Source organism: Sylvia atricapilla, chromosome Z, assembly GCF_009819655.1.
Source record: "Sylvia atricapilla isolate bSylAtr1 chromosome Z, bSylAtr1.pri, whole genome shotgun sequence".
NCBI classification, from domain to species: domain Eukaryota; kingdom Metazoa; phylum Chordata; class Aves; order Passeriformes; family Sylviidae; genus Sylvia; species Sylvia atricapilla.
In genome coordinates, this window is record NC_089174.1 from 522,895 (window position 1) to 794,993 (window position 272,099).

The 272,099-nt window shown below is 46.4% G+C and overlaps 1 protein-coding gene across 3 annotated transcripts; it reads right to left on the reverse strand.

Annotated features, from left to right (window-relative positions):
- Nucleotides 1-28,482: 28,482 nt before the first annotated feature.
- On the reverse strand, nt 28,483-229,741 carry FGF13 (fibroblast growth factor 13). 3 transcript variants are annotated; one of them, XM_066339442.1, is made up of 6 exons: nt 229,520-229,741; nt 123,965-124,132; nt 74,418-74,528; nt 70,778-70,881; nt 30,363-30,561; nt 28,483-29,880 (listed from the first exon to the last, which is right to left on the reverse strand). In XM_066339442.1, the coding sequence occupies exons 1-6, from the start codon at nt 229,566-229,568 to the stop codon at nt 29,744-29,746; spliced, it is 768 nt and encodes a 255-aa protein (XP_066195539.1). In that variant the 5' UTR covers nt 229,569-229,741; the 3' UTR covers nt 28,483-29,743. The 3 variants fall into 3 exon arrangements, with proteins under 3 accessions (XP_066195539.1, XP_066195540.1, XP_066195541.1); XM_066339443.1 differs by lacking the exon at nt 229,520-229,741 and adding an exon at nt 146,608-146,676; XM_066339444.1 differs by lacking the exons at nt 123,965-124,132; nt 229,520-229,741 and adding an exon at nt 76,505-76,763.
- Between the last annotated feature and the right edge of the window lie 42,358 nt (nt 229,742-272,099).

Here is a 272,099-nt window from a genome sequence, read left to right on the forward strand (position 1 = left end):
GTCTGCTGCTGAGAGACAACAATGCAAAACATCTCTCTCTGCAGTGCAAGGAGTGATTGAAATAGATATTTGTATCCTTTGAATAGAAATATCACCAAAGGTTTCCCTTCTTTCATCTTGCGGGGTTGAGGCACTCCTGTCCCTGGGAGGACACAGTGAGTTTTTGTTTGCCCTAGTGTGATTTGCAGTGGGAAAAGCACTATTTCTCTTTTCCCTGCTGGCTTGTTTTCCACAAGCACAGCTGACTTGGGGCCCTATCAGCAGTGCCCTTCCCTTCCTGCTTCCCAGGCAGCCAGGGCACAGATCCCAAGATCTGTTGCTTTAGGAGCAGTGACCCTTTGCATTTGTTTCAAGTCACACTGTTCTTTTTCCATGATAAAGCCTTGGAAACTCATCCCATATTGTAACAGTCCTTTGGGTTACTTTAATCCTAAATTCAGCAGTTTCATTAAATTACTCATTCTCCCCCGTTTTCTTTGTGATCACCAGACATGTCAGTCACAGAGACTCTTCAAAGAGGGAGGCTGAACTCTACATCAGATAGGACTTCTTTCTTTTTATTTATAAAGCAAAGCATGAATTCTAACAGGTCCACTAGTCATATCTATTGATTTGGTACTTAATCATATGAACACAATGAATATTCAGTGCCTGCATGATATAAAAAGAACAATCAGAATAAGCTATTAGAGGTGCTGGAATCTCATTTAAAATCTAATTAGGTCTAGAACAAAACTAGTGGAGTCCTGTCTGAGTATGAAGAAATGGATGTGTCTGTGTAATGATTGAAATGCCTCCTTTATTCATCCTTCTCTTGGCATGTATTAAAAACTAGCATTTTTTTTCCAGTTCAGGCTTGGAAAACCATTAGTTTGGCCGGTGCTCTCATGGTTTAACCTAGAGATTAAAGCTGATCACTCCATGTCACTGCTCTCTCTGTGCAGAGCTACAGTCCTGGTGTCAGGGTGGGCAGTGCAACTCAAACACAAATTGTTTTGCAGCTGTCCCTGTTCCACTGCACTGAGTGGCTCGTAAACTCCTGAGTTTGCAGTGCTTTAATTGACCTCGTAGTTTTCTGGATTTTATCACCATACCAGATCAGTGCTTTGTGAATTTCCCCCCTCACTTTTTAATAACAAATTTGAGAAAGCCTTCAGTTATTTCTGGCTGTTTTACATAAATGTCACGGCTCAGCTTGCAGGGGTTGTCTTGCATGAAGGCAGACCAGGCTTTGCTTGGCTGGGCAGAGCTGACCAGGTGATTTATTCACTTCCCTTTAGCAGTTGGGCTGGATCTGATCCATGCCTGACTCGTCCCTGCTGAGGCAGGCAGAGGATGTGGGCAGGGGTCACCCTGTGAGGAGCTGCTGCCCAGTGAGACTCTGGTCTGCTGGGCATCAGCAAACTGTGCCTGGGTTCTGACATTCCTGAGCAGGGAGGTGGGCTCCCCTGTCCTTGGTGACCCAGAAGGTCTCCCAAAAGCCCTGCAGATGTGTTCTGTGAGCAGGGGGCCCTGGGTGTGGCACAGGGAGTGATGAGCAGGGTGCACCCTGCACTCACAGCCTGCTGCAGGCTCAGCAAACAGCAGCCAGAGCCTGGCACTGGGCAGGGCTGCAGGGTCTGCACCCAGGGCACGCAGGGATGATGAGGTGACTGTGCTTGATGTGTTCAAATGGCACTGCTGGCTTTTAACCATCCGTTATTCAGAGACTGCACCCAGGGGTTTTTTTCCCTGCTGTGTCATTTCCAGCCCAGAACACAACCTCAGGTTCCTCAGGTGCAGTTTCAGCCATTCTTTAAAGCCCAGGTCGTGTCAGTCTGCTCTGCAGTGCAGCCCAGGAAGGGTGCCATGGTTAGCAAAGCTGCAGGGAGGGGTTTGCCCAGCTCCTGCACACACCCCATGCTAAGTGGTAGTTTCCTAGAAATACAGCCCTGGATACAGAAGTGTCATTTCATTCACGAATTCATCTTGTGGCTGCCGAGCATTTATAGCTGGAGATGATCTTTATGCACTGAAATCCTGCTCCTGTCCCACCTTCAGCATTTCTTGATGCAGGAGCCAAGGCAGCTGTTCTGGCAAAGTGCCATCCACAGCAGCACACCCGGGCTGCCAAAGGCTCAGCCTCCAGCAGCACTGCAGTGACTGCACAGCTGCCAGCTGCATCCCCACCCCAAAGGGCTCTCTAGAATTGTTACAGAACCCGTGAGGAATTCTGTTTACAAGCATATTACTTCACATGTGCATAGGGGGGATTGCAGGGAGTCAGGGAAAGCCGTGCAGATTTCCTGTACAGATCCTGCACTCACAGAGGGACTGGGCAGGAAGGACCCACTCCTGTCCAAATCCTGCATTAACATTGCTCATTGTGGATGGCCAGCTTCAGAAGTGTAACCCAAGTGTGTATCTTCCCCCCTACAGCAGCTGGCTGCTTTCTCCACTCTAGCCCCTGCAAATTCAAATTATTGAGACGTAGCTCAGCTGCATTCAGCCTAAAGAAGTTCAGGACTTCTCTTTGCAAGGGAAAAATGGCACTCATGAAGAACATGAGATTAATTCCTGATTTAGGGTGTGTTTCTCATGGTTTGAGGATGATGAGAAAGGTCTTCAGGTCTTGTTAATTTCCTTATGGTTTCCTTGCTTTTCTTCTCTTTGCTGTGATGAATTAAACCTTACAGAAGTGGGCACTTGGCAGGTATGACTTTAGACTTTTCAGGCTGCTGTTAGGGATCCTAATTCTTGCCTGATGTGCATTACCTCCCACAGTCGTGTTGTTCCCAGGATTTGATTTTGATTCTGTTCCGTCTCATCTGAGATGAATGGGTTTAATCAGAATCTCTTAACCCACTTCATTCAATGGTAGCCCTTTATGAAATGCTAAGAAACATACCACTCTTGCCCTGGCAAGGCAAGAGGCTGAATGAAGAGACGAATTTTAGCCTCTAACTGGATTCTAACTATGGAGCTTTGAGGGTTTATAAGATTTTCCAGTGATAGCCTCATTTGGCCTCTGTAAATGGAAGCTGGGCAAGAAAATACAATCTATCTCTTTGCTCTGAAATGTGCTTATTGATTTCAGCAGTTGTACTGCAGATGTTCTCACAAATCAGCTAATTGAGGTCCTTAATGAAAGGTGACTTAAGCAGCAGTAAATTTTGCATTTGCCTCCCCAGTGGACAGCAGCTGACCCAATCTGGTGTTCCTCGTTAACCAAATACTATTCTTCAGGCACACTGGGCCAAGTGACTGGAACTAATGAGGTTTGTCAGGGCACTGATGCTCTCCTTCATCTCCTGCAGGGTGTTTTGTGAGGCTGGGCTGTGCTGCTGTCACTGTCCCCTGCCACAGAGGTGCTTTTTCCCTGGCAGGGCTCCTCTGGAGAAGGGGCAGAGCTCAGCCTGAGGTGCCAGACACTCTGCTCTCAGGTGTTGGAGCCCTGGGCACTGAGGATTCCAGATTTCTGTGCTCACAGGCACTGACCCCCAGCAAACACTGCACTGACCTGAGCCTGGGGAAAAGTCTCCCAAAATGGAGTGACAACCCTGGGACTGTGGGTGTGGGGTTTGGATAGAAGTGTGGGATCTCACAGGGTGCAAAACTCAGAGTTTAAGGGTTTAGAATGCAGTAATATATGTATAAAGCAAGATGGAGGTGTTAGGGCACGAATCCTTCTTTTTCACCTTCTTCTTCATGGTCTGGATGGGATTTGGGTAGAAATTGGGTAGAAAAATCTGCATTGCAGGTCATGGGTGGTTGGTTATTGGGTTAAAAGCCAAAATAATTTAGGTGTCATTTCTTAACTGAACAGTTTATCCTTTAAAGGCCTTGTACAAAGAGAGATGGAGCTCAATTTTTAATTTGTTGGCTTGAAGTGCTGTAGAACTCACATCTTCTGAGACTGTGACATAGATAAGAATTAATAAACATCTGACCCAAACATGAAATATCATCTTGAGCATTTGTTCCTGGCAAAAGGAAGATTAAACACAACAGCCAGGGGTGTCAGCTCTCACAGCTGGGGCACAGCTGTGTCCCTCTGTGGCTGGAACAGGAGATCCCTGGGCAGGGATTGGGCTCAGGTCTGGAGGCAGCACCATGCCCTTGTTCCCTCTCTCCTGAGCCCCAGAGCATCCCTGCCCCTGGAGATGCCCCTCCTGAGGCTCCCAGCCCTTCCCTGGAGCTCCAGGAGTGCTCTTAGATGGACAGAAAAGATTACAGTTACTTGTCAGGTTGTGAGATGAGAAACAAGGACTTTATTTTTGAGATTTTGACTTACATAGTTTTTTGAATTTGATTAAGGATTGGAGGATGAAGGTAACATTTATTTGACCTTGGTAGTCAACCTAAAAGTCCATCAGTTTGTCATTCTCTGTAAAAAAAAAAAAGTCAGTCTTTGTTTTTGTTACAAACATAACAACTCCAGTCCGAAAATGTAAAAACATCAGAAGGCTGAAAAATCGAAGTGAGACAGGAGCAGCACAGGCTGCCCAGGCTCTGCAGGGGGAACACCACGGGGGCCGTGTGTGCCTGTCCCAGGACCAGGCACCTCTGGCTTTTGGCCATTTCAGAAGGAATTCAGCATCTCTTCACTCTCAAGTTCACGTGAGTGTTTTTCTGCCTCCATTTCGGGGCTTTCATGAGAGGAGAGGACTCTAAAGTTCATCTGGAGTTCAGAAAATTAACATGCTTTCTCCTCTGAACTTTCAAAATCCAGCTACAGGCTTCTGGCTGATTATCTCAAGTGTCTTCTCTCTAATGACTTTCCAGTTTATTATGTTGCACAAAAATCTGTGGATAACCCTCTCTATTAGATATAATTATCTAATAATTATTGAGCTTGGGAAATTATTCTGTTAATTTTGTCTTTAGTCTTCTATTTCCTGTCAGAGATGAGAAATGGAAACCTGCAATTCTCTCATAATTACTGCATCTTGTTGATTTCTCTTCCCATGTTTAAAAGATAAGCTTGTGCTTAATATGAGCTTTGGAGAGAGGGAAGTAAAAAGTCTCCATTAAAGTGTGGTTGTGGTTTGAATGCAAAAATGTCACTAACTGAGGGGAACCCTGACTTTTGATTGACAATTCACCACTGATTAGGCAATTTTATTTCTCCTGATTAGATTTTGAGATTGTCTCTGGAACTCCTCCTCAGAAGGATGAGTCCTTGCTCAAGAGGAGTTACACCGGTAGGACTGATCACGTCCCATACTTAGCTGCTCTGGATCCTTTTTTAACACTTGTCAGCTGCTCAGCTGATTATAAAGAAAGGATTAAAGTGTGAGGATGTGAAGAGACCCCGCTGTGGTGTTCTGAGGCTGCCACAGTGTCCCAGCCATGGAAGAGATTCTGCTGCTGCGTCTTGGCTTTCTAATGGAGGAGGAGAAATCTTCCCTGAGGCTTTTTAGGGCCCCCAAAATAGTTCTAAGGCATTTTATTTTTCACAGAGACGGTCACTGCCATTGTGGCCATGAAAGCTGCCGTGGTGCAGTGTTACTGGGGCAGCCACCCACTGTCTGTGCACCAGATTTTGTCTGCTAAGAGCTGGGGATTTTGTCCTAAAAAGCTGCAGTCCAGTGGGTCTTCTTCTCCCTAAACTGTAGTTACTTATAATTTAATTCTTTAGTTTCTTAGGATCAAAGAACAATATGGGCTGAAAGGGATCTCTGTCTTTGGCTTTCATTCTAGTCTGAGCAGAGCACGTTGTTTCCTTTTATCCTCGGCAGAGCACATTCCCAAATACAAAAGTCTTCAGTTAACTCGGCTGAGAAAGTAGGTCTGGCTCCCAGTGCTGGGTTTCCTTCCTGGTCTGTCCCTGATGCCTTTTGTGAGCTGCCTTTTCCAGGGAGCAGGTGTCAGCAGGGACAGCCCAGGGCCTCAGTCTGATCTTCCACTGTCCAACATCCCCGTTTCTCCAGAAACTCATTAAAACCAAGGAACTCTGAGCTACAGAAAAGTGATTTCTGTTTGGACTACACCTCCAATTTAGCAGATGCCTGAATGGTAAAATGATTAAGTAGTTTCTTGTAAAGAGATCTCTCTAACTAGAAACTTAAAAAAAAAAATCCAATATATGCTCACTTATTGGATCAACTTTGTAAGCGTAACTTCTTCTAATCATGAACTGCATTCCTAAGGGAGAGGACATAGATTTTTTTTTTTACATCACAGGTTTTTCCGTGGCTCATTATAACTGCAATATTTTGTGTAGGTGTTGAGAACAGAGGACGGGGAGTACCATCATTGCAGTATTTCAGGACACGTATTGGTTGAACAGTGAGCTGTAACTCTCGGTGTTGACAGCTAATAAAGGGTTTTTTTTTTCTGTATTAAACCAACATGTATTATTTTGTATATATTTCTTAATTTTTATGGACCTATTGATGTCCATCATTGAGGTCTGTCAGTGGGGGTCTTTTCACCCACTTAATTTGATTAGAATTCCTTCTGGAAAACAATGGCAGCAGCGTCCTGTGTCTCCAGGCAGAGCAGCATCGCTGGGGTGTTAATGTGCTGCTCTGCAGCCCACTGCTGCCCGAGCCACGTCTCCTGTCATCTGAGTTCTTTTCTTACTAAAGCAAAATACTTTCCACTGCTTTTTTTTTTTTTTTTTTTTTTTTTTTTTTTTTTTTTTTTTCTGTTCCACCATTTCAAAATACCATTTTTTAGAGCTAAAATTCGTTGCCAAATTCTATTTTGATCGCGAGGTTTATTTTTAAACTGGAGATCAGCACATTCAGGGATCACAATTACGTGGAGGTAATGCTGATGATCTCGCTCTGCAGTTTCCCCACGGAACTTCTCCATGTGGTGTTTATCCTCTTGGTGTCTGGCAGGAGCTCTGCAGGTGTGAGCAGGGTGGGCACAGAGCAAGGACAGGGGCTGTGTGCTGATGGAATCTCCCCTGGGGTCAGGTGTGATAAATAAACCCTGGGAAAAGCAAGGCTCACTTGCTGAGAAAAATTTATAAAATAGTATTTTAAATAAAATATATAAAAATATAAACATATATGCAATATAAAATATAAAAAGATACAGAAAAATATAAAAAATCTCTATCTATCTATAAAAATAGATTAAAATATAATTTTTTAATGCAATAATTTTTAAAAATACATTTAGGAGATAGAAATAAAGGAAAAGTTCTTGGCTGGGGTGCCTGGCACTCACCCAGAGAGCACACCTCACCCCTTCAGAGCCCTTGTTTTTAAGGATCTCTATGTTACATATTCAATAGGCCCTAATGCATTATTCAAACCTTCCTTTGAGTCCAGATGTTCTCTCGGTTTTGGTTCCCCCCAACCTGCCCCCATTTCACCAAATTAACATTTTGTTACTCCTTGTAGATAAAGTCCTTGTTGGTGCCTTTTGGTTGTCCTGTGTCCCGTTCTTCTGACACCAGGAGATCAATAAATTCCTTCCTGTAGCTTGGGTTCAGCACTATCTTCATCTGGTTTGTTCAGGAATTAATTCAGGAATGGAGGAGGTTCCCCTCTACCTTCTGCCTTGGCCGCTTTAGATGTTACAAAAACAGTCCTTTGCTTTCAACACTATGTTACAACCCCAAAAATATACATATTCATCGCATCACTATTTTAAACCCTGTTAAAAAGAAACTAGAGAGAGACAGAAAAAACAGCTTCCCACATTATACATGTAGCATTCATTTCAATATCTGCAAAAAAGCCAAATTTATCATATGTATTTTTAACACCCCACGAAGGTCTGTCACCTCTGAGGGGCCAGCCCTCCCAGAGAAATAAACAGCTTAAAACAATTTTGTGAGATGGCCCTTCAGGTCTAAAGCAAAGGTTTAACAAAGACAAAATAACAAAAATAGAGAAACAAAAGGAAGAGCTGAGCACAGGTGCCAGAGAAGCCCTGATATGTCTGTTATAAAACAAAAAATTATTTGTTATAAAAAGAAAAATCCTTTGTTGGCTGCGTGCCTTGGTGTGGAATGCCAGGTACCCAGACATCTGTAACTCTTTGCTCTATCTGTCTCTTATTTGCTCTTTTTTTTATTATTGAAGTTTTAAAATTTTAACAAAAGTGAACCGTGTTTTTCACACCTTGCTACAAGACCCCAAACAGCACCTGAGTTCCCTTGTGCAAATAAATGGATACAAATAATGGATCCCCCTATAAATACTCAATGCTTTAGGAGGGACAGCTTGGTGAGTTGCCAACAGAAGCAGCTGCAGATGTTGAGACACATTTCCAAGGCCCAGTGGGTGCTCCCGTGGTGGCACTGGGCCAGTTCTGATAAAAAGGGCACAGAACTTTCTCTTTTGGCTTCCTGATCTGTTTAAAGCCAAACCCAAACCTTTTTCCTCGGGCAGAAACACCTGCTCAGGTGTGGCAACGCCTTCCAGCTCCTTTTGTGCTGCGCTTTCAAGGCTGTAAAGAGCCAGAGCAGTCCAAATGCTGCTCCAAAGCCCTGGAGGAGCTGCCAGAGCCCGGGTGCTGTGCCCGGGTCCTGTCCCATCCCCGTGTTTGTGAGGACAGCGGTGACAGCAGCCTGGTGGCACACACCCCACAGCTCCAGCCCGTGTCCCTGTGTCAGGAAAGGGGTTTCAGTCTACTGTAGTGATGCAATCCCCACACACCCAGCGGGTGCTGCCAAACAGGGAGAGTTTCCGTTCACCTTTAGACATTTTAGGAATGATTACCTAGATTTACCTGGATTCTTCCATACCCTGCTGGAGTGATTGGCTCAGGGCCAAGAGAGAAGCATCTACTGGATCTTGTCACCTGTAGGAGCACCCGTGGAGGGCAGGGAGAGGGAACTCTGCAGACCTGAAACCCTTTAGGAGCAGTGGTTTTATGGCAAGGGGAACAGGGATTTGCCTCCAGCCACCAGCCTGGCTGCAGGGATGCCCCAAGGACAGAGAGGGGCAGGAGGGTGAAGGGCAGGAGAGTAACAGCTAAAAGGGGTAAAACCTAAGAGCTAAGAGAGTGAAGACCTCGTTACAACACATTATATCTCCTTTTGTGTTGAATATTATAATTTACAGTGACAAACTGGCGCAAGATACAAAACCCACAAACTTTGTAGGCAACCTATGAGAACTACTAAATTACCATATCATCCTATATTCTAAACTCTAACGACTACTGTCTTATCTATTTTTTCCCTGGTACCTTGGTGGGGCCACTCCCTGGGGTCCTTTGGTGTCCCTTTGCTGTCCTTCAACCTATCTCCAGTTAATCACTGTCTTCCTGCCTGCCATGTCTACACCTCAAAGCTGACCTTCATTTCTATTTCACTCACAGGTTTTATATTTTCAGTGTCTCTTGCCATTTAAGAAAGAGCACAAAAGGAAGAGAAGGCTTTTTGAGATGTTGTAGCAAGGTGTCTGAGGTTTCTCAGGCAGCTTATTTTTTGTTTTCTGTAACATTCTGTAGTTTTGTTATTTTTCATTATTAAACCTTTTGCTTCGCAAAACATCCTGGAAGAGCAGTCTCCTAATAATTACAGTCAGTTTTCTGCCAGGCTGGACCCTCAGAGTGTGGGGCAAACCCACAGTTTACTTCCAGACAATTTAGGAAGTTTACCTGGAACTTTCCATACTCTTCTGGCCGTGAGTGGCTCAGGGCCAAGGAATAAGCCCCCGTTGGACCTTGGGACTCTTCAGCCAAGGATGAACCTCCTTCTGTTGGCAGGGTGCTGGTAGAACCGTCCACAGTCCTTACGCAGAAAAAAAGAACAAAGGTGCTCCACGCGTTTTTGGGGTGTCATAGCAAGGGGATGGGACCTGCCCCTCTGCTGTGCTCGGCTTGGCTTTTGTTTTTTGCATTATTTCCTTTCCTTATTGAAACCTTTTTGCTTTTTCAAGACACACTCAATCGTGCTGTCTCGCTTAATTGATTTTTGCCACTTCTCTGCAAGGGCTGGACCCTCAGAGGTTTTGGGGACCCCAACGAGTCCCCTCATCCCGTGCTCCTGCACAGGGGCCAGAAGCAGCTGGGGAAGACCCCAGACCCTCCCAGGGGTCCCCTGTTGTGCTGTCCCTGCCCTGGCAGCTCCTTCCACCAGCACAGGGGACATTTCCAGTTGGGAGCAGAGGCTGGCTGGAGCCCCCTGGCTCACACAGGGCTGTGCCCGAGGCTTTGCAGCACTCTCAGTTCTCCAAGAGCAGTTTCCCTCCATCATTCCAGGTGTTGGCACAGGGCAGGTGAGGTGTTGCAGTCCCTGGCAGGGCTCTGCAGCCTCCCCTGGGGCTCTGGGTGTCCCTGCTCCCTCTGCAAAGGCAGTGGCACTGGAGCTCTGGCCTTTGTAGAGGTTTGGAGACAATGAGATTTAACACTGTGTGCCTGGCCCATCTTCACTCAGTACTGCAGGGAGCTGCTCTAAGGGGCAGGACGGGGCAGGTTTCCCTGCTTCTGACAGGTCTGAAGGGTGACCCCTCTGCTGACAGTCCGTGATTCAGCGCAGGGCAGAGGAGGGGCAGCAGAGCCTTGGTTTGGGTGAAAGCTGTGCCAGCACAAAGCTTCTCTCTGGCCCCACAGAGCGCTGCGGGGGCCCTATCCCAATTCCTGTATTTATTGATATGTCCATTCTGGAAAGAGAAGCAGAGTGCTGACAGAACAGAAACCCTCTGGTCCTGCAGCAGCAGCCTGGGCAGGAGCTCATCCCTGTCCTTGCCCTGTGGGTGACATTCAAGGGCCTGTTCAAGGGTTTGTCCCCAGCACCAAGGGTGACACAGGGACACCACCACTGGAGCTGCCAGCCTCAGGTTGCAAAGTTTGGGTTTTTTCAGCTTGTATTTTGGTTTGGTCTTGGTGGTGGTTTGGTTTTTGGGTTGGCTTTTTTTTGTTATGTTTGTTTGTTTGGGGTTTTTTGTTTGTTTTCGGTGTTTTTTGGGTTTTGTTTGCTTTGGTTGGTTGGCTGGTTGGTTGGTTGATTGGGTTTTGTGGGGGTTTTTTTTGTTTGTTTTTTGTTTTTTTTAAGCGCAGATGAGGTGATTCAGGAATGGTTTAGATGCCTTTGATTGTAAATTCTCAAGAGGCACTCATCAAGGGGCTTTTCTCTTGACTAATCCTAAATCCCAAGGCTGCTATCATTCCCTGCTTGGCTGTGTTTGCTGCCCTGTCCCAGCCACAGTTTAGCAAAGGAACAATCCTGTTCTGATTATATACAAAAATACCAAAGCAAACAAAAGTGCAATCACAAAGGTGGATTACGAGTTGTTTTTCCTTTTATGAAGGAAGAATGGTTTTTTTGTCCATGCATTTCAAGGCACACTACTTCTCATGAGCAATTTAGAAGAGAAATATTTGATACTGCAGGGGAGTTGGTAATGACTTAATCAAAGGCAAAAATACCTCTTTGCTCCAGTTGAATGTTCATGCAGTTTAGTTCTTATTAGCATTGATTTTCCCAAAATCTTTAGCATCTGATTTATGAAAGGCAACATAATGAATTTTAGCAATAAACAGAAATATTGGGAGAACAAACCAGACCATTCTTCCACTCCCCTGTATGGCAGTGTGGAGCTCCCGGGGCAGTCCTGGAAGGGCTCTGCCATGGCTGGCTCACATTTCCTCTGCAGTCACAAACTTCTTGTGCCTCCCTCTCCACCCCTCTGCAGAAGTCAGAAACCACCTGGATGTGGAATAAGCCCCTCTGCACATCCCCCTGCAGCAGCCAGGCAGAGCATCCCTCCTGTGCCCCCCAACACCTGGGGAGAGCCTGGGGGCTCTGGCCTGTGCCTGGCCCTGTGACTGCAGGCTGTGCAGGGCCCCGTGCCACACTGACACTTTCTGTGGGATGTGCTGAGCTTCCAGCCGGGTGATGTTTTTATTTAAACCAGCTGGGAGTCTCTGACATTCTCAATTACAGTTTGTTTGCACACACTCTTTGCAATTGAAATGCAGTTTGCAACCAGTGCACCTAAGGTCTGCTCTGGGACAAGCCAAAATCTCACTGCCAAAGCTATGAAAATGCGTGGCATTTGCAGTGCTAATAGATAAAGATCAGCAGGAGGGAAAAAAAAAAAGCCCTAACTTTCTTCATCCCTTTTCAGCAGTGACTCAGTCACCAGCCCTTCCTACAGCTCTTCTCTGATGTTCTAATTGCAGGCCAATGCCAGCTTAGGCTGCCTAAAAATAAACCCCACATTTTCATTTAATTTGTTGGACTGTCTGCCTCATTGCTGTGAAAATTATATAGAAGAAAATATTTACTTACAGGGTTTTCCTAAGTGTGATCTCTCAGATATCCCACACAAGTAGGTAATAAATGTGTACAGAAATGTGTGAAGCTATCGAAGACAATGTGAGAGTGAGTTTGGGGCTGGGAGAGCTCAGAGCCTGCCTCACCTGTGCCCAGCAGTGCACAGCCTGGCCTTTGGGCACGGGATGTCCCCCTGTCCCCCTGTCCCTCTGTCCCTCTCTGTCCCCTCTGTCTCCTCCTGTCCCCTCTGTCCCCTCTGTCCCTCTGTCCCTCTGTCCTTGTCCTGCTCTCCCCAGGCTCCCATCCAGCAGGTCAGTGACTGTGGCAGTGTTTTCCTGCCCTGTGACCCCCCAAATCCTTCCCTGTGGCTGCGGCTTTGTTTTCCCAGGGAAGGGCTGGCACTGGCAGTCAGCGGCTGGGGGCTGTGTCCTGCTCTGTGCTGTCACCCTCTCGCCGTGCTGAGGTCTGGCATGTCACCGATGGGGCAGGCTGATGTCCCTGGCAGCGCTGGCAGAGCACTGCTCCTGCCACCACACTGCACTGCTCCTCCAGGGAACAGCAGCCTTTCCTGCAGAGCACTCTGCCCCTCCAGCGTCTGGGAAAGCATCCGAACTGGGATGGTGGTGGGGTTTTTGATGCAGAAATATATCCTTTTATAGATGTTGGACTTTCTAAAGCTGTGTTGGGAGCAGTGATCTGCAGTCATTTGAGGGAACACTGGGAAACCACTCGGGAATATTTGCCTTTCCACTCCTTGTGAAGGGGAAACATTGAAACCGTGCCAATGAAGTGCATTTTTTGGGGACATCAGGCAGGGGAGAACATGTGGATGGGGGTATGGGAGAGTCCCATGGATATCCCATGGATATCAGGGATGTGTCTGAGAAGTTCTGCCTTGAGCTCCTCGGTGAGTGAGGCTGTGCAGACAAGGAGCTGGAGAACCACACAGAGCTCACTGGGCTCAGCAAACACCGTGGTCAGTGTCTGGAGGATTTGTAAGGGTAGTTCTTGACTGCACTACTTCAATGTGAACTGGGAACTGACTCCCTTTATTTATGGATAGCGGAATTTCAGGATGTAAATCACAGAAAAAAAAAATAGAAGCTGTTTTTGATAAGCAAGCAGTTCACTGAATATTTTGCCCAGCTGAAAAGTATTGGACTCAGTGATCCTTGTGGCTCCCTTCCACTTTAGGTTATTCTATATTTTATGTCGTTGGCAAAACTAGAAAATCTGAGGTAGTTTTTATTTCAGCCTTAGGATGAACTCTCCCAATAATTGTATTTGGCAGTCAGAAATCGACGGAGACCCTTGTGAGCCATTAATGACCAAGATTGTCTGTCTGTACTTCGTGTGTCCAGCCCAGCTGCCTGGAATCCAGCTGTTGGAGACTGGGACTGAAGGCCCTGGCCTTGCCTGCCAGCAGCAGGGAATGCTGCCAGGGGACAGGGATGTGCCACAGCTGCCAGCCCAGAGCAGCAGGTGCTGCCACTGCCACCTGCCCTCAGCCACAGCTGCAGGAAACCTCCTCTGCTGCCCTCAGGAGAAGGAGCCCTGCGTGGATGGAAGCCCTGAACTTCACTTTGTGGGAGTTACAGACCAGACCTTCAGGTAGTGCTGCCCCTGAGTGCTCAGGAGTCATGGAACTGGCTAAAAATGATGCCTTTACTTTTTAATGTGAAAAGGGAAGGCAGCTGTTCTACTTCGTCTTACTGCAATTAATTCTCCTCTTCTGCAGAACCTTATTAATAATAAATATTTTTATGTAAAAGAAAGAAAAAGGAGGAATATTCTTGGGGCATATCCCAGTATCAGGTATTGTGTAAATTGCCAAATCATCCTGAGATTTGCATTAAAAAGCACGGGTTTAGCTATCCTAAATGCACGATGCTGTAAGTCTGCTGCTGATGGGGAAGCCTGCAGGGTGGGGTTTCCAAAGGCTCTGCACCTCCTCCTGCAGCAGGGGCAGGAGGGGCTCACCCCCATTTCTCACCCTGTGCCACGCTGATCTCAGTTCTTCTGGCATGTTTTGGGGTGTCAGGCTGCTCTGGGTGCTGAGGCTGTGCCTGGCTTTCTGCTCCTTGCAGTCCAGTTCTGCCTTGCCCAGTGTGGGGTTTTTATCTGGGATTAAATGCTCGAGAGAGTCAGTTTTCATGTTTGGGCTCAGATGTTTATTAATTATCTATAGTACAGTCTCACAAGCTGTGAGTTCTAGCTAACAAGGTAGAAAATGGCTCTAACTCTTTCCAAGGTCTTTTCAGCACAATTTATCCAATAACGAGATGACACCTATATTATTTATATCTTTAACCCAATAACCGACCACCCGTGGCCCACAGTGAGGATTTTCTACCCAATTACAAAACACCACCCAGACCCGTGAAGAATGTGAAAAAGAAAGACTTAGCCAACATCCTAAATCCTCCATCTTGCTTTATATCTATTTTACTGTATTCTAAACCCTTAAACTCTGAGTTTTCCACCCTGTGATATCCCACACTTCTATTCCAACCCCACAACCACAATCCCAGGGCTGTCACTCCATTTGGGAGCTTTTTCCACGGGCTCAGGTGAAACTGGTGCTTGCTTGGGGGTCAGTGTGGTGACACACCCCACAGCCTCAGCGGGTGCTCCCAAACAGGGAAAGATTTCAGTTTACCTCCAGATATTTTAGGAAGTTTATCCAGAAAGTTCTGTGTTTTTCTCGTTGTAGTTGGCTCAGGGCCAGCACAGGAGCATGGATTGGGCTCTGAGAGTGTAACTCAAAGCCTTTGGTGATCCTATTGGCATCAGGCCAGATTGTCACCCCTAAAACATTCAGTATTCAGGAAGGAACACAAAGGAAGGGCTTTTTGGAGTGTTTTAGCGGGTGTCAGAGGTTTCTCAGACACCTGTGCACGGCTCATCTTTGTGTTCTGTAATGTTTGTTATTTGTTATTTTTATTCATTGAACCTTTTGCTTCACAAAACAACTCTGAAGAGAAGTGTCTGCTAAGATTATTTTAAGACAATGTGCAAGGACTGGACCCTCAGAGCCGGATACATTTACACCTGGTCTGTGTCTCAATACGACTGACCAGGTGCTGAGCTGTATCAGTGCTGTCAGCACAGAAAGCCCCAAATCCTCATTTTCCAGGGTCCCAGCATCCCGGGGCTGCTGGAGCCCGCGGTGAGGGGGACACCCCTGCCGGGCACAGAGGAACAAACCCCAATTCTCCCCGTCCCTGCAGCCCCCAGCCCCTCCCATGCCCCGGTCCCGGAGCATCCCCGGGATGTGCCGGGATGGATGTGGAGCCGGGAACGGGATCGCTCTGATCTCAGGCGGATTTCCCCGCGCTATTTTTGGCTGCAGCGAGGATAACCGAGGCGTGTCGGCTCTAATGCAGACGGAAAGCGGCTTCAGAAGAGGGTTTTCTCCAGGGGCAGAAGGGAAGAGCAGGAGGAGGAAAACAAGGCGCTCTCCACCAGCATTTCCAAACCTTCTTCTCAGACAGAGATCGGTCCTGAGGCCCCTGAGGCCAGAGAGGGATGTTCCCCCGGTACAAAACCCGCTGGAGAGCCGGTGATTCTCCTCTTGTGTTGGCTTTTGTGAAAATCACCGCTCTGCTGCAGCCCGGAGCCGGGACCTGCGGCTAAATTAATCTTTGTAGCACAGCGGATGTGTTTATAAGGGACCGCTAATAGCCACCCTTTGGGTTAAAAAGAATTGCAACATCTCTCACTCTCCGTGCTTCAAACGCCTCTGTGGAGCCCTCAGATTGCTCGGGTTTGATCACACCAACTCCTGCTTTTCATTTCATCTTCAAAACCGAGGCAAAGCGAGGAGCAGATACCAGATTCCAGCCCAAACGCCTCTTCCCTGGGGCAGGAGAGTGTGTGTGTGCGGGTCCGCACTCCGGCCGCCGAGGAGCAGGAGTGAGGACGTGTTTTCGGGGAAAAAGCGGTTCCGAAGGTGTTTTCCCTCCTCCTCCTCCTCCCGGCGGCGTTGCCGGGGAAACGCTCCCGCAGCATCGCTCCGGGAAAAGGACACGGCACCGGGGACAGCCTGTCCCGGGACACAGCTGGCTCCGAGTGCCCTCCGGAGGCCGGGAACGGCGGGGACAGGCTTCCAGCGCTGGGGAGAGGGCTGGGAGAATCCACAGGGAATCCCCAGGCTACGGAGTGCTGAGCCTGAAGGGGAAACCCCCTTCCGTTTCAGTCGGCCCCGCTGATTTCCTGCTTGTCCATAAACATTCACAGCCACTGATGGGTCCTCTTACCCTGCTCCTCATCCCCGTTTGCATCTTTTGGAGAGGAGCTCTGCGGCCTGTAATGGGCATATGTTCATTTTTCGTTGTTCTGTCCAAGGTGCCTGTAAAGGATGCTTTTAGAGGATGCTTTTCCACGGCCAAGTGCACTGTTCTGTGAGCACAAATCCAGGCACTAAGAGACCTAAGCTTATAAACCCCAAACTGTGAGGTCGGACAAATACACAAAAAGGTCAGAAGCTTAAAAATAAGAAAATTAGGATCTCCCTTTTTTTATATATTTTAATGCATTTACTACAGTTTTGTTCAGTTTTCCACCTCTGTTTAGAAAGCCAGAATTTCAGGAGCAACTTCAGTGGTTTTCTTTTTATGCAGTGGCACAGTTTTGGGGAAGGGGACACAGGAAATGTGATGAGCCAGCAGGAGAGCCGTGAGCACAGCAGGACGGGCAGCAGCCAGGAATCAGGCTTAGCAGGGTGCCATGAGGCTGGCTTGGCTCCTGATCTTGGCAAGCTTTGGGAAAACTGAGCACTTCTGGAGATTTTCCCTGCCGGTTTGTGGGCAGCCTGTGATGCACAGATGTTTCCAACATCTGCATGTGAGAGCAGAGCCCTGATGGTCCAGGTGCTGAGGTCTGAGGCAGACACTACCAGCTGGACACTTCCAGTTTTCCAAACACAGCCTCAGCACCTTCTCCCTCATTTTCCTTCCCAGCACCGGGGACCACCCACTTCTCCAGACAGTCAACCTAGCAGCTGAAACAAAGAAATCCTGATTTGGATAAACCTCCATGCTTGGTGTCTCTTTAGTTACCAGAGTGCAAATATCCTTGGCCAGATGGATCAGTTAAACATCCTTTCCTCCCTGCCCCGCACCTGAGAAATCTTTCCAAACCCTTTTTTAGTCCCTGAAATGCCACTCCCTCAGCATCCCCAGGGCAGCGTTGTCTCTCTCCAGGCATGTCTCCACGGGCCATGGTTAATCCCAGTGCCCCTCTGCAGTGGAACATGACCCTCTTGTTCCAGTCCCGTCCTCCAGGCTGGCAGGAATTTCTGCAGGAATCCCTCGGGGTGTGACGCTGCCAGGGTGGCTGCCTGCTTTGTTCTCCGGCCCAGAGAGAGCCGTTCCTGTGAATGCTCCCAAGAGGATTCACGGGGAGAGGAGAGAACAGGGCTGGGGGCTGAGCCCTCCATCCTCTGCCCACCCCTCAGCAGCTCCCAGCTCTGGCACTCGCTGTGCCTTGTCCTGGGAAGGTTCACCAGCTGCAGCCAGCCCTGTGTGAGCCCTGTTCTGGGGCCAGGGCGTGCCTGAGCAGAGCCTTTGCTGTAGTTCAGCATCGCCTGCAACACACCAACACCCACCAGAGACGTGCCAGAGCCAGGGCAGGAGGACAGTGTTTGCAACTCAGATAATGCAGAAGCGTTTCCAGCCTAGGCCAAGCCAACGCTGGGTTTTCACAACAGAGGTTTGGATTTAGAGGGTGGACTGTCTCCTGAATCCTAAACCCCATTTCCTGGTGAATTCTTAATTCTGCAAGTAGGTCATGCCTGCTGTCTCCCTTTGGGAACAGTGGAGATCTGACAAGTCTAAATAATAACTCTTATCTCTCCTCTCTTTGATGTGAGATGTCACAAACTTGTTCTCTGCCATCCACTTCTCGTTTCTCCTCCTCAGTTCCTGCAGAACTCAGCTGAACACACAGGCTGATGAAGGATAAGACATTTCCAGGCCCCAGCAGTGTTTGCAGCACGAGGTCTGTCCCTGGGACGGGGTGACCCATCCCAGTGGCCTGGCATGGGACAGGCTGAGCCCTGGTGTCCCTGTGAACCCCAGCCACACAAAGCTCATCTCCAGCTGCAGTCGGAGTGCACAAAGCCCAGACTTCCCAAGCCCCTGCCCACCAAAGAAGCCACAACCCCCAAATCTGGGGCACAGCCAGGAGGAGCCTCCTGCAGGGTGGAGCAGTGTCCAGCTGCTGGACACTGAATGTGACACTGAGTGACCAGTGCCACCACCCTGCGGGGACACTCCTCACACCTCCCTTCCACCGTATGCCCTCAGCTCAGGCCCTGGCACAGGGGTTTCAACTTCCAGGGGGAGCCCTGCAAAGACCTTGCCCTCATTACAGAGTCGCTCCAGTGACATTCTAAATTATGGGTGAGTTTTACATAATTCTTTTGATACGTGTTGTTATGACATGTAAAATTTCATCTTTGCCAGATGCAGTGAATTATGTAAGGTCTTTGTTTTGCATTTGTCAGGATAACTTGAACCACTGCACATTTAACAAATGTTCTTTCCAAGGACCTGGTTCTGCACACAACTGTGGTAATACAGATAAACTTCATAAACTTTATTAAATTTCCAGTAAATTATATAAGCTAACAGGCAAGTTTACGTGACAGTGTTCAAACTCCAAACCAAGCATGCCAGGAGTATGGAAAGTCTTGTCCTGAAACGCAGCACCATTCCTGGGCTTCCAGGGATGGTGTAATATGATCAAATATTGATATATGATCAAATGTTGTTTTTCCCGTGGGGCCCTGGCTCTGTGCTGGAGCAGCCTGCCTGATGCAGATCAGTGGGCAGCAATTCAAAAATCTGTTTTCTCTGTGTCCTTCAGGCTGTGGCCCCAGCCCTTGTTTACTGTATCCTGCTCATCCTCGCTCTGAAGATGAAACACTCTTTAACACTTGGGTTTTTGGGTTTTTGTTTGTTTGTTTGTTTGTTTTCTGTGACACTCATTACTCCAGTCATGTTTGTTTATTCTGCATGCAAACTATTAATTAATTTGTCTCTGTGAAGCCCAGTAAGGCAGGGGAGAAACATTATCACTTTACAGATAAGGAGCAGAGGCATAGAAAGATTCAGTCAAGAATGTCAGTTAATTTGGGATGTTGAATTTGGGATGCCCAGCATCTGATAATCCCTGAGCACAAGGGATTTGTTTGCTGGGTTTGGTGGTGCCATGGGCACTGCCAGGGCATGAGACCAGGAACAGCAGCTGGAAATGTAGGAAATCACAGAATCTGAGGATGGTCTGGCTTGGAAGGGGCTTTGAAGGTCCTCCAGACCCTGCCCTGAGCAGGGACAGCTCCCACTGTCCCAGGGTGCTCCCGGGGATCCAGGGCAGGGTGGCAGGGTAAATGCCAAGTCTTGGTCAGGTGCACAAGGGGAATTTTAAAGCCAGGAGCTGAAGGAAGGCAGTGAGGTGACTTTGTGGGGGCTTTGGCCATCCATTTGCTCTCTCACTGTTCAGGACAGCTGAGGTTCAGCCTGCCATGGTCACCACACCCAGCACTCTGTGCACAGATCCCACCACCACAGAACCAGTCAGGCTGGAAAAGCCCTCCAAGGTCAAGTCCAGCCCTCGAGCTGGCATCTCTGTGTTCACCTGTCTCCAAATGCCACATCCCAATCCAAGGGGGTTTGGAGCACTTCCAGGGGTGGTGGTTTGACCATTTCCCTGGGATTCCTCTTCCAGTGCATGAGAACCCTTTCCATGAAGAAAGAATATTTCCTAAAATCCAATCTAAACCTCTCCTGGTGCAGCGTAAGGCTGTTTCCTCTTGTCCAGTCCCTTGTTACCTGGGAGAAGGGACCTCCTTTTGTTGGAGTCCAGGACATCCCCTTGGATGGCCTGGGACCCGAGGAAAGGAGTTTGAGCCCTGGACAGGGGGGTGTGGAGACAGTCCAGGGGGCTCGGAGACCTTGGCACAGAGCCCAGGGAGACACCGGGTTTGATTTTGATCCATGGGAAAAGCTTCCAACATTGCAAAAGTAATTACGAACCTCCAGGATGTGAAGGTTGTAGTTTGGCACAGTAGATGACGTAGAATTCAATAGTTTTAGAATTTTTAGAATAGAAGTAAATGGGGACAAGATGGTGGAATTTGGGTGGTACCTTATGTACTTCTCCTTCTTCCTCGTCCTCCATTTTCTGGGGCGGTGATGGCACAAAGTAGTTAGAGTGGATTGGACCAAAGTAGAATGTCACTTCTGGTGTGGGCACTGGGCATTGGCACAAAATAGTAAATAACCAATATGTAGTTATCTGTATAAATGTTAGGGGACATCCATCTGTGGGGCAGTCGCCTCGTGTCCCAGCTGCTGTCCAGACCTCGGCTGGGAGCAGAGAAAATTCTGAGATATCGAATAATAAACAACACGAGAAACCTGAAAACAAACCTTGAGGACTCTGCTTTTTTACACAGACGCGACTCGGGGCTTTTTAGAGGGCTGAGGACTTTAAACAATCTAAATCTTGGGTGAGGAAACCCCCCCGACACTTTCAGGTGCTTGTAGGAATGTCCTGCAGCATGGTCCAAGGAGCAGGAGCTCTGCTCTCAGCTGGTCTGCAGCAGCCCCAGGAGCAGAGTCAGGGCTGCTTTGGGCACAGCAGGACCAGGCTGAGCTCACCAGCCTCCTTGGCCTGCTTTAGACTATAATTTGCCAGCTCCCAGCCCATAAATGAGAGACCTGAGAATGGCTATGGAAAGTCTCACTTGCCAAATTCCAAGAGTATTTATATAATTTAATCGATAAATTGCATTGATTTATTTACACTAAGTAACTCATTGAGGTCTGGATAATAGATAAGGGTGTGCATGGTGCTGTACAAACACATCATAAATAAATGCAGCTTGCAAATCAATTGCAAGATATTAATGATTAATCTTCTCATAGTAAAATAATGGGACGTCTTTCCGTTATGGATTTATTTTAAAAAAACCTGACCTAAGAGGTTTCAGAGTCATTTATTTGAGGAAGGCTGCCCTTTAAGCCAGATCTTACACTCTGTAAAAGGTCACAGGGTTTAAATATCATGGTTCCTTACAAAGCAGCACTCCCTGAGTGGTTTGACAGCACCTTCATCAGAACACATCAAGGTCCTGCTCAGACAAGGCCAGGGCTGGGTTCTTGCAGGGAATTTCACTCTCCCGCTCTCTTTGGCTGCTGGTGATGAACACACAGAAAGAACTGCAGAGGTTACCCCCGAGGCCTGGTGTGCTAACCCAGGTGAAGAGCAGCACGTTTTCCTCCCAGGGCTGGGCTGGTTTCTGACATCAGTGAGAGGGCTGGGAAGAGAATAATGTGGTGTTTTATTGCACTGCATTTCGTGCCGGCCTCATGCAGGCAGGAGATAAATCTGTGACCAGAGCAAGGTCCAATTCCAGTTATGCTGAGCCCAGTGAATCCCTTGTTGAGGCAGATGGGCCAGACCAGGCTGTGCCCATCAGATCCACTGCCCAGCCCAAGCTGTGCACAGCTGAGCTCCCTCCCCACACCATTCACCCCTGATGCATTATCATGTAGCACGAAGAAAATGCTTATTCTACAATGATTTTTTAAAATTAATTTATCTCTTCATCAGGTTTTTGAAAGAGAGTTTTCCTTGTTTATCATCCTCATTGCCTCTCACACGTGCAGTGCAGCAAGGCAGGGCCGCGTTGTCCAGATGTCTCCCTGCAATCTGCAGCTCCTGTGTTCCACATGGGGCTTCAAATTGGATTTTTAAAAGGAGCAAGAGCTTTGAAAGTAATTCATGTGCAATTGTCTTTCATGCCTAAAATGTTTTGCCTTTCCTTTTTTACCCACTCTCTCTCTTCTTCATGCACTTTTAGGCACACATCACTTTATTTTATAGCACAGCATACGCTTTTTAAAAGGGGCAGGTGATACTGGAGCTGTTTGGATTAGGAGGTTTTTGTTCTAGGAGAATGTGTGAGACAGGAGAACGTGTTTGCTGCTAAACTCCTGGTTGATTCTGCTGAGAAATTCACGGCCCAGAGCCCTCCTGGGCACAGAGGAGGAGTTTGGCAGAGCTCTGTTACTGCTGATGTGAACCAACACAAACCATGCCATCACAAATTCGCAGTACAACAACGTGGTTTCCCTCTGGGTATACAGAAATTACATGGGTTTGGCCCAAGGTTTAGGCAATAAGTAAAAGCAGGTAAATGCACTGCTGCCCAGCCACTCACCTGTGTGTGTTCCAGGGTGCAACATGAGCTTGGTGTGCTCATCAGCTTGGGTTGACCTTTCTGTGACTACAGTGATTTCTGCTCTCAAATCCATTCTGCAGGAGGGCAGGGAGGTGACTGAGCTGGGCACTCAGAGCAGAGATCAGCTTCAGAACCTGGTGCCTGGAAGTTTTAGTGGCGTTTCATGAAGGCTTCTGGGATCAAGGCAAATGCCTGGATCTGTAGGCAGCCCAACTCTGAGTAACTTTTTCACCACTTTTGAGTCATCATTAATGCCATCCCACTCAGTGGTTATTCCCAGGCCTACTCTCTCTTCCCAGCACTTTCTTGTACATATACTTTTAATTTCCTTTAACCCTTCTGGTGATGGATTTTCCCCCCCACCTCCTGTCCCATCTTGCCTGGCAAGCTCCATCCAGCTCTGTCATCTGTCAGTGGCTTAAACCCTTCTGCATTTCCATGGCAGCCTGACTTGAGATCTTTGTGCGGCTTGTGGTGACATTTCAGCAGCTGCCTCCCCTCCCTGCTGTTGAGGCCAAGGGCCCGGAGTGAGGTTTGCTCTTTGGTGCCATCAGTGAGCATTCCGCCCTCCACAGTTCCCTGCTCCCAGGAGGGGCCAGGCGCTCCCAGGGCAGGGGCTGGCTCTTGGGAGTGCTCACACCGACAGGACTGGCAGGGTTTTCATCTCCTCAGCATTCGCCAGTTTTCTGCCTTGGCAAGGGGCACTGCAGAGTGCTCTAAGGCTGTCACAGCACGAGGTGTTCCCTGGGCTGGCTGCTGCTGGCCCCCTCTCAGCAGCCCAGGCTGTTGGCCAGGGACCTCTAATGTGGCAAACAGCACTGCTGGTTACAGCTCCGACCATCCATCCATAATCCATGCGTGTATTTATGTGTGTCTGCATCTCCCATGCATATTCGTGCGTGTCTGTCTGTGTATTTAATATATTTCAGCGTGCTTAGCACATTTTCCTCCCAAGCAGGATTTAAACCTTGAGTGGGCTGCTGTCTGTCTGATGGGAGGATTCTGCCTTTGCTGAAAATGCTGCCGATTTGGAGCTGTCTCAGTAGCCCCTCAGAGGGATGTGCTGTGCACTGGGGGAGCAGCACAGCTCACCTGGAGCCAGGTGTGTGCCTGGGCAGGTGCAGTCTCTGCACAGTGCAGCTTGTGTGGCACACTGAGGAGAGAGGGACCCTGAGCAGGTGATGTCCAGGGGGACAGCCTGGTGCTGGCTTTGGGCTGTCAGGGACCTGCCACTGTGCTCTGGAGTGCTCCTGGGCTCTGCAGAAAAGGCCCCAGCACCCCAAGGAGCTGAGGTTTGTCACAGGAGACTGCAGGGATCATCCAAGCAGAAGAGGACACGAGCAGCACCCACAATCCTGCCTGCTTCCTGACTCCCTTCACTCTCTTCTGCTCAGTCTGCCCCAGTTATGTGATCACGGGATCTGCTGATTGAAACTCCCTAGAAAAACCTCATTATGTTATCTAATGCAAAACATTTGTGGTTAATGTAAAATAATTTCACCAACTCTGTGGCAGGTGGGTTCTCAAGTGTTGCCACTTCTTCCAACTGCAGTAATTGTTCTTTTAAATTAAGAAAGCAAAAAAAAAAAAAAGCCCCAACAAAACACCCCACACCTTTAAGCAACAATGAAAGTTTTGCTTTTGTTTAACAAGAAAAGGGGTTTAATTTTTAAAGATCACTCCATATTATTAACTTGCTTAATTATGAGAAGGGATGGTTGGATGAGCAGACAATTAAAACAAGGAGAAACTCAGAAGGAAGAGTTCATCAGTGTATTAGAGAGACAATGGGGGAAAGTAAAACTATTTCAAGTACCATTTGAAGGAAACCATTTGGGAAGAAAATGGGATTAATTAAGTTTTGAACCGGTTGATTCTGTTATCTAAAAATATTTCCTAGATTAACACTGCTACATACTCATGCATGAGCTAATGTCTCAGGTTTTCAGCAGCAGAGTGAAATGTTGGTGCAGATAAAGGCTCTTCAAACCAGCAGGAACTGCAGACCCGGGAGGGTCTGTGGTGTTTTCTGGGGCTCTGCAGCAGAGGGCCTGACCCCTGCCTGCTTTTCTGCCCTGTCCTGCCCAGGGCAGCTCAGTCCTGCTGGACTCACTGAGAGGAGTTTCTGCTGCTGCTGCTCCCACGCAGAATGAGCCCCACTCCCCAGTCCCCAGCTTCTCTTTGGCTTCCCTCCATTGCCCTTCTCCTTTTCATCATCAGGAAACCTTCTCTTCATTGCTCTAAATACAGGTGTGATGGCCCTTGGTGGCCTGGGGACCTGTGACCCTGTCCTCTGCCAGGAGACAAGCTCAGAAAAGGATTGTGACAAAGATGCAGTGCTGAGAAACCCCGGGGCCATGAGAGCATTCATCCTGCCCCTGCAGCTGTTCAATTTAGGTGAGACATACCAAACATATCTGGGGAAAAAAAAAATTAGGCCTACGAGTGCTTGAAAGTAATTTTCCATAGGTGGTATTTAAGACTCTTTAATTTCAAATCATTAATAATGATCTTTGAAGGGAACCCTGTAAGTTGTCTTCTAATTCCTGATGAGACAGAATAATTTATTACATCAATTTCTCTGATTAATGTAAAATATGTTTCAAATTTGGGTCTTCCTTTAATATTTAAACTTCCCCTTGAGAGGAGCTGCAGAAGGTGACTGAGTGCCCCCAAACTGGTGTGGAATGTCCCCAAAGCAGGGTGAGATGTGCTACTGGAGCTGGTCAGCAATAAAACCACTGTACAGCAGCAAACCCAGCTTATTTCAGGACCTGCTGCCCAAAAGGCATGAACCAGGGTCTCACACCTCTGCTCACTCGTGCCAGGGGAACGTCTTAAAAACTTACTCTGTGAATTGGAAATTATTTGTTGTCAAGGACATGTCCCCAAAAATTGCTGAAAAAAGGCCAAAGCTGCAGTTATTCAAGATACATTGCATAGCAGGTGTTTTCCCTAAGAAATGAATTTATTTTAAACAGGCTTTCCATTGTAGTTATATGTCATTTTTGAATAGCCAAAGTTAGACTAAACCATGGTGGTTTTTGTCCTGGTGTCACACTGAGGAGGAAGCTGAGCTCCAGCATTTTCAGCAGACATTCTCTGAGCTGCTAAGATGCATCACACACTTTGTGTCCTTTATCCACCACGCTGAGGCCACAGAAACCTGGAAAACCCACATCTTTGTCAGTCTTGGGCTGACCACTCAAGAAGGCAGGGAAGGAAGACAGGGAAAGCACAATTTTGGGTCTCTGTCCCAGGGAAAGCTTAGCCATGCTGTGGCTGCTGGAGCAGAGAGCCCTTGTAACATCTGCAGTGACAAAAAACCAGAGCCCAGACAGGAGGAGTTTGTTTAAGAGAGAATTATTTATTAGAACAGGAGGTTGTTACATACAGATTCTGTCCTGCAAAAGTGTCCCGGTCAAGGAAATGTCAGTGAGAGCTGTAAGGCCACAGAGCTGGCCCTGCTCCCCGCAGAGATACTCAAGACACAGCAGAGCTCTGCCAGGCCTGGCTGCACTCTGGGCTCAGCCTGGGTACCACAGCATCCCTGAGCTTGTCACAGCGCCTGCATCCCAGGGGCAGGATGCTGGGGACAGCAGGAGGGGCACTGCTCATCCCAGGCTGGGAATTGCCTTCCATCGTGCCAGAGGCTACAGAGGGACCATGCTGTGAGGTAGCAGGAGGGGAACCAAACCAACGAGGAAATGAGGAAACAGACATCTCTGTGACACAGAGGAGCTCCTCCTGCTCTTGCTCTCCCCCACACCAGGCCAAGCAGCAGTGCCTCAGCCCCTTTGGAAGCAGCTCTGCCAGGTGATCACTTGTGCCTGGTGAGGGTTGTGCCCCTGCCAGCCTCTTGTTTCCCTGGGGCTGGCACTGCACAACCCTGCCTGCCAGGTGAAAAATATCCCCAGCCCCTGGCAGTGCCAGGGGGGCCTGAGACCCTGTCCTCAGGTGGTCAGCGTCTCACAGGAGCTTGGGGCTTGGATCCCCTGGAATTTCCTCACTGCAGGTGTCACTGCACCTGTGGCAGAGCAGAGCAGCTTTAACCAGTGCCTCTAAGTTTTGACAGAGAAGCATCCAATTAGACATTTTCCTGGCATCTAGCAGGTTTCTTGAAGGTATTATCCAGAAGAAAATCTGTGTAACTTTCTAATTTATGGGTGCTGAAATAAATATTCTGGAGTCTGATTCCTCAGTCTGGTTGTTTGATGAAGCCACATTCTTGTCTTAACTCTGAGGCAGAGTATTACCTTCACTCACTGTCTGTAAAGTCACATTTAAATCTAACTTTCCTTATTAAATCCTAATTATGGCTCCAGAGACTACAGGTAAACCCCTGGGTATGATCCCTCATTTTGCTCACAGAGTACAAAACCTTCTGTCTACTATCAGCACTCCATCAGGATTATTACCCTTCCAGTCCTCAGCACTCTGAAGGAAAAAAATTGTTGGACCAGGTTTGCCAGAAATGTAATGCAATTGTCAGAAACATCTGCTTCTGGCTCATCTATCACCACATCTCTCTCCTCATCTCCGTCCAAGAGTAGCCTTTGTTAGCTCGCTGTATCAGAAAGCTTTGGAACCAGAGATCTGGCAGCAAATGCTCAGAGCTGACACCAACATCCACACAAAGCAAGGCTCAGACTACGGAGCTCAGAGTGGAGATTTGTGAGACAAGAATTTCCCTTCTGCTGCAGATGAGCTCTGGGGCTGGAGTACCGGGGATGGAGAATAACAGCAGTGCTGGAGCCAGAGAGCAAAGCAGCAGAGCTCCACTTATCTCTAGGGCAGCAAACGCTCAGCACTGAACTAGCTTTGCTACAAATATGCCTATTTTAAAATCAGGCTTTATGTTCCTAAGGCACTCAGACTCCTTTTTTGGAACATGTACCCGAGTGAGTTTGATGTTTGGGGATGGGAGAGTTGAGAAGAATGTTCCTCAAGGACATCCCGCATCTAGTTGAAGGGAAGAGATGGTGCAGACCCACTGAGCTACCAAAACCTCTGGAGCAATCATAACCACATCTTCATTCTTTTAAGGATGTCTGCAGCACTGGATGTGCTCCAACCTTCTTCACCCTCTGGAAAGGGGAAGCTGGGGAAGCCTGGGCCCTAAGAGCAGGCCAGAGCTCTTCACTTACTATTTGCCATGAAACAACAAATCTGGAGGTTGGATCTGAAAAAAATCTCCTTCCCTCCTCTCTCAGCCCTGACCTTAAAGCTGGTTTGATTCCAGCTCTGTCAGGTGGGAGCAACACAGGGCAGACAACAGAATATCTCAATTTGATTTCAGCCTAACATTTAGGGGTACATTTTTGCTTCCATTTCCATTATTGCCTTCCAGAACTGGTTCTTCAGCCACCCACGAGGAAAACTTGTCCCTGCCAGGACTCCTTGGAACACCTGGAGGAGTGAAGCTCACCTGCCAGAGCTGCCTGGATGCTGCAGATGAGAAACGTTTTCCTGGATGTTTCCAGAGAGGAAAGGCAGGAGAGAGGGAAGTTTTCCCTCTGGAGCAAAGGCATGGGAGCCTTTTTCCTGGAGGCCAGATGAAGCTGGCTGCTAAACGCACCTGCAGGGATGACCAGCAAATCCCCCGGGTGCTCAGCAGGGCTGGAGCTGCCAGAGCTCCTGGAGCCTGTGCTCAGGGCACAGAGGAGCAGCCCAGGAGCCAGCAGCACTGCACAGAAAAGCACTGCACAGCCCTGCACAGCTCAGCCCTGCACAGCTCAGCCTTTCCCTGCCCTGCCCTGCTCTGCTCTGCCCTGCCCTGCCCAGGGCTCCCTCCCAAGGCCTGTTCACACCAGAGCAAAGCTGTGTTTGAGTATCTCAGCTGGGCACACAAGACCAGCTCTGCCAATCCCCAAAAGCAAAGAATGTTTGTCTCTTTATGTATGGCGTTACAGTGGATGACCGTCACACAGAACAGATTTTTTAACATTAATTACAGTATCTTTTGTAACTTTATAATATAATTGCTAACCTTTTTTCCCTTCAAAGTAACTATGGATGTACAGCATATAATCAAACAAGCTTTTTAAAAAGTACATCTTAATATAAATAGTTTATTCAGTGCATGGTTGTGTATACAACAAATAATAAACAACTCTTTTTGTACCAGGCAGAAAGCTGCCTGTACAGAACTAAATCAGTTTTGGAGCACAGAATCCAACGATGATTAATGCACAAAATCTTACACATCATGCAACTCTATGCCAATATTCCAACTTTCTCCCATGCAACAGACATGATGACCTAAATGGAAACCTAACTACATTTTTAAACAATTGTTTCCAATAGCATGTATAAGTATATGTTGTTTAGGGGTAACCTGTCCTAACGCTTCCTCCTACACAATATTCACGTGCCCGTTACAGTGAAAGGACTTTTACAAATAAGACGTTTCTTATAAAAAAATTATCACCTTAATTCCACAGTTTCTGTCTTTAGAAAAAAAGCCACAACGATAGTTTAACATGACACACAAAATGGAATTAAGAGAAATCTACACTGGAGGATAATTTTATCCCTTTCTGTTAACTTCCACTTGGGATAACAAAACAACTCAGTTCCTACAGACTGGGGTTAGCACAAGAACTTTACCAGAAACTACAAATCTATAAAAATTTATATTTCATTGTGTTTAAAACCACAAGAACACTGTTTGCTTGAGCCTGAGACACCAACTCTCAGTTCCAACCCTGAATTTTGAATTTTTTTTTTTTTAAAGACAAAGCTTTAAAGACCCATTGGAATTCAGAAATCAAAAAGTTGCACTATTCCAAATTAAAGGATACATTTTTTTAATCAAGCCTTAGATATAAAACGGTAAGCCAAGGAAACAACAGAGTTTACATATTTGTTTTTTTTGTTTGCCCCTATAAAACATACAAGCATTAAAATTTCCTTTGAAGAGCAAAAGTGGTCTTTTTCTGAGTTGGAAAGCAAATTCTTTTCAGCAGCGAATGCTGTGAAATGTTTTTGTTTCATTTTCCACAAAGCATAGGAGAGAGAGAGAAAGAAAGAAAAGTGAGAGAGAGAAAGAACTGGACATTTCTTCTCGGAGATTTCCCCACAGTTGTGATTGCTGCTATCCAACTGCCTTGTGATATGCACAAGCACATTCTACATGCCTGGGGTTTATCCTCTGACAACCAGGAGATCTAATGGCTAATAAACAGGTGGGTGACCTATGCGAGTTTGGTGGCTTGTCCTGGGCAATTGAAGGTTTGGATGAAAGACTGCGAGTAAGAATTCAACTGCATCCAGAGGTAAGGTTCTGTTTAGAGAGCACTTGGCTGGCCTGAACCTGGCTACGTTGACTCATTTTGGCTCATGGATTTACCCCCATTTAGCACTCCTGAAACGCTTCTGCTCTTTGTTGGCGTCCCACTTCCAGACCTGGAGAACTCTGTGAGGTCGTGGAGGGAAGGCTCTTTGTACATGGCCACTGCAAGGCAAGAGAGAGCACAACATCAGCACTGGGGCTGGGGCAAAGCCCAGCCTGGCACACTGGCATTGCTCAGACAGCTGTGTGCAATGGAAGGAGAGGCTCAAACATCCAAAACAAAAAAAACCCTTCCCTTTCAAACACTCCTGGAAAACCTCTGAGATCCTTTTCAGTGGACTGGCATTTTACAGAAGGGGAAAACCAGTCCTCCCTCTCCCAGTTAAACCAGCCACCTACCCACTGCACTTACACAAGCCTGCAGGACAGACCTAAGCTGACAAAAATCAGCATTTCCTTACTAACAGAGAAGCAGCTCTGTCAGCAGTTGTGATTTAACCTCTGTGAACTCTGCTGAGACAAACATCACGTTACAGAACATTACACTCCTGTTACATAAGCGCTGGACATGTCAAATATATATGCACAGGAATTAAACACACCACATCTCAATTCAGGTAAATGGAGCAAACCCAAGCAATTACCTTTTAAGGGTTTTGGAAGAAAGTGTGCTGCAGGTTTATTTTTCTTCACGTGGTTTCCTTTCATTATTTCTCCTTCTTTGTTAAGACCCAAATACCAACCCCGGCCAGACTGCTGCTGTCTGTAGATCATTGAGGAATATGTCACATAGTAGTTTTCAAATACTGATTCTTTGAACTTGCATTCAGGTGTAAAATGTTCCTGTAAGAAAGCAACAGATCAATACGTGCAGGGCCGAATCTCACATCAGTTAATGAAAAAACATCCAATATCCATTGCTTTCTGAACGGTTAGAAGTCATACCTCTCAACTATCCAATTATGAAACATGGGTCCTAAAAGTATTAACAAAAGACTAACACGATTTGAAACCTGTGAAATGACGCCGTGAGCAGCCCTAAGCAGAATGTAATAAGCTCTTCTTGAACAATGAGTAAAAAGCCTAAGTGCAGGTTTATTGATTGATGCAGCTAATGGCTACCAGGCAGAGCCGTGTCACCTCCTGGGACCAGCTGTGGTCAGCCCTGCAGGCAGGAATGCTCTCTGCATTACCTGCTGGCCCCAGCTCTGTATGAGACAACTGCAAGAGGAGCCCAGAGCCAGAATGCCCTGAGTAAATGGTTGTGTCTCACTGTCTTCAGTTTTGTAAACAAAAAACCAGAAACCCAACAAACAAACAAACACAACAACAACAAAACCAAACCAACAAACAAAAAAACCCCCACCACAAAAAAAAAAAAAAGTTTATTCTATTCCATCTGAAAATGGAATATTGAAATCTGATTAGAAATTTTGTTTGTTTGTTTGTTTGCTTTGTCTGTTAAGGAGGGGGTAACTGCTTTCTCTGATTACCCAGTTATTAAAAACAGGGTGGAGCAGTGTTTCTTATCTCTGCTCATTCTCCCACTATCCCCACGGGAATATCTCCTGTTAATGGACCATTAAAGCTCACCAATGACATAACACATTACATCATACTATTGTAAGATGCTTTACCAAAAAAAACACCAAACCATCTTCATCTAAGTAATTTTTCCACTAAATTCCTAAAAAAAACCCCAGAGTCATCTCACCATTACTAAACCCCTTTTCTACCAAACTGTCTCTACTCAAACAAAACCACATCTGCCACCCCAAAAAAGCTTATTTTAGACAACCTTCAACACCCTAACCAACAAAACATCAAATTGTATTTCTGACTTTCCTAGTTCTCTAAGATTTCTTGTTTATTTACTTATTCTTCTCTACTACATTTGTATTTTTTATATCCTTAATAAAAAACTGCTATACCCATCCCCCAAATCTTTGCCTAACAGCCTTTTATTTGCAAATTTAAAATCATTTGAAAAATAAAAAATAAAAACCAGAAAAGCTTACATTCCACAAGAAACCACAAGAAATCTAACAAACACCTATCTGTGTAAACCAAAACACTCACTAACCCAGCAGTATGAAGTCAGCTGGCAGCAGCTGTCCCTGTGTTGTGATCTCTGCTCCCCCTGTGCCTGGTGTGTCACCAACAAGAGCCCGGCTGTCAGGGACCCTCTGCAGACGCCTCCTCTGCTCAGGGCTGCACAGAGCTGCCATCCAGCCCTGTAGGACTGCACTGTGTCCCTTGGGGAGCTGGTACCCAGCTGTCAGTGCAGATGGAGAGCAGCAAACCAGCCCAGAGCCTCCTCCTGCTGCCCCTGGAGTGCTGCTCTCCCCGTGCAGTCCCCTGGCTGAACCAGAATCCCTGCTCTACTGCCCAGATGGAAAACCAGATCCAGACGTGGAGCGTGGCTCTGGGAGGGATCTCACAGCAAAACACCACTCCTGACAGCACCACGCAGCTGACTCCCACGGCCCTGGCTCCTCTGGGCTTTGAACACTGCAAGTTCTGACAACATCTCACCTAGGGACTCTAAAAGCCCATAAAACATGGAAGGGTTTGGTCTGCTGATGCAGATGTTAACATCTCCCAGTTGTGCCTGTCACTGCACCACGGAGCAGCCAGATGTTTGCTGGCCTTCCCCTGTGCAGGCAGCCAGCTGCAGGGGAGCTGCCCTTGTCCTTACAGTACTCTACAGAGGCATGAAAGAAAGGAGGAAAATTTGTGCTTCTATAATGATTGTAATTTTGATTTTAAAATATCACAGGAAATTAAATGTCTCAGGAGCTTAAGATATTCTTATCTAGTTTCTAAAATATTCTCATGTGAGAAAAGGATGGCATTAGCAAAAAAAAAAAGAAATCCACCACTCTGCATTTTCTGCACATCTTTTGCCATTTTGTCTTTTGAGAGAAAGAAAAAAGCTCCCATTCTCTGACTGGCATTTGCTTCAACAAAGAATGTGAAGCAAGCAATTTTCTTCCTTTTTTTCTTCAAGCTAATTGGTTGTTATTTAGTTAATTGACAATTGGTTTCAATTGCTGTCAAATGGGGATAGTCACTGCATTTTTGTAAGATTTCTGCATAAAAGCCTTCCCTCACTGTTCCCTGCCCAGCACCAGCCATGGTAACAAAGACTATTGCAAGACTATCATCCAATTAGCAGCAAAATGGAAAACTACAGTGCTCCCACTGGCAGATTATGGTTTATGTACAGTAATTTGGAGCTGTTGTGGGTAAAAAAGGCCTGCCTGTACACAGCAGCAGAGGGTCAGACTGCAAACAGAACCAGAACATTTACCCTGGAGCTGTCAGGAAGCAAGTTAACCTCAGAGAGAGCAGCAGCCCAGAGTCCCTGGCACAGAAGGACAGAACAGTGTGGGGACAGAAGGAAGGACACTGAGCCCCTCCCTCACTCCTGGTTTTTCCTTGGCTTTCATGGAAGTGCTGTGCTCCTGTGAGTTTGCAGCTGAGCCCAGCCTGATGGTGCCCCGTGGGTACACCCAGCCACCCCACAGCATCCCAGGGAATCCCTCCTGGAGCATCCCAGGGAATCCCTCCTGCAGCAGCTACAGGGGCTGGATCCTCTGGACAAACAGAAACAAAGACACCTCTCTGTAACACGCTCAGTTATCAAGACAAATAGACAAATTCCCTCCCAGTTTTTGGGGCACTAAAGCAGAGCACCTCATTCCCTGGGCTGGCAGAGATTTGTGCCCCTTTCTGCTGGCTGGCATCTGCCAGTTCCCTGCAGCTGCAGCTTCAGCAAGGTGGAAAGCATCCTCCTTGCCAAATAAACAGCTCCCACTGAGCTCCCGCAGAGGCTGAAAGGCTCTGCCTGCTCCTGAATACCAAGTGAGGAGGAGTTTGCTCCTTCCCTTGCCTTCAGTAAATCCAGCTGTGTCCCTCCTGCTCGGAGCAAAAGGAGCTGGGGAGGAGCACTGCAGAGGGGAGCTCTGAGTGAGGAATGGCAGCATGGGGGCATTCCAATTAAAATGGATTTTTCTGAGCTTGGCAAGTCCACGTGCCAGCCCAGCTGAGTACAGACAGGACTTCCATGAGCACATCAATTCAGGACACAGTGCAGAGCACAACTGCAAATTGGTCATTATGTTATCTCTGCTGGCAAATCCTTTATTAATACTCTGAGGAAGAGCATGCTAAAGTCAGGAGAGGGCCGAGTACCCCAATTAACACCAACGTTTTCCAGCTCATATAGTCAATCCTACGGAAAATTTATAAACACAAGTGTTGAATTCTAAGGCAAATTTTTTCCTGTCTCTCAGCTGTCCTTATAGTCCATCCTTGCAATGAAAACAATGGAAATGAGTTCTGGAAATCCAGTGTTATGGATCCAATATTACACAGAACAGATGAAAGTAATCATTTCTCTGAGACAGTCTTTCCACCTCTGCTTACCTCGAAAGTCACTGATGATGGCACCTCATGATGGCACCTAATAAACTGCCAGCACTCAAGCCCCTCACACCTTTGACACCGAATGAATGAGTGAATAAATAAAAGTGAAAAGGCAGTGCAGGATTCACTGTAGCCATGACTCAGCCACGCTTAAGTAAGCAGGAAGATGAACTGTCAGGGGCTGCTGCTTGGTTTTGAGCTGATCAGATGAACTACTGAGAGGTTCCTTCATGAACAAATCTGCATTGAATATGTGAAAAACAATTAAAAAAGAGTAATCTGGCGTATGATAATATGGTAAGAAGGCCTCGTGGCATACACTTGGAGTAGCTGTATTTCCAGGCAGCTGACTGGAAATACAGTCAGAATTTTAGATTATATCTAAAATAATTCAGGCTGCATTACAGAATGCCAAGCCTGAAAACCTAAAAAAAATATCCTTAAAGCCAATCTGGAATTCTTGCTGCTCTATTTGTGCAGAAGACAGATCTGAAGCCAAAACCCCTCCAAATTATCTGCCATCCCAGCCACCCACACTGCAGGACTGCATGCTAATCACTGTGTGCTCCAGATGACTCTGGTGCAGGAATTCAGCCTCCCCACAGACAGAAGAGGGGAAGGCTGTGTGGAAGGAAGGTGTTTGGTGTCACAGGAGCCTCTGGTTGGGATGGCTGATGCACAGTGCTCAGGAGGAGGGAGATTTTTGCTCTCTGCCATTTATTGCATTCTGAAATTGCATTGTGGATACCGTCAGCAAGGGCCATCATCAAATTCTCCAAGTCAGGAGGTCAAGACTGGGTTTGTTAAATGTTTCTCTCACCATGGGTTGAATATCCTGCAGCTGCCCTGCAGCAGCTTATTAGAACAATCACAGATTTTGTTCAGATGGACTTAGTGCTAGAGGCATGAGTAAACAGCAAGAAAACCAAAAATCAACTCTGAAAAGTATTCAAGAAAAGTATTGTGTACGTGGGAAACTTGGAAAATGTTCTTATATATTGAGCATGCAATTATATTCCTTGTGATCAATGACTATGTCTGTGTATGGGATTTATCCTTTATTTTCTCCACTTAATGAAAATTGGATTTTTTTCCCTCTATATCCCAATTTCTTTCAGAACTATTATGTAGCCCAGGATTCCATTTTATAATCATGAATTTTTGAAGGAGCCTCGTTAAGGCTCCAGAGTAGTGATTTTCTGCACCAGTGAGCCTGCCTTTTTTTATTAACAGAGATTGATTTTCTCCAGCTTGGCATGTGAAGTTCCAGGGTGTATCCTCTGGACCATCACCCTGTAATGTGCAGTGGTATCAACAGCACAGGATGGGAATACTTCAACTTCAATGTTATCAGGAATAACAGCTTTTAGATCACCAGTGTGAGAAGTCTGGAGAAGCCTGGATTTCCTGAGCCACCAAAAGCCATTTGCTGCAGCGATGGAAAATGGCAATTACCTCAAAGCAATGCATTTCATATCAGATATAGCACATTTCCACAGACAGCTTCCAGTCCCACAGTGCTGTCCATTTTGCTGGAGTTTACTTCTTCTGAGGAATGCTGGTGAAGGCAGTGGGAGCAGCTCCCAGGCTGTGAGTCTGCACAGGGGCTGTCTGACTGCAATTGTGACTGCACACAACACTGTCACTCACACAGACACCTGATCCAGAACGCGGGGGGACTTCTGAGGACATCACCTCGGGGAGGAGCATCCCTCTGGCCACGCCCTCCCAGGTGAGTTTTCAGACTTTGCAGGTGGCCAAAGCCCTCAGCAGGGGCTGTGAGGCTGAGCTAACTGCTGCCAGAAAAATACCAGCTGATGAGCAGGGATCTGTGGAACAGTGTCATTCCCACTGCAAGGCATGTGTGCTGGCCATACAACCATGGAAGGAAGAAAACTAGATCAAAAATTATACAGACAGGAGACTAAATTCATTCAGGAAAACAACTCAATGACAGGAGTGATAGGAAGGCAAAGTTTCCTGGAGAGTGATCCCAAAGAACTCCACAGAATGGATTTTCCTTATTGCTAGTGCAATAAGCAGGAGTTTATATAATGAAACACAAATGGTCAGTGGTGTGTAAAATTATTTAGTGCAAAGCTTCTGTGGGAGCCCAAGGAAGCAGCTGGATAACCAGTATCTCCAGAGAAAGGCTTCAGGGTGCCACCAGGTATTCTCTAAATCCATGAGAAAAGCAGTGAAAAGAGCCCATAATGATTCCCTTGGAATCATTCCTTTGCACAGCAAATCAAATGCACAAATTCGGGGAAAAACACCCGCAGTGAACCGAAGTATAAAACATATTAATTACAAATACAGAGATTCAGAGGTGTGAGTTTTGTTCATTACCCTTTTTCCACCCTTATCAGTGACTCAGTTGTGCAAATGTCTCCAAGTCACGTCTGCCCAGGTTTTTAAGTGGCATTTAGGCCCATCAATAACCAACTATTTAAAGCTGGGTGCGTCACCTCTCTGCCCATCAGGATGTGCTGCCGGTGGCCCAAGGGAAACGGCTCAGCGACTGTAAACAATGCCGGGATTTAACTGAGACAGGAGCGATGCATAATGATGTTATTGTTCCCCTGTCTTCTGGTGATGCTTCACTTTTACAACTCTGTTGATTAACCCAAGCATTCCTTAACTGGGGCAAGAGAACCAAGGCGTGATACATACAGAAAGAAGGCACACTTCGGATTACTGCAGAAGAAATTACTCCTGCTGGAAAAAACCTGTAATGGGGCTTAAAACTTCTGCAAGATGCCCAGGAGTCCACCTGAGAGATGTGAAACACAGGTCCCTGTCCTAAACCATCCCACTAAGGTTTGACAATTCACTTGGTATGAAGAAGAACACAAGATCCACTTTACCCCATATTTTTCTCTTCTGCATCATGTTCACCTCTGATGATGATGGAATCGTTGTAGAGGGAAACCTCTGTCATCACCTGAATAGTCAAGTTTATTTTAATACATTCTAATCCTTGCACTTGCCCTCTTTTAATTTCTGCAGCTATAGGAGAGATGCTGCCTTGGGCTGGAGGAGAACTCAGGGCACCTGAAGCAGCAGAGGCAGCTGCAGGTATCTGTGTACAAACACCCCCAGCCCACTGCAGCTGGAGCAGCATTCCAGCAGCTGGGATTGTGCCAGATGCTGAATCGTGCTCCCATTGAAAACTACCAGAGAACTTCCTCTCAGTAGGCTCAGTTTTCCCCAGAGCAGCCAATCCTTTTCATCATTCTCCTAAGCTCATTATCTCCGTTGCCTGCCACAGCGGCTTCCACAGGTGAATCCAGCACTGCAGAAAACATATTTAAAATGTGTCTGTTGTTCTGTTGTTGTTTTTCATCATAAGCACACTTCTTGGGTTTTGGTTTTTTATACAGCTCTCTTCTCTCAGCTTTTAATTTTGGAAAACAGGACATAAAAGTACTCAGTGTGCCTCTTCTGTGCCATTCATTACCCCACATCTCTCCATCGTGCCTCTGCTTATTCATCTCTTGTCTTAACTAAGCAGGTCTAATCTTTTTAAATCTCTTCTCATATGAAAGTTCCTCAATGCCTTTAATCATTTTCATTACCCTTCACTGAATTCCTTTTTTTTCCCTCTATCACTTCCAGAACTGAAATACAACATTTAAGAGGCTGCACCACTGAGTTGCATAACACAGGTAAAGTATTTTCAGTCGTTTGTCCTATGGCAAAGTAAAATGGAATTTGTTGCTCAACCTTACCATTGTGCACTTGTACAAAGTTCTCTATCTTTTGTCTCTGATAAATATTGTCCAGTTTTATGGTATTTCTGACCCTCTGATTAGTCAGTGTACCCAAGCTGAAATACTAAAGGAAGGGAGAAAGCCAAAAAGCAGCTCGAACAGGTTTCTTGCTCAGAACTAGAGCAGAAAGCCCCGAAGATGCTAAGCAACCTATTTTATAACAAGTCCATTATTACACAGATAACCTGCCAGAGACTTGCAAACAGATTTCTAGCAGTTAGAACTGCCACCAGATCCTAGTATTGATGTGAATTATAGCTGCTAGAAATCAAATCTCTCCAACACAGCAGCTGAGCAGAATGTCATCAGCCTAAGCGTGTCATTTAAGTATGTGCTTTTTAGAAAAAGAACTAAGTTGAAAAAAAAAAAAATCCCTTTAAAGTGTGGGGATCATCTCCTGCTCTCAGTCACAGACAGCCCTTCATCCCAGTTGTTCTAGTGGCCGAGCTCTGAGCCCAGTGCCATTTGCTGGACGTGGCCAGAGGCATCTCAGGGCCACGAGGAGGCAGAGGCTCAGCTCAGCTGCCCTGGTGTCAGGGTTTGCTCGTGGTTTGTTCTCTCAGAGTGGCCTGCCACTCCTCCTTTGGCTCTGCAGAGGATGGGCAGCAGTGCTGGCCACTGCAGCACCAACAAGCCCTGGCACCTGTGACATTTCACATTACTATTATTAGGCTCGGTTTTTATATTTACACTTTGTAGCTGAATTAATAATGACAAATACCAAATATCCTGGGTTTCTGAAAGCAAGATGTCTGTGTCTTTGCAGGCCACCTGACCATTAGGAGCTAACCAAAACGCAGCTGGCCCAGCCTCCCCAGCACGGGGAGCCCCCCACACAGGCTGGGAGGGAGCAGCAGGGCTGGGGAGAGGAAAATGGGATTTACTGCTGATCCTGGACACAGGGCAGCAGCCCCGGGCAAGGGGATGGGGGATATCTCCTTTGGACTGACACCCATCAATTCATGCACATTTTATCCTAAAGGGCTGGAAAACAATAATCTAATCAGTGTTTGCAGCAAGCTCTAAATCTGTCTGTTCAATTACAAGCAGGGACACAACCCCTTTTGCAGTGGATGCTCCCAAATTCTATGGAAAATGAAGAAAGCACACAAAGCATCTGAATGAAGAAGCATCAGAACAAGTGGGGATAGAGCTCCAGCGTGCCTCCTGCGGGAGCAGTGACAGCAGGGAATGCTGTCTCTGAGCTGACCTGCAGCCTGCCTCAGTGCCCGTCTGTATTGTGCAGGTGGGTAAATCGATGTGGAGGTGATCCCCTCGTTCCCTCCCGCCCTGCTGAGCCGCCCTCCTGTGCTCCTGATGGGAAGCTTGAGGAGGCAGAGCTCTCCCAAGCACAGCCTCTGCTCAGCCTGGAGCTCCCCAAAGCTCCAGCAGCCGCTTTGCTGACACTGAAGAAGAAAGATGGGGTCTGCACCAGAGGAAGAGCTCAGATGCTGCTGAACGAGCTCTTTTTCTGCACACCAGAAATTGTTCAGTGGCTGTGAGAGGCTGCAAGTGGAAGATAAATAACAGCAGGAGCTGCAGAGAAGGAATAATGCCACAGTACATCAAACAGGTTCCTGCTTGGCTGTCAGCTGAGAGCCTGTGCCACAGGAAAAGGCAGCCCTGGCGTTTGGCTGTGTTCATGTGGATGCACATTCCCGGGGCTGTGGCTCAGCCCATCCCTCAGTCCTGGGAGCCCCAGCAGTGCCCAGTCTGTGTGCTCTCCCAGCACAGCCATGGGCAGCACTGCCTGTGCTGGAGCTGCTGCCTCGGAGCAGCCTCCCCTACTGCCAAACCTATTTTGGGAACCCCCTGGATAGTGCTAAGTGCAGCAGAGTTTTTGGACTGGGATTATATACTAAAATATAATACCAAACTAACAGGCCTATAAATCAGGCTTTTATTCTGAAGCATTACATTGCATAATTGTTAATATGGGTAATGTCAGTGTTGGGAAACTTCAGCAGAACATTACACCCAACAAAAGCAGTGACTCCTTCAGAACCTGATCCGAAATGTATTTTCAGCAAGGCAAATATCCCCCATGCCTTTACTGCATTTTGGTTAGCTCCTAATGTTCAGGTGGCCTGCAAAGACAGACATCTTGCTTTCAGAAACCCAGGATATCTGATGTTTGTCACTATTAATTCTGCTCACTTGCTTACTACAACGTATAACTATAAAACCTGAGCTTAATAATAACGATAATAATAATAATAATAATAATAATAATAATAAGAAGAAGAAGAAGAAGAAGAAGAGTGTCACAGGTTCAAGGAACTGGTTAGCTCCATCCTGACCAAACCAGCACCTCTGTATGAACAAATGATAATGAGACCTTTCCCAATGAGCCTGATTTACTGAAATCCATTTAATCATGCATGCCATGGGTGGATGTTTTTCAAACCTTAGTAGGTTATCAGTGCCAGGGCATTACTGGCAGCCAAACCCTGCTTCTTGACACAGCAGTGATGCTCTTTGGAATTTCTCCACCCTCACAGCTCCCTCAATGATGCCATTGACCATATGCTGCTAAGAGGGTCTCAGAGGGATGTTTGTGTTAGAGATGGTAGGCTAATTGTGAGATCTGGTTTCAGACCCTGAAATAATAATAAATAACAAGATAATAAAGGATTATACAAGGGAGATGAGATGTAAGAGTGGCCCTTACTTGGGAGCTGACGCTGACTGGTGGAACACATTTATTTCAGCAGGTGTAGACCCCACCCACACAGGGACACATGCAGAGAACAGGCTAAATTTCTCTCTGTAAACGACATGCATGCACGTCTGGTAAGCATTTTAAGTTGTGGGGAAGTTTTCCAGCACTTGTATGTCCTCCTTAACAGGCCTCCAATGAGCCACTGAGGCCAAGAAATAGCCCTGTCCTTCCAGGAGACAGCCTGAGCACACAGATAAGCTCTCAAAGCTCTGGTTTCTTTCTCCCACAGTGATACGGACTTTGCACAGGTCTGTCACTCAGCTGGTTTATGACTCCCTGCTGCCCCTGGGCTGTGTAAAAGATTACTCTGGAGCCAGACTTTTGGGAGACACCAGGCTGCTGTTGTCTAAGCAGCAGAGGAGAAACAGGTCCCTGGTAAAACACTTGCAAACCTAATTTAAGCCTGGAAGACAACCAAATGTCTTTCAGACGTGCAATTTAAAACCCTAACCTAAGATAGCCTGGACTGCAATCGCAGATTTCTGGGAATGCTGTGGGACACTTGCTCCATGAATCAAACACTGCAGATCTCTGTATTACAACATTTCACCAGGAGAGCTGTTCTGAGTTCTCTCACAGTGAAAAAATTAGAAAAACACTACAATCAGACATAGGTATGATCACTGACTCAGACCTCTGCACCAGCAAATCTCTCAGGCTTTCTGAGAATTTGAGTCAAAGAACTATTTCCATTCCCATCTCCATTTCTCTGATAGTGTTACCTGTTGAACAGGCAGGAAGCTCTCTGAAAGGACTTAGAAGGGTTTGAGTGAAATCTTTGTCCCTGAATCATACAGAAAGGTGAATGATGTGGGCACTTTGATTTCAGACCTAAACCTTGTATCTCTGCCTCAGGAAGTTTTAAGCACAGCTGAAGAACTTGCATGAGATCAACAGATGCTGTGTACTGTATCACAAGGAGGAATCTGAAAGCCAGGTCCCAGGTTTAGTTTGGAAACTACTGCAGTAATTTTTCCTTTGGATGAGTTCTGCCCCTGAAGTCTCCTTCCAGGTGGCAGCTGTCTGCAGCCAGCCAGGAGAGAGCAGAGCAAAAACAAAGGTCAGCCTGTCCATCAGAAAAGGTGATCATCCTTCCATTTCCCCGTGGCTGATCTCCCATTTCACTGATCCCAGCCTTTGCCACGGGCACGGGTGCCCAGAGGGACCAGCTGCTCGTGTTCACAGCAACACCACATAAAATCACCATCCTAGCAGGGATTCCTGCACCTTCATTACACTGCAGTGCCTTTAGAATTATTCCTCGGTGGCTTTGCCTAGCATTAATTTGGTCTACAAAATAATTACTTTCTTTCTGCAGGCTGTAGCAGTTTGTCTGCTGGTCTCTTGTCTTTTTAAGCTCCAGCTAGGGAGATTCAGCTCTTCACTTCAGTGTCTCCCACCACTGGATGTTTGTTATTGAAAAGCAGCTGCTGTCAGAGCTGCAAACACAGCCAGGAAAGCCCAGAATGCAAACTGGAAGATGATGAGGGAGAAAAAGATTAATTTCTTCCCCTAGATTTTGCAAAACCATTACCTGTTTTTGAATGGCATTTCCAATTCGACACTGGAAACTGCTAAAGCATTTACATAAGAATGCAAAAATGCACACATTATCACTGCAGGAAGCACTTAAAATTTAAGATAATTATATAGTAGGAGAACCATTTCAAAGGACTCAAACAAAATAACAACTAATTCTAGAGAGTCACCCTTTAAGATGATTATTACTCTGCACTGCTGCTGATCCCCCACACTAAAAAAATCCTTCTCTTTACAATTATATGCACATTATAAATTCCTACTTTGTTCCTCCACCATCAAGCTCCTACAGCTGCCACTGACAAATTTGCATTCTCCGAGAGCTTAACTAGACAACCAAAATATTCACTGTGGGAACAGAGGTAAAGCTCACAATTGCCAAGGTCGGGGCCACCCTCCCTTACACCGGGGCTGCTGCAGCACTGCCCTGCAACAGGGGACACAGGGGACACAGGAGGACTCCTGCCAGGAACCTGGCATTTCTCTGCCAAGGCACCAGCAGCAGAAAGAATCCCAGGCTGGAGTCAGCAGCAGGGGAGACACACAAAAACCTGTCTGAGCACTCTGGGGAACTCCTCTGCTGCTGCGTTTGCAGCCAGGGCAGCGCGCTGCAGCCTGGGATGCTGCTCCTCATCTGTGCAAATAACAGAAAGCAGGAGAAATGTATTTAGTCAGCTGCTTTCCAGACCAAAAAACCTCAATTTCAACTGAAGAAACTTGGCATGGGAAGGGAGAAACACAATTGTGACACAAAACTGTTCTGCCTCACCAGCCTCTCTCCACCTTCTGCTTGTACTCCCCACTGTTGCTCTGGCTCCTGCCTCACTGCTGCCTTTCTCTTGTCTTTTCCCCAAGTGTCCCAGGGAAATAAAAAATAAAATATTCTGCCCTAGCTCTATTGCTCAAAGCAAACTCATCTGGGGAAAAACTTATCTGCCAAATCCTAATATCTTTTTATTGGATATCTGCTAAGAGAGATTTACAGAAGCTCATGCCAAAGTCAAACTCTACTTTATTTTCCCCCACAGCAAGGGCAAAAGTACAAACTGAACTCAGAGCAAATGAGAATTTCTTGTCTCAGATATTATGTAGACTTAAGGAAGTCCCATACCAAGTGTCTGACCTAATGGGCAAAATGAAGTGTTTTCTAATTATTGGAAAAAAATAGTAGTGAAAAGAGCTGGAACTTTCCCACAAACTTGCGCCTGAAAAAGAAAACTGATATATTTAAAATCTTATATTTGGACAAAGTAGAGAGTAAATTAAAACAGTGTCTGGTAATGGGAAGTGCAGCCACCTCATTAATTAAACCTGGGCTGCTGCAGGTGTTTTACACAACTGTCTCAAACAAACCAAAGCACTGGAGCTCACCATTGTCACTGATCCTTACTGAAAAAAGATGAAAGAGCTGTGCCAAGTGATGGTCTAAACGTGATCTGCTGTGGACAGCACCTGGCCTGACCTTCCAAACCAGCCAGGACCTGTGGGGTCAGGACACTGCAGCTGCCAAATCCAAGCCTGGCACTTGCCAGGGTGTCCCGGGACAGACTCACTGCTCAGGGGACACTCTGGGAGGCTGAACACACTGGAATGAGCCACGCACCATGTGCAATCTCCTACTCTGTCAGACAACAGTGATTACACCTGTTAGAAGTAATGACTGTTTGCACTGAGGACTACTAAATAATATCTGACTGTAATCACATTTACATATTGGAGTGCACGTAGAAAAAACAATCTTTTACAAGATTCACCTTTCCTGCCCCCAGCAGCTGCAGTCACTGTGATGCAAGAATGCAAAGGGCTGAATTACTTCCGCAGACAGGAAAATGATTTATATATATTTTTAATAATTAATGTGATTTATATTAAGAAAATCTTATAACCTAAGAATTGAATGGTGTATAGACTAGTTCATCACTGGGGTTTTAATATGATACATCTAAAATATGCTTATGAATCAGTGATTTATTAATAATCTGCTCCTACAGGCACACAGAGAGACATGCAAAGCACAACAGGTTTAAACCCTTTAAAGCCCCAATTTCCACTGTCACTGGTATAAAAAAGTATTTAAATTAAGCTGTTTTTGTTATCCCTTTGTAAGTCTTAATCCAATACTGGGCTACCTTCTACCACAGCATACAAATATATCAGCTTTGTCAGAGATCTTTACAATATTGCTGTTCGTTTACTTTTAGATTTCTGGGTATGCTGGGCATATTCCAAGCATGCCAGAAGGATATACTTGCCCTTAAGAAACTCCAGATCAAAAAATAAATATGATAAAGATGAAAAATATTCATCAGGCAGCAGGAAATCGGGGGGGAGAGCAGGGCAAAGACAGGCAGCAATGATGTAACGTTCAGAATTGTATTTAAAAAGTAAATCCTTGGAGCTGAAGTGCATTTCAGATTCAGCAGCAACTTCAGCACTGGGAGTGAACTCCTGGCAGTGCTGCAGTGCTTCAGGAATGTGTTTTCCTGGTTCCCTGACACTTGGCTCCCTGTGTTTGCTCCCTGGTTTCAGAAACAGAACTTGTCTGCCAGCAGCACCTCCCAGTACTAAGATGTTATTCCCACATGAGCATTTTCACAACGAAGGAAATGAAAACCCACTTCTTACATGTTTTGCCCAGGGCTAACGAGGAATTCATTGCCCAGCATGGATTAAAACCCCAGAACAATTCTTGCACCACTACTGCTCTTAGTACAGACTATTTCTGTCTCTGCTGACTCCACCAAGCTCTCCTGCATATTGAGGGCAGGGTGAGTTTTGGGGCTCTTGATTTACTGGTTTTTAAACCAATGAAATGCCCTGAAATAGCCCCATTACTTGTACTCTGCTTACCTGCTGCTACATTGCTGAACCTGTGTTTTGTCTTTTTCTGTACAACTTTCCACCCTCAGAAGATGCAGCAGGATTTAGCTAGGACTAGCAGAGGAGTGCCCATTCTCGAGTTCCACAAGGAGCATGGTCACATCTGCCTTTCCCAGAGTTAAAAGGCTCAGGAGCAGCTGCTGAGGGCCAAGGTCCTGCCTGCAGGAGGGCAGCACTCATCCCAGCAGAGAGGAGGAGACTGCTGCTGTATTTACACTCAGCTTGTTCCTGCTTACCCTGGTTCCCCCTGGAGCAGCAGCACTGCCTCCTGACTGCCTTCCTCCTGGAAGTACCCACCCAGGACAGCAGGGCACCCCTGGAGCTGCCCAGGGCCAGGCTGGATGGGGCTTGGACTGCCCTGGAGGGGCTGGAATGAGATGATCTGAGGTCCTTTCCAACCAAGGCCGTCCTGTGACTGTGTGATGTTTCTGTGGCATCTTCAGACCGACTCCTCTGCAGCTTTGTCACTGCTCTGTTGCTGCTTTCTGGAGGGAAAGGTTCCTCTACAACACCTTGGTGCTGCTCCGCCTGACTGCAGAGGCCCAGAAGGCAATGAAACCTTTAGGGTATTTTACCTGATAAAGCTTTTTCACCCTGGTGCTGGCTGCATGAGCTCCTGGCAATGGCAAACTGCTGGCACCAGCACCTGGCTGGTATCAGAAGGGAACTGGGCTGCACCAGCAGCCTGGTGCTACCACGGTTTTATAAATCAGCTTAGGGACTCTGCACTAGAAAGCCTCTCTGTCCCTTGACAAAATGAGTCCCTGGTGTGCTGGAAGGGAAACCAGAGGGTGGAGCTGCTGGTGATCACTGTCCTAGTAAAACGTGGCTAATGTGCATCACCAGTTGCCCACTGCCCCAGTTACAGTGTGTAGCTACAAGTAAGTCAAGTACTTTATTTGTGTAATTACAAGGAACTGATCCCTTGGGATCACACAAATAATTCAGCATACTAACTAAAAATGAGCTTTCTGAGAACACTTACACTAGTATAATCTGATGGGATGCAGAGTTCTGGAAAATAAATGCCGAAGGGGATGAAAAACAGCTAAAGCTAATTAATTTTTAAAATCAAGTTAATATTAGCATTTTTTGTCTCTATTTGCACAGCTTTAAGGAATAGCCTCTTTGTTTCTTTGTTGCTATTTCTTCTTCTTGCCAATATATCCCAGCCTGAGGAATTGTATCCACGGTTCAGCACAAGCGCCCAGGAGTGAAACGCAGTTATAATAAAGCTACATTGCACCAGACGTGGGAGACCCCTTTGTCCATCAGCCTTTCCAGGGAGCTTCTGAAAAATAACCCCTGTTATTAAACTAATCACCTCGTGTCAAACGGCAGGATGACAAGAGAGAAAATTTACCTGGGAAATAACTCAGCAATAAAGGTATGTACAGGGGAGGAGGAAATTAGGTTGTTGCAGACACAGCAATAACATAGTGAAGCAAAATCCAATATTGGAGGAGATAGAAGTGTTCCATCCCAATATTCCTCCGTGACAAGTATGAAAGAGAATGCATAAGAACAAGGGGAAAAGATGAAAGATAGCAGCAGCAAAAAAAAAACGCCTTTGAGGAGTGAGCTAACAGGTAATTAATGGCTGCAAAGAAAGCAGCTCCGAGGAGTGGCAGAGATGTGGATCTCTGCTGAATGCAGGGGGATCCAGCCAGGGCTGCTCTCCCCATCCCCACCCACACAACACACCTGGGAAAAGGGGCAGCCACGGGGCTGAGGGGGCAGAGCTGCTGGCAAGGCGAGCCAGAAACAAAAATGTGTGGCAGTGACATGTTTTCTAACAGCACTGACAGATTTTAATAAGCAAGCTATTCTTCAGTTTTGATTTGAGGTGTATATAATTAGGTAATGTGGGTGTTGAGTGATAAAACCCACAAGAAATACACAAAATAGAAGCACTGATTTTTGGAAATCGTGGCCTCTTTCAGACTAAGTGGCATGACCTATTTTTATTGTATTATTATATTTGGAAAATAAAAGGAAAACTTTTCTTTTTCATCTCTTCTTCAGCATAGGAAAGATTGGGGACAAATGACACTGCTCTTTTAAGGTCTCCTCTTCCAAAACTTAAGAGCCTTTATTTGTGGTCTGATTTCTTTTACTGTTAACTGGCTTCTTCCTAGAAGAGATGAGATCTATCTTGTTTTGTATAGATTTTCCAGTGATCACTTCCAAAAACTTCCTTACAAACTCTGTTAAGTATTTCTCTGCTACAGATTTGAGTAAGACCAGGGAAATCTAGAGATACTCTGACTGCAGAACAAAAGCAAGAATTTACAATGGATTTGAAGAATGTCCTTTTGAAGGGAATATGACTTCTCAAAAAAACAAAAACAAAACACCAAAGCCAAAAAAAGATACTCTCTGAATTTTTTGGCATTTCCTCCCATGGCAGGATCTTTCCATGGACTCTGAAAGTGAAATACCCAGTACAAGTTTCTGTACAGCCTGCAGCAGTTCCTACTCCTCACTGTCACCACTAATGGGCTGAGCAGGGGATCAATACAGCAACTGCACAAAATACATATTTCTGTCTATCTCAGAGATATAATCAGTTCCTGTGGGGAGACAGATTTTGAGGAGACAGAGATGGTGCTGAGGACAATCCTGCCCCAGTCCATTGTGAACTCTCCAGCAGTGGGAAGAGCCCTGCCCTCCCAGCTGGGGTGTGATGGAGAGGGACTGAGCTGGGACAGGGTCAGGGGGAGGTGGCACTACTGGGGACAGACGGGCTCAGATGTCACACCAGGGACACACAGGTGAGGTGGCAGTGGCAGGGACACACAGGGTGAGGTGACAGTGGCAGGGACAGGAAGGAGTGAGCTGGAACTGCAGAAGGGAGAGAGAAGAAGGACAGAAAGAGCCAGAGCTGTGTGGGGCTGCCCAGGGATTACAAAACAGAAAAGGTACAACGGACTTATGGATAACAAAGTGCTGATGCTTGAAGCCTTCAGATGTTTTTACTGAAGCACTCTGAGTGCCGTGGCTGTCTTGACAGCCACAAATTCCTTTTTAAAGGTAGATTATCTTAATTAAATTTATAATGTGGAGTCCTTTGCTGTGCAGGACAATGTCTTGTTCCAATATCTTCACAATCTTTCATAAAGGACTCCAGTGGCCACCAGTTCATTAAACGCCTTTTTTAGAGCACGTTATCATCTCTCCATCATATGAATGTTATGTAATGACCCATCCTTATCTCTGGAGCCTGCTGTGGACAAAAGCCCAGCATTATTATTTCCTAAAAATCCACTTAGCAGGGCTGACCACGGATGGTTATTGAAACACTATCAAATACACATCTGGGTGTGGGGAGACAGACGGAGATGGTGCTGAGGACAATCCTGCCTCAGTCTATTGAACTCTCCAGCAGTGGGAAGAGCCCTGCCCTCCCAGCTGGGGTGTGATGGAGAGGGAGTGACCGGGACAGGGTCAGGGGGAGGTGACAGTGGCAGGGACACACAGGGTGAGGTGGCACTGCTGGGGACACACAGAGTGGGTGACAGTGGCAGGGACAGGAAGGAGTGAGCTGGAGCTGCAGAAGGGAGAGAGAAGAAGGAGAGAAAGAGCCAAAGCTGTGTGGGGCTGCCCAGGGATTGTAACAGAGAAAAGGAATGAGAGACTACAGACAGCAAGGTGCTGATGCTTGAAGCCTTCTGGAGTTGTAATGAAGCACTCTGGGTGTCGTGGCTGTCTTGACAACCAACTTGCCCAAATCTCTTGTCCTAAACACAGTACTGAAGCTCTGCCCAGCCTTTCCCATGTCTGCACTTCCCCAGCTGGGTACAGCCTGGCCTGGCTGCCCTGAGCCCTGCCAGCCCTCCACAGGCTTCTCTGGAGCTCTGCTGCTCCCCAAAGATCATTCACCTCTTTCTGCATCATGGTAAGGTATCACTACAGCCAGTAAAAACGAATTTGGTCCCATGGGAAACAGCATGACTAAAAAAACTGTTCTTTGAAATAAGTACGAAAAACACCAAAATCCTGTCTCTTTTCACAAAATATTAGAAATATCTCCTGATACTCTTAAAATGCTACATTTAGGCTATTATACAACAGAAGACTGGAACTGCCAATTTTGAAATGGATTTTTTTAGCCATAATAGTAGTATTTCATAATCTTTTCACAGAAATTTTAGAACTTAGAACTTCTGGCTTTTCTTCTGGATACATCCATCTATCTCCCAGCTTTCTCTCCTGAAACCTGTTTTCGTGAAGTCCTTATTTACCTTTGTGGATGAACAGCCCTGTTTTACAGATGTCTTCATAGAGCACCTCATCCAGAGCATCCCTGATCCTGGTTCCCCAAAGATCTTCTTAGAGCTGTCATCCACTCAGATTCATAATAGCAGTGATTAATAGGAATAAGAATATAAAGCCAGCCACAGCAGAGCTTAGTGGGAATGCTATACTTTTAAATGAAAGCTGATTAGTCTCAGCTGTTCCTTCTGGCTAACACTGAGCTGTAATACTTCTTGATTCCATCTGCTTTACTGCCTGGCCTTTTGTAGGGAAAAGATCATTTTGATTTTTATGACTGCGAAGGCGAAGTATCAGCATTTTTAGTGACCCTCAAAGCTGTAAGGACTCAGGAACAGGCATCATTACCAAGAATGTGCCCAACATTTCCCTTTTTATTTCACTGCCTTTTGACCCAACGAAGCAATTGGCCCTGTGGAGAACCTAATGAGTCTCCATGTCCCTCTGCCCGACCCACGTTCAGACCCAAAACTGCCGGGAGTGACTGTAGTGACCCTTGACCCTCCCCACCCAAAATCCTGCCCCTCCTGTCAGCAGCTCGCACGGGGGGGCTGCTCCTGCCTTTGTGCCGAGCTGTGCCTGCCCTGCAGTGGTGTGGGCTGAGCCCAGCTCTGCTCCCAGCCTCCCCACCACAGCAGCAGTGCGAGGGAAGGAAGGTTTCCTCCCTCTGCAGCAGGGGATTTGGCCCTCCAGGATGACACCAGCTACCCAAGCACTGCAGGGGCTTCGTGGGGAGAAGGTCTGTGCAGGTGAGAAGGGCTGTGCTGGGGAGCAGAGCCTGCTGACACAGTGTGCGAGTGCTGCTGTGAGCAGGCTCCGGGCTGGGCACTGCCCCATGCAGACCACCCCAGTGCCCTGGGATGCCCCACGCTGGGGGAGGCTGGAGCAGGGCCAGGAGCACAGGAGAGCACTGCTCAGTGCTTCATTAGCTTCCACTCAAGGGTCTGACCGCTGTCCTTGCACTGTCAGATGGAAAACATCGGCTTCATTTAATGGTTTCTCCTGATGCCTTTCCGATCCCAGCAAGTTTGAAATGTTGCCCCTTATGCACTTGGAGCACATTTCCCAATAAAGAGCAGAGCAGAACAGTTGTTTTATAGTAATTTGGGAGATTTGCAGTAACAATTGTAACCCAGTGGTAAGGAAGATTTTGAGGGCTTTATCAACTTTTCCCTTGAAAAAATTCATCTTGGCAAGAAAAAGCAGAATTTTAACCCACATAGCAGGTTCCCAGATGAGCTCTGGCCATTCCTTCTCCTGGTCCCACCCAAAAGATTCAAGATGTGTCCAGAGGCTCAATGCACAGAACTGCAGCCAATTCTGGCTATGACCACGGTAAACAAGGACAGATTCCCAGAGTTACTTCTGAAAAGACTGACCCCACAGAGCACAGGCATTGTCTGAACCACGGCAGAACCTTCCTCACTGGAAAGCACTTTGAAGGAGGTCGTAACTTAGCCCTTATCACTTCTTGATGTAAAAAGAAAATGCTTTTACCAGTTAATGGCTCAGAAAAGTGCATGACGGGTTACTGTAACCACAACAACATATTCAAAAGCAGTGAGACAGAAAAGGAAGTGCTCGATAAGCATATGTTGTTTTTAATAAAGAATGACTTAGTGTGGGGAGACAGAGATGGTGCTGAGGACAATCCTGCCCCAATCCATTGTGAACTCTCCAGCAGTGGGAAGAGCCCTGCCCTCCCAGCTGTGGTGTGATGGAGAGGGAGTGACCGGGACAGGGTCAGGGGGAGGTGGCACTGCTGGGGACACACAGGGTGAGGTGGCAGTGCTGGGGACACACAGAGTGGGTGACAGTGGCAGGGACAGGAAGGAGTGAGCTGGAACTGCAGAAGGGAGAGAGAAGACGGAGAGAAAGAGCCAGAGCTGTGTGGGGCTGCCCAGGGATTGTAACAGAGAAAAAGAATGAGAGACTTGTGGATAACAAGGTGCTGATGCTCCAAGTCTTCAGATGTTTTTACTGAAGCACTCTGAGTGCCGTGGCTGTCTCCACAGCCACAACTTAGTGCCAAATGGGCCACACAGTTTTCAAGGCTGCTTGGCAAAAGCAGAACATGGGGGCCCCAAAACCCTTGGGGTGCCTCAGTGTGCCCCATCCAGCCACCACCTGCAGCCTCCCCCTGGCCTTGTGTCTCCTGGGCATCCCACCCCAGGCTGCAGAACAGGGCTGAGCCCTCCCCTCATCCACCTTCCCCATACACAGCATCCAGCATTCCCAGCACAAGGCTGCACCATGTTCAGTGCTCCATGCACTCTCTGGGTACTTAGGGCTAAGATAATTTGGTCAGAACGGAGATTTGGAAAGCTGGCTTTGTTCTGGCCTCGCATTAACTGATCATTTATTACACGGGGTGTTATCAATATTCAGAGGTCTGAGAGCTCCAAGTGCAGATGTACCACAGACTGGCAGTAATTTATTGTGTGTGATGGCTCAGATGAGGCTGGAGGAGAAGTGCCACCATCCAGGTGGCTTTCTGAGAACAAGCACAATGAATCAGCCAGCAGCACTGTAATATCCTTCCTGTGAAACTCTGCAAAAGGGAGGCAAGTTGGCCCTCACTCCACGTGCTGTTTCCCCTGCTCCTCGTGAGCCAGACAGCAACATGCCCACGACAGACTTCAAAATATCTGCCTGCCATGAGGGTCACCCCCTAACCAGGGCCAAAAATCACCTGGTTTGCAGCTGGAATAAACAAAATTCCCCTTCTTTCTACAGCAAAACCTTCATAGACCCTGCTCACTGCATCCTCAGACTCCACATTGAAGCCTTCACTTGGTGGGCAGACCTGACCACCCCGAGATTGTCTGGTCATGATATAAGGACCCTCCTCCTCCTGCATTTCACTCTTCCACCTGAAAATGTGGGTAATGTGGGAAATGGATTTGTGGAGAATCCCCAAAGCCTGACTGAAGGCTCACACAGTCTTGTCCATCTGTCTGCAAACTCTGAGGTAAGGTGTGTGACTGAGAAAGGCCATGGAATAGGACAGACATTGCTGAGAGAGAAACAGAACTAGAAACACATTTCAAAATATGCCCTTGAAAATAGACAAGATATTTTGGAGAAACAGAACTATGAAAGATGTAGTAGAACCCACGAGGGACAATTTTAGATGATTGGCTTTAAGGCATTAGCAGCATTGTGTGGCAAAAGCTGATAGGCCAGAAAACACTTACAATATATTGTAATTAGGAAATAGTTTGGCTTCTGATTCTAATTATGTGAATTTTAACATCTGTACTGTCTCACCCTTCTCATGAGACTGAAAATGGAATAAGTCTTTAAAACACCTCTCAGGAGCTGGTCCCTAGGTCAGAAAAAGGGATAATCCGAGAGGTAAGGTTACCCTCAGATGCACAGCAGAGGCAGGAAGCAACAATCGAGAGTAAAGATCAGTTGTCATGGCAGGTGAAACCTCAAATAAACCTGTGTGATGCCCCAGGAACCACCAGGCCATGATGATGCTGCTTGTTCTGGTTCAACAACTTCCTCATAATCTTCCCTGCAAGAGAAACACACTTTGCTCCTTCCTGGGAGTGGCTGGGAGAAACCTGGAGCTCAGGTAAAGGCTTGAGTGGGAATGGGAATGCAGCTCCAGTGATGGTTCCTATGGAGCAAATGGGCTGAAAACCAGCAGCAGAACTCGAACTGCAACGAACAAGAGTCAGATGAAATTCACAGAGAAAAAAAAAGTTGCCTCATTTAAACAAGCAAATCAGCGTTAATAAATTACCACCTTCTTTAGCTGGGCTCAAGGGTGGTAACATCCACCAGTGCCAATCCCAAACGGGTGCCCCGAGCAGGAATGCAGGAATGTGATGAAGGCTGAGCATCTCTGAGCACTCCCATCCCACTGAGAAATGCTAATGCAATGCTTTCACTTAACCCCAGTGCTTGGACCCCAATTCTGAGAAGGCACAAAAGCAACTGCTGCCTTCACAAAATCGAGTCTCTGATAAGATGCTGCCGGTTCCACACCATTTCCTGAAAGGGAGATAAGGACAGAGTTTGGACAACTCACATCCTGGGTGACGATGACTCGGAAGATCAGCTCTGGGAACAAAAAGCAGTTTCAGGTAAACTCATCTGCTGATATGGAAAAGTAATTCTAGTACAGAGATGAAAACTATTTTAAAGTCTCATAAAAACAATCCGAACAAAATGCACTTAAAACTTCACATTGAGTCTGGCATCTCTGTCATCTCTGCTCTCAGGGCTAGACTTGTACAGCTCAATAGGTCAGACCAAAGTCAGACAGGAGCACTCTGAGCTCTGAAAATACCACAAATTCCACAGGCTGCTGGAACATGGTTCCCGTGGCCATGCCAAGGACCAGGCAGACGTCACCCAGGCTGGCAGCAGCACAGACCTGCCGAGGGGCTGGCTGTGCTGCCCCAGGGATGCAGCACAGGGTGGCTCTGACATGCTGGGAACAGCCTGGGGCTTCCACTGCTCCCACACAGAGCCCTGGGGCCACATTTCCCTCCTTCCATCCCCTCTCCCCTCACCCAGAGCAGGAGCTGCAGAGCCCTGGACCCAGGCTGCAGACCTGAGACACAGAGCCTGCCTCCACTGCCAGCTTTATCCAGGGAGGAGCTGATCCTGGGGCATCATGGGCTGGCCTGCCTCTGTGCCTGCTCCTTCCCAGCAGATTCAAAGTAAGAGGAACTTTCCTTAAGCCTTTAAAACTGTTTCATCACAAGCTGCAAATGTTGAGACAAAAATCACCAAAAAAGCCCAAATTCTCAGCTGTCAAGAGCTAGCCCTTGGTAAAACTGTCATAAATGGGTTGTTTCTATCAAGTGTGACTTGGTTTACGGGAAAGGTTTGACTGAGTACTTAATTTAGGCTGGAGGAGACAGCCTCTGTGCTAACCCTCTACTCTGGTATTTCACACCATTTGACAATCTCAAGTATTTTTCACTCATGCTGATGCTTTTCTTCTTGGTGTCAAAAATTTCAGGACAATTTTATCATGTACCTTCAAATCATCGTGAAGCTGAAACAAATCTGAAAGGTGTGCATTTCCCCACAAAACGCCCCCAAAATATCTGCTGTTACTTCTACAGCTGAGGTGAACTTAGAAACTTTAGGGAACATCTTCGTTAAACTTGGTAGGCAAAAGAAATCAAGCAGGATGAACTGTAGTGAAAACCATCTGCCATCAGCAGCTCCCAGAGACGGCAGAGGACGAGAGCAGCAAACCCCACTGAGGGGTCAAAACAATTCTGCAAATGTCTCTTTTCAGCAATTCTGCCACTAAACTTGAGTCCCAGGGGTGCTGTGTAGGAAAGGAGAACTCTCACTCAAAATAAACAGCTCATCTGCAGTAATGAATTCATAACTGGAAAGTCAGATAAAGGATTTGCAAGAGTTTGTTTTGTTTTGTGGGTTTGTGTTTTTTTTTTTTTTTTTTTTTTTTTGGGTTTTTTTTGGGGTTTTGGTGGGAGAAGACTATGCAAAGGTCTTGATGACACAGACTGGTATAAAAGATGTTTTAAAGTTTGCTCTGCTAAACTATATTCCAGACCAGAAGGAAAAAGATGCACATGTGCACAGGGAGAAAATACAGTTTTGGGATAATTTATTTCCTCTGAGGGAAATGATTTCGTGTTTTAAGATTACGAAGAAAGGAGACACAAAATTCAGCCCAACTGAACCCTCTTTAGTAGTGTCTGCATTCACCTGGCTCACCCATGCACAGCTCTGTGTCAGGGGACTCCACCTCCAGCACAGATACCTTCCTCACCATTAATTACGTCTTTCCCAGTAATTTTTTTACATGAAAAGAATAATTAAATTAATACTTTGCCCATATGTACTTAGTTAGGAATAATCAACTCAGATGTGATGGATGGCCGTCTCATCTATAATATACTTGCTATACCATATTTTATATTATCCTGCTTGCTTTCTTTCCCTATTTCTGTTCTTTACTAAGTCTCTCTCTCTGACTTTCTCCTTTAGTAATTCTCTGCTTGGTTTCCAGCCTTATTTTTATCAGTGGATTTCCCCATGACTCCTTTCTTTGGCCCCTTGAAGAGAATAACAAAAGCTAGAAGTGTCCCAGTCCCAGTCAGACTCTGAGACCTTGCACACCCTTGCCAGCAAGCAGCACACTTTCTGCCCACTTCCACGTATTTTTTAACAAGCTGGCTTTCCAATAAAAACAACAGTGCTTAAATGATACAGCTCCTTTTTGGCAGAGATGATCACATTCCTAAGCAGTTCATCCAGAGGCTTTGCAAAGGCAATTCAAGCAGATCCTTCTACCTGGGACTCTTATTTCCCAGAGGCAAACACACTCAGCTGCTAATTCAAACAGAGCTCATGTGTTGTGACAGGTAGATGAATTATAAAAGAAAGGCCTCATAAAATCAGGCCTGCACTATTAAATTAATAGCTAGCCTGTCATCTCTTCCAAGTGTAGTTAAGCAATTTGCAGGTTCCCATGCGAAAACAGTCTTGGTACAAAAGGTTTGTTAACACAACAACTTACACTTATACTTGGGTTGAAAAATAAGTGTATGTGTGTAAACAACAAGACCTGTTCCATGAGAACCCCTAAAGGAAAAACGCAAACACCCTGAATCTTAGCAGGTACACACAAATCACCTTCTGACCAGAAAATGAAGTAGTAAGAAAACTAGCAGACAATTGCACACGAGGTGCGTGAAAACTGTATAAAAATGAGTGATGTGAATAAAGAATTGGCTTTTCCCGCATGAAGAAAAGGGAGTCTCGGCTGCCATACTCCGACATCTGAAGATCCTAGCCAAGCCGAGACAGGACTCGAGAGACGGAATACACAAAGTCGGGAACGAAGAGCCCGCGGCAAAATGATTTCAAGGAGCGAGGACACTAAGCAGGGAAAGGCTCCGGCTACAAACAGCCACGGCACGGAAAAAAAATTCAGAGAGACAAGAATGGGGCGATGGGAGAGGGATCCGAGCGGGAAAACGAACAGAAGACAAGAGAGAAACAAAGACAGAAACAGGCGCAGGTGCCGGGGATGGGCAGCACGGACCCAAAGATGCCACTGAGAGCTGGGGACAGCCGTGTCAGGAGGAGTCCCCGTGAGCGGGAAGTCACCTGCAGTCCCTCTGGAGCCAGGCCAGTGTCCTGCCGGATCCCAGCTCACCTCTATTTTACCGGGGAGCCGGGAGACACCGGACCGCGAGAGCACGGCCGGGAAACGGGCTGTGTCCGGGGACAGGCATGCAGAACCCGCACACAGGACGGGAATAAAGAAGGCAGCGAGCCCCGGAGCCGCGATGGAGAGCCGCGGGAGGGACAGCGGCCAGAAAGCGCAAACCCCGCCGAGGAGGATCCGCGCCGCCTCACCCGCTGAGAGACAGCTTAAAAACCGGCAAAATGCGGGGAATCTCACTTTCAGCCGGCCAAAAAGCGTGTGTGGGCACTTATGTTGTGCAAACGGGATAACACGAAATCGAGAACTTTATTGCCGAGGCGTAGAAAACCATGTGAAGGCAGATGTACAAAATGCCTTTTCTGTCGGAAGGTGGGACGAGTTGGGGCACTTTTTGTGGGCAGCGGCCATAGGGGAAGATACGGTAGCCACAAAATCGTTATCTGCATGGTATTTCATTAGAAATTCGTTTTAAAAAAATGACAACCTGCTGAAGAGACCGCAGGTGGTGCGGCAACCGCCTCCCCGCGGGCTGCAGACACCTCTCGCTATCTCCTGTGTCTGCAGGCCTGTCTCTGTTCCCTCTACCCACGGACGAGGGAAAAGCCACCTTTTAATTCCTTTTTCATGTTGAAAAAAACTATCTAAAAGTGTTATATCCACTTTGAAACTGCTTTCAGCCACGAGAAGACGCGTCCGCACCAAGAGCCGGGAGGCGCGCTCTGAGTGCGTGCGCCTCCGGAAAATGGTTCCGGCGGGACACAGTGTCCCCGGGCGGCAATGCGGGCTGGCCGCTCCCGCTGCACGGGAACCCGCGGTGGCGGGTGGTGGCCGCGGTGGCGGGCGGTGGCCCCGCTGGCGGGCGGTGGCCGCGGTAGCTCCCCGCTGTGTGTGAGTTTTATCCTGCAGAAAGCCCCGAGCACCGGTGGGCTCGGCTCCGCACGGAACGCCGGGCTCCGCACGGAACGCCGGGCTCCGCGGTGGGCGCGACGCGGGCCGCGTTTCCGGGAGCACAGCCCCGCCCCGGAGCTGAGGGCGCCAATGGCGCTCCCTCACGGGCTGTGCGCGGCTCCTCAGCGGCCCCGGGCAAGAGCTGCTCTACATGGGCTCTGAGAACTGTAAATAGGTGACGAGAATAAACAACTGGCTTCTCCCGCATGAGGGAAACGGAGTGTCGGCTAACTTACTGCAAGCTCATGTACCTGTGTGCGCTGCTGTGAACGGCTACGGGTCACTGAGGCTTACATTACACAGACTTCCTACTCATGGAAGTTTTAAATTACCCAAACTGTGTATGAGTGGAGTTGAGTATGTATGCCTACCACCCCCACTTCAAATTGAAAACTGCTGTTTTTGTAACAAACGCCTATTTCCAACAGAGTGTTTGGAAAAGAAAAGCCCTTTCAAGCCAGAGTGCCCTCTGAAGCAAGTGGGAGAAGAAACAGGTTTTAATCCCACTCCTTTTGTTCCGAAATGCTGAATTTGTTACTTTTACGGTCACACACTTGCTCTGGGCTCCAGCAGGCTTGGAAGCAGGCTTGTAGGGCTGCTGGCAACAGAGAGGTTGATGGAAGTACATTTGTCCCTTCTGCTGGCAAAGAGAGGGACACAACAAATTCTAGAGGGGGAGGAGAAGGAGAAACACGATAAATAAAATACTGAGAGGAGTGGATGGCAAAAGAGGGGAAGTGACAGGAAGAAAGGAAAGGAGAAGTCAGTTGTAGAAAGGCCAACAAGCTGTTTATGAAATGGAGGCAGTGAGGGCAGGGACACCAGGGGCAGTCTCTGGTGTCCCCTGGCAGGGCAGGCAGCCTCCTCTCCGTTTGGGGAGCTCCCTCTGCCCCCTGCAAGGGGAACAGCCCCAGAAAAGGGGTTTGGGGCACCCAAAGGGGACCCCGGCCCCACTGCTGACCCAGGGCACAGCACATCCCAAATGCACCTCGTGTCCGTGGGACTGGCAGGGACAGGGCAGGAGGAGCCCCCGTGAGCTGGAGTCACCTGCAGTCCCTCTGGAGCCAGGCCAGCGTCCTGCCCTGTGGGCAGCAGCACAGCCCAGCCCACCTTTACTGCCACTACAGGACTTCACCTGCTCTCCCCAGGCTTCACAAGACCTTGGACAACTTGGCACACTTAGTCTCTCCTTTAAACTGGCTTCAGGCTTCCTCCTGAGCTAATGAGAAACAATTTCTGAGCTACTCCTTTAGGAAAGGGCCCTTCTTCAAAGCCCTTCCAGGTGCCATGTGCAAACAGTAGCAGATCCAGGTTCCCTCCTTAGATCTCACTTGTCTGCACCCCAGGACTGCTCCCTGGAGCTGTTTCAAAGGCTGAAGTGTCAGCATCAGAAAGAAAGGAGGTGTGTGGGTGTGAAGTTACTAAATGCAAAACTGTCAGCCTCCTTTCATTTACAACCCTGAATATGCATGCATGCAAAAATGTAGGGCTTATATTAAAGTTTTTACTCTTGGAGCAGAAAATATCAAGGAAAAAAAAAGACTTAAAGATAAAATAAGGCTGTGCAGGTCAGAATTCTTTCTCAACTAATCCTTTTTTTTTTTTTTTTCCATCAGTAATGATTTCTGTTAATAGAACCTGTCCTGCCTTAAGTGAGATTGTCTTTTACCATCTCAGGGAACGGCACCGTCAGCAGACAGACAGACAGACACCTTTTGTTGGTGACTGGTCAATGACAGCAATGGACAGCAGGTGGATTTCTTTACTCTCACCCAGATAAAAGCAGTGTGGAGATCAACGCCCATCCCAGAGGAGCACGAGCCTACGGGGCACCTCAGGGCAGTTGTGGGGACGCCGAGGTGTCCCAGCTGAGGAGGCTGCCAGGGCTCTGCCCGGGCTGGGACAGGCTCCCAGAGAGCTGCTGTGCTGCCCCAGGGGCTGAGCTGTGCCCGAGTGGGAGCCCTGGGAGCAGCGAGAGGGACACAGGGCTGTGGGACACTGTCTGCTCCGGCCTTTCACAGTGCAGGAATTCTGGGAACATGCACTGCTGCTCTTCAGCAAACACATTCCTTACCGAGCTTGCCGCAGCCGGGAGGAGTGAAAACTCACCCCATCTAATGGGAAACCTGAATTCTGCCCCTTGGGCACCCTCAGTCTGTGTTTCTGCTGCCTGCTGGTGGCCTGGACACCTCACCTGCTCAGGGGGACACCTGCTCACCAGCTCATGGACTTTGCTGATGTCCCCAGGACTGCCCAGGGGCCAGCACCAGCACACTGCCACGATGCTCAGGGATGGCCGAGGCTCACTGAGCTGCTGGAACACTCCTGGGCTCAGATCCATCTGGAAAACAGCACTGGGGCAGAGGTGAAGCATGGAGGGCTGAAGGGGGAATGTATGTCCTTAACACACACCCTCAGCATTTATATGCAAACTACGATTTTCACAGTGGGTTTTACTTCTTTATAAGTGCTTTTGGCTAAGATTTTGGCTAAAGAACTACAGGACCTGTAAAACCCCACCATGCTCTCTACCAGAGAATCAAAGATGCCAAAACATCTGTCAGGATCAAACTCTTCTCTTCATAATGTGTGTGACCCTGCTGCAGGTACCACAGGAATGAGAGAGAGACTACCATATGCAAGGCACAGGAAATTTCCCATTCCAGGTTACCCAACATTTGTTTTGAGTAAGAGTGGAGATGTTTGGATTTGGCCTTACAGTAGCAAATGTCTCCAGAGGCATCAGCCTCATGACAATTTTACCAACATTGCTTGACTCAGTAAAAACCCTACAGATTGAATAATTACTATATCAAAAAGGAGAGGCCATAACTATCACAATTACCCACATTAACTCAAATTGTTTCATAAGAGAGGCAAATGTTGCTTAGAAGACTGTCAGAGCCAGAGGGAAACAAAACACTTCAACAACAGACAGCCTGGTTTTAAATGAGAGGGGAAAAAACTCCTTGTCTTCTTTTACTGTCAGTGCCGTGATAATAAAATGAAGGGCTGCAAGTGCAGAGGGTTTGCTTTGGGTAGAAAATGAAACTTCATCAGATGACTCATGGCCAAGCCCGGATGACTGTACCCATCTTCTCCCCTAACAGCACAAAAGGAGGTTGATTTCCTTAGTACAGATATTCCCAAGCCCCTTGCAGATCAAGACTGCCACCCTCTCAGCTGGAAATTTCAGATCTTCAGGGGTTCATCCTGGGGAATTCGCTGTAAGGCCTCTAAAGACGGCCCTGGAGGACTTGGTGATAGAGCTGGTGCACAAAAAGGGCCTTTCACTGCACAAGATCAATCTGTCAGGAAGAGAAATCATCAGTGCAGTGGCCATGGCTCATGGGTGAGCAATGTTTTCTCTCTGCCATGGCTGCTGGACATAAATGTGATGAGAAGATTTTGTTTAGTTGTAAGAGCTACAGGTTATTTATAATAAATGCTTGCCCTTCTGGTATTATTCCTACAAGCATAATTAAAGGAAATATAAACTGTCAGTGCATCACTTAGAGAGCAGAGGTGTTTTCTAGCATCTCACAGATTAGAAATGCAAATGTGGGAAACAATTAACTAATGCGGCAGAAATCAGCAATTTGCATAAAGCTCTTCCACGTCTTTCCTACCACAGCTGCAATGCTTTCCCCAAGAAGAAGCCCAAGGAAGTCTGCTGAACTCTGCTGCCCGTGGTGCAAGCTCCAGTCTGTCTAGAACACACATCAAATCTTTGTTTCACGCAGAGGCAGCTGAAGCATAAATTAAAGTCGGGGTTTTCAGCAATGGGTGGGTGAGTGGTGCTGGCTGCAGCTCCACGGCTGGTGCCACAGAGACGATCCCTGCCTGCAGGACCAGGGACTCTCACAGAGGAGACCAAAAAACTGCAGCTCCTGCAAGTCACTGTCCAACAGTACAAGGCATTTGAAGAGAGGGGACTGTTTGTGAACAGAACAACAGCTGGCTCTGCACTTGCTGGGCTGTTCCATAGGAAGGCACCGTGCAGCTCCTGCCTGTTCAGACAGGGAAGGCTCCAAGACAAGGTCTCAGGGCTTGCCCATGACACAAACCCCCAAAGAGCCCCTCTGGGCAGCCAGGGCTTTGTGCTCTCCCTGCTCCCCACGGCTGCTCCAGGCGTTGGAGCCTAGCTCCAGGCAGGCAGGCACTTTTTTTTAAGTCATTAAGTTTCACAGGCCTCCCAAACGTTATGTTCATTTTTTAATGACACAGAAATCTCATATTGTAAATCAATGACTGTCTTGTCCAGATCCTGAAAATTTTACTCAGATAAATTAATTCTCCCTCTGGCTGGCAGTCAGAGAAACTGCTTGAGTAAGAATTACTTACATGAGAAAGGATTTGCAATAGCAAGCCCATTAAACTCTTGGTTTATCAGGTGAAGGGAACAGATCTGCACTTCAAACCGTGTCTATTTCACTTATTAGAATTTCTTACGGTTTTTGTTCTGTTTCAGATCGTTCACTTATTTACTCTGAGCTTACTGTGCCTTCTGTCAGTGTCAATATGGCTCAGCTGGCAGCAGATGCTCTGCTAGCTCTGAGCACACTGGTGTGAAATAACAAGAACAGAATGGGAATTGATGTGAACTTTTCCCTGAAACCTGAGCTGAAACCTTCGTATTTATGAAACTCTGCTTCTAATTCATGTACCAGCCCCACCAGGTATCCTCAATTTAAAAATACTGTCTTCCAGTTTAGCTGGAGGACACGAGTACTGCAGGGTGAGGAGCAGCCCACTCTCTGCAGTTCCCTAAGCCCATTTTGGTAAAACATTGAGTTCGGGAGCTGTCATTTGAGGAAACGTGCTCACAAATCTTTAGAGGTTTTCCCACTCACAGTCAGCTCAAATGCAACGTCCCCACCAATAGCTGGGTTCAAGAGGAACACTACTATCTCATAACACGATTTTTGAACATCTGAAAACGCTCTGGGGATGAGGATGAAGGTTTTAAATTGATCCCTTATTTCTGTGCATTCAAAGTAATCAGAGTAAGGAAAGAGGGAGACTGCTTGATAAAGCAGACAGTGTCTTGTGCTGTGATTCTGAAATGAGTTCTCTGATTTCTAGATACCTCCTGAGGCTTTAAATAAACAGAACTGCACTTCACCAATTATCATGCCTGTTTTGCTTAGCTCCCCAGTGGATTCCATTTTAGAAGAACTGTACTGCTCAATATTCAGAGCTGTTTGGGTAAAATAACAAAAAACAAAAAACAATGTGATGGCACCTGTAGCATCAGCAGAATTTAAAATATGAAAGGCCTTATCAGTTCAATTATTTGGACCATCCCATTCGATGGTAAGAGCTACTATATAGGCATTATATCCAAAGAATCCCTAATCCATTTGAAATTTTGGATTCCTTTGTTAATCCTAGATTGCCTAATGAAAGCAGTTCAGTATGCAAGTTTCTTGATACAATTTTTATTTAACAGACTTCTTCCTTTCCCAGACCCTTTTTATATTTTTCATCCAGAAACCCAGCAGGTCTAACTCCAAGAAGTACCTTTTGGAAAAGTTAGTTTCTGAAGCCAAGGCTTCAAGGGCATAATGGAAATGTGACAACTTTTCCACTTCCTTTGTTCCTGAGTAGTTTCTGTGCCACACAGAAGGTTCCTTCTGCTTCCTAGGATTCATACAGGAGGCTCTGGTTCCAGCACACAGGAGTCATGCCAAGAGGATGGCATTCAGACTGGGACAGAGTTTCCTTTGGAAACCTCCTCCAGTTGTGCTGCAGTTCTCAAAAGCAACCATAAAACTCTGATTCTTGGGCCTAATGACTCCTTTTTCTCCCCCACTGACTCCCCATGGGTATTTCTCTGTACTCTTTTCAAAAGAAGCCTTTTGGCTTACAATCTGAACTTTTATAGTCAAGCTGGATTCTCACTTTTTGCATCTCATCCCTTGCAATAAAAGTTCTGCAAGGAAAAGATGCTTTCAGTAGGCTTGCAAGGGTGTAAACGGCCAGGGGCAGCAAACATTTCTCTGGAGGCTGCCAAGTAGAACAGAAGTGAATTCAGCTCCTCTTAGCACTGCTGCAACTGCAGGGCTACAAGAAGATAAAAAGACACAAAGAACTGCTTAATTAATAAATCTGCTCCCAATACCCCCACATGGCAGATCAGCTGATGGTGACAGCCTGGACTGAGGGACAGCAGTTCTGGGGAACCGGGCTGCCCTTTACTGACTTTTAGCACAAGAACTGCTGAATTTTGTTGGCCCTGGCACTGCTGCAAGAGCCAGAGCTGCGAGCTGTCGTGCAGCATAGGCACTGACAGCAGAGGCACACTTGCACCTCCTCACACAGCTTTTCCTGCAGCCATTCTCACCCCTGCTCCGTATTTCCCCATCAGTCTGGAACCAGCTTTAACACTTTGGGGCATTTCTCATCAGAGCAGCAACAGCCTCCTGAAAAGTAACCCACAAACAAAACATCAGCAGGATGCAGCAGCAGCACTGAGCAGTCAGGGCACATCTTTCTCGCCTTTCTGGCTAACTGCAGGTGCCCATGGGAGAGTACAGCAAAAAGGAGATCTTACCTTCCTATCCACGCTGCCCTGGCCTCTGCTGATGAGAATTTCCAGGCACTTCTAAGCCAAACATAACACCATTGTACTTTGCAGCATTTTCCTTTCAAGGATTTACCCCAGCAATGATGGGATCCTGGGGCTCCCACGGCAGAGAGCTCCCAGCTGAACAACGAGCTGCATGGAAAACCCTTTCTGTGAGGTTAATAAACCTGGTGAGCCCCTGCATTTCACCCTGGGTTAGCTCCTGCTCTCCTTCTGAGTTAGTTTTGCAGTGCCAGCCCACTCCTGCTGTTTTGGGGAGCCCTGGAGCCTGCGTGTGGCTGCTCCAGCACCCGGGGTAGATGCTCACCCCCAGACAGCTGAGCCACGTGTCGGCAGATCGAGGCAGGGGCTGTGCTGAGTCACTGAGACAGGAGCTGCTCATTAGCTCAACCTGCAGCACCAGAGGGAGGGAAAGCCCTTCTGGGCTTCCCAGAGCAGACAAACAGCTTTTTAGAAGGAAAGACAGGTGCGGGAAAGAAGCCACGGTTTCATAATGGTGTTTTCCTCTAATTAAGTCGCATTCTCAAGAAACAGAGTCAGTTTGGAATGTGATCCTGCACCTGAACTTGAAGATACAAATCAGGAAAAAGAATCAAGACCTCAAAAATCCACATAAATACTAGCATGCCTATATTCCACTGAACTGAGCCCAGCTCTGCAAGAAGCAGGCATACAGGCCTGGTGTGCATGGACCTCCACAGCCCACAGGTACCTACACTGCTGTCCCAAGGTGTAGCACCTCCACACACTTAGGAGAGAAAAGCAGCACATGTCTCCTTGGCTCTGCTGAATCCCAGTGAGGTGATCTGAGCACACCAACCCAGGGGATCCAGGACCTGGCAATGCTCTGCTCCCACTCTGCAGCTCCAGCCCTTATCTGCTCACCCCTCTGGTTGCCAAACATGTTTTGCAACGTGACAGTGAGGAGCTGTGAGTAGCCTGGAAGCCCTGGAATTCAATATTCCTTGTTTGCTGGTCCAGGGCCAAAACTCCTTGTTCAAAGTGATCAGTGTGATGCAAGGTGTGAAGCTCTCAGACTTGAGCCCAACTCCAAATTCTGCCAAGGCTTCTTCACTGTCATCATGGCAGTTTTGTGTCGCTGGGATCCCAGTGAGCAGTGCAAGGGACTGAAACCATGGGTGTTAAGAGCTACATTTTAGCCACATTTCTGAGCTTGCTGAGTCCCTAACTTCTGCTCTGAGCAGTATCTGAAGTCTGAGCTTATAAAACTTTCTGCTTTTTTACCCAAGGGCTTTGGCATTGATTAGCAAACTACCAACAAAAGAGGAGGATGCACTTTTAGTCCCTCACCTACTTTGCATGTATTTTACTTATCTCACAGGACATTTGAAGTCCTCGTGCAAAACCAGCAGCTTCACTGTTGATTTTTAGCAGCAGCTCTGTTGGGAGACCACAGCCCAGGTGTGCAGGGTCTGCCGGGATCAGAGCAGAGCACAGCCCTGGAGCATCACTCTGCCATGCCCGGGCTCCTCTGAGGGAGCCTCAGCTCCCAGCACCTGCAGTGAGGGATGAGGCACAGCAGCATCTCTGGGGATTTCAGGTGCCTGGGGGATGACTTGTAAAGAAAAGCAGCAATAATAGTTTCAAGACCTTCAGCTTACTGAATCTCCTAATAATTCTCCCATGGGAGGATTATGCCATCTGCACTTCGCTGATGGAGTCAGGCAGTCTGTCCCCAGAAATCTGGGCTCCCCCTGCTCCCACCAGAGAGGAGCACCTGAAGGAACATCACCATCCCTCCTCCCTGTCACGCAGCAGCCTCACACGGCTCTCGGCAGCACAGCTCTCTCTCCTCCTGCTGCAGGAACCACGGCCCAGGAGTGTCCCACCCCACAGAGCAGGGCCATGCAGGCACGGGGAGCCCAGCCAAGGGCTGCAGGTCCCTGCAGCAGCAGCTGAGGGACACGTCTGTGAGCTGCAGCTCTGCAGCTGCACTGCCAGACAGTTCAGCTCACAGCTGACCCCAAAACCTGCCACCCACACACCCTGCTTGGAGGCTGAGCCAGCGAGTCTGGGCAGGGCTGTCAGCAGCCTGTGAGGCTCCACTGAGACCCTGCAGCCTTCCCCTGTGCCAGGCAGCAGCCCCCAGCTCCCTGCTGGAGCACCGAGCTGCAGGTGTCACCCCCAGCACTGCCCATGGCTGGAGGGACCAGCAAACGCTCATTAGTTCATCATTCCCAGGTCCTGCAGAGCCTGGGAGCCTCCTCAGGGCAGCTCCTGTCCCTGCTGACCCACACCTGGCCTGCTCCCCTGGCCGTGGGGCAGCAGCTGCAGGCAGCACACAGCAGGTCACAGCTGGGACAGAGCACCCTCTGAGCTCAGCATCCTGAACACACCAGGGCAAGGGGCTGGGACGGAGAGAAAACCATGGATCTGCACCTCAGACCCTGGCACTGGAGAGAATCAACTGTATAAAGGTGTAGTCTGCATTCATGGTAAAAAATTATTTATACTGACGTGCAAATTTAACCAGATGAAGCTTTTGATTATTTCCCCCATCTCTTGCTTTGTGCTATTTCCCTGAGGTGGAAAAATGCTCTTTGCCAGTAATTCATTATAAATGCCCCAGCCATTCCCATTAGCTACAGCAGGTCTCCACTGCACTGCTCAACATTAAAATACGCACAAATTTTTCTTCTCTCCAACTCACCAAAGCCAATTTTTGAATGACTCTGAGAATTTAATCATATTTCAGTTCGTTTGGCTATCATCAATGTGCATGCTTCCCACAATATTTACTTTCAGTGCAGGTACCAACCTTAGATATGACAGTTTATCTTACACAGAGAGGACAATGTTAGCCGAGCCCTCTCTTAGGGTAAGTTATATGTACAGCTCTGCACAGGGTTTTATAGCAAAGGGCTCCTTAAACCCCTGCTAACTCTGCACCAAGTGACATCAGAGGAGAAATGGCAGAATGAAGCCATGTACAGCTGCAGTGTTAAACAAAAAATACTGCATATCCCAGGGTAGTTCACAAAGCCGGGACAAACACCTCTTCCTAACAGCCATCCCACAGAAGGCTGAGTGCCCTGACCTGCCCACAGAGAAGCTGGAGGGCTGCATGAGGGATGGACAGACCTAACCCTGTCACACCTGGCCAGGGCAAAGGAGCTCTCTTAGGTCTGGGCTCCCTCCAGCCTGGGAGAAGCTGTGAGGAAATGCCTATGACACTGGGAAATTAAATGTTGTGGTGAAACACACGGCAAGAGAAGGTGGGAATGAACTCTCTTTCCAAGCTGAGCTGCAGTGCTCCTGAGGCTGGCCAGAACTGTGCAATGAGCAGCACATATTTAATTATACTGCTTATGACAACGTATCCAGGACAAACAAGCACAGAATCACCTGCGTTGAAATGTTCTACAGGAAAAAATACGCATTTCACTGACAATCATTACATGATTGGAAAAACTCTAACACGACGGTTCATGGAGAATGCATGGCTGGAGGTTCACAGGCTGTTTTTAAACTCAGCGTATTTTGGGTTGTTCTGGCCTATGCAGAACACCCAACTCCCTTCACCTGCCTTTCCTGGAGAGAACTTCTCTCAGCTGCTCTGAATTGCTGAGAGCCTCCTCTGCCACATCGCCACCACCTCACTGAGAAAGCAACAGCTCCAGGACTGCGTGTCAGACAAACAGGTCCTTAAAATGGCTTTCACTCTTGTGTTCCAGACAGCCAAACAACACAGGAGTTCACAGGATACGGGACCTGAGAAACTCCAGTGTGGCATATATGGCAGCCATGTGAAAGATGTGGTCGTTCATAGAAAGAAAAATAATCTGAAATAAAAGCCACCCTAACCACAAAGTGATTCATGATGTGGTTACGTAAGGCAGCAGGGCCACAGCACTGTTTAAGTCATCTTGCAGCAGCATGACGATGGTGTGAGAGGATGAATCAAACCCTGTGCTTTCACTGGAAAGGATGCTCAGGCACCAGGAGCTGTGCCTTCAAACAGCTCCTGACAAGGCCCCTCCAAATAAAACTTTGAGGGTGGGTTCAGCCTGGGAGGAGCAGTCACACAGCACCCGTGGACTTTGGGAGGACACTGGCTGCAGGAAAGGAACCATTTCAGCTGGGGAGTTCTGTGGTATGGAGATGCGAGATGGTCGCTTCCCTTCCCTGCAGGCAGGACTTTGAGGTGCTCCTGTAACACATGCAGACAATTGCATATTTGGTTTAACGGTTTATCTTTCTTTTGCTTAGCTGAATTGTTGCCTTGTCCCCAAGGAGCTTTTATCATTACATTAGGGATCTTACTTCTGCTCTAACTGACAGATGCCACAAACTATCCATAAATTTTGGCAGCCAACTATGGATATCTGTTCTCTGCAGATTTATGACACATTCCCCCCGTGGAGAAAATTCACCTCATTCTCGACTACACTCACTGGGTTGAAGCAAACCACACTGCAGGCTGCCTCTGAGGGCAGATACCTGTGTTCCCCTCTGCACAGACACAAAAACCAGACACCAGAACCAAACCCAGGCGATTGTGATAGAGACCACAACAATCTCTCCGCTTATTAAACTGTATCACCAATGCTAATGCCATTTCTCTCTGGCAATGCTGCAACTATCTGCTACGGTTACCTACAATTCAAGTGTCTTTCTATTTCCCTGTTCTCTTGCTTCAGGAACTTGACAGTGTTTTGTGGGGCTTTTGCACTTGATCAATCAATCCCATGTTGCCATCTGTCTGCTCCTGACAAATCCCATTCAGGAGCACATCCCTGCAGGGCCTTTGAAACCCTCAGGATGTGTAGATGGATGTCACTTACTTGAGCTGATCTGTTCCCCAGACTCCCTGGTGGCTCTCCTTGAACAGGTGAGTGTTCAGCTGGTATAAATCAGCTGAGCTCTCCTGGGACTCATTTATATCAACCAAGAATACAGCCCAAAATACAGAGTTCATTTCCCATGCATCAGACTGTCAGTCTGCATCCTTTGCTGGAAGGACCATTATCAGCAAAAGAAATGCTATGAACACTTGAAAAATAGCGCTGGAGCTGGATTTCTGGCAGCCTGGAGCAGGGCAGATGCTCCTCACCAGGCTCTTGTCCATTCCCTGGGCTCACTGATAGGGACAAGAGCTGGTTTTTCCCTCTTCGAGTTTCTTGTGATTATTGCAAAGAATGGAACAACCAAATCAGAAGGCAGCAGGGGATGAATGCAAGATTACTGAGAACTTGGGAGACAATTCCTCTCAGAAAAGTAAATCCAAATTAACTGGACACCTGTCTTGGTGAAGAGTATTTAAGAATATGAATTCGGGAAACCACACAACAGAAGTCTGCTTAAGGCCTTGCCAAGCCCATAAAGGTCAAGAAGATTAAAAAAATAAATGTAGGAAACTATAATTGCTTAATTAAGAAACAAAAAGACCACTGCTACTAAGGGGGAAATAGAGAGATGTAACCAGTTGATTTCACAATGACATAAACAATGGAATTCAGAGATACTAAAGGATTCAAGGAAGACACCATTTGTGGGAACATAACCATACGAAGAACAACCTTAATCAAAGCAAAGAATAAAATTACAACCAAAGTGAATCTCAGAGCTCTGCCTAAGATGCACAGATGCCCATCAAGCTAAAAGCTGCACGTAATCCAAACCAGAGTCACATTCTGCCTCTTCCCCTCCCAGCAGGGAAGGGCTACTGGAAGTGACACCCCATCATCTCAGGGGTGCCTGTGGGGTCAGGGCTGTGTCCCAGGACCAGCAGTGACTGATAAATGCCCTGCCCGCTTCCCTGGCATAGGCTGAGGTGATTTCTGCAGAGCTGTGCACTGAAAGCACCAACGCAGAGCTCTCTGGAACATTCCTGTCCCCCAGCACTGCCAGGGCTGATCTGGTCCTGCTCTGGCAGACACAAGAGGAAAAAATATGCAAAGCTGCCCCTGCTCTCAGCTGTCAGGATTGCAAAATAAATGAGAGATTTGAATAAGTTTGCTTAATTGTTATCAGGATTAAGAGAATCATTTATAGAAGAGAATCATTTGTAGTAGATAATAGAATACATTTTTCTCTATTTTCCTCCCTGGGAAAAATCTATTAAAACTGTATAATTAAAACTCCTGAACACAGTTCAGCCAGAAGTTTTTAATTGAAAAATGGTCTATAAAAAAAAAATCCTTTTTTTTAAAAAATAAAAAATCTCTGCTGTCGTGAGAAATGTCACTGAAAATTATTACCTGACATTCTTCGTCAGAGCTACTAACAGAGCTGTTCTTTACTCACTCACCTACTAGAAGCCATAAAATTTCTATTTGAAAATCCTGGACAAACGACAAAACCCCCCCTAATTTCTCTAATTCCCTTTACTTTCAGCAATACGGATTCTATAGGAAGACACAAACCATGCTCAGCATGTGTGACACACAGAGCTGTCCCTTCCCCTTGGCTCCCCACTCTGACCAGCCCAGCCAGTGCACAGTGACCAAGGGATGGGACCCTTCCTCTGTGGGGTTTTGGTCGCAGGTTTTTTGATATTTCACACTTTGGGATTATTCAAAGGCACCACAGTTTGATTCCACACATCCCTGTGTGTTCCTGATGGAAAAGGTTAACAAATAGAACCAGACTATCACCACCACGCTGACTGTCAAACTCCACATTTATAAGTTATTAGCAGATCCCTTGCAACAGTAAATTATTCCTTCACCATTCCACTGACAACAGAATCAAAAATGTTTACTTACTGATGTGTATAGGTATCCTTCACTGTTCATTGCCAGATATAATTTTGTTTGAACCCCCTGAATCGCCACCACTCGTAAACCCACAGGTATGAGGTTAAACAAAGCTAGGAGAGAAAGGAGATGGAGAGCAAAATTAATCCTTTAGAGCGTGCAGATCGGATAGAAAATTAAACTAGAATTACAAGAACCAAATAAAAAATGTCTATTCATGCATGTATTAATTTCTGTGGGTGCTACAGAGCAATACTTCTACCATCATATGTCCTTTTACAGCAATTACCGCCAACAGCTGAGAAATTATCTGAGGGTATCAGTGCATCTGCCTCGTTCTGAAGATGGGGAATTGCTGACAGCTAAAAGAACTCACCTGACTTGTGAGCAGAGCCCAGGCTCTGCCGAGCACAACTGAACACAATTTGGGTTTTGTTATAGTGGTTTTCTTTTGCCACTAGGTGCAAAAAAAGGAATTCAGAAGCAAACAAACAAACAAAAAAAAGCAATTTTCAAGACAATCAAAACTTTTTTTTCAAATTCAGTAAACATTTTGACCGAAAGGAAGGAAGAAAATAAAATTCAGCAAAGCTGAAAACCACCATTAGCATCTCAAAATGTTTCCACTTATAACTCATTGGGGTTTAATTTTTTCCTCTTTTTCAGAGGAGAATGGGTTTGAAAAAACAGAGTTAAATAACTTCAAAATGAAATGAAATGGCAGCATATTCTTTACATCAACCCCTGAATCTGTGCTTTCAAAACTGAGCTGCTTTGAGTGCTCTGCTTGCATTTCTGCTTGTACACATGCTAATAGTGGCAGTGTTTATAAGCACAGAAACAACTCTTCAAAAAATGAAGATTCCGGTTTGCAAAGTGGCAAATTAAAAGAAAGAAAAAAAAACCCAAAAAGCGCAGAAAAGCAAAGCTCTGCCATAGCTTGGGTTCATGGATATGTTAAAATTGAACACTAGAAATAATGAGTTGAATACAGTACTCTGTGTTCAATACATAGGATTGAAAATAAAGAGGAGTTAAGAAAATTATCATAACCCAAAGCATCTCCTTCCACTCTGTAGTAGAAATGCAGAGATAGGATAAAGGGATGCCAAACTACTTCTCATGTCCCGTGATTTATTACTTGGCTGAAAAACTCTGGTCTGCTTCAGGCTGAAGTCTGATATTTATGGTCACTGTCTAAAGCCAATTTAAAACCAAATTAAGAATTTGAAATATTTTTATTATTTTCAAAATTACGGCTAAGAATTATGACCCATTATAAATTCCTTTTTCAGCCTGAAAACCCCCAAGCTGTCACACCTTAGTAAAAAAAAAACCCACAAGTTTGACAGCATTTAACACAGATCCTAAATTCTGCGTTTGGGACTGCCAAGAGTGCTCTGAGGTTGGGGCACCTTTGAGCACTGCACTTCCTACAATGGACAAGCATAGCAGAACAGGTGGAAATATCCAGAACTAAAAAATAAATGCAGGGCACCATAAAGTCTGTGTTTTTCTTTCCCTTTGATAGCCATGTGTGTACATGCAGACACAAACACGCAGACATGCAGATCCTCCTCACGCTCGGCTCCAGCTCAAAATCAACACCCATTACTTTCCCTTCACTCAAACAAAATTCTCTAGCTCTGTGCAGCTTTTGGCAAAAGAAACTTAGATTTTCAGTAAGGGAAATGGATTTCTCGTTCATCCTATCAAAATCAAACGCTTGAGTTTATTCGGGGCAGAAAACATTCCCTTGTACACTGGGGGTCCTTTGCAGTTCAGCCCCAAAAAGCAGGACCTGATCTCTGTAGGCTGGAGAGGATGATTTAAAGCTCAGCATCCAGGCAGAACCTGCAGGTTTATTCTGGAAGGTGATTTCTTCATGGCACATTTACCAGCAGGACAGGTGCTGGGGGCCTGAGCATGGGCTGCACTGTAAACAGTGTCAGCAGCAGCTGAGGAGAGGGGACAGCAGGGACACAGCTGCCACCCACATGGAATAGCTCAGACACAGCTGCCACGGGCCACTGGGATGGGACTGCAGGGACAGAGGTGTCACAGGCCACTGGGGTGGCTGCAGAGAGGCATTCCTGGCTGTGCTTTGCTGGCACCTGAGCCATGGGTGCCCAGCTGCTGCTCCCAGCACTGGGACACATTTCAGGCCCAGGCTCTGTTCTGAGGCACGCTCAGAAGCTGTTTCACACTTGGGTGGGGTGGGCAGAGGCTGTGGCACACACTGCTGGAGCTGGGGAAGGGCTGTGGGGAACGGGCTGGCCCTGCCAAGTGCAGAGGGTGGCTGTCAGAGCGGTGCCCTGTGCCAGCACTGCCACACACCCTGCCCCAGCCGCGGGCTTTAGGGACAGGGGCACTGGCACTGCACCAGAAATGGGACTGTCCCTCTCTGCAGTAGCTGCCCCTGTCCCTGTGCAGCAGCAAGTCCAGCGGCTCCTGGCGCAGTGAGTGACCTGTCGCCAGCTGTGACTGTGACAGCACCCACAGCAGAGGCACAGAGAGCATCTCTGCAAGTCCCCAGAGGGGCAGCAGGATGGAGGGGTTACCTCATCTCCAGGGGATGACCCTCGTGTGGACAGATGTGACAGAAGGGGTGGCAAAGGAGCTACAGCAAAATAAATTGCTTGCCACTGTGATCAGCTGGCGTCAGCACAAAATAACCCGAAGCAATTTGCATCCTACTCTTTCCCTATTACATTTGCATTGTTTCAAATGAGGACATAAGGATATCCATCCTAATGAACAGCTAAGCAATGCCTAAGGGAGAGATGATCTTTGCCATGGTCCTCGTGCAGCATGAGCTGACAGAGAAATAAAGCTGCACAGTAAGAGGCAGCAGGCCACAGCTGGATTTATGAACATAAACATTTCTCTGAGGTCTGCCAGTCTTGGCTTGGCCACCTGCACCTTCATACACCTTCTGCAGGGCGTTGTTTCCTACACTGCCTTATTTTACCAGTTTACTTGAAATATTTTTGTCCGTCTGTGTGTGTCCCTTAAGTATCTTTCACACACCAAAACAATGCTCTGCTCATCTTTTCCTGTTTTGTATTAATCCTCAAAGCTGTAAAAAGAGCCCCAATCAAAAACAACAAGTAAAAACGCCCAGAGATTTTCACAGAAAACCTGAAGGAAAGCTGGTTGAAAGCTGGTGGTACAATTTAGAAGAGGTAACAAATAATAATACTAATGGGGAAATGTGAAGTTTAAAATGCTGCAGAACTCCCAGTTTGAGAAACGCCACGGCGCAGCCTGAATGAGCCCCTGTGTGAGAGTGGAGATAACGTTATTCTATTTCAGGCTCTGAGTAGGCGAGCAAATTTTCCCTGCTGAAAAAAAAAAAAAAAATCTAATAAATCCAAAGGACAGCAATGAACTTCTCTGGATTACCATGGAGATAACATTTGCTTTGTTTGTCACATGTGTCATCATTACCTCCTCTAGTTGATTATTTCTGTAAGTGATTTTTGTCAGTATTTCTCTCAGACCCAGTAAGTCTGAAGGACTTGTGGGCTGCCAGTGGTGCTGCTGCCCCTGACCCAACCACCCCAGGACAGCAGCTCTGAGGGGACCTGCACGGGAGAGACGAGACACCACACCCCACAAACACACCGTTTGTTATCGTGTCACTTACTATAACTACTGTCTTCCTCTTTTGTTCCATCAATTGTTCCATCTGCTTGCAACTGCAAGTGGTATCCTTGCCTGCTGTAGAGCTTTGTTACTATACCTTTAAGCTGAGGCTCTGCAAAGAAACAACAGTGAGATTAACGTGGGAAATCCTGATGTGCCGTTCCAAGTGAGCAGGACAAGAAAAACAAATCTTCATGTTCCTTCTCAAGGCTGAGGTAAGAAAAAGACCCAAAACAAAGGCAGGGCTACCAGCTTTGCAACACTTTTCATTTAGGCTGAGATGAAATTTATGTCTATGAATTCAATTGCCAAAATGATTAAATGCCACTTTCGATTACAACGTGAGTAGCACAGTAAAATCTGCTTCCAGTGAATACGGATTCCAGCAGCGCTGCTTGGCCTCAGGAGCCCAGCCCTACCTCATTTAAGATTAAAAATGTGCTGGCAAGGAGTACATTCTGTCTTTTAAAAAGGTGTGAGTTCTTAGATGGAGAGGAAAAAGAAGACTATTACAATAGCATTAGTAAGAGCCACAGTGACAGTTGAGAGCCTAAATATATAGCAGCAAATGTTTAGCACAGGAACTGCTGCAGCCCTAATAAACAAACCCCCATTCCACACTGCTCCAAAGAGTACAGAGCATCCAAAGAGATAAACTACTCTACGAACATATGGAAAATGGAGAGGGAAACCCTGAAATCCAGCAATGTGTGGAACTGCAAAATAAATATCACCATAAGGGCTGAGGTAATTACCTCATCAGCTAGAAGAAGAAAGATCAAAACAGCGCATAGTTTGGATAGATCTCTTTTTTCCACAGCCATCCTCAGATTCACAGCTAGAAAGCGAGATATCTCACATGGCTTCATATCATTCTGGACCAAGAAGTATACAACAGCAAGATATGCTGTCAAGTGTGCCATTTAAGGTATCTGGCTAAAGCATCAGGAGTAATGGCAAAGAAGGTCTACGTCCACCGAATCCCAAAGACATCTGCATTGTAGTCATTTCACACAGTTAGGTTTGTCAGGAGCTCATGCACCCCTGCAGCTCGCTCCACAACATCTCACTTTCTTCAGAGATGAACACACTGTGAAGATGTAGTGTGTCATTTCCAGCACTCTGTGTCTGAGTAAGACTCCTTGTGTTTGAAACCAAAGGCACTGGGGAGCTCTGCTACCGCACTTCATTTTAGCAGGGGCTGAAGGCAAGAGCTTACAACGGTTTGCATAAGTTTGCATATTAGATCTTATTAGCAACTTTTATGATAAGAGTCCTGCTGGATATACAACTCTTATCTACGAACTTTTCTGACCAGAAATTATTCCACCCCTCACTTTGGCTCTTTTAGCCATATTCCACCCCAAAGCTGCTGGCGAACTGTGAGCAAGGCAGACAGGTGGAATGGCAAAAGCATCAAAGCTCCAGCACAGCAAAGCCACGGCAACATTGCCAGAGGGTTTTGCTCCTCCCACACACAAAACAATCCACTCAGACCACAGACCCAGTCTTCGTGCCTGATCTCTTGCACCTGTGACCCAGAGAACGTCGTGTCCGCAGGGCAGCTGCAGGCACGGCATTCCTAGAAAGGCACAGGGCGCCGAAGCACAACTCTGGAAGGTGCCAGCAAAAGCACAAAGCCTCGTCTGCAATCAGCAGATAAAGCATGGCATAGGCACTCTGTGAAGCAGGACACCAAAACCAGATCTCCAGAATATGAAATTATTCAATATACAACGGTGAGAGATGCGTGTGTGGGAACTTCCCCGCTAGCATCTCCCCCACAAATGCACCTGTGTGTTGGCATGTGTGTGACAGCGGAACAGACAACCGACCAGATGCACTCGGTGTGCAGGTGAGGCATGGACAGCAGCGTGTGCTACCCAATTAAACCAGATGGCCATGACAGGGGAAGGACTGGCATGAGGTACCCGGGTCAGCCAGGCCACACGAACCAGAGCTGGCAATACCTGCATGTCCACTGTATGAGCCCTGAGCTCCTGTTCCCCCTCTCCCCACACCAGACACACAGCCCAGCCTCCACGGCATCAAACCAACCAACCCCGAAAAGACATAACCCTTGCCAACCTGGTCGCCTTCTTCGCCTCTTCTTGGAGCCAAAGAGTTTGACCCTGGAAAACACATTCAACTTGTTCTTGTCGCAGCTGCCCTTGCTCTTGCTGGGGCTGTTGACACACTTACAGGCATTGGACTTCTCCCGCTCCCTGGCTTGTCTCTTCTGGCGGATCAGGGAGCTGGCGATGGCCGCGGCCATGGCCGCCACCGCCCCGGCCACTTGGGCAGGTCAGGCGCTCGGGGGCCGCTGGCCAGCGGTGGCCAGCATGCTGCTCGGCCCGTCCCCAAGGCCGGGGACACTGCCCCTTGGGGACACTGCCGGGCAGCCTGCCCAACGCCACCCTCGGCCGCTCGGCGCGGCTGCCCAGGGCACACGGCCGGATGGGCACCGCAGCCCCGGCTCGGCACGCAACAGTTAGCTCGAGGTTTTGTCCTCTGGGATCTTCCCCGTTAGACTTTCTGGGGCTCTTTTATTCCTCCCAACTTCCAGCAGGGGAAAGTTTGCAGGCAGAGGCGAGCGTTTCTACGCAGATCACGCAGATCACTTGCAAGACATCCCTCCAGGCTTCTCCAGACGCGCTATTTGCGTGCAGACATGGCACATCCACTTGGTGCAAGATCATCGCATCTCTCCGAGCCCCGATTTCTGCAGTTAACTTTTCTTCCCACCCGTCCCCTCCCCATTCAAATCCCAGCAAACACCTGTTAGACTCCAGCAGGGGCTGTCCACTTGCAAGGGTTTTCTGGATCCTTTTTCCTCTCTTTGATTTAGAAGAGACCCGAAGCAGTTGGCGGCGGAGGCACCGGGCTGAGTGCGGATGCCCGGCCCCCGGCTGCCTCGGGAAGCCTGTTCCCGGCGCTGCTGACAGGTGAGCACAGCCTCCCTCCCCTGCACGGCCCCTTGGGCTCCGGCACCGCAGCACTTCCAGACGGTAAACAAGCAGCGCTCCCGGGGCGGGCTGCAGCGGCGGCAGAGGCGGCGGCGGCAGGATCCCTCCGGCAGCGATGCAGGCGCCGCGCACTCCCCACGAGCCGTGCGCTGGGTACAGAAATGAGGCGACGCAGCAAACCCCTTATCATCACCTCCCTCCTCCTCCTTCTCCGCCCGTGCCTCCTCCTCCCGCTGCTCTCCCGGCGCGGCGGCGAGCGGAGAGCCCGGCGCTGCGGAGCCGCCACGGCGGGGAGGGCGCTGGGGCGGGGGTACCGCGGGAGGGGGTACCCGGGGTGGGGGTGCCCGGGGCGGGGGTACCTGTGCCGCTCGGAGCCGCCCCCCGGGAGGCGCAGACACCCAAACAGACGTGACTGCGGCGAGCAAACAGCCCCGCCGGCACCGGAGACGGCACACCTGGCTGCCATCGGCGCCGGGGCAGCTCCAGCCACAGCTCTCCCTTGCCTTCCCCTCATCCTGACGGCGTTCCTCTCTCTGCCTCACGGAATTTTTAGGGGGCTTCTTGCCTCTCTCGCCGTCCCTTTCCACAGCCCCCTCTCAGGGTTTATTCTCCTCCTGAGAAGAGCCATTTCCCTGTGGTTGCCATGTTCAGTCCCGCTGTCCCTGTGTGTGCCCCGAGGCCGGGCTCGCCGCGGTGGGTTTATTGTCCCCGGCCGCGGGGGCAGCGAGCCCGCACACAGCCCTGCCCGGGACACAGGGCACGGCCTGGAGATCCCTCAGCAACCCACCCCTGCTCTTTGGCACGCTTTCAGCAGCAGGAGCCCAAATCAAAGCCAGTTCAGGCTGGAAATAAAGCCGAGATCTGCAGCCCCGGAGGCAAACAGCTACGGAGAGAATTCCTCCCGAGGCATTGGGGATCCACGGGCAGGCATTGGGGGTGGGCGGGATATCCCCGAGAGCTGGTTCCATGCCGACCCGAGCGCGGTGGGGCTGCGATGGCAACAGGCTCCGATGTCCCCGGAGCTGGCAGCTGTGCCCCGGGCCAGCTCTCCTGGGGCCAAGGGACATCCGCGACGGGCGGGTCGGTGTGACAGCACCGGGCTCCCGCTGTGCTGCAGCCTCGGCCAGGCTTCTGAGGGCATCTGTCCCTTCCTCCTCGCCTCCACCTGCCCCCAGCAAAACCAGGCGCTGTCCCCCCGCCGGCGGTCACACACCGGGACGAGCCCCGGAGCGCAGCAGCCGTGCTGCCCCCAGCCCGGTCAGAAGAGGTTTGCTGTACCCCTGCCGACACCGCAGCCCTTCCCTGGGCGACAACAGCTCCCCAGAGCATCCCCAGATCTCCTGCTGAACCAGGCCACAGCGCCCTGAGCAGGCTGTCAGTGACTGCAGGGACAGCCCCAGGGCCACCCCGGGCTGCAGGGACTGCCTGTGTACACACACACACCTACACGCACACGTTTGTTTGTGAGGCAGCCCATGCACACAGACATATTAAACAAATACTCCTAATTTCTTACTGAGGTTCAACAGTAGGGTAAAAATAGCGGCAATTCACAAGTTCCACCACTACCCTCATCTGCCAGTCCACATAAGACATGTGAAATCCAACACAGGAGACAGCCAGTTGGATATTATTAGCAATAACTCATCCTACTCAACTCACCGGTAACATACTATGAATTTTGCCATCTTTCCGTTTCCAATACAATCATGAGTGAGACTTGTTTTTTTCCCTGAGACTCACCCATTACTCTATAAATATTCCCAATTTGGAAAGCAGTGTTTGATCTTCAGATCAAAGTGAAGCTGCCTCATTGTGATCTGTCCTACAAGGTCACAAGACATTGCATTTTCACTGAGTCTAACCAGAACTCAGAATTCAGCTAACCTTGAAAATCCCAGAGAAAAGCAGTATATAAAAGCAGTATTTGGGATATCTTTCTGCCAGCATTCCAGCCTGGATGCTTGAAATCCATAATGAAAATTCATTTGCACAAATGTTCCTTGACAGATAACTAAAGAGAGGAACAAAAATAGCATATATGCATAATCAGATTTAAGTTTCAAAAAACAGTCCTCCAGTTTTTTTGCATGAGCAACCTCTTCATCTATCGGTACTCCTACAAACATGTCTTCATTTACTATAAATGGCACATGAAAATGAAGATCTTGTTGGGAAAACGTCTTTGGTACAGGACCAGCCTTTGGACTACTTCAGTGTTCCAGATATAAAAATCTCAAGGAACAGCTTTATTTTCTTTGAAAAGCAAGAGCTGTTCACTCCCCACCACACTAAAAAGGTAAAATAAATAAAATTACATTCCAAGTGACTTTTTAAACACAGAAGACAACCAAACATTCCTTGAATACACATTCTCTCTCTGTGTTTATGATTATTGCAGTGGGGCACATTGAAAGCCAAGGGGTTAATTGTCAGTGCCATTTCAATCCCAGAGAAATCAGCACAGGGCCAGTTCCATCAGGGTCAGTGCCATAATCTCCCTGCAGCTGTCATCTGACCAGAAGCAATTCCACTGTTCTGAAGATCTCACCCACTTCTGATTTATAGTTTTTCCTCCCAGTCATCTGTTGAGTGTTTGCTGATGATTATTTCCACGATTCTGATCACTAAAATTGCGTGACCCTTCTGAAGTTGCCTGCATTTGGGCAGAAGCAAGGCCTCTGATTTGGTACCCAAGCCAGCAGTGCCTCCTGGGCAGGGCATGGTTTTCAGCCAGCACCAAGCAGGCAGCCCTCACCCTGGCTCCTGCACAGAAAGGCATCAAACCCCCATCACTGGCCTAAACTGCAAGCAGAGCTGGCTCTTTCACTGAAATGGAGGAAAGTGCCAAAGTTCTGCTTTTCCATTCATCCTTCCTGGATCATCTGTGCTGTGGCAGGTCCCAGACCACTGCTGTTTGCTCTGGGTTTGACTCTATCCTGAGCACAGAGCATTTCCAATTGGTCCTATCTCATGCTGAGCAAAACAAAAATTGAGACCAGGTATAAAACCATCAAGCCAGCTGCGGAGCTGACTGCCACAGATGCAGCTGCAAGGACCTCATGGTGCAGCATACCCATGGTCCAGGGCAGCTCTGAGCAGAATTCCTTCCCCTGCACTTCTCACTGACCACAGCCCAAGGCGTGACCCACGCTCCTCTGTGCCCTGTGAAGCATCAGCGATTGCCATGACATGCTTCCATAAAGTAGGAGCTGACTTCCTGCACCTTGGGTCTTCCTCAGACTGAACAACATCCTCAGCAATTTCCTGTTCCCCTATATAAAAAGTAGTAAAACATTTATAGCTGGCCATATATAAACTAATAGGTTTTGGGCAAAACAAATGCTGCACCAAAATCAGACCAGAAAAAAAAAAAAAAATCCCAAGCCAGCTCCAAGCCTCACTCAGTTCATCTTAAACCCCAAACCACTCCTCTACAGTTACAAGCTTGAAGCTGCTTTGGTGTGACACGAAAAACCAGCCTGGCATTGGGTGTCAGGAGTCCCTCCTGAGGCTCTTTTGTTCTTGCTGCTTCAGAAAAAGTAGAGGAGAAAAAAAAAAAGCTTCAAACATCAAACCTATGGACTATTTCCACTGCCTACACTCTCCAAAAGTAGAGCATTATTTTCTGAAAAGCACCACCATAATCTCGTCTCTCTTTTCAGGATGAGATAAACAAGACTTTCTCCAGTCAGGGATGACACAGCAGCACTGAGGCCCCCGGTGGTTTTTTGCTCTTCTAAGTAAACAGAATTACTATTCACCAGGAAGCAGAGCTGCTCAGAGCCGAGTCCCGCATCACTTAACTCCTCTGTGAAATATCCCATGGAAATGACTCAGCCTTTCCTCTGCAGCCAGCTCCAGGCTGGACACAGCCTGCAGCACAGCAGGCTGCTCTCTGCTCAGGGATGAGCAGCTTTGCTGGCCCCTCACCACCCCCAGAGCTTGGATTTAACCCACACAGGGGTCAAAAAACAGTCAGCCTGGGCTTTATTGCAGGCCAAGATGAAAAAAGGTGTTAGTGGAAGCTCAGCTTCCAAACAGCTCCAGCCCAAGAGCTCAGACTTGAGAGTATTTTAGTAACAGACCAACTGGGCTACCTGAAAATTAATAGTAAAGAATGGCTACAAAAAGCAGCTGCAAACATTAGTATTTTTATGCTGAGAGCATAAGGGCACTTGTAAATAGTGATGTGGATGTTCCTGTGTGTGTGTCTGCACCATGGTTTTTTGCAGAGGTCCATTGGGCAGCCTTGCTCAGAAAGAGGAAAAAAAATCAAAAGAGATTCCTGTGATGCCAGTGTAGACATGGAGCGTAGACCCACTTCATCTAAAAGGATGAGCTCACTTCTTCCTCAAAGGATGAGGTGACTGGGTTTTATCTTCTCAGGGTACAGAATCACGAATCCCAACACCAGAAAAGATCCCAGTACAACTGGTGCACTGGACTGGATGTGCCCAATCTGGCCCTCACCCAGCAAAGCACAGAAACACACCCCTGGACTGCAACACATGAGACATTTCACTAGGACTGCTGAGATAGTTAAAGAATAATTGTGTAGCTTATGCATCACAAAAGGTTCTTCATAGTCTAAGCCCATTCTCTTCTCATACCTACACAAGTTTGCCAGGGCAAGGTCTGATTGACAAGAATTTGGGTCTCTTTTTCATGACTTATATCACCTGCTAAATGCTCAGGATGGCCACGACATAGCATATAAAGAACACCTGAAAGTTTCTTTTCAGATTCTCACAGAAAATATTAATGAGAGAAAACCCAGTTCTGCCAGCTGCGAGTTCCAATTCCTACACAACACTGTATCAGTAAAAATTGGATTTGATCTACCTGGTAGGGCAGCCATTTTTGGAAAAGGAGGGCATTGTTTGAAGATAGAAAAATAGAAATATTTTTACCAAGGCTAATTCATATTCTGTCATCCCAAAATGTCAACCACAAAAGCTCATCTATGCGGTGCATAAAAGATCAGTGCCAATCAGCTGGGAAAGGTCACAGAACAAACACAAGAGATCAGCTCCCACAGCTCTGTGGGCTCCCAAAATGGGAATGTGTTATTCCGGTGTCTGGGGGGCCTGAGCTGAGCCAGGAACTTGAGCAGTGACCAAGTGACTTCTCTGCCCACCACAGAGCCAAGCAACACTCCCACATCAGCATGCACAGAAGGATCTGCTCACTCACCTCCCAGCATGATGGCTCTTGGAAACATCAGTGTAAATGACAGCTTATCGTCCCTGAAATATTTACATCTCAGCATGGGACACAGCACAAGTGTGGGCTGTGTGCCACTGTCAAACTTAACATAAGGCCACTTTACACATGACAAAACACTGTAAATAGTCCTTCACTGAGCCAAGGCAAGTTGCCTGGAAATGGTTCTCATTACTCAAATGAGATCTTTTCCCACCTTTTCATAGATCTGATGGTTCATCCTTTGTCAACAGCTTGATAAAAACAGACTCAGTGGGTCTCCAGTGGGTTGGAGCCTCTGGGAGTTCTCCTCCTTCCACCTGCATCCAAGCATTTCACCAGTCTCTCACAGCCATGCTCCCTGCTTTGCTCAGAAGGAGCTTCTGCCCCGCTGCTTGGCTTAACACCACCACAGAGCCCAGTCCATTGTGATCCTGATGGATGTCAAGCCTGGCAATTCCCACTGCTGTGTTAACGATGTAAGACTCAGCTGGTTCCTAATGATGAAAGCAAATTACTCGGACTGGGATGAGAAGAGCCTGGCTCTGGTTTTCTTTTGCCTGAATGCCCAGATCATGGCACCACATCCACACAGACAAGTGAGAGGGTGAGCAGAGCTGGTCACAAAGGAAAGGGACTCTGAGGAAGAAATGTTGTGTCTTGGATGGAAGCAGAGCTCTGCAGGAGCTGGACTTAGACCTTGCACCAGTCAGTGCCACTTCTGGAAATGTGGAAAAGGAGCTTGGCTAGCTCACTAGCATGGAACTGGAACAGTTTACCCAAACAAAACACTGGTCTCAGTCTCTGCAAGCAGAAGAAGGTATATCATTGAGCATTAGGAGAAGAGCCATGACCCTGAGCTTCTCAGTTCACCACGTAATAATCATGGTACAAAGAGAGGTGTTACAAGACATATCTCACTGAAGCGATGTAAAAAGTAGGTTTATCTAAGCTCGTCTGACCAGATATCTGGGCTGAATACTCAGAAAGAAGAGAGAAAGGCAAGACTAGATGGCAATCCATTCCCATAGAAAGAGTACCATTATTTTCCCAGCTATATGAAAGAAAACATTACCTTTGCTTTCTGAACTTGTTGCAGACGGATTATGACTGTACCTCATGCATCATTACAATAACTAATATTCACCACCAGCAAAATTAAGTAATCCCTTAATGAAGGCCAGCACAGCTCAGGGTCTTGCTTCTGGCAGTGCTCACTCACACACAGGAACACAAATCCAGCCCAGGCAGTGGCTCAGTCACACTTCCCACACCCAAATGGCCCTGCAGAAATTAGCCTCATGACAGGAGCTGCCGCTGGCAAGAGCAGAACAAAGGTGGCATCCAGAAATCACACAGGGATTTTGAAATGAAAAGTACAGTGCTTCACCAGTAAACAGAAGGTATTTCATTGTCATAAGTTAGGTGCACTCTTTTCACAAGCAACACCATGAAAAATGTTGGCCAGCAAACAGGAACATGAACCACAAGCCAGCATCTGCTCTGTGGGATTTAAATAGGTCTGGAGCCTAGAAAAAATGTGTATGCAAATTTCACATAAGCAAATTAGAAGAAATTCAGAGAAGTCAATTCAGAGAAGGAAGCTAATGGCAGAACATCTGCTGCTGCTCCCAATATTCGCATTAGCGGCTGGGAACATTTCTGGGGACTCAGACCTCATCAGAAAGCTCGAAAGGGTTCTGTTGCTATGCAGAGAAAAACTGCTCAGAAATCAGAGAAAGGGATATGAAGCTGCCCAAGCTCAGCACTGTTATTCCTTGCTTAGGCCCAGCTGAGCTACAGCAGGGCCCCATTTGTTTTCACAGACTGGATAACTGTTCCACTCGGGGCACATTTCTACCTAAACCCACCACAAAAGGAGTAGACTAAGCTGCACAAGTAGACACAAAGATGTTATACCATGATTTTAATCAAATTCCCAGTCCATGTGTATGGCCTTGGCAACACCCCGGTCATAGAGCTAAATCGTGCTGAGCTGAATTCAGCTCAGACACACTGTTACACAGGTGATGGTAAATCAGGATTTCTGTCCTCTCCCTTCAGCCCCCAGCCCCTTTTTTATCACTCTCATTTTCCACCTCTTCCTACCAGATCTTTCTTTTTTTTATTAAAAACTACAACATGCTCCTGAGGAGAACTAGCCACAAAACCCATCAGTATCTCCATGTCCTTATCCTTCAGCTGAGGTCAGCTTAACCCTGTTTACAAACAAATAGACTTAGTTTACCTACAACACAACATTCCAAGGCTTGGGAGCTTTTTCTGGGAATGGACAAGGAGTGGACTTAGACTGTCAGGCACAGAAATAAGGCTCCTGGATTGTAATTTTGGCACATATTCATAGAGACACAGATACAGGCTTTTTCTTCTGCCTTTCGTATTCCTGATTCACAAATATGAGCAAACCCAAAATGTTACAAAAATGCTGAGATACATAAACACTAGGGAATCAAAGGGGAGGTGTTAATGATGGAAGAAACTTTAAAGTCCCTCAGTCCTTTCTTTTTTTTTTTTTTCCCCAGCTCTGCAATATACAAAACATCTTATTCAGTGACTATATTTTTAAACCATTACTGCCATAAATTTTAGCTTACTTAAAATTTTCTGATGTACAGTCTATTCAGGAAGCTTTCAGCAAAATGTAGAGTTTCCTGTGCAGGAAGTATGCAGTAAACCATGAATTTGTAAAGAGTTACAAACCAAACAAATGGAACAGACTTCCAGTACTGACACTACTGGAAAGGAATAAAATGATGAAAACGAGAAACAAGAGGGACACCTGCAGTCAAGTCCGGGTAAGTGCCCCGGGAAGATTTCTGCTGTCCCGGGCAGTTCTGGGTCTGTCAGTGCCGATGTGTGACTACAGCAAACACCTGGCTGGGGGCACCAGCAACCTGGGCAGGGATGGACAGGGATGGGATGGGCAGGGCAGGGGATGGGCAGGGATGGGATGGACAGGGCAGGGATGGGCAGGGATGGGATGGGATGGGCAGGGATGGGCAGGGCAGGGGATGGGCAGGGATGGGATGGGTAGGGATGGGATGGGCAGGGCAGGGGATGGACAGGGATGGGCAGGGCAGGGATGGGCAGGGATGGGCAGGGCAGGGATGGGCAGGGATGGGCAGGGCAGGGATGGGATGGGCAGGGATGGGATGGGATGGGCATGGCAGGGATGGGATGGGCAGGGCAGGGGATGGGCAGGGATGGGATGGGCAGGGCAGGGATGGGGAGGGCAGGGCAGGGGATGGGCAGGGATGGGATGGGATGGGATGGGCAGGGATGGGATGGGCAGGGCAGGGATGGGCAGGGATGGGATGGGCAGGGATGGGATGGGCAGGGATGGGATGGGCAGGGCAGGGATGGGCAGGGATGGGATGGGGAGGGCAGGGCAGGGGATGGGCAGGGATGGGATGGGCAGGGGATGGGCAGGGCAGGGATGGGATGGGCAGGGATGGGATGGGCAGGGATGGGATGGGCAGGGCAGGGAAGGGCAGGGTTTGGGCAGGCCCGGGCCGAGCTGGGACAGCCGCTGGAGCTGACCTGGGCAGGTTCGGATACAGGCGCTCGGAGCTGCGGGGCTCCGCGATCCCGGCACGGGTTGTGAGGGACAAGGCGGCCGCGGGCGGCCACTGCCTGCCCGGCCGGCACTCGGGGGAGGCCCGGAGCACCGCGGGCTGCGCCCACACCGCTCCCGGGCGGCTCCCCCGGCCGGGCCCCGGCGCTGTCCGCGGTGCTGCCGGCCCGCACCCTCCGCCGGCCCCTGCACCCTGAATCCTCCATCCGCCAGCCCGAATCGGGCACTCGGAACGCCGCTCCCTCCATCCCGCACCCTCCATCCCGCACCCTCCATCCCGCACTCGCCATCCCGCCGAGGGCCCGAGCAGCGCCCGGATCGGGAACAGCCGCTGGGCCTCAACACGAGGCCACATGCCCTGAGCAAGGTCAGAAACACAGCACCATAACACCCTAAACACGGTCACTGCCCCACACACGGTCACTGCCCCACACACGGTCACTGCCCCACACACGGTCACTGACACCCCACACACGGTCACTGACACCCCACACACGGTCACTGCCCCACACACGGTCACTGCCCCACACACGGTCACTGACACCCCACACACGGTCACTGCCCCACACACGGTCACTGCCCCACACACGGTCACTGCCCCACACACGGTCACTCACACCCCACACACGGTCACTGCCCCACACACAGTCACTGCCCCACACACGGTCACTGCCCCACACACGGTCACTGACACCCCACACATGGTCACTGCCCCACACACGGTCACTGCCCCACACACGGTCACTCACACCCCACACACGGTCACTGACACCCCACACACGGTCACTGCCCCACACACGGTCACTGCCCCACACACGGTCACTGACACCCCACACACGGTCACTGCCCCACACACGGTCACTGCCCCACACACGGTCACTGTCACCCCACACACGGTCACTGCCCCACACACGGTCACTGCCCCACACACGGTCACTCACACCCCACACACGGTCACTGCCCCACACACGGTCACTGCCCCACACACGGTCACTCACACCCCACACACGGTCACTCACACCCCACACACGGTCACTGCCCCACACACGGTCACTGACACCCCACACATGGTCATTACACCCCACACACGGTCACTGCCCCACACACGGTCACTGCCCCACACACGGTCACTGCCCCACACACGGTCATTACACCCCACACACGGTCACTGACACCCCACACATGGTCTCTGCCCCACACACGGTCAGTGCCCCACACACGGTCACTGTCACCCCACACACGGTCACTGACACCCCACACGCGGTCACTGCCCCACACACGGTCAGTGCCCCACACACGGTCACTGACACCCCACACACGGTCACTGCCCCACACGCGGTCACTGCCCCACACACGGTCATTACACCCCACACACGGTCACTGCCCCACACACGGTCACTGACACCCCACACACGGTCACTGCCCCACACACGGTCACTGCCCCACACACGGTCACTGCCCCACACACGTCACTGACACCCCACACACGGTCACTGCCCCACACACCGTCACTGCCCCACACACGGTCACTGCTCCACACACCGTCACTGCCCCACACACGGTCACTGCCCCACACACGGTCACTGTCACCCCACACACGGTCACTGACACCCCACACGCGGTCACTGCCCCACACACGGTCAGTGCCCCACACACGGTCACTGACACCCCACACACGGTCACTGCCCCACACACGGTCACTGACACCCCACACACGGTCACTGCCCCACACACCGTCACTGCCCCACACGCGGTCACTGCCCCACACACCGTCACTGACACCCCACACACGGTCACTGACACCCCACACACGGTCACTGCCCCACACACGGTCACTGCCCCACACACGGTCACTGACACCCCACACACGGTCACTGACACCCCACACACGGTCACTGCCCCACACGCGGTCACTGCCCCACACACGGTCATTACACCCCACACACGGTCACTGCCCCACACACGGTCACTGACACCCCACACACGGTCACTGCCCCACACACGGTCACTGCCCCACACACGGTCACTGACACCCCACACACGGTCACTGCCCCACACACGTCACTGACACCCCACACACGGTCACTGACACCCCACACACGTCACTGACACCCCACACACGGTCACTCACACCCCACACACGGTCAGTGCCCCACACACGATCACTCAGCCCCACAGCTCAGTCCATACCAGTAACACCTTGAAGCTATTCAACAGACCCCAAAACCAAACCCACAGCAAAAGCTCCCGACTCCTTCACACCCACTTGAAGTTTACCCCAGCAGCTACAAACCTCAGTGCTTCTGCAGCAGAGCAAGGCATTTAGCAGTTAATATCCTTAATATCTGTAGTGATCATATTTGGTAAAGCCAAACCAGCGCAGAGTGCGCACTTGGCACTGCACACTTTACTCAGATTTACTCTATTAATTTTAAAGAGAAAAAGAAAAATGGATGCCAATGTCATAAAAGTTGATTATAAAGCCTGTTATTTCTAATATGGAATGACACATAGCCCAGCTAATATCTAAGGCTTCTGGTTAATGCTGAGTGCTCTGTACACACTGCCTATCACATTATTGTTTCATATTGGGGTATTTTCCAAAAGTCCCTGGATTTGCTCTTCTCTTCTACCCGCAGGGCGTTGGTTCTTACAACAATCTGATCATTTCATGTACCCCATGCAGAGAACACATTTTCTCATAGTTGAAAAAAATCTAAATTACACCACTATAAGCCTTCAGCTAAAACACGGACAAAAGAATAGAGAAATTAAGACGGTTTTGTATTGAAAATGTTTTTTACGTTATTAACGCCATGATACGATTGTCTTCAGCTAAGGTTAAAGACAATACTCTGATGAAAGGCAATTAGAAAAGAAACGGAATCGTTTGCCTTTTCTCTAAAGCAATCCTTATACCTGAAAAAAGCTTGTGTTTAAAAGTAACTAAACACATGGCACAGATGTTTAAAAGAACATAAAGTCAACCTGTTTGACATGTGAAACACATATTCAATCAGGACAAATTTGCCAGTTCAGCAGCATATTCTGTCTATTTGCAGCCTCAATCAGTAGGAATGAATGGTAACACCTGCCTTTCCCTTCTTAAATGACATTTTTTAGAGTTACCAAAGAGAATTCATTAAGTCAAAGAACAACCACAATCTTACTATTGAAGAAATACTAACCTCTGTTTTCTTTATATGGTTTATAACCTCTACAGAGGATTAGTTGCCAGGAAATACCTTCTCATTTTTTCCTGTAAATAAATATTGTGTAAATACATCTTACCTGAATAAGACTTTCTTATCCCCAAAGCCATGCTGCCTTACAAGCTGCTCCTTCCCAGGCAGTTGCCGTCTACATTTGGAGCAGACACACAGGGAGCAGATCAGACAAAGTTTAAGGCACATTTAAAGTATTCTCTAAGGTACTGGCCAGAAACATCAAGCCCATACTCGTGGTATAGAGAGATCATTAATGGGCATTAGTGACAGACCATTATGACTTTCAGAATCATTAAAGATTCATAATGTAGCTGCATTGTTCTGGCAACATCTCACCATTTCTTGGACATAAATGTACGTTTCTCCAACATGATTTACTTAAACTTATTATTTTTCAGTGTCAGATTTTGTTTTCTGCCTCCTAGAATTACAAAGAGAAGCTGTAACAGGATCCTGCAGTGCATCCCGCCAGCCATAGGAGCCTGGTGCTTGGTTTATTTGATGTCCTTTCTGTAATGCAATTTGCAATAAGAATAGCTCAACAACATTCATGAGGCCGAATATGTACCATAATTTCTTTCTGCTTTAAATAAGCTGAGTTATTGATGTACCATACATCTTACAAGTATAAAAACACTTTCAGGAATTAAATTTGCTAACAATTCTGAAATAATTACCTTTAGAAATTGTTAAGCTTTGTCACTGTCTTTCAGGAGAGTTCATCACTGGGATGGAGTGAAAAATATTGCACATATGCTAGTTGGGGTCAACCAAACCTGCAACTCCCAATGCAATTTTGACAAGTGAGGAAACACTGAGAATTGCTTTAAAAGAGATACAATACTGCAAACAGTGTGCTCCAAAATGTGGCTACAGGTACACTTCAGTTGTGGTAATCAAGGGCTGGATTTAAATTTTCTCCTGCTGAACTAGACTAAGACCTTTAACCCATCTTTCCTCAATACAGTAAGTTAAGCCCATGATCACACATTACGTAAATAATGAGATTTAGGCACTTTAGAAGCAGAGTCAGAATTCAAAGTCAAATATTGTCTGCAAGTGTGATTTCTCCCCTGTGAAACCATGAAATTCCAAGTAGTAGAGAGGAGCTATTCGCAAAGTCTCTGCGAGATTTTGGCTGTCCCCAGGGGCAGCACTCCCTCCAGACACCTGTTTTCAGGTGCTGTGAGCCTGTGCTTGGTTTGTCCTGTGGTTTATCCTCTCCTCACCCACAGCGCGCACACACCCACCTCTCTGTCAGGGCACAGCATCCCACTCCCTCTGAGCAGCGGCAGCTCCTGAATTCTTCCAACACAACCGCTGCCGGTGTGAGATGTGCTAAGCTCAGACCCTTCAGGTTCCAACAAGCAAATCCCTTCCAGACGCTGGGCCTTGGGTCTTAAAATGGGATCTGGCAGCCAAAGCCTCCCAAGCATTTTAACTTGTCTTAGCAATGATGCTGTGCTGGATCTAGGCCTGAAAGGTGAAGCTCACCGTTTTACTACTAATAAACCATTTTCCAAAACCAGTATTTTAGTGTTCACTAACACACCCAACTGCTTATATATTTGGAATTCACAATATGAAGTATGCAGAAACATACCATGCTGTGACCTGCACAATTTTAAAATATTCCCTGTTTCTTACACCCTGACTGCTCATAATCAAGCTGTGAATAATCCTGATATCCAACTACACCATACAATTAAAAACATCCTTACTTATTGTTGCCAGAAATGAACAGTACCACACAAAGAAAACTGCACTGGGGCAAAAAAACAAAGTTGATTTTGAAACCTCTCCATTTGGAAATGGCATGGTTTTCACTAAAAGAAGTCAAAAAGCCACATGGAAGAATGTAGACAAGTCCATTTCTAATGGCCTGCTGAGTTCTATTGATTTCAGGACTGACCTTGAGTCAATGGGTTTTCTGTCACCCGTGTCAACTACTGACAGGCAGTCAAAAGCCCAAAGTTGGCAATTGCCAACACAGGCAATTATAAACAAGGTTAATCCTTTGTAAATGTAGTTCTTCTGCTGGCAACAGTAGATTCCCAAAGCCTACACGACCTTAATAATAACTCCCTAAAACAGACATGGATCTTATTAAAACATCACTGTTCCATACTCTCCAGCCTACTTCCAAAATTATTTAAGCAGTTCAGAATCATTCTGAAGGTTTACAGTATAACTAGAATTGTATATTGAAACCATAACATGGTTCAGCTAATTCTTATCACCATCCAGTTACTCACTGCATATTAACTTGGTTTGTGGTTTTCATCAGTGAGAGGAAAATGGAGCTCCTGTCTGATGTCTGGTTTGTTCTGATCCCTTGTGTCCATTATGTCCCTCAGCACACATCCGGAGCCACCTGGCACGAGGGAACTCATTTCCTCTGAGATCCTGCCCTCAGCCAGCTCCCACCCCACCCCTGCTGGAGCATCAGCTGCCTCGGGGGGCACCAGCTTAAAGAAATTACTTTGGAATGTCACAGAAGGGCTACAAGTGGAATTTGCAATAAAACCAGCCATTATTTATTCTTCTCCAATGTATCAATAAAAATCAAGCTGCTCTTTGCTGTGAACTGCCCCCCAGAGACGGTCACAATATAAAAAACTGCTGAGGATGAGCTGTGCTGGCCTTGGCTGGGACAGAGCTCATTTCCTTCATGGCAGCTGGTCCAGGGCTGTGTTTTGGGTTTGTGTGGAAAGTGTGGATAATCCAGGGATGTTTTTGGTGTCCCTGAGCAGAGCTCACACAGAGCCAAGGCCTTTTCTGCTGCTGACCCCACAGGGGCTGGGAGGGGACACAGCCAGCACAGCTGGCTCCCCCTGACTCCAGCCTCAGGGGCAGTGTCAAAAGCTGGGGGAAGAAGAAGGAAGAGATGAACATTTGTGGTGTTTGCCTTCCCGAGTGACCATTACATGTGACAGACCCTCAGCCAAAACCAATGTGGGAGTGAGTGAACAACTAGGAGAAAGGGGAGAAGATGGTTTGGAAAGAGCATTTATGTTTCTAACCATCTAGAGAGAAAAGTTGAAATTTGCCCTCCAAAAGCATCCCTTTAAGGCAAAAATTGATCAGTTTACCCATGGTATTATGTGCCAGAACAGATAATTTGGCAGATCCCAGTGGGATTTATGGCCCCATGTGGCCTTGCTGGCTGTTTTGGGAACAGTGCAGCCAGAACATCGTCAAGTACTCACCTTCCAGACAGCACAGCCACACATCAGTACAGTGCTCCACCCTCTGTGTGTTCTCCACAAGAGAGAAACTCTGATTCTCTTGCATCTGAGCAATGATGCAGGCTGGAACAAGGACCAAGCACTGCCAGAGAAGCTAGCACAGACAATCCTATTTCACAGAATCCTGCTTTGTGCTTTTGAATACATATTGTCCAGAAAAAAACAACTATCAGGCTTGACCTTACTCCCTGGAATCCAACAACAAAACCCCCAATGAGCTCTTCTGGCAGGAAGAGGCCAATTGCTCAGGCCCCATTTCTGCTGCTGCTTAATGACCAAAAAACCTCAAAACTGTGGCTGAGCAAGCCCAGCACTGCTGTCTCAGCAGCCCCTCTGCAACACTGAACAGCAGCAACAGGAACCTGCCAGGACACACAGATAAAAGGGCTTCTGCCTCCTTGTAGGAGAAGGAATAAGGAGAACAGAGCCGGAACTGCCCATACAGACACAACAGCCCTCTGGGGCTCTGGAGCTGCCCTGCACAGACTACTGCTGTGTGACTCAGCATTATATTGTCATAAAGTGATTCAGAAGTAGGAATTTTTGCTCCAAAGAAAAGTGAAGCAATTAATCCAATTTTAAAATTTTGTGTTTCAGATTAGTGAAATTATCATATGTTTGAATGGGAAAATAGATTTTTCCCTCTGTTTCTGACCTGACTGCATGACCCTGTCATGCAATCTAAAATCAGAAAAAAACTCAGTGAGTAAAACTTTAATATTCTGATGCAGGGAACGTTTCAGTTTCCACTTTCTGAAGGGAATCCGAGTGAAGGCAGGGCAGCAGTTTTGTTCCTTGGCTTCCTCTGCCACCTGGTGGAACCACCCGGGCTGGCAGAGAGCAGCACGTACAGATACTCTTAACAGGCACCTGGAGCTCAGTGCTGCTGTCAGGCTGCAAGAAGCAACGAGCAGCACTGCAGCTGCCAGCATCTGTGCAGTTCATGTTTGAAAAGCGTTCTGCAACTGAGATAAAGCTTTTACAGAAAGCGAAAACTTTTAATTCTGATTTTTTTAGCGTATAAAACTAAACAGCTGCAAACTCCCAAATGTCAGAAACTGTCCCAACAGTTTATAATGTTTATGAAAACCTTCTCAGCCCAAGAGAAGCTCAGACTCAAAATCAGGCCTTGCAGGTGGGCACAGGATTCAAAACAGAGAAGCAAAAGAGATGCTTTGATACCTGCCTGCAAATAGCTGGAAATGCCCTGCTGTTACACCATAAAATAAAGCAGGAAAGACAGAATCAGTCCAAGTCACAGCTTCTGAAGCTATTATACTCTGTTTGGAACAGGATGTTTATTTTATATTCTATTCAGAGCATTTTAGCAAAGCTGCAAACCCAAGTATAACCAGAAGCAACTCCTATATCCTCATTCTGAAATCAGTATGGAGGAGATGGACAACTGGCTGGCAAGGGAAACTGAGTGACCAGAAGGAACAATTGATGATTTCTGAGTGTATCCACAGCAAAAAAGAAGACAAGGCCGCCAGGATGTAAACTAATATAAAGAGATACAGGAAGGATTTTTGTAGTTAAGCTATGTGTATAAGTAAACGTGCCTTATTAACTTTTTGCAAAACTTTTGCCAAATACTTTCATGCTAATTGTTTTGCACCAATGAATACAGTAAGTTATTGTGATGTAGTCAATTACTTAAGATCACACTTTGTTAAACTGGAGAACACGCAGAATAAAGGAGAGATGCCACTGTCACTCTGTTCAAGTGTGCGTTCATGTCACGTTTGACCAATGGTGACAGATAGCAGCCCTGGTTGTGCTGTCCCACACACTGCACAGGGACAGGGTGACACTGGTGGGCTCAGCTGGTGCCTGCACGGTGTCACTGGGCAGCTGGGAGTGGGAAACTCCCCCTTTCCTGCCAGGGCAGGGGCGCCTGTGCCCCAGGGAGGGCTGTGCAGGGTGTGCAGGCTGCCCTGAGCCAGCAGCAGACACAATGCTCTGGCAAGATCCCCAGGGGAGCACTGGAACACCCCGGGACAGGCACCCCAAACCACTCCCACCTTTAATGTATGGGGGAATGGGGCAGATCCACAGCAGCCCTACAGCTGTGCCACACCAGGGCAGCACCAGCACTGCCACAGGCTCTTGGCAGAGCAACTCTGCAGCAGCTCAGGGTAAAGCCCCTCTCCTGGCTTGGCCTTTCCCACAGCCCAAGGAAAAGCACGGGCACAATGTAGGCAATGCTGTTGGACACAGAGCAAAGACTGGAAAAAACCCAGCGCAGCTGCCAGCAGTGTTACAGTCACCTGTGTGCTGCCACGAACCCTGGGGGATGACATTCTGACACCTGGAAAGCAAATTTCAATCACACTGGCTAACTCCTGCTCAAACACAGCCTTCATTTACTCACCAAAAATGAAAAGGAACCACAGCAACTGCCTCATCCAGGCCCTCATGAAAGGAACTCGTGGCCCTACCCGTGTGTGGTACAGCAGATGCTGCAGATCAACCCTTAAACACAAAAGGAACATTTTCCCTATTTCCCATTACAGACCAAAATAAGACCACCCCTTTCTAAGCCTGCCTGTTGGTGAAGAAGTGCTGGGTGCTGTGCATATGTGTGTGATGGGATTTGCAAAAACACTTAAGAGAACTGGGAACATAAAACCCATTACATTTCCCTGGCACGCATTTGCTGAGCTCCCTGAAGCACTTTTGAAAAACCCCCAGTGAAAATCCCACTGAGACAACTGCAAGGAAACACAGGGCAGACCTCAGGGAGCAGCAGAGCCTGGTCCATCCCGGGAGGGGGCTCCAGCAGCCCAGCCCAGATCCTGGCAGGGCCACCTCACACCTGAGCACAGCCCAGAGACCCTGGGCCACCCCAAACCCTGGGCTGGCCAGGGAGCAAGAATGGTTTGGGATGGCAGAGTGCCTGTGCCAGGTGCCACCTGTCCCCACCCAGCCACCTGCAGACACTCTGCAAACACAGCTCTCCAGGAAAGTTCTGCTCACAGCACTCTGCAGGCATCCACAGCCAAAATCAATGCATATATCACTGCTCCTAAAAGTGATTTCATTCATGATAATCAAATAAATTAGGTGTAATAAAATAATGATTTCTCTATTTACCAAAGGAAAGTAATGAGTTGAAAGTAATTTAATTTGACACAAATTTGGGATTGGGTTTAATCCTTCCGATTTTATTCTTAATTTCTCCTGATATTTTATAACACTGTGAATCATTATTATTTATTTCCCTGTGATATCACATGAAAGTAAACTACTGAAAATTTCACCTAAGGCCTGGACAGAAAAGGAGGAGCAGACTTGCCCAAATCCTACATGAAGACCCTGCACTATTTGGAAAGTCAGCCTCAAGTTCCCTGTATACATTCTAGTAAAAGCAAAACACTTCACAGGTGGATTCAGAATCACATTTACACCCGAGAGTTTCTGTGAAAACCCAGAACTGGAACTGTATTTGCAGGAGTATAAATGAAATGGATTTCATCCTTGTTCCACTATCCAGACTCTCACCACCAGCCACAGATGTTAATGCCTTGAAGAAGTTTCATCTCAGCACAAAAATTGAGTATTTTTGTCCCAAAGTTCCTTTCCACTGACAAGATGCTGCAGGAAACACAACTGAGAAGTGTGAGTGAGGATTATGAGCACAGTAAATGGGGTTTTATGTGCCAGTACCATCCATTATCCTCATCCTCATCATTAAAAGCACCATCCCAGCATTGTGCTCCCATCATGCTGGTTCATGCTGCTCACAGGGCACTGAGCACACAGGAAAATGTTTGTTAGCTGGAGGCACTGGATATGTTCATCAGGAGTACAAAGCATAAACCTCTCGCAGACAAAGGAACTGTTACCACTCTTTTTGCAGGCATTATTTTGCCCTGCTTTCCTCATTTTCCTCCAAAACTCTCCCACGATTTAAGCACTCAGGAAAATCTCAATAAAGCATCTGCCACTAGAGGAGGCTCTTCCATAATTTTTTTTTCCACTGACACACCTGTACCACCGAAATCACAGTGGAGTGTCTGCAAATCTCCACTGCTGTTTTCCAGCTAGTCCTACTGTGCATTCCTTGGAAATCAGGAAATTCCTCACTAACTGTATCTGGACTTATTCTTGAGCCAAGGAAAAAGGAAGCTCACAAAACCCACAGAGTTCCTGACCTAGATAATTTCTGTCTCTTTTAGCATGATGCTGGTTTTTCAGCTCTCCAGGCAGTCAAAGGGAAAATGCAGGTGGGTAAGTTGGGGGGGTTTCAGGGACTCTGCTAATCTATAAATACAATAATCCTAGACAGAGAAACTGAAAATGGATGAAATATCAATGTGGCCCTATCATCAGGGCCACATTTCCTATCTTTTTTAAAAGTATTTTGATCACCTCAACCTCAACTTCAGACCATCAGACTCCAGGTGACCAGATTTAGGATTCATTCCCTTGAAGAACTGGGTAGTCTTGCATTATTGCTCTACATCTGAATAGGATCAAATTTTAGAACATCCCAATTTTCTAAGAAACAGATTCATCTTTTCCAGTCTGGCCTACGTATAAACTGATATTAAGGTAAACAGGCCAGGTAATTCTGTTGGAAAAATCTTGAGCTCATAAAACTCTGTGGCTGCTGGTCCCAGAAACAGCTGCGTGTTCTCCATCCACAGAACAAGCACATCCCAGAGGAGATTAGGGAGAAAGGTTTGTCCAACAATCTCAGGTTTTGATGCATCCACTAAGTGATGCTGATCTACTCAGTGGAATCGTCTGTGCTGTTCCTTCAGCTCCTAACTCATAAACTTCAGATCTGACTCTGTATCATTAAGCATTCCCACCTGCATTTCCTGTGCAAAGCAGCAGTGGTTAAAAAAAAAAAAAAAAAAACAAAAAAGGTAATTTAATTAAATTTAAAAATTGTATTAAGGAGCTGTGTAACTAGGTTCTCAGTTATAGTGGTGAGAGCTCTAACTCCACATCTCAGCATTAGAGGGAGTCCTACTCCTGTTTAATTCTCTGCAAAGTCAAAGAGGAAAGTTGGAAGCACGGCTTTAGAGAACAGCATCCCAGCATTTGGTCAGCAGCATCAGAAAAAAACCCAAGAGCCTATTTCCTGCTCTGCAGTGAACCCACAGCACACAGCAGCATAAAAATGTGGTCCCTCTCCTCCTGTCAGGCATCAGCACTCCTGCTCTCAGCAGCCCAGCAGCACTCAAAAGAAGATTCACACAGACACTCAGGTTCAGTGACCTTGGAGATCCAGAAGGATTTATCAGCCTTTAAAGCAGTTAACTTTTATACTGATGGGTTTGGAGAACTCCACCAGACACGGGCAGAAGCTAGGAGCCAGCCACTCTGGTTCTTGGCCACTGTGGCAAGGACTGAGGCATACAGACACCCAGCAGCCAGGTGACTCCAGTGACACCCTGTGCCTCAGAGCCACAGCTGCAAGGACAAGGAGGGGCCAGGCAGGCAGGGGACAACCCAGTCTGTGCACCACGGCTTGAGCCAGGTCACCCATCCCAGCACAGAGCCTGGGGTGCACCTGGGCAATGTGGACTGAGAGCAGCTGCAGCCAAGGGGGGACTTTTGTCAGCAGCTCATAACTTTAATGGGCCTGGTACTCTGCTGTCAGCTTCAACATGTGAATAACAAGAGGATTCATCTCTTTGTCAATTATTAGAGGAAAGGTGCTCATTCAGGTGACATTCCTAAGATTTCTCTGTACCTGGGAGCTAGAAGTGAGTGGGGTAAATGTTAACTGACTGTTGATGGACATATTAAGTACTATCACAGATGCCCACTGGATTTCTAAACTAGTTATTCTGCAGCTCCTTATGCTTTTGCATCAATCACTTTCTTATATATATTTGACTCAGCACACAGTGCTGACACGTTTTTCCAACTCTTTTCAACTTTAAGCCAGAGAACTGATGAAAACAAAGGTGAAAGGCAGATTATTATTTAGCTCTTGGTATGCCAATCTTAAGTCTTCTAATAAATGAATGCCAAGAAAATACTTATTACCAATTTTTTAGCAGCAGGCTGTGCCTACAGGAAGGCCAGGCTTCGTTTAACCTGACAGAGGAAGAAATCTCTGAGATAGAGGAGGAAGCGCTGGGCTCACTCTGGATTGTACCTGGTGGCCAGAGGAGGCTGTGTGAGCTGCAGCCTCTGGGGACAGGGACACCCAGCCACACAGGACCCCTCTGCAACCCACTGCAGCTGGGGGGGACTCCCACCCCTATACCAGGGTGATCAGTGTGCCAGTGCTGCTCCAAAACCTGTTTTCCCACCTGTGCCAACTGCTGAGATGAGATTTTAACAACCAGGCTACACCAATCCAATATAATTTGAGAGACAGGCTAAAACAACAGCATTTCTTCTGCTCCACTCCATGTTTTGCTGTGTTCTTCCAATCAATCCATGAGGCACCCAGTGTTTGTTTTCATCCCTGGCTGCAATTAAACCTACAGGAAACATGTGATAAACACAACCTTCCCACAGGGATTATTACTCTGCAAGCAACTGACTAACCACCAGATGAAACACCTAAATGACACCAGCATCAATTTTTCAAAAAGCAAAACTAAGATGAATGTCTTACAGTAATAATGTTAATTACACTGGGTGGATAAAATGAGAAAAACACCCAGAGAATTCAGTGAGGGCTGCTAAGATCTGTAATGCTTAAATAGCCAAATGCAATTAAAAGACTCACTCTTTAGTCATCAGCAATTTTGCAGCTCCACTGTAGGACATAAACACTGGAGCCAGTGCACTGTGACAAGGGAACAGATTTCTGCTTTGCTCTACAGCTGACAAGCCTTTATCTGTGGGATGTTTGACATTTAATGTGTTTTTTTTCTTTTAAACAGACTTGGCAAAACGGGACAGATGACTCCAACAATTAGTAGCCATTTCCTAAAGCAATTATTTATCCCAGCAGATCTTCTACAGTTTTCAGATGTGACCAAGAGAATGTAGATGTCAGGAGACATGAGGGCTGTGCAGGTGAGAGGAGGACACACCTGAACACCCTGGTGTGCTGTGTGACCTCCTCTGGGGCTGCTGGGACACAGAACCAGAACCACCAAGCCTGGGCAGAGATCCTTTTCCCCACAAAAACCTCAGGTACCTCAACGAAGCCCAAGTTTTTAGGCTGATTTGCCAGGACCCCCTGGGCAGTCAGAGCAGGTTCTGCATGGAGGGAAGGACAGCAAGCCCCGTGTCCAAGGGGCAGAGGCAGCAGTGCCATCCCAGTGTCCTGGAGGGCAGGCAACATCTCTTGACTGCAGGATGTGCTTTCCTACTGCACTGCTGCCTCTCCCTGCACCCAGCAGCCTGCAGCTCCTGCTGCACAGCCACGAGGGATGGCCACAGCAAAGGATTCTGCACGTGTTAATGGCAGTAAAACTCCTAATTTGTTTTACTGTGTCATCTTTGGGGACCTAGACAGAAGGCTTGATGAAAAGGAAACATTGAATGGCTTCTTCTTGATTTTGGTCAAATGTTAGTTTGAGACAGAATCTTGTAAATTGAAACCTTTCATTCCCATTTACCCACTGAACACCATTTCCAGCTGCTCAAAAAAAAAAAGAAAAAAGAAAAAAAATATCAATCTTTACAAAGAGCCATATTTCACCCAAAATTAAATTAGCAGATAATTAAATCTGCTAAAAGAAAAAAAAAAGTGGATTTTTTGCATTGAATTCTTTTCTGTCCATGCTTTGAAATGTCCACCTTTCTCAGCTGAGAAAGCCACTCACCTGTGACAATGCCTGCTACACACAGGACACATCACCTCCAGGCTGGTACATTCAAAAGAAAAATTAATGTTCAGCCAGGAGACAGAGACTGTTACCAGTGTGATCTGTGTGGCCCCAGAGATGAGCCAGAGGAGAGAACTGCTTCATCATCTCCAGTGTCATCTGCTCGCTTCACTCAGCAAGTGGTGGCATAGAAGGGAAGGGGAGGAAGTTTTACAAAATAAATACTCCTATTGCTGTCACCAGCTTCTAGGCATCCAGCTAAAAGGAGGCATTTGTTTTCAAATTGCACATTATGGCTTGGAAGGGATGAAATTATCCTCTTCATCATCAAATACTTCAATACTTGTAATATGGTAACATCTAGGAGCCACAATCAGGTCCACAAAGTGAATCTGTAAAGGGATGGAGGCACACATCCTGCTCTGAGCAGATAATTAGCATTCAACTGACAAATTATTGTTTCTGCCATCAATAACCTGATTTAAATTGTGGATGGAAACACAAACAACAAGAGACAAAGCCCTAGATCATTCTGCACTGCTCTGCCTTTGCCTGCTGGAGTTTGCAATTAATGAATTTGCTCCACTGGAGGAAATGTAAACCTACTCCCAGCTGAAGAGGAAGGATTTTGTCGTTTTGCTGAATTTCCCTTGCCTCTTTTTAGCCTCTTTGGAGCACCCAGAGCACAGAGGTGTGATGGGCCAGTTCATAAGACATTTCAAAACACGGACAGACAAAATAATTTAATGCAAAAAAAAGTCCGCTCTTCTTTTTTTTTTTTTTTTTTTTTTTTTTTTTTTTTTACAAATTGAAATATCTGCAAATTTAATTTTAGGTGAAATCTGGCTCTTTGTAAAGATATTGATTTCTTATTTTCTTTTTTGAGCAGCTTGAAATGGTGGTCAGTGGGTAAATCAGAAAGAAAGGTTTCAATTTACAGGCATTTCCCCCCAAGATTTCCTCTCAAATTAACATTTGCCCAAAAGCAGGAAGGAGCCATTCAATGTTTCAGTTCCATCAAGCCTTCTGTCTAGGTCCCCAGTGATGACACAATAAAACAAATGAAGAGTTTTACTGCCATTAACATGTGCACAGTAAGTGAGGGGCTGAGGCAGGACGGACTGTCAGGCAGCTGTGGGTGAGAAAAGCCTGAAAACACAATTGTCCAGGATGAGCACCGTCACTTCCACAGGGAGGTGGCACTGGGGACTCACGGACAACCCACCTGAGACAGAAATTCATGTCTTATTTCTGTTACTGCTACAAAAGCTGCTGGTAGGGTGTGCAGGCTACAAACAACTGCCCCTTTCAGAAATAAGGAAGGACACCGTTCTCATTGAGCAGGAAAAAATCAATAAAACATGAGAACAGACACTGAGAAAACTCATGTTCCAGCTACTACAGCAACACCTTTTTAATCAATAGGGAGAATGCAAAAATATCCAAAGGAATGGACAACACAGCTGCAATTACTGCTCCATGTGAGAGCATGCTTCCTTCGCATTGTGACATCCAATCAGTCAGAATTAAATTTTGTGTGCTACCCTACGTCCCCAGATCTGTCCCTCAGCCAGTCTGTCAGGTCCTTCTCAGAAGTGTTACAAACCAGATTTATCAGGATGACAAACGGAGCTCTGGCTCCGAGCACAGGCACAGCTCAGCTGCTAAGCAACCAAAGGAGCAGAGACAGAAGCAGCTCCCCCTGTGCTCCCCAGCAGAAATGTCCATCCCTGGGCACAGCGGGAGAAGGGGAGTCACCACAGGTGGGAGAATTTTCCTGCAGATTCTCAGGCATGGGGGAAGAAGTGTGTACTTGCCATGTCTGTGATCAACAACCACTCTTTATTTTCGAGGTCCTACAGGAAGTTCCTATTTTCAAAACCACATTCTGTTCCCTTCTTCCATTGTTTTAGAGGCCGATTTATGGAATAGCTGCTGCCTGGGGCAGCACAAAGTCTGCTGTGGCCCCACAGCACATTGCCAGGGTCCTGACAGCCCACACTGCCCTGGCATCCCACATTGCCAGTGACTGCCCTGCTATCCTGCACTGTGCTGCTCTGCCTAAGTGTTCCCCCATGCAGAACACGCAGACACATCTCAGCAATCACATTCCAGAGCAATACACTTCCCAATGGTTTTCAAACTACTGTTACATTTATTCCAGATCTCCTGCTCTCCAAGTCTCATCAGAATTTACCAGGCAGCACACACTGAACATTGCGCAGGATATTCTGCTTAGTACTGTTTTATCCTCACTAACCCCAAGCACTGAATTGAATTGCCAGCCTTGCTGTGTATCTTCATAACAAAACCAAATGATGTTCTGCTGTTCAGCCAACAAGACTCCTACTACAAGGGAACTGCAGGGAAAAGGTCTGAAGCCTGCCATGGTTTGCATCTCACAGTCTGAAACTGCCCACAGTAACAGCCTTTGACATAACAGATGGAGGTTTATAGCCAAAATAACTTCATCTCCATCACAATGCCCATGACAGTCAAGTGAAAAACAGGGAGCTGAGCTTAGAAACGAGTCATGGCACAGTAACAAGCTTCCATTAGCTGATAGAGCCAAGGTTCCTAGAAAATAAGGAGCAACACAATGTTTCATTTGAATTTAAATAAATAGGATGCCATCCTTTTACTTAAAAATTCCCCTGCTTCAGTAACATTTATACAAGAATATATGATGCATATTTAGTATTATTTTCTTGGTTCAGCTTTTCTTAATGCTGTATTATAAGGCAGACTTCTCAGAGGAGAGGTCACAGATTTAACTCCAGCAGAGCGAAGTAGATGTTTCTGTCTGCAAACCTAGGATGGGATAATTCAGCTAAACAACTGCTTAGAGATGTGAAAGAACTTGAATATTACCTAAAGAACTCCACCTGCATTTGATGTGATGGCTCTTGGCTGGCTAACAACAGAAGTACAGATTTATTCCTTATCTCAAACACTGAAAGCACAACTGGCCTGAGCTCTTCCCTTAGCTCTGACCTGCACTGCCCTCAGGACCTCCACACCAAAACCATATCCAAAACAATCAGGCACAACCTTTTTCTACCCATGTGGGATAATACCCTTGTGGGATAACAGGTATCTGACAGGTATCACGGAATTTTCTGCAAGGTTTGTTTCTATCAAGACTTAACGCCAAATAATTACTACATCAGGTAGAAATGAAAGCCCACTTACCCTAAATACTAAAAAGAAAAGTATGTGCATTTTTCAGTAGATACCTCCTCTTCTTTTCTCTGCCAACTCTATCTGATACTATGAGAGTGGTTTAAATACTAAAACATCTGAATGTGAATCCCTGCCAAAAGCTAGCTGCAATTAATCTACAACTAGATATTTTGATCACTAGCACTTCCATGGAGACACAGATAGCAGAAGCCCAAGTACATCTTCAGCTATCCCCACGTGAACTCCAGTTTCTAGAAGACCCAGTTCAAATTCGCTATATTTAACTGTGTGTTTACAGAAAAAAATGAACTTTGCATAAAAGTTTGAAAACCAACGCCCAGCCTTGGATTGAACAGTCTTAAAATATAGTGTCAGAGTTGGAGTCTGAGAGGAACTGAATTAACAACTCCATCATAATTTTAATCACAGACCCATTCATCTGTCAGCACCAGGAGCTCAATGACATTAACTGAGGCAGTCTCCAGATTCACCCCTCTGCATCCCCAGAGCCAAGTCAGCAGCCACTGCTGCAGGCAGAAAGAATCATGGGGCCCAAAGTATGAACCATTTTAGGATGTGCTCCTCAGCTCTGCTCTTCCAAGAGATGCTGAATCAAACCCCTCCTAAGGACATCTGGCTTGACTTTGCTGCATGGTCTGCATCAGCAAGCAGCTAGAGAGTTTCCTTATTGAAACTTCTACATATTAAAAGTGCCAGAAAGGTACCTTTGAGTCATGTTGATAAATCCTTGTTTAACAGCTGTCAAGGGAAGCTGACAGATTAGCCAGAGGGGGATCTGTGGGCATGCAGCACTCACAGGCGTATCATGTACAGTAAAATGCAGATGTAAGGAATGATCACATCACAGTGATCAGCATCCTGTCCGCCCAGAACATATGGAGATCAGCCTTCAGTGGTGCTACCACAGGCAGGGTGACTCTGGAGCAGCTCTGGCTGCAGGAGTCAGCAGCACCAAAGCCTCACCGGGAATGCAGACAGAGCCTGGCTCCTGGAGAGGCACCTGCACAGCCCCAGACACACCAGGATGAGCTGTGCCTTCACTTGCTGCTGTCAGCTACCCACTGCACCCAAGCAGATTCATCCAAAACACAAATCCTTGGCTCTTGGACCAAGCACGCAGCAAATCCCCAATTTTTCCCATTCTGCTGCTGTTCTCTTGCATCTCCAAGGTCAGACTAGGGGCTCTCCAGAATGGCTTTCAAGCAAGTATCCATCCACAACATTTGGACAACTTTTCTCCTGTGCTCTACCTCTGTCATGTAAGGCTCATGGTCCTGGCAGACAAAAGGACTGGGGCCAGATGTAAAATCTGCAGATAAAATCTTTACAAACAGTACACAAATTCACAGTGGGTCGTGCCAAAAACCTCTGATGTATAGCAAGCCTAATCTTCTTGAATAATTGTTTTCCTTCCCGTCCCACACTGCTGTATTTTTCTCTATTTTAATTTATTTTAATAAAACATACATTTGTTTGAAAACAACATATATTATTGAGCTGTTTCTGGTTTAGAAAACAGAATCATTACCATGATATAGCACACAAGTGCATCTCTAGTTCGTGTTATTTTCTGCTTTGTCAGTTTGACTCAGTCTGTTTTAAATTGCACAAGCTATTTTAATGTCCTTTTTGCAATTCAAATCTGCATTCTGTAAGTGTAACTGAAAAGATAACAGTTCATTTTCAGTCTTGCACTCAAATCTGTTGAAGGAGGAATTTGCTGAATATTCTGTTATTTAAACTCTCTTTTGGATTGTACTAATTTTAAAACAAATTTGTTTTAAAAAAGCTAGTCAGTGAAAAAAGGTGAGGCCTGATTTGAAGCCTGCTCATGGGCTTGAGGGCAGGCAGGTTTCAAGAAGAGCAAGGAGATGGATGGTCCAGAACAGTGACTGTGAAATGGAGCTGGGTGACTGGAACTGTCCCAAGCCTGCTGAGTCAGAGCAACAATGGCACCAAGACTCCACCACAGCAGACCCTGAAAAACCACCCATGGCAAGTCTCTTCCAACTCTCTTTCATCTCCTGGTGACATCAGACATTGGAGAAGAGTCTACCTATGCTTTGGAAAAATCTGTTTTCACTTGCAGCTCTTGGATATCCCACGGAGTTGCATTAAGGCACAGAGACGCTCCTTCCCTGCACACATTTCTGTTTCTTTGGCTGAAGCCTCAGATCAACTCAAGAATCACAGAGCATTTTGTCCTAATTTAAAGTGATAACTGTAAAAGAAATCTGTAATTTATATAAAACTGCCTTGGGTAATAACAATTTTCCTGACTCTGCATAACGCAGCGTTGGAGAACGAACTCCACGTTTGGTGCTGCAGGGCCAAGGGAGGGCTGGTGGCAGGGAATGCTGCTGAGGCAGGCTCAGGGAACAGCCTGCAGCTGGAGCAGGACGTGGGCAGGGCAGGGGGTGACACAGCAGGGCCACTGGGCAGTGACAGTCAGCGGGCAGTGACGGTCACTCAGTGTCCATCCCCGGACCGGGGCAGTCAGGGTGCCCAGGGCTCTGCCCCATCAGCAGAAGTCCCTCCTTGTTCTGGCTCACTTCCCTGCTGAGCCAGGATTAAACACTGATTGATTGATTAATTAGCGCTGGATCTCGTTAAGGGCCCCCAGCCCAGCGCCTCTGTGGGGAGGTCGAGCCCCACAGGTCAGCGAGGTCACAGAGGGCTGGCACAGGGCAGGGACATTCCCTGGCACCATGGGAACAGGATGGTTCTGCAGGCCCTGAGCAGCTCTGGATCCTGGGCACGGCAGGGAACAGGTGCCCCTGAGCCTCCCTGCCCCATCCCTGTTGGAATTCTGGAATACTGGATTTGGGGATTTTAGTATATAGCAATGCATGTGACTCAAGATGGATGATTTAAGGCGTTGTCTGAGTCCTTCTTGTTCATTTTCCTCCTTTTCTTCATGGGTTTGGGTGGGTTTCTGTAACTGGGTGAAAAGGTCTGCATTGCAGGCCTTGGGGGGTCACCATTGGGTCAAAAACATAAATAATATAGGTGTCACCTCGTTATTGGGGGATTATCATTTAAATAGCCTTGGAAAGAGTTAGAGGTGCTCCATTTCACCTCATTTTTCTGACTTCCTAGTTAGAGCTCAGGGCTCGTGAGTCTATAAATAGATAAGAAATAATAAACATCCAAGTCTGAACTCAAAATCTACATTTCCCATCTCTTATTAATACCAACCTTGGCAAGGAAAAAAAGAAGCCAGACCCTTCACACATCCCAAACCCACTCACAACCCCCAGCCCACGGGCTCCTCACACCTGCCCTGTCCCTGCAGGATTCCTCAGCTGCAGCAGCAGGTCTAAACAGAACAAATCAAAGTTTTTCATCCAAATGCCTTCACAGGTGTAGGTTCAAGAGGCAAAAAGGCAGGACAAGGTTTAGTAATTACAGAACCATGTTCTGGGTTACTCTGATTTAGCAGATCATGGTGAAGACATGTATAATTGAAAAGTGCCCTTGTGCAGCAGCAGGGTTCCTACACTGCCCAGATTCCCAAGGCACCTGTGCATGGAGAAAGCTTTCATGTCAGGATGCCCTTCAGACATGCACAAGGCTTTACAAAAATAAAGTCTGCTTTTGAATTCTGAAACCATAAAAATACAATTAGCAGAAAAAGAGGGTGTAAGCAAACTTGCTTGGGCATACATGTATTCAACGTGTGCTTTGAGAGCCACAGGAAGCAGTGATGGTGCTGTGCCCAGAGCTCCAGAGCCACGCAGGCTCCATGGCCCTCACCTGCCCTGCACACCTGTGAGGGCCATGGACAGCCACTCTGGCAGCTCAGAGCAGGAACAGCTCCAGCCCTGGGCTCAGCACCCTCAGGGGCACATCCAGCAAGGAGCAGGCAGGGCACAAGGCCACCCTCCCTCTGTGGTGACACAGCTGTCCCTACCTGCACCACAGCCACCCGCCCTCACTGCTCCCACAGCATCCCAGCCTGTGCAGTTACATCAGCTTCCAGTTTTCAGACAGAGGGGAGTGCTCTTCTGTAGAGTCTGACCATAAAAAGATGTATGCTAACAGCAGGGAACAGAACAGTTGCTGAACTATTGATTTTTAATTAATGCTCATTTTGTAATTACTTGTCTTTTTAATTAAATTGCTACGCTGGAATGCTGGAACATCCCTAGAGGTTAGTATGCTGTTCCTCTTCTACCTTGAATGTTTAATTCTTAAAGGTAAGTTGTACATCTTTGGAACACCTGTAGGACTTCAGAGTGTAACCCAGATTTTGGTGGGTATATACCATGGGCAGGAAAATGCAGAGGATCATGACTGGGCCAAGAGCACTCTCAGCTTGGAAGTTTCTTTCTGACACTGCAACAAGAGCTGTTGATCTTCTACCAGAGCCTGAGAACAGACAGAAAATCATGTTTTAACTGACCCTTGTGTGAGTTTATCACTTGACAGAGAAATAACATCTGTGATCACCTACTGAAAGTGTCGTGTTTCGGGGTGGGAATGAAACAGCTTTTATTATATGAGACAACACTATTCCATGGATAGATATTGCCAAAATGCAATTATAGCAGAAACAGACACTAACAGCCCTTTGCTTCACTGTCTCTCTCAGAATATAGTCAGTTTTATCCAGCAGCACCTACTCTTTCCTGATCTCAGCTATGGAGCAGGCTCTCCCACCTGAGCTCACCCCTCCAGAACCTTTCCCTGGTCCCACACAGGGGAAAAACCTGAGAGCTATGCTGTTTCCTTCTGCCACAGGCAAACACAGAGTGGGCCTCACCACCATCCTCAGCTGAGGCTGCAAACAGAACCAAATGATGTCAGGAAAGGAGACACAAGTCTTGCCAGGAGGGAGGAAATACTGAAAAAATGGGTATTTATTGCATTCCTTAGTTATGAAATGGGCAAGGACTTTTAGGAGAAGCAGCATCTTTTAGTGAGTTAAAAATTCTTTTTTTTTTTTCCTGCAAACCACGTCTGGCCTCTTACCCATTGGTGTTACAACAGCATTAATGTTATGCTATGACTGTATTGGAAAACCTACATCAGATAAAGTCATCATAGTGAGGCATTCAAAAACTAGAGGAAAAATAAAACAACTGAAGATTTAAGGAGAAGAGGCAGAAGAGCTTTTTCCTAAATCAAGAATTCCACAAGTTCTCTGCAGCACAACCTCACTTCTCTCTCTTCTGAGCCTTGCACCTTGGTTCTTCCCTCCCCTTCAGCCCAGCCAGACCCTGCTGTAAAGATCATTTTCTCTAATAGAGAGGCTGTCCCGGGAAAGCTCTGCTGCAAAATGTGGGCTTCCCCCTGAGACCTCCCCAGGGATCTCTTTGGAGATCCTTTGCAGCTTCCTCAGTTCTGCTTTGAATCACACCAATTCAAAATTTCTCCTGGTATGAACGGAAAAAAAAAAAAAATAAATCTGCTTGCCTCGTGCCAGTGGGCTCCAAACCCACAAATTCCTGCTTCTCTTCAATAGGGGATTTTGGGTTTCTTCAGAGATTTCTGAACCTCAAGGACCATTTCTGTGCACTTTGCCTCTCCATCCCCAGCCCGTGGGTGAGGCCTGACCATGGGGCTTGGAGTTCTCTGCTCTTCCCCTTCAGCAGCAGCTCAATAACCCATTTCCCCTCCTTGCCTTTCCTGCTGAATAGGCCAAATTCTTCTCCAGTAACTCATTTTTTTTTCCCCTGACTCAGCCTGCTGCAGCATCTGAGCACTCATTTACTATGGAGTTCTTTACTCGTAAGCTTATTATCTTCCATTTATCTGCATTGAGCTGTGCTGCCCTATTACAACCCAGGTACTCCAAATTAATCCCCATCATGCATCAGATTAAATTGTTTCTCGTTATCTGCTTGACTCTCAATTCAGTACCATTTGTAAAACTAAAACCTACTTTTCCATACTATTAATCAAGACTTTTTTTTGTGACAAAAAGCCACTGCATCACAATCTGAATAATCTAAACCATTTCAAGTAATATTTCTACTGCAGCCAAACCTGAACGTTTCCATATTTTTCTTCTCCCTTTCTTTTGAAGCCTCTCTCTGTAATTGGCCATTTGAAGCACAAATTTAATGCACTTAGTGCACATTTCTCTAAGTTGTACCATTTCCTTATAGCTAAAGGTTCTCAGTGATCAATATATTACACGATCAGCATATGAAGCTGTTTCATGATACCTGATAAAACAATTTCCTATTGCCTTTTAAAATGGATTAACAAGGCAATTTCCTTACTGCTTGTTGGTCCACAATCATAGAAAGCATAGCTGTGACCTTGGATAAGACAATTCTCAAGTTATAGGTCAGACAAGAGCCAAGTTTGAGGAGACATCAGGAGAAAGCCTGATGGTACTTCTGCTCTTTGACTCCAGAACTTACAGGAACATTCTCAGAGGATTAATTTTATATTCCTGATTGCCACTCCCTCCACTGTATTTATCTACTCATAAAATGGAGAAGGGGAGAAATAAAAAAAGACACATACTTGAAATTTAATCTACAAAATGGCTTTGCTCCAGAACAGAACAGCCTTGGTTTATTGTGTCTAAGTTATCAAAAGCACTTCAGCCTGCACTGAAGGGCAGGTCAGCACGGGAGGGCTCTCACTGACAGCCCACATTTCCCAGTGCATCACCTCTGCCAGCAGAACTCTGCAGACAAATAAATGGGTCTGAAACCCACTGACAACAACTTTCTGAATTTAGGCTTATTCATTAACTGGAAATAGCTCTCTGCTGGGTCCCAAATGCTTTTTGGAGTGAAGTTCAAACCACACTAGGACTCACGGGAGCTCTCCAAGGGCTGCATTCCTTCCCAGTGAGTGGGGATGTCAGAGATATTCCTGCTCCTGTTCCCCTCTTTCCCACACAAAGCTGGTGCCCACTCTGGCCTTGGACAGATGCTCTACAGCTGCAGCAAACACAGCTGGAACTTCCTTTCTACAAAACTCCACACAAATCAATATTCCATTAACACACCTCGCTATTCTATGTGTATTTTAAGGTAAATACGCTTTTGTTTAAAAATACCAAAACCTACTCTGCCTAGAAAATCCAGGTAAAATGTGGATAAGAGAAAGGAAATTGTAAGGTAAGTGCAGATGATTGCATTAGCCGTTCTTCAGAGAAATTTTGTCTTTTGAGAGAAAAGCAGACCACCAAGCACATGGAATCTCTCGAAGATGAACTGACTTTCAAGGAGACGTATTTGGCTCCTGAGACAGATCTCTTCAGGCTCTGGACAGTACTCTGAGGCCCACACTGTGACAGGATGGTTCTGTGCAGGGCAGGGAGCTGGGCTCAGTGTGGGTCCCTTCCAGGAGTCAAACAAGGCTGAGCTCATTCCTTGGTCTGCTGGAGATGCTGCGGCCTCCACTGATCTAATGTCACTTCTGTCCCCGGATAACAGCACACTTGCAACTCAGAAAAACCTCATCCCCTCAGGCTTGAAATCCACACAGCAAACCCCTGAGCCTGCTGCACTGCTCTCCTGCACAGAATGGTGCCCAATGCTCACACAGCTCATGCACAGAAAGCTTTTCTCCTTGTGGAATTCCTGCCTCCCACTGCCCAACAGGAGACATGAACTTACAGCACTTCCTACCAAGCTGACACTACTCAGCTCTTTTCACACCTAGTCACAACACCTCTGCATTAATTGTGCTAATCAAGCGATTTTGCCATGAAGAACAGTTTGATTCACTGTGCAGAGTATCTAATCTGGTCTCTGCATTGGTATTTCCCTTCATTCACTATGAGAAAGGACATACTCCAAGCTTTCCCATTATTTCACACTAATAGGCTTAATGATAGTGTGGGGGCTATAATCTTAAGATTGTCTCAAGCCATTTTATATTTTTGTTATTGTTAAGAGAGCACAAAACTCCAATACACCTGACTTTCATTTGCCCTTTGTGCAGAGGGAACTAAAAGGGGATGTAACATTCTTAAAAGAATAACTTAAGGTCACAGCCAAGGCTTCTTCTAACCCTCAAAATGTATGAATGACCTAACACAAGTAAGAACTCATGTATTCCTTAAGGAAACCACATCTTGAAGTGGAAATACCTCATCCTGGGACAACAGCAGTGAGTGCTGCAGGGCAGCTCACCCAGTCAATAAACTGCAAATCTTTTAAAGATTTAAACTATGCCAGTGAGATCAGCAAGCTCCTCTGGCTGTGGGGTTGACATTTTCTACTGCTTCTTTAGGCTCATTAATCTTTCAACTTCCAGTCCACAAACTCAGCAACCAAGAAGGAAACAAGATGACTCTAAACTACAGGAATTCCACTGACTTTTGAATTTTAATACACACTTTAATGTCCTAGCTATTTCTCTGCTTACAGTTTGTTCTGTTTCTCACTGGTGCCCTTTTCTCTGTCAGAGTAAACACTCTACAGGTGTGATCAGAAGAGACTTCAGACAATATCCTTCCCTGAAGGTGTTTATTTGCCACAGAACTTGAGCTTCCTGATTGGAAATACAGAGGGAAATAGAAAATATGGCCACCCTCTATTTTCACCTGGGGTGTGATTGTTACCAGTGAAATAAATGAAGGGATTTTAACTGTTTTTTGTGATTTTTGCTCTTCAGTTGGAAGATTTTTTTTTTTCAAGAAATTGAATTTTTCTCTAGCAGAAATAATTTTTAGTCCAAAGAAAGATACGTCTTTGGGTTGAGGACAATGAAAAGAGTAAAAATCTGCATTTACTATTATCATAATAAATAGCTTTTAAAAAATAGCACAGATGAAGTCCTCCACTTCAAACAGGGCAATGCCAATGTGAGGAAGGGGCATCATACAAAAAATAACAAGTCTTGTTATTACAAGATGGAGAAATCAAATCTCCACTCTCTCACATTCTTAACACTGTTGCCACTAGATTTTTAGAGACCATAAATAAGCCCAAACTATTTGTAAATTTGTTCTGCAAATCAAAGGCAAGAAGTGATCTGTTTTGATCGTTCCCTGGAGTCCCATCCTAAATCAAAGTACTACAACTTAATCTTTTAACAAGTTTCCTTTCTAATGAACCTGCAGCCTTACAAGTCTCTTGGGATATCTGATGTGTGAGTTTAGGTTTGCATGTTTTTCCTTATAAACCTTGACTTACAGATTATTAAAAAAAAAAAAAAAAAATCCGAGGATTTGTGCCCTCAAAAGTAAGTGTTCATCAGCTCCAGGAGACTGGAAAAGTGGCAGTGCTTCACTGGGTTTTTCTCCCCCTTGCTGCCCCTGCCTCCAAGCCAGAATGTTTTCTCCAGAGCTGAACAGAAATGGACTTTAGAGCAACAAGAACCTGAGCTCAGACATTGACCCAGAGGGGGAGAGAAGGACTGGTGAAGCAGAGGGCACAGAGATTGCTAGAAATAAAACACGGAATGAAGGTCCAGAGCTTGGCACCTGAATAAGAAACAGCTCCTGCAGGAGAGGAGAGATAAAGAGAGAACTGCTCTGCGCCACCAGCTGAAGCCACTGGTGCCTTTCAGAGGGATGTGATGAAATCTCTGGGGATGTATCACAGAACTCAGAGGGCAAACTGGCCTGCAGCCCAATACCTCTCAGTGCCCACATCTCAGGAGGAGTGGATTCCAATAAATAAAAGTCTGGCCAAGGACTTAAAAAGAAAAATGTCGGCAAGTGTCCATCTCAACATCATCCTGCTGGAAACATGCTGACTTTAAAAGCTGGCAGTGAAACTACTGAAAAAAACCCCAACTCCAAACCACACCACTAAAAAACCTGGCTGGAGTGTTGGGTTTGGGTTTTTTTTTTACAATGTCCTTTTGAGACATTAGTTTTTAAAAGGCACCTTCTGAATTCTGTTGAGACAGTACAAATTCTGCTACAGGAGAGATTAAATCAATAACAAACTGTCACAGTGCTGCCCTGTGATTTTCCTCAGTCTCCTGGATGAACAATTACACTCATATTTTCATTTGCATGTGCAAATCAAAGAATCTGCCATAAATAGACCTGATCAGACATCAATTGGCAGCATTCAACAGAAGTCGATGTACTTCATTAAAAATACATAAGGATATGAAAAATCTAATTGTGTGACTGGAATGCACTGTGTAGAGCATTACATAATGTCATGCATGTAAGGGTATGTCCAGAGCAGTGAACGTGGGGTTAGAGAGGCAGCTCTGTGCTTTGTAAGCAGCTGGGTGCTCAGCTCAGGGGCTCTGATCCTCACAGGGTGAGGCAGAACCACTCACAGAGAACACACCACATTCCTCGGGCACTGCTGGCATGACAGAGGGGATGCGACTCAAAGTTCAGCTGAGCAACTTGCCTTTTTCCCTCTGGAGACCTCTTGTCCTCTCAGGTAACTTCTCCCACTGTGAGGTGTCCATCCAGGCTTCCAGCTGCTGTCTAACACAGTGTCCTTCTAACCACTGGAGCTCAGGGATCTCTACTCCAGTTTTGGATCCCACCTGCAGCCAACAAGTTCATCCAAAAGCAGGTGCTCACCTGTCCACACCACCACCTTCTCCAGCACTCTCCTTGCAGACTTTCTTCCCCATCACCAGACTCACCTTTTCCCTCCAGAACCTCTCCTTCTCAGTACCACAACGCTTCAGAGTCCACAGACTGCCCTCTCCTCCTGGGTGTTCTTCACGTGCATTCTCCTGTCACTTTCTGTCACTCTATTCAACTCACCTTCCCTCCTGATGATCACACTTTTATCACACTGACTCTACATTTCACTGCACGTATCATGAAATTCACTACATCAAGTTCTTCTCAGTTAAAACAGTAGTTTCCTAAACATGCTCCTCTGTTATTAGTACAAAGACCAGCAAAATTCCTCACTATTTTTACATTTATCTAATTTAACATCAAAGTGATTAAAGACACCACTTACTTGCATTTGGCAGCTCAAGTCTCATTCAAATTTTTGCTTACTACTGGTTTTACGGGATATTTAATCCAAATTTATCATAAAAAGCCCAGCTCCATGAACTGTACTGGATTAATGCTGACAGCTCACCATTAGAAAGGAAGATCTTATGTGAAGCTTAAACATTTTCTACTAACACCACCTGAGAAACACTTGCAATATTTGAGGTCAGTTTTGCCACTTCTCTGGAATGAGAAAATTATTACACTTACCAGAGATATGAGCAACTAGAAAGAAAAATTTGGTCCTTAATTACTGATTCTACCAAGCTGGAGCTGTAGAGGAAGAGAAACAGGGGCAGGCACCAATTAAGCAAAGGTGCACAATTGAAATTCACTCTGCGTTTTTAACAACTCCTGCAATTAAGTGTTAATTCGATGTCACCTGTTGCAGAAATGAAAAACCCTGGGACTGCTCAGAGGAAAGGCACGTTTAGAGAGCAGACTGACAGTCACCACAAAGGTGGTTTATGCTGCTGAAGTCTTTCCCAAAAGGCAGAGGAGTGAGCCCCAGGTGCAGGCTGAGATTCCTGCCCTGCAGAGGGTCCCCGTGGCTGCTCTGTGCAGCCCCTCCTGTCCCTGCAGCACTGCAGGAGAGCTGGGAAAGGCCAAAGCAGTGATGGCCATGAGGACAGGCAGAGGACCCTTCTTCCCGAGGCCACCAGCCCACAGTGGTGGCACTGGAGCCCGGCATGGGCTGGGAAGTTTGGTGACAGTGGATGAGCCATCCTCCGTGGCTGGTGAAGTCCCAGGCTGCTGTATGGGTACAGACACTTTCCCCTCTCTGCAGAAACCCCTCAGTGTCACCCTTTAACCATGGCAGGCTCCAAGCTTCTCAGAAAGGTTTCAGGGAACACAGCTGAGGAATGAAGGGCACCTCTTCCATAAGAGCTGAGCACAAAAACCTGAGACAAGGGTACGGTAACATGAAGAAAAACCAAGGATTTACCTGTTATTTGAAAAACCTCCATCAGAGAAGTGAAGGCCAAGCCATCTTGGGCCACTTCCTTTTTCTTCTGTGTGGGACTCAGGACGATCAGGATGATCGGATATTTGTAAAACATTATCCTGAGTCACCACTCCACACTGGTGTTCTGACGTCTCTATGCCACAGGCCACACAAAACAAATTAAAACCTGACTTAATGATGCTGGCACAGACTTGAAGAGTGGTCACTTATTCTGTAGTGGTTCTTATTCTGTAGTGAGAGAGCTGAATTTGACCTGATAGAGGAGAACAGTAATAACTAAGACAGCTGCACCAATAACCTTTCCAGAAGGGACTGTTGTGTAATGTGGAAATGTCAGGCGTGAAAGACAGCTAGTAACAGAAGACCTCTTGTGCAGTAAATTGTGTATGTTCTAAACTTTTTCCTTCCTCAATCAACATGCAGGAATTAGCACACTTGAAAAATGTGGCAGACAGCTTCAGATCAGGAATATCCAAGATGCCTGGAAAGGATTTTTCCTTGTTTCCTTGTTTTCCTTCTAGGAGTTCAACACTGTGTCACTGAAGAGGAAGGAGAGCCGTGTGCTGGGTACACTCTGCAGTTCAGAACCTCTGCAGGCTTATGAGCCTTGTAATCTCCATAATCTTTGTAATCTGTCTTTCAGAGAAAAAAGATCGACCTGTGTGTTTTCAAACAGAAAGACTGAAATACCAGGAACAATACCCAGCAAACACCTGTTAATCCTTCCTGAGCATCACTGCTTGGCAGCACACCTTTCTGGCCTGGACAACAAGGGCTGCCTGAAAAGAAGACATGCAAATATTCTGCGCTGTCCTACAAAAGTTGGAGCTTTTGAAGCATATAAGCAAGATCAAAGAAGTTGTATACAGCAGGAAAATTCTGTAGATAGATACCAGTGGGCAAAAAAACTGAATATGAAACAGTCTGAGCAATGACTTTTCCCCAAACACTCAGATACTACTGAAAAAGCATTCAATAACTTTACGTAAGTGTTCCATGAAAATCCTGGCCTTTTGCAATCTTGGTGCTCACTGAGGTCTGAGTAAAGCTTCTTCAGTTTCTTTAGCTTTCAGGTCAGAACATTTGAAAGAGAACAAGCAGAGACAAATGTACTACCACACGAAGGGAACCACTTATGCAATCAGAAAGTAACGGTAATAATACACATTACTGCACACCACAGACCTCAAGGAAAATGCACTGTGAAAATCCTTCAGCTTTGTTCAGAAAGCATCCCCAGCCCTGACAGAGCAGGACCCAGAGCAAGGAGAGTGAGGGAAAAACCTTGAGGGAGCTCGGGGGAGAGCAGACTGAGCCCCAAGTCAGACTGAGCTCCTCTCCTTTTCCAGAGAATCCAGGACAGGAGGAGCCTGCTGGACTCTGATGAACTTTGCTGTTTATTTTTGTGCCCTCAGAGGCAGCAGCTGCTGAAGGCCAAGACTGCAGATGGGATGAAGAGCAGAAACCCCTGAGTGAGGTGTGGGCTGAGCTAAGCCTGGAACTGGAAACCATGGACAATTACCTGTCTGAGCTAATCACCCCTGAGGTGAGCAATTCCCGCACACAGGTGTGGCACAGGGGATCTCTGCTGCTCCACAACACTGCATGTCCTGCCTTGGTCCTCCTGTACCTGACTGCCCTGGGCAAGGGAACAGCTCTCCAGTGGCAGCTGGGAAGTTTAAATCCTCCTCGTTTACAGGCTAAACTGGAACATCATGCAAGGTCTGTCATGATCCCAACCCAAAGACAGCCCATGTTTGAACACTGCAGACATTAGCACTGATAAAGAAAGGTTTGTGCAATAATTATGATGGGCCGTGTAGCTAAGCAAGGTACAAAGAAAAACCTTCATTATTAATAAAGAACTACATCTCCTTATTTAAAATGGGGACAGACTGAAGAACGAAGTCTGATGCTTTCTCAGGAGAGTCATGGGATGGAAAAGGAGCAAGACAAAGGCCTTCTCCCATACAAGGAACACTCTTTGAAGATCTCAGAGTCCTTTAAAGATGAGATGAGAAAAGAATATCAGGGTGACTCATTTGGTCTAAATGTCCTACTTCAGCTATGCTAAGTGCCAGATACTGTCTCCACAGTGAATATTTACTTTGAGATTAGAACAAAACAGCAAAAGGCACAGATAAAAGATTTCTCTCAAAGGGTACACAGGTAAGGTAAGAGATAGCATTTCTTTTTGGGTTGCCATGACCTGTTCAGGGCTAAGGCCAGGTCCAGTTTGAGAGTTAAAAGTCATCAGCCTGAAATGGAAGTTCTACAACTGCTCCTAATGCCACTACTTACTCAGACTTCTCTGATGCTGCAGAGTACAGATTTGGCTAACAACTGCACTACTCACATTTACATCTGCACCTTTGGATTTTACCACCAGGAAAACCCAGTTCAAAAAACCACTCCATTGTAACCCAGCTTTACTGTTGGCACTTTATCTTCATTTCCTCCAGCCACATTACTCCTAGATCTGAGTCTGACAAACAGACAAGGTCTGCTGTTTCTTGGGCTGAGATGTTTTGTGCACACACAGGGGAGAAGATCCCCCCAGACCTTCCAGAGATAATAAAGTACCTAGTGCTCAGGTGATCCAGTAGGCAGTGTAACTGCTACTCACCCTCAGGAGAAGACCAAGTGATGATGATGATGATGATCCTCCCCTCTTTATAACAGGAAATATTAAATTTCTCTGCTGCTCAGCACTCCTATGATGACTTGCATGTTCAATCATGAATCACTGTGACAATAAAGACCACATTAACTGCTGAGGGAGTAACAAAAGAAGAAATCAAACTAAACTAAACTGAGGGGGTTCTGATTTCATTTGAAGACAAGTAAATATTGAGTAAGTCTTGGATTTTGGTGGAATTACTCCGGATTTGCACTGTCTGAGCCTGAACCCGAGCCAGGCCCAGCCTGTGTTCAAGTAAGCTCATTAAATAGCTCCCAACCCTTGTGACTCTGCTGGGAGCACTCGTGTTTAAAGGTAATCTCGTGCTTAAAGGCTTTGGAGGATCAGGGCAGGAGGGCTCAGCCACATCCAGGACTGTTCTGCTGGGTGTCCTGAGCTTCTGGGGCAGAGGTGCAGTGCCACCACTGCCTCCCAGCCCCCTGGAACAGGAGGTTATCAGCCGATCACTCGAGTCAAAGACACATTCTCTCTGGGGCAAAAAGCCATTCCATGGGTGGCAGCTGCAGACCTTTGCCTTTTGGCCCCTGTCCCTCCCTTCAAATCATCCTTCCCTGCAGATATGGGCCCACAGCTGCAGCAACTCCACGTGGACCCAGACAGGCAGGATGCAAGGGTTTGCTTTCATTTGGTGCTGGAGAAGGCTTAGGCATTGCTCAGTGCCAGAACCTGGGAATAAGGCGAGGTGAAAGCTCCACATTCCCCACAGGAGGGCCTGAGAGGTGCAGGAAAAAGCATAACGAAGGAGAAGAATTTGCTGAGGGAAAGGGCAGTGAGGAGGGCACAGAGGGCTGCAGGGGCCAGCATCACCCAGCAGCAGCCTGCCTGCCTTCCCTGGGATGAGCAGCTCCAGGACAGACAGCCCAGCCGCAGCAGGAAAGGGTTAAACGGGACACTGCACTGAAATGAGAAGATGTCAGGGAAAACACCTATGAAACGTGTCCAGTCTGGTGTCACAGGGCCACCCCCGTGTGAGGCTTCAGCATGTCAGTGGGCACAGGGACCAGGGGCTCAGCCTGGGCTCAGGGAGGGACAGCACACAGCTGTGACTCCCCACGGGTGTCCCACTGCTCCCACTGCCCTGCACGTTGTGCTGCTCCTCACGCCTCATCCTCATTATTCCTCACTGGAACACGAAGTCATTTTTAGTTCCGAACAATACGGAAAGTTTAAAAACCTCTCACAATTCTCTGATTTCAAACACAGCTCTCCTCCCCCTTCTTCTTTCCTCTTCTCCTCTAAAATGCAGAAACACACATGCATTAGCATAATTAAAGGATCGAGCAGGGCTAATAGGACTGATTTAGTCTAGAAGAAAAGGATATAATTAGAGTGCCAAGTAGCAGTGTTATCAGTGGTGACACGATGCTCGGAGCACCGAAGGGACATTCTGTATCACAAGAGAAAGGCTCCACACTTCTGCTGGTGACAAAAGTGCCAATGCACACGGAGCAGGTGGAAGAGGAGCCTCCACACAATGTGCTGAAACATCCCAGCTTTGCCTCAGCCCCAGGACTGGCTCTGCCCCCCACTACACTGCTAGGGATGAAGAGAACAAGCCATTGTCAAGGGCAACCACAAAGCTGCTTGTTTCACATTAGCATCCTTAACATTTTCTATCTAATCAAATTTCCTGTTGGTTGAGGAAAGCTGCCCTTCCTCATTACCAGCTGCTATCCCAGATTTCCCTCTCCCCATCCCCAATACGTATTTTGCCATGCTTGTCTGCTTTTCTGTGTAAAAAGGTTATGTATGCCTGGAGGGAGACTAAATGTTACAAAAAAAAAAAAAAAAAAAAAAAAAAAAAAAAAAAAAAAATTGAAAAAGGCAAAAAAACCCCCAATCCCATATGAAAACAGAACTATGGGCAAGTGTCCAAGACTCTTGACTGTGTGACTGTGACTAACCAATGGGTGTTTTTTAAAAACATTTCTCTCATTTTATTCCCTTCCGTGGATGTAATAATACAACTCAAATTAGTTTTCCAGGAGCTGACTCCTTTTTATGTAACCATGTTTTATAGAGATAGCAGCAGCAGCTTATGTTTAAACTATTTAAGAGAACAAATAGCTGCAAAATGTACTTCAGATGGCCCTTCTCCTGTTAGCAGTGTATTCCTGGCTTGAGGGAAGCTACAAAAACACTCTGTATTTTGCTGCTGCGTGGATGCAATTGTAAATAATGCCCAATGCCCACAGGACCAGCATCCAGGTAAGGCTGTCAGCTCTGCTTGTTTTACTGCCTTTGAGAGACCCATGACATTGTCAACTCTGGGATGACTTTGACAAAACAAAGCTGGAGAGATGCAGAACAAAGCATCAGCGCAGCTTTCACCACAGCCCCAAGCTCCCCAGAGCATCAGGGAGGGCAGCAGCCCACCTGAGGCTGGCTCAGGGCACGGGGCTCAGCTGGGAATTCCCACATCTGGGGAGCTGTAATGTGGCTGTGACTTCCCATTGTTCTCCTTCCTCCTGCTCCCACCACTCGCTGCAGCTCCTGGGACAGGCACCTCCTGTGTCCTCCAGGCTGCTCCCAAAGGAACTGCCCTGGGCTTGTTCTCCTCAGCTGCATTTGAGACGGGGGTGTGTTGTGAATAAAGATGGTGCTGCAAGCAGGCAAGGTGTGGGGAAAAGAACAAGAAACCAAGGCAGGTTAATTTAGGAATCATGGATCTCATTTTCTCATTCCCACTTTTGCTCTTAGAAGTAGGCCCAAGATAAGAGAAATGATGGACCACCAGGCTCAGACACCAGTGTGGATGAGGCATTTAAGCCTCTCAGCAAACAGCAGAACATCCCCCAAACACCTCCACAAAAAGTCTAGAAGATCTTTCTTTTTTTTTTACCTGGTGTCATCCTACATGCCTAGGGAGTCCAAACCCTGAAGTGATAAATGAGGCTCCCCAAGCACTACCCCTGCAGGAAAGTGGTTAAAAGGTGCAGGGAAATCCATCATCTGAACAAAAGAGCTGCAAAGTTAGAAACATGCAGCTCCGTGTTCCCATGCCATTATTCAGCAGATTAAAAAGGTGCATTTTTACACTCTCTGCAGTCTTCCAAGTCTACAATTTTCCACAGAACTTCCATAATGACATTTTACTTGGAGAACTTTGCTAACAGCTTCCTAGTTGTCATACTTCCCAGTACCTTCAAAAATGTGTAACTGATGTCACAGTAACAAATTTAAACATTCTTTTTCCTTTATCCTTACTGCACAACCGAGCTGTTAACTGCTGGGCTCACACTGGAATGGATTTCTGCTAGGATTTGTTTCAGCCACTCCATTAACTTCGACGGACTGCGGCAGGGTTTGCATGGAAAGCACAGTGCAGATCACCTCACAACCAAAATTTTTCATGCTTCATGCCAACAAACCACTGAGGATGACACACATCAGTCTTTCACTGGGTCTAACACCACTGCCAAGCAATTCACAGACTCTGAAGAACAAGATAAATGCAGCCCAGGCAATCCGAGCTACAACAGAGGCTAAAGGGATTCCTGATCAGATCTTCTCCCTCCCGTGATAGAGACAGTATCTTCCAGAGAGACACACACAGAAATCACAGAACAATAAGATTAATTCCTCTGAATTCCATCCCCTCAGGTGGTGGCAGGACAAGCCAGTTGGCCATGGCTTCTTGTGCCTGTCTACGAGTGCAACATTCCTGGGGGAGAGCAGGAGGGACAAACACGGGAAGAGACACTCATCCCTGTGCACAGCAACAAAAGATGGCAAGCCTTCCTCTCAGAACCAAACATTTTCCCTGAGAATGAATGCCATGTGGCACGGAGGAAGGAGTAACACAGCTGCTGCTGCAGACAGACACTGCAGATTTACGCAGAACATAAGGGCAGCAACTCTTGGCTTCCAGCAGCCCCATGGCCACGCTGATGCCCAAAGCCTTTCCCAGCAGATCCCAAATCCCCCAGCCACGTTCCCCAGAGACTCTGGAGAGGAAAGGCCCAGCATTGCTCTGCTTTCCTTTTTCCTTTCCCCCTGGACAGGCCACTGGGGTGTCACCTGGTCATTTATTCACTGAAATGTCAGCCAGCTAGGAGCCAGTCTTCTGCAGGAGTCCAGTTCCCGGTAGGTTCCACTGAAGTAACACAGGCTTCTGCTGGAGTTTCACACCAGCACGTAGAGAATTCACAACACAGCACATCAGTCAGGGATGCCAGGTGTGGGGCCCACCTTTCATAAGCCTCATGGCTGTGGAATCTTCCTGCTCCTCAAATATCATGTGCCGGGCACCTGTAGAGCTCAGCTGCCATCATCTTCCTAGAGGAGCTTGACAGGAACAGTTCTGGGCTCAGAATTCACTCAGAAATGGAGAAAATAGATTTCTAGAGAATAGTACCATCTTGTTCTGGTAGAAACAGCAGCATTTTTTTGTAGAAAACAGTAACATCTGTATTGTCTCACCCTTCACAGGAACAACACAAACCCTGAGAGGTGACAAGAAATCCACGATGTCTGCTAAGCCAGAGGAGTGCTACAGGATTCACCTGTCCTTCGTGTGTACTGGGTCAGGAAACCACAGCTTCTGGCAAGTCAGCCCCAGAACTGAGGGGACAACTGGACTTTCTTCAAACCCCAGTTTTAACATTCACTTACATCATCACTGAAACCAGAAACCTCTCCCCAGACCTTAAATGTGCAGAATGTGCATCAGAGTTTGTATTTCTGGTGAGATGATAAATGTTATTTCAATAAAATACTTTTATTTTTAAAGACACAAAGCTCCTAGAGGTGGTAAAAGAACATTCATGCAAAATTCGGGGTATGTAACAGAAGAAAGCAATTGATTGAAACATTTTGGGTGAAGAGTGACAGCTCATCAACTGATGCTCATCATTACAGAGGGAATAATTCAAGTGATTTGTAATAAGAACTCCAACCTGCTTCGCTCTGCCATTCCTGCAGACTCGATTGTGGCAAAATCCAGCCCTGAATATTTCATCTTAAAACACTTCTACCAGCAGCAGCATTATTTGTCTTGGCAGATACTGGAGCTTATGCAAAAAGTAGAAGGCTTACCATGTGGAATATGAAGCAGTAATGCAAAACACATAAGGAACAATAGGAGAAAGTATTAAGAAATAAAATTTAAAAAAAATCTTATGTACACTAGACGAACGAGATATACCTCATTGGCAATTTCATATCAGTAAACACAGCATGAGGAGAGACCATACCTTTGCTTTATCTGAAAAGGAAAACAATCTACCCGGGTTTTTTTGTTTTTTTTTTTTTATCTGCTCTGCATGCATTTCATTTCCCAAAATGCAACCAGGCGTGCATTACATACAAAGTTCATCCTGCTCCACCCAAGAACAGCTGCCATGAGCATTCTCTAGCACTATGCAGAAGCCTTATGGAGTGCAAGAGCTGGGGACAAGCCGGATCTGAGTCTGAGTGCCAGACCTGGAGCGGGGCGCAGCTTCAGGAACGTTACTGCAAAGACCCGGCTGGGAATTGATGCCGTCTGAGTAGCAAGCAGCTTTTGGCAGCCAAAAAAAAGGGCAGTGTGTAATGATGAGAGCTGAAACAAACAAACTTTATTGGAGGAAAAGCAGCGTCAGTTCTGTCCCGGAGTGACCCCGTGAGTGGCTCAGGTCACAGTGCCCTGTGGGAGCACCAGGCACTGACAGGCAAGCAAAGGGACAGAGTGCATCGCTCCCGCACCCACACAGGCTGGGGACACACAGCACACCCGGGGACACACACGGAGAAAGGAATAAAACAAACAGAACATGGATCCATAGTGCCACAAACCTTCCGGCTCTGTGTTCTCTTTGAGGTGCACTTGCTTCAGTGGGCAGCAGAAGATTTCGTGACACTTAGCACGAAAAGGGGACTCTTTTTTCTTTAATTCCGCAGATTGGATGGAATCTTGCCGTAACATAATGTACTCCTGTGTGCCAGGGGGAGCGTCATCCATAACTGTGGTCACCACATAACAAAATGAACTCAAGTTAGAGCTCGAGGAAAGCAATCCCGAGAATAAAATCAACTAATAACGTCAGGGAGGGGGGAACACAGGAGGGGAAGAAAGGTGCATAGGAAGGAAAATATACTTTAAAGTGCAACGTATCTTAGTCACGGTGATAGAAGGGTGGGTAAAAAAAACATTTACTTTTATAAACAATGCTTCTCATAAACCTCAACACTTCATCCCGTTTCATGCAGCTTTGATAAACAGCAGAATAACACCCCGCCCTGAAAAACAACACAGTTCCCTCCTTTAGTTGCTTTATTCTCCCCTCGCCTATCTATTCCGCATGCAGATTGGGAGGAAAGCAAACCAAACACGCTTTTATGGCCTGGCCACAGGCAATGTCTGCACTGAGAGCAGTGAGCAATCACTCCACAGCTGCAGGTAGTGCCACACCAGGTCTCTGCTCCCCAAAGCACACGGAGAACGTGCCTTTATCAGCATGTAGAATTCCCCCCCATTCCCCAGAGCAAGGATAATCCAGTGACACTGAACTCCATCATCGTTTTCAACAGATAGAAGAGTGGATGTACAAAGAAAAAAAGCACATTAATCCTTCCGATGGTTTTCTTGTAAAACAGCAAGTAATTTTTAAAGTTGATCTTATAAATCAATACTGCCATTAATGACATAAAGGATATGCAGTCTGAAATGCTTCTGAATGGGGTCAGACTATTAAATGACAAAAAGATAAAATATATAGCGTAAGGAAAGTTCCAGCTACCTCAAAGTATTACATTACCAGGAAAAATTGAAACACTTTTCCACTATCTAAAAAAAATGAAGCCTTAATAACAGAGATAGTGAGATTCCTCCGCTCATAGCTTTAGGCACAGATCATCTCACATGAACAAAAATTAGCTGCTTTTTCACAAGACAGCCTCTAACCACCAACTGTTATTTATAGCATAACACAAAGATATAAAACCATACCCAAAACCAAACTTGCATTCCTCAACCCTACATGAAAAAAACTAAAAATTAAAACCCCAAAATTAAAAAAAAAAGGAATCCAAGAATTTCAGTAATGAGAAAAGTAACTACTGAAAGGACAGTCTAAAACATACACTAGTGTGCACCAGGAAAGTTTATTTGGTTCTCCAACTGTTGGCCATTAATTCCAGCAATTTAACTGCTTCCTAAATATCTGCCAACACATGGACATCTTAAAAACCTGTCAGATTTAAACATGGATCCCCTCAAACAAATATGATCCCATTGCATTCTCATGCACTGGTTTTTTTCCTCTGGTAGGAGCTGTATCTGGGTGGAAATTTAACTTGGCAGTCATTGTGTTCACAGTGGGCAGTCACCTTCTCTCAAGACCTCATTAATCCACCATAGAAACTTTGCACTTGGCTGCTGTTGCTTCATTAGACTACACCCAGCATCAGCAACCCACACTAATAATCCACATAAAGTGTCAGTAAAAGGGATGCACGACCAAGCAGGAAACCACAGGTGGTTCCAAAGAGAGCAGCAGGGCAATGGAGCAGGAGGTCTGGGATGGCATTTAATCCCAGCCTCACCAATCCCAGTTTTACTGAGGCTTGTAGGAAGGGCAGGATGTGCTCAGGGAGAGCCCTGGCACCGAGGGGCAGCTGCTGGACCAGGACACAACATCCCAGACGAGCCAAGGACCAACAGGTCCTGAAGGGTCAGTCCCCAGAACTGTATTTATGCAAGCTCAGAGCATGCAGCACTTGCAAACCACCTGCAAGGACAGATCCTGCCTGTCAAGTGTTTGGCAAGCAGCTGCCTGACATCTCTGTGTAGGTGAGCTGAGGTGCCAAACACACAACCAGCTCTTCACCACCACTGACACAGCCCATCACCACCTGCACACGGATTTATTTACATGTGAATACACCCCAACAGGACCCACACCTTTGGTCAGTGACATGCACCACAAAGGCACAGAGGCACAGAAGGACAGCAGGTGACAATGAGTGCTGGTTCTGAGGGCCAGCACAGCCCTGACACCTGCAGCAAGCCCCAAGAACCACTAACACAGCCCTAGTGCTGGAATGATGCATGGATAACTTAACTGCTGTCAGTGTTCTGGAGGAACAGCTAAAACCTTTTCTTGCCATGATAAATGGCCTCAAGTCAGGCTGAGAATTTATTACAAAACGAGGAACACCCCTGGCCCTTGCTGTGTCCTTTTCCCTGCTGTGGTGACAGCCAGACACCCTGGTGGAGCCACTGAAACCACAGCTGCAGGACCTCCAGTGTGGGCACCAAGAACCACCCACAGGCAACTTCCAGCTACATGGAATCTAATGTCAAAAGCTTTAAAAACCTGGTGGCAGCCATCTCTGATGACTGAAGACCATCACCATGGAAGGACCACTATCAAACAACTGTGAAAAGCATTCTGGAACAGGGGCAAATATCACCAGGCATCTGCCATGGCTTTGCCAGGGGGATAAAACCCACACTTGGAGAGAATCACCCGTTCACCAGAGCAGGAGAGGAACAGTAAGTTTTAGGGAAAGAACAGAAATCCGAAGCAGTGTCCGATGTGCAGCAGAGGACATGGTCACAGGCAGGGTCACCTGCTCAGGAGAGCCCCACAGACACAGCCCAGCTGCCCTCGGGGCACATCTGGGCACATCTGCACCTCTGGGAACAGGACTGCAGAGAATTCCCAGAGCCTGACAGGAGGCTCACACAGCCTTGTGCACCTGTGTGAAAACTTAAAAATTACAACTCCTGACTGAGAAAGGCCATGGAATAGGACAGACATAGAGAGAAATGGAACTAGAAACAAGTTCCAAATGATGCCCTTGCAAATAAACGAGATATTTTGGAGAAACAGAACTGTAAGAGGTGCATTGTAGTAGGACCCACAAGGGGTAATTTTAGATGATTGGTTTGGAAGCATTAACAGTATTGTGTGGCAAAAGCTGATAGGCCAGAAAACACTTATAATGAATTGTAATTTGGAAATAGTTTGGCTTCTAATTGTGATGGTGTGAATGGTAATATCTGTACTGTCTCACCTTTCACATAAGACTAAAAATGAAATAAAAGTTTTTAAATAGCCCCATCTCTGGGTCAGAAAAAGGCACAATCCAACATGCATTTCCTTGGCACATGTGGGACCATCCTTCCAGCCTCCAACATTCACTCTGTCTCTTCTTTGTATTTCAGCAGATAATCTCTTTTTTTTCCTTTTCATCCTAATGCATTCCCCATCCTCATGGGTAGAACACATTGATGCTCTGCACTGCCATCTTCCCACAAATAAAACAGGGATAAAAACTACAAATGTCATGGGCACAAGTAATGAATATACTGCTGAAGAACTTTGAATATTCTCAGATGAAAGTGGTAAATAAATACTACATATCTTTTAAAAAAGGAATCCTTTTTTCTTCCCCTCATAATTTGATGGAGACTGCTACAGAGACCAAGCCCACAGCAACTGTGCATACGAAAGGAATTTGCTTAGCAGTAAATATAAAATAACTGCAGTAACTATTATGTTTCCTAACAAAACATTCAGCTTGCTAAATATCGCCCTGTAGCACATTCTTTAGCTCAAATAAAATAATAATAATTACATTAATAAAAACTTGCCATCAACAAGCCAGTAGAAAAAAAAAACATCTTCTTCCTGTAAGCTTTACTGAGAGAAAGTGATCTTTAGGATGGCTGCCGGCATCAGGATGTTTTTCAAGATAAATTCAAACATGTTTACTTTATATAAACACACCAGCTAAACAGACTGCTGGTTTGTGTCTTTCTTTTACGTCCAACTGCATTTCAGTCCCATCCAGAATTGCCAGAAACCATAACATCAACCCTGTCCATAGGCCTTGGCTCGGGTTCCAACTGAATAATCTTTGATGTAATTCAGAGTTTATTAAAGCTGTAAGGAAATATCTTTCCCCCCGGTTTTACATAGAGAGGCTTCAGCTCTGCTAGCTACAGGCTGTAGCAACCATAGGGTAAATAAAATAAAGGCAAAATAAATCCTCCTGCTCCTGTTGGACTATTGTTCTGGTATGTATGACACAATTTAACACAAAAAAAAAAATTACTTCCATGGATCCATTCACTCCTTGAATGAACTTTTCAGGTCATTACCTGAAACATGAATTTTCTCAGTTCTGTAACTTTTCACAGTCTGGTTAGTTTTACATTCTGCCAGCCCCAGGATGCTTACACTCACAGTAAATTAGTTTTGCTGGCATTTTGGAAGGACTGAAGTTGTGTCTCTTCAAGCCACAGAGAGCATCACTGCACCTCTTCAATCCTGCACCCACAAAGTGAAGGAAATCTCTTCTCTTTTGGCACAGGGGAGGGAAAAAAACCCCGTTTCCCCAGTATGACACTTTGGAGCAGTGAGAGCAGCAGCAATGCCACCCCACGGTCACTGTCACCTCCAGGACACAGAACAGCAATGCTCACTGAGCGCCTCCTCCACCGCTGCCTCCCACACCTCACCCTCCACTTCCCAAAGGAAATAAAGGTCACAAATGAGGTTACCCAGCCCTGAGGCTGTTCAGAGATATGCAGCATTTTTTTTTTCTGTTTGTTTGTTTCCTTTTAGGGTAAAACATTAGGCTATCAAGTTGCTTTCAGCTCCTTACAGGAACGAGTCTAAAAAAACCCCCCTAAAATAACTTGCTTCAAGTGACTGCCTGTAGGAAAGGGAAGGGTAGGAAAGTGGGGTATTTTGCTGCAATAACATTTTCCTAGTTGAGACAGCTGATGAAAATCTCTCAGGTATACATGCAGTAAAAAAAATCTCTGGCTTCTTTTCATCACTGCTTTGTTTTCCTCCTAATTTCTCCCAGCTGAAGGTGTGATTTTTTGTTAGCCACCTGCACAGCATAATAAACTCAGAGCACCACAATACTTACAAGCTAATTGAAAAAAAAAATTCTATTCTGGGGTTGTGAAACACTCAGAACCTCTTAATGACAACACAGTCTATCCAAACCATTTCACTATTAAGCTTTGCCAAAATCTTGATTAAGTATTCTTACCAAACAGTCCTGGCACTTCTGCATCACCCAGAAATCTTATTTTCAGCTTGCAGCTGCGTGCTCCTAACTTTGAAGTCTGGTTGACTCTGACTTGCAGCTTGCACAATGAAGACAGATATTACAGGAAGCACAAGGAGCCAATTCTCTAATTTTTATTCACAGCAAGCCATTTCTGGAGTCACACATTTTGCATCCCTCCTTCCTCCCCAACACACCACCAAAGCCAGGCGCCACACCAGCTTATTTTCAAACTGAAAGAAACAAAGCAGCAAAAATACCTTGTGAAAGACACAACTTGCTTTAGATGATATTTCAGAATTAAAAGTAGGCTCAAAATGGACTCTGATTGCATCTGGAAGCTGCTGCTGGATGGGGTCTGTGACAATGAGAGGCTGCCAGGGACAGCCCAACTCCTTCACTCTCACAGGGAAGAGCGCCTGATGTTTTGCTCTTAAACCAATTCTATAAATTTCCTCTGTGGCAACTATTTCCTGTGCTTATTTCCGAACTGGCATTAAAGGACAGTTTTATGGCATGCATGAATAGAACATAATTTTGAGATGGGCAGTACTGCCTCCAAGAACTCAGGCACTCGGGGAGGCAAACTCCTTGAACTAATGAGTTCTCAAACTGGTGATCTAAATTAGCCAGTCATTAGAACTTGAGGCTGTAGGGATTCAGCAGTGTATGGCCTGTGAGTGCCTTTCTGTGTCTGCTGGGAAAGGGAGAGCAACCTCCTATTTATGGCATAAATATCACAGGGATATTTACAATTCACTGACGTCTAAGGCATGCTTCTTGTGGTAAGGCAAGGTCCCAGCCCTGCTGTGCCAGGCAGAGTCACAAACACCTCCCCTGGCACCTGCACCTCAACATCTGCCCTGCCCTGCAGGGTTCCCCACCCCACACAGTCCAGCAGCACCCACGGGACCCCCAGCCTCGCCCCACAGACTGACCCAAGCCTGCAGAGCACACCCCACAGATTCTAAACCTGCCTGGGGGCTCATTCCTGGGGCAGCACAGGAATCCCCCTGTGCAAGGGCTGCAGGAGGAGTGCAGTGTCCCCCTGACCCCCGGGCTTGGCCAAGCCTGTGTGGAGCAGAGGGGGACCACCTGGTGACCACCAAAGGCCCTGCCAGTGACACACCTGCAGTGGGACAGGCTCCTGTGACAGCTGCTGCAACTCACACACACCTGGGCTGCTCCTGGTTTGGGGGGACCACCCACACCCACTGCACAGCCCCTGCTGAGACACCCCATGGAATGCTTACTAGAGAGCCACCAACCAACTGAGCCAAAATTATATGGATGAAACCTACTGGAGGCAAAATATTTCATGCCGTATTAATTCTTAAGGTTTGCACAGCTCCACCTTCATTCCCACATCAAAGAATTTCTCTGATGATTTTAGATGGTGATTTGAAGCTACCTTCCATTGTGAAATATCTTTATGCTTTAAATGAGTGACTGTCTTGTGATCAAAATTGAAAGCTGACAGCTCTTTCAACCATGTTTCCTCCAACATATGTAGAAATCTCTCAACTTTTTAATCTGCTGAAAAATTCTGAAATATGCTTGCTGTAGGTCAACACACAGAACTGTTTTTAGATCTTCCAAAAATATTAGCACAGAACACTCCCCCTTGACCTAAAAGAGTAATTGGATTAACTGCTAGCAGTAATAGGCTGTTATCCTCTGAAAAGACTAGCCCAGATAAGGCTGCATTTAGATCCTTGTGGATAATAAAGACAAAGACATACGACATCAAAAATTTGTTGATAAATGCTGCTAAGAATGCATTTCCCCTTTCCCCTGTGGAAATGGGACCAGGATTCTGCAGGGAGCCTTATCTCCCAGCTATTCCAGGCACCCATGGGCCTTGGAAGAGCTCTGCCCCATTCAGGGACACAGCTGGAACCACGACCTCACCGTGCCCACCTGCAAGGACAGAACTGCAGGGCCAAGATGCAAACTGGACCCACTTCTCAGGGACATCTGCTGGATGTCCCCAGCCTTGGCTGGAGCTCCTGATGGGGAGAGAAACCCTCCTGTCCTCTACAGCCTCAGACTGACATTTATTGAGGATTCACCGACTGTGCAGGTGGGCAGCAATGAAGCTGCAACAAGAAGTCCAAGGGCAAGCAAGGGAGACTTTGGTGCCTTTGGAAAGACTCTGGTGCCAAAGGCAAGCAAGGGAGACTCAGGAGCACAAGGAGTGTCCTGCTCTACCCTGCAGCTGCAAGGAGCAATAAGGGAAGAAACGGGAAGAGCCAGCACATCAATAGCTCATCCCAAGCCTGGTGTCAGCAGCAGAATGTTGTTTCAGTGGAGGTTTGGTATCAGGAAACACTGCATCAGCTGCTGTTGGGATCAGCCCCTGGAGGGATTCAAAAGATGTGAAAGTGTAGATGTGGCACCTGGGGACACACCCTGGTGGGAAACACCATGGTGCTGGGGAAATGGTTGGGCTTGATGACCTCTGAGTCTCTCCCTCCCTGAACAGTGCTGTGACTGTGAGAGCCTGGTCTGGGAGAACTGCAGTTTGCAGGCAGGGCTGTCAGCCTCCTGCACCTGGGCTGTGACCAGCAGATCCACACTCCTGCTGCTCAGGGGCTAAGGAACAGCCTCAGTTTACTCTCCACTGTGCAGAGCCAGCACCTTTCCCTTCCCAGCCATCAGCACCTGTGGGTTTGCCAGGCCAGATGTGCCCACTCCTGTCTGAACTCTGCAGCTCAGCTCTGCTGTGCCTGCCCCTGAATGAACGAACAAATGAATGAATGAATGAATGAGTATTTCTCCTCTGCCTGTTCCGAGCGGTTTCCTGCTTTCCCCATCTGCTAAAATAAATGCAAGCTGGCTGCTCTCCAAACAGGTGGGCTGGTGCATGCAGCACAGCAGACAAGGCAGTAATTCACAGGGTGCTCTTTGTTTTTGTGCAGCGTGTGTGCGGGAAGCAACAGGCACAGGGAGCACTGGGAGCACACCAGGGTGGGACTGGGGACACTGGAGAGCAGGACCTGCTTGGCCAGCGGCGGGAGATAACCCAAACAAATTGCACAGCCACCAAGGATTTGGCTTCTGGGATCAAGCTGCCACTCCAGCAGCTGGAGCAGACAATTCTCTTTCTGCTCCACCAACACAGGACAGGAGCATCACAGAACACAGGAGCAGATGCACAGCAACTCCAGAGGAAAATATGAGCCTCACTCGCCCCTCTCTACCATAAAATCCACTCTGACCAACTCACAGTTAAATTTAAAAATCATTGTGACAATTTGTGTCACTGCAGTGAACTTGCATTCTTCATTGACAAAGTTTAAGAGAAAAAGCAAGGAATGTCAATGTTTCCAAGATAATACCCTTGAAGTGTGGTGCAAATCAGGCATGCAGAGGAGAAGGTGTCTAGAGACCTGCTGGAAAGGTTCAGAATGAATGGGAAGCTAGCAGTTTTTGAAAGCTTTGGACAGCTATAGTGTGCTGTTTATGAAATATTAGAATCGTGTATCGTAACTTTAATGAGAATTAAATTATTAATGTAGCCCTATTTGGAGCTGAGAGAATAGCTTCAAATTGTAAGAGAAGTAGAGAGTAGTGGGAATGCCTTTTTTCTTCCTATCTATGGAGCACCATTGACAACAGCTGCGCTACAAAGAGACAAACTTCCCTAGAGTTGGAAAGGAAGAAAAAACGCAACAAAGCAACAAAAACACAAAGAAAGAACTGAAAAAGATCAGGATCCTCTAGGAAGAGCAAAACAAGGAATCATCAAATAATAGACTGCATCCCTCCCGGAAATCTGGCAGGATGAGCCAGGCCCCTGGGGAGCAGGAGATGAACACCAGCCTGGAAGTCTGTTCAGAGACTGTCACTGGAAGTTGCAGCTCCTGGGCATTTCTCTTGGAAGACGCAGACAAGAACAGAAGCACAATTCACAAAAGGACAGGTGACACCTCCCAATTATTTGCCCCATTTACTGAGGATTAACAAAAGGAAGGATGCAAGGAATTGAGTGTTTTAAAATTCAAACTCATTACAGAAAGAACTGTTCAGAGAAATGGCCTCAGAGGAAAACTTGCAAAGCAAAGGACAGAAAACTCATCAGCAGAAGCCAAAATCCTGGGTGTGCCATGGGAGAGGAGCAAAGAGTGTTCTCACAACGCTGGGGAGCAGCAGAACCTTGGACCCTGCTCTGCTTCAGCAGCCCACCCAAAGTGGCAAAGAGCCATGCACACAGAGGCTGAATAGCAGAGAAGTCTTTTCAGGGAAAAAATTATATATAATTTAACCTGAAATTAACGTCATTCTTCATTTCAAGGTTGGAAAATATTTTTAACAGGTTAAAGATTAGGCTTTTGCAGATAGAGCCCTATACACACATATGTACACTAAACAGGTGGATTTTAAAACAGTCAAATGAAAGGCTGCAATATTTTGTCACAGTTTTCTTAGACTAAGCTTTAGTTAAGCTGGATCCCCACCACAGGTGATTCTGCACAAATCACTTGATGCACACCCCAAAAGTTTACCCAGCAAGTTACACCACCTTGGAAACTACAACTCAGCTGTATGCTCAGTGGAGTGATTCTCACAGGCAGAACCCTCTGCCTACCCTGTCATTTCTGCTTAGTGTGCTACCTACTGCAGCAGCCACTGCTGGAGCAGCCTTCCCCAGCCCAGCTGCCAACGTGGTGACTGAATAATCCACCTCCAACAATCTGACAATTCTTCCCCCCATCTGGCCCATGTGGTGTTATTTATTATACCCACTTGAACAGCCATCTATTGAGGAACAACACTCACAACACCCCATTCCCCCTTTCCCGAAATAAAAGGACTGCCCTTCAGAAGGGGCTTGACACAGTTTTAGAAGCTGTACTGGGAAATGTTTTTCCTCTCTACACTAACCTAAAGCCTTTCAGACATTGCAGAAACCCACGTGTAATTATGCTCTCATTGTTACTCAGTGTGTCTACAACACGACGTAAATACGGAGAAGAGTTTCACTTTTCTCTGTTCATCAATTTAATCAGCAACAAGACATTAACAGAAGACTGAATTGCCTGTTTTCCTGTCCACCTTAATGATCACTTGTAGAGCAGATGTTCTGTGTACTGAGACCCTTCTCAGCTTCCCTTTTGCATGCTGCCATGGCAGCCCCACATTCTGCCCAGCAGATCTGCTAAACTAGCAATAACTGCACCAGAATTACCATATTGTCCGCACAGTACGGCCTTAAATGACATTATTATTTTACTTCAAGGGGTAGCCGCCAGCTCCTTGGGCCAGCTGAAGGCGAGGGGAGAGGGGCAGTCACAGCAGGGCTGTGAGCAGTGACCACAGTGACCAGGGTGACCACAGTGACCAGGGGAGCTGCCACAGCTGCAGCTCAGAGCCCCTCACAGTGATGTCTGTGTGCACAGAAAGGTCTGTGCTCACACCTGACCTGCACAGTGCTGGCACCCTGCAGCCTGACCCAAGAGCGATTCCAGTGGTACGTGTCTGCCAAAAAGAGTAAAAACCCAAGAGTGTGCTAAGTCAAACCATAAACAACTCATCTGGGGGACTGTGGCCCAGCAGGTCACTGGGCTGCTCTAGCCAGGGCCAGACACTCCTGACTGACAATGTCACCACCGGGAAGGACACAGCGACAGGGTCACAATGCAGACATTAAATGTAGATCTTTTACAAACCAGCACGCATTTGCACACAGCTCGGCATGAAATTCAGATGTCTGGAAGGTGATCTCCATGGCTGGGTGGATGCCACCCTCTGAGCTACACGACCACCATCCACTGCCAGCCACGGGAGACACCTGGAGCTCTGCACCAGGAGCTCCTACTGCTGCACAAACACTCCAGATGCAACACAATACTTGGAATTAACTTCTCCAGAAATCAAAAGGCAAAATGATCAAATAAGGTTGTTCTCTTAGAGCAGAAATAACAGTGGAGCTTATTGCCTTTGTGTATTTTTATACTACATTGCATAATATGCTCGCATTGATGTTCAGCACCGTAAATGACATAAAAAACAACCCAAGGCAGCAAGCACAGCAGAGCTCTAAGAAAAAAATCATCACATTTCACATTCCAGTGCATGAAGTGAATGCTGCAGTCCTCTAGCTTACAACAGTCTATCAAAGTTAGCAAAGACAAATGTGTGTCTTAGAAAAAAGACATTGTTTCAACACTGAGCTATAAATTAGCTTCTGGTTTTTAGGAGGCAGCAAGTGGCCTTTATCTTAGTACAAGACAAAGCCACTCTGTTCAAACTAAGGATGTTGCCTGCTGCATAGTGTAGCTGGGGAGCTGCCTCGGGACACCACACTCACTTTTTACTGCTTTGAAATCACCCATATTAGAGACAAGTCCCTGTTTTGTGTCATTACCGAATTTATGCCTACTGGGACTTTACATACCTGCCAAGAAATGAAAACATTAATTCTGAAAGTTGATGGGAAAACTTTTAAGCATGGGAAGGGTGCTGCTGCTGTAAATGTCTCAAACACACGGATTCACACCGGCTCCAGTTAAACAAAAAAAAAATACCAAGGAAAGTTATAGATGCATTTGCAGTAGCTGAATATTTGGCCCAAACAACTGTCAAAACAAATGCTGGAGTACACCGGGCCTGTAAACTCTCCTTCCTGAGCCCTGCAGTGCTGTGGACAGCTCCAATTTACAAACTGTGTTCTCAGCACCATTTGCACCATCCCAATCACCAGAGCCCTTCCATTGCTCCTTGCCCTGTACGCCACATAAGCACTCACAGTGTTTTTAATATCAGCCCCCACAACCCCACTTACACCTCTGAGCGACTACAGGAAAACCTGAAATTAATTTCTAATAGCTTCTCAAAGAATTCATTTAGGGAACGAGGTCTTCGCAGGTCGCAAACAAACCCACCTCTCCTCTTACCTTTAAATTTACTAATCTGTAACTTCCATTCTCCCCGTGCACTCTGCTCCTGAACTCAAATTCCAAAGAGCAGTTTGCAAAATGTTATTAACATTTTAGTCTGCCTTTGTCTAATAATTTCACAACAGATACACAGCTGACAAAGACTTCTGCGCTTGTTATTTCATGCACCTGCTTGCCTCCAGACTAAGGAGAAGGGGAAAAGGAAAAGCTGCAGATGCCAGGAGTGCCATCCCACCCCAGAATGGTCCTACCTGTCTCCGAGCTCTGCGACCAGCCTGTGAGAAGCCCTCTCTGGAGGCAGCAGGCAGTGACTTTGAGCTGCTCTCCTTGTCCTGAGCTGTCATGCAGATGTGGGATGGAGGCTGTCCTGGCTGCCTGTGGATCTCCAGGCTGCTGAACACAATGATCAGAGATGACTCACTGTCACTCTCACATACATTGGATGGTTCTGTCGATTTTCTGACTGGAGGTAGTGCTGTAATTGCTGTGTCTCCCAGCTGAGGGGCTGACACGGGCTTGGCTCAGCTCTGCAGCCCTGCTGGGGCTCAGACCTTCCTCACCTGGCACAACTTCCCCTCTGCCACCAGATAGCATGACAAAAGGGAGCTTCCCTTGGCCACATCTGACATTTCAGCCCTGAAGTTTACCTCCAGGAATGCTTTGCATATCGTGTATTAATAGATTCTGACTAACAGCTTTAGCTCCACATCATGTCTAGACAAAGTGTCCCGCTGTGGGCAGTAGCCTGGAAGGGCACTTGAAACAGCTGTGGGTGAACAAAACATAAACTGTGCTGCTGACAGGTTGCGTGCATGCTGTATCTCATCTAGTTTCTCTCCAGGAAGTGGAAATAATGGGGATTTCATGGAAGTTTTAGGCAGAAAGAGGCCAAAGCTCAGGTCGGCCAGAGAACTAGGAACAAACCATGTTTTCCCCAGCCTGGGCATCAGGAAGAATTCCTTCCCTGGAAGGGTGGTGAGGAATTGTTAGGGACTGCCCAGGTTGGTGGTGGATTCATCATCCTTGGAGGTGTTCAGGAAGCAATGGGCACGACAGTCAGTGATCTGGGCTACCCACGGAGATGGAGATGGCCACAGCTGGTGGCAGGATCTTGGAGCCTGCTCCAACCTTACTGATTCCATCACTGCAGGAGAAGCTGGGCCTGCCCCTGGATCCTGGAAGTGCCCAAGGGCAGGGCAGGGAGCACCCTGGGCCACTGAAAGGCTTCCCTGCCTGTGGCAGGGCTGGGACAAGGGGACCTTCGAGGTTTCTTTCACCACTCTGTGGTGTTATGTGTGCCCAGAATTAATGAAACAGTCAGACCAGAGGGGAAGTAGATAGTTCCACAGAAGATTCTGCTGGCAAAAATGTGCAGAGGCTCTCTGCGGAGTCCAGGTGTACTCAGCAGGGTCCATCTCTACACCCTGGCTGCATTCTGACAATCAGGTGCGCCCAACACTGACCAAAATCCCTCACACCACACGGCACCTGCAGGAAAGTGACAGCACAAAAGCACCACAGTGGCAAAGCCACAGTGAAAGGATGCTGGAAGCAGAGAAAAGGTGGTAAAGTATTTATAGCCCACCAGAGAGTCTCCACCACCTCTCAGCAGCCACCAGAGTTTGCCTGCCCTTGGGTGTTACTTGCCTGAATGGGAAGCATTTAACTCCCTTTCAGTGCCTTTCTCTGTGCTCTAACACGCTCTGGTGCCATTACCGCTTTAAATATTTACTTGACATTATCTTGCATCTGGCAAATGTGTTCTGATTCTCCCCAGCAAGTCCCATGCAGGATTAAGTTCTCCACTGGTCTTTGCACAGTAACAGATGCCATTTTATTTTTTGTATTTACCACTGCAATTCTCTCCAAATCAGGTCCGCAAAGTCCCAGAAGTTTTCCAACAATTCTGTTAAGACAGATGAGGTTTGCAGGCACCAGACTAATTTCTAGGTTTCTCCAGCAGTTAGGACTTTTCCTGCCTCCATCAGGCTTTCTCATTTTCTGTGCTGCTCAGACCCATAAAAAGGCTGCCTGTTACTATGTTAGTGCTGTCAATCCGTATGCACCTTCTCCATTTATTCTCTAATTCTTAATTAACTATTTCATAGTGCAAATTCCCATTTTTCAGATAAGGTGCTGTTGTCACAACAGCCCTGTTAGTGCATTATTGTAACTATAATGCGTTCATAAATAACACATCAGAGGCGTAGAATATGTTGCATTTTTTTACAACTTCTGCAATCCAGTTGGTCTACGTAATAGAAATTGTAAACTGAATAAGAAATTAATTTTCAAAGACTTAGTTGTCCAAAAAAGTTGTCATCTCTAATTTTTATTGGTCAAATGTTATTTTCTTTCTGATGCTAAATCAGAATACTAGAATAAAAAAATGAAAGTCTCTGAGTAGGGAACTGAAGTAAAAAACAGCAACCAAATTCCACTGAAGGCCATGTAATCATAGGGGTGGGAAGGAGAGAACAGAAAAACAAGCACACAAATATTTTTTTAGTGAACCTGTGGCAGGATAACAGCACACGTCTTCAGTGAAACACTCCAGAGTCAACTGCTGCAAGAATTTCTTCATGGGCACTCACGGGCTGTTCTCCATGGGCCCTTGCAAAGGCCACAAAGTGCTCTGTGTCCTGCACAGGTGTTACCTGTGGGCAGGTGACACACACCCCACAGCTCATTGCCTGCTGCAAATCGCCCCCATCCCACCCCAGAGGGACACGGGGACAAACAAAATCCTGCCTCATCCGAGGCTTTGGCTGGGCTCGCACAGCCCCAGGAGAGCCAGCAGGACTTGGATCTGATCTCAGAGCCCTGCCAGGAGACCTGTCTCCAACAAAAGGAGCAGCTGACCAGCACAAAAGGGCTGCACAACCTCCCCCCTCCCGGGGAACCAACACAGATGCTCCAGCACAAAGTCAAGGGAACATTTTGAGTATTTCTGTCACCTTGCTGTGCCCCTGACAGCTCACACTATGGGCAGGCTGCTGTGCCCCCATTCCTACAGCACTGCACAGGTGCAACTCTCCCCAGTTATTCCCCAAGAATAAATATATTTATTTAAATATTCAGCCAAAAACGGGGAGTGGGAGTTGCCCAAGAACAACTTTGTCCGTTTCTAGAGAAGTAAAACCTCCCAAGAACGCTTTTTCTCTCAAGCTGCAATAATTAGGCAAGGCCAGGTGCTGCGGGCAGCCCAAGGCTGCAGGCAGTGGAACACCTGGGAAAGGTCACCCCAGCCTCTCCTGGATGGCCTCAGAGCCCCGGAGCTGCTGAGCACCACACACAGGCACTAACACAGGGCCAAGCTCTGTCCCAGGGCACAGCACAGCCCACCAGAGCTGCTCTGGCACTGACTGCAGCACAGCCACATTCCCTCCACACCGAAACCAGACAGGCTTTCATTTCATTTTTGGCTCACTCTCCATCACGAGGTTATTAAAACCTGGTCAGATAAGGCCTTTGCAGGCTATCCAAGGGTAAATCACCTAAATGCACACCTCCAGCTCACAGCGTTTTATTGTTGCTGCTCCTGGCATATGGAGAGCTGAGATGAAAACAAGCAAATACTGGCAAAAAACTATTCCAGAAAACGCTGAATATTTATGGCTTGTACACGGAAACCTGACTGGCAAGTGAATGCTTCAGGTAGAGATAAAAGGAGTGACAGAAGAGTAACTTTTATCTATGCAGTCTACATTTAATGACTGCATCAACATTTGCAGATGATTAGGGCCAACCTAAGTGCTTTGTTGTTCCTTTGTTCCATTTCTGAAGGGTTCGGACTTTATTTATTCTTTTTCTTCTGTTTTTTTTTTTCCTTCCTCTCCCCCCTCCCTGCAACTAAATATAATTTTTGGCTTTTAAAGACCTATTTCCATTTATAGCATCCAGCTGACAGGCTGGGGATGATATTTCCTAGCTCAGGCATCTGCCTCCTTGACAGAGGGAGAGATAATCACGTTGGGTGAAACAGGCTCAGCATCTATGACAAGCTTAAGATGTCAGAGCTGAGAGCATCGTGTCTGGCCCCTCTGGATGTTTTTTCTTGAGGAGTTCAGCCCCATCTGGTGTGGAAGGCAGCCAGCCTGCAGTGCTGGGGACAGGGGACACTTCACTGCTGAGGCTGCCACAGCTCCTGTTCAATTGCTCGCTTAGAATTATATTAAAATGAAACAAGATATTAGGTATTTATAATTACCATTTCATGTAAATAATGTGTATATTATGTTATATATTAATTATATAACAATTAATGTATAACACAATAGAATTATGTTATATTAATAACTGGTGATAAATATAACATATAATGTATAATATATATTATATATATTATATTAATATATTAATAATTGCTGATAAAATAAACATTAGATTTATTTAATTATGGCAGCCACACGCATGTGTGGTCAAGCTGACAGCCTGCTTTCCTTGAAGCAACTCGCTGCTCTGGAACTGCTTGTGCTGGACAATCCTCCTTCCCCCCTGGACCTGCACCTGGAGCAAGCCCACCTTCACAAATGTCACAGCCACCTTGAGCCTTGAGCCCAGGCAGCAGGGCCAGGACAAAAAGGGTCTGCCAGGGGCTGAGTCTGGAGAGGCATTTCCATGGATTCAACCCTCAGATCCAAGAAATGCCACCACCACACATGTCTCTGCCTCCTGGATCAGAACACACCCACAGCTCCTGCCCCCTCCACGCTCACTTGAGTTCTGCTTTTAATTTGTAGATCAAATGTTCTGCGGTCACAAATTAAATTATGCTGATAAAATTAGTTAGATCAAGGTACTGCTTTTCTTTTGAGATGGGCCATTTGATGCTGCAAAACGCCACCAAATGAGTCTTTCTGAAAGCAGACTCCTCCTCACAGGTAGATTTTTTCTTACTGGATGCTGATGTGAATGCTCACAAATCATGGAAGATTTCAACTTGCTGCCACTCCAGGAGTCTGGTCCTCCCCTCCATCCTTCCTGTTATCACACGGCACAGCTCATGTGAGGGAGATGAGAGTCTGGCCAGACATGAGGGCTCTTACTGAAATTCATGTCACAATGAGCAACTGCTCCCTCTGACCCTGCAAGAGACTTCTCCACAGGCAGCCACAACCTCACACGGTGTCCTGGGGGAGAACATCTGCTAACACCTGACTAACACCTGAGCGCCCCCGAGGTGCCACGTTTACACCCAAATTTATACCCAAACAGACAGGAACACTCTGACTGAAGCCTGTGTGAGGATGTGTCTGTAGGCACCCACAAACTCAGCCCCTGCACCAGCCTTGCCCAGCTCTCTCTGTGCCTTGCTCCTGCTGCTCTGTCAACCCTCTCAGGCACTGCCTCAACACTCGGCCAGTTTCTCACATTTCCTCTCCTTCTCTGCCAGGAGAAGTGGAAGAGATCACCCAGATGCAATTTCAGCAAACAATAAATCCCTTTATCAGTGGTGCTGCCCTGAAAGACAGTAGATGGAAATCTGAATCTGATTTTCCAGTTTCTACAGCATTTCTTTCCCTAAGATCATTAAACTCCAGGCTCAAAGTTACAGTTTAAATCATGTCTTTTTGCAGAACACTCAAAGCTCCAAACAATCAAATTGTGATTCATAATCTGTCATTTTCAGTCAATATATCATGTCTAGCAAACACTGATTTACATGTAAGATTACAGACTTTGTGGTTGTACTTTCCAAAGCTATTCAATAACAGCAATCATAGCCAACAACTGATTGGTAATTTTTTTAGTACACAGAAATTAATCTTTGCTAATTTGACTCTAAATTACAAAAAATTCCATAATTCATTTTCCCATACTAAAGTGGTGGTTGGTTTGGTTTCTTGGTCACATCATTCTTCCCCTGCATCTTGTCCTTTGACTATTAAATTCTTCGCTCACATCTCATTTTCAAAGTTTACTTTCTTTGTATATTTGCTAGAAATACAGTATTGCCTCCTCTGTTTTCACCTGTGTCTTTGAGCTTTGACTCTCTGGCAAAAGATCCTCCAACCTGTTAAATTCTTTCAATGCATCCTTTTGTGTGAAGTCTGCACATCCAAACATCCTCCTCACCAAACAACTGCACCCTGACTGCCCAGGGCAGACAGGCAGCTCCTCTCCTGCCCTCCCCAAAGGAACAATTCCCACCCTCTGCCTGTGCCTTGCCCTGGAGGTTCCTGTGTCCAGCCTCACCAGAACCTCAGCTCTCTCACAGACTGAGAGGCTCTGACTGCCCCAGCCCCACGCCCAAAGACTGCCCCAAATTAGCCTCTGCTGGGCTGTTCCCAGGTGTGCACCACAAAGCAGCTGGTCTCCTCCAGGACAGGCTGGTTCCAGCCTGACAGGACCCTGAGCAGCCTCCTGACACACAGGGAGGGACAGGAGCATGACAGCACCTGGGGCAGGGCGGGTCCACCCAGGGGCTCAGCTCACTGACATCACAATTAAAACTAAAACCGTGATGGGAAGGGCCACCTGTGCATGTGCAGAGCCAGCACCCTCCCCAGGGGATTGTTATTTTAACACCTGTCTGCTGGTACGTGGCTGAGTTATTAATAGAAAGGATCACACGCAGCCTGAGGTAAATTAAAATTCCAATTCTGCTATTCCGTGTCATTGTAGAATATGCCAGGCTGTTTGATTTGGTCTCTAGCAAAGCAGGCTAACAAACTTCCTTCCAAGCCATTAATTCAGATATTCAATAAGCCTAACACAACTGCACTGGCTCATTAAAGCAATTTGAGGTAACCTGCACTCATTAGAGCAGCCACCATCTATATACCTGTGACTGCAGCCTTGTTTTCAGACAGCATCAGAGATGACCTGCTGAGCCAAATGCCTCTTCTGTCTCAGGAAAACTTCAGGGAAATAGCAAATCCTTGATTTGCTCAGGCTTTGAAATCCATTAAAATGCAAGAATCTTATAACGTTTTGAGGTGTTGTGGTTTTTTTTTTTTTTTTTTTTTTTTTTTTTTTTTTTTTTTTTTTTTAATCTGGTGAAGGATTATTTAACTAGAAGAAGCGAAATTCTTCAATAAAGACAGTAGTACCATGACGACAGTCATGCAGGACACAAGTTTGCAGACAATACTGACAAACTCCCTGCTGTATCTGTTTGAAAGGACAGTTTAACCATTCAGGAAAGGAAATACAGGAAGGACAAATAATTGAAATACTAAGAACCAACCTGTGACCTTGGTATGCAGTCCAGGCTGCCATCAGTGTACAAAGCAGCTGCAGAGAGCTGCTGCCCATTTGGGGAAAAAAAAAACCCCATAAAAATCCTTCTGTGCTTAATAAAAAAATGACACTAAAAAGAAGGTACAAATACAACTGAGGCAACATTTAGCCTTTAAGCAGAGGCATTTACAGGTGTACCTGTAAATGTCATCAAGCCCAGGATAATTAAGCCTGGCCCTTGAACTACATCAACCCATTTCAGTAGCTGGAGGTGAAGCACAAAATCCTTGAGAGACTAATTCTGAGTCCTCTAGCAGAGGAACTAAGTAGCTTAACACAATGCACCTTCTGTGGACTTAGCACACTTGAAGAAAGAATGTTGTTGTTCACAAAAGAGAAACAGGCATGTAGCAGACTTCTGACCCTCTGCTACTCAGTAAAATCAACTGCTTAACAACAACAACAAAATAATCTCTGCACTATTTTGTGGCACGTTTGCTGTTTCCTAAACAAAAAACCTGCCTCTTCCAAGTCAGGCTCCCAGGCAAGGTGAATAATGGCACTGCAGGCTGCTGCCCTCCTGACACCCCTGAGCCACCTCTGGGGTCACAGCACATGGAAAGGTTCATTAAACTGAATTCGTTCATTTATTTGTTTTCATTTCCAGCCACTACATCTCACACAGCCAAGCCACCAGAGCTGGGAGAAGCACCTGGTATGTGCATGGAGGGTTCTGGGACTAGGACCAGAGTTTTCCTGCCCTTGATGTCTCTCATTTTAACTGAGAAAACTCACTTTAGCTGGAGGGACAACACATCCTCTGTCCCCTCTGTGGGCTGGCCAGCTCAGGCTCATCTCTGCTTTCCCTCACTCCCCATGACAGATCCTTCCATGTATTCATGGGGAGGAACTCAGTTTCAAAGGGGCTGCTCAGAGAGAAGTAAGGAGAATTTCATCCAGTAATTTTCTTTCTCAAAACACTTCTAACGTTCTTCCTCAATTTTTTTTTTTTTAGAAGGCCTCCTGAGAAACCTGCTAAATAATTAATATCTCTTTCTTATTTTGCTACTGTAATGTGAATACGTAATCTACTCCTTAGTAACCACGATATTACAAGGGAATGAAGTGCTGCAGTGGGGTTCCAGGGAGAATTGACACACTTCCTTCCACTGAGTCACCTGCACAGGGTGGCTCTCATCCCATTCCCCATCACCACATCCCAGACAGGGTCTCCTACAGCTCTGGAGTCTCTGTGGAGCATCAGAAGGAGCCAAGGTGGTGGTGACAGCAGGAAATTCTCAGTCCTCTTTGAGAGGTTTCTACCCTTGAGCTCAGCAGACAGATCAGAGGGAGCAAAAGCCCCAAAGCTCCACAAGTATAATACTCTCAAAATGACTCCTGACAATTAAGCTGTGCTGTCTTTGGAGGCTGTAAAGTGTTGTAGAACTGCACCAGACACAGGCTCTGGAACAATGCAGCCTGTGCTCTTCTCGAAATCCACCTTCCCTCCAATAAATGCTCTGTTATCAAAGTGATTAGATCTTATTTTTGATTTTCTAAAAAAAAAAACCAGTGCGCTCCTACTTCCTGCCAAATTTAAGTTTTAATTTCTAAGGATTTTTCAGTCTATGTCAATTAGAATTGTGACCACATCTTGATTGCATTTTCCTGCCGTGTTCTCTGGCCAAGAAAATCCACATAATTTAAGTTTGTTAACATTTCCTGTTTTCCCTCTGTTTACAAAGAGATTTTAGGCATTGAAACATGGAAAGTAATAAATCAAGAGAAGGGCAGTGAAGACATACAGTTATACAGCATTTTAGTTAACCTTCAGTCCTATTTCAGTGAAACAAAATAAACTCCTCCAGCCTCTCCAGAAATTTGGAAATGAGCAAGCAGAATAAGAGTTCGGGTTATTTTAGTGCTCCAGGCTTGGAATTTGATCACGGAGTTACTTCTAGGAGTGTCCAAGGAGCCCCAAAGCACAGATTTATCCACACTCTGAGGGGATGGATGTTTGCTCTGCCCTGGGTTTTCCAGGAGCGTGGCTGCAGGGGTCAGCCTCATGGAGGGAACGTGCATTTTCCATCACTGCTCTTATTTCTCATGTCAGTCCTATTCTGTCCTCAAGGAAGAGGGACAAACCTGCAGTAGCACCTCTCAAGCCTTTTAAAACCCCCTGGATGTTCCTTCCCTCTCCCCCAGGCCACTGAACACAGAACTCCCCCTTCAAAACTCAAATGAGGATGATTGTTCCATAAGTGGAACAGTGGAACTCCTCTCCCCACCTTCCTCTCTCATTTCTAACACTCCTCATTTCAACGCCATCAGCACTTGCCCAAGCATTCAGAAAGTATCAGCATAATAAAGCACAAAGCCAAAAGTCTTCATGGTGAAGAGCTGATAGCAGGTAGGATGTTTTTATGAAGACAGGTTACAATCAAGCCAATCAGTCTCCAAACCACTCTGTAGAGAAACATTCAATTTCTAACATCAGGAGGAATGTTCCCCACCTACGCTGTCATCCCTGAGGGTGAAGGAGACTCTTGGAAAAAGGGAACAGAGTGTTCAAAACACCAGCAGATCACATGCAGCACAACCAAGCCTTCACATTCACCAGAAGGTCACCAAGCCTGCACACTGAAAGCTAGGATCTATTTAAATGTTGTCACTGTGAAGTGGATACATCTTCATTTCGTCCAAAAGGCACTTAAAACACCGCAGCCTTGCCCATCTATCTGGGGAACGAGCTCCAATCTCACTCCTCAGTGAGGCTGGAGGAATTAGCACTGCTCTGAATCACACATCAGGATGGAGTCCCATCAGACTCCTGAGAGGCTGATTACAGTGTCACATTCATTAGGTCAGAAGGAAACACAGTCTGTTTGAATCTAGGATTCTCTTCAACTGAGAGGCACTAAAAGAAAAAGAACAAACCAATTTATACGTTTAAGAAGTGAAATGAAGGCCTGTAATCATCAGAGTTTTAATGATCTCTATCAAATTACCGTCTCACAGCAACAGATGTGCTGAAGGGTTTGCAGCAGTAGCACCTTCATGCTCCAGCACTCCACTGTGGGGAGCAGAGAAAGGGCTGAGGGGACCCCAGGGCAAGGAGTGAGGCTAGCAAGGACAGCAGGGAATTACTGGGAGGCAGGGAGGGATGCTGGCAGGGACCCGTGGGCACAAGCCACAGGAAAACAGTTCCAGGGAGGACAAAGCAAAAAAGCCTGTCACAACAGCCACATCACCCTGGTCTGGGGGCTTTAACCCCCTGGGGCACAGGAGGAGGGGAGGAAAAGGCACCACATCTCCTACCTTGAGCTATGGACTTCCACCTTCTCCCCATTCCATCACTGCTGGGCTGGCTGGGTCCTTGGGAGAGCAAAGATTGTCCAGCTTGCCATCCAAACCCCGTGCCCACCCCGCCTGAACAAAAATAAACGCTCGGGATGCACTCAGGCAGCGACTGGAGAAATCTGGAGCAGGAGTGCCCAAGGAACAGGCGTGTGCTGAAGTCAGGCAGGCCAAATTCTCCTGCCTTTGTGTCCTGCAAGTGTGTGGGCAGCAGCAGGAGGGTTCAGGGTGCACCCCACACTGCTGCCTTGTGAGCTCAGCCTGTGCAGATGGAGAGGAACCTCAGCAGGGTGTGATGGAGAACTGCCTCAGCTCCCTCTGTGAACACAGGGATACAAACATCCTCCTGGGAATTAGCATTTACATTTTATTTGTGGCTTGTTGGCTTGGGTTTTTTTCAGGCTGCTCTAGGCAACATATTTGTACTTCACTGGACACAGCTTTCCTAATAACCATTACTGTTCCTGGTAATTTTTAATGAGTTGATGCAAGGCAATTTTACTTCCTTCCCCCTTCTGAAAGAATTTATTAAAAAAAAAAAAAATCTGTATAGGAATAATAGACTCATAATCAGAGAAGCCACATGCCATGATCAGAATTAAAGGAGCCATCTGTTTCTTTACAGTCATGCACATCTCAAACAAAAAGTACACACATGACATATGTCATTACTTCCACTTTCCTGAGAGAAAATATTTGTCATGATTGCCTCCCACGGGAGCGCAGGAGGCTCCACCACCAGCTTGCAGTGCTGCAGGAACCCCTCCCACTAAAGCCCTCCAAGCAGTGGATTCAGGTTTTATCTCCTCCTCAACCAGCCCAGCAGAGCTTTCCATGCCTCTGTGAATCCTTTCCAAACCTACTTTCCACAAGGTCTGCAGCTGGGGCTTGGCTTTTGCTGCTCCCTGCCACCAACAGGAACTGCCCTGCTGAGCTCCACACACACACACACTTGTGTCTTACCATTTAAAAGTCAATGTAGGAAATTACACCGTTCACTGGATGATGTATTTTCATGTCAGTATGCTGTAACATGCGAATTGTTTTTTTTTTCCTTTCATCTAATTTGGAAATGCAGTGATAAAAGCAGCGCTGGAGATGCACCAGACACACCCAGACACTCCTCAGCATCAGCTTCCCTGCAGCCACAGCCAAGGGGTGTGAGCACTCCCCTCCTGGCAGGGCCAGCAGCAGTGTGTCTCCATCCTTGGCTCCTCACCCCACAGCTGTGGCCAAAGCTGCAGGTGACACCGCAGGGGACACACCTGCACCGCCAGCACCTGGCAATGCCCTGCCACAGCAGCAGAGCTGGCAGGCCCAGATCCACGTTTATACGGCACCCAAAAGCATCAGCTGCGGTCACACACGTCCCCAGAGTGCTCTGCTGGAGCAGAGGACGCCTCTGGTGGGGCAGGTTTTGGGACAAACCACCGTGGACAGCACAGCTCTCTGCCGCTCCTCTCCTGCTGCAGGCACAGTCACTCCTGCACACCACACCTGCCTGCATCCCACCTCAGCCCAAAAGCCTGCCTCAAGGAATGCCTGCCCTGCTCCCAGAGGCTTCTGACCTTCGTGGTGTGTCCTAACAGCATCTAACCAAAAGGACAACTGAAATAATCAGTACTTCTTTAGTCCCCGCAGTAGCAGAGCCCTGATCTGGTGCTGTGCAGGCACAGAGCCACATCTGCTCCCCACCAGGGCCAGAGGAGGACCCAGGGCAGGGTTTGAGCCTGGCACTGCCCTGCTGTGAGCCAGGCTGCTCGGGACAGCCATCAGCACATGTCACCCCTGCACGGAGCCACGGTGGTCCTGCTCCCCTCTGCCACCAGCCCTCACCCACACACCAAGGACAAATCCTCTCAAAAAAGCCTCTCCTGAGACGCTGTAAAATCCTTCCATCTGAAACATCTCCTCCTCTTCTCCCTGCCTTGCCTAAGTTCAAACACTGAAGAATTCAAGGCCACCTCCTGTGCCACTGAGACATCGTGAAAGGATTTCTTCAGAAAAATCAAAGGGTAGCTTAATTTAAGTTTGTCTGACCTGGGTTGTTACCCTTGCTTTCAGTTATGGAAAACCTTTAAACAGGAACAGGAAAAAAAAAAAAAAAAAAAAAAAAAAAAAAAAAAAAAAAAAGGGAAAGTAAAAGTTGTCTCTGGTTCTTCAGCTTTTGTCTGTGTCTTGTGTTTTTGCTATAAGCTGCTCATCAGAGGCCAGGAGAAAAGCTCTGAAGTTAAAACTCTGGCAGCTCTGCAGGAGATGTTTCCTTCACCCATCTGCTCTCCCCGTGGATCATCATTCCCATGCACAGACATGTACCTCAGTGTTGGCAAGGCTCTGTGACCCTGAGCTGTGCTGTAAATTCTCCGTGTCAGCTCAGTGGAAAACACTGTCTTGGCCATGTCTATCCATATCCTGCTTCTGTGACATCTTGCATTATGATGCAGGATTGCCCACCCATGGCAATCATTGCTCCGCTTTGATCATCTATGGAATGCATAATGATGGAAGATGTTACAAGGAAAAAATAAAACAAAGCACTTTATATCCTTAATTCAAACACGGTTTTAACACTGCCCATTTTAAAAGTACATTTTTAAGTCCTGTAAATACACACACACACACACGTATAGTGCATCTACTTTTTATCTAGCCTTCTAAACACAAACTTGTAATGACGTATTTGCACTGGGGCTACGATCAGTACCAGATTTGTGTTTCAGAGGCATGAAGTCAGGACGTACTTCACAATTCCCATCCTCTTCCATTCCACAGACACATTCCTAAATAGCTACGTACACTGACACCCTATTTAAAAAATAACTGAGATAAGCCTCTGCTGAAGAAGAGGGCAAGGTGCAATCAAGATTTATTGGTATTTCAGCTATCCTGCACTTTTCACATCCTTCTGCCTTCCAACAATTACACTCTACTGCAAGGCAGGTAGGCAAAAATATCCATCCTGAAAATGGCTCACTGCCAGGGCTGTGGGGACAGCTCTGCGTCCTGGGTGCTGTCACTCCCAGGGTCACTCCCCAGTGCCACCAGCAGCACCTGGGCAGAGCCACCTGGGCAGGGCAGCCTCCTCCTGCTGCTGGGGCACACCAGGAACCTGCTCAGCACCCAGCAGCCATGGTCAGGGGTGATCATTCTGCTCACTGTGACTGCCCCTTGACAAAGCAGTTCCACCAGCCAGCAGCCATCCACACCCCAGGCTAACAAATGCTGAATATTATTGCTTTTTATTAAACCTCTTCTAGCAATAGTAGAGGCTATTTTGAGACTTGGAAGGAAGCAAGCCATCATTCAGCCATCGAGAGGAGCGTCAGTAAACTGAGATCAGCCAAGGAAACCAGCAGTGTTTCAGAAAAGCTCTTTCTGGAACCTTCCACCACTTCTCGCCTAACAAAGCCTGGCTCAGATGAGAACACACACACATGGCAGAAACTGTCTGTAGTAACTCGCTGCTTACACAGGTTTTGAAATTCTCTTTTACTGCTCACTTGACAGTGGGAGAAAGTCAACCAAGAAGCAGCTCTTCATCATAAACCTGAAGCAGCTGCAGCACAAAAGCCAAGCAGGCTGGAGCTGCTAACTCCCCCAGGCTGAGTGCAGCTCCTGCGTGGGACGGGGGATGCCAAGGGGATGCCAAGGGGATAATGAGCACAAGTGCTCTGTGCAGGGCACAGACTGTTCCCTGTTACCTGCAGGACATAACACACCCCAGAGCTGCAGCTCATGGCAGTCGTGCACAAGGAAAACTGAACACCCAGAGGGATGGAGAGGAGATGCCTGGCAGGGAGAAGCGCTGCTCTGCTGTGTGCTGCAGCCCCTGGCTCTGTTTCAGCTTGAGGGAAATACTTCAGCATGGGCATCTGTTTACCTTAAAGATGTCAAACCATCAGCCAGTTTTATAAAACAAAAAGCATTCTGAATGGAGAGCACCTCAGGCTAACCAAGGTACTGGTTTCTTCTGGCTAATTAAAAAAGTTCCTTATAAACATTTCTCTCTTTGGCTAATTTGGTTTCAGGTCTTAAAGCACTATTTCCAAAAAAAATAGTAATTAAAAAAAAATAGCTAGAAGATGCACAACAAGTTTTGGCAAAATAAAAATTTTATGCAAAACTGACCTGATTCTGGAAGAAGCAAAATGTGAACACAGCATGGCATAATTGCATGAGTTTGTTCTTACAGTCATTCCAGTGACATCTGCTTCTTTCTCTGCCTCACTGATTTGCACATTACAAAAAGCAGACAGCATTAGATGCTGGTCACTCAGGAAGGTCACCCCCTGGCTGTGATACATACTTCCACCGTAATTAATTTAGGTTTCTTTCTGACATAACCGGAATTTACTACAGAGAATATATATTTTTATTACAGAGAATATATATTTATACAGAGAATAACCATATTCCAATAGTATATTTCAATAGCAAAGTTGAAACACTTCTGAAATGGGATTGAAAGAATAACTCGAAAACAAATATTAGAAGATGGGTTAATTTTCTGTCCTAACATTCCGAGGTTTTCCATCGGGAAAAAACTTTTCATTGTGATTTATCACTTTGATTTTACTTGGCTTTTCCCTCATCTTATTTTCATGCATCACTGTATCACACTCAGGAACAAGATTTGATTGCACTGCTCCTACTGGAAGGGTGTTTCAGGGTGTCCTGCTCAGAAATCCATGCACTACACAGAGAATACAGAAATGATCAGGGAGGATCATTAGCAGAAGGGTTATTATTACTTTCTCATTAATTTGTTCTGTTACTTATAATTAGACCAATCCTGCAGGCAGTAGTCTAACCTAATCAATAAGTCTGCACAAAAAGCAGCTGAACTGGGCCAAATGCAGGAACAAAGGGTAAAAAACAATGGATTAAATGGGTGCTATCATAATTAAAGAGTGAAAGACAGAATGGCCAAATTCTCCTCTGTGACCTGTGCTGCGATGAAGGCACAGGGTGTACCTGTACTGTCATTTCTGAATTGGGGATATAAATGGCACTGCAGTGACTTTCATGGATCTCCCCTGTGCAAATAAAACCCAGAAAACCAAAATGGCAATGACAGCTCCGCAAAGGAAGAGAAAATTTTCAACACAGCTCGAAGAGCAACGCAGTGGTAAGACATAAATGAAATATATGAATGAAGCCACATGGCTCAGAGCTGAGACAAAAACCAGAACTGCCAAAGGGAGAATCAGCACACAGATAATCAGAGCTGCAGAGCAGGGGTGGATCAGCTGGGCTGCCCCAGTCCAGCAGGGCTCTGCTCCACTGCACTCAGCCTGGGAAACCAAAAAAAGCTCCTGCCCCAAAACCCAGGGGATGCCTCAGCCTCACACAGCCCCTGCCAGACCTGCCCACTCCTGCACGCACCATTAGGAGGCAGAAAATTATTCCTGTTCCTCCAAGAGACAGAACACTATTAATTGACTCTGAATAGACACAATATGGAAATTGCAATTATAGCAACTCCAGCTGTTGAGACAGAATGTGAACAGCAGCCATGGACTCTAAATTGCACTTGAACAGCACTTCCCAAAATTCCCCAAGAAGACTGATAAACATAGACAACCCTGCTGTGAGACTGAAGTATGTTTTCCTAAAAATATATTTTTGTTTCCATTTTTTACTGCCTTATCTAGACTTCTTTTTTACACTCCAGGGATTAATTGGAATAATACAAAGTATAAATATGGTATGCGCCTGCCACAGCAATTACAGCGCTGAAACCCAGAATAAATATTTAATGCAAATGCATTTATTGCAATATCTGAAAGTATCACAGGACATGCATTAAGTTAAAAATGTCATATAAAGTCCTTAAACCACAGGGTGGTTTGGGTTGGAAGGGACCTTTAAAGATCCTCTAGACCAACCCTGGAAAGCCCTAAAGTCTTGAAATCTGACAAGAGGAAGGCAGAAGAGGAGAACGTCATTTTCAATAAGAATTAGAAGGGATTACATTGTTTGGAATGATTTTTTATTCATATTGAAGCATCAGTCACAGCTCCCAGTACCAAACTCTCTCGGGGTTGTTGGCACACTGTTTACAAAACAGGTAAAAGCAGGAGGTTTGCTTTTCTTTTCCAAGTGTATCGTTCCTGCTGTTCTGTTGGGATTTTTCTTCCTCACCCCTCCAAAGATGGCCATAAAAAGAAGAAGATATATTTTACCATTAGATACAAACCCAAGTCTCAGGTGTTTATGGGTTTAAGAGCCATTAGATAAAACTCAAAAGAACAGGAAAAACGCCCCAGTTAAAGTCCCATCAAAGTGAACTGATCCTTCAGTCAGTTAATTAAACAATGCCAACCTGAGGGCTCTCAATCCTGTCATAACAGTCCATAAGCACTGATGGTTGTAAAACAATAGTTGTGAACTGCTCTTATTAATATTAGGCTGAACCAAACCACAGAGTTCAAGCTTAGCTTAACTGGCATTAAAGAAAAGCGTGTGGATCTTTACACTGCTCAGGCACTGATCTTTGTGTTCAACACTTCTTTCATTTAAGGAAACTTAAAAATACAAGGTAAGAGAAGGCTCTGCAGTGAGAAATGCAGGCTGCTAGCACAGAGCACAGTGAAAACCTGCCTGGTTTGCACATGCTTCACTGAGAAAGTGCCAGAGGTAATGAAGACCCGTTGCACAACCCCAACTGCCACTGAAAGAGAGCCAGCATTGAAAGGGATCTATTTTTAGAGGGATGCTAAAGGTCAGCTGGCTAAGGCCTTTAGTCATGCAATGTCATCCCCATGTTCAGCCTGAAGATGCTTTTGAACAAGGCATTTGCTATACAGTAAATGGCAGATTCTTTTCCCGAGACGTTACTGATTTGCAAGTTCACCTTCAGCAAACAGTGCCAAAAGTGCTCTCAGGAAAAAGAAATGGCACAATTACAACTTGAGCAGAAGATAGAAAACGCCTGTAAAAATATAATGAGAACTTCTGGAATGCTGCTATGATCCTGCTCCCAGGAGAACAGCAAGAATCAGAGGATCATATTTTTAGGAAAATATGCAACATTTCAAGTTTCTGAAGAGCCACTGAAATGTCTTGTGGTCTACAGGAGGCCACAGAACCTGGGGAAAAAAAAATCTTCTGTGCTAAAGCATCACTGCATACATGTACCTACAAATAACCCTCCTTGACAAGGAGGGGATAACCCTAGAATATCCCAGATGCCTTGTAGTAATGCATTCCCACACCCAAACAGGTGATTCTGTTAAGGAAAAAAGTTTCAGTTTATCTTGGAATATCTAAGGAAGTTAAACCAGAGCTTCCCCCACCCTTGTCATTGTAACTGGCCCGGAGCCAGCCCAGGGCACTGGCTGGGCTTTGGGAGTGACCCTCACAGCCTGGTGACAATTTCACTGGGTGCCAAACAGCCACCTGACCATCAGGGACAAAAGGGACTGCACACAGGGGCTCAAGTGCCTCTTTTGGACTGCCCTACCACTGTGAGAGGGTTCTCTGCACTGTGTTCGACTTCTATCTCTTTGTTCTATGATGTTTATTATTTTTGTCACTATTAAAACCTTTTCTCTTACAAAGCATGTCCAGAGAAGCTGTCTTGCTGTTAACAATCCATTTCCCTGCGAGGGCTGGCCCTCCAGAGGTGACAGACCTTGGTGGGGTTTATCACATCTGACCCCACACAAGATTCCATCGGTGCCTGGGAGCAGGAGCTGCCCTGCCTCACCTGGCCCTGGGGACACCCTGCAAAGGCCCTGTGTTCCTGGCACAGCTGAGCCACCTCCCAGACAGGAACAACAGGGGCAGAGGCTCTGGCCAAACAGCCAGAGAGGCCCAACACAGACACAGGGACCACCAGGAGGGGAGGGGGTCTGGGGCTGAGCAGCTCCAAAGGCTGGACCCACAGCAGGTGAGCAGGCAGTGTCCAGAGAGAGGTGCAGCTTCAGAGAACGCCTCACAGAGAGAGGGGAGCCCAAGGGACAGGCGTGGGAGACAGATGTGCTGACACAGCTGGGGAGCAGCAGCAGCCTGTGAAACCAGCAGCGGAACTGGCTGCAGGACTGTGCAAACCATGTCTGCTCTGTCTGCCCAGCCTGACCTCCAGCCTGACAGCCGGGCACAAACTGCTCTTCCACATCTTCAAACCCCAAGGTTTGTACACATCATTTAACCCCTTTCCATTTGCCAACGAAAGTTTCTTCCCTTCTGTGAAGTCCCACTTTAGCTCCTCTGTCTGAGGTTTCACCTGTGATGTCTGAGTTGGGATTATGCCACTCTTCACCTCTCCAGAACAGGACTGCTTGGCAGCTCACAGATTCATACAAAAAGCTCACAGATTCATACCCTCCTCCTCTTCACCATGTGTGAACCCCCTCTGCCAGCCCTCAGCCATCACCCTGGGTCTGCTCTGGATGTAGTCTGCCACACAAAATATAACAAATCCCAAGTATTTCTACAACCAAGGTGTGTCTGTGGCTGACCAGGGAATGATCACAGTCCTACCACAAGGAATGAGACGAACAACAGCACAGAGAAGTCACTGCTGGCACACAGCTGTGAACTCACGGAAAAAATTACTTCCTGCAGTGGAAGTCAAGGCACTTCTGCAGATGCTTGTACACAAACGGGACCAAAGAACAGCGGGGAATGAATTCATGTCTCAATTTGCAAACTAAACTTGTGCAGCAAACTTGAAGAGAATCAGAACATTATGAATTTTGACAGCTTCGTCAAAAGGAAGAAAAGAACAGCAGGAAAAAGAAAACGGAGGAAAGAGCAGAAGAAGGAAAGACTGACCCTGCTGGTCCAGGAGCCTTTCCAACTGGAACACCACCAGCACTGCTGGCACCAGGCAGAGCAGGGTCCAGCTAATTCTTGTTGTTTTCAGAGTCCATACACCTAACAGGAGAAAAACTCAAGTCCTGGAGGGTGCTAGATGTGACTTTGAATGGCAGGAGGAAAGAGGCAGCCTACTCTGGTCTGTGTAGAGCAGGGAGATAAACAGCACAGACAGCAGACCTGCAGCAAGTTCTGCCTTCTGCCCTGCTTACAAAGACCTTCTCTGCCCAGTAATAAAATCCCCATTCTACTTAGGAACTGCTCTCACTAACCGTTCAAGCTCTATATGCAGAAAGTAGGGCCAATGAATTGCAGTGAATCTTAAATGCTTTTAGTGACACTGGAAAGAAAAGGCAGTGCTTTGCCTGTTTTCTCTTCTCAGCAAGATAGGCAAAGGGAAAACACTAAATACATGGCCTGTTGTACAGCATTTTGTGCTTCACTGTTATTTTTATTATTTGTTATTGCCTAGGGCATGAGTTTACATGGAGTGAACAAGTGGAGGAAGAAGGTACCATTTTTTATTTTTTTCCTCTCCTATGCTCCCATAAGCTACAGTCACTGATGTTGCACAACTTTCATCCCCATTATCTTCAGGATGGACTTTCCTGTTTCTCTATCAGACTATGCTCTGTTTCATCAGAAGCTGAGCAGCAATTTCCTTCACAGCTCAGATCACAGACATAAAAATGGGTGATTTACAAAAGGCACTGGTCCTCTGCATCCTCCATACAGACACTGGCCTCCTTGTCTCCTCTTTTATGACAGGTAGCAAATGAAGTAATGAAGTAGAAACGAAGTAATAAAGTAAAGATAAATCATTCATCCTGAGAAGGTCTGCATCAGACCAATTAAAATAATGTCTCAGACACACTGCCATAACATATCGTACCTATGGGAAGAAGATACTAGCATGAGCAAGCCCTGCAATTACTATTTTCTCCAATTATACCCTCGGAGATTTCTAGCTCTGGCGTAATAAAAGATTAACAAATTAAAATATATTAAAAAAAATTAATCTTGCTATTTTTTCCAGTAAGCCACTAAAGACAGTGATAGTGACCAATCTCTGCCTGGAGAGGAAGCTTGCACATGTCAAGACCAGCAGCAGCTACAGCTGAACCACTGAGGGTGAGGAGTTTTGCAGACCTGATCACACAGCTGCAGCCCACATTACCCAGGCAGGCAAGGACCACCTGAAGCAGGTAAAAAGGCTGGATCCTGCACTGCCACGGGCACCAGAGGTGCAGCAGCTCCTGCCCAGCTCTGTCAGTGCCACAGGGGCAGGAGCTCTGCCCTCCCCACCCAGATGGGGCAGAACACCTGGACCCTGCACCAGACACCCAGTGCTCAGGAAATTACACCATTCCACACCAGCATTACTCCATGGAGAGCCACACACAGCGAAGGGCATGGAAACACCCAGCCCTCCCCAGAGTGAAACCTCCACACTGCTCTGTTCTCTGCCGCATTCTCTGCAGCATCCTCTGGAGTTAACCCCAGGCGTGGAAAGGTTCCCTGCCAGGCTGATCTCTGGAGCACCAACAGCACCCCAGCCTCTGCTGTCACCTGCAGAGTCCACAGCCTGCAGACAGCTGTGGGAGCACACCTGGGATGGTCCCAGCCCAGCAAACCCCAGCTGGGTTCATTCAGCCCTGCCCTCACAGCTAGTCCTGGAAAAGTCTGGCTGCATTTCAGAGCCACAGGGATATGGGCACTTGCTACCAGGTCACCCTCTAGGCAGTCAGTCCTGTGATCCCTGGGCTGTGGATCCTCCCATGGGTCTACGAATCAATCAAAATCTGCTTTAGAAATTTATTCTCTCGTCTCGAATCCTAGTCCAAAAATAGCACCCATTCTCTCCATATCTGCTGATTTTCAAACAATTTTATAGCGCTGGTATCTAATTAGGATATATCATTGCCTGTTCCAATTACATGTCATTTACTGATTAGATGACCCATGGAAACCCTTTTCATAAATCAAACAAAATCACCATCAACACTATACTCAAGACTTCAAAGATCTAGCAGAAAGACTGAAGAAAATACAGTTTGGGGTTTTCCAGCTTATCATTTCTGACCGCTTCAAAGGTTTACAACAAAACTCAGTGTCAAAAACAACGAACACGAGTTGAACATTGGTGAGATTGCAAAGCACAGAAAATGCAGTGTGACAGAGTTAACTGAAGCATGATCACACAGGCTATCAGACAAATCTGGATCACTTGAACGGACTGGCACGGCTTAAAGGGGTTTTTCTTTCATTTATAATTAACCACTCGGCTGTCACATCCCTGCATCCACGCACCCTGGCAGGGAATGTTTACATGGAGATTTCCGTGGAAGACACAGAACCCGTGAGCCAGAGGTGAGAAGGGACGTTCTGTGTGTGCACCAGAGGGATGCTCAGCTCAGCACCACGCAAGCAGCCCAAGCAGAGGGAGAATTATTCACCACAAACCAAGGCAGCAGCTCTGTGTGCCCCCCTGGTCTTCCACCTGCTGCAGAAACCTTCTTTTGGGGTTTTGGAGCACAGGGAGGTGTTGGCCTGTGCACTCTGACTTCTGTTGTGGGGTACAAAGGTAAACTGCTGCTAGGAAGAGGTTATTGGACAAAAGTCAGTAAGGGTCCCAAAAAGCAACAGATGCTGCAGAAGAGTGGTCCGTGTGATTTGAGGAAGCTTTCCCAGAAAGTCCTCAAGGATGAAAAGCTTGTCACGCTGGCAGCCATGCTCCAAATGGAAACTGCATTAGGAAATATGACAACAAAGTGTGGAACTCCAGCTCAAACAAGGAACAGACCAATTTAAGCAAATTAAATATTGCCCATGCCACTGTAAAAATACCTGCTTCTGCCAGTAAATCTACTCAGAGCGACTTTTGGGAATGCCAGGATGACTGGGGCTGCTGCAGGGCCACTGCTGTGCCCCGTGTCCCTGCACAGGGCTCCAGGAGCACAGGGAGCTCACTGCAGCCCCTTGGCTCCCAGGCACTGCTAACCCTGCACCAGGTGCCAGCACCAACACACCCAACCGGTGGGCTGAATATTCTAGCTGCAATAAATAGATTTGAAGAAAGGCTTTCTTTACTGACAACCTGCTTTATTCTTGCCAGCAGGCATGAATCAAAACAGAATTACAGTACCCTAGCTTGACTTCAAAGGATATGAACATTTAATTTTTTGCAGCTTTTGCTTCGTTGTCCATTGTACTGCAAACACACCCACAGGCCCCCAAAAATCCCTTTCATCGTTAATTTAACTTCCCCATTTTAAAGATGCCAATAGAGAGAGGATGAGAGGCATTTCCAGGCAAGGTCAGCCTGGCATGACCTGGATCCTCTGCAGGGCATGTGGACACACGGGCTGCTCCAAGGCAGGAGGCTGCCCCAGGAGCTGGAGATGTGACTCCCCTGGGCTCCCAGGGCTGTGTCCCAGCCAGAGCCCGGGCTCCAAAGGTCAGTGCACGCCAGCAGTGGGAGGCAGCACATGATTTCCCCTCACTCTGTGGCATAGCAGAGGACTAGGGATCAGATCTGAAATTTAATGCAATGATGCAAGCGAGGCAATTAGCAAATGACTCGGCATCTGCAGACCAGCAGGCCCCCTATTAACCAGCTAAGCACATTATCTTTGTGAAGATCATAGATTTCCCCCTTAAACTAATTGTGCCCAACTCCTGCAACTTGTCACATCCCACTGCAGCCCGGTGCCAGTGTCCCTGCCCCACTGCCATCCCCAGTCCTCCCAAAAGAGCATCCTCAGGCTCAGGATCTCAAACATCCAGTCAAGGCTGGAATGGTTTCACTGGTGAGTAGCCCAACAGGCTCCAATTAGCACTGTCTCAGCTCATCTTTGCTCTGTGCCTGTTTGACAGCCAGGAGAGCCTCAGTCGCTCCTGCCATCAGCCCTTACTCAGCCCTGGGGCTTAAAGGGGGCTCCACCAGGCACCACCACCACCTTCAGGTAAGCTTGGGACAAACACAAAGGAAATTAGGAAAAATGTCCTCCTACCCCGCCATTTGAAAGTTAACACAGAAGATCAGGTCTTTGCATTAAGTTCTTGGAACTTTTATTCCAGTCAAAAATATGCCCCTTTCCGTCTTGGGATGAAAAGCTAATATCTCCACATCCATCAGCAGTCTGAAAAGCTGATGAAACCAAATCTCAGTTCAGGTCCAACAAAAACCACAATTTAATTTTGACCCTATTAAAAACAAAAAGCAAAATATATAATAAAAAAAAAAAAAACACACCAAAACAAACAACTAAACAAACAAAACCAAACAAAGAAAACCAACCACAACCAAAAAACCCAAAGAAAAAAAAACAAAACACCCCAAACAACCAACCAAAACCCTGCAGGGTTGTTCTGTTTCAGCAGACCTGAAGTGCAAAGGTGGTCTCAGCCATGCCAGAGGTGAGGACACCTTCCCTACAGGTGTGAAGTGAAGCTCAGGACCCAGTGCAGGGCAGAGCTTCTCACCTGAAGGTTCAGCCCCTGTCCCACACATCATTTGTACACTGAATATAGCAGCATCTCTTCACAGGTTTTTGAATTTCCAGTGAGCAACTGAATGCTGACAAAGACAGGAAACTCCCTGTGCGCTTCACTTCTAACACAGAACGTTTCAAGATATATTTTCCTTAATCTAAAGTTCGCCTCTGCCAAGCAGTGACACACACCAAAATCACAGCTTCCGAGTCTGAATGAATTCTTGATTGAGTTGTACAAGATTGCTTTGCTCTCAACTTCCTACATCTAACCTCGGGAAATTCCCACACCAGCTTAACAATAAATTGAGTTCTTTGTCACACATAATGAAAGAACAGCCACAGAGTTAATTCCTGCCTCCTCAGCCCACAGCCAATACACAGCAAAGAGAAATTTGGGGGCATCAGCACTTAGGCTGATTGTCACACAGGTGCCACCACTCTCTGCTCAAGCAGAAGGAGCTCGGAGGTTTGTTAAGAAGTGATCACCTTGATTGAATGCAGGGAGTCTCACTGCATCTCCAGAGAGCTCAAGGGATGAGTTACACCAATCCCTGCCCCACTAAGTGCTTTGGGAAACTGAACAGGGCCAAAACACTCTCGGGCAGACCCAACAGGACAATTCCTAGCTTAATTCCTCAATTCCACAGCCTGGGACACTCACTCCTGCGGAGTGGCAGAATCAGCCACTAACCACAAAAAACCACCAAGTGCCAGAATCCTGCAGCTGGAGGATGCTGAGATACTCTTCCATAAGGGTCCCAAAGAGCAAAAACCTTTTCCACTGCTGCTCTGCCAGCACACAGGGCCTGGGAGAGGCACCTCCTGACCCAACACACACAATTCCCAACACACAGCCAGCCCCTGCAGGTGATGCCACCATGTCACCATGTCACCATGCCACAGGCAGATCCTCAGAAGCACGAACTAAACGAGGTTTGGAAAAAAAAAAAAACCTCCATCAGGAAGCAGCACTTCAAACAAACAAGCAGCAAAGTATGTGAAAAGCTCTAATCCATTTGCTTGTTTGAAATATTACTCACCGGATGGTTCATCTCAAAGCACAGGCTTTGGAGTTTATCCCCCTCAAATGACTCCCAGATAAAATTAGTCAGGTGATTTGCAGGATATATTGATTAGAGAGGATTTAGCTAAGGCAACATAAAAACCATCCAGCTTTATCGTTCAGTGAGAATGAAAGAGAATGAAAGCCTGCAAGCTATTATCACTGTATATAAATTAGGTTTTATTAATGAATTAACTAACTACATAGAAAATGGCAGATAAGAGTTAAAATAATGGCGTTTCTCTCTGGAAAGAAAATAACAGATCTCAGAAAAAAGTGATACAAATACAAATAAAAAAGTCTTCACTGCTTGCTCGGTTTTTTCTAGTGTCTGTAACAGGCTGAATTTTCACCTGAACATTCCTGAGAAACCCTGAGATGCTCAGTTTTTTCTTCCAGCTCATAACTTTTCCCACCTGTACATAAAAACATCCTCACCTTGCCTCTGTTAAATCCCAGGCACTGTGAACAACCCAAACTTTTCCCAATGAGCACTGGTTTTCCTCAGGATTAAGTCTGAAGTGCTCAGAATACAAAATACCCTGTTTGTGCTATGTACAGGCTGAAAATCCTGGGACTCTTCTGGGAGGGGGAATCAGGAATGGGCATCTTTGACTGGGAGCTGGGCACCTGGAGCTGTCCTGAGGCTCCAGCTGTGCATAGGACCTCCAGAGGAGTGTCCTGAAACAGCCTGACAGATGGGTTATTTTACCTCCAGGCCGAGGTGTCCTGGATGTTACAGCTCTGTGAGAACCTCTGCACACACAAAAATGCACCCACCCTGCACAGTGGGTGACACAGCTCCCTGTGAGGGGGTCAGGCTTAAAAACCTGCCAGTCCATATGACCACAGAATGCTCTGTGGAACTGCCCGGGGTGCAAAAGGAGTAAATTCCAGGACTATTTAATTATTATTAACTATTAATTATTATTAACTATTATTATACTATTAACTATTTAATACCAACCAATGCTAGTGGCAGTGACAGTGAGGCATCCATCAGGATCCAGGGCAGCTCACAGCCTGTGCCTGGCAGCATTGAAAAGGGTAATTTCATGTGCAGTGCCTGTTTCTGGGTTCCCTCCAAACCCCCTCGCTGCCACTGACACCCTTGTCTCAGAAGAGCTCTGAGAGCCCCGGGGCTGCAGGAGGGGAACAAGAGGGACAGCCCAGGTGAGCTGGGGAACCCATACAGGTGAGCTCCTACTGCATTCCGTCAGCTGGAACCACCCTGAGGATGGTTCATAAGCTGGGCAAGACACCTTCCCAGCAGCAGAGCAGACTCCATCATGGAGAAAAGGCAGGGAAAAACACCTGCCTGCCACAACACTGGGCTGGAGAGCTGCTGTGGGGAAGCCTGCATCTGGTTTGAACCTCCCAGGGGGCTCCAGGTGGGAAAGGAGAGTTCAGCCAGGATGACAGGAGAGCAGTGCTGTCAACAAGCCCCACTGTCACCTGCACCTGTCCCGTCTGGGACACTCACACTCACACTCACCTGCCCAGGACACTCACACTCACACTCACCTGTCCTGTCTGGGACACTCACACTCACCTGTCCCACAGCCTGGGACACTCATACTCACACTCACCTGCCCAGGACACTCACACTCACCTGCCCCAGAGCCCAGGACACTCACACTCACCTGCCCTGGGCTCTCCCCCAGCCCTCCCTGCCCAGGATGGTGCCAGGGCTCCCAGAGCTGCAGAAATCCTGAGGGGCACTTTTCCCTCTCCCCCCTGACACTGCTTTATTTCCTTGAGTAATCAGCTGAGCCCACACTGACTCCAGTGCTCAGCAGATAGATACTTTCCAGGGATGCAGGAGAAAGGCATTTAAATTCCCCCAGGCTGGAAAGGGAAATGAGTTCAAATTCACAATCCGAGGTTCACCAGCTCATCCTGGAACCTCTGGGAAAAAGTGCTGCATCCCAGATGTGTTCTTGTTTTATGAATCATGATTCTCTAGCAATTAACTCATTTCGAGAAGATAAAGATGCTTCAAAGGTTTTTATTTTTATTTTTGGTTTGAGTTAAAAACATATATTCTCCTCAGTGAGACATGCTGACAAATTTTCTTTTAGTTTCAGAGCATATCTATTTTGTTTTTATGTGCTATTTTAGATCAAGCACAGAGCCAAAAAAAATAAATGCAATTACGTATTCAGCTCTATGCTGAAGTTTCATTTAAAGTCAAAACGGAAAGTAGTAACAGACAATGACAGGGTAGAGCAGTGAAGTGGCAGATTAAAAGATCCAGGAATTCTGCTTACTGGGCACATTTCTGTTTTCTTGTTGTCTTCACAGCCCTTCCTGAAAGTCTCATAATTGGCAAGGAAGTTCTCGTGAGCCCATTTCTGAGTGCTGTGTGGCATTTCTGGAAGACAAAGACACCAGCTTGGCTCTACAGTTTGTGACACACAAGGAGTGGGGTGGAGGCCAGCTCAAAGGCAGCTCAAAGCCACTGCAGTGACCTCTGAGAATGTGACACCTTTCTATTTTGCACAGAAGATGGACTCACAGTTTCTTAACAATGCAGTCCTGTTGCCTTTCCTCCATTTGAATTTCATGATGCCTCAGAGCAGGAACAAAATGTAACCCTCAGGTTCAGCTCTACCCCAACATAAAACTGTTTTCCATGGAAATTAGTTAAGGTTTTAGGGCTTCCTTTCAAATTCAGCTGGAAAAAAGAATATTTTTCCTTAAACTTACAGCCAATGGCATTCCCATACTCTTGGAGTGTGTGGACAGGCCCAAACTGTAATACCTGCAGAGGAAAAAGTTCTCCTCGTGGCACTGAGAGTGTACAAGTAGAGCAAGCAGGATGTACGAATCAACATCTTCACCAAAATGACCCCATTTCTCTTGGTTTATGTCTAAATCAGGCTTTCATTGGTTTAACAAAACAAATGTTCTAGCCTTGAATAAAACAAAACATCTCACACATCCCTTGATTCCCACACCAAGAGCACCGACATGAAAATCTCTCTCTTAATCTGTGAAATTGCTGTTCGTTAAGGTTTCATTAATTTAGGTCAGTCAATTGCTTGTAAAAATTTAAAAGCTGGTTGCAGACTTTCTGCATGTTCAGCAATTAAACTTCCATTGCACCTGGTTGTTTCCCACCTTGCTCTCAGAGAACAGATCCTGTTTTATGAAAGCACAGCATGTGGTGTGTAATTACTTCCGAAAAGTCAGCTAAAGCAGTTGGTCTCTTTTACAGTCCAATAACTTCCAATACTAAAATCACTTTAAGGAAACACTTTAAATGAAATTAAAGAACCAAATTGAGCTTCCATTCCTTGAATTCCTTTTAATTGCTATGGATGCTGAAAAGGAACCCGTGCTCCTCTCATTGCGGCATCTCAGGCTGGAAGCACCACCAAAAGCAGAGCATTTCACTAACCTCACACCCCTGTGGCACTGAAGCCGTAATCCTACTTGCACTGGAGGCAAGAAACTTGATTTCAGTAGCGTTTCAGGACTGAAGTCATCTTCCCAGCACCGGGAAGATGCTCACCTGGCTTGTGCAGGAGCAGAGCTCCAGGAGGTCTGGGATGAACTGCTCTGCTGGACACACCAGCGACAGCTCTGGAGTGAGCACTTCACAAGCAAGGCACAAAAAAGCACCTCTGTGAGAGGATTCACACTTCTCTTAATGCTGCCAGGAGAGATTTCTTTTAGTTACTGGAAGAGCTATTAGAGCACTCCATCACTGCTGGCTGTAATGGTCCGACACAGCCCCAACAGTTTCTTTACACATACACTCTTCAAGGTGCCTCATTTCTTTCTTTCTCTCCTCTTATGTCCCTTGCCTCACTCACATGAGCACACCTCTACCCTCTCCTTGCTTGTCAAATGTAAGAAATACATTATAAAGCTGAAGCATTCACTCATGGAAGTTCCATAATGTACTGATGCAACTCAATCCATCATTAATATTCCAGAGATACATCAGCTGCTCCATATATGCACAGCATCACACCAGCTGCTTTGGTGTCCCACTCCCCTTTCCTCCATTCCCTCCTCTCATGCCCTGTAATCCCACTGCTCTTTTCTCCTTTTACCAGGTAGTTATTTACTGCACCCATATAACATGTCAAACCCACACTGGGCTCTCCCACCACTCCAGTAAAACAAACCCCTTCTCTGCCTCTGGTAAATTGGAAAAGTGTAACACAAAAAAAACCACAGTCAGTCACAGCAAATGGAGTCAGCACACCAAGCTTCCTCACATCCCAACTCCTATCTAAATGAGTTTATCTTTAATCCTACAGAGAACTTCATGAAACTGAACAAAATTTCGGTAGATCAAAAATGGAATTCATTATGTGAGAAGATCAGAGACACCATATGATGGAAAATTATTCAGACAAATCCTCGGGTAAAGGCTGCAGTGTGAATTCCCATGGATGCCCATTATCCAGCCTCTCCCCAGGCTCACAGGTGGGTGAACTCTGCAGAGCACAAACAGGAACAAAGGCAGGACAGCCCAGGGACTCAGACTAACCCTGCTTCTGCAGACACTGGGCAAGGCTCAGTGGCGTGGAGTTACCACACACAGCAGCAATGTTCCACCAGCACAGACCCTCAGCTGCTGCTACCCTGGCTTCTCCTACCACAGGGGGCACGAACAAAATCCCACTCACTGTGTTTCCTCTGGGCTGGGTCCATACACGGACAGCTGTGCTGGCCTTGGCTGGGACAGAGCTCATTTCCTCCACGGCCCCTGGCCCAGGGCTGTGCTTTGGGTTTGTGTGGAAAGTGTGGATAATCCAGGGATGTTTTTGGTGTCCCTGGGCAGAGCTCACACAGAGCCAAGGCCTTTTCTGCTGCTGACCCCACAGGGGCTGGGAGGGGACACAGCCAGCACAGCTGGCCCCAGTGACACCCCAGTGACACCCCAGTGACACTGTGCCCTGTGGTGGAGACTGCTTCCCTGGGGATGCTGAACCTGCCTGCCCACAGCAGCTGGAAATCAGATCCTTGCTTTGCTTTGCCTGCACACACGGCTTGTGCTTCACCTACTGAGCTGCTTAAACCAGCCCCAAACTTTCCTCATTTCCACCCTCCAATTCCCTTCCCCATCCCGTGGCAGGGAGTGAGGCTCACTTGCTGTCTGGGGTTAAAGAACAGCCACAGCCAGCGAGGATCAATTGATCTCAGATGCCTCAAAAGCTCATGCAAGTTTGCTCTCAAGATAAAATATGAGCTGCAATGACATGGTGAGTTAGCTCTGGGTATTATCAGCATTCACTCACTTGAAATATATTAACAGCTCTTTTATTATTTATATATTATGACGACGTCAATCCATATTATGAATTATGAACCTAATTCTGCTCCCAGTAATATTAATAGCAGACAAATCTGTCTCTAGACTTAATATATTCTTTTCAATGTCATTAACTTATTAGTGAATATCAAGTTCTGCTGTCACTACAAAACACTTCATGTTATTCTACAAAATGATCTAGTATCTCAGAGTAGAAAAAAATGCATTCTAGAAGAAGTCATCTCTCTTCTCAAGAGTTTAAGATAGAACGTCACTCTGATGTGACTATTTTCAACATTAATTTAATTTTAACAATCCATATTTTAATCCAGCCCAAGTAGAGCAAGTAACAAAAGAAGGCAGAATATTGCAGGGAATGCCTCAGAAGTGACACCACTTCCTACAAAATGAAGTAAAATAAACCAGCAAAACCCAAAAACAAACTAACATCCCAGAAAAAAACCGAAAACCGAAACAAAACCAAAAACCAACAAGCCAACAAAACCAACCCCCTGACTGTTCTCCAAAAACTAATTCTTTATGGGCCCATCTATTGGCCTTAATCAGCATATCCCCTCCTAATTACGAACTTCACCAAGCACACCCACAATTTTAGAAAAAAATCAAAACAAATCCAGACCACTCAGAACCACAGATCAAGAGAAATAATCCTGTCACAGTAAGAAAAACCACAAAGCACCCAGGGACTTGATGAGCGTGAGAAATCAATCGTGCATCAAGTCGATTGATGCGGTTTATTTTAAGTCCTTCTTTTCTGATTTATTGCCATCATTGCCGCCAATTTGCATAGATAATAGAACAAGACATCCTCTTAAAGTCTTAATCAGGAATTAAAACGTAATACACTGGTACATCTCTCTCTGCTCGTCAGCGAGGCACACACATTAATGTTTAATGTCAGTTTTATGGTAGGGATGGTACCAGATCGGAAAGAGGCACTTTGGACTGCTCCATGACATCGCCTCCAAACTGTGGCTGTACCAGCTGCACATCAAAAAACAGTCACCAAATCCTTCAGGCTAAAGCAGGTTGTAAACACGACTGCTACAAGCACAAGGCTGAGCTGTATTTCTGAGAGCAGCACGATTTTCTTGTCAGCCTGGCAAGCGCAGCCACAACTGCAACGCGTTCCCGACGCATTCCCAAACTTTGCCAATTCCTCCTGGGAAGCAAGAGGATTTGTCCCTGCTTTCAGTGTGCTGGAGAGGAGTGGGCAGTCTGCTGCTCAGCAGAGCGATTCCTCTGACAGGTACTTACATCATTCACAAAAACCACCACCAATATGCACAACTGTTTAAAAACAGTGGAGAAACAAGGAAAGCCTCATCTCAAGGAGGCAGAGAAAAGCGTGTTACAAGAGCAAGAGCTGTGGCACAAAGCAGGAGCGTAAGGGGAAGGGTGGAGAGGGGAACTTGAGCAGATCAGCACTGAACTGCTACCTCTGAGCAGGAGGATCTGCACAGAAATGGCAGGGAGCTCAAACTGTGCATTCCCTTCAGGAGGTGTGATGGGAGAACACGCTCACGAGGAACCTGGGAAGGCGAAACAGCAGAAATCACTCTTTGTGTGTTCCATGGAGAACATAAATGGGCAATGAAATGAAACACCAGGCAGGACTGGTGTTGGCCACGTCTACAGGACAGTGCTGGGTCAGTCTGGACAGCATTTGAAGAAATGCAGGGCTACACACCCCAAAAGGAGTAAATTCTCCTGAGAAGACACACAGAGCGCGGGATCCTCGGGGGAATGCTGCACCCCAATTCCCACCAGAGACACAAACAGGACTCTGCTCACCCTCCCAGAGGAGCATCCCTGCCCAGACCTGGCCTGGGGACAAAGCAGCTCACCCACCCACAGGGCTGAGGCAAAAGGAAAAAACACTCTGGGACCAAACGCTGAACCCTCCCAAGTGTTCTCCCCAAAGCATCCCAGAGAACTGTGTGTTGGATTGGGAGCTTTTTTTGGCTTTGTCAGAGGTCTGTGGATCTCCAACTAACACACCCAACCTTTGGATTTCATCAGGCTCTCAGAGGCTCAAATATGGGGACAGCCAGGAGTGCTTTCTCAACAAGGACAATGTGATGTGGGCTCTGACACAAAACAGCTTCACAGGTGTTGCTTCCTTCAACTTAGCTAAAATAATGAAGAATTAGGGTTTGCTGAGAAGCTTCTCCTGCAAAAAGGGCCTATATATAGATGAAAGATGAAATCTGCTACATGTCTCTGTGTTAAAAATAACCGCAATATTAAAAATTAAAATATCCCACGAAGAACTGTCATTATTAGCAGTTCTAATGCCAAGTTAAAAATTAAATCCAATCAGCACAGAAAAACATTTGGAAACTCTTTTAAAAATGAAAGAGACAAAGATTAGCTACCATAAAATACAATACCAATTGTATGAAGTGGAAATTTGCTTCCCAGAAGGAAAAAAAAAATCCCTTGCTGTTACTGATGTGTAGCCAAAACTGGAGTTGAGACAAGAGCGTGGCATGGATCTTCACCATCAAATCAGCCTCAAGTCAACTCCCAAGGGAAATATCCTTTCAGCAGAGCAATCCAGGATGCAGGTTTTGCTCAGTATAGTTACAGATGGAGGTTGATTGAGTACAACCCTCGAAATATTCCAGGAAGTGCTGCACACAGTGGTCCCTTCAACCCCTCACCTCTAGAAGCAGCTGCATCACCAGGCCAGGTGTCCGTCCCAGCTCTCTGCCATGTACTGCTCCTAATGCCTCACTGCAGGGGATTTCTTCCACAATTTTAACAGACAGTCTCTCCTGACATTCATTTCACAGAGTAGAATCTAAATTGCACTCTGCTTCAAATAAAATACCTCAGGAACAATGTAGTCTAGGTGTAAAAGGAGAGAAAGAACTAATAAATGAGAATGAAGATAAAAATTGCAACATTTCAATGGAGAACGAAGCACTCAGTAAAGATAATTGAGCTCGTTCACCATAAAATGAGAACTTGAGGAGAGCACCGTAAGTCACAAAATATTTGGATTTGAAATATTAAAAATGTAAAGCATCTGAGGATCTATCAGCTGTACCAATGATGTTCTCTATTCCCTCCATTTTAAGTTAACCTATTTTACATGTAAAGCTGTGAAATTCACATGGTTACAGAGCTCTTCTCCAGGCTACTCCTGATCAGGACTCAGACTCTGGGCAGCACCACAGAGCAAGCATCAGCCTGAAAATGGAACCCAGAGACGACAAGACACCCAGGACTTTAATTACTGTAAATTACTTAAATTAAGGGAAATATCTTGAGCTCATCCTCTGCTGGAGACTGGGCTGGGTGCAGAAGGCTGGGGGTTACGAGGCAAATATCACCTCCCACTTAACCTTTTTATCCTAAAGGGGCCAAGATTGCTTCAGGGAAGATAATTATGTTTATGTGTTGCCATAGTAGTTTTGACATCTTTTCAAGCTCAAAAGCAAAGGCAGTTGAGTAGGTTGAAGGTTTGGGCTTAAAAAAAAAAAAATAAAATTATACACCCAGGAAGGTTATTTTAATCTCTTATACACAGGAGGCATTGGCCTGCTTTGTGTGGTCCCTTCTCACAGAAAGTGTAAGACTTATTCCTGTCAATGCAAAACAGAATTTAGCTTTTGGACTATCTCCTGCATCTTTTCCTCCCTCAATAATAACAAGATCTTGAGATGCTTTGGGGTTTACTTTATTATGCCAAGGATATCTAAATTGTATCTCTTCGGTTACATGCTAGATAAAAATTGCCCAGGATGGTTTTCTTTGCCTGTCTTCATGGTGCTTATACTTCGAGATGTCTTTATCTTCAGGATCCTATAGTTGGTAAAAATTATCTTCCCTGTGAAACCGGGTTATTACTTCATTATTGAATTCCGACTTTTGTGTGAAGGCTACTGTGCAGCTCCTCCAACAGCCTAACAACAAAAACAAAAGAAAACCAAAAACCCCCCAACCTCCCCCCCACCAGAAAAAAACACCAAAACCCCCCAAAAAACCAACCAACCAACCAACAAACAAACAAACAAAAAAACCCACAAACAGAAAAAACACAAACCAACACCCAAAAAACCCACACAAACCAACCCAGAGGAAAGCGTTTCCCAGAAAATAAGCAGCTCATATTCATAATAAATCTAAGGATAATATTTATTTCTATTTACACTTACGACATCAGCAATAGGCCTTCCCTCTCATTCAATTACACAACCCCAGCTGTTCTACCAGGGTTCTCAGAGCAGTTTTACAGGTGAGGACATTTCCTGGAGCCCAGCTCAATTCTCCTTTCCCACTACCATGAGAGTCCTGAGTTACCAGTCCTCCCTTTGTCTGTCTAACACACTCTGCTTCCCTAAACTCATTTTGAGGAGAAAACTCAACCCACACATCTGATTTTGTCACAAAGCCAGCGAAGCACAGGACCTGGCTGCCTCTGTGTGCCAGCATTTAATGCCTGGCAATCCAAGCAAAGCCACTGCTCTGCCCGGGGAATGCCTCCCTGCAAACCTGCAGTGCTGCTGAAATACTGGGAAGCGTTTTTCCCAGACCACCACAGTCCTCTCAGAGTGCCAGGGCACTGAAGAGACCCCGAAGCAGTTCAGACAAAGATTATTTCACTTTCAGGTACGGGTGTCGGTTTGGTTTGATTTTAAACCAACAGTATTACGAAGAACAAACCACAGCATCACCTACCAAGTTAAGAGGACTGCTGGAGATTTAGAAGCTTTTCAGATTGCTCACCTTACAGTTAGAGGGGGAAAAAAAAGTCTCAGCCCTCCTCGTACTTCCCTGACCTGGCTCCAATCTGCTCAGCTGGGAGGTTTGACACAAATGTGGTGGGAGGAAGGAGAGCTGAGCTTCCAGGCAAAAGCATTTCTCGAGGAGTTAATGAAATTTGCAAGTATAATTATTTTTAATCTAGGTGCCAAGTTCTCTCTCCATTGCATTAAATCCTGGTGTTGTGATGCTACAAAAGGAACACATGAGCCCTCAACTCTCATTACAGCATCATTATATAATTCACAAATACCAGTCTCAAATTAAATCTACTGAAAGGGGGTTACATCAGTCAGAGACTACTAAGAAATAGAATATCTATGGAACTAAGAGCCCATGGCAGCTCCAGATCTGCCAGGAAGGTGAATAAAAAATCCAAGTTTGCTTTCACAGAAAGCTTTTGCCAATCTGAGCTCAGCAGGAGGCTGCAAGGAGCCCCAGCAGCCATGGGCTGCCAAGGGCACACTGGATCCACAGCCACCACTGCTGTCTGCACTGAGAGAGGAAACGTGGCAGAGAGAGGAAATGGCTCTGGAACATCTCTCTGCCCAGGACTTGCCTCTTCTCCAGCATCCACTCCCTGCCCAGGGCCAGCAGATGCTGCTGGACCTGCCCAATGGAGACCCTGGGCTGGGGAAAGGACTCCTGGGCTACACAGAAAGCCAGCCCAAAGAACCACCTAGCCCCTGGTTATTGACAGAGAAACGAAGCAAGTGAAATGCAGGAGGGAACACACACCTGCAGCTTCCCCAGGCACCTGCTGCCCTCACTGCACAGCCCAGCAGCTCTGCCACCCTACTGCACTGCATCTACACATGCTTCAGGCTCTTTTGGGGAAACTCACACTGCCTGGCTGCCCTTAGGAGTCCAAAACCCTGCCCAGCCTGTCCCAGCTCTTGAGCCCTGCCTGAGTCTCCAGTGCAGCTCTGGGGCAGTTTGGGCACCAGTCCAGGACAGCCTGCACGCAGACAGACACTCCATGCCTGGCAAGAACCTGCTACAGGGTACTGCAGTCTGGCCAGAAGCATTTATTGGAAAAAAAAACCTGCTGCAACAGCAAATACACGTGTATTTAGATTGTGTCCCAATCTCCTCCTTTGGTTTGCTGGGCACGTCGGCGTGTTAATGCTGTATTACCCACGGGGGACATCCAAACTCAACAGCACAACTGCAAGGAGTATTTCATTCCAGCTTGGAGGTTTCCAAGAAGTTAAAGAAATTCCTACTGATTTCCTTACTATTAAATTCTGTGATCACAAACCAAAGGCGAATTTAACACAAGAACAAGCAAATGAGAAACTCACCAACCCCCCAATTCACTTTCTTCATGTTGTCTATGGTGGCTACTCAGGAGAAGTCTAAGGACAAGAAGGCAAATGTACATGCAGCATCCCAGCAATCTGAGTCTCATCCCTTCTTAACACAATTCTGAAGACCAGTTTCTTCTTCCACAGTTTCCACAGCAGCATAAAATAAATGGATCTGGTAAAATTACAGCTGATCTGCCTAACAAGTATCTTGGTTTAGATCAGAGTCTCAGTGCTTATCTCCAGCCAATACCAACACAGAGCTTGGGTGAGACTTTAGTGAAATGAGGTCTGCTCTGTCAGCCTCCCATTCAGTGAGAGTCACACGCTTTCTGCTTCCTCCCCACAGTGTGGACACTGACTTCACAGAGATTCTGGAGGAAAAATTCCTTGGACATCCTGCCCAGCGGTCAGAAGACAGCAGACAGCACCCTCAGGTGTATCAGCAAGAGCCTGCCATTCACCTGGAGTACCTAGAACACCTCAAAAGACATATTTAGAGTTGCAGAGAAATTAATTTGAGCGATTTGCAAAAAGGAAACACTGACAAAAAGCAGTAGTTTCCAAAATCACTGGCAGCAGATGCCATGTTTATAACATTTCCCTACAAACGAGCATCTGTAATACAAAAAGAAAAAAAACAACATAAAGGCTTCTGGGGAAGAAACTCTTAAAATACATCTTTATATTCCAAGAGTTTTGTAATCACGTCTTGGATCAAAGGTCAGACTTTAACCCAGACATCTGGGAGCTGGATTTATCCTATTGGAAGACAAACTAAAAACAACTATTCCCCTTCCCAAAATCAGAAGCTGACAGGCTCTTTCCATTGTTTTGCATAACAATACTGTGGAAATGAGCTTCAAGTAACATTTTCACTCAAGCTTCTGTTAAAGAAGAATGGTAATCATCTCCATCCTGCATTCCAATTACTCACTGCTTCTCAACTTCATTAACAACTCAAGAATCAGCACAGAAACAGGAGTCCTACAGAACGAAAAGACAGGCAGCAGAAATAAATACATGAAGCCATTCTGAAGGCTGCTCTCCCTGCCAGACAGAAGCTCCGGAGAGATGGGACACGGCACACCGTGTGGCAGTGGCACTGACTGTGACAGAACCACAGCTCCAAGTGCCACCAAGCTCCTTGGGGTGACCTCGGGCAAGTGGCCCCATCCAGCTCTGGAAGCAGCAAGGGAATGAAAACCTTGTGAGGTGCCTGAAGCCTGCTGAGACACCACCAGGGTGGACTGGGGTACAGGAGACACCTGGATGCAGCAAAGGGCTCCTCGGAGCTCTGAACAGACATCTCCCGTGGTGACAGGGGGGAAACTGCCCCGCAAACCTGCACCTGGCAAGGTTAAAACTCTTCTGCCCTCCTTCCTTTAAAGCCCTGAGTACACTCTGATCCACAGCTGGGGTATACTGGCACTGTCCCATCATTCAAAGCAATCCCAATTGTGCCATACAGATGACCTCAGGTATCTCATCTTTACACAGCTGAGCCAGTCTATTTTTAAACCGAGTTATCTGCAGGCAGGATATTGGTGCAAAACTCATTAAACATCATTTCATACACGGAGAGGCAAACGATGGATCTGGTACGGAAACAAGTCGATACAATGGGTACACACATGTGACAGCAGAACAGAGAATACACAGCACAGTGTTCATTTAAGAGCAGATTTAAAATTTGACCTTCACAATATGCAACAGAGGTAGTGTACATACACAACATGGCTCTAGAGAAAGAATATTTATCCATCAAGTTCAACTGAGCTTCTATAAATAATGCAGAAGCAAAACACTAATTGGCCTGTTGCAGAAAAATTTTGCATTTCACAACTCACTGCTCTTCCTGTGTATTATCTGGGGGTTTATCCTCACTAATCCAAGAATGCAGACATCTGTCCAAGGAGCAGTACACAGCTCCCAGAAAAAGTACCAGCTCTTTCTTTTTTAACCTCATTTCCTGTGAAAAAGAGATTAGACACTTTCACTGTACAGCTTTCCACCCCTCTATTACTTCACTTCTCCTATGAAGTTTCTTTGCAAATTTCAACCATGTCTAAAGGTAGGAACACACTTCAGAAATACTGCCAGTAAAAACACAACCCGAAACCAAACTCCAGGCCAAGAGAGATCCAAAACAGTGGTGGGTCAGCAGCTGTAAACCCAATAACCAGGTGAGTTCTCCCCTCCTGGAAGAGGATGGGCAGCACGAAAGGGCAGCAAGAACCCGATGCCCAGGTAGGAAAGCCTTCAGCAGGCACCTCCCTGGCCACCTCCAGTGACAGCAGCTGAGGTGACAGTCCTGCAGCTGCCTCTGGGTCTCTCACATGGTCACCCAGCTGGTGAGCCACCCTGGCTGCCCCAGCCTCCAGGACAGAGCTTCTATTCCATTTGCCTGCCTTCCAGGGGAAATGATGCCTTCTCTGTCACTTACTGCACAAGTTATTGTTCATGGCCTTCAATAAAAACTTCCCAATGGATTCTTTATGGAGAGATGAAATGAAATGTTTCTGCATGCTTAGTTTGTCTCTTGTTGGATCTTGCTGGATAATTTTAGGTACCGTTTTTGGAAGAGGTTCTCTCTGACTGGGCCAATAATATCTTTTAGATATGAAGGCAAATGTTATCTGTAAAGAGAAATTCACCCAAAATCTCTAATACAGGCTCCTGAAGAAGCTGGCATTTAGGAAAGATCAGCGGGAAAAGCATTAGAAAGCTGAATGAAGCTATTTCACTGATTCCTTTTAGCAGCTTGAGCAGACTGGTTCCCAAACTTCAATTGAGAAGAATTCATATCAAAGCACTGCTGCTTTTTAAGCCTGCTTTCCATAGAGAAGAAGGATCACAGAGAACAGTCCTGGAGGGAGTCCAGGGTAAAGTTTATGTTTACAAACAAGATCCTGCCTCAGGGTTTTGTTATTACTTAAGGGCCCCTACAAAGTGTGAGTTTTGGACAGCATTCAGAAACCTTGAAATCTTAAGAAAAATTATAAATGCTGAACCAGACCCAACCATTCGAGTAATGTGAATTGAATTTTTGCTTAGCAGAGGTCATAAGCATACAAACAAATGACTACCAACGGGGCTTTTTTTGTGGGACCAGAATAAAGGAAATGCTTTTTTCCTAAGCATGACCTTGACAACCTCCTGGCTTGTGCCCTGTGAGGCAGATTCAGCTCACGGGCCTGATGTTCCTTCCCATGGCTCTAAAGTGAGCCTTGTTTAAAACTTGATCTTCTAGAGGATCTTCAGAAAAGTAAATTTCATGGTTAAAAATAGCTAAAAAAGAATCCACTGCCGTCTGAATTGTCTTCCCAAACTGATGATACAAGTGTTCCTCATATTTCTAGCATTGACTGCTCTACATACTGATGTGAATTTCACTCTCTCCCAACCCTGCCTGTTCACTCTATTTCATTTCTTACACACTGAGAATCCATTTGCTTTCCCCAAACTTCTCTGGACTAGGAGTCCTGATGAGATGTAACCTTTCCTCCTTTATCCCAGACCCAAACAAGGCACAAGTGGGGCTCCTGTGACAGCCCCCCACAAACCTTCCCCAGCACCTGGCATGAGTTATTCCTCAGCAGACAGGAGAACTCTGCATGGACAGATGGCACCTCACACAGCACATCACTGACAGGGTCTAATGACCAGCACAAGCAATTTATGCCAGAGTTTGCTGCAGCCAGCCTAAACAGCAGCAAAGCAAGAAAATCCCTCTGCTGCTAACGGAATGGGGCGATGCTATTTACAGCCATTTGAAAGACTTCACCCCAGGACACGAAGAATTGAACTTCACAGAATAAAACATGGCCAGGGGGCTGGCTGGACTGAGGGGAAGCAGAAAGCAGACACAGAGGTGAGTCCAGCTTGTCTGGGTGTAAGAGACAGTCCGAAGATCCCTCATCTGCCTCCCGACCATTGTCAAGGACCCAGACTGAGACCCCTAAAGGCCTCTAAGACCCCAACACAGGAGTGCTGGCCTAGCTGAGGTGGGATGTTCACCAACTGTTGCCTGCAGGTGTGTTCAATGGAAAAAACCAGCACGCATTTCCATGGGAACATCAGAACCTGAGCAGGAACAATGGGCAAGTCACGGTGAATTGAGTGCCCTTACTGATGGCTGTATCATTCTGAGTTCTCAAAACAAACACACCATAAAGATTTCCCCACCTTTTGGCCAACTGCCTGTCTCTTTGGAAAGGACTGTAAGGACTCCTGAGTTAACCAAAGACTTTGTGATCACCCCATGGAAGAAGATGGATCTATTGATTGGACCACGAGGATTTCGTCTCTCTGTTGGTAGCTATACCCACCCTCTGTGTCTCTTTTCTCTCTATCCTTTGTTTCCCTTCAAATCCTTCTATCACATTTGAGGTTGGCACTAATAAAGGTGCATTTGTTTTGATGAATACTGAAATCCCCTCTGTGTGTTTTTGCCCTCTGAGATCAGTAAATGAACCATCACAATGCCCACTTGCATTAGCAGATGGTGACACTGGGGACAGAGACCAAAGTCCAAGGCTGGCCAGAGCCTCCTAAAGCACCATCCAAGGTGCTGGTCTCCAGAGCCTGCCTTCAGGATGTTCAGAGCCAGCTCCTCCCCTGAGAAGCCAGGTCCATCAACCCCTCCAGCAGTCATTTGATGTCCCTGCAGTGCCCCAGCAGCAGGCAGTAACCCCCAGTGCAGCCAGAAATCTGGGTGAACACGGCTGGTCCCACGTGGAGGCACAGAACCACCACGCCAAGGGCCAGCAGCTCCAGCAGGGCACGCTGCCAGGACAGCTCAGGGTGCTCCTCACCCTCCAGCAGAGCTGGAGCCACCAGGAATGTTCAGACTGTTGTGTGAATGAGCTCCTTTTCCAGAGAGGAGAGCATCCTACATACTGCGAATAATGAAAGCAACAACACAAACACGATCTGCACACCCCAAAATACATTTCTTTATGCTTTTCCACAGCACACCTCTATGGCCCAGCTCGGCTGGAACACTGCCCAACTGGACCAGCAACACTGGCATTACCTCTATCCAACCTATCCAGCACAGCAAACTACAAGGAGCACTGCTCCTTAAAAAAACACCATCATAATCGCTCAGGGACAAATAAATATTAGATGTCTGAGTGCATATATTCTCATATTGGCTGCACCCTCAATGTGTCATTACTTCTCTTTACAATTTCAATACAGATAAAAATGAAGTTAAAATACTTCTACAATAAAATGAGAGAAAAAGACTTAAGTCCTTAAAATTACATTTAAAAAATCAGTTGCGGCTGTGACTACTTTTAAGAACAAGGGAATTCACTTTTTGTGGTTTCATCAAGTGCAACAAAAATGGCATTTTTTTTCATGGCATTAACAATATTCAATCTTTCTACATGAGAGGAAAATTTGGCATGCTTTTTTCAATACGAAAATGAAAAAAAATCTGTATTTCTAGAATTTGATTCCTAATGTGAAAAACTATCATATTCTCAACTTCATCTGACGCAGTGCTTCCTTCCACCTTTCCCTCCTCCCAGCTGCAGTGTTTAGTGCGTGGGGGTATCAGCTGGACCAACAGCCATGCCCACTCCACATGCAATGCCCATTCCAGCACTCCTGGCACTCCCCAACCTGCCAGCAGCCTCTCTGTGCCCTTCCAGTGCCAGGGGAAACAGGACGTGACAAAGAAACAGGTGAGAGCCCAGGGAAAACGAGTATCATGTGTTGTGTCAGGGAAGGACATTGTTATCACTCCTGCACTTCTATTTTCTGCAGTGCTGAAGCACGAAGTGGTCTGTGAAAGGTTACTCATGAAGCACATAAAGACTCCGTGCCACATCAGATGGCTCAAGCTGCTGGGTGATTTACTGCCATTGTGCTAATTATCTCCTACCAATTACTGCACACTCATGCTCACAGCCCTGAACAGGCAGAACTCACATTTAGCCCAACTGCAAAAGATTAATTCAAAAAATGAACAGGACCCCCCCATAAAAGCTCACCAGTAAATTCAGCCTTATTTCAGTGTCTCCATCTGTCCATCATTTGACACGACCCTGCACCGCTGGAAATCCAGGGGAACAGGACCTTGCCCAGTGCCAGCTGGGGGTCCAAAAATCAGGATTTCCAGGGCGTAACTGGGAGAATGATTTCCCCACCAGCTCTGTTCAGCTTCCAGAAGCACTTTGGGAGATCCCCAGTGGGGCAGAGCAGGAGGTGACATCCTCCAGCATGGATGGGGCTGCTGGCCCCAGGGTGGGGACATGGGGACACAGGGGGGCTCTGGAACCGGAGCAGGAGGGCAGGAATCCAAAGGCAGGGTCTTCCAAAGCCACACTCACCATCACAGTGCTGCGAGGTGATTTGGGTAAATAGTCACTGGGATTGTGTTTCCCTGCTCAGGGCCAGCACAAGAGCATGTGCCATCATCTTGAGGACAGATTGGGAATGCAAACCTAACACATTCTTCTCTTCCCTTTCAAAATCAGATGATCAGCTGTGGCTTTAGTCCTGCCAAATTCTGTCAAATATAGCACAAAATTATACAGAACCATAGTAACTGCACTCCCACTATTGTTCTGATTTAAAGAGGAGTTTGATTACATTAGGTAAATATTTGTCCTTATGTAATAGCTCCCTCCAACATGCTAAAAATTTTCTGTCTTCTAGAATTTAACTGAAGAGGGTGCTTTTATATGTCACTGCTCTGCCCCAAAATCAAGTATACTCTATACTCTATGAGTATTAAACTGTGAGTAATGTTGTTACACGCAATAATAGTTATCCAGACAATTATGTAGTTGCAACTGCAGTTTTTCTATTAAATCTAGAAGCTTTAAGCAAATTCAGAATCAGTAAGAGTTGGAACACCATCTCTGATGAGCTAAATAGCAGTTATTTATTCACAGATTGTTAAATTCTTATGTCCCTGGGACTTCCAGGAAGAAAGCGACAAAGAACTGACTCCCCATCTAAATACTGGCTCGTTCTTCATGTTGATATAATTATGAAGTTTCAGTCATTGCAAAGCTGTTCACACTGCTCTACATGCATTGCAAAATCTATGCTAACTGCAGTTTTTCCATTATAAAACTCGCTGCTGAAGTCACTGTTCTATTTCCAGCCCAGCTCTGGCACTGTGCGGACGCTCACTGCTTAGTAAATAGAATTTTTTTTTTTTTTTAGGGAAAAAAGAACATACGGAATCAAAAAGCTAGAGGCTTTTGATACCCTTTCTTCCAAGTCATTTCAAATAAGGTAATGAAATAAATGAATAATAAAGGGCAAACGGGAGCTCGTGGGATGACTCAACACACCAGGAGTCATGAGGAAAATGCTGAATTCTTGACTACATGTTCCAACGTAACAACACAGGAGTGTACACACTGAATAACTTTCACCTTTTAAAGTAGGTGTTATCAACAGCCTAGGCAGCATTCATCAATGTTCTTACCACTTTGGTAATTACATTCCTCCTGGCACACACATGAAAAGGGGGGAATTTCAGGATCTTGACTTGAGGGTTGGAAAAGAAAGAACAAAGCAAGAAAGTTCTTCCACCCTATGTCCTTCCTGCTCAGCTCCAGCTGGGGTCTTGACTCCTTTGGTCAGCCTCCGAGATGAAAAACATTTTGGCAAATACATCAGCTGTTTTTCCTAAGAATATCTGCTCCAATAAATTATTTTGCCTGCTTTGGCTGCATTCATATGCATGTTCTGTGCATCTTGGAGGGGATGGTCACAAACATTTGTTCAAACAAAGGAATTAAAACAAGCTTGTTGAGCGCTTTCTTCTGAAACAATGAATATTTCTACCTGAAACATGGTTGGGAATAGCGTCCAGATCGAACAATCCCAAAACTTGCCAGCACTTACTGTGTCACAAACAAACAGCACAGTTGAAAGGACTCACTCCCCACAGAGGAGTCTCCAGAGAAATAAACGCACGCAAATTTCTAAACCCTGTTTCAAAAAGGAGAGGTTCCAGCCCTTGGAAGCCAAGTTGTTTGCCCGGACCTTAACCAGCACTTCCAGTGCAACAACCATTCCAGTGGCACGATGTTTCCCACTTTCCCAGAGCTGGACACCACACAGCAACAGAAGCTCAGCAAGAACACACCATGCTCCTGCCTCCCCAACCCACAGCACACAGAGCTGACAGCCAAACCCAGTGCTCTGGTCACTACTGAACCAAAACTCCCCCTGCCCTCGGCCAGAATTGGTCCCAGGATGAAAGCACTGCAGGTCACGGGGAGGATGCACAGACTGCATGGACAGACTAGGAAAAAGTATTTTAAGAGGTACATCTGGAAGGTAAGAATAGACTGTTGCAGCGACAAAAGTACTTTTTAAAATAGAGCACAGTTGTTCTATCCCTTTCTGCTGCCAAGAGGAATCAGCAGCAGAGGAGTGGAGACAGCAGGGACAGGTGTTTTCTCTAAAAGGAGAATTCATTCTTTTGGCCACCTATGCAGCATGTTTGGCCAATGGGTTCAAATCCAAGTGTGGGATCCTTCCATCAGCAACATTCAGTCTCTGGCAAGCTTTGCTGGAAGCTCTGCAGTTGCCTTTCACATGATCAGATGAAAAGCTGCTTTCTGAGCTTCTGTTTGCCGTTCCTTTTTTCTTCTAAACCACGTATTATCTAGAGGAGTTACAAATTACTCTAACCAATTCTTTTAGCATGCAAGAATATATGACTGTAAAGAGATTATAAATGTTATTTTCTTACAGCTGAGCAGTTCAAGCCCAACATTTAAATGTTGGTATAAAAATATGCGAAACCAAATTGTATGACAGAGCTTGCTTTGTCAAAACACAAATGTCTCATAAAATATGCTGTCTGGCATCATAACCAGTAGGTGATATTTTTTCAGACAAACTTTTTCAAGGAAAAATGCCAATTAAAATTAACAGAAGACATTCAAAATTAGGATTTGATACTTTGTCTTTTGATTTCAAATGGCAACAATTCTGAGGTTTATTAATTTGTTTAAATAAATTAGCTATGCAAAATATTTTGTTCAATCCCTCATAACTCCTTGAAGTTACTGTTCCTTAGCTGAAAACTGCCCCAAAAACTCCAATATTTATGCAATTCCCCTATCTGCCATCTTTGTCTCCAATATTTCTCTACAGTCCACAAGCCAAAACACACCATTTGTTTGGCTCTAATCCGGAGGGCCTTCACCCATGTAACTTATCAAAAGGTTTTTTGGATTTCCAGTCTTCCCAGCAGCTGTGATCTTTTGGCAGCTTGTGTGAGGAGAAGGGAAATTGAATTTCCTGGAAGAGAAACCACTCTGAGCCATTTGTGGATGGCCCCACCAGAGGCGAGCAGCAGTGCTGCCTTGCAGCAGGACCAGGGCGAGGTGCAGAGGGGAAATGATTTATCAGAGCCTGCAGAGGGGATGGGAGCAGGGGATGGCAGGGCAGAGGGGAGCCTGCCAGGCTGTGCTGAGGACACGAAATGTCCCCAGGCAGAAACCCAAAGCACTGGGAATGGGGAGCAGCCTGCCCTGCCTGGATGGAGACCCAGTCTCCAAGAGGAGCTGCCAGCAGGGCAGATCTGCTGAAGGAGGACAGAAAAGCAGCTCCCCACAGGGATATTCTCCACTGGGCACCAGGGCTGAAGGATCTGGACCACAGAGGCTGCTCCAACGCAGGAACCTGATCTGCAGCAGCTCCTGCTGGTTTCTGCACTCCTGTGCCCTGCCCTCCTCTCCTTACAGCTCAGAGTATTACACCTCAGTTCTTGGGAGGCAGCCTTGATGATCTCAGAGAAATCAAAGCAACTGAAAACAGAATCTGGACGTTCACTCCAAGCAAAGCAAAGAGTATCGGGCTGCAATTGCATCAAATTATGATCAGTTTTATCCCTCTAGAAAAGGCTTCACAAATCACCAAAAGATCTGTGAGTACACATTTTTCAACTCAAGCAGACTATAAAGTCTTTAGTTTCTTTGAAAGCATGGAGGGTTTGATCTTCTCTTGCTTTGTCAAAGCAAGATGCAAAGCCCTGGATCTATTCAGTTCCATTGTGGTCACCCACAATAACATGTTTTTGTCAACAGAGCAGACACGAGGTGACACAGTCTTGCTCTGCATCAGCCTCAAAAGGCTCCTATGTTACACACGCTCTGAAAGGAAGGAGATAAAAAAAAAAAAAAGAAAAAGGAAAAAATAGAGCTTAAGCTGAGATACAGCTGAGCTTCCTAAAAACCCTTACTATAATCTGTTTACACGGTTCCTGCAGAGGCTCTTTGGATGGACAACTGTTTTATTTACATGGTGCTTTACACTTCAAATTCCAGCAATCTACCTGAGCAACTAAAAACTTCTACGCAGGGCTAAACCAGAAGAGATCAGAAATCCTCAGCCAGACAATTCCAGATGAAAAGCATGCCAGTGAGAAATTTTGTGTTATATCAGGAAAAATGAGCAGCTGTTGTGGACACTGCACTCCAAATGGGGTGTTATTAAATATCTCACTGGACTAAGTCATATTCAAACCACCTATGATACTGACCAGTGGCAAAACCTGACAAGGATGACATCTGACTTCAACAATACTCATCCTGCAAATAAATACAAATATTCTGTCTTGATAGCAATGGCAGATTTTTTTTGTACAAGGCAAATGACTACAAAACTCAGGTGAGCTGTGGGTCACGCACTGTGTCAGTCAGAGATCAGAGCCTGCAGAGCTGCTGAGCATCCTTAGTGCATTTTGCACTGCAGCAGCATTCAGCACCTCACTGAACCAGGCAGTGAGGAATTGCTGATTGCAAGAAGGTGATATAAAACAATGGCCACCACACACACAAGAATAATGCCTTTTTACACTAAGCATTTAGCCACTGCAGTGACACCCACCAGGCCCAGCTGCATCCAGGGTCCAGGGCCAACCTGCAGCTCTGTCCCCACTCATTTTCTCATTAGCAGGAACACGCTGCAGAAACAAAATCTGCCTGCAGGTAAAACAGCAGCAAATGACACTTGCGGCCAAAGGAACCCTTCCTGCTTCATTAGAACACTTCTCCTTTGGGGAGGCTGCATTTTCCAGGAGACACAACCCTGCCTTGTCACAAAGCTTCTCCCCAGCTCAAACCTCTCCCACAAGCAGCAAATAAATCAGATATTCTCCATCAGCTGCCAACCCCAACACGTGCACAGCTCATCTCTGCTGGCTGCTCAACCACCTGACTTGTGCATCCAACAACTACAGCAGCAACTTACCCTCTAACCACGAGCTCATTCTGATCTTCAAATCCAGCTAAAATGAATGACTAAACTACTGAAAAATATTAAATACAAGTTATACAGTAAGATTTCTTGCTGGGTCTACAGGCTGCACTGTGTCTTCCATTACACAAACCCATGAAATATTTAAAATGACCATGTCTACACAATTAAACACAATTCAGCAGCGAGGAACATACTGCTAAATTATATAAATCATGCTGGCATTTGTGTCTGTGCAGGACTAATACTAAAGATAATATAAACACTTCTGTTTTAAATTAAAATAATTAAAATATTTCTGTTTTCTTCTAAGAGAAACTATCAGGTTGCCATCTCTTCCCAAACAGTGCAAGGTGCTTGTATACCTGGTTCATGCCTGAGATGTTTCAGTTTTCTGAAATTCATTTCCCAGGGATTTTTCTGTAAACGAGGAACATGTTTTTGCAACAGCAAATTGTGTGCATTCTTTCCCTAAGAGGGACTTTTTCTTGATGTCCCTCTGGTCTGACCAATGTAATAAAAAAAGTTTGTCTTTGCTTCACCAATCAAATTAGTCTGTGTAGAACAGTATTTAAAAAAAACTACAAACAACACATGCCAACGATAAAAGTCATTTTCAACCTCCTGAAATGGGAGTCTTTGCATCCTTGTGGTGTACAACAGGTGCCAAGGGCAGAGCTGTGAGCACAGTGTGGGCTGTGGAGTCCCTGGCAGGAGCAGCCTGACACAAGCCTTTAGCCTGTGGCAGGTGAGCGCCCACACCTGCAGTGCCACCTGCACACCCCTGACAGCGTGCCCAGGGGACACTGTGCACAGGGGACAGGGGACAGGCTGCAGAGGGGACAGCGTGGCCAGGGGACAGTGTGCCCAGGAGACAGCCTGCCCAGGGGACAGTGTGCCCAGGGGACAGCCCGCACAGGGGACATCCTGCACAGGGGACAGGTGACAGTCTACCCAGGGGACAGCCCGGGGTGCCACCATGGCAGCACAGCCTGTCCAGCAGCAGCCTGGCACGTCCAGGTGGCTTCAGAGTGGCCATGGCACGGGACAAAGCCCCACCCAGGAGGAGCACTGTCCTGCCCCGGTGTGTCTGCAGGAAGGACACCCCAAGGCTGTGGGGCTCCCCAGCCCTCTGGGGACAGACCTCACAGGCAAGGGCCAGCGCAGCAGGGCACAGGGACAGTCCTGGCCATCATCTGTGCCCCTCACCTACAGCAATCCCTCACTGTAGGCGAGTCCGCGGACGGCTGGGACAAGGAATTCTGCCAATCCGTGTATTCTAGAACATGTGGGTTTATTGCAAGGGTTCTGCCTTCAGCCACCAACCTGGGCTGAAAGGGAGTCCCAAAGAGAGAGGGAGAGAGAACAGCAGAGGGAGAGCTGAGAGAGAGCAAAGGGCAGGGGAGAGAGCAGGAGAGAGCAAGAGCAGGGGGAAGAGGAAGGGTTAGAGCGAGCTAAGAGCAGCGGGGAGGAGAGGAGGAAGAGGTAAGAGAGCGAGGTCCTTGTTACAATCCATTATATCTCCTTTTGTGGTGAATATTCTAATTTACAGTGACCAACCAACACAAGACACAAAATCCTACAGAATCTACATACAGCCTGTAAGAACTGCTATATCACCATACTGTGTTATATTTTAAACTCTAAAAACTACTCTTTAAACTTCTGTTTTGCTGCATTGACCTTTGGATCCCTCAGCCAGCAGAAAGGGATTGTTCAATCCAAAGGGATTCTCCTTCAGCTAGACCATTGTTTTCAGGTTCTATAGTAACTAAGACTCAGTATCCTACAACTCAAAGTCAGCTTTCATTTCTATCCCCATTATAGGTTTCATATTTTCAGAATCTTTGCTAAGCAATCACATTTATAAGGTTTCCCTGATTCATCTTCCCCAACACCTCATCACTCAGATGCCTTTGGGCACCCCAGACGCCCCAAAGTGGGGCAGGAGCCTTGCCTAGAGCTGCCCCAAAGCTGACTCCAGGCCACTCTGAGCCCATCTGCCAATGCCCCCATGCCTCAGCAGCACCCTGTGCCCTCCTATCTGGGCTAAAACACCACAAACCAATTCACCAAACAGGAAAAAAAATCATTAATTTCCCTCATAACAGATTAAAGAAAGAGCAAGTGAAACCCATTGTCTTGCGGTCCAGGGAAGAGCTGTGTGCTCTGGATTTTTCTGCATCTTTGCCCTGCCTTTTAGCTGCCTGGTTGTTTTAAATAACCTCAGGGGTTTCTGTTTTATTACGTTTAAAGGAAGTATTTTCCTTTCTGTTCAGATTCTTTCACGTTTAAGGCTATCATCAGTCATATTGATTTTTCATGGACTAACCAGGCTGAGGAAAGGAATAATGTGTTATTTCTTACACACAGTTTTTCCAAATGGCTTCTTTGCTCAGGGCATGATGTGGTCGAGGCTGTGCTGCACTTGTTGCTGACCACACAAATGCCTGCTGCAATCCCACACACTGTGTCTGCATCCTGCATCCTCTGCACACTGGGTCTGCAGGAAATGCAGGTGGCTGCAGTGCTCCAGCACCAATGCATTGGAGGAAACCACAGCAGGGAAGACAAGCTGACCAGACAGAGCTTGTATCCACACCACTGTTCATGCACAGCTCGCCCATGCACCAGGCAAGGGTAGTTTTTTGGTAGATGCCATCTGTGAGAATTTGAGATTTCTTCCCAGTAAAATTCCAGACAGAAAGACAGCATTAGAAATTCCTTGATCTAGAGCATGAAATTGTCTCAAAAGACATGACACACAGCAGAGTGCTACTGTAAGAAAGGAGGAATCATTCACAGTTCAGCACGACTCCAGCTGCTTGACAAACAAGCAATAAATAACACAAAGAGGCAGTGGCTCACAGAGGTGAGGCGGCAGCTGAAGGCTGATTGCTGAGCAGGGAGGAACAGCACACTGCAGATGCAGCAGGGAACAGGACCAGGCAAACTGGGACCGACCAGGCAAAGAACACAGTGGGGAGGAAACCAAAGCCTTGCTGGCTCCACGCTGCTGGGCAAGCCCAGGGTGGGAACAGCACAAACACAAAAATACACAGCCCTCACAGCCAAGCGAAGCCCTCCTCATGGCTTATTTTCACCTCCTGAAGCTGTCCTGAAATCCACATTGCAAAGCAAGGATGGTTCAGCTCGATGTTGGGTTGACAGAAGGGAGAGGGACAAGGCAAAAATTTTCAGTGCCATTGCCTGTGGAGTTTGCCCTTTTACTAAAACTGGGAGGATATTTATAGAATAAAGTTTCACTTCAAGCCCTGTCACATACTATATTACTCAGGAAGTGTCAAAAGTGCAGCAGCAAAACTGAAATGAATTAAAATCATCTTTTGAACCATTTGATGCCTGGCGAAATAGGACACGACGAGCAATGACACCCTTTGGAACCAAAACAAGGAGAAGAGAATGCTGATCCATCTCTGCAGAGCTTATCTTCCATTTCCAGTATTTTGGGAAGAAGTTGGTACACCTGACTAAGACGCAGAGGACTCAGTCACCGACAAGATCTGTAGCTTACAACCCAAAAATGGTGCTTTGCTTACCAGCAGTTTGCATCATCAGCAGTCAGGTCTGTGACTCACACGCCAGAGCACTCCTCAAGTGCATTTCCAGGCATCCTCCCACCCTCTCTCTGCCCAACGAGTTCTTCCATTGCAATTCAGTCTTGGAGGTGATTTTTCAGTCGCAAAAGAAGACGCAAGAAATGCAAGAGTGTGAAGAAGAAGGGAGAGTTAATGAACTTGAAAGAATGTCTTAAAACCAAAAATAAATCCAGACGTGATGACAATTCTCTCTGTGCATGTCAGACACACAACAGCGAATGCCCAGACAACAGTTAGCAGTGTGATCAGCAGTGAGTGATCATCCTAGTAGCAAACACATAGAGTCATGCCTGGCAGCAAGAAACTTCAAGTGTTTCACTGCAAGAGCTAAACAAAAATTCCAAGAGTCCTCAAGGCTCCTTAATTCTGATACAAACAGAACAGGGAAACAAACATGTTTCTTTTACACCTGTTCCAGGGGTTGCTCCAAGCTATACCACATGCCAATTACTCAGAAGTAACAAGTCCTTCAGAAATTAGAGCAGAAGGCATGGCCAGAAGACAATTTCTGGAAATGAAATAGAAAATTTAAGTCTCTACACACAGGAATCCACAAGTCTTGTCAAATAAAAGACCGGTGGAGGGATAACCAGGATTTTCCTTGAAAGAAAACAGAATTCTAACTTCTTGGCTCTGAAAATTTCCTCGGATTTTACTGTTCAGGGAAGGCAATTAAGTGAATCACTACCTGCTACACCGGAATACTTTTCCACAAGAGCAGGACATTTGGGGCTGAAACAATTCCACTGTGTCACAGTGCTTTCTTACTGCCATCAATGTATTGCTGAAGGATAAGTTCAGGCCACAGCAATTCCAGTGCACACACCTTTTCCTGGCACCAAACCACCCGGCTCCAGAGCATTACAGAAATCACAAACTGCCCTTTAAACCCTCCCTGGGCATGGCTTAATTTCCTGAACCACAGCAAAGAAAAACATGCCGCAGCAGGAAACAGTTTAATATCAAACTGATTTGTAAGAATGATGCTGTTTGCTCCATGTACTGAAACAAAACAACTCCATTTCAGAACTGTTGAGATATTTGGGTTGTTTTGTTTGTTTTGAAATACAGATAGCTAAATTAGACATTATAAATTGAAAAATAAGCTCAGAACTTTGGTTTTCTACTGAAAGGAATTTCACCCTTTTTATGGTGGTGTCCTCAGCTTTCCTGAAGTGAAGGAAAGAGGCTTGGGGCCATCACCAGCCCAAGGAAAGGGAAAATGCTGCAGATCTGTCTGAAAAAGGCACCACCGAGTCCCTCAGAGCAGTTACAGGGAAAAGGCCCCTGAATGATGGCCCCAAACCCTGCCTCAGGTCCTCACGAGCCTGACTGGTGCCCAGCACTATTTTTAACTCTTCTACAGAAATGTCTTTAACGTGTTTTCATCTCTTACATATTACCAGAGACAGTAAATGCCATCCATCTCCCAACCAAAAGAGGTGGGACCCTCCCCTCCTCTATTTTCTTAGTTTGATTTTGAGATCTGTTACGCAGAGTTCAAAAAGGAACACAATTTAAAATTTACTCTTCAGAACCAAGTTTTTATCTTTTTTCCCCACAGATCCAGTGGAGAGGAGAGAGGGAAGATGAACCAAAAAAAAAAGAAAAAAAAAAAAAAAAAAAAGACTTCCTGTCACATAAATAATGGAAAAGATGCTCAAAGCCTGAAATTTTCACATGCAGCTTTTGAAGTTATTTTTTACTTCTTTATATTTTGTTGCATGCTCTACCTGCTGCTTTTTTTTTTTTTTTTTTCTCTTGGTAGCTTGACAAGTTCCTTTTAAAAAAAAAGATTTTTAAAAGGCAATTCAAGAAGTTTTCACTGATCTTGTCCAAATAAAAGGAAGATTCTTTTCGTGGAGTATGCAAACTGCAATCCTTTGAACAAAAGGCACTTGCCCACATGATGCCAAATCCTTTCTCAGCTGAGAGCTTACACAGTGCAGCTCCATCCACAACACCACCGGTGCTGCGGGGAGGAAAAATCAAATCTGAGCCCCTCTCTGGCCAGGCTCAGCACACAGAGCTGCTCTTTGTGTGGCTCAGGGGTGAGCAGTGTGTGTTTTCTGTGCCGTCTCCGCGGTGGCAGTGCCAGGTGCGGGCGCTGAGGTGACATCGCGGTGCCCATGTGTGACATGAAGGTGCAGCTCTGCCAAGGAGGAGAACAAACCTCCCAGTGCCCGAGCTCATTTCCTCAGAGCTGGCTGAGTTATGCTCGGAACGGTTACAAAACAAAAGCAAATCTCCGGAAAACCATTCGAGTGTAATCTCTGTGGACACTTCCAGCATCAGCCAGCCAAAAGGCAAGGCTCACCTCTCTCTCTCCTCGGCTCACCTTGGCTCAGCTGTCCTTTCCCCATGCACTGCTCTCTGTTAACCCCCTGGAAACAGCTGTGCCTTCCCCAGCCTCACACAAAAGCCACATTTTACCCCCTCACACAGTGACAGGGCAGAGCCACCCCTGTCCCCACCCTGCCCTGTGTGCCAGTGCCAGAGAGCCCAGCTCATCCTCCTGGGGCTGGGGAAGGTGTGGGCACCACAAACTAAAACCCCACTCTGCCTGGAAGCCTTTCAGAGAAGGGCTCAGAGGAAATACTCCACACTTCCTATGGCTTGCAGAAGGTGGAGAAGTCACACTGCCAAACGCTGCTGCCCCCGGCACTCAGTTCTCCTTCCTGCTGCTTTTATCCCGGCTCTGTCTCCTGGGAAGGACTTGGAGAGCCAGATGCATTGACCTCCAAATCCCTTGTTACTCTCCCTCCTAAATGAAATCCAAATTAATGATGTCACAGCAGCCCCAAGGGTGCTGAGAAGACCTTCAGCAGCCCCTGCTCCACTGGCCACGCTGCAGCCCACAGCAGGAGCCACTCTCCGAGCAGAACAGAGGTACGTAAACTTGTGTTTGCTTGTGTGCACCTACCCACAACTCTCCAGAGTACTGACAGGAAGCTGCTCTTCCCAGAGAAGCCTCTCTCAAGCTCTCCAGCCTCATGGTTTTCCAGACACACTGCATAAATCCTCACTAACGCTTCCTGGTAGCAGTCACAACTGTGAGTGCAGCATCTTTTTTCAGTCTCTGGTTTACACCACAGCATCACTGTGAAATGCCTTCCACGCTTTTGGGACACATGAGAACAAGCTTTTTTTTTTTTTTTCCTTTACACACCAGATATAGCAGCATCAAAGACATGATACACACACTAAGCACAAAGAACACCTCCTCACCCCAGGAGGACACGTGACCTAAACCACTGAGATTTGAAGAATGTATTCTATTACCAGTTACTGACACTTGATCACATTTTAAGTAAGTCCTACAAGTAATAAGCAGTGTTACAACACAGTCTCTGGCATCACCATCGCTCATCCTTCCCTCTATGTGCTGGCATCAGTATCGTTATCATTATCATGATGGAAGCTTTGTGCTCAGATTATCATTTGGATGTGTGAAAGGCTGCACAGGGAAGGATTAACACACATTTGTAAGGTAACAGTAAATGCAATTTCTACTTGTAGGCTTGCATCTGCTGCCTTTCTTTCTTCCAACAAGAATAATGAGCATCATTCAGAAGCACATGTTAGTGTCAGCTTGCTCCCACTGCCAGATCTCCCATTTCACACGTGCACCCTCAGAGGACAAGAGGTCAAGCCCTACCGAAAAAGCTCAATCCTATTTGCACTTAACCATACTTCCTACCCTTGATGAGAGCACAGAACACACCAGGGTCTGCTGATTCTCTCTGACACGCATCACCGCAAACCAGTGAGTGCTGCACTGAGCCCTTCCCAGCTTCTCCAGGTGTTTCTCCACCTGAACCAGCTCACTCAGAGAGCTGCGGGCTCACCTGTGCGGGCTCACCTTGGAGCCAGGTGTGTGCCCCAGCAGGGCAGAGGAAAACAAGGGCCCGTGGCTGAAAGGCACATGACGTGTGGCAGACACCAAGGGCCACAAGGACCTGCTGACCCCACCAGCCGAGCCCAGGGCACAGCTCTCCACAGCCCCCAGCCGACCTCTGCAGGGACCACGGCGCTGACACCCAGCCCAAGATGAGCAGAAAGCAAAATGGCAAAATGCAAACCATTCCTAAACCACCAGCTGCTTCCAGTGTCACACAGGCACTGATTTATCACAGCAGTGGAACTGTCCTGCTCCTCAGTGGGAAGCAACGGCATTCACATTCTTGTAGATAATGATGGAAAATTGCTAGGGTTTAAGGGAGGAGAAGAGCTATTTTGTCTTTCCTGACTCTCAGAGATGGGAAAATGCATCAGACTCCATCTGAGAATTCTGCTGGAACTCATGTGGGCTGGGAGGAGGAGGAAGAGGAGAAAGACAGCTACAACCCGTGTTGTTTCCCCCCACAGTTTTGCCGGGTACAAAGCAAACCAGCATGAATTCAAATTTATTCTTTCAATCAAACGATGCTCTGAGATAGGTATTCATGAGCCTCCCACATTTGTGATGCCTGAATGACCCAGGGAGAATTCCCGTTTGTCAGGTTTAGAATTTGAGTTGTCTCAGTGCAGCCGGGACCGTGTGAGCTGCAGGAGCTGTTGTGAGTGCCCGAGGCAGAGCTGCCTGCAGCAGCACCTCCACACCTCCAAAATCCTGCACCCTCTGCCAGGGGAAAACACCCACCAGGGGCTCAGACAGCCAAGGGGAAAGAGACAGAGATATTTCTATAACCTGCCTGAGCAACTCAAAGTCAAGCCACATTCCCTGATTGCCATGAGAGCTTCGCACGGTTAAAATGTTTTCTGTGTTCACTTCAGGTAATGGATCCACTTCTTTCAACTGCAGCTTCCTCTCCATTTCAGTGCAGAAAACTCAAGAGTTAACTCACAGGGCTGAACATTTAAGCACATTACAGCAGCCTCATGCATTGGCAAGAATTGCATTTAAAGCTCTTGCAGTTTCAAAAGCAAAAATCTCAAATAAACGCATTCAATCCTTGAATTTTCACTGAAACATTTTGATGAATTCAATCTTAAATAATTTAACCTCAAGTCTCGAGATTAAAGCAGCACAATCAATTTGATTTCTCTTTTCTGATTTCCACACCTAAAGGCACTATTCACTCATGGAATGGGAGCGGGCACGGTTCACCAGGGCATCCCAATAGCTGCTGAGAGCGGGATCCAACAGCAGAAATCCTGCCCAGCTGTCCCCACTCCTCAGCTCAGCCCTGGTGGGTCCCTCCAGGAACAGCTTTCCCAGGCTGAGCAGCCCTGCCCCGAAGCCCCTCGGGGTGGTGGCACAGCGGGGTGGGCAGGGGACAGTGCCCTACAGCAGCCACAAGGCAGAGAGGCTGAAAGGGACAAGGAGAGGATGAACTCTGCCTCAGCAGCGCTGCAGGTACCTGACCAGGCACGGAAACTGCTGCAAGGATACCTGCCCACTAATCAATTTTTTGGGATGCACAGCAGAAGAGGAAGCAAAAGCAGGAATTAGGAGGCTGCTCTGAAGGCAGATGTTTATTCAAGGCTGCCCCTGCGTACACAAACCAGGCACAAAAGGGAAGGCTTTTACTTGGTTAAAGCACTAAAAGCGAATGCTTTCTTTATTTGTGATTTTACAATGTTAATCCTCCACGAATAGCTGGGCTGGAGCTATTTATCATCTGGCACTCTAGACTTTGTTTCCATAGAAGGAAATGAAAAAGGCCAGGAAGGTTCAGCCAATTTGTCTTTTAATACTCTTTATTGGTTCATCAATGATTAATTCTTTTTAACACTCTGCCCTAGATCCTAAATTCACAATGGCTCAATTTAGATGAAAGATTTCAAATCCCCATCTTTCCTCCCTCTTCTCTTCTGTTTCCTGAGCCTATACAAAAAAAAAAACCCAAAACAACAAAACATGCCACTGCTGAGCACACTGCTGTCAAAGGCAATCATCCCAGACAGAAAAACCTCTCTGGAAGATTAAGCAGTGCAAAATATGAAACAGGCAAAGAACACAACCAAACCCAGTTCTGAAGAGCCACAAACAGTAAAGGACCCACTAAATAATGGTAATATCTGCCACCAGTTAGCCACCAAGTCTACAACTGATTTATGCCTAGCACTGCACTACTGCAGTACTGCAGCATTCAACTGTGCTCACTTACTGCACTCTTCCTTCCCAAGGAACGTGGATTTATTTCTTCAGCAAATTTTTGAGAACAGAAAATGCTATTGTTCCACAAACAGAAATCAAAGAAAGCTCTTAGAACTGTCATCTAATCAGAAGATTTGAACATTTCCCTTGGATTACAGACAGCTGCAGCCTCGGTCACAGTGGTGTTTACAAGTTCCATGAGAATATATTAATAATGCCTTTGTCACTGCCCTGTCCTAGATGCTGGAACAAGCATTAACTCTGTGTCGAGTTTCCTCCAGGATTTCAGTTTATCCCTTCAGTGGTTCCTGGAGTTGTAAAACAATCAGATGAGCTGCAGAGGTGTCTCAGATCCTATTCCTACCACAGCTATCAGTACAACACAACTTTGCATCTCACTCCTGTTTAGATAAGGAAGCAATGAAATAACCACCTTGACAGTGTGCTCTGAGATCTCTGGAGGAATTATGCCAATTCTGTTCTGTATTTTTACTACTCTGCTTACATGTTGGTCCTAGCTGTTGCAGTTCAAACATGTATTTACCTCGAAATACACTTGACAAGACTGTGGGTCTCCCATTCATCTCAAATGAAGATAAACAGATGCAAACGCATGCATTTCCACACCAAACAATTAACCCAGGTGATGCATTTATTTGAATCACAGAGGCTTTCTAATTAAAAAAAAAAAAAAAAAAACCTAACAAACCCACAACAAAAAAACCCCAGTGACATCTTAAAAAAACCTCTACAAAGTACTTCAGTTCCCTGGATAGAATAGTATTTTTGGCCTAAGGACACTGACTGCACCATTCTGCAGCTTACTCAGAAAGCTTGGGTACCACAGCCAGGACTGCTACTCTGAGCTCCAAGTTATTGGGAAGATCTTTGAAAGGATTTAACACTTGAGAAGCTGGTTGGTCTCTAGCCAGGTGTCTGAATGGCAGGAATTGGAACATCACCTGGTCAGTACTGCTAAAAATACCTCTGCCACAACAACATGCTGAGCGTTCTGCACTCAGCCACATTACTTCAGACAGTTTCCCACTGTCATTAACCGTGAGCAAATCTGTGCAAGAACAGAACACCATTGCCAAATCTTTTTGTAACTCTGTCATCAAACAGACAATCAACACTATTAGAAGTGCCTCCAGAGCTTTACAGCCCCCAATAATTCATCACTAATTCTGCTTTTTCATTCCCTTCCTCCTACCATCTTGTAATTCTCATCACTATTGATCTGGAAAGACTGGAAACTATTACCAAAATTTCTGGGTTTAAGCAACTTGGGTTTTTTTTTTTAATACAGCATTATGTAAATTTTTTTTGTCCTGTATAAAAGGGATTTTCAAGATCACCCATTTCTGTGTTGCTGAGCATTCCAAGTGCATGAAAGTTCAGCTTCACTGGAGCCTGTCTACCTAACATTGTCTACCTAACAGTTCACAGCCTGCCTTGGCAGCCCCAGGGGAACGAAAATCCTCAAGGAGAGATCCCTCAGGAACATCACCGTGTCAGGTTTACTGCTGGGTGTTGATCACTGAGAGTGCTGGGAAAAGCAGAAATTCCCCAGGCACCTCCAGCCACTGTGATCTGCTGCACAAACAGCCTAAAGCACATCCCAACACCTTGCAGTTCACAGCCACCTTCTAATCAATCTTCTCCAAACTCCTGCCCCAGGAGTTTGATGGCTTTGGCCATCAGTGGCACACTGTGCCCAGGAAAGCAATGCCAGCAGCAGCTCCTGACTGCAGGCAAAGCTTCACATCACTCCCAGGTGGTGTGACTGCCACAACTGCATTTCTGCCTGCTCTGCTCCTGGTTACACACACAGGCGAGCCCCAGAGGTTGCAGGTCCATGTGATAAAAAGAAAAAAAAAAAAAAAAAGGAAAAAAAAAAGGGGGAAAAAAAAAGGCAAGAAAGAAGTCTGCCCTCTTACGTTATTTTAAGCAACTGCACAGTCCAATTGACTTCAGAGGACCTGCTCACATGCCAGGCTGGACATATGTTAAAATACTTCCCTGAAATAATGCCAGATCCTACCTCACCAAGCGCTCTGCTGTCCCCCTCACCCTCCCTGTCCTCCTGAGGTGCTTAGAGCCTCCTCTGAAAGGACACTCCTACACTGTGGTGCCCACAGGGATGAAGCTCAGGAGCACTCTAAAATCCTGGTCCAAGTGCACACACAGCCTGGAGCACACCTGAGCCTGAGCTCAGGGTCACAGCCTGCTTTGTTTGCATTTCCAGGTGGCAGAAAGATCAGAATCTCCTCTGGTGTCTGCCAAACGTGGCACTTCCTCACACAGCATCTTTCCCCCTGAAAGCCAACCCCTGAATTTTAGTCTGGCACAAACACACCTACTAAAACCATTTCATGTGGGTCAGCTCAAGAAACACTCAGTGCACTCCCACTTGGCTGGAGCAGCACGAACACATGTAACTCACACATCAGCCCCTGCTCCCACCCCACAGCAATCAGCAGTGCCAGCACTGTTATCACCTGCTGCAGAGATGGTGCATTTCATAATTACACTACTGTATTTATGCCAGCTGCATATAAAGATACACTCCCCCATCCCTAGTTTTTTTAAAAAGTCAGTAAACCGTAAGCTTTATAGCCCCTCTGAAGTGCAGAGAGAAGCGTATGCCTGCTTTTGTTTGGATTCATTATGCATTTTCCTGATGTATTCTGAAGAGCTGAGAAGGCACCCAAGAGAAACAGCTTGTAATCATCTGATATCTCCATGTGACCTCCCCTCTGCAATTTGCATTGGCTTTGAGTTTCCAGATGAAGACGTCGGACGAAATAGTGCTAGGATTAATTTTAGCCTCCTCCTCAAGATGACTCGCTGATACCAAAATAAGGTTATAATACTTGACGGAGCAGAATATTCTCCTTGCCAGCATCATCTGTTTCAGGCTTCTCAGGACTGAAATAAAGTGTGGAAAAACAATTCCAAGCAAAGAGGTGCTGTGAGCTTTGAGAGCAGAGAAAGAATTGAAATAGCTTCATTCTTGCCAGTTTGCAAAATCAGGTTCCACGGCGGGCATGGGTCTGAACATAACATCTCCTTGAAATAATGAGACATCCACTCGAACTCATCAAAAGGTGGTACAAACGCAGTTTGGGTGCACTGACAGAGCAAATCTCCCCAGTTTTTAATTTCCTGAAGGGATGCACTGTGGAAGGTTTGGTGCCACGAGGGGTGAAGGCATTTTTACGGGGATGACCTGGCACCCTTCATCCCAGGGCACCACAGCAGCCCTGCAGAAATGCACACAGTCCCTGAACTTGGGCACGCACTCCAGAGCTAGCACAGCTTTGAGGCTGCATTACTGACACCTTCCAACCGTGTTTGTTGAGAATGGCTCCAGGGAAAGCCATTCTGAACCCCCACCATGGATAAAGAGCCCAAATCTGCCCTCTCTTACTCGCTGCCAGCCTGCCTGCAGCCCCCAGACACACACACTTTGAATTAAAATCATGCAACTTTTAAACATGACCTCAGGCTTCAGTGCCTCCCAGCCTCCTGGCCAGCCAAAGCCTTACCAGGTGCGATTGTAAAGACATCTTTTTTGGACAATTTTCAGCGCAAAATCAAACGTACTGTGGTAGCACAGGGGTGTTTCCCTGCCAGTGCAGCAAAGTGTGGAAATGCTGAATGCCAACAGTGCCGAGACAAGGCACGAGCACAGGACCAGAACCTTCCTGGCCTTTTCCATCTCATTCTATGAAAACAAAGTCTGGAGTGCCAGATGATAATAAATACCTCCAAGTCCAGCCATTCTTGCAGGGTCAAATGGTACAACCACTAAAAACTGCTCTGTTTTTGAGAGCACGCCAAGCACACCAACCAGGGGAAGTCTGAGACCGAATTCTCCAAGTGTCCCAGAGCTGACTGAAGGCAGTGTCTCACACACAGGGCAGCAGTGCTCGCTGTAGTGGCACAGGTGACAGCACAGGTGACAGCACAGGTGACACTGCTCCCTCCTGATGGGCAGCACGACCTTCCCTCTCTGATAAAATCCACTCACCAGGAAAGCTCCTGACACACATCCCCTCTGCCACAGAGAGATTATCTCCCCGGGCTCTGTTCTGCACACACAAACCAGCAGCCCTGTCCCCAGCCCCACAGCCCACTGCCCTGGGATTTCTGTCTGGGAAGAGCAGTATTTTACACACTTTTGGGGGGATTTTCATGTATTTGAGACATATTTACTGTGCACCTCACAAGAGGTATTTACAAGCAAGTAAACTCAAGGGTGTGTACATATTTCTGTCCATACAAGCCCAGGAAAAACTCTTACAAGACTGAGTAGTGGCTAAAAATACACCTCATCCTGCTCTAATACTTAGATTATTAATAAACTACACTGATATATTTTACATGAACGACACCATAAATGAATTACAGGGGAAGTTAAAGCAGATCATGACTATTATATTTGTTACATTAACTTTCTCTTGCTGTGAATAACTGCTTGACTCTACCAGAACATGGCTGGTGCCTTGTAAGTGGACTTCAGGAGATGTTTTTTTGGAAAAATTAGGCTCAAATGAAACCTTCCAAGAGATTGCATGCTTTCAGCATTTGAACGTGAACAGGAGTGAAACCTGGGGCAAAAAGATAAAGGAGGAGAAAATATCCCAGTCCAACACATCCAGCACAAAATGCTGTGTTACCAACAGCGTGAGCAGGGAGGGAAAGGCGGCTGATGAAATCATGACATTCACTTCCTATTATTCCTTCCAAACTATTTAATCTCTCCTTAGTTCTGCATGGAAGAACTAAAATTAAAAGAACCTGTTGGATGCATAAATCATGCCTTGCTTTACATACACCCTCATCAGAAGTTACAAGTCCACTACTTAATTTCCAATTAATTAATTAATTAGTAGTAAAATCCATTATGTTTTCACAGACTAACTGTGAAAAGCAAAATCTGAGAAAAAAATTGAATAAGACCAGAATCTGAGATTGATTTGAATTTTCTTTCAATTTTGCAGAAATATTATAATTTTAGCTTTCTTTTTACAAAAATGGTCAGCTGTCTTTTCTTGCTGTTACGTTCAGCAATTCCACAATTCTGAAAAAGAAATTGCATTTCCAAAGTCACAAAACTAAGCAATTCAAAGCAGGTAATTCATCTATGTAAAAATTTTAAGACTTTTCTAGTCTTTACATTTCTTGTCTTTTAAAATAATTTGCAGGAATGCAGGCACAGAATTCCACCATAAACAAATACCAGAGAAGGAAAAAAAAATATTACATAGGTTATATATATATTTATATATGGGTTCTATATATATATTATTTATAAATAAACATTTATTTATTGCATCGATATTGTAATATTGATAGAACATATATAGACATCCAGAATGAGACTGATTCAGTTACAGCATAAAAACTTACTGAAAATGGCCAATTCACTTATAGTTTTATTTACTGAATGTTTGAAAACATCTTGTCATGAGCAATACACGGAACAAGAATTCATCATGCAAATTCAATTAAATTAATAACTTTAAATGCCGTACACTTTTTCCCTCAAGCAGTTTATTTTCTCAGTGGAAAAATAAAACCTGCTTTCATCAGGCATGCAATTATTTGATCAGTTTTCATCTCATCTCTGAAAAAAGGACCACAAAGAAGAGAGAGAAGTTTCATTACAAAACCAGACTGTTCCTACTGCAAAGCCAGAAACATCGTCTCAGAATCTCAAAGAACTTTACACATCACCTAATCAGACCTACAGACAAATTATCAATTTTAATTGGATCACTCACAGCATCTCTCTGAAACTATTTCTTCATCTACGTTTACCTGCTCTGAAACAAGAGGAAAGAGGATGTGTGTCTTTATTATTGAGTAATTCAATTAAGCCATCTGTGATCAAGCATTCTGTAATTACCGTATGTTTACAGATACTGTGTCATCCAAATTACCTGCACCCTAATCGGGGTAGAAGCGAATTCTGATCTTTTCATTAACTCATCTGTGGAGCACATTCTCCAGGCTCTTGACAAAGGTCATTTTGTCAGCAGTGAACCCTGGCTGGAAGAACACTTGGCACTGTGCTGGACTGCTCCAGTGACTTGCCAAACACCAGCTCCAGGCTTTAGGAGAGAGGAGGATAAAGAAGAAAGCAGCCACCATCCATCCAAACAGCTTTACAATGGGTAAACCCTTTGCCCTTGGAAAGCTTTTTACATTGTGTGTCGTGTACAGGAGCGCACGAGTGTCGGTGTACCATCACAGGGAGCAGGACAGGTGACCTGTGCCACCCCAGGGACCTGGGCAGGTGTCCCACACAGTGACACAGGCTCCCAACACAGGCTCACACTGACAGGACACTCCTGCCTGGGCTGACACTGCTGTCCCCACACACAGCAGAAATACTTCTTGCAGGGTCAAATGGTACAACCACTAAAAACTGCTCTGTTTTTGAGAGCACGCCAAGCACACCAAGCAGGGGAAGTCTGAGACTGAATTCTCCAAGTGTCCCAGAGCTGGTCTGGGGGGAACGACGAAAATCCACCCATTTTAAGGGTATTTGAAAAGCAGAAGAGGCAAAAAAGATAAGAAAAAGTAATTTTCGCGTTAAGTACCACCAGCCACAACCACTAAGGAAAAAGCTTTCCTAGCACTTCTCCCTGTTTTCCCAGCCAAAGCTGGTGAGAGAACAAGAAACAGATCTCTCCTCGTGAGATTCTTCTGCTGCTTTACTGCAGTCTCCAGACTCTGTAAAAACCAGACATTTTAATTTAGTTTTCAATGTCAAATAACTGATTTCAAGTGCATTTCCCACAGCAATCCATACATTCCCTGCCTTTCTACTTTTAAATGCGTGATAGCTTGCAGCTCTCTGAGGCTGCAGTATATATTATACTGCAAAATTACCATGTCAACAAATAACTTTTCTTTACTTGTAAACAGATCCTTTCTGTGAGCTGGCAGATGTCTGCCAAATTATGCTTTTACTCATTGAGATGCTCATTGGGAAAAATATCAGTAAGATACAACCCTCTTGTGCAGTGAGCAGCAACAAAAGCCTTGATGGAAAATGACTCCCCCAAAATACTCATCTCTCAGCAGCAAAAGGCAGTTTGAGAACTGGTGTGCTAGCAAGGGATCTCGGGCCCTTGAGGAGAGCTGATAAATTCTGATAAATTCTCTACCCAGGGGATGTGTAACTTAATCAGACCATTTATTCATTACAGGGGCAATTCAAGCCACTACTTGAAGAGCCACTGTTTATATTGGTCACCAGTGTGTCACTTTCCTTTCAAACTGTGCTTTATAAACACATGAATAGAATTCACACAATAATAAGTACCTGCACACAAACAACTTTAACCCCTAGCATCTGAGGAAAGCATAAAAACCACAAAACTTCCCGGGTAAGAAGGCATCACATCACTCCTGAAATGGCAACAAACGTGCCCAATGGTAATTTACAAGAATTTCTGCTTGTACAGACCAATGCCACAATCCAAGAGGTCAGGGAGCTGATGCTTGCTGGAGAATGACAAGGAGGGCAACAGGGCCACGTGGATGGAGGAAAACCTATAGTTACTGCTGGCAGAGCCAAAAGCAGCACAAGTGATTGAAATTGTGTGGCCTTTTTATTTTTAGACGCACGGACTGCAATAGCAGATTAATTAAAAGGATTCATTTCCATCATATGCAGGATCTGTTTACTGCTGTGTTATCATGGCTATATATACAGCACACGTCTGCAGCACATGGAGAACAGATTAACTGCAGGAAAACCAACCACACGAGCCTGAAAGGAGGAAATGTGAATCAAATGGGCAACTTGTGCAGCTTTAACAGCATGACTGAAAAGCCAGATCAGGCACTTGGCCACAGAGGCCAGTTTAGAAAAGAAGCCAGTCTACAGTAAAAGATAAATCAGTCTCTCTGATTAGTGGACACCTAATTTCTTCATGTATTCAACAGCCATGGAAATGTAGCCCTAAAACAGAGAGGAGAGAGGAGCTCAGAATAAAAGCACAAGAAAGGCATTTTTCGATCAGAAATTCTCATAAAAACACAAACCATTTCATATATGGAAGCTGAAGAAGTCTGTTCACGTCACAGGAACCCAAACCTTGCCACAAACAGCAAAATTTAATATCCTTCTAGTAATACCCTTCTGTGAAACCCAGGCCTTGCAACACACAGCCCAATCCAGCAACCTCCTACTGAAACACCAAACAAAATCCTCATTTACCAGGGGAGACAAAGCGGCTTTCTGCACCCTCCATCTGCATTTAAAATTCCCTAATCTAAGTGTGATCTGAGTGCAAATCCTGAGAGAATCAAACCCCGTGCGCTTGGATATTATTTTCTAAGTGAGAAGGGAAAAAAGCACACACTTTGGAGAGAGATGCCACCTTCAACCAACACGTACTGAGCTGACTTGGAAACAAGGGCTTGTGTCATCTTCTGCACAAATGCCAGGTTAGACTTCCCTGTGCCACCAGCCTCTGGTAATCTCCACTGAAGCTCCCTGGCTCCTAAAGATAATGACAACATCCAGGGAAAGTGACAGAATCCGGATCACAACTACAAACGATTTCCCCCAAAATATGTTTAAAGACCTCGGAGGGTAACTCAAAATCCCAGACTAACACCAGGATTTTGTCACTGGTAGTGAAGTGCTGCACAAAGGAAACACCTTTTGTTAAAGACCACGTGCTCATTCAGTTATTTTTTTTTGCTAGTCACACCCTCTCGTTCTCTTTAAAAACAAGATTTCTCCAAGTTGCCAACAGTTGTTCCAAATATGCTCCTTTGCTGAATAAGCCTCCCAGTTTCTATATTCAGAGCACAACCGATGCAGAAGTCTCAACACCCACTAAACTTGAATAATTTATACTCTTACAGTCTTGTATGGCAAGATACAAAGTGACTTAATCATCAGGTATTCATAGCATTCTCCTCCACAGAAGTATGAAACTCAGTGAAAAATATCATTCCAATGCAACTCCTCAGGCAGTATGTTCCACATAGGAGACTGAGTCGAGTTTTCATTAAAAATTCAGAGCCACAGACAAATAAAATACTTTTGGTTCTGTGTGACTGCTTGCCTGGGCAGTTGGACAATTCATTATTAAGCACATTCCATTTCCAGAATAAGCTAAGAAAACAGGATATGTTGCTTTAATATTAATTCACGTGTCTGCACGGTGCCTATTGCATCTCATGAAGCTTTTTAAGCCTAATTCAAAGTTAAAATGGCTTTTCACTGCCTCAGTGTTTCCAGTGAGCATACCTACATCCTGGCTAAGCATCACTGCACAGACACGTTCTCAAAGGGAAAACATGGCATGGAAGCAGGACTTGTGTGTTCCCTTGCCTTTTATCCTGCTTATATTTTATAAACATATAAACAAAGAAAGCAAACGTTTCCTTATGTTCTCAGATGAAATCTGCTTTAACAGTTTCACAGAACTGATTCTGTCTTTGGGCTCCCTTGTTTTGGTTTTGGACATAGACAAGGAGGTGCTATTACTCAAGCATCCCTGATGTTCACGAGACTCCCAATGAGCTGTCAAATGAAATCCACCGTGGAAAAAAACTGTATTTAAACTGTGTTTAATTAAACCTCTACCTGCCCTCCACACAGCTCCTTCAGACTGAGACATCGGTCTGAACCCAAGCAGCATCAAGGTGTCCTTGTACCTATATTTGAACACAGTTCAAACTTCCAAGCCATCTAAAGAAAGAGAAACACCTCCCCAAAAGCTATTGAGGCAGTGGGTCCCAGCCATGCCAATTTACTCTGTCTGTTAAGGGTAAAAAGACAATGAAGTCTTGAGAACCCAAAGCAACCAAAGAATTCAGAAAATGAGACACACAGATTCCTCTTTCTACTAAAAGAAATTATCATCTGAGCCATTTGAGAGGCTGAGCCAGCGATCCACGTCTTCTCAACTGAACAAAGTTTTAACCTACATCAGTCAACAGAAGACTGATTCCTAATTCCTAGCTACACCAGGGGGCAGACAAAACAGGTGGATATGCCTGTCAACTTCAGAGCTAGCAGGTTTATAAACAAATCCTTCAACCAAAGAGCTTTTCCTGATGGAATGCTATTATGGGTATTTGCTTGCCACCACACCCCACAGCGTTTTGTTGGCACCAGCATCACACCCCAAAGCCTTGACCCCAATTTAAAAGCCTCCTCATCAGCCCCAGTCACCCTAGGAGAGACAGAAAATGAAGAAATTAGGCAAATCCACCTCAGCTTCTGTGGGATTCCTTAGTGCTTCCTCATCAGATCTCCCGTGCTGAAGATGCATGCAAGCACAGTGGCTTAGGCACACCGCAAGTGCAGCTCCCTACACAATCCCTTCTGGGTGAGGGATCCCAAAGGAGGAAAGTAATAGGAAAGAAAAACCAAATCAGGATGGGATCCAAACCCTGTCTAAAATCCATCAGAGCCTCTCTATTAACTTCAGGGTGTTTTTGATGTAGCACAGAGAAGCCCAACAGTCAGAATGGCAAGCAAATCGATTTGTTTGATACCACAGTGAATAATGCCTTGGGCAGAGACTAGGGAGCACCGATCTCATCATGGTTTTCATACAGTATACATCACACACACAAGTGCAGATCTCCTAAATAATACTGAAAAGAGAAAACACCAGAATAAAGGTATTCTGTATTACCTCATTAAGCATGTAAAAAGAATATCAGGAGAAAATATCGCCCTTCATCTCCACTTTTGCCTCCAATATTAGATGTTCCCATTATTTTTTAAACAGCAATAGGCTGGCAAAAATATAGAACAATTGAGATTTGCATTGAAAACGTGCACTAGCAGCAATTACTTTTTCTGAAACTGCAAAATATTGTGAAATTGAGTCTAATTTTGAATGCATACAATGAGAATCAAAATATATGTGACCATTTTTCAATTTCTAATTCACTTATATCACAAGCACATATTCCCATTGAGTATTTAAGAAGATTATTTTTTCCAGTGTTAGGGAAAAACAGAACTAAAATAAAAGAAGTTCTGCAATAAGTTCTGAAAAGGACATTTTCAAACATGGCAGGTAATAACAGAAGAAAGAAACAAGGCAGTCATTATAGATCATGGTCAAGATATACAAGCAGAAGTGTCTGTACATCATTATTATTGCTAATTGTACTCCATCTTTATCATTTGTTGTCTTATACGCTGTTATTAATTTCACTAAACTCACAGTCACTCTCACCTAAGTTTCTGCTGCTGAGAAAAAACAGAAAACAGAGGAAGTTCTGGGCTGCCAAACTTGGGCTTTGAGCAGAAGGATTACCCCTGTGCCAGGACCTTGCCCCACTGTTTGTGTGCCTTTCAGCACGGGCTCTCCTGTGCCAAACAGCTCAGAGGAACAGCACCTTTGTGCAGGTAACAGTGGCAGCCAGGAGAGTGAATTCCCCATGGCTCCTGCCTTTTAAGGATCACTCAGCAGGGCAGGTGGTGCCCCACAGCCCTGCGCCCTCCATCACCAGCATCACCGCAGCACCCTCGCTCCAGCTGGGCACACACACACGGAGACATGGAAAAACAGGAGCCAAGGTACCCCTGACACCGTGTATGGGTCCTGCAGATGTGCAAATGGCAGAAGCATCCTGCTTCTAGCAGCACCACACGTCCTCCTTGCACCACAAACCCCACTGGACCTCACAGCCAGAGCAGAAAAGACAGGATGTGATACTCAGTCCGGGCAGGAATGGAAGGTTTTCTAGTGCCTCAGACTCTTTATGTGAAGCCTACAGAATCAGAGACACAGCTGCCTGCATTTAAATGCTTCAAGTATTTGGTTTCAGGTTGATCTTTTGGGGATCAGAGGGGTGGGGAGGGGTGTTTGGGGGATTGTTTGGTGCTCTGGGGTTTGGGTGGAAACTATTCTGAAGCGCCAAAGCTGCGCTGCTGTCCCCTACATGCTCCTTGGGACAGCACTGATCCAGTAAATTAACACGGGGGTTTCTTGCTCCCTAAGTCATACCAGCACTTCTGACTGAGGCACAGCCTCTCCCACACTTGTCCCAGACTTGCAGCAGCCCTTTTGAAGAGCAGATGACACCACTCGTTTAGCTCATGAGCCCACAACTACAAGCCTTTTTTTTTTTCCCCTCTCTCTCTTTTTCCTTTTTAATCGTACTACTTTGGACATGAGTAGCTCTTCCTGCAGCGGAAATCAATTATGAAATAAATCTAATATTCAGATCAGACTGTATTAGAAGGGACTACTCATCATATATATGATACTTCCAGATTACATCTTAGCGTGGCTCACTGAGTCATCACTTCAGCATTCTCACTAAATCAAAAATTAAACAAAGCGAATCAGTCAATTAACGGGGCTGCTCCTTGCTCTGTGCACGTATAATCCTTTCAAGTCCAGCCCTTAACTCAATTTGGAGCAGGGAGTACTCAGGATGCCCAGCCCGGGGTCCCCACAGCTCCAGCCTGAGCCCCTCGCTGCCAGCAGACAGCCCAGCACTGCCCAGGGGCACAAAACACCACCAGCAGCCAGAGTTCAGCATCCCTTTTACTGCTTCCACACACCAAAGACATCTTCTCCCCACACCTGTGCCAAGCATGGAAGACTCACTGGGAATCTGCTCATTCCTGGGTGCACCCACAGCCAGAACAGAGAAAAGATGCAAAATACTCCGATCCTCAACACACACAGTCCCTTGCTCATTACACACAAAGCATTCAGTTTTCAGCAGGTATACTTTAAGGTGAAGGGAAGGGAAGGATGGGTTCAGTGTACCAGAAAATATTTTGCTGCTGAGAAATACTTCCTAGGTCTGAAATACCCATCTGTATCAGTACAGAGACAGACCCGATGCCATCAAATGTGATTTATGCAGCCTCTCTCCAGATACAGAGGAGTTAGATGCTTGGTTTTTTAAGCAAAACAATGGCCTGTATAAAATCCTTTTAGCACAAAAAGCTACAGCTCCTAAGTCATCATCCACGACCTGTGCCTGTGCTGATAAAAGAGAGAAAGAAGCACAGGTAACAGTTCTCCCCTTCCAAAGTAATGGCCACAATGGGGCAGAACTAAGCTGCATTTGGTATCCAGCTCCTGAAGAAACAGCCATGTTCAGACCTTTTCTCAGCTGCGATACAGGCAAAGCAAATGGATAAATATTCCTTTGCAGCAGCAAAGATGAGATTGTTTCTCCCTCTTACACACAAGTGTTTGTGCATTTTCTCTCCAATTCAAAACACACTCTCCTTTAATTCTCCATTCTCTCCTCATATGCACGTGTCTCCAAGAAAAGAAATTCTGAACTAGTGATGAAAAGAGTTCTAGTCTCATTAAAGTCTGCGGAGGAGCTTTGCAATGGATTTAGATGGGATTAAAGCCTTTATCTAGATTTACAGTGCTTAATAGCAACAGCTAACAAACAAGCTGCTTTGCATAAGGAGAAATGATGACTGTATTTTGCTTGACTGGCCACTTTTCCCCCCAACATTTCCCCCTTCCCAGCATCTGGAATGTCTGTGCACGTTCTAGCTTACAACATTTTCCCACTTTTCCCCAGTTTCTGGCCTGCCTGGCTGGACTGGACATGCAGTTCTGACTTGAGGATGCATCTGCATCAGCATCTGAGCAGTTCTCTGAACATAAGAGATGAGGAGTGACCCCACTGTCAGCACTGAGGCTGCTGGTTTGGGTCCTTTCCCTTTACAGAACAGCACTTGCCATAAAATTGCAGAAACTCTATGTTTTTGAAGTCCCACTGACTTTGCTCAGTTCAAGCTTTACACAGATGAAAATATCTGACAGACCACGTAATCATGCACAGCACTGTCCCCAAGAAACCAAACTGGGATGTCATATTTTCAACAAATGTAGGGGTTGAGTATAATTTGTTGTAACTACGAAACTAAAAGCCTAAGGACTTATACTTCACCTTGCATTTGCCAGGAGCTGCTGCTATGGTGAATTGGATCAGCAGTGCAAGCTAACAAGGGAGACAATCTCAGCTACGAAGGCAGAGTGCAACTTAGATATATTTGCATCATTTCTCTTGCACTTCATATTGTTTAGCTAAATCCAAATAATTTAACTTCACAGATATTTCTGCACCTTGGAAAATGACTGCAGATATCCATCACCAAGCACAAACTCCTGGGTTTTGGACCAGGAACTGTGAAATCCAGCATCTTCCTAACCAGACCGACAGCTCAGATGCTTCCACTGGGGTACATCTGCCAATAGGTTTGTCCCTGCTCATTCTTTTACTGTGGCAAACTCGCTGAAAATAGTTTTTGATGTGCTGATCACCAGCCTCAAACAAACTACCACTGCAAAGTCGGGCATGCACAGGATCCTGTGCTTTAATGCTTTCCAGCAAAGCACTGCCCTTACCAAAACGGTTTGTTCCTTTCAATGTGTGTGTTCCAGCACCTCATCTCAAAGTTCTCTACTTGCAGCTTTGTCAGAACAGCTCCAGAACTGCCTGCTAAGCTTCATAACTATGCTAAGTACCAGCATCTAATAATCCATGGGCATATAGGAAAGCTATCTGAATGCTTACCCTTCCTCAGGCCTCAGTGCAAAGCAGAACTGATGTGTGTGTACAGAACTTGCATTACTGTTACATAACGATGTGAGAACAACCAAGTCACTTGGACACTGCCCCAGGGAGCCATTCCCAAACCCACATCCATTCAAACCCGAGTGGGAGCTCCAGCAAACAGCTGGACTGAGGAGCAGCAGCAAGAGAACTCGAGGAACAGCACTAGCTCCACGTAAAGAGCTTTACAAAACCCTCCCATTTTTATACAAGTAAGGATTTTAGTTTCCTGATGTGCCTTGTTTTGATTTTATTTTACTAGGTACGACACTAGCATCCCAACTGGTTTTCCTTTCTCCTCCCTGCTCCATCTCTTTGCAAACCATGTTCTCTCTGGCAAATGTTTCTGAGAGTCTTCACCTGCTTTTGAACACGAATACATTAACACAATGAATTGATTTTATTATCTTTAAGACATCTTCTACCTCTGATTACTTCACACTTAATGCACAAAGAACATTCACATGTAATCTAGACATGTAGGGCATTCAGACTAATAATTATATAGTAAGGAGCTCCCATTTAAATATGTGTCATTTACATCTAAAATCCTGTTCATTTTTCTTAACATTCTATATTAAAGCTGATTTAAATTACATCCTAATACTGCCTTGTAATTGCAAGAGTAAAATTTAGTATTTATTCCAAAGCTAATGAGTATCTATAATTTACATTAACTGGGAAGCAATAAATTACAGTGAAATATGATTTGCTGCACTAAAACCTAGCAGAAATTCTATCACAGCTTAACAGGTAGTTCCAATTCTAGGATTTACAAGTTAGTGGCATACACAGGGGACAACAGTCAGCAACAGTCAGCTCAGGTACAGAGATGGCTCTAGCTGATCTTTCAATTCCTCTGATGTCAAGAAGTCCCATCTGAGCACCATTTCCATACTGTCTTTGAGATCTTCAGCATCCATAAGCAGTGCACAAGAAACACAAGGCTGTTTTTGGTTTTTGTTTTTTTTTTAAATCAAGACATGAAATGCAAGCCCCACCAGGAAACACACTGCCTTTTTCATAAAGGAACCACGTCCCACTCTGGCTGAGCTCAACATCCAGGCAGAAGGGGACAGGAGGAGGCAAACCCTGAGGGCTCCATGGAACAGCTGAAGGAACACCTCCTGAAGGCAGGTGACCTGCACAGACCACCAAACCCCGCCAGGATCTCACCTGGGGCGTGTCTGCACCGTGGAATAGGAATCGCCAGCATTTTAATGGATCCACTAGAAAGAGGTACCATTTTAATACCTCTGTGAAGGAAAGCAGAACAGGAGTATATCTGAGTCCTGTTTTCCCAGGCTTGGATAGTTGTCTCACAGCCCCTGGCCACAGTCACATCTGTGCACAGATTAACACAAGGCTCAGATGCCAAATCAGCCTGCTCAAGTGAACCACAAGTGATAAGAGAACAGCAGAGAACAGAAGATTTGTCTGATGACAGCCCAAAGACAGCGTGGTGCTGCGAAACACCAGAAACACGTATTTAGTAACTACTCAGCACCATCCCTGCAAGGAGAATGAGCCTTCTCAACGTCTTCAGAAGGCACCTCGATTTCTAAAGAAGTGAGATTTGTTTATTCTACACAGATGTAATTAACATCTACAGCGTGGATAAGATCCTTCACATCTGCTTCTGGTTACTAATTTAGACAGACTCTGAAAACGGAGGCATGCAAACTGGAAAGCCAGACTCATTACCTTTACAACAAAGACCACCAGTTGATTCCCACCAGGACCTGGCCTTATTAACCTTAGTTCTAAATTACAAAGTCACAGATGTACTCATCAGCTGCTTGATGAAGATTCATTTGTCAATCTCATCTCACAAAAGGAGTAATTAACGTGAAGACATTACAGGCTGATGATTGGAATTGTTATAATGCAGGACTGCAGACAAATATCAAGGCACCTGCATATCTGTAACAACTAAAAGCTCTCTCAAAAGTTCCAATTTACCAGCATAATTGTAAGAAATTAAGTAAAAAGCACTGAATTGCACCTGTCGTGGGCCGGTTCTGCACACATTTAGACAAATAAATTCACATCTCCAAGTGTGGCAGTCTTATAGCCATGGTGGTTTGAAGACAGAAAGAAAGAACTGTCATTTCTCTGGCTATTTTATTAGGAAAGATTTGGCACATGATCCTTCACCAGATCTGAGAAAAGCAGAAGCTAACTCCAGGCTAAATACAGGTTAGACTTTAGCACCTGTGGAGGAAGAAGGGTGCTGAGTGGGGGAGATGAGAGGCTGGGAGCTGTGGAAAAAGGAGGTAGGACACAAGGAAAAGGAACCACAGGTGGTCAGCTGAGGAAACAACAGATCAAAGCACAGACACCAAAGGGTACAGGTGTTTCCAGCTCCAGGAGCCAAGGCTCTCTGATCACCCCAGGGAAAGAGGCTGGACTTGACCAGCCTCCTGACCACCATGGTCTCTCACCCACCGCAGCCTCTCAGCGTGAAGTCCAAAGCCAGAGGCTGTGAAAATCCCTGGGAAATTCCAGAGGGCCGTCTGGGGCTCAGCCAGGGTGTGCAAATCCACCCGGTGCTGATGCCCAGCCTGCCTGCAAAGACCCAGACCCAAATTACCTGCCACGGACCCCTGAAGCCGTGCACAGCTGGAGACATCCCTGCCAAGGCATCCCTGCCCTCTCCCTTCCTGTGCCAGGGCCTATCCTGAGCTCCAGAACTGCTTCCCAAGGCCTCTTTCTACTGCATTTCCTGGCGTGTTTGGAGGAGCAGGGATCACACAGCCTATTTAGGGCAAGAAGCCCACTGGTGCCCTGCTCAGGTATTTGGACACACGGGGATCCTGGGGAGCAGCAGGTGTGAAGCACTGCTGAGAAACCTGTTTTTTACATGTAGGAGGGTTTGCTGGAGTGGAAATCTTTAAAGTGCACCTCTGCACTGCAGCCAGATGAGGAGCACCTGTGTGGCTGTGTTTTCCTGGCCCCTTTAGGGGTACATCAGCAGCACACACCTGAGAGCAGAATGCTGCAGGGGACTGCCAGTTCCTCTCTACGGAACGAGGGTTGTGTGCTCCATACTCCAGCCAGAGGAAGGGCTCAGCACAGGGCACAGCAGTGAGCTGACAGACACAGCCCCAGACCCCGAGGCAGCGCCTGCACACAGCTGTGTGGCCATGCAGATGTGCCAGCCCCTGCACAGATGGAGTCACAACTGCCCTGTGCCCTGCAGATGCCTCCTCTGCCCTGCTCACAGCCACTTCAGCATCCTCTGGTCGGGGCAGGTCCCGTCCTTTGCAGGCCCTTCCCAGCATGGTCACGCCTCTAAATCCAAATTCAACCGTACAGAATAGCAAAACCCACAGAAATATTGATTTTGTAGTTAGAACAAAAAGGAAAGGAAGCTGAAAGCTGTGCACCTACAGGGGTCTCCTGTCAAAGACAACAGTTTTTGCATCTCCAGATTCTTGGTCTTCAATTCTCCGTCTTACCATTGTCATTTAAGAACTCACAGACATTTGCTGAGGATTAGTTCAGCTCCAGACACTCTCCTTCCCCTCTGCTTTGCCTGCAACCACCTAACAGCCAAAAAGCACTACAAGCACACAAGAAACATTCCACAACCAGGTAAAGAAACCACGGGCAGGTATTTACAGAGCAACTCCAACACAGCACCACTGAAGGTTGTGTGTTTAGCCCAACCTTCTTTGCCATGAACAGAAAAACAGAAGCTTGGACAAGTAGAATGCACTAGATCACAACAGCCTGAGGATAAAACCAACCCAGGACCATTGTGGAAACTTCAGGAGAATGGTTTCCCAGAAAAGGACACAGTGAATATGTGAGAGTACTGGAAAAGAAAATGAGTGCCCTTGTAAGGTACACTGAACTAATCTCTTCCCTTCAATGAAAAGCACTAAGATTTCATGCTAAGATTCTTCAGCAGCTTAGCTTTTCTAAACATATTCAGGGACAGAGTGATGCTATTTTGAAAGATGCCTAGAAGGGTTTTCAGGAGACAAAAACTAAAGCCAATGATGAGCAGTAACTGTATGATCCTGAGTCTGTACTGCCCATCTGAATTTAATGTACAGTTCTCCTCTGACATTTTGCTTTCAAGGCTGCCTGCTTGCTCAGTCCTCGAGCCACACATTTTTCAGCCAATCCTGATCCATGGAGAAGTTTTATCAGTAGCTATTTAATAGCAATACTGCTACTAAAAACACAACAAAAAATGGACAGCTGCAGTGTTACATAGATAATTTCCTTCCCTAAAGGAATAAATACAATCCGAGGGTGCATCCAGTCATTGAAAAGTTTTTCCACTGAAATGAATGTGCCAGGTTATGCAGATCTTATTATTAATGAGAAGAATTTACTTAGCTAAGCAGCCTCATCTTTTGGGGATCTGCTTTCAGTGTGAAAGCACTGCAGTGGAGCCTGTACACATGAAGCAAAGAAGAAAACCCTGAAATATTAAATATTGACTAGATACTATTCAATTAAGGAAGGCTTTCACACGATTTGTGATTTACACTGAAAAAGAACTTGACCATTTTAAAGACAACTCTGAGCATCCACTGGCTCTGCAAGTGCAGGAATACACTCCACAGCCCCTTCTGCTCCAAACCAAAACACAGACTATTTTATCATTCAACATGGGTGTAACAACCGACAGAAAACTCTGACCACTGTGTTCCCAGGCTAAAAAAAATAACAAAATCACAGAAATCTTCAGAAGTACAGACATTACATTTTGGTTGCAATTTAAAAGCTGGGAACTTAGGATGCCAGTCAACTACATTACTCAGCTGTCCACCCTTATAAAGATCAAAGCGTTGAAAGATAAATCTGATCAAAATGGTTTTCACTACAATATGTACCTGTTTTTTCTCAGGCACAGGACTCAGTGTGCCACAACCTTTTGGGCTTTGGATAAGTATTCTCCAAAATGTCATTTTTGATAGGTTATGTACAGTTTATTAGGGGGAGGGTTACTACTTCAGATGAGACAGGATTATAAATCATCTCTCCATAACCACTGTGCACTAAAGCCTGTTTAGCCAGAAGCTAAACATCCTTACTCCAGAAGCTCATGAACCTGGAGTAAGGATGGAGCACAAACCAGCGCTGGAGCTCCTGTCCAGACACACTGGGCACACCACCTTTGGCAGGGGATGGCAGGACCAGCTCAACCTGGACCAGGCTGTGGCCACAGAGAGCCCCTCACTGTCACCCAGTGTCCTTTTTCTGTCAGTCCCCAAAGCCCTGCTGATTGAAAGGGTGAATAAAACTACCCAGCACACACAACACCCACGGAGGATCCACAGCAGTGCGTCTGTGAAGGGCCCTGAACTCCACATTCATACCCTAATTTTATCCTCACCCCCATCTCCCATAAATACCCAGAACCCTAAAACTGGGTCACTGCTGCCTGGAGGGTGGCAGGGGAAAATTCATAAATATTGATGCAGGAAAAAGAAATAAACTTTTATTGGAGGAGTGGGTTCTGCCTACCATGCCCCAGGAGCCTCAGTGCCATCAGCGTTTTGTGGTGCCAAACCATAATTTAAAGGCTGAATTTTGTGCCAACTCACCAGCCCTGTCAAGGCTTCCCATTTTCCATTTCAGCCCATTAATATCATGAGAAGTCAAGAGCCTTCTTTGGCCTCAGCACCACTTCTGGAAAGGACTTGTACTCCCTCCAAAAGCTGCCTTTCCTGATGAGGCTGGGAGAGAGGATGCTCTTCACATGCCAGGAAAGCACAGATTCCTCCACCTCTACCTCCAAAATCCAGCACCACTCAGCAGGATTTGTGTTTCAAAGTCGTGTATTTTCAAGACACATGGTTTTCTGATTCAGAAGAGCCTTCTAACAATGAACTGTATGGCCCATAGCTATTTCTGTTGGGTGGTTTTTAAATAGCACAAAACAAAATCATGATAAATTACTTTTTTTAAAATAACTTAGGGTAGTGAAAAATAACCCAAACCAATTCATCTATTTGCAAGGAAAAGCCTTCCAGTAAACACCTCAGTCATAAAGGAGAGAACAGACAGAAAAGTTCTTCCCTACCACTAAAATTCAGGTTTTGCCACAGAAGTAAGGAGCAGACAGCATGAGCTGAGCTCAGTACATCACTAACTGATTATCTCCTCAAGAGAATAATGCAGCTTTCATATCAAGAACACACAGTTATAGGTCTCTGCAAGAAATTGCTCAGAAATACAATTAGCAGGTAATGTAATTGAACAAATATGTCTCATGGAAAGGACATAAACTTCCAATTAACCAGAGCCTGAACTGACTTTGTTGTTGATCACATTTCATACAAGCTTAAACCTCTGCAGTTAAACAAGCCCAGCCTCAAACTGAAGGGGCACTCCATCAAACCATCAATCATGTTGAGCCAAAGTCTGCACCCAACAGGAGCCTAAGAACAGAAAGAAAAACCTGCTTGCATATTTTTGATTCTACATATTCTCTTCAGGATGTCACTGTTGCTTTGATACTCAAACAATTCTCACCAGCATTCAAGTTACCCATAATTTGTTCCCTCAGAGCAGAGAAGTGCAGCTGGGGAGGCAGGAGGTGGCAAGAGGCTGAAGGAAGCTGCATGGATCCTCAGAGAAGGTTCTCTGTCCCTTCAGGGCAGGGCTGTGTGTGCAGGAGGAGGGCAGGCTCTTTAACCAGTGTGCCTGGAAATGAAAATGCCTTCAGACACCAAACCTGTGCCCGTGCATCGCTCACTGTTGGCACCAGTGAGTCGTTTCAACACCTCTGGCGTTTGCCAAAGAATCAAAGCATTCAAAATGAAGGTAAACTGACTGCCCCTGTCCACAGGACAGCACAAACACGTGTCATCACTCACCTCTGCACTTACAGGCTCTGAACTATCCTCCCTTGGCTCCAAAAGCGAGACCCAGCAGTCCAAGGAGAAAAAATATCACAGCTAGAACAACCGAAACCAAAGTGAAAGACTGGCATTTGAACGCCTCCATTCTGACATGAAAAACAGCTCCTCACAGCAATTAGGAGATGTCATGTGTCCTCAAACTGGCAGCTTTCTCCATGTCCACACCACAATATTGGTACCCACTAGAAACCCAATGCCACCACGGCATCAGCACTGCAGGGCAAGCTGCACTCCCCAACATCCACCTCTCCTCAAAGTCTTGCAGGTTTGTAAAATCACAGACAGATTAATAAAATTGACCGAGGATGAAGAAGGACTAAAATAGCTTGCTTTCCTTCCAAAGCCACTGGCAAAAATCAAACCAATTAAAATCATGATCTGAGTCAGTTTTAGTCGATTGCTGGCACCTCGGGCAAAACGCCGCTGGAGCAGAGTTGCAGTTGGTTTCCAATTTAGCTGTCACTGCGACAAGGGAAGGGGCTCCAGGAGATGCAAGAAGGCATTAATAATAACAGAGGCAAAGATGAGAGCTTGGTCCACACCACGGGCACAGGATTTGCATCAACTTCCCCTGCCTTTCTGACAGCAAGCCTGGCCCAGGGCAAGAATAAAACCAGGAAGCAAAGAGGAAAACTTAAAGGGAAGGAAAAAAAAAAAAAAAAAAAAAAACCACAAACAAAACAAAAAACCAACCAAACAAACAAACCAAAAAAAAAACCAACCCACAAAAAACAAAAAAAAAAACAAAACCAAAAAACAACTCCAAAATGGTGCACAGATGCAGTCAATAAAGAATATTTTTACCAAGCCGTTTAAACCAAACGTTCCCAGAAAAATATGCTTTCAATAAGCAGGTGAAAAAGCACCTTACAAACCACTATGGATGCTTCATGGACAGCAAGTCCATGAAGTCATCTGACCAAGCAGAGAGGGAAGGCTGGGATTATCAACACCAAACCCAACAGAGATAATCCACTGGACTGGTAACTGGTGCACCAAACCACGGGATGTATCTGTGCACCCTCTACATCAGAGAATCACCAGCTGTCCTCATCCAGGACAACAGGGTGTCGTGACAGCAGTTCCAAGAGTCTGGAGGGGGAATGTCATAACCCACGAAATACCCCAGTGTTGAGGGTGACTGGTGCCCAAGAAGCAGCAGCACGCAATGATGGTACTGTCAGGAGTGACCAGCGAAGGGAGGAGGCTGTGCTGTGTCACTGATGGGTTCCTGGGACAGGACACCACGGTGCAGCCCCACGCGAGCCCTGACACTGCTGCAGGGGCAGGTGGGCTGAGTGGGACAGTGACCTGTCCTGTGTCCCCTCCACAGCTCCTGGGTGGTGGCCAGTGCCCTGTGGGGCGGCTGCAGCAATTGGCAGCATGGGGCACATGCAGGAGGCGCTGCACCGGGGCAGGACACGGCTGCACGGGAGCAAACAGCTCTCTGAAGGTGTGCCACGGACAGCAGACAGCAGCACCAAGGCTGTGATGTGCCCAAGGCACCGTGGTGATCCTGCAAGGGACCTCGCAACAGCGGAGTGCCAGTCACACCAACAGCACGGCAGGGCACATCAGCCACGGGGCACCGAGTCAGGGCTGGGCCACCAAGCAACACCGACAGGATAAACACACAGCAAAGCTCTTCTGACAGACCGCGACCCCTGACAGAGGCAGGCCACATCTAAAAAAACCCCAAATGGTCAAACGAGAACAACAAAAACACCACCACAGGACAGGAGCTAAAAATAGGATTCGGCAACACTGCTTTTCATCAGGTCTTCCTCTGTGCCTGAAAGGGGAGAGCTTGCAGTGAGCAATACCTGCCCTTACTGTGGATTCAGGATCACAGGCAGCTCATCAATAGCTCACATGCAGCTTGAGCCAAGGTATCATTTTTCTGGGGAGGAAAAACAAGAGTAAGAAGCTATTACGACCCTAAAAATCCCACGAAGAGATGCACTGGAAGGCTGGGAGCTTGGCAGTGGTTCTGCCCCTTCTCAGGCAGACACATTGTGCAGCAGGCACACTGAGCTGTGTCCACCCACCCATCACCCCTTCTGGAGCAAACAGGACCTTTTCTCTGCAGGAAAGCCTGGAAAGGTGCTCACTCCCTTTTAGCTGCACCCTCCAGTGCTTCAGGCTGGTCTAAAGCTGGTCTTTATGGGTTATGAGGCATTTAGAGGAGCACAGGAAGGATTTACATGTTTGTCATCCCAACCTGCATGGACAGCACCCCACAGAGAACTGAAAAGGGACCAGTTTACAGAGGCAGCCAAGGTGCAAGAAATAATTAATCAGTGAACTGTGTTAGCCTGCTGAAAGACGTGGGTAACTTAAGGTCTTTGCATTTTGAGATTTCCATCCTTACCCTCCCTTCCAGGTGAAGCGAAAGGGATGGACACACGACATGTTTCCAAAAAAAGAATTAACCTGGAGATGTGCAAAGAGGAGTGTTTAACACCGCAGCACCCAGAGAAAAGCCTGTCACTACACAAGATGGGAATTAAGCCGCCACCACGCCACATCAAAAGAAACTTCATCACGTTTTGGTCTTCTACTTTAAAACCCATCCCACGCCTCCCTCATTTGTCTGCACGTCCTGATCAATTACCTTACGTCAAAGCCTTGTTACACACACACACAAGTTTTAATTGATTTACTCAAGTCAGTGAGCAAGGAACAAATTACATCTTGGGAAATGACGCCGGGCACACCAGGGCAGCCTGCTTCGCTGCTGCCGGATTTAAAATCCCCCAAACAAAGGCAGAGCTGGTTTGTTGGCACAGTCTGATGTTAAACCTCAAACTGCCTGGTGTTCTCAGGGCTGTGCTGGCCCAGCTGATCACCAGCCAGCCCACTGCTGGTTTATGTCAGTGCAGCCAGGCTACTGAGCCTGCAACTACAGTCATGCTCCGCAGAAAGAACTTGTTTATCTGGCAATTAACTTTCACTGACCACAGCGCTATTAGCTAGAATTTATAATGCATCAGCCCTTCTCTCTACACGGTAAAACACTGAGACATCACACAGCACGCTGTAGATCTGAATACCAAACAGAAAATGCACATAAAACTAACATTTCCATGCTTCGTGCTGGTATTTCGACTGGATCAAAAATTGATGCCACCACCTTTTAAAGACTCTTTATTCACACCATATTTACCAAGATGTTAATGATCCTTCAAGATCTTTGAGTCAATAATCCTTATACTTGTGAATAAAGGCAAAGCATAACTAAGAAACAGACAAATGAAGATAAGGCAAGAAACTGAATTATGCAGCATAATTCCTAAAGCCAAATTTTGAAGCACGAACAACCAGCATACAGCAGAACTGGAGAGGCAGCAGCTGCCTTCAAGGACATCCAGCACAGGATAGGGCAAAACTTCAAACCACACTGTTTCAGTTCACGGCATCTTCCAGGCAATCTTTGAGGATGCAAACTAAACACAGGATTCTGCTCCCTCTTATTCACCAACAGGGTTTTCTGCTGCTGCAAGATGAGATTTCAGGAACCAAATCTGTTTCTCCTACATGTTTCAGTCTCTGTTAAGCTTGCTGAACTACCATGGCAATTCCTTGTACACAAACAAATCCCATACTGCAGAATCGAGCCTCAAAATTACAGTTCATTCTAGCAATCTTCAGGCTTATCTTAAAACAGAACACTGATTCAATACAAACCCCCCTCCCCACACACACACTTTTTATAAAGAAAAAACTGACAAAAAAGGAGCAAATATTTAAAATATTCATCACAACAGCGGTCAGCACTATGAAACGCAAAACCTATCCCATTTCCACTGAGGATTTGATCCAGCAAGGCTGATACTGAGCAGCACAAATCATGTTTCAGTCTAACCTGACAGGACAGTAGAGGCTCAGGTTCTGCTCTTCATAAGGTGCCACCCAAATAAACACCAGTGAGCTATCCAAGTCTCCTACCGGTAGTTATTACAACCCGTCCCATGCATAGGGGCTGTTTAAAATACTTAAAGCAGCAATAAGAACAGTAATTAGAGATCTGACTGAGGAGGCAAAAGCACTTTAAGGAAAGCCATATAAAGGAACAGGGTTTCACACTGAGTGCAAGAATCGGGGATGAATTAACAGCAATGATCTTCCCAGCTTTGTGAAAGAGGAGCAATGTGTCATCTTCTCTCAGTGACAGTGGTACTGCCTGACAAACAGCTCACTCCCAACCACAGGGATCAAAGTCTGCTGTTTTCTTCATTTCTTTTATAAGCCTTTTGTCACTCACCCAGACTTCCCCATGCACACTCAATGGCTCCCTCTGAAATACATTTAAGGTAAGAATTTGTGATAGTGGGAACATGGCATGACAAGAATATCCAGCATTCACTGATGGGCCCAAACCAGAGTGCTAACAGGGTTTGGGTAAATGGAAAGTGGAGATGTTTGGCACCTTGCAGGACAGACTGTCAAGTCTTTTCTGCACCATTTCAGGCTGTCAAACCTGTGTGCTTTCACTGCAGACTGATACTACTAAGAGTTATGCCCATAATACCTTCTCTTCCATTACATTCTTTAGCTCCCTTGTGCTCTCCAGAGACGTTTCAAAGCTGATTTTCCATCATTCAAAGTGTCACAGAATTTGCTTTCTCCTGCCATGGCACCACACTTTCTCCCCCTTCCATTCTCAGCCTGGCACCTCTTATTCATTCCACAAAGCAATTTGAAGTTCATCCTTCATGATCAAATGTGGAGTGAAATAAAAACGATACCCTTCAGACCAAAAGTCACAGCCCCAGTGAGATTCCTGCCATCCTCCACACCACTAACTCAAATCCCTGCTTTTTACCCAGCTGTTACATAGTTCAAAATCTCTTCCAAACATTGTTCAGAACTCTCTGACTAATTCTTCTGATCAAACTCAGTAGTCTTGCAAAAACATTTCAGTTTTGACTGGAGGTCTTTTCAGACCAAGGGTGGAACAAGGACAGGGCTGGAAAACCTGACAGGTCTTTTTCCTTAAAATAGCTCCAGTGTGACTATTTTTCCTGAGTAACCTCAAAGAAATTTTGCTTATGTCCCAGAGGGGGAACAAATTCAAACTTCTAGATCCTGAAAGCTGCCATGAAAAGAACCAAGAACTTTCACAGCTCTGCGTAATTCTTTTGTCCTCTACATTCATTAATTGCTGCCACTTAAATTAAGCATCCCTAAACAAGAGCATCTACTGTTCTTAAATAAACTACTAGGAAAAAGTACGATTTTATCCTTCTCCTGTCTTCCATGCTGGTCTCTCCTTGTACAGGAGATACTGGATCACTACCTATAAAGCCTTCACTCCTCTCCATCACCTACTAATGGGATACCCCTCATGAAAAGATTGTTATTTACACTAATTCCCAACGTCCCAGAAATCATGTGATAGAAATTCCTCCCAAAGACACGAACAGAACTTGAAAACTGGGGTTTGAACTGATAATCTGAAAACAAAACAAACAAAACCAAACCAAACAAACAAACAAAAAACCCACAAAAAACAAAACAACAAAAAAAACCCCCACAAGCAACATGAAACTCAATCCCAAAATAAACACCCCAACCCCTCTTCCAGCCAAAGAAACCAGTGTGCTGCTCTCCAGTCGCCAAGTAACACAGCTCTGCATGGAAAACAGCCAGGTGCCAACCAAGGCCCAGCACCAAAGCAGACATTCCTTTATCAGCCTCTCTGGCCAGGCAGTACCCTGAGCTTGGAGTGGATCTCAAACAGGTCACATTTCACCCCAGAAACCTTTTCCCAGCTGGAGTCAGACTCCTGACTTTCTGCTGCTGCAGCCTCCCCATCAGGTGATCAACAAGAGCCTTGCCATTTGATCCCTTCTGACTTACTTCACTTTCACCACCTTTTATTGAGTTCCACCAAAACAAATGAAAACCCAATATCCTTTCCTCAGAAAGCAAACACGGGGCAGAGCGGGGAGAAGAGCAGAGCAGCAGATGAAAGTCACTCCAGCTCTCCTTGCCCAATCACTTGAAAGCAGCCAGCTATTTTTGGCAGTCTCCGAACGTTCAGTCACTGGTATGCAAGATGAGAAGCACACGTAGAGCAGAGCACATGACAAACCTGCACTGATTGTACACCAGCGTGGCTGCAGAACCTCCCCTCCTTACAGCAGGAGAAATAACACTCCAACATCTGCATTCCATCCCCATTCCTGGGCTGGGAACGAGCACCTGCACCTCGTGCTGGCCTCGAACAACAGCAAATCAGGATTCCCTTAGGAAATGCATACCCCTCTCATTCCCACCAATACTACAGCTCCCAAAACCTGCGTGTCTGTATTTTACTAGGGAAGACTTCCAGGGATCAGGTATCCCAGCTCTGCACCCCACAAGAAGTGACAGTGGCTTGCTGTGACAACTGGGTCCATCCTAGTTTCTTATTCTGCAGCACCAGGAGGAACAAAGTGTAAGTGACAGCAGTTTGGATAATATGATTGTGTGTATTAGTATAATTGTGCATAATTACAATGAAAATATTTATCATTTCCCAGGCAGTACCGTAGCACAACTTAGGCAAATTGAGATGTAAGAGCAACGTAAGAATTTCACATTTGCACTGAACATGAAGGATAGCTGCACAGAACTGTACAGCAGGTGTAAAAGCCAAAGGACAAATGCTCCTGTGTAAGCAATTAGACAGCACACTGACAATGTCTAGAAGTAAATTCAGCCTCAGCTACTTGAACATTGTGGCCAGTACCAGTGGGCTACTTAGGAGACAGAAGGGAAAAGAAAGGCACCTACCAGCTTCTTAGTAACTGCTGGAAGGTGGCTGAAAGAACAGAATCAGGAGAAATCTCTGTTCCCTTGTGTGTGTGCTGGGCCAGGTGTGAGCAGAGCTGTGCTGTGGATCACCTGGAGCTCAGTCTGCATTGCTCCCTCCTCCTTCTGGCTTTCTCTCGTGCCCCTTCCTCCTGCCTTTCCTCTCTAGTTTCATACTTTCCTTCCATCGTATCTTTCCATTTTATGCAAGGAAAAATGCCCTGCGCTTTCCCACCTCATTGAATGAAAACCAGAAATTTCGGAAATTTGAGCAAAAAGCCACCAGCAACAGAAAAGGAAAAACTCTGAAAATTCCTGGTTCCCCTTTCCTGAAGGTACTCAAAAGCTGTCTGGACACAGCCCTGAGTGATGTGCTCAAGAGATCCTGCTTCAGCAGCAGGTGCAGCTCCAGTGCTCCCTTCCAGTGAGGAATGCTCTGTGATCCCATACACAAAACGAAGAGGAAAATAAAACAATTAGATGAGAGGTGGTTATCACCGGATTTGAATAAACAGGCCGTGGGGGCAGGGGACAGTGGCTCAGAGCTCCTAAACTCCTGCAATCAAACGCAGTGTGTAAAACCTGAGTGAAGCTGCTGGAAGCACAGAGCTGTCACCTGTCACCTCTGCTGTGTCCTGGAGTCCTGAGTCCCTGGAGAAGTCATTGGCACCTGGGAACAGTCACCTGGGCCAGGACAGAGGGAATTGCCCAATTCCTGCCCAGTGAGAAGGGAAAGTCACTGTCACCCTCGTCACCAGAGGCTGGGGCCACGCCACCAGCCCTTGCTGTCCCCTGTCACCACGCTGAGCTGTGTGTCACCGCCCAGGGCTCGTCCCCAGGGTCCTCTGTGAGGTGACAACAGGGAGGCTTCCAGCACATCCCAGGAGGTTCCAGAAGGTTCCATAAGGGCCTTAGCAACCCTGGCAGCAAACAGCACAGTGTGTTTTCAGGGGATGGAGGAGGGAGAACATCGGGATGGGCACTGCACTGCTGCTGGGGAAATCCCACCTGTGGGATGTCAGCCCCAGCTGCCACAGCGCACAGGACAGGGGTCCAGACACACACCCAGCAGCTCAGCACTGCTGCCATCCCCTGTGCTCAGCTTGACAAGTGACACCCAAACCAGGTGCCTGCAGAACACCCAGGCCAGAGGAGGATGCTCGCCTCTGATCTGATCCCACTAACACACGAGAAATTCACCCTAAATTGGCTGGTAACTAAAAGCACATGTACCAAAGATATCAAGCACTTGTTAAACAATTTATTCTTAAAGCAACGAAGAGAGCCTTATGTCAATCCTATCAATCCCCAACTTTTGAAAAGCATCTAGATATTCCCTGGGCCACAGAACAGAGTGATGTCTATAAATACACCTCCATTTCAGCTACAAGCACAACCACTGCCACAGGTAACGAAGCACCACTGGTTCAGATTTAGTCAGTCTTGACCTGTGTACATGTCATGCAGCCCAGATCAATGCCAATTCGATTGCTATTTCAGGAATATCTCTTCTTCCCACTTCATTTCTGTCCTCTGCTCCCTCCCACCTCCCAGTGATGCTCTAATTATTCAAACAACGTAAGCAGCGCTCAATCCATGCCAGCCCTTTCTTCCTTTAGCACTGACCTTCCCTTATACATCACTCTCACAAAACTAATTAAGTGGAGAACAGTCTCACTTTACACTCTCTTCATGAAAAGAACTGAATTGTTACCTGCCTGAGGGTGCAATTCAAATTATTTTCGCCCTCATTTTACTCAGAACACAATACAAATACTGAGCATGAAACCAGACCAGCCAATTCAAGGCAGCCCTTTACCCAAGACACCACACGCAAAAATTATAGGATTATTGTAAATAACATATATAACATAGTTGTCTCATTTTGGTTTTTAACATGCATTTTCATCCAAGCTTGACCAAGACATGCTTTGGGAAAAACAGCTAATTTTGTTAGGTTAAATGACACAGTTGAGGAAGGAGAAATAGCTTGGGCTGCACAAGCCCCAGAGCCAGGCTCAGCTAAGAGGGATAAGAGTGGCTAAGAAACCTTCAGTCCCACAGAGGAGATCTGAAACCACAGAATCTGTGAGAGCATCCAGCCACCCACAGGGCAGTTCCTCTCCAATGTACATCAACACAAAAATCCTGGTCTGAGAACGCTCACCTAGAGGTCCTCTAGGACGTAAAGCTTGTCCTCTTGGAGCAAAAATGTTTTGTTTGTAGACAGGACACCTCCAGATGCTACAGAGGATTTCATAAAAGCATGGATTCACTGCTTGCAGGAGATTGGGGAACAGGACTTGCCCTGTCTTGGCTCCTAAGGAAGTGGGTCATACAACTCTGCAGCCGTGTCTTCTTCAACACACTACAGCACTAACACACAACGAGCAACACAAGCAGAAAATGACCACTCATTGATCCAAGGCTACCCCGCAGCACTCAGTGCCCAGAGCACAGGGGTGAGACCAGTGCCTTGCAGGAAATCTCAGTAAATGGCACAAATACAATTAATGACAAGTCTCCAGTGTACTGTGGGTGGCTACCAGAGATGCCAGAAGCCTAAGCCATGCAAATTCTTATGCATCTGCTGCGGCTGCTGGTGCTCCTCCCTTTGCAGTGCCCTGCAATGCTCTGTGGGGCTACTCATCCTCCAGGCTTCATCTGCCTGGCAGTTTTTCCTTTGAAGATGAGATTTGGCATCTGCCAAGAAGCAACTATCACTAGGTTTTCCTCTAGAAGCAAAAAAAAAAAGATGACTTTTACTACCTTCCGTACAACATGAGTTCTCAGCACGGACAGCAGCCACACAAGAGCCAACACTGCAACAAACCCCAGAGCGTGGAGCTTGTCCCCGAAAATCCTGCCTTGCTCTGGATTTCAACACTGAAAATCATTAAAGAGCATCGGCACGAATGCGCTGGTATTTTGATCTCAAGATTGCTTCCACTTTTTAGTTGCTGGCGTTTTATCAACATATGTGAGGGTCTTGGGATTGAGAGGGAAGGATGTTTCTTTTATAGAGAGTTACCGTGGTTTGTGGTACCAAAGCCAGTCCCAGATAATGAGTCATAACAGGAGGTAGTTACTGTAAATATTCCAAACATGGGCACATTAACAACCACCCACTAATCAGAGGCAATGCCACAGGCAGACACAGAGAACTCCCACTGCTGTCAATGGGAGTTTTGAATGGATCAGGACCACAGCCAAGCACTGAGCATCTATTGTGACCTGCAGCATTAATATCCAGGATGGGACGGGTCATGGCCCAGATTTTGGCTGTCACTTTCCAGTGGGCGATGCAGGCATCTATTCAAAGTGAAATCTGCAATCTCAGACAAGAGACTCAGAGATTTCTAGTGTGAAGTGAACAAAACAAAACCATTGTGTTTAATACTCACTCTCTGGTGTCATTAAATGTTTGTAATACAAACACCAGTTCTGATGTGTAAGTCAATAGCACCAATTGACCACAAAAAGACCCAATCTGCTGCTGGCAAACATCTGCCTGAACAGATTCACAAGTTCATACCCTAAACTGCAGCTGCTGCTGAAGTCTGGCGGGGCTTTTGGTCTGAAATGCAGAAGAACTGGCACCCAAATTTCTGACCAAAAGACAAAGCAATGCCTTGCCTGTGCCCTGAGCTGGCCAAGCAGCACTTGAGGCATCTAGCCCCGTGCTCCCTTCCCCCTTCTCACCCGGGGCTGCACTTGCTGCTAATTTTGATTCCGTGGACTCAGACCAAGACGTGGTCAGCTTACACCCTGCTCCTCTTCAGTCCCTGAAGAAAGTTACTTTCTCATGATTCAGTACTATAGAAATATAACTGTTGAGATCAGCTTCTTTATTTTTGTCAGCTTTTCTCCAGACCTTTCAATCATAAGCTGCATTATACTATATTCCCATAAAGTCGGGAAAAGCAGTAATAGATACCTCAGAATTCCGACTTCTGTATTTCCTGCCAAGTGATTTCTCTAAGTGCTTTGTTTTCTGCTGTCACTGAATTAGAACAGTACCTGTACTTCCAAAGTCTTCACTGTTACTGTCACTACTTCAATACACTCTTCACAGATTAGAAGCTTTCAGCTTCAAAAATGCTCCTATTTTGCTTTCTGCAGAAGAAAATGCAGTCTGCATTTTCTCACTGCTTATGGCTGAGGTTATCAGACTTTTGGACAGAAGCTATCCAAGTTCCTTGTGGAGACAGCACAGTGACAGGAAAAGGTCCCCCTGTATCTGCTTTGATGGGGAAGCCAATAGCACATAATCCCCTTAGTAAAAAGAAAAACAAATGCAGATGAATCCATTCCTCAGATTTAGTTTGAGACCCTCTGCTCCAGCTCTTGACTTTGCTTGGAGGAGCCACACAAATTGCAGAGCAGCCTCTGGAAAGAGCCTGGCTGTGATACCAGACAGCACGAGCTCTCTGAGGCCCAGGTCCAAAGCACAGAGCTCTCAGCACGTCTCAGCTCCCTTTCCAATGCCCAATATTCCCCTACTGCTCCACAGGTCCCCCCCGAATACGAGATAAAAAAAATATTTAATTCCAAACTGGTCATGTTGGTACAGCCCCAAGGACCGATGGGGACACTCGATGCACTGAGCCCAACGTGCAAGGCAAGAACTTTTGGGGAAAGTGCCCCTGGCACACCTGAGGCTCCCTGCACAGCAGGACAAGAACCTGCCTGGTGGGAACTGCCCTGCTATGCTGGGAACTCACCTGGGGCACCTCCTGAGCACAGAGCTGCTCCCAGCACCAGTGCCCAGTTGGGAATGCTGAGCTGTTCTTCTACCCTCACATTCCTGCCCTGGAAACAGGGCACCAAGAGGAGAGACACGGACACCTGTCCCATGACAAACCCAGCCCAGAGGGGACACGCTGCTCTCTGGAACCAGCTGCTGCCTACCCCAAACAGCCCCCATCCACCCTGGAGCAGCAGCAGCACTCCCCATCTGCTTTAGGGAGCATTCCTGGGCTCAGAGCCCCCTGCACCTGCCCAACTCTCACACAATCTGAAAAAAACAGGGGAGGAGCAGAAATCAATGCCAGGATCTTAGAGGCACACTCACAGTTACTGCAGCACCTTGCAGCAAGTAAAGGTGCACATCCCTGACTTCATTCTGTTAATCCATGAGCTTTGTGTAAGATTAGGATAGATAATTCTCAAATGTCCACAACTACTTTTAAAAGCAACCAGGTATTGAGCAAACACAGTCATCACTGGGTTTTCTAGGCAGGACTTACAAGTGGGACCAACACATCCTAAAGCAAGCGATCACTTTCCTCTTTGGCTTCAGGAAAGAAGTGGAAAAAAAACCCAAAAAAACCCCAAAAAACACTATTTTAATTAAACATACATTTTGCTACTTCCAAAACACTTGCAGAACCCCACTGGCGCTACCACTGACTTTAGAAAAGGGCAATTGAACTGCAACCACTACAAGGCAGTTAAGGATTTGCTCTGGTTTGTGCCTATTCCCCCCAAAATCGAAGGCTGCTCAAGGTTCTGTACAAATCAGTTTTTTCTAAAAGGAACCACCGCAAAAGCCAATTGAAGAAAATGTCTAGGAACAACTTACACAGCGCAGCTCCCACATCTGGGCTGAACATGGCCCTCCCCAAATTCTGTAGAGAGCTACAGGAAAGTCCCACCTCATGCATGGCCCTGCCATGCCTAAGAAAGCTTCACAAGTAAGGAAAGCTGACACTGCTCTCACTGAGAAGCATTCCACATTAATTAGGCAAACACCTGCATTTACAGCAGGTATTTAAACCACATCACGTTACCTTACAGAATGGGGGTACATAAACTACCACCATAATAAGCTACTCGTATATAAAACGTGATTATGTTGCTCTTTGAAAGAGGTAACTAACTCAAAAACACAGAATTTTCTCTCAGGACTTCAGTGCCACAGCACAGCTGCAGAAAAATGCAGAAAATGGTATCCCATCCCTTCCAGCCAAATTGCTCCATTATTGTACTTTTTAAAAAACCCCAAACAACCAACCACACCAAAAAAAATCTAACAGAAACCCCATCCATCACTGCCTGGATTTACTAAGGCTACAGCCAAACTAAACATTCCCATTTAAGAGTATTAACACTTGCAATCACCAAAAGTGAATTCAGGTGGTTAAGAGGAAAAAACCATTTCCTATCTTTATCTACAACTCAAGAGGCTAAAGACGACCACGCAGCCTGTACATGAACTAGTAAATATTAACTCCTTCTCAGCATCCCCGGAGCCTTTCTAAAAGCCATTTCACAGGTGCTAACCATGACTCACAAACCACCTCACACATGTACCGGCTCCTCCTGCTGTACCTAAAACTGCCTCTTCACTTGGTGATAACAGAGAAAGTTTTTATAGGAGCTCAGGGAGCGTAGCAGCGTCTCCTGGAAGCAGAGTATCAGCACCAAATGCTTTTCCTGGGAGCCTCAGAATATTCACCTTCTGGTACCCTGTCAGCACTGACATCACAGCCTCGCACGTCTCAGGCATCACTCATTGACTCATTAACAGAGATACAAATGCCTTTGTCCCACTGCTCTGAAATGTGCCAAAGCCTGCACACAGGCAATTTCAGACATGAAGTATGTCATTAAAACTTGCAATCGTAGCACGAATTGAAATACGTAAGCTTGGTTTTAAAAAGAAGCTTTCAGGCAAGCACAGCTCAAATATGGCAATTTCTTTTTGTTTACGATTATAACACAGTTCTAAATCGTGCAAAGTAATTCCTCAGAAAGGCGGGAATCTTTTGTTCTGCACTGCTTAATTAATTATTTAAAGTGCAATATAGTGAATAAGGCCACCATAAAAGAAAATCAAAAGCAGCTCAACTTCAAAGAATACAAAGCATATTTATCTAGGAAAAAGGAAGGGTTTCCAATGCATCTGAGTAGTGAGGTTGATTGTGTTGCTGAGAAAAAAAACGTGATGCAAACGCTACGGGTTTGGACATAAGACAGAACATAGTAGGAACGGGAAAAACAGCTGGGGAAAAAAAAAAAACTCACATAAAAAAAGAAAATGAAAAGCTGTCCAAAGCGTTAAACATAAACTTTCAAAATCGTGAAACGAAAAAACTTTTTATCAAGACTAGAAAGGTTACATTGTTGTGATTCGGCCTCTCAGACTACTAAAAAAGTAAACGACAGGGAAGTGTCCCACTCCCTTTTCGGGAACTAGTAAATAAGGAGTAGCTTTGGTCCTTGGGGGTGGCCCGGCACAGCACCCCACCGCGGGGCCCCAGCGGGGCGCAGGGACCACCCGCGGGTGTGCGGGGACCCCGGGGACACCGAGCCCCGGGGGACACCGAGCCCCGGGGGACACCGAGCCCCGCAGCCAGCCCGGGGATGGGCACGGGGACACCGCCACCTGTGCGACCCCGGGCGGGCAGCGCGCCGGGCACGGACCCGGCACGGAGCCAGGGACCCCGCACAGAGCCAGGGACCCCGCACGGAGCCCGCATCCCCGGCCACGCCGCGGGCGGAGCAGGCCGGAGCAGCCCCCCGCGCCCAGCCCCGGCCGGGGTCCCTCCGGCGCCGGGGGTCTCCCGGAGATGTCCCCCCGCCCCGCTGGCCGCCGCAGCGCCGAGCGCCCCCGGCCCCGGCCGGAGCCGCCCCCTCGCCGGCGGGAACGGGGGGGCAGCGATCCCGGCCGTGCCGCATTGAGCGGCCCCCGCGGCCGTGCGGGGTGCCGGGCTCCGCTCCCCCGGGGCCGGGCTCCGCTCCCCCCGGGCCGGGGCCGCCCCGGAGCCGAGCCCCCTCCCGGCCCGCTAAGGGCGGGCTGTCCGCGGTCGGGCCGGGGAGCCAGCCGGTTATCGGGGCGGCTGCGCCTGCCTTACCCTTGGAAGCATCTTTCTCTTCTTTGGGCTTGATCACCTTCCCGCTCATAGACCCCAGCTTGGGTGGGAAAATCCCCGGGAGCGGCGCGAATTCCGGCTGGACCCAAAGAAACCCCGGGCGGGGGGCAGCGTGCGTGCGTGTGGGGGATCCTCTACGCCGAAAAGGCAGAAATAACACCCAGAGAAGGGGAGGGGGGCGGAAATGAGGAGCCGGCGAGCTGCCCGCTCCCCGGCGCGGAGCCTCGGAGCCCGGCGGCGCCGCCGCGGTGCCTGCGGGAGCGGAGCGGGGAGCGGGGGGCTCCGGCAGCGGCAGCACCGAGCCCCTGCGCCGCTCGCCGTACCGGAGACAAAAGCGATATTCCCCGTGTCTGCCCGGCCCCCTCCTTCCCCCGCCTCCCCGGCTCTGCCTCCCCTCCCCAGGGCCAGGGAAGCGCAGCTGGTCCTGCAAGTCCCACCGACCGGGGGGAGGGAGGCACCGTCACTCGGGAGGGGTTGTTTGCTTGGGTGTGTTGGGCTCGGGTTTTTCTCTTTTCGCATCCTCCCCTAATAATAATGGGATGGAGCGGCGGAGCTGCAGCCGCGGATAGGAGGAGGAGGAGGAGGAGGACGCGAGTCCCCGTCACTGCAGAAGAGGCGGCAGGTTTACGCTGGCGGCAGCGAGGAGGGCTGGAGGGGGCAGCTCCAGCCCCCCGGCTCCGCGCAGCCCCCTCCCCATCGCCCGCATCGCGGCTCCGCTACGCGGTACGGGGCACAGCGGGGGCGAGGCGCATCCCGCCGCTCTCCGGCCATGTGAACGATGCCCCACGGCCGGAGCCGGGCTGCCCCCGGCCCGGGGAGCCGCTCCCGCCCCCGTTCCGCAGGGGCGGCTCTGGACCGCCCGGTCGCGGCCCCGCCGCCTGTTGCTGCCGCGGCGGGAGCGCAGGGCGCCGGCCGGGGGCACGGGGGGCAAAGCGGGGATCGGGTTCCCTCAGCCCTGCCGCCCTGCCCCGGGGCGTGGGACGGCGCTCACCTCCTCCCGGCCCCGCTCCGGCCCCCTCGGGGCGCAGGAGGGGACCCCCAAGAGCCAGAGCCCCTCACCTGTGCTAAGAGCGGCGCGTCCCGCCCCCCTGCTCCCCCTGGCCCCGTTCTCCTCGGCGGGGCAAAGCCTCCTCTGCCGGGGCCGCCGTCGGGGGAGGGAGGCAGAAACCCGATGCAGCCCCTTGGAGCCCGGCCCCGCTCGGCAGCGCCCAAAATAAATCTCCGGGAAGGGCGAGCCGTGCGGTGCCGGGGGAGCCCCTCGGAGCGGCAGCCGGGCGCTCCTGCCCCCTCTCCCCGCGGCCGGAGGGGCTGTTTGGGGCGGGGGACACGAGGGGTCCCTCCAGGGCCGGGAGGACCGGCAGGGAAGGCAGTGCGCCCCGAGCAGTGCCCCGCACGCCGTGCCCCGCGGCCCGCCGGGGGTCCCGGCCACTGCAGCAGCCCCGCGGCCGCTATTTTTAGTGGGGCCGAATTCCTGCCCGGCACCCTCCCCTGCTGCAGCCCGGGACAGCTGGGGACAGCTGGAGACAGCTCGGCTTTCCGCGGCCAGCGCCCCGGCCCCTCCTGCCCCTGCCCCGGCAATGCAGCCTCTGAGTAAGGGAGTGATGAAACAGGCGTGGGATAAAGTCTCATTCCCGCCGCACACTGGAGACCAAGTGCAGTTTGGGATATTAGGGCTGTTTAAGCTGAGAATCAAGAGCCGGGATGGCAGCTGTCATCCTGGTTCTTGACTGACTTGGTAGGGTCAGCATTGCCTTGCAGAGACACGGGATTGCTCGGGAAGTGGTGAAGTCACCGTCACTGGAGGTTTTTAAAACCACAGAGATATGTCACTTCGGGACATGGCTCAGTGGTGAACGTGGGAGTGCTGGTCGGCAGTTAGATTTGACGATCTCAGAGGCCTTTCCCAATCAAAATGATTCTGGAATTCAGTAAGCCCTCTGATGATAGTGGAGTTGGAGAGTCCTCTCCATGTAAGTCTATTTCACATGAGCCTCTTCAGGTGTTCGTTTTTTTAACAAATCTGAGACTCTCCAGGGGGTTAAAACCCTGGTCTTTTTGTTTTCTGTTTCTCTCCAAACAGGGACCACTGAATCCAGAGAGCTGGAAGTGGAATGGGGAGGGAAAGATTCTCTGGTTCAGCTGAGCCAGCACTGTCAGAAGTAGCTGAAGAACCCCAGCAAGGAGGTTTCAGCTGTCCAATACAACTTGAGCCTGATTTTCAAAGGCACTTGCAGTGTCTTCACTAAGAGTCAGTGACTCTGGTCTGGTTTGAGATCTTTCCAACAGCAAATGTCACTGGTAAATGCTGTGTTAGTGCTGACAGTGAACGTGTCTTACCTGAGCCCATTCTCATCTTTGCCAGGACACCTGCTCAGTTTTGCAGGAGTAGTTATTACATTGACCAAATGAGGCCCATACACTCAAAATTGCCTACACTGGAAGGAGGCAGCAGCTCAGCAGGTTGTGGAAGAATTGTAGCAACTAGTGGGCAGAGGGAGCTTACCCTGCTGTTTTAAAATTAGTTAGTTTTTCCTCTTACTAGTTTTTTTTGAGGGCTTAGAAGTGTCAGTTAAAACAGTAATAAAATATCGTGTTGTGCATGCAAAATATAAGAGGATTTGCATGAAGGCTTATTGCAATCCAGGTACAGTTTGCATGGCCTTTAATTTGAGAGCTGCCTTCATGGCTTGAGCATCCTAGTGGAGATGGTATCTGTGGTCAGGATGCTAACATGTCTTCAGATTCCCTCATCACTCCCTTGCTTTGAAGTGAGCATCTCTGCATTTTGGGGAAATCACGTCAGGTCTGGCTTTACAACAGAATTTCTTTAACTCACAAATATTTAAACGGGAATCTGAGCCTCGGTGTCTTGGTACATCACTTCCCAGCTGTAGTAGGGAAAATTGTCACCTCGTTGCTTTCCAGCTCCAACCCTGGAAGCTGAGAAGCACTTGGATGCTGTGGTGACAGAAGTGATACACAACAAGCTGCACAGCTCAGCCAGGCTCAGGCAAAAACTTACCTATACATGGATCCTGTGCCTCTCACTGGTGGCCTTCTCTGGGTTTCTGAATGTACAGCAATTCCTGTACCTCCAGATAAATCAGGTACCCAGAGGGAGAAGATTCAGTGAAGTTTAGTACAAAGGAATATGATGTGGCCGTGTGAATGCTCTTTAGGTGTTCTCTGTCTGCTTGTGTGCCTTGGGAGGGCTTAAATTCAACACCATCTTTGTTGAGGGGAGCATGATTTAAAGTCAGATGTCAGTAAACTGTTCTAATTACACACCTTTTTTGTGCCTCCCAAGATTGTGATGGAGTCATTGAAACTGAGTGGCAACAAGCCAGGCAACACAAATGGTTGGAGCATCATCTGTACCCTTGTACGGTTTCTGAGCTCTCCTTCCCAGAGGGACAAATGTGATTGCCCCAGGCACAGCGAGGGCTCACAAGCTCCAGTGTGAAGTGAAACATGAGGCTCTTGCAGCAGAGACACAGCAGATCATATTTGGGCTCTCCAAATGCTTCCAGCTCGGGGTGGCTGTCTGGGAGCAGGCACGGCAGAGCTGATGTGCTGCCTCTGCTGAGGGTGTTTATTCCCCCAGAAACATCTCCAAGGTTCTGACTTGGCACAGGCTTGGCTAAGTCAAGTATCTCTTAACCATCTGAAACTGTAAACTCTAAGTGCTTTTATACAGCAAAACTCTTGCTGCTTAATGTGCAGTAGCTATATGGTCTGTCTATAAAACACACGCTCAAGTCATGAACATGCTTTTTCTGCCCTTGTAAAATATCTATAGAGACATATATCCCCTGAGGAATTTTGGAGTTCACACAGATACAGTCGTGACATTGCTTCTCAATGCACTTTTTCCTTGGTTCTTTGGCTGATTCTAAAGTTGCAATTTTCTCATTTCTGTAGGGAGGGGTTTGTAAAAGGTCCAGATTCTATTCTCTTATATAGCAGATATCTTACATTGTACCTTTAAAGCTTTGTCATGGTGGATCCTGGTATCTTCCCAGTTAAATCTGAAGTAAAACTCTCCCTACATTCAGGCACAGCAGGATTAGGCCTTATATTTAAGATTCCAGACATGATAAAGTCTCACTAATACAAGTACTTAATCCTCATTTCAATTTATACTTCAATATTCATACTGGCATCTAGAGGTGTTCATTCAATGTTGATAAAACAAGTAAGGCAATTGTCTGGTTTAGTTGCCACTGTTTTGCAGTGATGCCTGTAAAATCAGCCCAAAGAAATCCACTTCTCCTTATTTCCTGTCCTACCACTGCTTCAGCTGGAATGCCAGGGCAAATTTCTGAACTAGCAGTTGTGTGTAGCAATAAAACCCACGAGGATTTACAGGTGAGATTAATACTAAACACAGGGCCAAAGCACAGCCTGTCCTCAAGCAGGCACATCTTTGTTCTAATGGATGCTTCATTTGATCCCCAAATTATTTTTACCATTCCTATTCCTACGCAGTCTTAAGCACTACACAAAAGATCTTTTTTTGGGCAGACAGCTTGCTGTGCACAATCTTCCTCCTTCTGATTGCCAAAACCCAACTGCTACACGCAAATAGAGTTCCAGCTAATGGATGGTACAGAGATTGCAGTTTAATTTCTCTAAGTAATTCAGTCTGATCAACAGAGACACCCTTAGAAGATCCAAGTGGGAAGGGATAATGATCACGCATCCTGGGGAGTGCTGGCCCTGCCTGGGTGCCAGGCCCCACTGCTCCATCACTGCCCTCCTCAGCAGGACAGGGGACAGAAAATACAGCAAAAGGCTTGGCATAAAGACAGGGAGAGATCACTCACCAATTACTGCCACAGGCAAAACAATAAATTCAATGTCTTACAAACCAGATGAGAAGTAAAAACTAGATCTTGAAAATCTACAAAAGAAGCTTCCTGTCTTAAAATCCTACGCAGGTGACCATTAATAGATGCCTGCTTGCCAGCCCGCCTCTGAGGTTGCCCCTCTCCTCAAGTTTGATGAATTGCAACTGTTTAAGAATTCTCCTTCACACCAGCAGCATCACCCTGACTCCAGAACCTTTGAGTGTGTGATAACCATTTATCACCAGCATGCTGGCACTGAGAAGCAGTGACAGAGGTTTCAGGTGTGCTGCAGTGGGACAGGGCAATAAATGAGCACTTTTCCCTTTCCCTTCAGCTAACCCAGCCCTGCTCTGCCCCTGTTTGCACAAATGCACACACACACAAAGCAGATGGGGCAGGTGATTTGTGTCCTTTCCAGGGGAATTTCATAACCAGCTGAAATAAAGCCTTAACTTGATAGCTTTCGTTAGACACAGAACTTTAACAGGTGGAGTGAAAGAAAATGAAGGAAGGTTTCAGTGTTCTAAACTGAACCCAGATGCCTTGATGTCAAAACAGATCTTTGCCCAGGGCGCCTTTTCCAGGGCTGGTGAAAGGTTTGTGACAGTGTAAAGATGAAAGGCCTGGGAGTGGTTCTTGTGCTATCCAAAGCACAGTTTCGGGGTGAAGGTTCTCCCACACCCCTCATGAACATAACAACAAGCACAAATCGCAATCTCTGGATCCTTTTCGCTGTGCAAGGTAAGAGCAAAGTGCCCTCCCTCACACAGCCCTTCATTCTGTGCTTACAGCTTTCCCCTCTCAACTCCTCCTTCCACTTGGTCAACTACTAAAACTTGAAGGGTTTTGAAGTGGAGCTGGAGCAGGAGCTTTGATGTTTGACTGCACTGAGCTGCAGACTGGCAGCGGCAGCTGATCTGCTCCAGCCTCTGTGGAGCTGGGAGAAAACAGCATTTGAGAGGCTTGGGAGGTAGAATGGACATCACACCAACCCGGAGCCTGATCCAGGGGCAGAGCATCTAACACATTGTTATAAATGCCTATTATAAAGTTGGCTTTTCACAACATGTGTGCTATGTGATTAGTAACTTTGTGGTAAGGATGTAAGTTTTTATTTCTGCTGTTAGTAAAGAAAATTTGGCATAGTGGTAGTAGTGATATAGTAAATGCTTAAACTGTCTGTTGGCTGGGATAACATCCAGTGAACATGTAAAGAAGACTCTGCTATTGATACACCAGCTATCAGCATCTCCCATCTGAAGAAAGCACGGACCGAGGCCCAATCTGGAGGTGATGATGAAGACACAGCCAAGAAACACAAATGCTCTAAAAAGGCAGACCCAAGGAGGGGCCATGCAAAACAGTCCCTGGAATATGGAAACTAGTTTATGGAAAAATAGGAATATTCAACAGACTGATACAACAGAAAGGGTATTTAAAGAAAGCCTGTGAAATAGCAGTTTGTGGACTTGGCTAAATGCCAAGTCACCCGGCCGGCCGTACTTTGCTTTTTTTCCTTATCTCCTAATTGTCTTATCTTTTTATTAAAACCTATTCCTTAAAATCTACGTGAAAAGTGAATTTCGTTTTTCACAACACCAACCCGGAGCCTGAGATTGAGAAGCACACTCAGACCATCCTGAAGTCCCAGTGCCAAGTGAGGCCTGGCACAGGAACCTTTGGCCACATCAGTAATGGGCAGGAAAAGGACTGCAATTTCATGACTGAGCCTTCCCGGGAGTGACACTTGAATTTAAGAAAGGTAATAGAACAACAGCAGGGAAAAGGATATACAGCAGTGTTTGAAAGGAAGCTTCCCCAGCAGAGCTCTAACATTACTGGAAGCTTGCATATACAGTGGTGGCGTAGGACAACATTTTCATGTCTGACATTTTCCTTAAGTGTTGTAAAAATTAATCAGTGTTTGATTTTTACAAGCCTGAGAGACAGAGAGTGGAATGCAATAGTTAGCTTTTCAGGCTATTTCTAGGCTCAAAGTGATCTAAAAAAACCAGTTATGCTTAAAGTTCAGAGTCTTTCCTTAAAGGAAAAACAGAAAGACATTAGTTTAGTTCAAGAAACTCATCTTAAAAGAAGGTTCTAAGTGTTGCAAAAAGCTTACAGTGTGTAAGACAAGATATATTCTGCTAATTTGAACATGCTCTTTCACACCAAGCAGCACTAGAATTGTGCAGCCAAAAAATAAGCTGCTTCCTCTGACATGAGCCTATTACCTCTACTACTTTTGTTCTTTTCCTCCACAGAATTGCCTTTTCCTTTAAACCTCTATGCAGTTCAACCCATTCCCTCGATTCTTTTTTACCTTGCAGCAATTTTAAGCAGCAGCTGATGGACTTTTTCTATCATTTTCTTCACTCAGACATGATCTAGCTTCAGCCCTCACCCAGGATCAGAAGATGAGGCTCGCCTGTATTACACTGAGCCCTTCTGCACCATTTCTCCTGTTTCCTGGGGTCATGACACTCTGGTCATGTCATGTGTCCCTCAGGCTTCTCGTTCATTTCCAGCTGAGCTGAACTTGCAGCTACCTCATAAACCTCTCACATGTCTTAATCAGATGGCAGCTGGTATTTCTTATGTGTCAACCAAGTTTTGATCTCAATGACATGCACGGTGCCATGTGTGAGCAGGAGCAGAGAAACAAGAAATACTTTCCCCTTTTGTTCTTACAGGATTATAAGAGTCCTCCTGACCCACCAAATTCCCACAGCACAAAGGGCTGGCTGCAGCAGTGGTCTAGTAGCTAGCCTCATCTTGGAGAAAAGCAGAGCTTTAGCTCCAGAAATCAAGTGTCTCATGACTGGATATTTTTTTTTTAACAAAGCAGACTTCAGGTGAGTTGGGGGATTTGGATTTGTTCAAGGCAGAGCTTGCAGCTGCAGCCTTTCTCCTTTAGACCAGAATCAAGTGCAGGTCCTTGCCTTGCCAGCCCAGGAGGATTCTGCCTGCTCATCCCTTGTAGAGAACCACAAACACTTCAGGAGGTGAACCCTGTTCAAACGACTGTGCTTGGAGGTCAGAATTTAGAAAGGGAAAGGATTTTACACAGGTTTGTGTGTGTTTAAAAATCTGTTTTTAAAGCTCCATATGAACTGTGTTGATAAAATTGAATTTTTTTGATGTTTTCCTCTTGCCTCATTTCAAAGCAGCAGCCAAGCAGTGCGTTCAGGTCAGAGATGCTGTGTGCAGTAACGTGTGTGCACCAACACTTGACATTTTGTGAGAGGCAGAACAGCACCTCGGCTCAGTGCTGGAGAGTACAAATTGGTGACACCTTGTCATGCCATCCTTCACTGGCCTTTTCCTGAAACATTGCCAGACACCACCTTGGAGCACCACTGAAACTGCTTTCAGCTTTGGCTCCCTGTTCTCCATTTCTCTCCTCCAAAATTATCCCTAGGTGTACATAATTTTTAATTTCTGGTAGCACTATGGTAGCTGCAGATACATTATTTACAGCCCCAGGATGTGGCTCTCTGTGCCTCCAGTGTGAGTGGTCCCTTTGCTATCACTGTTTTGTATCCCATTTTGTTTTTCCTGTAGGGAATGTGCCAGCAGGGATGGGGCTGAAATCCTGCTGGATCAGGAGCAGAGAAGAATGCTGCTCTGTTTGTAAACACTTGAAGGCTAAAATTAGCAGGAGTCAGAAGAATCATTTATGAACACCAAGCTCCCCCAGCCGTCCTGAGGAACGTCTCAGGCCTGTGGCCACGTGTGCCAGGTTGAAATAGTGCCCGTGTCACTGTCCTGCCAGCTGCCACTCCTCGTGCCCTGCCATGGCCTGGCAGCACCACCACCAGTGATGGAGCACATTTTCACTTGCAGGGTCTCTCCAGGGCCTCCACAACGCCAGGCAGAGACTGGGAGAAAAGCCTTGGTCAGCTGGAATATTGTCCAGCAGAAGGGGAGGGGTTTGGGGTTGATTAAACATGGGATGGACAGGAAACCATCACAGTGTGAGTGTCTCTAAGCAGCCTTGTGCTGTGCCATTTCAGGCTGGAGGGAAAACCGAGCCACACTGGGAACAGCAGACAATGAACATTAACCAGGGTGCATAAACCCCACGTGTCCCTTCCTTCAGCAGAATATAAAAACAGCCTTGACTGTGTCTGCAGGAAAACACAACTGTGGTCATGCACCCCACACCCCCAGCAGGTGTTTTCAAGTAGGGAAAGAGTTTCAGTTTACCTCTAGACATTTTTGGAAGTTTAACTAGAAAGTTCTGTGTTTTTCTCATTGTAATGTAATTCTTGCCCCTAATTCTCAGGGCCAAGAGAGAAGCATCTATTAGATCTTCTCCCAGGTCTTCAAATCCTGTGTCTCTCCTTACTGGCAGCAGGCCAAATTGTCCCTCCTAAAATATTCAGTATTTAGGAAGGAGCACAAAGGGCTAGAGGGCTTTTTGGAGTGTTTCTAGCAGGGTGTCAGAGGTTTCTCGAACACCTGTGTGTGGCTTCGTGGCTTTTCTTTTGTTTTCTGTAACATTTGTTATTTTTATTTATTAAACCTTTTGCTTTACAAAACATCTCTGAAGAGCCGTCTTGCCAAAATTATTTTAAGCCAATCTGCAGGAGCTTGACCCTCAGAGATGGACACATTTACACCTGGTTTGTTACACTCTGGCCAGGTGTTGACTTGTATCACACAACCAGGGAGGAGCAGTGCTGTGCTCAGGCAATGTGTTCAACACAATCCATGCTCCTCAGAAGAGGCCACCGAGGAGATGCCAAACAACCTGAATATGCCATGACAACTAAACTCACGTCTCTGCAGACCCTGAAGCAGCAGCTTGGCTCTCCAGGCACGCACAGCTCTGACTCTGACCCCCCAGTGCTGGATGTGGGAGCACCTGAGCTGGTGACAGGTGTGCCACCATCCCTCGGGCAGGCACACACTGGGCAGCAGCACACAGGGGGGCTGATGTGCCTGGCACCACCCCAGGTGAGTGTGGCAAGAGCCCAGCACCCCCAGCTCACCAAACCCCACAGACACTGTCAGTCCACACAAGCCCAGAGCTCCTATACTTGGAAAGCATCAGCAACTCCTTAAAAGAAGCAGCAAGAGTCAGTGTGACACAAGGCACTTTTGGAAGAGCCACATCCTTTCCATTTGAGGTGTGGTGGTTGTCAACATTTCCATTCCTCTGCCCTTGGCAGAGCACGCACACGTGCACCGTGTCGTGTCCACAAAATACTCAGCTGCAATTTATGTCCCCGACACTCTTTCCTGTATGCAGAATATCCCATCCATTTAAATAGGAGGATTATAGGAGTGGGAGGAAGCTTAGCACAAACAATAGCTGTGATCAAGCCCTGCGTGCACGAGTGATTTGTGGGAAGTGTGAGACGTATCAAAGATGGCAGGTGCTGCTCTGCTCCAGAGCTATTTATACTCGTGGAGTCACTCACAAACACTTCTTCTTTAGAATGCTTGTAGGATTCCTTTCAAAGGGAGAGGAGACGTGTGGACTATGAAAGCATGGGCCAAGTCTGTAATTTTAAAGATAACAGAATTAAGTATTGCATAAAAATCTCACTATAAAATACACAAAGAGGAGTAGCCTGACATGAGCAGTTTCAAAGGGGGGAGTCACAACAAACAGGGAGATACATAATGGGGGGAAGACACAAAAGGAGTGGAGAGGGAACAAATAAAACATTTTTGTCTTGGAAAGTACAAATCTTAGAGATCCAGGCTCTGACAGGACTCTTTCTTTTATATTTTTAACTAAGAACTCCCTGCCTCCCACAAGAAGCAAATACACTTGGTAAACAAGGCTTGGCTGCTTACTTCTGAGGGCTGAGTGATGACCATGCCCAGCAGATGCATTTGGGGGTTTTGGCCCCCAGGTGGGACCCTGGGGCTCCAGAGGGAGCTGTGAGAGCTCCTTGGGCAGCACGCTGGCCATGGGGCATGGCCCAGGCTGCAGCCATGGCCATCCTGCACAGGAAACTGCCCTCACACTCCCCAAACCCCCACAGCACCCAGGCACAGCATGAAGGCTTTGAATCCAACTGGAAATAAAAGCTGAAAACCACCGGGCCGTTGTCAGAGCCAGTCCCAGCACCCTCAGCTGATGTGAGATGTTGTAAAGCCCAGGGTTAATCCCTTACACGCTCTCCTTGAACTGGGGAGGAGCAGAGATGCCAACCCCAAGGTGAACCCTGCATCCACACTGCAGCATCCAGGCTGTGAGCACGCAGGGAGCTGCAGCCCGGGTGCCCTTCCAGAGATAACACCCCCAGCACTGTCATCCTGGCTCGTGTGCTCTGGGAGGGGTGGTTTGCAGAACCGCTATTTCTGACTCAGAATCCCAGTTGTGAGCGTGTGTGTGACGAAAGGTTAGCACCCACGTTATTTACATCTCAGCTCAGGGGCACGCACAAAGGTTAGAGAAAGCAAGTCGAGTTGAATGTCATCTATTTTTTTTGTAGTTTTCATCCTAAGCCTTTCAGCCAGGCACACCTCTCTTAGAATGAATGAGAACTTCTGTGCTAAACCTGGCAAATTCACCAAAAATCATCCTCCTCGTGTTTTGTTATTACAGCCATGTAGTTTTCAATTGCTCCTCAGACAGTTCTTGTAGGCACAAATTGCATCACTACCAATTATTTTTCTTGAAGTACCAAGCATTGCTGTCACTGTGTCGTAACTAAGGCATTAATACAACTCTCAGAAGTGATTTAGGGAAATAAAGCAGACCTGATTCGCAAGCATCTTCTTTAAAGCAAACTACCACAAGTCATTAATCATAAAAGTTTCTAATTTCAGAAATGAGTTAACTGAACTTTAATGAGACAAACAGCTTTTAAAAGCTGCCACCATGAGACTGTCTGCATTAAACTGGGAAAGTGCTATAGAAGGATTGATTTCATTACCAGTCCCAGGAAGCACCCTGCCCCAGCAGCTTAAGGAATCTAAAACATCCCCAAATTCCTTTCAAAGGTTTTACTTCTTTATGGTCTCTTCCAGACCAATCTTTCTGTGGTTATTGACCTCAGGACACCAATGTGGCCAATGCAGCTGTTACCAACCAAAGCAGGCCCTGTAAGCAGAAAGCCCAAAACACCAGTGATGTGCAGGGACAGAGCAATCCAGCCTTGCCAAACCTGCAGAGAGATTGGGATCAGCAATCCAAGCGACTTCATCCCTCTGTGTTTAAATGAATTGGACAAGAAGCTGTTTAAGAATCTTTTTACTGTGTTAATCAGTACAACGTAGTGTCATATTTGTTTTTTTCATTAAAAGCTAATTAAGGGAAACAGCGGCAGCCAATAATTTGAAAAAAGGGAATTGAGTCAGTGGAAAACTGCCTTCCTTGAGCAAAAACTTCGATACACCTGTATTTACTGACGTCTAGTGTGGTAAGATAATGCTTCCCAAGAAACAATTCAACTGCTATTCCTGACAGTGAAGTACTAAGAACTATTTCCATTACGAATACCTAGAAGAGCTACTTCTTCCTGAAGGAGGAATGAAGTGAGAGCTCTTCACTAATGACTTGTGATTCATTTCCTCAGCACCTCCACTGATGAAGTACTGTTGTGCCTTCTTCCATGAGTGAAGCACCTACTCCCTCGTCTCCAGGGCTGTGCCCAGTACACAATCTCAGGATTTTCCCTTTTCTTACTCAGTCAGAGCTTAAAAATGCCATCGCACTATTCTGGGTATCTTCGAGAAACAAAGAGGAACAGATTGTTTCTATAAGAAATATTTGCCCTCCAGACTCACTGTTTCAGCTGTACTGGGAATTCAGGATGTATATCAAGGTTATTGGACCAGCACCCACCAGCAAGAAATCCTCCAAATTTAACACAGGAGCACATGAGTAAGTGCGTAAAGGTGGTATTTTGTGTGAGGAGTTGTTTCATCTGAACAAAATGGGAAGACAGTAACTAACAGGCTATGGAGCTTTAGAGCTACACACTAAAGAAGTGTTTGGTGTGGAAAATACAAAAGCTAAAATCCTAAGGTATCACTAGAACGAGCAAGGCTGGACCCATGCTGTGTCTAATCCATGTAAGGCTTTCAGTTTTAACAAAATATCATGTCTAGAGCAAGAAAATGCTCTGGGAGGACCGTGCAGGTGCTCAGGAGATGCTGAACACGTCAGAAGAGCATGGTCTGTGTTCCCAGATATCACAAGCGTTCAGGCCCGAGGTCTGGCCCATCTCAGCATCCTCCCTGTGTTCTATTAACGATGCCTTTGTCACTACAGATTAAACAGCAGTGGATCAACTCTCATAAAAGCCTCTTCTCTGTCCCCTGCACCCCTTCCCTTCCACCAGTAGTACATCAGCCAGCTGCAGATGCAGCCTGGAGATCGAGCGCCCCAAGGATGGTGTCTGAGCCTGGGGAGGCTCCTGCCCGTGGAGCAGTCCCTTGGCCCAGGGGAACACACAGAGTTTGGCAGCTGCACAGCCCTGAGTGCTCTTTGTTAGCTGCTCTTCGAGGGTTGGCTCGTGTGAAATATTAATTACCATTCTGCAAGTTCCCAAACGTCCTTTCAACCACAAATCAAGCTGAGGATATGAGATTTGTTGTGGAATGATGCAGCAAATAGGAAAAGGAGTAAAGGTCTTCCTCTGTCCCATGCATGGCTGTGTTTCCTTTGATCAGCCCTGTTTTGTTGGGCTGCAGAGACAAACCCACTTTTTGCATAAACTGGCAGGGGTTTGTGGCAGGCACCACGCTCCTCCCTCAGCACAGGACACCTTGGTCTGCTCAACACTGAGGGTGTGAAAGTCTCTCTAGTTTGAGATGTTCATAGCTTCACACCCACTGATTTCTGCTGCCAGCAGGAAAATCCCAGTTATACCCACGAGGGAAGAACACGCAGAGAGAGGGGGAAAGGTGTTGGGGTGTGTGCTCCTGTGCTAGCTGGGGGAGAGGAGGAAGGAGCTCCCTGTTCTCTCTCCTCCATCTGATCTGCTGGAGCTCAGCAGCCACAATTAGCTCGAGACTGGAGTTTTTAATGGGCTAGCTACCTGTCATGTAGGCTGGACCAAACTTTCAGGGACCCTAATCAAGGAGATGACAGGAGGTTTTTTTTGTCCATCTGTGTCTAAGGGAGTTTTGGATCCATTAGCAATTATGATAATGGATCTCTTTCCAGAGAATTAATTGCTCCTTTGCCCAAATCACAGACAAGTTTGCTGTAAAAATTAATTACTTGGCATATACAATACGCTTAACAGTCACGTAATAAGCTAATTTTCAGAGAATCCACAGAGGGCCCCTCAGTCTCCCAACTTCTCAGAGTAGTTTCAGAATATCCAGTGGGAAGTCAGTTAGTTGTTGTTGTCCTGCAATTCCTTTCCCATGGTATTTGACAGCCCCAAAACACCTGACCTGGCACTTGACAGCCAAAGACCCAGCAAACAGCCCAGGAAAGTACAGGAGTATTCAAATAAACCACATGTGGCAAACAGCCATCCCAGTCAAACAATTCCCTCCCAAAAACGCTGATGCTTCCCCAGGTGGTGGCATGCATTGTGTCTGAAAACGGATGAGGATAATGCCAACAAGCAGAGGGGGATCAGAATGGGCAAAGCTCACTGCTCTCCTTTCTCCTGCCCATCCTGCTGCCGAGAGGATTCACTGTCCCACCCCTGGGATGTGCCCAGGGAAGGGAAGGGACAGCTGTGCTGGCACAGGATTGCCCAGCTCCAGAGCCCCCCAGCTTCACGCCCCTCTCTGCTCCATGGGCTTGGTGTTGCCTCTCCCCACATCCCAGGGGAGCACCCACCACCACAGAGCAGCTGCTCCAGGACAGAGGGGATCACTCTGTGCTCTGCTGCCCAGGATGCCCTGAGCTCACACCATCACCTCATCCGTGGCAATCTCTGCTCTCTGCCCAGGCAGGGGTTTGTGGCACCTGGAGCCAGGCAGCATTTTGCATCCTCTGCTGTTTTCACCAAATTGTTCAACAGCAAAGGACAGCAGGTTCACAACAAGACGTTTCTCCTTAGGAAAGCAGAGTGAAAATTTGCATAGAATGTTTGCAAGCAACCTAATTAGCTCTCCTGAACAACCTGCCACCCACCAGGTAGCCCACAGTGATGGATGCTGTGTGCTCCTCTTGCCTGCCCCAAAAGCAGAGCAAAACTGTTTTACTTATTTTAGCACTAAGACGTTGTTTTTGACCAAGATCCGAATCCTTTTGCCAAATGCCCACAACAAGCTAAATGCTTTCTGTGCGTGCCTGATCACAGCATAGTTAATCTACTCAGGTTTGTAAGATTGTGACTTTAAAAGAAAGGGGACGCTTGGCCGTTTTTGGTAGCGTTTAGTGCAGCTATCTGCAGCCCCTGCAAATTTCTCTCCGTAGCTTCAATATTAAAGGTCTTTTTATAGCCCTCACGAACATATGTAGCACTTTGCACGAACCCCATACAAACAGATGCACGGGGACTGCGCTGCCATAGCAGAGCTGACCCCAGTGGAGATGCAAATGAAAGGAGACAGGCTGGCAGAGATGGGGCTGGCAGGGAGCAGGGCAGCAAGGACAGAGCTCCCGGGGCAGCTGGCCCCAGCAGAGCTCCCCAGAGCCACCACGGGGCTTGGCATGCTCTGTTCCTACTCAGCTCATGAGGGCTGAGCAGCCAGATTCCCAAATACCAGGGAACCTCAGGCTGGTGATGGCCACAGCACGGGGGCTGAGCTCAAAACTGCTGCCCCAAGGGTGGAAATCCTTCTGCACAGCAGAGTCAGTGCTCAGCCCCTGCGGGTATCAAAGGGAACAGCCCTGAACCAATGCAAAGCATATTTGGAGGGGAAAAAATAAAGCCAACAAACCTCACCCCCAAAACAGGAAAATAGCACCTGCCTATTAGTAAAAATTACGAATTTTAACATAAAACTTCTCTTTGCTGATGGTTTTTGTGACTACTTTGCCAGATGCAGGTGTTTTTTAGCAACAAGATGATCCACAACAGATCAACAACCAATCTAAATGTTAATCTAACCTTCCTTTAGGAAATTAATCTATTTTAAAAGTACAGAACAGTCCTAGCTCAGTTATTTTTTTAACCTTCTCAGTGCCCTTGAGTGTGCACAATTCCTACAAGGAAACAGCGTTTTCAATTTCTTGTGGACATATGTTATACAACCTCACAGAAGAATGCTGGAAATGATCATCTATGAAGAGCATGGGGCTTCCATCTGGCACCGTTTTGATTTGAGACTGACAAAAATATCTAGCAGAACTGCACAGAAAACACTGAGATTGCTAATGGCCCAAATGGTATCTTCTGGGGAAGAAGGGGGGACAAAAAAGAATAAAGATAATGAAAATTAGACAATCTGCCAGGAGGCATTTAAAATAGAAAAAAGGAGATCTGTGGTTTGGGTTGTGTCTCTTTTTCCCCTGTAGTGCTGTGAGTGCACTGGCTCCTGCTGCAGGGAGCCACACAAATCTTTTCCTCAGGTTTTATTCACAGGAGGTAGGGAAATCACAATTGCCAAAGGAAGACAGGTCAGGATTAAAGGCAAGAAATATGTTGGTTTGGTCCCAGAAAATTCAGTAGCAAAGAACCCCATCAGAAACATTCAGTTCTGCTTTGGGTCATGCCAAATGCAATTGAAATTTTTCATCCATTTAAAACAAAAACATAAACAGTTTAATCAGTTTAATAGAGAATTAAAGTAATAATAAAAAAAAGATAGGAAAAGAGACATCACATGGCAAATTACCACATGGTGCTACTACCCAGAGATAACTGCTTGAAGTGGATCCTGACTCCAGAGCAATTGAAAACAAATGAATGTGGCCATTTAGCTCTTAACCCTCACAGGAGAAGGTTTTATAACTCTGCAGTTCAAGACAGAGTAGGAATTTTGGAGAAGTTTTCACAGCACTCTGCCCCTTACTCTTGTCCAGCCAAATGCAGTTTTATGTGCCAGGAAATTGATTAATGGGCTGAACATCTCACACAGCAGAGAAAAAAATTTTTAAAAAAATAACTTCTTGCAGTGAAAACCAGTGTGTGGGCTGCACCATCAAGCTTTTACAGACTTCTGAACATCAGCCACACTAGCAAGACCTTTTACTGAACCCAGGATATTTATTTCTGAGGAAACATTCAGATTTATTTCATAGTGAGGCTTTAAAAGGAAGAATGAGCTGCTTTCCTGGGATTCCAGATAGCCTGTTATGGTCTGTTACTTCCACTCTGCCTCTGGCTGGAGTGATGAGAATTTTCTGTATCTTTTGAGCCATTTTATTAAGTTAAGACTCCCACTCTCCAGATAGAAAACATTTGACAAAGCAAGCCTGTGCCATGAGCTGTTGGTGGGAAGGAAGGAGGGAAGGCGTCCTCACCTGGTGCTCCAGGGGTGGCAGGATGAGGAGAGTGCTATCCTTTCATCCCCTCGCTGTGCCTGGCAGCCTCCAGCACACAGGAGGAGAGATCTCCACCTTCTCCTGCTCTTTGCTCCAGCCCAGGGTGCTGCATGTGCCACTCGTGGGGCATTTGCTCCATGCTCACCCACAGCAGTGAGAGCAGGCAGTCCCTTGGACTGGGCAGTCCCAGTCCCTGCTCTGAGCTGTGCACCTGTCCTGCAGCATCTCCCTCCCCTCCCACAGCTCCCTGCCCTCCCTCACACACCACACCTGCCTTGTCTCCTGCCCAGGGGCCCAGCACAGGACAGGCAGTGCCCTCCCAGCAGCTGAAAACAAGGCTCATTAAACTGGGAGGTGCTGCCTGGGCTCCTGCTCTGCCACCCCATGCCCTCCCAGCTGTGGGGATCCAGCTGTGCTTCCCTGCCAAGGCTGCCCATCATCATCCTCATCATCATCATCATCATCGTCATTATCACCATCATCCTCTCCCTGTCCCCAGACAGACCCACCCGCTCTCTTGCCATGCACACGTTTCATGGGGAACATGAAACACACTTTGCAAGCCAGAACAAATCCCTTTAGCAGCCTCTCCTCCAGCAGTATGTCCAGGAATGTCACAGAGGAGTGTTTGAGGGGTTTTCTCCGCTGCTGTTTCCGTCACAAACCCACCCAGGGCCTTTGGCTGTGCCACAGCTGGGCAGTGGGTCAGTATCTCACTGGCACAGGGGGTAAAACACCTTGAGAGAGCTGAGCTGGAAACAGCTTTGGTAACTTCCCAGCACTGTTCTCAGAGCCTCAGCTGCTTTGCCTCGGAAAAGATATCTCCCAGACTGCAGGTGTTGCTTCAGAACATCCACAGAAATGTAGACAAGCTTTAAGTATTATGTTTAAAGGAAATAGTCAGCTGTTAAATGCCTCAGCTGTCTACCTCTCTGCAGAGAAGGGTGCAAATTTCTGAGTCTAGGCAGCTTCCAAAGAAAGGCAAATTTCTGTCTGGCACTGTTACTGTCGAGATCTAAGAAATATTTTTCTCTCTCTGAGATCTGGTAAACTCCACCCTGGAGAGAATTTTATCTTAAACTAATTTTTCTTTTGGCTCAACTTGACAGACCCTGCACCTCTACCTTTCAGCCACCTAGAAACTCTTACTTGTAGTCATATCCATGTCACAGAAATGTGGGAAAAGCTGTAAATCAGGCATGGCACTGGAGGTGATGGGGCCTTGCTTTCCATAACACGGGATAAAAAAGCTCTAGCCAGGCAGAACAACACTGCAGAGGTGTGGGTATAACTACCACACAGCAGTGTGGAAGGGGGAACCAAAAAGGCAGGACTCAGAGCAGCCTGGTGCCAATTCTGGCACCAGAGCACCCACAGCTTTGCTGCCCAGCACATCCTCTGTCAGTCTGTGCCATTCTTCCTTCTGCTGTACAGCTGTGGCAATAAAAGCAAGCAATTCCTACTTCATCGTGTACAGTTCCTGATTTTATACAGCTACAGGTTAGATTTATATAGACTAAATGTTGATAGACCCTACATAGATAGATCCTATATATCTCCAAATTCCTCAAGGAGAAAAAATGCCTTTGAGATCTCTGAATGAATATGTTTTAGGACCAAAGTCATGAGGCTACACAGAACCATGCATGGCAGGTTATTGAGGTAAGATCTTAAAGGAAAAAATCCTCCAAACTGTGTGAAAACAAACTTCTTAATTGGTGAAAACCACAGTTGGGAAACATCCCAGGCAGCTGTTCTTCAGCTATCTGGAGCCCTGCCAAACCTTATATATGTATCAGCTTCGAGCTGAGAACAAGTGTGATGAATTCCTGCCAAGAGGGTGATGGTTTTGAGTTATAAGCACCTAAAAATAGTCATATGTAATGAAATTGCCTCCTCAGCCATAACTGCTTTAACAATGCGCCTTGTCCCCCCAAAGCTGGTGGGGTCCTCCATCCCACCAAGCCAGGGCATCAGTGGCACAGGGTCTCCTCTCACCTGAGCGCCTGGAGACCACCCTGGGGCAGGGCCACTGCAGCCAGGCTCAGCTGGGCACCCACAGCCAGGGCAGCAGCCTTTGCAGCACCATTCCTCTGGGATAGCACAGGATGATCATTTCTAAACACTACCCCTTCCGCACACACAGAAAGCTCAGTCTTAATCTCATAACATTTGCAAGGAAATCTTTTTAATCAGTAATGAAAGCCAAACATTATCCAGCCTTTATTGACCTGCAATAACAGAACACTGCTGCTACATTTCCCCTGTGCCTCTGCACAGGTTCATTTGACTCGATCTGTGGTTGGTGTTTATTCTTAGCTCACAAAGCTCAAAGAGTTTATATTATTGATTTGCTGTATTTCAGGTTCAATCCCTTGGTGCCCCTCTCCTTGAACGAATTAAGTCAGAAAGAGTTAACACCTTTACTTCCAAGACACAAACACGATGGGGGTTTATACAGCCCCCACATCACTCTGCCAGTGCCCAGCACATCAACAGGGAAGTGCCAGACGCTGCAGCAATACCAATATTTGCAACAGCAGAAGTATTCACAAATGGGAGTCCGCTCCCGGCAAAGGAAAAAGCGATGAGCTCAAGAGAGTGAAAAGGCACAGCAGAGAAATGCACCAGGCTGGCAACAGCCCTTCCCTCACTGATGGCCACACTCTGGGTTATCAGCCTCTGCAGCACCACACCGAGGTCCTGGTTTCCAGAGCCTTTTCCCCTCCACCTCTTTATTTCACGTACACTTGGCCCACGAGCAGGGAGCACCTGGGGGCAGGGCTGTGGCTTTATCTGGTGGTTTACTCTGGACATTCACTCGCCATCCCTCAGTGCAAGAGCTAAAAAGCATCAGCTGAAGGTAGCAATAGGAAGTTCAAAGCCAAGAAAACCCAGCAGTGCAGTGTGCAGCCACCACCCTCCTGAGAGCTCGTGGCACAAGCGTTTCCCTTGGGCTTTCTGCACTGGGTGAGCCTTTTCAAGAGCATCCACCTCCTCCTCAGAAGCGGCTTTACCCAGTGTTTATTTTCAGATTAGAGGGACCCACAGCCATAGTAAATGCTCCACGATTTCCACGTTATTTTTCTCTCAATATGTTGTTGTAACCCCGAGGACACGACAGGAGGAGCTTCCAGAAGATTTAGTAAGTGGCACAGAGAGGGCAGAAGCAGAATGGACCACATCCTCATCCGGAGAAGCTGTGGAACGATTTTCTCAGGTGTGTCAGCTGCATGAAAATGTTATTTCTCTCACTCCTCAGAGCATCAAACCCCAGCTTGGGGCAGAGCTGCCTGTTGCAGCCACAGGAGCATCTGAAAACTGCACTGATCAGAGCAAGCTGGAAAAGCACATACAGATGCCACAACTGCCTTTATTTTACCTTCCTGGGGAGATTTTCCAACACATTTGAGCTAAAAATTGGCCTTGCTGAGTTTGACTACACCTGTACCAGCCACTGCTGTGCACCCCTAGGCAGCACTGACCTTCCCACCTCCTGGACCCCAGCCCAGGGCTCCACGCTGAAGCCACCTCTGTAATCAGACAACCTGCAGCCTTTCAAGGGCATTCTGCTGTGAAAATATACCTTAACAAGAAAATACAGCTGAAAAAACAAAGTATTTTACTAAAATATGGAGACCAGGAATAGAAGAAATGCTGGCTAGAGTGCAGCCAGGAGAACCTGGCTTCAATAGGAGGAATCTTGAAATAACTACTCCGATGGCTCATGAACCACTGATGTTAACCATTTACCCCTTTTTTCCATGCAGAAAGCTTAAGCAGAGTGCCCGGGTGTCTGCTGGCTCCATAATCACGGTGTCACTCCTCACTGCCAGGTGCCCTGGGGCATTTCACACGTTCAGCCCTTTTCAATTTCTTACAGTCAAGAGAGGCTGTGTGCAAACATGAATAACCAGCCTCTGCATTAATGCAGTTGCCTAGGTAAGGGTTTTTCAGAAAGGTTTTTGCTGGGGCTGCGTGCCCAGCCACAGCAAATTTATAGTGACCACAGCATGACAGAGCACTAAAATATTAAAGTCTTTGTATTGTGATTGTACTTGGGGATTGCTCAGCTGGCTCTGAAAAGTAGCTGTGACTCCATAAATAGTAAGTACTTTATAATTTCTTACCTACTTTAAACACGCTGCTGTATTTCAGTCATGATTCAGAGTAAATCAAATTCCATGTGAGGTATGGTAGAAACGTTGTGTGCACCAGAGGTGCGCCCTGAGCTCCCATAAATCAGCACAGCCCCTCTGATGTCTGAGGAAAGGATGCCAGTTTCTGCCAGATGCAGGTCTGCAGGGCACTGTCAGTATCACTCGTGCAAGACTGAGATACAAATAAGTAAATATCGAACAATAAAATATTCACTGTGGCCCTCACTGTCCTGAGATCCACTCAAAACAGCTCTGTGAAAGTGCTGTGACATTACTCACTCCTATAAAAATATTAGAAGTGTTTCTTAGAGCTACTTAATATTTGCCATAAATCTCCATGCTATGTAACAGTACATTTTGTTTAGGAATATTACCTGGAAATTAGAAACCCAGTGAGCCATTGATTTTTAAAATGCCATGGGTCCAGAATTTCTTCACAACAGGATGCAAATAAACTCAAAGTAAATTAGTGCTTACCAGAGGGGAAAAGAGAACAGGATCTATATCCTAGGTAACATTAGAGAACAAAAGATTAATGAAACCCTCACTTGAAAACTCTAATGGCCAAGGAGCTAAAAAATGTACCCGTAAAAGGTGATATTAATTGAGGAGCTGTGGGGAAATACACAGCTGGTACAGCACAAATATATTTCCCTGCTCTCTGCAGCACTAGAGCTTGCTGTGCACACACTGTGTTTCCGTGAGCTGGATTAGAGCTGTCTTTTTAATGCACAGTTCCACAGTGTCTCGGGTCAGGGGAGACACTAACTCATCCTGCCTGGTATTCCTCACAGCAATTCTGCATTCCACACATCCACCTTGCACCCAGCACCCTGACATAGGCAATAGTGTTTTGTCTTGGCCCCAGACAAAAGTTCTTGTGCTCAGACAGAGAGTGGCTGTGTTTCCTCTGAGGATGACTACGCTCTGTGTCTCAGAATAAACTCTCCTGTGTAGCTGCTTTCAAAGGACTCTGAGGTACCGGAAAGGTAGAAGCAAAGATTCATGTTATCCCATATTCCTGAGTCCTGGTTTTCAAATATGCTCTGCTGGTGGCATCAAAGCATCCAAGTCTTCTTCTGCTCTCACAGGAGAGTGCAACAGGCACAGACATCACACAGGTACTCCAGACAGCACACTGACATGTCTTGAAAGAGTTAAAGCATCACCATGGGAGAGCAGGCTGCAGTGCTAAAAATAGAAAACTGTCAAAAAAAATTTTAAAAAAAGAGAGAAAAGAAAAAAAAAAACAAAACCAGCCCTTCAACTCATCTTAAATAAATCCATTTATTCCAGGGTTTCATAGAAACCATATAGCTGAAATTGCTACAGGATAATTCCTTATAAGCCTTATAAGAAATGTTGCTGTCCCAGAGTCCCAGTACAAATCCTGGCAAGAGTATTGGAGATAACAGATTGGATGCCATGGAAACCGAGACAGACCTAATTTGAGCAGTAACCATTGCTGTTATTTATTTAATTCTGATAAGCCATCTAAATGTAGAATTACTAAAGGTTCCACTGTGCTAAAAATAGCAGCCTTGTAATATTTTAATTCGCAAATCGCCCGTGTTTAACAATATTTTGGGCATCTGACATTAACATTTCTCATGCACTTTTGAAAGCTCATCATTAACCTTGTTCTGTTTCATTCAGTAAGGAAGAGAAGGGTGCCTTGTGCCTTCCTTCTAACATTAATTTTATACATGCAGGACGCCTTCCATCAGCCCAGGCTTCCCGTGGGAGAGTGGGAGCTCGGAGGTCTCTGCTGCCCTCTTGTCCTCCCCCAAGCTTACAGCAAATGTTTGAAAGAAGGCAGAACTGGGCCGTAGGAACCAAATTCCCCTTCTCTGGATGGTACCAAGGATCTTCTGTGATTGTTGGATCTCAACAACTCCACAAATAAAGCACCTCCTGAGGCACATCACTTCTGAGCTGGCTGATAACTCTCATTTGTTGTTGCAGCCCTGCCTCCATTTCCTCAGCTAGAGATGCAAAAACCTACAGGTGTAAATTTGCAATTTCTGCAGCTTTGGAATTTAACAGTGCTTCCAAAATGCCTGGAAACAGAGGAGAAACTGCCTTTGGGATGTCAGTACCACAGATGGACCAAACTGAATTTCCTCCTGCCTCTGGCTGTTTTTCCTCTTGTAATTTTCACTGTTTTCCACAGGAGGAATAACACCTCTGTTTCTCCGCTGGTCTGGGTTTTAACCTTAAAGTGTGAATGCAGCTGTATTCCCTGGGAGGTTGTACACAGCATGTACAACAAATAAAATCCTAGATGTTTTTGTTCTCAAGAATCCTCTGGTTCTTGGTCTGCCTCCAGAGGGATCGTGGGGAGCCCTGTTCCTGGTTCCTCAGGGCACGATCCCTCTTGTCAGGAAGGTCCAGCTGCCTGAGCATGAGGCACTCTCCATGTCACACCTTCCTCAGAACCATCCCTGTTCTCTGACACCTGCCTCAGTTTTTCCTTTTCCCCCCTTTGGAGCTGGGAGCTGGTGCTGTGGGAGGCACGGCTGGAGCAGTGCTGGCAGCAGTGTGCTGTCTAGAGCAGCCCAAAGCGTCCTCTGGGCTAATGAAGCCATGAACCTCCATCCTCCTGCCTGTGAAACCAAAGAGTGCTGATGGCATCAATGCCAGGGGAGAGAAAACAGGTAAAGAGCCTGGCCCCAACACTTAATGGGAGTCAGGATTTGGTACAGAAAGGATGGAAATGCCCAATATTGTGTTTCACTCTGCAGTCAGCTGTGCAGAGCCTTTCCTCTGCAGCACGGGGCTGAAGGGTGAGTTGTCAGTGTTGTTTTCTTCAACGGTTCAGAAGTAGGACTGCAAGAAAGATATTCTGGGCAAGAATCAAAATGAATAAGAGTCGCTTTCAGGATCTGTCACAACTAAAGTCAGCATATATTTAGCTTCCATTGCTCTGATTTAGAAACAGGGAGCAATGCTGGCATATTTATAGCCTTCAAAGACCTTTTTCAATGGATTGCAGCTCCAGAGGTTCCTGCTGGGGTGGGCAGGCACTGATACTCTATATTAGTATACAGTGGGACACCAGTCAATCTATATGTGGCACAATAAGACTGGAATTATTTTGAACGAGCACAGGTTGCAATTACAGCTTTTTACCATTTCCCTGACTGTGCTACAGGACTGTTGCCAGTTTAAGGCTTTAATGGTTAGCAATTACTCACAGAAGTGAAGGGTTCATTCATCAGCTGGGGTTTAATCTCAAGCATGATATGACTGCACAGTGAATACTGCACAACAAGCTGCTCATGTTATCTGGGTAAATGAGATCTTGATGGGCAGGCTCAGGATGAAGAATCTGATATGGTACTTCCCTCCAAAAACCTGTACAAGGTTTCTAATAAGCAGGTTGTAGCTGTTACAGAAACAATTTCCAGTCCAACTTTCCTAAAAGCATAACTTGTGGGGGGTAGAGGGCACATGTGATCTCACATCCCTGGTCACCTCTCTTTTCTGATTAGAGTCTGCAGAGATGTTCATCTTCTGAAGAGTATCCAAAGGCTGCTTTTCATTAAGGAAATCTCTCCTGAGTTATCCAACTAACAGCAAGAAGTAGGTACTGAAAGGATTTTTGTTCAGACAGTCTCACAGTGCAATAAAACACTGGTTATTCATAGATAATAGGAAGATGTTGAATAATTTCAAACTGAGATTTCACATAATAGGTATCTCAGACTGTCTATATTTAGCCTCCCAAATATATACTTAAACTCCTACGTAAAAATGGCCAAAAGGAAATCAGCCATTTGGAGCTGGTTGTTGCAGCTCATATTATTATCGGTATGAATTTGTTGGTACCATTTAATTTTCCCTTCCTCTTTCTAATCCTCCCCCTCTCTGATCCTAAGCTTCTTCCCCACTGTCTTCTCTGCCTTTTTATAAGGACACATGAAAACAACACTTGGCTTGCAAGGCACTTAGACAACAGCACCTCTGAAAGATTTGGAATAATACTCAAAAACTCCAGTGACCCTAAAAAGTTGATGTGGTCCCACTCTCCAGCTCCTTCCTTCCCTGGAGAGTCCATCCACTGCTGACCCATCTGTACTGACACCCTGAGATAGCAGCAGAGAACATGGGTGGCCTGTTCACCAGCTCATTGAAGTAAACATAATATTGTGTCCTGAATTTAAATAGATCTGTGACTCTGAACTTTGAGGGATTTGTCTGTATACATGTGTGCACACAAGATGCGAACATTGTCACCAACACTCTGCTGTTCCGCACCAAAACCTTTGGCCACCCATTCCCTGCTTCAAAGCTGAAGCAATTCCAGCAATCACCGCAGAGGACGTGGGAAGAAATGGCTAATTCCCTTTAATTCCTCAGCTGCCCTTGACATTCAGCAGAAAGACATGAGTGTACTGAAATAGGTGTAAATAAGGTTGACACATCAAGAGAATTGCTCCTAAAATTGAAAAATGCAGTCATCTGCTGACAGCTCTCTGTTCTCTCCACGAAGAGTCATAGCAGGGCCACTGTGACTGCAGCCACCGTTGAGTCAGCATTTTCATTTTCATCTGCCATTTTCTAGGATTTATTTCTTGGCCATTAAAAGAAAGAAAACAACAGGGGACAAAAAGAGTTTTTGGCTGAAATGTCCACAGTTGCTCCTTGGGCCTGATCACACCTCTGTGCTCCTCCTGGTCCTGTCAGCTGTTCCTGCCCAGCACGAGGGTGAAACACTCCAGCATGGAATCCTTGCCTGTTGAATCACTTTGCACAACCAGGGCTGACAATTGAAGGGGCACGAGAGCAGAGAATCCATTCCTGCAAAACTGCTGCTGTGGCTGAATATGAATTTGAGCCTCCTGCCGGAGCTGGAGATCCTTGAGTTAGCTTCCAGGAATGACGTCTGGCTAATGCCACCCCTGCTGTGCTGGGTAGCTCTGCCACAGAATCGGCGTGTTATAACCTGAAATCACAACTGCTGGCTTTGCAGTCGAGGTTTTGCCCTTAAAGGCAGCTCTGAAGGGGTTTACTGTGTGTTTTCCTCCTGCTTGCAGCAGACGCAGGCTGACAGCTCCTTTGCCATGCAGCATTCACAAAGCTACTACCTCCTTTTAGAAACTAACAAATTATTGGGCTGCACAGGATAGATCTGGTGAAGAGATTATTCAGTGCCTATCAGCTCAGCCACAGGAAGATGCACCTTTTATCCAAAGAGGGAGCAGAAGAGCAGTAGTGTGCACATCAGCTGCTCGCTCCCACCCTCAGGAGCACAGGGAGGTTTAACTCAAGATTTATGTTGAGGACCTCCAGCTGGCTCCAAGTCACACCACAGACCCACTGCACTCCATCAGCTGCCACCAAATGTGAGTGCCACCAAATATCAGAGTGCAAGTTACACCGAGGCTTCACATTAATCACAGTTCTGCACTGCCAGGCCTGCTGCTAAAGCATCTACTCACAGAGATGTTCCTAGAGACCATGAGATCATTTGTTGGGCTCATTTTATACTCCTAATTCACATCCTACAAGCATGTTGTGCCTAGTAGTAGCATGTAATAAATACAACTTAGAGTGGCATAAATGAAACCCTCCTCAGCAGTTCACTGAACAGGTCAGCATGGCCCTTCCTGGTGTTACAGGAGCATTGCATGACCTGCTTGTGGTCAAGCTCCCAGAGGCTGCTCTGGCACGGAGAGAGTTTTTCCACAGCTGTTTCTCCGTGCCCCTCTGCACACATCAACTCACCTGTGTCCTGTGGGGCTGCAGGAGCCTTGGGAAGCAGCAACAGCACCTGCCCTATCTGCTGTCCTGGGCACCCCTGTGCTGGGGGACTTTCAAGTCCTCCCACCTCTGGCACAGCTGAGGTCTCTGAGAACCTTGTTTGGCGTTGTTTATGCACAGCCTCAATCAGCTTTGTGTTTTCACAGCTTTCTTTGTGCCATTTTTCCCCCAAAGGAGAAGGATGTATCCTGGTGGTCCTCATGCAGTAGCCCCGAGTTTCTACATTTTGTTCTCTTCTTTCTAAGGTCCTCTCCTGCCTCCTGAAGCCTTCAGAAGCACATCCCTTCCCCCATGGCTGCTTCTTTTCCTCCTGTGCTGTATCGTGGCTCTCACTTACCTTCCAGTGACATTCAAATGGAAGTGTCCTGCTGGCAGGCTAATCAACGCTCACAGCATAGCTGAAACGATTGACCAGTCCTCAGAGACTGGATTTCGTTGGTTTTTATGTTAAAGAAATGGAACAGAAACAAAGGTAAAATTTTAGACCTTGGAATATGTTCAGGTAAATGTTATATGTTCAGGTAAATGTTATATGTTCAGGCACGTGTAATTTTGACGAGAAAACACTTCACAGAAACTATTTATGTGAATGCCGAGTGTGCCTCAATGAAAACCATAATTCATCTTTTTCTCTGACTTTTCCTAGCTAGAACTAAATATTGCCATTGGGATATTTTATGTTACATGGAAGGATGAATTTAAGTCTCAATGGGAGGCTTCAACATAGCGAAATACTTAAGCCCTTGTGCAACTTTAAAAGGACACAAATAGTCCTACTGAAGTCAATGGGATTTAATACACATACTTTAGAGCCAAGTTGAATCTGGGCCTGAACAAATGTTGGTTTCATCTTACAGAATTGTGTGACCTGATACCCTACTTCCAGCCACAGCCCAGCTCTGCTGACTGCTCTCCATCCTGCACAGCCTAAACACTAAACCCAAATCCTGTCTCACATGCAGCTTTACAACACTCAAATTTTTAAAAGTCACATTCCCCAGGCATCTTATCTCTTTACCTCCTCTATTAGAAGTAGCACTTGATATGGCTATAAAACGAGATTCCAGGGAGAACTATTTGCCAGTCCATTTACTTTATGCCTTTGTCAATCATTAATGTATCACCAGTGTTATTATGGTGGGCTCTCCTCCCTGTCCATGATAGTGCTCCCTCTCCCACAGGTTCTTCCTGTCACCAGCAGGTCCCTCACAGCAGCAGGAGGCACAGCAAGGAGCTACAGCACAGACAGGGCTCTGTAGGGACAGGAGCTCTGGGAATGGAAGCTCCATCTGCAGGGGCAGACGTGGGTCTCTTCTCATTTGGGGGCTGGAACTGTTCGTGCTGGGAGCCTGCACACTGTGCTGGGTGGTGCTGAGGAGAGGGGCTTAGGGACAGGACACCAGCCAGGCTCCTGGCACTGCAATCCCTGTGCCCCAGTGTCCCTCCCTCTCTCTCAGCCCAGGGGGACATCAGGCAGGGTCAGGAGAGGCTGCAGCACACCCACATCCCTCACGTCTCTCTGACCATAGGGACAGGGAGGAGGAGTGTGGGCCAGGACACTTGCTCCATGCAGTGGCGTCAAACTGAGTCCAAATTCCTGTCATCCAAGTAATAACTGAGCCTTACATTTTAGCAGGTTCAGGTCCGAGGGCTATAAATACCTTTAAAAATGGGGAGGAGAGATTAACTCTCTCCCAGGGAGAGCAGAGAAGATGTGATTTAAATACTTAGCTCTCTTTGACTTTGAAATGGTGAGATCAACGTACGATAGAATTTTTTCTGTTGGTGAAGTTTCTCTGTACCCTTCCAATCAGCATCATCAGAGAGAGGTTTAACCATGGACAACAGAATCTCACAGCTGTCTCAGACAAGAGGCTTCATCCTTACCCTATGCAGGAGGTTTTCCAAGTTTCTGTTACCAAAAAGGGAACAGGCAAGCCGAGCAAACCTGTTTGCTTGCCAATTTAAGGATTACAATTCAACTGAATGCTATGGCTCTGTGCACCAAAGCAACTGAAATATTGACAAGGCTACTTCCAGGACTGATAGCGTTGCTAAAAAAAACCTGCAGTAAATAGGGCAATTGACTGGAAGCTAAAATGGGGAATGCTTTCTGGGCTAAAAATTCCTTCAGATATATTTATTAATTCATTATTCAATGATGACGTGCACAGTGCTGCGTACATTTAAACATGAGGCACTGCTGTAACTGCTTCTTGAAATTCTGATTTGCTTAAAATATTTAGTCCATTTTCATGTTAATTAAGGAGCAGTCAAGAAGGGAAGCCATATATCTGTGAGAGGAAAAACAGATCTTCTCATTGAAAGGAGACTTACCCCTTTCACCTTTCTCCTTAGCCAAAATCTTACATGACCTTATAAATGCTCTCATGTATTTTAGCCATTTGAAGTAATCACAGCTACAGGACAGCACAGCCAGCACAGGTCAAGGGGTGAGGGATGTCAGCCATGCTCAAGAATTAGAGGTAAGGTACAAAATGGAGTGCTACAGCTGTCCAAAGGAAATCAAGCTGCTTGGAGCCTGCTGTGTTCCAAGCTAGAGTCTTTTGCTACTTCAGTAGCGATAATTGTACATCTGGCAGTGAGGATTTGAACACAGAAGCAGCTCTCCAGTCATTTCTCAGTTGCAATTGTGACTGGAAGATGCCAGAGCTGGCTGACCAGCTGGGAAACAGCAGGGTTTGCCAACAGGATCAAAAGCCTAATCTTTCTGAACACTGTGATATTCTTAGTTTTGAGTTCCAGGTTTTGGGGGCTCCAGATTTTCATCTCTCTGTTTCAATTCTCCATCTGTTTGCCACCCCACCCACCCACTTCCTCAGGCAACAAATAAAGTTATCCACAAAAAAAAAACACTCAGGGAAGAATGAGGGCTTGGCAGCTGCAACCCAAGTCCCAGATTTTGTTATTACAATTGTTTTTGGACCCATGCCAATAATTAAAGCAGCATTTGTTTAGACAGTGCCATTCTTTGGGTTTCCAAGGCTGTTCCAGACAAATGTCCTCTCTGGCTGACAGAAGCAGATTGACCGCAGTAGATCTGCCTGGAGCCTGGTACAGTGTGGGAACTGCAATCCAAAGGACCTCAGCAGGGATGAGGCAGAGATCCCATTTCATTTTACCCATCAGCCTGAAAGCAATTTTCAAAATGTTGCCCAGAAAATGCTGCTGAGAGAAATAAGTGAAACAGGTAAACCAGAAGAGAATGATGACTGGGAAAGCAGCTGCTGCGTTGGAGAGAACATTGCCCCAAGAAAATCTCTCTTTGCAAATACATCTTACAGCATTTCACAGTTCAACAGAAAGTACAAGCAGAGCTACCTCAAGAGATTTCGCTGCAGTGAACAAGTACAAAGAGACTCCAGAGAATAGACAGGCACTTGCGTCTTCCTAGATTACTGCGTTTCTAGAGCAGTTTGCAAAGAATATGAAATGGATCTGGGTGACTTTCCCCACCTGCGCAAGTTTCATGAGCAATTTCATTGCTTTGTCCTGCTTTACTATTCTGTTTTCAGTGACAACACCAGCAACACTTTACTGATACCTAGTCCTCCACACAAAAAAACACAGTCTGAAAGGAGGAGTTCTTCTAGAACATGCCTGACTCATCCTGGTGAGTCAGGCTATCATTCATTTAAGTTTGTCTGATAGCTTTAATCTCCAACTTTGGATGGGTGTACGGATCTTTTCATTGTCAAGTGCCAGAAGTTAACCCTCTATCAACTCCTTAGAAACTGTAATGAGTTCCTAAAAGCAGCGTGAACCAAGAGCTGACACCATCTTTGGGAGCTGTGACTGGTTCTTATCTTCCATGGGGTCTGCAGACCAGAGTGAGCTCTGGAAGTGCATCTGTTTGCATAGGAACTCCAAAAGTACTTAATATCAGGAGCTCATAATTTCAGCTCTGATTCTTCTCTCCAGTCTCCAAATAGCCATCATATGATCCACCAGAAAAGCTGCCTGACTGCCACCCACCAACACTGACCCCACTCTGAACCTGAGGGATTTCACTGCACTCTCAGTTTGCTGGTGCTGTTCTACCAGCTGAAATTTCTCACTGCAAACTGCATTTGAGAAGATGTGCAAATATTTTAGGTGTGCAATGGACATGCTGTAGATGAAAACCTACAAAGTAGAAAAGGAATGGCTGGCTATAAAGCATGAGTTCAATGTTGAATTTAAAAGTCTAATAAAGTGACAGCTACCATCATGAGACACAGACATCTGATTCACTCTGCCAGCAACTGCATTATTTCAAAGAAGTATTTATACGGTGTTTATCTTACCCTATTCATCAGCTCCCATAAATCAAGAGTGTCCCTGAACTACAGACTCTCTATCCTTAAAATAAAGCTGTGAAAATTGAAAGGCTAAAGAGATGAAAGTTATATTATGGATAATGTAGAAATATATGTTAATTACCCATGTATGCAGAACTTCCAGTGCACTTTTGCAAACAGTGGTCTGCATTCAGACAGCAGTAACTGACACGAGGTATGATGCAATGAGCACGTGGGAAAAGCGCTTGGCAATGTTTTAATAAATATTTTCCTATCAAAGTATTATCCTGATTTTTAAAGCGATCTGACTAGTGCAGTGAATCATATGCCAGGGAGTCAGTCTGGGCTCATTCTCCTGATGTTCCTGGGTTACCCTGACCGAATCCTGCCTCTGAGCCAAGGCAGGGATGCTTGGCAGAGTCTACCCCAAATTCCCTTCCCTCGCCTGGGATACTTCCCACTTGTTTTCACTAAAAGGTGAGCTTTTAGAGATGGCACAGCCCAGTACTGTGCTTTTTTCTGGAGCAGGCATTCTGTTTGTGCCCTGGTGGGTCTGTGGAGCTGCAGATCCAGCTGACTGCCTGGAAGGTGAAGGCATTAACAGTGCTCTTCTCTGAAGCCTCGCCTGTGAGTTTGGGTCTCACAGTGAGATCAGGCTTGCACAGACAGCAGCAGTTACAGCACATCCTCTGCCTGTTTCCACAGCAGCCCTTGGTAGGCAGCCTTGTCTTGGCTTTCTACAGGATTATGAAAGAATTTAAGGATTCACCTTTCCCAAGGTAAAAAATTCACAACTCCAGGTCTTTGCCTACAGCTTCAAACCTTTCCCCAACCAGGTGTAAGCTGGTCCATCATAGCTGGAAGAATTAATGTTTCCATTTCTCTGGAATGGGGAAAGGAGAAGGCTAAAGAAAAGCTAAAGGAATGCAGGATGCACTCTGAGATTTCCAGATCCTAAAAGGGATTTAGGAGCCTAACTAGCAGCACTCCCACTTCACACAGCCTCCAGTGACTCCAGCAAAGGAGTCCTCAGCTCAGGACACGTGCAGAGCTGTGTGGAGACCAAAGCCACATGGCAGAAGGCCCCAGCCATTTCCACCACCTGCAATCGGAGTTCTTTAGGACACGTTCCCCTTCCAGCTTAATATTTTCACCACCCTTGGAAGAAAAAAATTGGGGACTTTTTGCCTGGAGAATTTTTCCCAAAATCGGTTAAACTGTAGTAGCTAACCCCTAGAATTATTTTCCTCCTTCCCAATCCTGGTTTCAGACCAGGACCTTTTGAGTCTGTTGTCCTAGAGGACTTTCCATGGATTTTTCTGACAGACATTAGCTGAACCTTGCATTTCTATCTCTTGTTTGTGCTGGCCGGAGGAGCCAAAGGCTCAGTTTGTGGCCATCACTACATGATTTTTACATCTGGAAGTACCAAGCTGAACAACCACAATCAGAGGTGTTGAAATGAGATGCACAGAGGCGTTTGCTTAATGAGTTAGATGGAGCAAGTATGAGACAGGCAGATGGGTTTGAAGTCTGCTCCTCTAATGGAAGAAAAGGTGGTGGAATCTGGCTGGTTTGAATCAGAGAGAATAAAACAGACCGTAAAAATGAGTGTGAATGAGTGATTGGCCTGTCTCTTTCCTACATAAAAATACCATTAGCTCATTTCATGTGCCACATGTTATTTACTGAGCAGGTCGCTGGAAAGCTTGTGTTCTCCACCCAAAATGCTGCTGCTAATGCAGAAATGCTTTTTTCCAGAGGGCAGATTGAGGCAGGAGTGGCTCTCCCCAGCACAGCTAACACTGTTAAGGGGGCAAACATCTGTTCCATCTGCAGTGGCAGCAGGCAAACAGCTTCTAGCAGCACCTGAAACTTCCCAAAGCTGCAGCAGATCTGAACCCAGCAGAGGTGCTGGTGGCTCTGAGCCTGGCTGTGCCCTGTGTATGCAGCAGGGGCTGTCCCACCAGCCCTGGGAGAATGAACTGGGCAGAGCTGCAGATCTCAGCCCCCCAGAGACCCACCCTGCCACGGGCAGACAGTCAAACAGGGAGCCTGGTGCCCATGTCAGACACATGATGGCTTCTGCAGCACCCAGAGCAGCACCAGGACCTGCCGTGGCCGCTGGATTAATTCCCAGATAAGCTGTGCTGGGAACAAAACCAGCCCCCCACAACGAGGTCTGTGCTCTGCCTGCTGCTCACAGGCAGGCTGGGAGGGATGGACAGGCAGGATCTGCTCAGTAAACATGGCCTTAGGTTCCAGTGCATGATAAGGGAACATAAGGAATAAAAATAGGTAGAGAGCCCTCAGGTGAAGGGAGAAAAGTGAACATTAAACCTGTTTGTGAAAATGCTTTTGCTGTAAAATTATCACTTTCGAGCACATTGGCAGCAGTTTGTTCAGCAAAAATCTCCAGCAACCTTAAGGAATTGACAATTTTTGGAAAGATAATTAAACAAGAGGTCAAAACATGTCTTGGGAAGCAGGATGGAAATTACTTAGCCTTGATGCTTGAGAACAGCCTTGAGACAAGTTTATACAGCATCCTTCTGGGCACTTTGAGCTTTCCTTTTCCCATTCCGGTGGCTCCTGTCCATCCCTCCCCAGGCCAGCCACAAACAGTGGAGGCTGACCGAGGAGCAAAGAGGAGAATGGGGAAGAAGAACCAGCACAGGGGGAAAACCTGCAGTCACACTTCTGTAACTACTCATTAATTAGTCCTGCTACCCTAAGATATCATTGGAGTCACTGAAAGCATTATACTACTGGGGATGGTGGTGCATTTTGGACACCATTTGGAGGCCTCAAGGCTGGGCATTGTGGTTCTACATGGAAGTGAAACAATCCAACACCCTTCTATATTGCAGAGAAATCTACATGTAGCACACCAAGCTACCAAGCCACAGGTGAGCCCTCACATTTGTCATATTCCCAAGGAAGAGTCAGCTTTCCCCTGCAACAGAGACACAGATCACAGCTTTGATCTCGACGGGAAGGACTGCATGAGAGATGCTCCCTTGACAGTGAATGCTGAGGGCTGAGGAGGGAGCATGGGCAGCAGGCAGGGAGTGCTCTGTGCCAAACGGGCTGAGGCAGCCCCAGAACCTCTCCCATGCTGTTGGAAAAACCCTTTTTTTGACCCAGAGATGGGGCTCCTGAGAGTAATTTTAAAGACTTTGATTCCATTTTCAGTCTCATGAGAAGGGTGAGACAGTACAGATATTACCATTCACACCATCACAATCAGAAGCCAAACTATTTCCTAATTACAATACATTGTAAGTGTTTTATGGCCTATCAGCTTTTGCAGCACAATACTGTTAATGCTTCTAAACCAAACATCCATTAAAATACCCTATGTGGGTCTTGCTTTGTGGTTCTGTTTCTCAAAAATATCTCATCTATTTGCAAGGGCATCATTTGGAACTCTTCTAGTTCCGTTTCTCTCTCAGCAATGTCTGTCCTATTCCATGGCCTTTCTCAGTCACACACCTTACCTCAGAGTTTGCAGACAGATGGACAAGGCTGTGTGAGCCTTCAGTCAGGCTTTGGGGATTCTCCACAAATCCATTTCCCACACTGTGCTCCCCAGGCCCCTCCGGCAGCCCCAATCTCAGCTCACTGGTTCTGCCAGTCAGAGAGGGAGGCAGGAACCCCAGCCTCTGCAGGGCAGCGCAGGAGAAGGGTGTTATGCCAAGAAAAGCAGGCAGGATGATTCAGAGTTGCTTTTAAACTACAGGCTTCCTTCAAAGTGCCAGCCATCTGCAGTCACACGGGCAGCAAAACAAGCGCCTAGGGGAGACAACTCAGTTTCTTTACTAAATGAAGTGGAAGAGGCACCTTACTCACTCTCACCCGCTCTAATTGCTGCTGTTTTCATCAACTTTCAGGCCTGAATGTTGAATAAGAAATAGACTTCCTATTTCAAAAACATCTTTGGTTCTTCAGTCAGTGCAAAGACAACGCGATACAGGAAAATAATCTAAAGCTTTGATGGGGCAGATTGCTGAAGATGCTGATTGCCTCTCACAGAGACCACAGGGCAGGATGGGTTTGTGTCTCCAGGACACTGCTGAAAACACACCATTTCCCCCAGACTGTTACATTTCAGGTGTTCAGGCAGATTAGTGGGACTAATTCGGAGGGGTCTTGGGACTCTTCCCCTGGCGTGGGCAAACTAATTGCTGTGAAGGAATTGCTTGGAAGCTCTGACCTAAAACTGCACAGCAGGAGCCACAGGTCACCCCAATGCATCATTTTTTAATTCCACATCAATGCTAAATGCATCTAGAATTCTGCAGCAATGGTACTTGACCATGACCTCTGTTATTGTCCCAGTGACCATTCACTCATATTTCTTGAGTGAAGAGGCTTCTTTTCAACTTCCAGGATGTGATTAGAGCTTTATCTGCTATATTGAAAGGGCTCCCCTTACAACCTTTTGTTCCAAACGCGGAGAGTTCAGACTTGCCTTGGTTAACACAAAACTGTTATTTTAATATCTAAGCAAATTGCTCAGGTTTCTCACAACAAGGCATGTTAATGAATCCTGCTATTATTTTTGTAGACGTTCCTAGAGGGGGCCCTGATTAACGCCAAAGCTTTTTGAACTGCTGGCCTAGACAGACTCATCATACAGCAATTATTGCAGAGAGGCTCTGTTCCCTCTCCAAGGGCTATGTGATCAAGGACCTCACTCACATGTTGGCTGTAGGCAAACTCGTATTCAGTATTTTTTCCCAGTGGCCATCCTTTGCCCTCTCTCCCTGTGGCACTGCCCTGGTTTGTGGGCTGGGGTCTCCTGCCAGTGCTATTTCCAGTCAGCTGATTTGCATCATGCAAAGGGAGAAGAGGTGAGATTTGGAGAGAACCCGCTCTGCCAGCAGCTGACAACGGTCGTTTTGAGGATCATTAGTTAGACAATTTTGAATCCCTCTAACACACACTTTATTCATTTTTGTGTTCTCTGGTTACTTAATATGAAGGGCTCTGAGATACAAAATTATCTGTCTTGCCGAAGTCTATATATATTCTGCTGTACCAACCCAAGTGTTTTCCTCAACTAAACTTGTAAATTCACCTCAAAATATGACACTGAGCTCCTTCAAATAGATTACATTTCCCTTAACCCACAAAGGGAGGAAGGAAGGAATTTTTTCCTTCTATAATTCACTACTCAATCTAATTCTTTGATTTGATTTCTTTCAGATAACATAAACAATCCATAAAATTTGTGATTCTCTGCATACATTCAAAACCCAGCAGGTTCAGTCACTGTTCTATTTGCATTAGCTTGAAGCATAAACACCAAAGACTTAAAAGAATCTCTATTCGGAGCAGGTAAAAAAAAAAAAGGCAGAGAAAGAAAACAGCAACAAAAATAACTCCTTCCCTCTGCATCCTAATGGAAACCTAAATTAATTTTTATTTTAAGGCACTGGTTGTTTTCTGCTGTTAAGTGTACCACGGAGGGTATAGGACAGAAGACTACAGAGATCTGACATATTCTATGTAATGGAAAAGAGAGAAATGTTTGAGGCTCTTGACAGATTATTCACACATTTAAGCACCAGCAGAACCAAGATGCATCAAATTTTCAGGATGGGAAAAACAATGGCTCCTTTTCAGAAGGGCTTGTTTCAGTTCAAAGTTTCCTCCCATCTGCAATAATTAACCAGCAATGAGATGGATCATGTAATTCAGATTGTACTGAACATTTGCATCTCCTCAGGTGTGTAAAAAAGTGCTCCAGGAAGACCTCTCCTAGAATGAATCTTTTATCAGACTCTGATGGTGTTTCTGCTCCTAGAGGTGAATCAGCAACCAGCTCAGCTCACCAAGCCTTTATTCCTACAGCTGAGGAGCAAAGGCCTGAAGGACATGCAATCAGCTCCTCTTAAAGATCAAAAGTAAGAGACTGAGGTGCTCTGGGGCTTCGGCAAAATCAAAGAGCTGTGTTCCCATTTTTGCCTCATTCCACGTGTCGCCTGCAAGGACTTGGACCACTGCTCCAGCTGGGAGTGGGTCTTTCCACCCAAAAAACTCTTCCCTTAATGGCCACAGGGCAGTAGCCTAGATAAACCTTGCACTTTGTGATCAGAGGTACAGCTTTGGCCCCTTCCACCCCAGTCCCAGGTTGCCTGCTGTCCCCTCCAGTTGCTTTTAGCAGGTTTTCCTGTAAAGCTTTTTTTAACTACTTTTTCCTCACCTTACCCTCAGGTGAGGAACCTGCCTTTAAATCCTAGCTCCTGTTTATTTATCACCACTTTATACTGCTCTTAAATCATTGTTCCCTTCTTCCTGTAGGACACAAAAATTGGATTTAAAAAAGCCAAACAACAACAAATACCCCAACAAGATCTCATCTCAGTCTTGTAGAATGTCTCCAACCTGCAAGCTACGCACACACTGGCAAGACATAGATTTGCTCTTTTCTGTAGCTAGGTATCTTGTAACTTTTAAGAGGAAATGAGAAGGCAAAACTGAATGGACATGAAAAATAAAGATCTGTGCCAGCTCATCTTGCTTAGGCTTCTACAGAGCCTGTGCTGGGGAAAAGGTGTTACTCAGATTTAACTCTGAATAAATTTCCTTCTGGGATGGCTCAAACTCCTTCTCCAGATAAAGACAAAGCTTCCTTCATCCCAGGCATGATGGTGGTGGTGACTTTGCAGGAAGCTGCCTGCAGAGGAAATCCACAGCCAGATCTTTCCCCATTGGAGCACACAGGGAGAGGTGAAAGACAGGACTGGGAAGGTGGGGAGGCTGTCTGCAGGAGTGCTAAGGCTGTCTGACTGGGAGCAAGTACAATCCCAGTAAAAATCCCAGTGGTATTTAAAGCCCTCAGAGGTGGGATGTGATACATGAACCTCAGGGCTACAGAAGGTTTCCCACAATGAAATTCTTTCCCAAATTAGTCCACTTCTGGTATACTTTAGCTTCAGTGGCACACATCGCAAATTTTTTGTCTATGATGACTTTGTCACTGTTCAGAGCAAAAATGAAGGCACAAATGGCATTTAGAACTTTCACCAGACAGATTAGAAACATTAATTAAAACACATTTGATTTCAGGCACGATAATTTGTTTTCCTTCACTCTGCCATCAGCAATTAGCTGCCACCTTATCTTTTCCATGAAGACTGACTGCAGCAGCCCTTCCAGCAGAGGGTTCAGTCCCCAGAATCCAGGGTCTTCTGGCACCAGAGAGGAGGGAGCTGGGCCCCTCAGATGGGAGGAAGGCATGACTTCACGAGCTGAAATAGCAGATTTTGGAGAGGGGCCATAGTGCCATTTGAAATCCTATTCAATAATCACATCTTGCTTCTGTTCACTACTGTGTAGAGAACTCTTCGAAAATTTTAAAGCTTTTTTTAAGAAAGAAAAAAAAAAAAATTAAAGGTATTTGGGGAGAAAAAGTTTCCTCGGATTTCCCAAACCTTAAGTTGTTGTCCTCTGAGATTACAGCAGGCTCTTTCCTACCCAGCTAAAGGGAAGAAAAAGATCCTAAAATAGAACAATAAGCCACTAAAGGTCCCACATCTACAAATGATGAGCATGAAGCACATGAAGAACTCAATGTGGGGAACAACTTGGTGGATCTGCCCAGAGAAATTCCAGCACTGCCCTAACAGGGGCAAGCCATGAGAAAGAACCACAAAAATTTTTAAGGCAAAAGAAGTTTAAAGGAGGAAACAAACCCAAACCTTATTTCTGGCTGTACTACAGAGAAGACAAAAGTGCTCGTCATTTTTCCAAACACTGTAATCTGAAGTGGCATTTTCTGTTCGTTTTTAATCAAATGGATTGTTTCCCTCCTTAGAATGGTGCTGAGCCTTTTAACATTGCTGCAGAGCCAAGACACTGCTAATAAATATTTAAAGTCTCAGTGCTTTAAGTGAAAGGGAGGATTTGTTGGATAATATTTCATTTCCCTTAAACTGTTTATTCACCATTAAAATTGAAAATTTTAATTTTATGGGGATTGCTCAGAGAGCTGACGTTCAGACATTTCCACAAAAAACTCCAGAGTCAGGAAGGCACTCTATAAATAACCACCTTGGAAATAAACTTCTGCGAATTGGACATAACTCAGATGAGATTTTCAGGTGTGCTGTAAATTACCCACAGCCAGGGCATAGGCCAAAAATATTTACCAGCATTGAGCTTCATTCCTCATATTTACCTGGCAGCAGTGTTTTAGACCTGGAGCAGAGAATACAGAGGCCTGAGGGTCAGTTTTGCTCTCCTCCAGACCTGGGGGGTTATTTATTTTACGTATTCCTGTGCTGACAGAGCACAGTTTTGCCTTGCACTATGATCAGAGTGCAAATGATTAAATCCAGGAAGAACTCTGGTGCCTGCTTTGCACCAGAGAATGAAACACTCCCCTGCAAAGGGCCATGACAGATCTTGCCATCAGCAGGGAGGTGCCTGCTGTACCCCAGTGAAAATCACCCTCTGAAGCTCCCCTGGGTACCCAGCTGCCATCCTCCCTGAACTTTCAAAGCACTGCCCAAGCAGTGCAGGGGAGTTTGGCTGCCTCTCATGGTGAATTTGGCTGCAAATGATTCTTCATAGCAGAGCTCTGCTGGCTCTGAGAACTGGCAAGTCAGAGTGTCCATTAGTGAACACTGCTAGCAGGAACTGTACTCCAGGGCACTGGGTCAGGGAACAGAAGAGAAAACCCAAGTAGGTCACATTCACTAAAAACACCAATTCATTCTCAACTGTTCATCATATCACACACCTCTGACAGGCCAGGGATGTCAGGGGAAAAACTGCAGTGTCTCCCTCCGGAACCAGAGCTGTGGGCTCATTCATCACCTGTGTGGATGTGAGTGGACAGTGGAGACTGTGGAGTCCCTCTCTCTGGATTTCCACTATCACTGCCTCTTGCAGCAGGTCCAAGAGCCCTGGGAGGGCTCTCAGCATCTCCAGCTGCCTCTGAAGTCCATCAGCTGGAAGGGATGTTCTAAGACCACATTTATTAAGCAGTGAACAAGCTTTGAGTGCCACTGCTTCGAGTACTTGTGACTTAGGGAGCTTAGGTTGGTGGTGTCAATTAGGGATGCACAGCTTAGAAATATCCCTCTCTCTCTCCTCTGCACATCCTCCCCTTGAATTTTAGTGCTGATATCACAGACAGTCCTGTTCCTAAAGGACAAGAAGGCAAATTATAAAGAGCAGGATAAAAGGGAGGTGGGAAAAGTGAATAGGACACAAGCATGCTCTGAGACAAGAAGATAAAAACTACAGATGAAATATGATTAAGGCAAAGAAAAGGAACAAGGGAATAGCCACAAATGTTGACTTAGAAAATGGGCAGAACAAGAACACTGGAAGTTTTTACTTTAAGCTCAGTATTAGGTGCAAGAGCTGTGGCTATGGTGGGTTTGGATGTGCTGGTTTCGACTCATTTCGCCCCAGAGTGAACTACTCAAAAACAAAGTTTGATGTATAATGTGATCTGTCAACTGAGGCTGCTTCTCTAGGTAACAGAAAATGAGAGAAAGAGAGAGACACCTCCCTCCTCCAGCAATAGGCATCAGAGCAAGGCTCATTGAATCCTCCCCTGTCAGTGAAGAAGGAATCAGGCTCAGCTGGATGCAAGGCTGGGGCAGGACAAGCCTGAATCTCACACACGTGCCTGGCCTGACAGGGGTTGTGTCATCTCGTGCCAAGACACAGCAGTCAGCCAGATTTTCAGCTTATAGTTAATTCAGGTCTTGCTCTGTACACTGATGTTTGAGCCTGGTGATCTACCTGACCCATCAAAACCTGCAAGAGTTGAGGTTTTTTTCGTTGCTTTATCCAGAGTTTGAAGTGGAGATGGTGAATTCTAAATTTAGAATGGCTTCAGCAGCACACTGTGTCTACCCAAGGTTGCACTCTGCTTTCTGAAAAGATGATGACCAAACCAAATCCAGATTTTCTTTTAATCTGGCCTATTTTAAATCAAACTGCAAAGAAAGATACTGAAGCTGCTACTGTGAAACGTGCTGCTCCATGAATTAGTAATTGTGTTTATCTTCTACATTGGGGATTTTTTGCCTGTGTTGCTGTTTTCTTACTGCCACTCAATGTGAGGAGCTTTTATTTGAATGAGAGTATTTCAAAGCACTTTTACACTCATGTAGAGTCAGGCACTTATTTACTTTCTGACAGTTATTTACTTCCTGTAAATATTTCAGAGCCACAGGACCTCCCAGATGAAAGCAGAGTTTGTTCTGTGCTCCTGTTCAGGAGTCTAATTAAAAACAGAATAAAATGGGAGGGATGGAGCTGTGTGCTAACCGCAGTGGATGGATCTAGAGGGAATCCAGCAAGGGAGCCTTTTCTTGGCACAATTATTGAATCATAAAAGCAGAGGAAAAGTGCCCAACTCAGATCTGAAAGCCCTGAGATTGATAAGGAGAGGAGAGGCTTTGAGAGATGGCAGAGCCAACAGTGCTCCTGCACGGACTCTGTTGCCAGCACTGAAAGGCTGATCCTCGATGCTGTTTCCCGGAGCCCAGACGCCTCCTTTGGCCTAAATCTCCTCCTGCAGCAGCGGTGTCCCGGTGTGCCTGTCATCCCACCAGCCCAGAAGCACGGCGAGGAGGGCTCCTAAAGCCCACCTGGAAAAGTCAGGGCATAGCCTCACCTGGGCCAGGTGGCTGCTGCCTCTGATGGCCAAACACACCTGAGTGTCTCTGGGGCTAGGGGACTTTTACCAGGGCTGGTACTTTCTCCAGGACGTTAATCATTACAGCAGTGACAGCACTGTGAGGGGCCCCATGGCTGTGCTGCCTTCAGATTTGCATAATTTGCATAATTTCCCACAATCAGAGATGCAGAAAAAGCTAGCGACTCCAAAGAAATCACATACAGAGTAAGGAAAAAAAAAAAAAAAAAGATCAAGCATTACTTCACCTGTTTTGGTGGGGATTTTTTTGTGGGTTTTTTGTTTATTTGTTTGTTTGTTTTGTTGTTGTTGTTGTTTTGGTTTTTTTGTAGAAATAGCTTGTTTGCTCTTGGTTAAGGGAAGATTATTTACCACAGCTGTCTAGCGGGTAAGGGCAAATTGCTTCAGGTTTTGAGTGAGGATTTTTCACTTAAATGAGTGTATTTGGAGAC

Coding starts and splice junctions, on each gene's coding strand:
- FGF13 (XM_066339442.1), bottom strand. CDS start 229,568: ATGAGCGGGAAGGTGATCAAGCCCAAAGAAGAGAAAGATGCTTCCAAG. Junction 74,529..123,964: donor AGAGAACACAGAGCCGGAAG/GTTTGTGGCACT, acceptor GTTTCTTTGCAG/AGCCTCAGCTTAAAGGTATA. Junction 70,882..74,417: donor AGAGGAAGACAGTAGTTATA/GTAAGTGACACG, acceptor TTTCTCTCCTAG/CTTTGTTTAACCTCATACCT.